Raw genomic sequence first — 203,352 nt, 5'->3', positions numbered from 1 at the left:
CCTAACCTAACCTAACCTAACCTAACCTAACCTAACCTAACCTAACCTAACCTAACCTAACCTAACCTAACCTAACCTAACCTAACCTAACCTAACCTAACCTAACCTAACCTAACCTAACCTAACCTAACCTAACCTAACCTAACCTAACCTAACCTAACCTAACCTAACCTAACCTAACCTAACCTAACCTAACCTAACCTAACCTAACCTAACCTAACCTAACCTAACCTAACCTAACCTAACCTAACCTAACCTAACCTAACCTAACCTAACCTAACCTAACCTAACCTAACCTAACCTAACCTAACCTAACCTAACCTAACCTAACCTAACCTAACCTAACCTAACCTAACGCTAAACTAACCTCTCAAAAACACTCTCACAACACACTAACGCTAAACTAACCTCTCAAAAACACTCTCACAACACACTAACGCTAAACTAACCTCTCAAAAACACTCTCACAACACACTAACGCTAAACTAACCTCTCAAAAACACTCTCACAACACACTAACGCTAAACTAACCTCTCAAAAACACTCTCACAACACACTAACGCTAAACTAACCTCTCAAAAACACTCTCACAACACACTAACGCTAAACTAACCTCTCAAAAACACTCTCACAACACACTAACGCTAAACTAACCTCTCAAAAACACTCTCACAACACACTAACGCTAAACTAACCTCTCAAAAACACTCTCACAACACACTAACGCTAAACTAACCTCTCAAAAACACTCTCACAACACACTAACGCTAAACTAACCTCTCAAAAACACTCTCACAACACACTAACGCTAAACTAACCTCTCAAAAACACTCTCACAACACACTAACGCTAAACTAACCTCTCAAAAACACTCTCACAACACACTAACGCTAAACTAACCTCTCAAAAACACTCTCACAACACACTAACGCTAAACTAACCTCTCAAAAACACTCTCACAACACACTAACGCTAAACTAACCTCTCAAAAACACTCTCACAACACACTAACGCTAAACTAACCTCTCAAAAACACTCTCACAACACACTAACGCTAAACTAACCTCTCAAAAACACTCTCACAACACACTAACGCTAAACTAACCTCTCAAAAACACTCTCACAACACACTAACGCTAAACTAACCTCTCAAAAACACTCTCACAACACACTAACACTCACACTAACCCCTAACTCTAACCCCTGCACAGGTTTTTTGACATGCGCAGGTTTTTTGGAATGCGCATACACAGGTTTTTTGGAATGCGCATGCGCAGGTTTTTTGGAATGCACATGCGCAGGTTTTTTGGGATGCGCATGCGCAGGTTTTTTGGAATGCGCATGCGCAGGTTTTTTAGAATGCGCATGCACAGATTTTTTGGCATGCGCATGCGCAGGGTTTTTTGGGATGCGCAGGCGCAGGTTTTTTGGGATGCGCATGCGCAGGTTTTTTTAGGATGCGCATGCGCAGGTTTTTTGGGATGCGCATGCGCAGGTTTTTTTGGGATGCGCATGCGCAGGTTTTTTTAGGATGCGCATGCGCAGGTTTTTTGGGATGTGCATGCGCAGGTTCTTTTAGAATGCGCATGCGCAGGTTTTTTGGGATACGCATGCGCAGGTTTTTTGGAATACGCATGCGCAGGTTTTGTGGGATGCGCATGCGCAGGTTTTGTGGGATGCGCATGCGCTGGTTTTGTGGGATGCGCATGCACAGGTTTCTTGAAATGCGCATGCGCAGGTTTTTTGGGATGCGCATGCGCAGGTTTTTTGAAATGCGCATGCGCAGGTTTTTTGGTATCGCACGTGTTTTTACTCGACAAGCCTGCGGGATGCATCCCCTAGCACGTGTTTTTACTCGACTAGCCTGCGGGAAGCATCCCCTAGCACGTGTTTTTACTCGACTAGCCTGCGGGAAGCATCCTCTCGCACGTGTTTTTACTCGACTAGCCTGCGGGATGCATCCCCTAGCACGTATTTTTACTCGACTAGCCTGCGGGAAGCATCCTCTCGCACGTGTTTTTACTCGACTAGCCTGCGGGATGCATCCCCTAGCACGTGTTTTTACTCGACTAGCCTGCGGGATGCATCCTCTCGCACGTGTTTCTACTCGACTAGCCTGCGGGATGCATCCTCTGGCACGTGTTTTTACTCGACTAGCCTGCGGGATGCATCCCCTAGCACGTGTTTTTACTCGACTAGCCTGCGGGATGCATCCCCTAGCACGTGTTTTTACTCGACTAGCCTGCGGGATGCATCCCCTAGCACGTGTTTTTACTCGACTAGCCTGCGGGATGCATCCCCTAGCACGTGTTTTTACTCGACTAGCCTGCGGGATGCATCCCCTAGCACGTGTTTTTACTCGACTAGCCTGCGGGATGCATCCCCTAGCACGTGTTTTTACTCGACTAGCCTGCGGGAAGCATCCCCTAGCACGTGTTTTTACTCGACTAGCCTGCGGGAAGCATCCTCTCGCACGTGTTTTTACTCGACTAGCCTGCGGGATGCATCCCCTAGCACGTGTTTTTACTCGACTAGCCTGGGGGATGCATCCCCTCGCACGTGTTATTACTCGACTAGCCTGCGGGATGCATCCTCTCGCACGTGTTTCTACTCGACTAGCCTGCGGGATGCATCCTCTCGCACGTGTTTTTACTCGACTAGCCTGCGGGATGCATCCTCTCGCACGTGTTTTTACTCGACTAGCCTGCGGGATGCATCCCCTAGCACGTGTTTTTACTCGACTAGCCTGCGGGAAGCATCCCCTAGCACGTGTTTTTACTCGACTAGCCTGCGGGATGCATCCTCTCGCACGTGTTTTTACTCGACTAGCCTGCGGGATGCATCCTCTCGCACGTGTTTTTACTCGACTAGCCTGCGGGATGCATCCTCTCGCACGTGTTTTCACTCGACTAGCCTGCGGGATGCAGCCTCTCGCACGTGTTTTTACTCGACTAGCCTGCGGGAAGCATCCCCTAGCACGTGTTTTTACTCGACTAGCCTGCGGGATGCATCCTCTCGCACGTGTTTTTACTCGACTAGCCTGCGGGATGCATCCCCTAGCACGTGTTTTTACTCGACTAGCCTGCGGGATGCATCCCCTCGCACGTGTTTTTACTCGACTAGCCTGCGGGATGCATCCCCTAGCACGTGTTTTTACTCGACTAGCCTGCGGGATGCATCCCCTAGCACGTGTTTTTACTCGACTAGCCTGCGGGATGCATCCCCTAGCACGTGTTTTTACTCGACTAGCCTGCGGGATGCATCCCCTAGCACGTGTTTTTACTCGACTAGCCTGCGGGATGCATCCCCTAGCACGTGTTTTTACTCGACTAGCCTGCGGGATGCATCCCCTAGCACGTGTTTTTACTCGACTAGCCTGCGGGATGCATCCCCTAGCACGTGTTTTTACTCGACTAGCCTGCGGGAAGCATCCCCTAGCACGTGTTTTTACTCGACTAGACTGCGGGATGCATCCCCTAGCACGTGTTTTTACTCGACTAGCCTGCGGGATGCATCCCCTAGCACGTGTTTTTACTCGACTAGCCTGCGGGATGCATCCCCTAGCACGTGTTTTTACTCGACTAGCCTGCGGGATGCATCCCCTAGCACGTGTTTTTACTCGACTAGCCTGCGGGAAGCATCCCCTAGCACGTGTTTTTACTCGACTAGACTGCGGGATGCATCCCCTAGCACGTGTTTTTACTCGACTAGCCTGCGGGAAGCATCCCCTAGCACGTGTTTTTACTCGACTAGCCTGCGGGAAGCATCCTCTCGCACGTGTTTTTACTCGACTAGCCTGCGGGATGCATCCCCTAGCACGTGTTTTTACTCGACTAGCCTGCGGGATGCATCCCCTAGCACGTGTTTTTACTCGACTAGCCTGCGGGATGCATCCCCTAGCACGTGTTTTTACTCGACTAGCCTGCGGGATGCATCCCCTAGCACGTGTTTTTACTCGACTAGCCTGCGGGATGCATCCCCTAGCACGTGTTTTTACTCGACTAGCCTGCGGGATGCATCCCCTAGCACGTGTTTTTACTCGACTAGCCTGCGGGAAGCATCCCCTAGCACGTGTTTTTACTCGACTAGCCTGCGGGAAGCATCCTCTCGCACGTGTTTTTACTCGACTAGCCTGCGGGATGCATCCCCTAGCACGTGTTTTTACTCGACTAGCCTGGGGGATGCATCCCCTCGCACGTGTTATTACTCGACTAGCCTGCGGGATGCATCCTCTCGCACGTGTTTTTACTCGACTAGCCTGCGGGATGCATCCCCTAGCACGTGTTTTTACTCGACTAGCCTGCGGGAAGCATCCCCTAGCACGTGTTTTTACTCGACTAGCCTGCGGGATGCATCCTCTCGCACGTGTTTTTACTCGACTAGCCTGCGGGATGCATCCTCTCGCACGTGTTTTTACTCGACTAGCCTGCGGGATGCATCCTCTCGCACGTGTTTTCACTCGACTAGCCTGCGGGATGCAGCCTCTCGCACGTGTTTTTACTCGACTAGCCTGCGGGAAGCATCCCCTAGCACGTGTTTTTACTCGACTAGCCTGCGGGATGCATCCTCTCGCACGTGTTTTTACTCGACTAGCCTGCGGGATGCATCCCCTAGCACGTGTTTTTACTCGACTAGCCTGCGGGATGCATCCCCTCGCACGTGTTTTTACTCGACTAGCCTGCGGGATGCATCCCCTAGCACGTGTTTTTACTCGACTAGCCTGCGGGATGCATCCCCTAGCACGTGTTTTTACTCGACTAGCCTGCGGGATGCATCCCCTAGCACGTGTTTTTACTCGACTAGCCTGCGGGATGCATCCCCTAGCACGTGTTTTTACTCGACTAGCCTGCGGGATGCATCCCCTAGCACGTGTTTTTACTCGACTAGCCTGCGGGATGCATCCCCTAGCACGTGTTTTTACTCGACTAGCCTGCGGGAAGCATCCCCTAGCACGTGTTTTTACTCGACTAGCCTGCGGGAAGCATCCTCTCGCACGTGTTTTTACTCGACTAGCCTGCGGGATGCATCCCCTAGCACGTGTTTTTACTCGACTAGCCTGGGGGATGCATCCCCTCGCACGTGTTATTACTCGACTAGCCTGCGGGATGCATCCTCTCGCACGTGTTTCTACTCGACTAGCCCGCGGGATGCATCCTCTCGCACGTGTTTTTACTCGACTAGCCTGCGGGATGCATCCTCTCGCACGTGTTTTTACTCGACTAGCCTGCGGGATGCATCCCCTAGCACGTGTTTTTACTCGACTAGCCTGCGGGAAGCATCCCCTAGCCCGTGTTTTTACTCGACTAGCCTGCGGGATGCATCCTCTCGCACGTGTTTTTACTCGACTAGCCTGCGGGATGCATCCTCTCGCACGTGTTTTTACTCGACTAGCCTGCGGGATGCATCCTCTCGCACGTGTTTTCACTCGACTAGCCTGCGGGATGCAGCCTCTCGCACGTGTTTTTACTCGACTAGCCTGCGGGAAGCATCCCCTAGCACGTGTTTTTACTCGACTAGCCTGCGGGATGCATCCTCTCGCACGTGTTTTTACTCGACTAGCCTGCGGGATGCATCCCCTAGCACGTGTTTTTACTCGACTAGCCTGCGGGATGCATCCCCTAGCACGTGTTTTTACTCGACTAGCCTGCGGGATGCATCCCCTAGCACGTGTTTTTACTCGACTAGCCTGCGGGAAGCATCCCCTAGCACGTGTTTTTACTCGACTAGACTGCGGGATGCATCCCCTAGCACGTGTTTTTACTCGACTAGCCTGCGGGAAGCATCCCCTAGCACGTGTTTTTACTCGACTAGCCTGCGGGATGCATCCCCTAGCACGTGTTTTTACTCGACTAGCCTGCGGGATGCATCCCCTAGCACGTGTTTTTACTCGACTAGCCTGCGGGATGCATCCCCTAGCACGTGTTTTTACTCGACTAGCCTGCGGGATGCATCCCCTAGCACGTGTTTTTACTCGACTAGCCTGCGGGAAGCATCCCCTAGCACGTGTTTTTACTCGACTAGACTGCGGGATGCATCCCCTAGCACGTGTTTTTACTCGACTAGCCTGCGGGAAGCATCCCCTAGCACGTGTTTTTACTCGACTAGCCTGCGGGAAGCATCCTCTCGCACGTGTTTTTACTCGACTAGCCTGCGGGATGCATCCCCTAGCACGTGTTTTTACTCGACTAGCCTGCGGGAAGCATCCTCTCGCACGTGTTTTTACTCGACTAGCCTGCGGGATGCATCCTCTCGCACGTGTTTTTACTCGACTAGCCTGCGGGATGCAGCCTCTCGCACGTGTTTTTACTCGACTAGCCTGCGGGATGCATCCCCTCGCACGTGTTTTTACTCGACTAGCCTGCGGGATGCATCCCCTAGCACGTGTTTTTACTCGACTAGCCTGCGGGATGCATCCCCTAGCACGTGTTTTTAATCGACTAGCCTGCGGGATGCATCCCCTAGCACGTGTTTTTACTCGACTAGCCTGCGGGATGCATCCCCTAGCACGTGTTTTTACTCGACTAGCCTGCGGGAAGCATCCCCTAGCACGTGTTTTTACTCGACTAGCCTGCGGGAAGCATCCCCTAGCACGTGTTTTTACTCGACTAGCCTGCGGGATGCGAGAGGCCTTCAGTTGCGCACAATACGATTGCCCACATGCACATTGCGCACATATCTTTTGGACACAGCATGATTGGGCACAAGTACAATCGGACGCATCTCGATTGCGCACAAGAAGAGTCGGACACATCTCGATTGCGCACAAATAGAATTGGATTCATCTTTATTGGGCACAGATAAAATATAAAATTGCACACACGCGAATCGTGCACAAATAGAATTGCTTACAGTAATTTTGAACGCAGGTGGAAATGCGGCCGATGGCAGATGGAAATGATGGAAGTGCATATCTAGGTTTATGAATTCTTGTGAAGGATCTGCCAATTACACCTAGACGAATTAATTTTTAAAGTGTAGAAATGAATGGTTTTTGGTGTGTGCAATAAATTTTAGGTTATAATGTTTTTACTCGAAATATGGTTTCGATAGTGTCTGTATTAAGAGATAAAATTTGTGCAGGAAGAGTACATTAATTATATGTAAATATAACACGTGCCACGGAAAAATGAGTAGATTGTTCAATTTTTAATATTAATGTGATTGTGAATTAAAACATTGACAACGAAGAGCGAAGGACTGAAAAATTACACGAATGTATAGAATTGATTTCACAGCTCCCGAATAATTCTGTGTGAAAAAGATAATTTAGATAAGTATTTTTTGCCTATAAAATATAATCATTTTTCTGAATAATGAATACGATACTTTGTAATTTTTTTGTATTTTTCTTTTACATGTGGTGTACGAAGCAGTTCTACTAGCTGAACTATTTTAATTGGAACGCACGGTCAGATCCTGATTATTGCAAGGAAAATGTTCTCACGGTGAGTAATATGTAACTTGTGATCTTGAAAACCATTATATTCTTAGATAGAAAGCATTAATAATTGAAGTTTATACGCGACATATATGACCGTGCTTTATACAATCTGTTTTAAACCAGTTAATCAGCGTGTAAGGTCACAGCAGCGTTTAGAATGATAACTGTAAATGTATACTGAATTTCCCCAATCAGATGTACCTTCTTTGATATAGATACATAAACCCTTTTACTTGTCATTTTAACTACATAATATAATGTGAGAAGTAAACCTTGCGGTTGAGTTTTAATTCTTATATTTTAAATTATCATAACCGCTCCGTAATTTGTGCGTCCCAATGTATGAAATAAGTAAAGGAAAGTAAGTAGATATAGAAAGTAAGAAAGCATGTATGTAATAATTAAAGGAAAGATTAAATAAGCAGTGCTGGGTAGAATTCAAATGTATTTGTAGAATTATAATATGTAGATACGTACATAAGTTTCTATAACAATAAAAAATGGGAATATGGTAAACTCGACTCTTAACAGTTCTGTTTTTTTTTTCATTTATAAATACTTGTTTACAAAGTAAACAGTTTGGTTCGTGGATTTCGAATGTGGTGTAAGCATTGGTCTTTGTAAGTTTGACATACGTGGAATTGCAACCACGTTGTCATAATGTCGTGTTATCTGTGTTTGATCTGAAGTGCCAAATGTTTGTTAGGAATTCTTGTGATGGGTCTGTCGCATGTACCGGGACCAATTAATGTTTGAAGTGTAGAAATGAATGGTTTTTGGAGTGTGCAATAAATTTTAGGTTATAATGTTTTTACTCGATATATGGTTTCGATAGTAAATTTGTTTTTACTCGACTAGCCTGCGGGATGCATCCTCTCGCACGTGTTTTTACTCGACTAGCCTGCGGGATGCATCCTCTCGCACGTGTTTTTGCTCGACTAAACTGCGGAATGCATCCTCTCGCACGGGCGTTCGGACTAACCCAACCGAAAATAGAGGAACGCATCCTCTCACACGGGCGTTCGGACTAATCTTTTTTTTTTTTTTTTTAAGGGCGGTGGGGAAATGCTTTTACGCACACCCTCCTACAGATGACAGCTAGAAGGGTAGTGAGGGACTCGGCACTCCCTGAGATCTTGTGCGGGTTAAACGGGACTATATGATCCGTCATATATCCCTACCCATACCCTCTAAAACCCCACCGCCCAAAGCCCATAAGGACCCGTCGCCTCATAATACTTATCGCATTACAGCGCATCTCACTACCTTGAATCTTACCACTCTTGTTCTTGTCTCTTTATAATCTTATAAAATCTTCTTTTTCCCCTGTTATACTATGGGTACTCTCAGTCCCGGAACATCAGCGTTAAGAGGTCGAGGAGTCCGGGAAATCATTATGCTCGGCATTTCTCTCCAGATAACGCTCATAACGTTCTTTTTCTATCATTATTGTAAATATAAACCTATTTATCTTCTTCCAGTTCTCCTTACTCTTCAACATCAATTCCTGGAAACGTTCTACTGTAAAATTTGCATCGAGGTCAATCTCTAAATAGATTCTTTCTCTAGCCCATCTGTCACAATAGAATATAGTGTGTTCCGGGTCATACCTGACGTTACAGCCGAACCAGCACACATCGGTGTTTGCGCAACGAATTCTATGACGGTATGAGTTAAACACCCCATGACCCGTCAAAACTTGAGTCAGACGGTAGTTCAACTCCCCGAATTTTCTCAGACTCCACACCTCCACCCTTGGAATCAGCCTTTTCGTCCATAACGCCTTAGGGTAGATGTTCCAGCTCTCCTGCCAATCAATCCAAGACTGTTTTCGAATATCAGTGTTTTCCTCAGTCAACCGGTCCATCTTCATTTCTCTCGTTTCCTCCGAGTCATCGTCAAGAATTTTGTACTCTTGCTTCACTCTATACAGCTTCGCACGTTCGGCAATTATCGTCTCCAGTGGAAGGGTACCCGTAATAGCGCATAGCGCGTTACGGGAAACCGTACAATAAGCTCTCGCTACTCTGCCTAGTCCAATCCTTTGTGCCCGTTCGATCAAGATTTTGTTTCTCCCCGAAGCTCCCCAAATCAGGCATCCATAATCCATACTCTCGTGTCAGGTAGGGCTCAAAAAAAAATTGTGAGTAAAACGATGCATACTCTCATGGCAGGCTGGGCTCAACGCGTGTAACAACGACGCATTGAAAAGAGATGCAGTATAGGTATAACGAATACATAAACATCGTCTATAATAATTGCTCGAAGAAAGAGTATTACGTTCCAAAATAAAACTTTCTGTAGTGCAGCTGTAGGCCCAAGGGGTAGTTATTTACCACTGAGACGTATTTTGAATCATCTGCGTAGACATTCTAAATCGTACGGGTTCTGAAACGATTAAAAGAGATCCAGTATAGGTATAACGAATGAAATATTCATCGTCTATAATAATTCATCGAAGAAAGAGTGTTACGTACCAAAATAAAACTTTCTGTAACGCAGCGTAGGCCCAATGGATAGCTATTCACCACTGAGACGTATTTTGAATCATCTGCGTAGACATTCTAAATCGTATGGCTTCTGAAACGATAAAAAGAGATGCAGTATAGGTATAACGAATAAAATATTCATCGTCTATAATAATTGATCGAAGAAAGAGTGTTACGTACCAAAATAAATCTTTCTGTAGCACAGCGTAGGCCCAATGGATAGTTATTCATCACTGAGACGTATTTTGAATCATCTGCGTAGACATTCTAAATCGTACCGCTTCTGAAACGATTAAAAGAGATGTAGTATAGGCATAACGAATAAAATATTCATCGTCTATAATAACACTGTCCAACACCAAATTTGATTTCAATATACTGTTGGGTCCTTCTTATAGAGTTTTTTGCGCTGATTCCGAATCTGGTTTTAATTTTTTTCCTATACGTCCAGTTTTTGAGAAAATGGAGTTTTAAAAAAAGACATATTTTTCAACTTTAAACAAATATTGCGATGTTATTATAAAAGATATTGAATTGTTGTTTACAGCAACAGATTCTGTAGACTTTCCCGAATACAGTGATATCCAATATTAATACATTATGATTGTTTAAACATGTTTAAACAATGATTAAAGACGGAGATGCGCCACTTTTGCACCAATTTTTGCGGATATTTTCGAATTTATCTCAAAAAATAAGGGTCTAGCGAAAAATTGAACTATACCACGCGAAAGAGCAGACTTTTATCTTGAGAAACCCCCCTGTGAAGTTTGCATGGTCGACGTTTTTACCGAACCAGAAAGCAAAATATCTTCGCCCGACATGCGTTGACGCCAGTGGTGCTCTTCCACTAGCGCGGTCGTTCGTCGGGATACGGCGCGGCGCGCTGCGGTGAAACGGAGCGTGGCTATAAGCGCGCAATTATGTCAGCTTACTTAAATGTAATATTTTATTAAATGTTATATTATTGTTATTTATTATTTATTAGTATATTTATTCTGTATAAATTATTTTATGTATTTTTTAATGTTAGTCTCTCGTTTATAGTATATTTAATACAAAAAATACCTTTTGTAACAAAAACATAATTTATTCACACACTACACTATTACACTATTTACAATGCTAATATATATGTGTACACTATTCAGATATAATACACTACTAAAATACATATATTATATACACAACAACTAAAATACTATAAATGTTTTTTATGAAGTTTTATACGTAGCAATGCAGATTTGAAATGCTTGACACTACTGATTTCAACAAACACAAAGCCGAAACTGAACTCTGGCATCAGTTTTCTTAAGAACCAACACGATATTTTGAAATAAATGACGGTCTACGGACAACGGAATACATACAATGTAAGGAAAGTCTGCAATGCGGTGACTGAAAAATTTTATTTTCAGTAATTGTCGTCTTATCTATGTATTGTAATTATAGTGCCAATGAACACTCGAGATTCTTCCGAGTAAAATAAGTCCAAACACAATATAAACGGGACTATTTTTATTGACTTAAATACATAATTAAAATAGTTTGCTCCATATTAAATCGATATAGTGTATTATATCTGAATAGTGTACACATATATATTAGCATTGTAAATAGTGTAATAGTGTAGTGTGTGAATAAATTATGTTTTTGTTACAAAAGGTATTTTTTGTATTAAATATACTATAAACGAGAGACTAACATTAAAAAATACATAAAATAATTTATACAGAATAAATATACTAATAAATAATAAATAACAATAATATAACATTTAATAAAATATTACATTTAAGTAAGCTGACATAATTGCGCGCTTATAGCCACGCTCCGTTTCACCGCAGCGCGCCGCGCCGTATCCCGACGAACGACCGCGCTAGTGGAAGAGCACCACTGGCGTCAACGCATGTCGGGCGAAGATATTTTGCTTTCTGGTTCGGTAAAAACGTCGACCATGCAAACTTCACAGGGGGGTTTCTCAAGATAAAAGTCTGCTCTTTCGCGTGGTATAGTTCAATTTTTCGCTGGACTCTTATTTTTTGAGATAAATTCGAAAATATCCGCAAAAATTGGTGCAAAAGTGGTGCATCTCCGTCTTTAATCATTGTTTAAACATGTTTAAACAATCATAATGTATTAATATTGGATATCACTGTATTCGGGAAAGTCTACAGAATCGTTTGCTGTAAACAACAATTCAATATCTTTTATAATAACATCGCAATATTTGTTTAAAGTTGAAAAATATGTCTTTTTTTAAAACTCCATTTTCTCAAAAACTGGACGTATAGGAAAAAAATTAAAACCAGATTCGGAATCAGCGCAAAAAACTCTATAAGAAGGACCCAACAGTATATTGAAATCACAAAAAAAGTTGAAATTTGTTGGACAGTGTAATTGATCGAGGAAAGTGTATTACGTACCAAAATAAAACTTTCTGTAGCGTAGCGTAGGCCCAATGGATAGCTATTCACCATTGAGACGTATTTTGAATCATCTGCATAGACATTCTAAATAGTACGGCTTCTGAAACGGTTAAAAGAGATGCAGTATAGGTATAACGATAAAAATATTCATCGTCTACAATAATTGATCAAAGAAAGAGTATTACGTTCCAAAATAAAACTTTCTGTAGCGGAGCATAGGCCCAATGGATAGTTATTCACCACTGAAACGTATTTTGAATCATCTGCGTAGACATTCTAAATAGTACGGCTTCTTCAATCAATTGTTGTTCTCGATTTAGATTGATTACTATGTTAATAGATATGGAGCGTGTAATGTCAATGGTTTATTCATTCTTAGTCTTTCATATCTGACTTATTGTGAAGACTCCTTTTTTTTTTTTTCTTAAATCTGAGTCTTATTTGGCTCCTATCCCCATTGTATTCCTATTTCAACGTTTGAGAGTGATTTCCCGCTCACCGGCTGATTCTCGATAAGTAATGCACCCGACCATTGTTCGTATGTGTATTGCTTTTCGTTGGTAAGCACATCACTTGAGAACGGCTGGACCGATTTGGCTAATTTCTTTTTTAATGTTCGTAATAGTCCGAATAAGGTTTTAGGGAAAGAAAAATTGGTAAAGTAGCCCGGAAAAATGGAAAATTCGGGAAAAACTAAAAGTACTTTTTGAATCATATTTCAATACAACAAAAAAACGAACGTCACAGCTTTTAATCAATATTTCAATAGGAATTTACATTATCGACGTGACTGTTTGTATTATCGACATTATCAACATCCGCCAGTTAGTTTATTTCTATTCTAATTTATGAATTTACATTATCGACGAATTAAACTATGTGTGTACAATTTTTTTTTTCATATTGTCAAAAGTTGTGACGTCATTAGTGCGCCCATTGTGCGCCTCCTGCCTGGAGGGTCTGGCTGCGAGGGCGTGCCGAAGGCACGCCACGAGCAGCTAGTAAACAAATAATATTCACATCTACTTGTAGCTAAGGCCTAAGAATACATAAAATAATTATTTCATTTCTTATAATTATTGGCTTCACTATAAAAATTCAATTGTCCAGATTTAGACATCACTTTTGGCTTGTCCACACTTAGGGCATTTCACCTTACATAGCAGGAGAATGCCTTTACAATAAAGAAGAATTTGGAATGCAGCGTGTGGCGATCCGGAGAATAGTATCTAGTAGGTAAGGACCAATGTCCCATACGTATGAATGGGCTGAACACGAAGACTCATGCGCGCGCTTCGAAAATCAAAATCAATGTGGTCCTCCCCTCGGAACTCAACACCGGCCTTGCTCTGGTTGCCCACGCCCTTAGTGTGCCTCGTACTTCCGTCGCGAACGCATCCTTCGTGCAATCATCGTTGCTTTGCGTCCTCTTCTCTCCTTCGCTCTGCTTCTCTCTCTCTCGCTCTCTCTCTCTCCCTCTCTCTCTCCCTCTCTCTCTGTCGCTCGCTCGCTCGCTCTCTCTTTCTTCTCTTCTCTATTTCTCTTTCCCTCACCCACCTTGCAGTCTCTCTCTCTCTCTCCCCTCTCTCTCTCCATATACATATATATATATATATATATATATATATATATATATATCTAACTCTATCTGTCTATCAGTCTGTCTCTCTCTCTCTCTCTCTCTCTCTCTCTCTCTCTCTCTTTCCACGTTTACCTCTTTCTCGATTTCTCTCTTTCTCAGTTATTTGTTCACTTACTCTCACGCATATACACGTACGCGGGTACATTATACATATAACATACACGCGGTTTGTCCTGTCTTGATCAGTGTGTCTACTTGTTGTATTGTCTACCCCCTTTGGGTTTAGGTTCGGGCTCGAGTGAATCAAAAGTAAAACGGAAATATGTGTCACCGATGATCGGTGAAAAGAGCGGCACTCGTGCAACATCGGATCGTTGGTGTTCGATCGTCGTCGGTTCAAAATATTTTGTGCATCGATGCACGCAACATTTTCCACTCGGTACGGTCCATGTATGTGTTTCGACGTCTTCCGATGTGCTGGCGCCCGTTCGGTGGCTGAAATTTTGTGATAATAACGGGAACAACCCATGAAAAACACTCGGACCTACCAATTTTCCATTCGCGTTTTTCCTCGATATATCGCGTCCATCCCAAGTGATATTTTCGACTCTGTTCTTGTCGGAGCTTGCAAACTGCGTTGTTTTCCTCGATGTCTCGTTCGTTGCTTTAATTTTCGACCGAATCGGGAAAATAGTATTGTTTCGATCCGATCGTTGGTGTTGCCGTTGAAATTGTTGACAGCACGGGTGTGTAATTACGAACCATATCGATCCGGGTTTGTTAAATGTAATTTTTTCATCTCGTTTCTTTTCATTCCGGAGTACGCGTACCTTGGATCCGATTATTGTTTATTCACGATTCGGGAACCGTTGAGTCTCGTTCACCTTTGTTTTCCAACCTCCTAACCAACAACAGGGCGCCTACCACGCCTTATACTTCTTTGCTTCGATTCGAACGCGAAATTCTCGGAACGTTCTGCAATATGTATTCGCGCTATCACCGTTTCTTTTTCCTCCAAACAGTACAATTTTCGACGTAACAAACCTAACATATTGAACGTGAAGGATAGAAATATATAAAATGTGTTGTACAATTAAGGAACTGATGAATTTTATACAAGTGGTTAAGTGTTATGTGTGAACACATGGGAAAAGGTAATAACAATTGTAATTATAATTAATTATTGTTGGTATTGTTGTCGTTACTATTGTTAAGCACATACCGAAATTTTTAGCGATATAAGATGCAGTAGAATGCAGTACAGTTTGTTAACTAATATTGCTATTCGATTTATACGATAAGCATTATTTTTTTTTTCTCACTGTTTTTATCAATGTTGTAAACCGTCCTTTTAAATGTTCAGTATTGTAATGCAGTTTTAATTTTTAATAGACCAAATATCCTGTACTCTTATACATTCTTATACACTATTCTTCTGGTATTATTGTGCATATACTTTTATTATTATTCTTTCATTAGATACGATATGTGATCATTCTAGGTTAAGTTACCAATTAAGTTTCCTTACACTTTATTATTATTTTGTTATTACATAATCTTAATTGTACGAGGCGTTTTCCACGTGTCGTGAGACTTTTCTAATGGCAGTATTATTAGAGTATTTTCGCGTTTTTTTTGTTAATAATGCATGCTGGATACAGATGGCATACGCAATTATAGCGTACAATTATTTAAAAACTAAAAGTGTTGAATGTCTCTGTGCGATTTTGTCGATTCTTTTTATAAATGAACATATCTATATGTAGAATAATCTGAGAACAGGGCGTAGCTATACCAACCCTTGTTATGTTATACAAACTGCATGTTACCCTTTCAACGGAGGTGTATCTTCGTATTATTTTTCGTTGGCTTAGTTTTATTGTTATTGTGCGTTTATTGTGCATTAGAATGACCTTTTACATAAATAAAATGACAGAAGCTAACTGCATTTTATTTTGAAAAATGAACAGTTCGAAATTGTAACCGAAGAAATACTGATGAACGAACTGATCAACTATTGGCATCTATTATACATTTGTATACATATATACCAATATGTACAAATCGATTGCAAATAAATAAAAAAGATGATTTCAAATAACTATGAGTTCAATTGTTTTTTTTATGTTTCTTCACAATTTAGGTGTATATCCGTTCCTTTTTCTTTTTTTTTTCACGCGAATGACATTTTATGTGTACTTATTGTGTGATGTGTACAGTACATACACATATTAGTGTGGAATTGACACAAATTTTGTCCAAAGTGTAAACAACAGGTATGCTTAATATGGGTGACACTCTTCATTTCGACTTTTATGTATATCTCATTTGTTATACACGATTCATTGACTTTGGTTCCCACAGAAACAGAAAGTTGATTATAAAAATCAACTACAGCGTCAATTTTCTCGAATCAACTAAAAATTCCATTAAATAAAAGATCCATTGTCGTGATTGGTTCAGTCTCATTGAATCAAGTTTTTATTTATGTTATTGTGATCTATTCTCAACAACTACCGTTTAAGCATTTGTTTAAAATAATATGGCGTCACATTTTGTAAATATTACAAATGAATATAAATATACAGTTACTGGTTTTAAATAGTTTTAATATTCGGATACTATATGGTTTTTGCGAAACTAATGCTTTCTATACTTACTTGAAATGTGGTTATCTAGAATTTTCTGGTCCGTAATAGGTTAAAGCACATATTCTAGTTTGTAGATATGTAAAATTAATTAGTTAATTTTTTATTGTTTCCAACATGATAAATCATAAAGAAAATTTGACCCGATATTGGCGTCGAAAAAATATTCGGACACTTGACATTACATAACGTTTTTTCCTATTTAGAAATACATAAGAAGAAAATTATAATAATTTTAATATGTTGAGGGATATCCCTTCTGTCTAATAACATGTTGCAAACGTGTCGGCATGTTTGAAATAATTTAGTTGAAAGTAATTTTTAGTAATACGTCTCCACTCTCTCTTCTGTCATTTTTAATTCTTCTTCTGTTTTTATAGGCGTTGTCCTAATATTACGGCCCAATAAATTCCACAAATTCTCAATTGGATTTAAATCCGGTGATTGTGACGGGGGATGTAGCACTTTCGGACAAGCATACAATAAATATTCCTCAACTATTCTCGATTAGTGTTTCCTGGTATCGTTGTGCTGGTAGAACTTAAAACTGTCGGGTATACCCATATTCGTTGCACTTTTTAATAAATTTTTCTTTAACAAGTCTAAATATCTGTTCTTGTCCAGAATACCTACAATGAAAATTAACTCTCCTACTCCAGCAGTTGAAATACACCCCCATACCATCAAGCCTCTCCGCCACCGTGTTTCACCGACAGTATTAACATGTTACGACTATTTTAACATGTTTCATCGACATGAAAACCATGTCGAAAATGTCTGTATTTCTCGCTGTCATGTGGGTGAAACAAAGCTACCTAGAATAAGAAATTGCAAGCAAATGGGTATCGGGAGAGACTAAATATGTTTATGCGCTAACGCAAGCTCTCCCTTATTGAACATCAAGTTTCACAGATATCCCGAGTCCACGCTCTCGTGAAATACATATAGCGTAACTATATTTAGAAATTTTTATGATAGAGATAGTTCAGCCGAAAGGGGCACTGAACAAAAAAATACTTTGAAAAGGGGCTGTGAATCAAAAAAGGTTGTGAAACTACCGTATATATTGATACTTTCACTTTAGCCCCGAGCTCCGATGCGAGGCCAACTGGGACCACGATGGCCACGGGTCAAAGTTGAATGTCCTTCGTCAAAAGCCTCTTGTGTAGGTACCAATCGAGCTATTACCGTGCAAGTTATACATACATACACACACTATACAATGTAGTCTGTCGAATAAAACTATCAGCTAACTGCATCTTTACCGTTATTTTCTTCATTAAGTCACTACACAGAAAATACTAATTCTCAAATATTGAATATACAATTTATTGGGTTGAGGAAAAAGTTTCTTCGTATCCACCCGATAGATGGTCTTACCATGTCATAACCAGAGATGGCGTTTAAAATTACTCACGGTGACTCATCACAGTGATCGTGAAAAAATCACGATCACGAATATGGTCCTAACTTTTTTATCTCGAGTCATAGCAATTCTTCATTTTTGAGTTAAAAAATTGTACTATATTATACATATACAATGTATGTAATTAGTAGAAAGATGTAGACAATTTCTTATTTAAATACAAATATCAGACAATACGTTACGTAATAACGGATAATTCGTGGTACGAGTCATTACTCTGATAAAGGTCGGCGCACACTAGACTGCACCGCCGCGCCGCGCCGTTTTGACTTTCTTCTATGTAGTTGATAGTTCTACAGTATGTTTTACATCTCAAGCACATGGGCAAATTTTTACTCGATCGGAGGCATCTTCAAGGGATACCCCCACTTCTCCCGGCCGCGCGTCTCGCTCCCCGGAGCGACCATAGTGCCCCGTATCCCTTGAAAATGCCTCCGATCGAGCAAAAATTTGCCCATGCCTGATGTGTAAAATATGGAACTATGAACGAACTACTATGCGTCATGCGTCCAACAAGAGATGACACAGAGAATTATCTCGTAGGTACCACGTGGTATCCCTAGTTCGCGCTACACGTCCTCCGCGATTGGCCGAATCCGATTTGGCGAAGACAGGAAACGAGCGCAATACAGCGATGTGGTGACGCCGAGCTCTCCTATGACGACCGTTCCCACCGGAACACCTAACTAAGCGCAAGAGTGAGATCTGCAGCCTAGCGTCAGGAGTCAGGAGTCAGGAGTGGGGTCTCGCAGATCTCCCTGCACCCCACTGTCAAAATCTCTGCCATCTCTTGTGGGACGGACAGTACATAGATAGTTACGTAGGTAGGATCCAGTAGGATCGTACATAGATACGAAACGTTATCTAGGACGCTTCCTGCCAGAAACGATCTTGAAGAGATTCCTGTGAGAAAATCGAACGCGCGGAATCTGTTCTCCATCGGTGGTAACAACTTGAACCGTTTTTCGTATATTTTAGTATTCTGGTATATTCTGGTAGATTCTTGTATATTCTATGGTATATTCCGGTACATTCTTGTATAGTATAGTATTGCGTCCTATAGTCATTCCATAACTTGAAATGGGTCATTTTAACATCTCTAATAATACTAGTGTTAATGAAAAATAAGAAAAAATATATTCTTATATCCCTCTGTTGAGCGTAAATTTTTGTTAATTTTAATCCAACCATAATAATTGTTTGTAGATTTCCGTGTGTTCGTGTTGTCAGATTATATGTACATTACATATACATACAGAGTTTCGTAAACAAATTTTTTAAAGTTTTTTTATTTAAATAATCAGTACTCTCTAAAAAACGCTCGGACTTGGGTGTATTTATTCTTGTTCTAGACTCACCAGGAAAAGTTTAATTAAAATCGGTGACCCCACCACTGTGTGACCTCTCCTTGTAAGCTTGATGCTGAAGCTGAGCGAGACAGCAGTTTCTGCCCGTTAAAAATATCGTGTTTGCAATAGTTTATTTTGCAGAGCGTGAAAAGTAGGAAAAAATAGATTTGAATCAGGCCATCAATGATATTATTATGCAGCGTTCCCCATGAGCCATAGTCGTAATCCTCTCCCAAGTCGATATTTATAAAACGAAGAGAACTATCGCTTAACACAGTTTACAGGCGCTTACGCGTGCGAGAGAGAGAGAGAGAGAGAGAGAGAGAGAGAGGACGAAACAATATTGGAAAATTATTTATAGCCTGAATAAGGAGAACTAATGTATCGCTATTGACGTGTAGGCATGCCATTTAATATTAAACCATGCTATATCACTAGAAATACAAACTCGAAGAATACAGAACTGCTAACTCTTCGAATAATAAATGTGTCTTTCGCACTCGCGTATATTACACTCTGGGACAAAAAGCAAATACCATCGCGTCTATTTTATCTCATTTCGTCCAATAAACGGACGAAACTAAAGAAAATGAATATTTTAACATGTCAACGAATATGTTGACACTGAATTGACACGCCTGTATGCAAAAATATAATGTACTGAATATCATCGACAATATTTACTCTAACAGAATTATAGGAATGAAAATGTAAATGCAGTAATTTTTCTATAGTCGAAATTGGTTGTACACGTTGAATGCAAAAAAAAAATATATCCCCTCCACTGTGGTAATCTGATTTCGGCTCGGGTATGTCGACGATGTGAACCACTACTAATCGAATTACAAAACATCTTTATTTTTCATTACTTTTTTATGGGACTTTGACCAACTTATTTGTGGCATTTTTCTTATTAAAATGACACTAAACTCGATATCATAATATCAACTGTATTTAGTGGTTTAATTGACGATGAAAGTTTCGGACGCAAGGAAGAACAGCCTATGGCAGGCATGGGCAGAAATAGCGCCAAAGCTAGGGAATTCTCCGTGGACGCCTACTTCTCCCGCCCGCGCGTCTCGCTCCCCGTGGTGGCCATAGTCCCGCGGAGCTCCTCAGGCCCGTACCTACCGCACGCCGTATGCACTGCGCACAGCACGACATTCCTTTGAAAACGAGGGAAGGCAAAGGAGCCGAATTTTTTAAATGTTTAAATGAATCGAAATATCCTCTTTTATTTTCTCAATGTTCGGATCGACTTATTTGTGCGAATGTTCGTTTTCGAAAATGCGTAGCATAAAAACAGAACAGCGTACACTGCTGAGCGATTCCTCGCTGACGTCTTTGATGCGAATATCAACGTCCAACTTCCCCTTCGATATTTCCGATGTGCCATGCAGTTCTAATGAACATGCGGAATAGTGAAGCTTTCTTTGAATAGCGAAATAATCAAGCTTTCCTAATTGCCAGTAAAATTTTGACAGTGTAATAAATACAATTTTCCACATTTATTTTTTCAAAATTATCGTGCCGCGCAGTGGAATAGGCCTATAGGGGAAACCACTTACAAAAAAAACGAAAAAAAACGCATTGACCATAGTACCTCATCGGTAATGTGGAAACCTATGGGTACGCGAGTCGCCCCAACGCGCCACGCGCAGTGCATACGGCGTGCGGTAGGTACGGGCCTGAGGAGCTCCGCGGGACTATGGCCACCACGGGGAGCGAGACGCGCGGGCGGGAGAAGTAGGCGTCCACCGAGAATTCCCTAGCTTTGGCGCTATTTCTGCCCATGCCTGGCCTATGGGAAAGAAATACACGCGGAGAGTCGCAGTCGCCGCGCCGGCACAGTTCAAAGCTTCGCCGCACGTCCTTACAATGTAATACCAATATAAAACAAACTTTTTTATTATTACTTATTTTTTCATGAAGCTTTCACCAATATATTTGTGGCATTTTTCTGAATAAAATGATACATACCAAGCACGATATAATTTCAACTGTATTTGGTGGTTTACTGCGTGACGGTATGAACTGTGACGAGCCAGGGCCGCGAGCAGCCGAGCAGCACGAGTGGCCGGCGCAGCGAAGGGTTGTTACCCTGGGAATATGGTATGAATGTGTTAGTTAAGGTACATGGACGAACCCAATGCGAGATTGGGAAGTCGCTAGGAATATATGTACATAGACAGCGAGGACGAACCTGACGCCAAGTCAGGGAGCCTCTAGGAATGGAGTGAAACGCAGACGATGACCTGATGCGTAATCAGGAAGCTGCTAGGAAGGTTTTCACTTCGTGAACGAACTCAATGCGAAATTCTCACTAGAGAAGCGACGCGCAGACGAACCTGATGCGAAACCGGGGAGCTGCTAGGAGATTGTATACGTAGAAGAACGCGGACGAACCCAATGCGAGATTGGGGAGGCTGGATGAGGGCACAGACACGAACCTGATGCGAAATCAGGGAGCCGCTAGGATTGTTAGCCGAGGATGGTATAGTTTTCGTGGAGGAACCCAATGAGAAATTGGGGATCCACTTGGTTGGATAAATCTCTGTTTGGAAGATTGTAATGTAACGAACGAACCTGATACGTAATCAGGGAGTCGCTAGGATTGTTAGTGGGCCTCGTAGCTATACATATGTATACATATAGTACATACATATATGTATATATAATTTAATTGATACAATCCGAGCGGTAACATTTGTTATTGATATGTACGAAACTGTACTTACGAAACCTACAGTTAGAAGACATGATTTGAAGACAGCATTTGAAGAACCTTTATCATCTTTAAAGAAGAATTGATTCTATTTATGTGTTATTATCTCGAAATAAAACTTTACTCTTCCGGGTATAGACACGATTTTTCAACCAAATCAGTACGATTTAGGTTAGTAATTGTAAGTGGCAAAATTCTACTTTTTCAATCATTTTATAATGTGGGAGGTGCTGCATACTAATTATATTAATAAGTAATTTTGTATAGATTATTTCTTACCTCGGAATATTAAAAGTTTGGAATTAGAACTCCTCTGGCCGTTAATGGCAAACGCTAACGAAAAAAATTGCCGTCATTTAGAGATGTTATTTGTAACAAAAATGTTTGAAAAAACAAGATTTTTGAAAAATTTTCTTTCCTTTGTGTCATTAATGCTCTTAATGTAAATAATAAACAGGATTTGTTACTGATTTTTTTCGTAAAATTTGTTGCGATGAATTATTATTCCTGGTCTCTGCAATTAACTGTTCAAAAAGATCCAACAATGTGATTTTCGCCTTACAAATTATATGTATACAATACGATAATGGTCGTTTTAATCATTTTCATTATTTTTAGATATACATATAAAAGCATAGCATAAGAAAATAGTTATTTTATAAGTATAGAATCTTCGGAAATTCGAAGGTCAATTGTTTTTCTCTTTTTAAATAGAATGCATATTTTTTCACATAAATCGATTCTTCGGAACAATCTGCGCAATAAAGTATTAAGGTATAAGGTTACAATAATCAATAGTTGATGAGATATTTTAAATTGAAAGTGAAATTTTTTCTATAATATAAATTCAAAATACATATTTTACAAATTATATTCTTTACCTGTGTATCCTATCATTTTAAACTGACGTCTATCATAATCCCTTTTACAATTTTTCATGTTCTTTGGAAACCATTATATCAATTTATATTTTCAAGATTATGCGGAGCTCATACAAAGCTTCTTAAATACAAAGGTTTTTTAATTACTTATTTATTTAGCCGCCAACATAAGGGTTAATCTATAAATATCTATAAACTGTTAAAAACTATTCGTAGTACAGAAAATAGTTTAGATACGAAATCAATGATTTCAAGGACATCATAATCTGGTGTAACTAGTTTTTCTGTAAATGGAAACATGTAGGTACAGTCAGTCCCATAAGTATTCGTACACCCTTTAACACAGAATGACTTTCTTACAATTATACCAAATGAATTTCGCCGACTATAATTCCTGCAATGGAAATTGACACTATTGGTTTCTTTAAAATAAACATTTTACTATTTTTTTATGTTTTGTTTCTGACCGCGCAGCGAAAAACCGTGTCTACAAATTAAATTAATATGTATCACATTATTATTACTATTATATTTTTCAAATCCATTGTCTATATTTATTTCCCGAAATTATCATGCAAAATAGTGGAATAAGCCTACAAAGGATACCACATAAGGCATACTTCTCTCCGGCCGGCCGCGGCCGCGGCCGGTACTCTCGCGTTCACAGCCCCCTCCGGCGCGGCGCGCGGCGGTTCGGTCGACGGTCGACCGGGATCGTGGGAGGAGGCTACTTCCCGCGTGTGGACCCCGCCTTAACCCCTTCGCCTACAATACAATATGAGAGACGTGATACGTCAATCGGGCTACACGCGACAAACTAAAACTACCGAACCATAGTCAAGATGACTGGAAACAAAAACAACATCTCGCAAAATAAAGTTACAGTCAAGTCGCGATTTGTTTCCCATCGCAGCTTCACAGCAGGAAGATCGTGTAGGGACACTATTTTTTTATACCTGCGTCGACCGCGCCGAAAGTACAAAGGATGCCGAGCGTAGAAAAGGACAACATGTAAACACGGGTCGCGCGTCCGAAGCGTATCGGTGAAATTGTAATACTAGTGCAATAATAAAACTTCTTTATTTTTACTTATTTTTAATGAAATTTTACCAATATATTTGTGACATTTTTCTGATTAAAATGACACGGAACAAAATACAATTTCGCCCATATTTAACGTTGTATCTTAACGGCTATGGTTATTAGCGACGGGACCTACACACAGTTTAAGGTGGATTCTGAACCACCTTGGGCACCACACCACAGTTTTAAATGGCACATGGAATATTTCCAGAGGTGCCGCGCCGGCGCGAGGTTTCGAACCCGAGACCACGGAGTCCTCAGTCGCGCGCTCTACCCATTGAAGCACTGCGCGCCCTTAATTACTGTACATGTGAAGCATAACTTACAATTAGTTACTCCATACCGTCAATTAATCCACCAAATACAGTTGAAATTATATCGTGTTTAGTGTCATTTTAATCAGAAAAATGTCACAAATAAGTTGGTGAAATTCTCGATGCCGTTACGCGGCAGCTTTACACTGCTCGGAGACCGAGAGCCAGCTCGAGCTTCGTGGTCCCTGCGGCGTTGCCCCTTAGTGGAGTGGGTACGCAAGGGAGATTTTTGGGTAGACTCTCGCGGGGGCGGGGGATAGAAATCGCGACGTTACTGTAAGTAGTTATACCTTGCTTATGTATTTACATCTGAAAAAGCGTGTGCGATTTACACAATCTCGAACGCTCACTGTCAGTCAAACCGACGAAAAGGGTTCGACGTGTAACCGACCTTGTTGTTGTTTACGGCACGCGCTCTCGGAACTTCGGAAATCGTAAGTTAAGGGGTTAAAGACGGAGCCTTTTACCCGGCCTGAATGGCCGCGGCGCAGCGCGGCGGCCTTAGGGGCCTTGCTCGCCTTTCCGTGTTATTGCGAGGGGAATTATATGCCCGCCTGGCAACTCGGTCGTGACCAGAGTCGCCAGATAAGGGGAGGGAGCACGACGAATTGAGTGGAAAAAGTTGCCCTCCCTGCCAGTATCTGACACATGCACAACATAGAGACGAAACGCCGCGCCGCGTCACGTGAACAGGCTACAGCGGATGCGTGGGGAATTGCGTCGTCGAATGGGAAGGTGGAGTAGGAACTGGTAGGAACATAATCTTAATCTGGCGACTCTGGTCGTGACTAACCCGGTAATAGCAGGGAGAAAGCTGACAGAGTCCGATTTATTGCGGATCCCACGTCGCGCGTCGTATATGCGTTGCGACTTTTATCATAATTTTAAACTGCCGAACAAAAGTTATGACATGCATATTTACGAAATGTTTACAATGTTACAGGGTCTTCATAAATGTACAAAATGACTTGTTCCCGATTCGCTCCGTATGCTGACCCACACATTCTAGGGCAAATTTGCGTCGGCGATGGCAACAGTGCGCTGGATGTTATTATGGATTCCTTACATGGTAATAAGTCCAAGTCATTGTATTCATTCAATGTTCTATTTTGTATCTTGAGATACAAATCATTGAATTTTCAGGGTCCAACTTTCCACGCGCGCTGTATGAACTCCGGGCGGCAAAGCGCGCAGCAGCAAAAAGACAGATTTACACACAAAAAACATGCGTAGATGCACAGTTACCTGCACAAATATTAACAGTAAGTTTGTTAATATATTTTTCAGACTAGTATTATCATTGCTTTTGCAAAACTGTATGTCTGTCTGTGATCAATAAAACTTTTATAATACAGTGGTGCGCGGTTAAAATTGGGCCATTCTTTTCCTTGCATAACCAGAAATTTTTGCATTTTTCCTATCTTCTCCAGTAATATTGGCCGCGAGAAGATGCGAGAAATCCAAATGTCCAAAATAAAACTTTTGTACCATTGATCCACCAGGATCGAAATTTAGATTTCTCACATCTTCTCGCGGCCAAATCTACTGGATATCATAGGGTAAAGGCAAACATTTATAGGAGAAAGTCAAAAATTTTTGTTACGCTGGAAAAAATTTACCCTAAAGTTGCATCAGATCTACACGGTTAATATTACATGAGTCTACTTGTATACCCTCTAAAGTTAAAATTTATTAAACCGTACAAATACATTTTTGTACATAATACTATCTGCAGGATATTTTCTTCGTTACAGATTGCACGCCATCGATGCGGAAATTGAGGGAGCTATGCAGTTGACGTATTCCTCAATTTTCTAAAGAAAAACGAATACCAGAATATCGTGGTGGTATAAATGTATAGACGCGTGTAAAGCACAAGGAATACAAATTGCAGATAGATTGAAAATAAAATAAAGATGTGCTGGGCCGATACGTGACACGTAAGAAACATAACAGAATAAAAGTATTTCTTAATGCATACAGAGAAGAAATAGTAATTAAACAAAGAGAGAGGAGAAAAGAAGGTATATATATATACATACATATATATATATATATATATATACATATATATACATAGAGTGTGTGAGAGAGAGAGAGTGTGTGAGAGAGAGAGTGTGTGTGAGAGAGAGTGTGTGAGAGAGAGAGTGTGTGAGAGAGAGAGTGTGTGAGAGAGAGAGTGTGTGTGAGAGAGAGTGTGTGAGAGAAAGAGTGAGAGAGAGAGAGAGAGAGAGAGAGAGAGAGAGAGAGAGAGAGAGAGAGAGAGAGAGAGAGAGAGAGAGAGAGAGAGAGAGAGAGAGAGAGAGAGAGAGAGAGAGAGAGAGATTGGACAGAAGAAGGAACGAGCATAAGGAAGAGAAAGATATTTTCGTGAAGGAATAGACAAATTTTTACAGAAGAAGTAGACAAATACGAACTATGAAATAGAAATGAGAAAATAGAACTTGGAGATGTTTCTACTACAACGACAAATGGAAAATGCTTTAAATAACAAAATAAAAACGAAGAGCTGTACGAAAACAAAGGAAAGGAAATACTGTATAGGAATTATAAGCGATACAATTAAAAGTAACTAAGAAACTTTTATATGCGAAAGAAGTTGTTTTAAATAGAAAAAAAAAACTAAAAATACGAAAAAGTGACGGTTTATTTGATGAAGCTAGATTTTGTGGAAGAAAGTGGTTTTTTAACGCGAAGATCGACGTACCCACGTCGGGAAAATACGTTTCAGAGAAAAATTGAATCACGAGCGAAATCGTTGAAAATGGGAAGACAAAGCTTGCATTCGAACGTACGAGAAACGAAACGGAATAGAGACGAAGGCGGACAGTTTGGAAATGTCGTTGAATCAGAAATGGAATAACAAACGCGTCAAGAGAGAAACAAATAAAGAAACTGTTTGGCAACAGCGAACTTTCCAGACATGAATGTTACCGTAATCGTGGACTTCTCCAGCACCGAAAATTACGATGCAACCAATGGTCTTGATTGCGGTGGAGAACCATACGCGTACGCGATATGGGAACGTGTGATGATAGTAATGATTGCCGTCTTCCTTAGCGTGATAACTGTTGTCGGAAATATTATGGTGATGATTTCGTTCAAGATCGACAAACAATTGCAAACTACCTCCAATTATTTTTTGTTCAGTTTGGCAGTTGCTGATTTTGCGATCGGTCTAATCTCCATGCCTCTATTCACGGTTTACACTGTGCTTGGTTATTGGCCGCTAGGACCACATGTCTGCGACACATGGTTGGCATTGGATTACTTGGCGAGCAACGCATCGGTTTTAAATCTTCTGATTATCAGTTTCGACCGATATTTCTCTATAATGTGGCCTCTCTCCTATCGCGTCAAGAGGACATCTTCTAAAGCAGCCATTATGATCGGTAATTGATCTTCTTTTGAAATCTAACAATAACAATAAGAATAAGTATCAGGGTTGAGGTAAACTTTTCCCTGCGTAACCAGAAATTTTTCTCTTTCTCCTATAAATTTGATCTGCATGCGCAAGATTTCGCGCGCATGCGCGGCGATTAGACCTTAAGCACCCCGCAGAATTTTCAAAAATTTATATGATTTAATTCTGAAACGAATGAATGTATAACAAGCGTATTTGTGTATATTTTCCAACTCGGAGGACACGTCCTAGAGTCTTTTTGTCCGGTACAGATTGTTTCGGTACATTCCCGCCAATATAACTGCCTCAGGCACTGATGCCAAGGCTGTGGTACTGTGGTACTAAACCATACCCCCACCATAGCCTACTATTGCCCCTACGTTGTTTTCCAACGCGCCCGCGCGCTACACTCACCAGCGTACCTCTACTGTATCCATAGAGGTACGCTGGTGAGTGTAGCGCGCGGGCGTGTTGGAAAGGATACGTAGGGGCAATAGTAGGCTATGGTGGGGGTATGGTTTAGTACCACAGTACCACAGCCTTGGCATCACTGGCCTCAGGGCTCTGCTACCTCATCATACATAGATACGTTACGGTATTCGACCATATCTACTGGATAACACACATAGGAAAAAGGGAAAAATTTCTGGTTACGTAATTAGGAAAAGAGCAGCTCATTGTCAGGCCTGCGTTACGCTGTTCAAATGTACCGGGTATGGAAGAATATAAATTTTGTTCTAGCGTCAGCATGGGGAGTTTCATTACTTCTATGGCCACCATGGATTTATGCTTGGCCATACATTGAGGGACAAAGAACGGTACCTCCGACGGCTTGCTACATTCAATTCATCGAGACAAATCATTACATTACATTTGGTACCGCAATCGCCGCATTTTACGTGCCGGTCACGGTGATGATCTTTCTTTATTGGCGGATATGGAAGAAAACTACGAATCGGCAGAAGACGCTGCCATATTTGCAGGCAGGATCAGAGGATATGAGTAAAAGGAGTACATCGAGGTGAAAATCACTAACATTTATTCCAATTTAATAATCTATATACATATAAAAGTAATACCTTCAAATAATAGGTTTGTTCATAATAAGATTATTGTAAACACATATTAGGTCAGGGCAAAAGTTCGTACCCAGCTTCGTATTACATCCAAGTGTACAACCTGGAAATCGGGCACGAAATTTTGCACTGAGCTAATATTACATTCTGCGTGTTGGATGTAAACGCCAACGATGGGATAGATTCTGTAAACAGTAAACAGTCGTGTTATATGTTATATGATATGAATACTTGTCTCAAATTGATTTTGTTATATTTAACTTTTTATATTAATTTTTAGCAACCTTTCCATCGTTTATCAGGGCCCGCTCTAGCGGTTACGACGCCCCGGGCAAAAAAACAAATTGCCGCCCCTTTTTAAGCACTAAGCACCGCGCTGAACAAAATGACCTTTTTTTTTTAGCAAAATTGTCTGGCAAGGGTAGTCTAAAATTTTCTATTAATTGAATATTTAAAACATCAATATTTTTCTCACACTTACAGCCAAAGCCACAATGGCGCCCCTAAATTTTGGCGCCCCGGGCAAATGCCCGGGTTGTCCCCCCCCCCCTAGAGCGGGCCCTGCGTTTATAGGGAAAGCATAATAAGCATACTGTGTTCTTGTTCTTATATGGATCTATCATTTCCAGGAGTCCCCAAAAATTACCATTTTTAGCATTCTTCTTTATTACAGTATATACGAACATTAAACACACTAATTAATATGTAAACGTTCTTTTGTTTCGTTTGGAACAGTGGAAGGTTGGACACGGATGACCTCCGGAGACCTAGGAGCGAATCTAGCACGGGCGTAAGCGATTCGACACATATGGCAGTCTCGTATCTTGATAGACAGTATTCTCAATTCAAAACAGTGAGTACATATTCAGAATAGTACAGATAACATGGCTTAGCAACATTCTTTGATATTATTATTAGAATATTTCTATACAAAAGCATTATCACATGAAACTGTTTCTCTGAGCTCTGTATGATTTCTCTTATGCATTTAAGTAAAAATTTCGGTTTACACATAATAGTAGAGGGAGTTCTTCTAACGTTAAACTGTACCTAATATCGGACAGTAATCGTATCGTTAACAATCGTTTCAAATTTTACCGAGCTATTATACATATTGTGTACGTTAAAAACAAACAATAATCACGTTTATGCACATGAAATTATCAAACTATTATGTTTATTTCCCTTTTTGTGGTCAAAAGACCAGTGTCAACTGTGTTATTATATCTTTTCATGCATATTTTTCTATGTTGCACATATGTAGAGCATTGTGCGCGAGGTATAGGTATTAGGTATACCCAAGCAACATGAATCGTAAGAAAAAAGATTAGAGGAAAAAATCTAAAAATAAACTTGAAATTGCTAGAATACTAGAACCGAGGCAGACGAACCAAGGGACAATCTGCATAGTTTGTTTAAAAAATAGCGAAAAGAATCGGATTCGATGTCAGACTGCCAAATGGACCAGCGCGGCGTGGCTTGTGACATTGTGACGTATCACGCAGGGTTTTACAGTCCGGTACTAGAGAGGCACTTAATGATTTCTTAAAATCCTCTAACCAAAGTAATACAATATTAATTTATGTTAATTATTATGGAAACGTTGATTATTATTCACATAATTTTGGTTTCTAATATCGTCAATTATAAATAATGCAGAATAAAATGAAATAGTATTATATTTTTTCATTTATTTAAAAAAAATCTCAAGTGTCCAGCACTAACGGAACTCCCCCTATATGTAAGCGATAAGTCTACATATTAATAACTTTATGTATGACAAGTTTATTCTTTATTTACTGTAGCATAGAAATAGCTTCCCTGAACAAGTGAATAACTTGTCTTTCAAATTGTAATGGGGGCAAGAAAAGAAAAGAAAAGAAACAGTTTCGTGTAAATGTTACATTTCATGCTAAATTCACAGTACAATTTCCTATTCTCACTGCTTTCTAGAATTGAAAAAACTGTCGGAACGTTTCTCACGTTGATATTATAAAAATAAGCATTCTATAGACTCTGTCGGACAAAAAGATAACACAATTATTTGTACAACAAATTTTATCAACATTCCCAGTCAACCAGGCCTGTCGAGGCAGTGATCTGTCGAGGCACAGCTCGAGCCCAGGGTGCGGAGGCCACCTAACTGACCTAACGGGCATTATACTGGCCGAACGTCGCTCGAAGCTGCTCTAGGCACACGATGGCTAGTGGCTACGTGGGCCGTGGGCTCGTATTCTTGCCTCGGCACCGGCGCGGCGCGGCGCGGCGCGGCGCGGCACCATCTCGGCCGCGGCCATAGTTGCTGCGAGCCGCGAGCACTATGACAGTGGGGGTATTCCATGAGAATGCCTGCTCGCGTGCTAGTTCTGGCCATGCCTGGTCTACAATATCAATACATACTGTGTGGAATTAGTCTCGCAGTCACTTTCGAATTGATATTATTATTGTTGCCCGTTTTTCGCAAGCAGATAGGATCTGCGAACAACCAGAACTGCCTTTCTCCATAATTTTCTGGATTTTCCAATGTACTATCGTTTTTCACATACAGTATTCGTGCTACCTTTTTGTCCGCCAGTATATGTAGATCGATTCTTCGGTGTGTAATGCTAAACAGCTACAGCCGTGTATGAAGGTCCAAACCGCGCCCGGGCCGATTTTTATTCGACTTCGAAATCATTCGATAGCCCACGAAAGAAGAAACCTTCTCTGCCAAATTACAACCTGATACCTCTTCTGTGTATAGGTAGTTACAGGCGAAAATCGAAAAACCAGTTTTTGCCCCACTTTTCCAATTGAATCGCAATTGAAAAATTGTGAGAAAATCTGACACATTTAGAGTACCAAATCACATATTAAATAACGTTTTCCGATTTTTCCGTTACAAACTCTGGTTTAAAAAAATGAAAAACACGAAAAAAATCGAAGAAATGCAGATTTCATCATGCAGCAGTTTAAGAGCGACACCTACAGAATTAATTCAGGAATAAGATATTGTGATAAACATTATACTCGATTTTTTCAGACTGCTGGGTCTGGTGCTTCATTGTTAAAGAAAATAAAAACCAATTTTGTCGACGTTAGTTCAAAGTTATGCCTGTTTCTCTTAATTCTTTGACTGTACTGCACAATGTTAAATAGTTATAGTAAGCATTGGGAGAAACATTTTGCAGACTTTAACCCTCCGTACGTTATGCCAGAGTCATTCGTGACCCGTCACGACAGCGGCAGTGTCGCCAGACCGAAGGAATTGAGGGGATGAATACAGTTATCATCTCTCTGTCATTACCGGATTAGTCACGCGACATCGTCGTACATGCACGACAGAGACGAAACATGTCGCGTAACCGGGCCGTGGCGGAAGCGTGGGGACGATCGTCGCTGGAGAATGGGGGAATGGCGTCTTAGAAGAGGTAAGGTAGAGTGGAAGACAATTCTGAATCTGGCGACACTTGAGGGTAACCTCGAACGACTGTCAATATGTATTAGTGAAATATCGGCGTGGATCAGATATGACTCGAGGATAGGCCTAGAATTTGCAGGACTCCGAGGAAAAAGTTGTAACGCTACTTGTGTATTCGCGGCGCCCGCGCCCTCTTGGTAGTTGTTCGGGCTCAACAGGGTTCATTGAGAGAGAGAGAGAGAGAGAGAGAGAGAGAGGGGGGGTGGGGGGGAGAGAGAGAGGGAGAGAGAGAGGACGAGGTAAAAACCACGGCCGCACTTGGTTAGCAGTAGCACCCCGGCAGGAGAGAACGGCGATAATATTGGATAATATCCGGTCGTCTGTCGAGAGGACGGGAGAGTACAGGAGACTGCTCCTGGCCGCTCGCGCTCGTTTCGACATGGAGAATTGGAGAGAGGACAGAGCAACCTCCTGGACGCCTGTTAACACGGAACCTAGCTAGAGTACACGTGTGAATTCCTAGAGAATTCTATTTTCGATTTTGCGTATTGTATTTTGAAACGTTTGAACGAATTTTTATTCCTCCGTACCTCCGCTGTACCCAAAATCCTAAATTCGAAAATAAATCTTGTCTGTCCAGTCCTTTGCGAAAAATATGGCTACAAACTTCCTTATTTTTAGTTTTTCAAGAATAAAAATTTCACTATGGAGTTCGTCCGTCTCGTTTTGCTAATTACAATGACACCAGACATGATATAGTTACACAATCATACTTACTATTACTCGTGTAATAAACGATTCAAGTTTCAGGCGCGAAAGAGGATGGCGAATAGAAATGAAAGAGAAGCAGGGCGTTGGAGCGTCGAACTTCACTCTCTCTCTCTCTTCCTTCTTCAATCGCTATGCTTGTCTAAGTTTGTGATAAAGCTTATCACGATGTATCTTATTCCTGAATTAATTCGGTAGGTGCCGCTCTTAAACTTCTACATGAAAACTGCTTTTTTTCCTGTTTTTTATTTTTCAAAACCAAAGTTCGCAACGGAAAAATCTAACAACGTTTTCTAACATGTTGCTCAATGTCAAGAAACATGCCACATTATTTTCAGAATTTTTAATTGTGATTAAAATAGGTAAAATTGGTAAAATAGGGCAGAATCTGTGATTTTGGATTTTCACCTGTAACTTCCCTTACGGATGTGGTATGCGGTTGAAATGGACAGAAAGGATTCGTTTTCGGTAGGCTGTCGGATATGGTTCAGGTGCAATTAAAATCGGGGCTGCTCTTTTACTCTTGCGTAACCACGCAAGTTTTCACTTTCTCCTATAAATTTTTACATTTTCCTATGTTATCCTGTAGATTTGAACGAGAAGGTGTGAGAAATCCAAGTTTCGATCCTGGAGGACCGATAGTTGAAAAGTTACAAGTGTTTAAAGTTGAGCAATTTCCAGTGTTTCGGTTTTGACAAGTTAGCGCCGCCATGTTCCGTCTAGTGACATGCACGCGGTCATGCCGATAATTATTAAGTGCGATTGTGAGGGAGAGGGCGGAGAGGGACGGCTTGGGAATCTACGTGATCAACATTAGCACGTGCTTGTTGAACCTAGTGCAACCTAGCGGCTACGTTCGATAAGAAGCGGCGCGCGACCGTCACTGCACACTACATGGCGGAGCTAACATGTAAAAAACACTGGAAGAGTAGCTCAACTTTAAACATTTATAACTAGTGAACCATTGATCCTGCAGAATCGAAACTTGGATTTCTCACATCTTCTCATCCAAATCTACCGAATATCATAGGAAAAAGGTAAAAATTTATAGGAGAAATGCAAGTGGTTACGCAAGGAAAAGTGGTTACCCAAAACTTTTTACGTATCTTACTATTTACTTCTGTGCGAGTTCTAATCTTTAAATTCCAAGTTCTAATCTCTGAACATTGTTTATTACAGAAATATAAACCATGGATCCGATTTAAAATGTGGTGCACCGCATGGTGGCTTAGTGGTCGCGACGATGATGACGATGACGACGACGATGACGACGATGACGATGATTATATCGAAGGAGCTGAAAGTAGTCGTACCACCGGGCATGGCGTTGATGAAGCTATTACACCATTGTCAGCAGAAACTCCTCTTACCGTCACGGTGTCCCGATCACCATCGATAACGAACAACCACGAATACGGAAAACCTGGGAGATTTAGCGAACTATCAACGAAAAGTATCCCTATCGATACTGTACGTTATATTCCTCGGTATTGTACGACTGTTGCATGATCATTTCATCTTTTACTGGTTGCACTTTTCACCGAGTAAAAAGTTGAGCCAAAATGGTGGACGACAACATTGAATCCCAAATGAATTTGGTCTTGACTCATAGATTATTATTTCAGACGCTAGCGGATGTCTTTTACTATAATTAGTGTATAATTGTGACAAGGTGTACAAACTGGTGTACTTTAGTGTTACTATTTCAGCTATTATAATTTTTCAACCCTCGTATTGGGTTCGGATCAATATCAGCCTGTAAGGGATATTCAAATTTCCATTCTTTGGACTACTTTGCACTACATTAACTTTTATATACATTTTATGTAATTACGAATGCAATTACGACCCGATTTTTCCAATTTATTCTTTTACATCGGATACTATTCTATGTAGAAAAGCCGTATATACATATATGTAACAATTCAGTGAACACAATAGAAGGGTTAAATACGATGCTTTTTACACACCATTATACATATGGTACTATGGTACATAGAATCTTCTACATATACATACATAGAGTCTTCTAATTGAGTCACATTCTATGTCCGACGAAGGAGACCGTTCTAAGCGAGTTCGCCTACCTCTTCCACTCTGAGGGGCATACTCCACGAGGGGCCAAGAAGCTCGAGCTGCCTCGAGATATATCGGTGTGAACCACTACTAATCCATTTACGAAACTTCTTTATTTTTCATTATTTTTTATGGGACTTTGACCAACCTATTTGTGGAATTTTTCTGATTGAAATGATACCAAATATGATATAATTCCGGTGATATAATATTTACTTTTCTAATGAATGATTAATGTTTTTCGACGCAAGGAAAAACAGCGTATCGGAAATCGGAAATCTTTCAACTGTGTCGGAGCGCGCGCGCCGCGACTCTCCGCATTTCTTCCCCATACGCCATACACACTGTCCTTTGTCTTTGCGTCGAAAACTTTTGTCTTTCATTACACAAGTAAATATAATTGGAATTATATCATATTTGGTATCATTTTCATTAGAAAAATACCACGAATATGCTGATCAAAGTCTTATAAAAAAATAATGAAAAATAAAGAAATTTTGTTATTGGATTAGTTATGTTTACACTTTTCGGCGACTAAAGCCCCTCGAGCTTCGCTGTCCTTTTCTACGTTCGGCGCGGTAGATGCGACCAAAAAAATATAGATTGGGACTTTGCTGTAGTATACGAAAACAGTGTGTTCTGCAGGCTCCACCGAAAAAGTAGATCAACAGAAGAAATACTACGCGTACGACATTAAACATTATGAGCATCTATAGCTTTCTTTCTATACATATAAGACGAGGGAGGGTAGAGAGGAGGGGGTGAGGGGATATGGGTCTCAAATTTTGCGCAAAACAACTGTGTCATTGTGAATATTGAATATTGAATTTTCGGCATTGTCTCGTCAAAATCTACAAAATTATACATTGCGTTCGACTACTGGCGGGAGAAAATTTAAGGGGTGGTTCTCCACAATGATATAAGACGAAAATGAAGAATAAAAAAATTGCGATTTCGGCTTCGTTATATAGTTATTAACAATTAAAAATCCGTCTAAAAAGCGGCAACGCGACCAGCAATATACATAGTGTACGTTACGTACTTACTACTACTTACGTCTTACGTGATAGAGGCGCGCGACACTCCTTTATCAAGTGACAGATACGTGCAGCATACCTTGGTTCTCATTTGGGACCGCAGCGTGTTGAAAATGTTTAACAAATTAATCGTTGAACGACATTGAACCTACCTACCTACCTACACCTACCTACGTTAAAATCCACAAGGGCATTTCTAATATCCGCCCTATACAAGAATTATCGAGCAGAAGGGATCAATGCCCTTTCACTTTTTAATTGTTCTCACATGAGTAGTTTACTCGAGATCACTATAAAATAGTATCCATTGTGTCCATAAATGTTGAAGAAAATCCTCGCAAAGTGAGGGTCGAGTTGGTCCCGTTGCCGCATTTTAGGCGGATTTGTTAATTGTTAAATAACTAAATAACAAAGCCGAAATCGCAATTTTTTTCCAGTTATTCCTTTTCGTCTTATATTATGATAGAGAAGCACTCGTTAAATTTCTCCCAGCTGTAGTCGAATAGGGACTAGTATAAGGAAAAGTGAAAAATTTCTGGGTCCCTAAGGTGGTCAAGAGTTAGAACAAGAGTTATCATTGTTTTAGAGGTGTCTGATATGAATATTATTGCGAGTCACTATGTATATTCCTGACAGTTATGTATGGTATATTGTGTAAGTGAAATGGGGGGATACTCGTATCCATAGGAGCTGCTACATGCATGGCGTTTGTGAATGTTTGAATGTTAAAAGTTAAAAGTTAAAAGTAATTCCGATGGTGTAGAATTCAAGACATAACTGATTGAGCCCGTAACAAATGTTGAAAAATTGTAGGTCTACACAATTCTAATCCGGTTACCTACACATGACAGCAGCGAGAAAGGAAAGTACATAGAGAAGCCGAGCATAAAAATGTACCAAGGCGAGAGTCCCACGTCAATAACCAGGAGGCCGTCGCAAATGCTTGACATAGGGATGCCGTTGAACATGAGGAGCAAGGTGAAGCCCGCGACGACGACTAAGGTTGCTGCGAGCAAAGTCGCGGCGACGAAAAAGAAAAACATCCAGGACAAAAAAGGGGAACGCAAAGCTGCAAAGACTTTATCTGCCATCTTGTTGGCATTCATCATCACGTGGACACCATACAATATTCTCGTTCTGATTAAATCCATCACAGCCTGTTCGTTGTACATACCGCAACCACTGTGGGACTTTTTCTATTATCTTTGTTATATTAATAGTACTGTGAATCCGATGTGTTATGCCCTATGCAACGCGGCTTTCCGAAGAACCTATGTGCGAATACTGAAGTGCAAGTGGCATAACAGGAACAGGAGTGGAGTATTTTCGCAACTCAATCCGAAGAATAACTCAATTTAAAAAGAGATCGACGAAGCGCGTTTTATGCGTGACATTTACATTTTATATATATTATCGTCGCGTCGCGTGGGTAGAAGAATTATTCTTTCGATTTGAAACTGGTTTCGAGTTTGTTTCAGGTAAAAGCGATCGGATTGACTAATAATATAAGTGTATTGTTGTATTTGACCAAGAATTTTTCTCACATAATAGTAATAAGTATTATTTATTTTTACGTCGTTGTACAATAAGAATTGCAAAAGCGACTGGAAAGAATAATTGTACTTAAAGACGAAGGAATTTTTAATCTAAATCGCTGGAAATCGAGGGAGATTTTGACATGTTTTTAGTTAATAACAGCTCGGATTTCCACATTTGAGGCAATGCAACGTGAATACTGCCATGGAAATATAATCTTTATAAATATAATTCTGTGAATTGTACAAAGAAAAGACAGAAAGGGGAAGAAGATTAGGCACATTATATAGTATTACAGTGCCAAACGTATGGTTCGTGTTTACTCGTGTAATCGTACGACTTTGCGCAGACGTGAACTAGCGCATTTCCCCAGTTCGCGGGATAAAGTCAGCTTCCGCAAACGATACTGTCTCTCGCGCCCGTTCCAACGTGTATCGAACGCGATATACGACCAGACTTATTCTAAATCAAAAAAACAACAAAAACAAAAGAAAAGAAACGAAACGAAAGAATCGATCGATTCTTTAACACGGCCCATTATTTCACTTTCAACGTTTCGTCACTGTTGTTGTTTTCGCCGATCTCGTTTGATCGGAAATCGGAAAGTCCTGCGCACAAACAATTATTAACTTACATCTGAGTTGCGTTCATTTCAAGGATGAAACGAACAATTCTACAACTTTTCGATCAGTGTTGTCCATGGGAGGGATCGAGTGGGTTGGATTTATTATAATACTAGAATCGGAATGCGTCTGGAATTGCCGAAAACACTTCCTCTCGAATCCGCCCGATTTTAACCATAATCTCGCAATCCGTTGCTTCGGCCCTTTCCGGCACGGCGCGGCGCGGCGTCCAAACGCAATTCAAGGCCCGTACTGCTGATGAGTGTTGACAAGAAAGTCCCTGGTAGGAGCGCGCGCTGTCCTTCTCTACGTTCGGCTCGGCCTTTGAAGCTCAAAAAAATGGTGTTCCGTCTACGATAAATGCAAACGAACCCCCCCCCCCCCGAGGCTTTTGCGTTTATAGAGGATTTACTGTATATGCAACTTTATTGTATAAAGTGTACACGAGCAAAGTTCTCACTTGATTGGAATTAGAACATTCATTCGATTAATGAAATTATTTCGTCCAGTAGTAGATTTACTTCGTGCATCTGTCAAGTGTTGAATAATTAAGACGAAAAAGGCAAGGGTTTTAGACGTTTTCTGGACAGGAATTCACTTATTGGTTAAAATTAGACAGTTCCTGAACATTAATGATGTTCTCATCAGTGTTCCGAAGAAAATATAAATAACGTACGAAATTCTATGAACAGTTACTGTATTAACAAATGGTTGTTACGCTTGTATTATTTATTAATTTGTGTACAGTTAAACTTTTAAGTAACAAGTCACACGCTTAGTTCTATGCTATTCTATTCTAACTTGCTTACTCCACCTTGGCGCTCACTGTCCCCTCATTAGCAGGAATCATTAGCGAACGCAACGAAGGTGCGCTCTGCACGGAAGAAACGTTGGCGGGGGAGGCAAATATTTGAGGGGCCCCAACCGTGCCCAGCACAGACGTACGCGCATCAGGTTACTCGTCGTCGGAAAGTAGGGGAATAACTAGGTCGTAGAAGGGGAAGGGTAGAGTGAGCGACAAGTCTTAAATCTGGCGACACTGTACCGAACTGAAACGAACCGAACCGAACAGAATGAAAGCTTGGATGAAAACTTACCCGATGCATCTGACTGTCCATACGTTGCAAGTAAAAACGAATCAATTAAATTTTTGTCATGACAGGTTGAGGGCCAAAGTAAGTCTGATCGATTTTGCTCATAACAGAGTCCTCGTAAGCGCCTGTAGGCCATTCTTGCGAGTGATTGAAGGAGAGAGAAACCGTAGAGTAATATCGATTAAAGACAAGTGTAAATAGGTACCTGGAACAGGCATGGACAATATGTATAATTGCCCCGTGGCGCGGGGCACACAACTGTCCTCAAGATAGACTAGAGATTTTTATCTCTTTCTCCGACGTGTGAATTGCCTTGAACCGCGTTGATCGAGGGAAAACCCTCGGGGGACACTCCCAAAACGCATAGAGGATTTCTCGTTGTCCATGCCTGCTCTGAAAGATCGTTGTCAGCGCGACGGATAGCAGTTAATGTCGTTATGTATACGTTGCGTTGTACTATAACATGTGAATATGGGGATAAAGAATACGAAAAGAGTTGGACAGCACTGTCTTAAACGATCCTATTTTCTATTTTGTAATTACTTGGACGATATGGAACTGTTGACGGTAAAAGTTCTAAATACGAGTTGGAGGATAAAATAATTCAATGTTACCTGAAATTTGATATCGTTATTGTATTTTTCAAGGCAGATTGGTTCTTATTTCTTGTAATTTATATAGAGATAATCTATTTAGAAAACTGACTCTGTTCCGTGAACATTCTACAAAGCTATACCGCACAAACTAAAATTTATTCGAATACTAAGGGAAACGTTAACGACAGGCATTTTTTGTATGTGTTATTCAAAGAGTAACACAGATTTGATGTACATTTTAAATAGTAGTGCAGTTGTAAATGAGTGTTTTATGTGTAATTAACGATGGCGAACCAAGTATGCGCTATTATAAATAGAAGGTGTTACAATATAATGGCAACAAAGTGAGTGAAAAGCGCTACATCAATTCTATCAGTATTAAGAGATATTCTAATAACACGTGCCAAATAATGCTTTAAGGTGTCACTGAATTAGGAAAGTAACGTAATAAGTGTGTCCTTTCAAATGTTCACTGATCACATTAGATTAAATAGATTAAAGTGTTAATGAGCAGGGTTTAAAGACAATTCAAAAAGTAACAATACTACTGCCTAAATTAAGAAAAGAAATTTGTAGAGTACCAATTTATAATCAGTTGCTGCATATGGACTATATTCGATTCGAGAACAATTACATTTCAATTCTCTTCTAGTCGACATTTTGCAAAAGAAACAAATTTATTGACGTAACAACGGAGATAATAGACGGGAGTGCATACAGAGCTGAATTTCACAGAACCCCTATCAACTTGATTTTTCATGAATTATATTTATTTTTTAGATATTAAGTCCTACTCAGATTGTGCAATCCTCGATGAAATCAGTGTACTTAACAGAGGCATTTGCAATTAATGAAACATCACAAAGCAAGGCTGATTGTAGCTAAACAGAAATCTTGGATATATATATATATATATATATATATATATATATATATATATATAGTTATATAATGAATGCTTATTTGCAACTTGTTAGATAATATGTATACACATATTACGGTATATCAAATACACTATTCGTGTTCGACTCTAAGATTCAATGATCTCCGATGACTGTACCGATTTCAACCGTCTCTATTCGAATATAAATAAAAAATACATCACTCATTTTCGAATGCGAATTGAAACACCCTTGAAATTCCCACATGAAAGCAACCAACGGTAACACGCTCATTGTCAGTCAAACTATCGTTTTCTATTTATTTTTCCTGTTTATTAACATTGCCTCTGTGCATCACACATTCAAGCGTACCAAACGTTAGATTTGGCTAAACTTTTCCTTGTGTAACCAGAGATTTTTGCCGTTTTTTCTATGTTATTCAGCAGATTTGGACGAGAAGATGCGAGAAATCCAAGTCTCGATCCTGGAGGGTCAATGGTTCAAAGTTCAAAAGTTACAAACGTTTAAAGTTGAACGATTTTCAGTGTCTTTGACAGGTTAGCGCCGCGCCGTGTTGTAGCAGTGACGGTCGCGTGCCGTTTACGGTTTATGGCGGCGCTAATAGATTAATCTGTCAAAAACACTGGAGATCGCGCTCAACTTTAAACATTTATAACTTTTGGCCCATTGATCCTCCAGGATCGAAACTTGGATATCTCACATCTTCTTCTTTCGAAAACGTAAAAATTATAGGAGAATGGCAAAACTTTCTGGTTACGCAAGGAAATAGAACAGCCTTAGATTTTAATAAGATAACGGTATAAATTAAACCTACCTATACTACCTACTAACAGAAAATATGTAGCTCTTCTTGTATCCTGCGTGCAAGTTACTATAATTTTCTTGTTTGACTTTGACCATTAAAATTTTATCCTGTTTTCACCTATTTTGTCATCCTATGTTTGCCACTTTAATTTTTAAACACCGATTTCTTTTTCTTTACTACTTTATTACTTCTACACTGTCTGTACTGTCTTGTACGACACTATTTCAGTTTGCTATAACACTATACATACATACTTAATTGCCTTTGTGCTGGACAAAGGCAATGTAAAGTGTCCGCAAAGTTTTTCATTTTCTTTAAGTGGAATACAGAACTCTACAGAAAGTCGTATATTATACATATACAGTATAATACATACACCTAGTACGTGTAACACGAGTTCATCAGCGTTTTTATATGAAGCCACTTTTACTCTGAAGCAATGTTCAAAATGTTAATTTTTATGAAACTTTTGAAAGTACACATTTATTATTGAGAAGGACGATTAATTTCCCAGCAGTCGCGACAACTGTAAGCCACATTTGTATGTATATGTATCAATTCTAATCCTGCTGGAAGAATAATTTACTATCGTGGTCAAATTTCATATTGAGTAGATTTTTAATGGTTACTTTGTTTGCCCAGTATCTACATCTACTTACTATTATATGTAACGTGTAATATTTGTAAACATTCGTGTAAAATGTTCAATTTATACAGATGTGTTAATTATCTGTTCTTCCCGCAAAACTGTGTTGCCCAACAAAATGTGTACGAGAATATGTGAATAGTGAATGTAATTACAGTATTCGGATCAAATACATATGTGCTAGACACACACGTTGTTTCCAAAAACAGTAAAGTCCCATTCTAAGTGAATTCTCGGTTCTGTGTTGTGTGACATAGATCGGGACCGGACACTATTTTTTTTGTGGCATTTTGTCGACCGCGTCGAACGCAGAAAAGGACAGCATGTAAACACGGACCGCGCAGCCGAAGGCACAACAAAAAATAGTGCATCGATGAGACTATTTTACCAATATACAATTTGGTGTTTAAAATGACGCCAAACAAGATACAAATTGGCCCATATTTACTGTACATGTAAAGCATAACTTACAATTTATCATATATTTAACATATGCTATACATATACATATAGCATATAAACAACTTAACATCTCGAGAATTATGTTCTCAAAGAATTCGACTAGAATTTTACAAATTGACGGAGCTACAACTTGTCGGACGAGTTTTTAAGCGACTCATTTTAATCATTATTTGTATGTACGAATTAAGGTCCTTGCAGACTATACCGACACGGCGGCTACCTGCACCGCGCCGGTGTGTATTACAATGGGGATGCGGCGGGTCGTCGGTACGGCCTAGTATCCGCATCCCCATTGAAATACACAGAAGAAACCCAAAGCGGCGCGGTGCAGGTAGCCGCCGTGTCGGTATAGTCTGCAACGACCCTTACGCTGCATGTTTACACTGCTCGGTGACCGAGGCAGCTCGAGTTTCTTGGTCCCTCGCGAGATATGTCCCACCACCAGTGGTACTGGCAGTTGTCGTATTGTACGATAAGAGTGTTCACTCTAGGGTGAACTTTATCTACTCTTGGCGAAAAAAAATTTTCGAATTTTTCGAGATATCGGGTGAACTTTACTTTACAGGACCAAAATTTTATGCCTTTCTCCTATAAATTAGTATCTATTTGGTATTTGGTATGTAATCCAGTAGATTTAAACGAGGAAAACCTAAGAGTCCAAGTTTCGATCCTGTAGGATCAATGGTTCACAAATTATGATTGCTTAATGTTGAGGAATTTGCAGCAGTGCTTTTGATAGGTAAGCGCGCTCTGCCATATTGATTTATAGTGACGATCGCCGACAATAGTACCGAGCAGAGCAGCTAGGTGGCAGCACGGGCACGTGGTAATATCGCTAACATAGAAGAAATATCTTAGAAAATGTTTGAAAAGAAATAAAAGAATCAGTAATACATAATAAAAAAGTTTCTTCTTGGTATTACATTGTGAGGACGCGCGAGACTTTGAACTTTGAACTGTGCCGGCGCGGCGCGGCGCAGCGCGGCGACTGTAACTCTCCGCGTCTCTTTCTCTCCCATACGCTGTCCTTCCTTGCGCCCGAAATTTTCATCGTCCATTACACAAGTAAATATCATCGGAATTACACCATATTTGGAATTATTTTCATGAGAAAAATGCCATGAATATGTTGGTGAAAGTTCCATAAAAAAATAATGAAAAATAAAAAAGTTTTGTCATCACCGTCATCGGATTAGTTATGTTTACACTTTTCGGCGACCGGACCGAGGCCTCTCGAGCTTCGCTGTCCTTTTCTACGTTCGGGGCGGTCGACGAAGCCACAAAAGAATAGTGTCCTGTTCTGAACTAGATTTAACACAACACAGAACCGAGAAATTATATACTTACAATTAGATTGGGACAATACTGTATTAACGGTGTTGGAGCAGTGTTTACGTTCTTTTTTAAATGTCCATAACGCATAAGGGGAACACTTGGGGCTATATGTATGCTCATTTTTTTCAAATTTTTAAAAAATTCCCCGCTATGAAACCATCGCATTTGTTTAAAAGAATTACAAAATAAATGGCGAAAAAACATTTTTCTCAAACGAAAAAACTCATTTTCGTGTCATTTTCAAATCAACAATTTTAAGATATAGAAAAATCCTTTAAGATTTTTTCATAGGTCACTAAAGATTACAACATAATATTCAACTTTGAACAAAATCCGGAACAGAATGACTCTAATGCACACCTAAAATATCATTTTCATCGGTTTGTTAGTTCAGCAATTATAATTCAATGAAAAATTGTCAACACCTTATTCTATATACAGGCGTGTAAAACGAACAATTTCCAAGATATTGAAAAATCCGTACCTAATACTACTCCGGAATGTGTGAGCGATTTCGCGAGGAATAATTCAATAAGAGAAAATAATGGAATACAAGAGGTTCAGAATCGGTGAAAGCATATCAAATTGGAGGCAACTGTTACCTCTCTAGATGTAGTAGCGTAATCAGAGCATTACGGATAAACCATCGCTGAACGAACGATCGATCAATTCGAATTGAAACTCTGTCGGCTGTCGGTGACTTCAGTCCTTCGTAAATACTCATATCGGTTATATGTAGTCATATTTAATAATTTCCAATCGCTTCGATCATCATTATTAAAACTGTTACAGCGAGTACATGCAACATGTTGAAATTTTTTACGCTAACATTTGTCATCTTTCATTTGACTGTTACAAGTGCTGGAAGAGGAATACAAAATCATCCTTCAGGTAATATACGGACGGCGCGCGATGCGCGACGCGACGCTTTCTTTTGTATTGACTTATTTGTTTTACATCTTTTGATAGTATCAGATAGGGTAACTGTATCGATTACTGCGTGGTATCATGCTTCGATCGTACTCTATTTCAATTTATATATATATATATATATATATATATACTCTCGTAATCTATTTTAATATTATTCCTAATTTATCACGAAATAATATAACATATGTAAGCGTTTTACGGAAGAATGATGTTCTCAACACAAAAAAAATGTATGGCCCTGAAAACCTAATACCACATAAGAAAATATTAAAAAATAAAATCGATAACATTTTCTACACAGTACTGCGGACGAAAAAAAGGCATGTACCGATTACTGCGTACTCATTATTACAGATTAGAATTCTAAATGTACAAACGTACGGAAACAAACTATTAGGTTTATGGTATCTAGGCATTAATTTAAATAAATCCTGAGTACAGTAACAAATAATTTTTTTATTTATTCCGGTTCAAATTGTTAATACAATAATTTATATCTCCTAAACTCGTAGGCTTTTTTAAGAAATTTTTTTTAAATATTGCATCGTCATCCAGTTCTGAGCTATGTTTAAAATTTCAAGTCTCTAGCTCATCGGGAAGTTAGTTTAAAATCAATTGCGAAATTTGTACCGAACAAACAGACAAACAGACAGACAGACAGACAGACAAGAAAGCGAGCTAATAAAAACGTGGTAAAATGCTATAAATGTAAAAAACATGTATGCAAAAAGCAAAAAGTATTCTACAAATGTTGTATCCTGTCATTCATGTTTGTCATCTGAAGAATCGAGTTCTATTGTATACATACACCTATACATCTAAATACAAGGATCGGAGGAAAAAAAAGGAAGGGTCGGAGCTTGAGAGTGCTCGAGTTAATGATTTGTAATTTGATACACAAAGAAAGCAGCGCTAATACTTGAATTGTGTTGATTGGAAATGTAAAAAAGATATAGATATCATGTTCAGAGTAATAATTGATTAACATGATCATTGGTTTTTCTTCTAATTGCTGTAATTATACGGAAGTATCTGCCCTCATATCACAATCGCGCAATATTATCTACAAGAAAATGTATGCTATTTAATCAGCTTTATAAAAGGTAAAATTTGATGTGATGAACTATTAATTTATTGCTAATAAGCATGAAAAATATTCCAGACGAAGAGGATAAACTTGAAGGAAAATCAGATGACAGAATGCTTGACGAATTAGCAATGAAAAAGGAACTTTTTCAGTAAGTGTGAAATGCTCGTATCTTTAATGCGTACAGAGTACAGATTACATGTCTCACAAGGCACCTTTATTTCATCACTGTCATTGCAGTAAACAGTGTATTTGAAATGATACAATAATAAGTAAAGTGATAGGTGTAGAAACCTAAATCGGGAAAGTATCATGGAAGTTTGTTTATACAAAGTTTTTTTATTAGGAAAAATGAAATTATTAGCAATAAAATTATTGTTATTATTATTATTATTATTATTATTATTATTATTATTAGCAAAATAAAATGTATTAGCAGATATACGCCTACAATATGTTCTTGCGGGAGTTAAATCATACTAAAGAATATATGCGCATGCGTATCAGACGAATGTTCGAATTCGATAAGAAATATTTTACTTTGGCTTCCCGATGTGTTTTTATGTCTAAATTAAAAATTTCATCACAAAAGTTGATTCCGTTTCAAGAACATTAAAACCTTTAGGGACATTTTCCTGGAACGCCAACCTGAAACTAAATTACAATTTGGATATGTTTGTGAAAATCCGATTCAGTGGGAGCAAAGATTTGAAGAAAAAGATTTTCTAGAAAATCGACATCGAGGAAAGGTAATGACCTGTGAAGTCTATACAAAATTATTTGTATGAGAAAATCCATTGACATGTGACGAATTCTAAACGTATAATTATTGTAGGAATAAACTTGGACAATTGCGTACACAGTATTTATATGCAATTTAATGGCAATTAATTACAATGTAAAAAGTCTTCTGGTTGTTGTCGATTTGGCCGACGTCCGACGCATCTGTCTTTTTTGTCGAGCATGCGAAAAAGAGACACAACAGCTTAGTGGACGTCGCGTCGGCTGAATCGTCCGACATCGCGGAGCCACTGTAAGCGCGACCTAACACACACACACACACACACACACACACATATGTATACATATGTATATGTATACATCTGACATTATATTTTCATATTTTTATAGGTAAAATGGGCAGATATAGACGGTGGCTATGGTGAACATTACTGGGATATAAATCATAGATAAATTATATTCTACCACCGACTCTGTATCTCGTCGCTGTCGGAACTTTTAGCGATGTTGGTATTTCAGATCACTGTTATAGACAATGGTAGTGGTCATTGCGAAATAAATCAATAAATCAAAAAATCGAAATAACATCTGAATTATATCGCACAATGTTATTGTTCAGTGAATTAAGAAAGCAATGCGGTTGCGCATATTCCACGAGGATCCATGTATGTAGCATGTCACAGATCAACAGGAAAATGCGTCGTGCACGACACACTAACCATTGTCAATCGCCACACATATATGATTAAAAAACAATATTCCATGTGCCCATTGCACTCACCCTCCCGAGTAGCACCTGAGCACGCGAGAGGATTCGAGCAACGAACAGGGAATCTTAATATCCTGAAAATCCTAACTAAAAGAATTTGTTAGATTTGATACGGGCTAATGTTCTTGCATTTTTTTAAATGACTCTACTTTGAATTTAAAATTTAATATTAAGTTACAAATTGTATATTTAATTAGAGAAAACGGAATAAAAAAAGACTGAAATAATTCTCTAATAAAGATCTTCATTTATTAATTTATTTATTCTGTATGAATATATTTGAAAACCTTCGGACGACCCTTTCGGCACAACAAACTTTTGAAATAATGAAAAAAGTATTCTACTAAGTGTAAAGTAATCGTCAAAGATTAATTAATTAAGTAATTTTGCTTTGTCTAAAGAATCGATCCATCGCGAATCGTCCTTTTGTATTTACGTGGTACATATCTAATCTAATGTTCCTGAGCAATTCAAAATATAATTTTAAAATACAAACAATTATCTCAACGATAAAAAGTGACTCCAGTAATTGTGTTCCAAACTATGAATGCTATGAAATCGTTGAGTTGGTTTATAAAAACAAAAACATGACGTACAAAAAGACCCTACATATTAGCTAGCAGCAGCTAGCAGCTAGGAAACAAATTGTTACCCGCGGGAACGCCTGGCGTTCTCACGGTCACTGCTGTACTCGTCTATAAAACTATAAATTATCTACGAAAGAAATAGAATAATAAAAACGACAGTTGTTTATTCACTTACTACATATGCTGGGAGGATGAGAAGCTGCGTTACTGTCCTGAAATCAAAAAATAAAACAAAAACATATTAAAATCAATTCGTACAATTTCATTGGCATATAAAAACATTTTAATTTAAATACTATTTAAATGATTTTCGAAATAGAAAGTGTAGGGGATGTAAAATTTTTCATTAATACTTTGAAAGGAAATGTGCTATAGTAAAGATTAATTGTAAAAATGTCTTGGTATGTACTCACATTCTCTCCCCCTTGAAGACAACATGAAGACAACACGACATAACGTTACTCTCGATCTCGATCTCGATCTCGATGTCGTCTTTGGTCGTCAAGGTAGGCAACATTAGGCATCCAGCATTAGGCACATTAGGCATCCAGCATTAGGCAGCATTAGGCAACAAGTTAAAAATATTTTATACTCTTAGGGCTCTGTAACAGAAAGAATAAATCCATTTAATCTCAATATAGGAATTAAATAATTAAAGTTGAATATTTATGAATTCTACATATACTTACGCTCACGTCCTCTGCTGCTTGAAGAAAGCATCGAGTGTAGCATCGAGTATATATGTATATCATTTTAACGAAAATTAAATAAAACCGATATCTATCGCACGACACGAATTCAAATACAAATGATCGTAGTTACACAAAAGTAAATCCGAATTAATAGAAAATTAATCATTCAAATTGATTATTTATTAATTTTTCTATAATTTGAACTCACGCTCACGTCCTCTCCTGCTTCAACAAAGTACGCTAATATGGTACTGTATGGTACGCTATGAAGCTGTCACGCTTTCGATTATCGAAAGCAACGTCAAGTATCGATCTGGGCAATGAACATGGTCCTTCGATCGATGGATTCTTTTCCAGCGGAATCTGTAACAGAATATGAACAAATTCATTAATTGCAATTGACAAACAGTCAGAAACTAAAACAGAAATAATAATAAATAGACAATTCAATTTGAATAGAAAATCAAAACAAGCTACCCGATTTCATCGAAATGGTTACGTTACTGAAGCAGAAATTGCCGCGCATGCGCGAAAAACGGTGGGTTCAATCCACGTTCAATCGGAACACTGGTCACTCAAAATGTTCGTACGGTTTCGCGCAGTTTCGCGGGCTTGCAAGATAACCTATTTGTGTGTATTTACTTTGTCCAACTTTGTCGGAGCGTGGTCAGAGCGTGGTCAGAGCGGTCAGAGCTAACCAGAGCTGAAGCTGACTGTGTAAATATAAATTCTACAGTTCATGGTTCAAGATTTATATTCAGTTCGTTAATACCGTTGAGCTAATCTTGAACAATAGTTTAGCCGTTTAGCCCAACTAAATACATCTTTCTGTTAAAATAAATGGACGATAATCTAGTTTATATATCAATTGAAACAGTTCATTAATATTTATGTATATAATTTCAGTTATTGATATAATTGTTTCTACTTATTTTTCTATAAAATGAATATTGTCTGTGCAATATGTAGCGATTTGTTAACACCATCTGCTGATATATTTCATACTCCTTGTGGACATATCTTTCATTATGCGTGCTTAACTCAATGGTTACAAAGGTAAGAGATTATTTTATTATCATTTCAAAAATAGAGGTTGCATATTTTTTATGATTTTCTATATAATGAAATACAGCGATTAAATATATCTGTATACAGTGATTCACAAAAGTATTTGAAAGTACTAATAACGTATGACGTATAGTATAAATACAGTGAGTAACTTTAACATTCTATCGCAATAACATACAAGTTCTCTTGCTGCATTATAATTTGCATTCATTGCTCATAACGTGTTAAATGTGAGGTCAGTGAGAGATATCATTAGAAGATTTTATCGTTAATCAATTTATCATTTGAAGAATAACAGAAGAAAAATTATAAGAAATAATAAAGAGAGAGAATAATAGTAGATCCTACATTGAATGCATCAAAATTAGTTGAGGCATTCTTCGCAGAGGCTCGAAAGAAAGTACATTCGTAAATAATATACACTATACAATAAAACATTGATTGACAGTGGTTGTAATGCAAAAGTTGTTTTTTTGAAAAAACTCTATTTTAATTAATTATTAACATTCAGATACTTTGATGAACCACTCTCTGTATAGAAGAATATTATTAAATCTTTTAAAAGAGATCCATTTTAATTGATTTTCATTTCCCATGCAGATCTAAATCGTGCCCGCAATGCAGAGAAAAAACCACATCACATAAAATCCACAGAGTATATTTCAATTTTTCTAACAATGACACTATCACAGAAGATTCATGTATTTTACAAGATAAAGTTGATAAACTAAGTTTAGAACTAATTTTAAAAGAGAAAGATGCTAAACACTTTTCAAAAAAATGCGACGCTTTAGAAAAGGAAACTATGAATCTGAAAAAAGAATTAGTAAAAATAGATACAGAAAAAGGTAGTCTCATTAGTATGCTTAAACATCAGGTTCTCAGCTTGAAGGAACGAGCTCTCGCAGCAGACAGTATGGAAAAAGAAAACGAACAACTGAAGGGACGGATAGAAACCTACAAAAAGTATATAACTATATTCATTTTCTCATTATGTGTAGAGTGTAGAAGGTTACTAAAATAGGCTGCAGCGTACCTTCGGTAACCATAAATTTTTGCCTGTTTCTATCGAATCCTGTATACTTTTGGCAAAAATCTACAGGATTACATAAGAAAAAGACAAAAATTCCTGGTTATCGAAGGTAAAATTAATCGAAATATAATAATAATATAATTCCCTCGGGGGGGATTCGGTTGCGTTTATCTCAGATGGCTAGCTCTATTTTTTGAGCTTGAAAGGCCGAGCCGAACGTAGAGAAGGACAGCTCGTGTAAAGAGAGACCAAGCGCGAGCCTTCGAAGTTCGAACCGTGCGCGCGTGTCGGCCACTGCGACTCTCCGCGTCTCATTCTTTCCCATTCGTTGTCCTTCCTTGCGACCGGAACAGTTTAATCGTCAATTAAACCACAGTTGAAATTATATTGCGTTTGGTCTTTGGTCTTTTTTTAGTCAGAAAATTAAACTTTCACAACAAAATAACTAATAATGAAAAAGATTCAATATTGGTGGTATATTGCGAGGACGCACGGCACGTTCTTTGAACTGTGCCGACGACTGCGACTTTCCGCGTCGCATTAGTAGTGGTTCACAGCAATATGTATACCCGAGCCGAGATTAGATTATTAAAGCGGAGGGGATATTTTTTTTCGTTAATCGCCTACAGCCTTTTTGCGCGCGCGCGCGCGTTTATAGAGATAGAGACATTACTGTAATTTTTCATCTATTTTTATCCCACTATTCTATTAATCTTACAATAGTATTTTCATTGCGTACAATGCCAATCAAATTTAATGTCTACAGATTTACAGATGACATTATATTTGTATACACGGGGTTATCTCACATAATTCTGCCACTCCTAATAACTGGCATTGTTCATTGAAAATGAAAATACTTGGAATGTACGGACACGTGTGTATGCTAATAATTAGATATTATTCATGTTAGTATAGAAACTTTACTGGAAGCATCTACGGAAGATATTGACGACATGGTCTCCAGAACATGTGATCCTAGCACTCTTATTACGTACATATCCGTGATGAAAAGGTAGTGAAAGTTTATTATTGTTGTTGCTTGGAGTTTTTAGTGTCTGTATGTCTGTTTGTAACAATAATGTATTACATTTAGGGAAATGGCATCAAGTTTGAACAAGAGAAGAGAATTAAGGTCGAAAGTAAGGAGCCTGCAAGAGGCGCTAACAAAAGCAACCATGGAAAGGAAGTTTCTGTCAGAAGAGCACAAAAAGAGGAAGTATGCAGATAATGAAATGCGAAATTACAGAATTCTAACAGTTTCTTGAGAATGTGTAAAATATTGTATTGTATTGTATTGTATTGTATTGTAGAAAAATTGAGGAAGACCTAATGATTTGTGAAAGTGAAAAAATGGCTTTACAAAATAAACTTAGAGAACTAGAAAAGAATACACCAGTATCGAAACGAGCTGGCATCTTTGATTTCGATATAGAGAATAATTCAGACGGTAATGTAGAAAATATTTCGAAACAGAATGCTGCCAAAGGTACAATACCGAATAAAAATATGAACGTAGAAGATATTAAGGATGAAAGGAAAAATGTAGCAGCTGGTATTGCGAATATGGTGATTAATTTATCATTTTATACAATTACAAGATACATATAGTTCCATTTAGGATTGTTAATTTTTCAATATTTGCAAATTGATTTTCAGGAGAAAACGAATGATTCGCCATATCTTCCAGTAAGATCAGCAGGTCTATTTGGTTTAAAACAAGTGCCCGTTAGAAAACGTGGCATTATAACAACAAATTCAAAATCATCGATATTTACGAAAAGACCCAGGACTGAGCAAACAAGTGTAAGAATGATAAGAATACATATACAATAATTCTTAAAAAATTGTTATACTTATCCGGTAAGCAAAATGCTCGATTTTGGACGGGCATTTTTTGGCAGAATTTGGGACCGAGCTGGCCTCTTAAACGAAGGCAGAATTCAAGACCGAGCTTCCTTCGTTCTGTCTTGGTTTTATCATCAGCATTTGCCCGGCAGGCGGCTGACTCTGCTGTCGCCAAATGCCATACATCTGCGTCGCAATAAGTATCGAGTATCGGCACGATGGCGCTGTCCAAAATCGAGCAGATTCCGACCGTTCTCTGCTTCGAGCAGCTTTTTCACAGCATAATGCTCGCCATCTGCTGGCATCGTACGATTGCAGGCTGTGCTCGATATCTGCTCGAGGTAGGCCTGTGCTGATGACTGGGTATACTTCGGATTTTTATGTAAATTCTTCTACCCGTTGATTTTTATTCTTCGGAAGGAAAATTCCTTGTCGTGAACATTGGACAATTAATTCTTACTAATATATCAATGTTAGTCATTGTTTTATATTTCAACTTACAACTTACAACTTAAACATGTCAGAAATGCATGAAAATCCGCAGTCTAGCGATTATTATTAAACTGTGGATTGTGGATGCATTTATGAAAAAAACGAGTAGCTGAAATTTTTGAAACAGAGAAGAAAACATTTGAGAAATTTAAAAAGACTGTTATATTATTTTAAACCTATCAAACACACATATTAAGAAACAAAAATATTTAGATCACTCCAATTTGTGTTCTGCAATAGACGGAAAATTTTCATTTCGCATAAAGATAAAGATCCGCAATCCAGTGATAATGTATTGTATATAACATACTTATACATATATGTATAAACGATAAACACTATGTTTCTAGGTACATTCAATTACATACGATGGATTTGGAGGACATTCAAAATATGATAAATTTCCTAGTTCTTCCGATAGAAACAATTGTAAATAGGGGGTTCGGAAGTAGTTGGCAACAGATTAGTTAGTAATATTTATAAATTATAGTACACCTCCATTATAAATTTTTATATTGTGCCGAGTCATTGTGAATTTTAAAAAAAATGAGATTGCTTGTGTGACGGATAATGGATTTTTCGAGTCTCGCGATACGGGGTAAAGAAGAATCAGAAGCTCGGTTCTTCTCCGTCACGATCCCCTGGTCTTGTTCTCTTGGGCTCGATGTCTGTTCGCCTTCGTGTGTGACGTATTATGAATTATGAACTCATTGTTGGTAGCAGCGATGGGCGCACAAAAAGTATTAAAAAAATATTCGACTGATAAATACATTATTGACTAGTAATTTATTTTCTTTCGAATGTGAAATGTATTTAGATATTGTATTCGATTGTTATGTAATTACAAAATACTTTTATATGCGAAATACTTTTATCTTCAACTGCAGAATGGACTGTACACGATGCGGCTATGCAGCTTTTTACGCAGAATAAGCTTCACGCACTGCATATTAAAATTGAAAATAGTGTATAATAAACCTTTCCAAACATAGGTGTATAACGCGGCCAGATACATATATTCTCATATTTTCGCCGCTGACTAAACGAAAAAACGATATCCTCCAATTCAACTTTGATCCAAGCTGAACTAGGTTGGTAGCGATAAAAGTTTAGTGGCCACCGACACGGATAACACGGGGACACTGTTACAGAACCGTTGCCGAGTATTATTTCAGCAAGTTCCCTCCGATACTTGTGAATATTCATGTCGGATTGTAATGGCAGTGGAAAAGCCAAAGGAAAATGAAGAACAACATATAAATATTACAGAAAATAGCTACCAGTTTCTGTGCACTTCTGACTCGGGACTGGGACTCGGGTGTCGGACAGATCGTCAGCTGCTCCAATGATTTTCGTCGGTTTTATTAGAAAAATAGCCGCGAACGGCTTACGGCACAGTAACATGAAAAATATTCGCTACTTCACGTGGAGAGCTCGCGTACGGCGTACACTGTCAAATCTACTAACACAAACCTAACAATATTCACAATTCACGGATATACATATACATGTATGTACATATATACAAAATCTACTATCCAGAATGTTTATCCTTCGATTTACAGAAAGCTGTATCTCCGAGAGCTCGTCGAATGTCTGAAGTAATAAAAATGCTTGATAATTACCGATTCTTTTTACACGTCTAGAATGTATAATACTATAAACGATTACATACGATACTCGTACAAAATCTACGAACACGGACTATCTACTATACAGGTAAACATCATGATAATCCAATATTACGAACACCGAAAGTATATTCGTCCCCGACTTTACGAGACATCTTTATCGACGATTCAACTAACTATCACGTCTATGGCATCTCTTCATTTCACGTCATTTCACACGAGGTGCTCGCGTCTCGATAATTCGAACGGGAACGGTTCCACGCGACTTTCGAAGGTAATAGATCTCCTGATCGGCACCATAGTGACTGAAACGTCACTGGCAACGTTTCGCTATAATCTTTCCACTTCCGTTCCCGGATTGGTGCTCTCCGTCCTCGACTTGACGCTCGATCTTCGAATCATGCTGCTCCTTAAAGTCTCGCCACGAAGAGACGCTCTCATCGAGTTCCTCACGCTGCCTCGGGAGAAGGTCTTGAAGGTCGGCGGTGTTTCCTCAACTTCCGGTTTCCTGAAAGAAAATTTCAAATTCATTTCTTCGCGTATTAATCGTTGTTCCGCGTCTCAACGGATGGCTAATTGTTGATGTACAATTGTAAGCGTGTGTTACTCACGATTTCTATTAAATTCTACATTAAATACAATAATTATAAGTATACTTGTACATATATCTTATGAAATCTATAGTAATATCAGTAATCAATAGACAGCGGTTTTTACGCATTTACGCTAATTTACGACAAAAACGAGGAGGTATAATTTAGAAAAGTAACAAATCATTAGGAAAATTTAGGAATACCGTTACATTATTTTCAATCTATTAAACATATTAAGAAAGAAACTAAACTTCCACTTCCCTCGAGTTTCTTCCAATTCATGTACGACATTTCTATTTTGCATAAAGATCCGCTGTCTGGTAATCTCAATTACCTCCGAAGGCAAGGAACATCCCACATTTTCTGATTTCTGCCAAAGTTCTCGCCATCCTGCAACGTCTGAGGAAGATCCTTGTCCAGCGTTTCCGGTAGAAACAACGTCAGAAATCCTCCAGCAATTCCGATGATGCCTAACAGTAGAAGCGGTAGAACCGAAGAGACTACGTCGAGGTAGACGACGAAGGGAGCCAAGATACTAGCGACGTATCCCATAATGTGAATCAAGGCCACACCCTGCGCCCTGACCACCGTTGGTAGCACTTCCGCTGCGTATTGAAGCCCTATGTTGTAGGATATGTTTATCCAAAATCGTCCCAGAATGGCCAATGTGGCTGAGTATATATCTAGCGAAAGGTGAAGATGTTAAACGATATACGATATACGAATTATAGAAAAAGTCACGGGATATGTAAGACACCAACTATTCGAGACAGCGCAAGCCCAGATGCTGAAGATTCCGGAAACGACCAGCGAGCCACATGCCAGCCATCTTCTGCCCCATCTGTCAAGGACGACAGTGAGAAATGTGTCAGCGGGCAGCTCTGTCGCCGCCGCGATTGTGAATGTCACGAACACGTTCAAACCTAAATTATCAACGTTACGCACGTGACCATCGAACACCAGAGAGATCGCCATCCTGAGAACAAAATGATTATGTTAACTCTTCGTGCTCGGAGCTATTTTGATACTGGAAAATTAAACATTTCTTCTAATTTTCTTCATCTTATGGATATGAAATTGCGATATAACATCGCGTACGCTATTTAAATGTTTAGTAATCGATTAGACACCAATTAAGATATTTAATCGTGTAAACTATAAACGAACGAACGAACGAATAATTTAACGAACGTTAGAAATTGATTGTTTTAAAATATCTGGACGAATACGAATACCATATAACAATAAACAAGATGGTGATGTTCCGCAGCCGCGGAGTCTTAAACAAATCCAGCACCGAGTACGTCCTCTCGGCTTCCTCTTCTTTGCATATCTTGGCACAGGTTTCCTGTTGCGCATACAAAAAGTTATAGCGATATAGGTGTATTATACATATTTTCAAGTATGAAAATAATTGTTTATTCACCCTGAATCGTTTGTACACGTCATCGGGCACCTTGGTACCGTTTATTCGCTCGAATTTCCCCAAGATAGTGATGGCTCTGTCAATTTGATTTTGACTGACAAGCCATCGAGCACTCTCTGGTATCAACCACGGCGTTGCCACTGCCAAAACGAGAGGAACCGACGTCGCTATACAAGTCATTCGCCAGTCTGCTAGGAAATATGCGATCCAGGGTAGCACGCATGCGGCGAACGTGAAGAACATTGCAATGGACATGTTTGCGACGAATGTCCGCCATTTTGGTCCCACGTATTCGAGCACTGCACAGAGAATACCAATATTGTGTCAGTATACAATATTTATATTATATTATATGTATATGATATGATATGATATGATATGATATGTGATATACTAGTTTATTATTAGATACGTACAATTTAAAGAAGCGAACATATTGAAAAGTTTTAAGGACATTAGTGCGTATGTATTAGTTTCTGTATAAGATAATTGGAAGAAGAAAAAATTTTCTAGGTTCCCCTGTGTTTTCTCGAATTGATGTAGAAATTTTTAATTTTGCATAGAGATTCGTAGTCTATTTACCATATTATACGCTCATAGCACATTATACAGATAAAAGGTTTTTTAGCTTTTCAAGTAGTATATTACATTGTATGTCACCTGGATACTGCATGGCTAATAAGAATAGCAAATTATTTCGATATGCATTTATTACGAGAAGAAACACTTTTATTAGAAAATATGTAACATTAAACACAAAATCGGTGCGTCTAAAAGATAGCACACATTTCTTAAAATAACTAAAAAATATAAAGTACATATATATGTATATGTATGAAAAAATAATGTCTTCTACATATATTTTCTAACTCCGCCTTTTATTTGTATAACTTGGAATAAACGTTTCGGTATAGATTTACATGTATAATTTTTAAATTTTTTAACCACGTTTCTGCTTAACGATACCCAGTTTCGTTCTATACAGATTTTTAATTCGTCGAGGGTTCGAAATTGTCTTCCGCCCTGGCATATACCGATTTGGCTGAATGGGTGTGCTATCTTTTTGTCGCGGAGTGTACACACATGTTGTATACAATATACACTACGTGTTATAGTTATAGTAATTGACGAAGACGCGATTAAGTACGTTTTGATGTACTTGTTTTCGTGCATCTTCTCGCATTCTCGTCGAGTTATGTGATTGACGTCAGGAATTGCTCATAATTTTCTCTCGATGACTGCAAAACGAGCACTCGACGACTATCAACGGGGTAAGTAATTGACAACTATCGGGAATATTTCGTGTCTATAATTGTAAGAATCTTCATCTCAAGGCGGAGAGGTACATTACCTTCGATCCTTATTCCGGAAGGAAGCGAGGCCAAGACTGCTTTAACGATAACCTTGAATGATTAAAAGTAATCGAGTGACTTTCACGTGTCGATACGATACTATAATGGCACGTGACCTAGCCGCCTCGTGGTTTCAATTCGACGATTGTGTAATGTCTCGGGCATTATAGGAAACACAAAGAAATTTCATGTCACGGAATCGCACGTCTATTTATACTCCCCAGAAAATCGAGAATAATTGTTCTTAACGAAGCCGCAGCGTTGGACACTTAACGAAGCCTTGTTCCGTAATTCAGAATTACCTTCAATACGCCGTAACTGCATCGTTTATCGCGAACATTGTTTCTCCCGTATCATGTAACAAACTTGGCGGTTTCTGTTTTCAAGGGGAAGAATTGAGGGGGATTAGACGCATCAGAATATGAGCTCGATCCCGGAATTCGTTTTAGCGGAAGACGAAGCTCGGTTTTTCGTATATTTATACGAATCTTGTACGTTGATATTGTTTGCCATTTCTGTGACATTCGTACACAGAGAAGAAAGAAAAACGATAAAAAGCAGTCTCGTTGGAACGAACGGAGAGTACCTTCTTCCGCCGCGTCGCGTCGCGCCGCGCCGCGCCGCGCCGTTAGCTTGATTCATCATACGCTATTAAGGTTTGTTGCCTCCGAGGCAATACGTAACTCTTTCAGAAGCAGGACTCGCTTTCCTCGCGGTCGTTTCCTTCGCCATTTGCGGCGAAGCGGTTCCACCGCGAGCGGTTTGTCGACCAGAGGAGCGTTGTTTAATTGATCATTTACCAAGCCCGAGATGAACGCACACGACGACAACAACAACGGGTTACACCTTGTTAATAATATCCATGGAAGACAAAGCGAGTACGATCGATGAACGGTCACGACGCTCGGCGCAAGGACGCCGCGCCGCGCCGATTTATGTTTCGAAATGATGTTACATTAAAGCCGCGTGCTGCACGACAATAAAAAAAAACTTGGCTCTAAAGTTCACGCTAGAGCAGACCTGGGCGACGCGACGCGACGCGACGCTGCGCTGGCTCAAAAAACACATGTTGCAGCTACTTCTCTGTCAGAGTGGACGTGGTGGTGGGGACTGTGTCTTACCGAGCAAGAGAATGAGAGAAGCAGCAACATGTGTTTTTCGGTTTTTCGATCCAGCGTCGCCCAGGTCTGCTAGCGGCTAGAGGTTCGTTGTCGAAATAAAAAACGAGGATAGATTTAGCGTTAGGTGAGGTTCACCAATCCAGGTTGGACCCACGTGGGAACATTTGAAAACGGATCGAGAGTTTGTCAGGCGGCTGAGAATAGTTGTTGCGGATGGAAGGAGAAGGTTGGATAATGGATGCTCGAGAGGTTTGGAAACTCGTTTCCTTGATCCCCGCGGCAAATTCGCCTGCGAACAACATTCCATCAATGAAAAACGAAGCGAAACGGTCTCGTGAACCGTGACTCGATGACTCAAATCCGGAGACCGGAAAAAATCTGCGACAGACTCGACTGATTCCAATGGGAACTGGGCCAAGTTGACGGTGGCCGCGTTAATTACTCCGTCGAGTACTCCGGTTTCTTAATTGTGAAGGCAACTTGTGCGAACGCGATCGATCGCTCACTCTGCACTCTTCTCCTTATTGGAATAATGAAAAACTAATAAACGATATCTGAGATTTTTAATAAAATCCTCGTGAATGTTCCTTTATTCGAGTGTTAACCGTAGTAGCCAATGTTAGTACAAATCAAAGGAATAGAAAGTTTGCGGAGCCAGTTAGCGAGAAACTGAAAAATAGCATTACCTAATATGTACATCATGGTGAAGCAATTGTCGAAAGCGAATCCAACGAAGAAACGGCATAACGTGAACTGCCAGAAGCTTTGGGAAAATGCAGTTGCGACTCCAGCTAAAAATCCCATCATATTGGCTCCGATCAAAGCTGGGATTCTGCCGTATTGATCAGCTATCCAGCCGAAGATCAAACCTCCAAAGATGGCGCCGATGAAGAAGATGCTCTGCGCTGCGGTTGGCAGAGCACTGTACTCGCAGACCCATCCTAACTACAGAAAATATGTGCGTGTGGCGTGTGTATTTGGCATTTGGAGGTTGTACATTGTACAGAGAAAATAGAGAACTGTCGAAGGAAGTGGATCCAGTTCCTCACCTCGGTCGCCACGGTTGCATAAGGGATGTCGGAGTAATCAAATTCCCAGCCGTGTTGGCAACTTTTCGTCGGCCATGAAGAATCGGGCGCGCGGTTTCCACTTAGCAGGATCTGCGTGTAATTAACATCATACATGCTGCATCTCGAGTAACCTTCGCCGGTGATTGGCACTGCCAACGATCGTCTGAAATCGCAGAGAAAATGGATTGGCAGCCGGGTAATAATTAACTGTGCATCTTCATACAAAATAAAAATGTTCTGCGTCGCGCGTCGATTGGAAGAAACGGAAACCAAACAAACAGTCCATCGTTTCTTTTGAAACTGTCAGAGATTTCGTCTTCTATTGTTCTATTAAGTATATCGAATATCGAACTGACAACGTAACGTAATCGAGTATTTACATATGTATGTATACTTATACACTATGCATTTTCGTCGTGTATTTCCATTGCTGCATGCAGATCGCAACTATTTATGTTAATTTCACATTATCGTCGACTACCTTGTAAGGTCAGGAGTGATGTATGCGTGCATACCGATACCGATACCGATTAATAGACAGTGTACCCCGCGCTGTACTATACAAAATGCCATTACAGATAATTCAACTGCATGTAGATCTTTGTGCAAAATAAATATATTTTCTCTATCGATTCTAAGAAACCAGAAAATATTTTTAGATCGGTATCTCACCTCTATTCATCTTAATCAGGAACGCATAAAATCCCAGAAAGAACTGCATTCCGTTGCACCATTGATAAATTGAGCTAGTAGCTGCATAACTTTCATTCGATTTCCTAACGTCGATTAGCCTAGTTTATGCGACGTTACTTTTACACACGCTATTAACCATATAGTATGTGCCATGTACAGTGAGAGTCAAAAATTAGTATACCCCTTGTAAAGAAATGCCTATCTGAAGTAGGTTTGTTATGAACGCGTCAAAGTCAAAAGTGAATATACTTACGCGGCAAAAGTAGTTAGTCTGTTATGAAAGATAGTCGAGTAAAGTGGTTTTCTAGAAGCAGTAATTTCTGGATGAGCGTGTTGATTACTTTGAAACTCTTGTTACTGCATGAATACAATTATGAGCGAAAAACGTAGAGAACAGAAACTTCAGAAGACACGAGGATACTTATTGTTCAATTGAGAAACGAAGGAAAATCATTTCGAGAAATAGGGAAAATAGTAAATCGTTGTCATGGAACCGTAAAAAATTCATAGACACGTATAAAGATACAAGTTTCTCAAATAACTTTTCCATTAATATAACATATACATGTACCTAATAATTGTTAAAGAAATACCGTGTTCTCGAGGTGTATACACTCACTTTTGACTCTCACTGTATATCTTTCTACTGCTTACGCTATAAATTATCATAGTGAAACAATTAATATATCTGCTGAGCCGGCAGATTGATTCCGCAACACACACAAATGTAATTGCCACAACGTAGTCGAAGCCGAATTCGCAATTCCGATCGCAATCACTGATAATAAATACTGCGTGTTGAAATCGTCTTTATTACCGAGGAGCGTAATTAAGGTAATTATTAGCAGGAGATCGTTATCCCGGTTTCAGGCTTCAGGTATATCCTTAATTTCAATGGAATAGCAAGGTGATGTCATAGAGATCGTCGCTGGCTGATTCGAACCGACTCAAACCACTTACGTTCTACCGTAAAATTAAGAGAATACTTTCTCGAGTTACACGCGTCTATGTTTTCGTCATTGCGCAATCAAAATGAAACGGGGTATATAGTGTGTTAATGACAATAGCTGCAGCAACATTTCCAACAAACGCAATTACAAACATCCGGCGCGGCGCGGCGGCGGCGCAGTCAGATTTGCTTTCTGATATTTTTTATGTCACCCGTTGTGCTCGAAGGATCGATCTTTCGACTGCGGATCTTTATGCAAAATAAAAACTAAATTCAATGTTATTTTTTCCCTTAACGATGCGAATAGAGGAGAAATGAATGCATCGAGATGCATCCGCAGTCTAGCTATTACCAGTGAAAATAGAATGAAATTTGAAAATTGCATAAACACTCTTCGAGTGTTTCGCGATTGTATCAGGAGCACCGGGACCGGGACCGGGACACCCTGCACTTCTTTATGGCACCGAGCTCGTGCAGGATCGAGTGTTACGTGCATAATTTTTCACGTTCACGCTCCCATTATTTGTACGAAGGCTTCGCGCATAGATTCGTTGCATATTTTCTGGTGAATGGCCGTGCTGTAGACTGTAGACGACAGCAATGTACAATACTATATCGTGTAGAACGAACACTGTTGCAACATTCTACCGTTGAAGAGGAGGCGAAAGAATTTTCATTTCGAAATCTGGAACGACGGTATCCACGAAAGCTATCGCCAATATTGTGCATAGAATTTTGCCCTCGTTTTCGTAATAAGGAAAATCAACGAGTATGGAAATTGATCACCATAATGCTGATGAAAAATGCAGTTACATTGCATCTGGTGTCTCGCTAGACCAGTTTTCTTATATTCGTGAATAAAATTGCATCGAATTATTGTATATGTAGTACAATTGCAGCTGATTGACAATGGATGCTCAAATTAAACGCAATTCTCCTGTCTGTGAATTATCATACATTCTCTTCATCCATTGTTGTCATCGATAATAGATAGCAGTAATGTTTTAATGGCAACATTTGCAAACATATACACTCCGCGACAAAAAGATAGCAAACTATCCAATTTTATTAATTTTCGCAAATATTATATATAATAGTTGAATATAACTACAGTTCTCGTATTTATGTCACCATTTTTTAGGCACTTCCGATATAGTGCAATTAAAAAATCTTTCGGACAAAGGTTTGTCGGTACTTGGCGAGCTACATGTTCGCGTATTCTTAAATCTAGAAAAATGCTTTTTACGTAAAAAATTAAAGGTCATCTTGACTTTTTTAAATGACACCACATGTTTTGGACATCATAGGATTGTTGCTGACGTCGAGACGAATTCAACAGTGTATTATATTGTACTATGACCTTAACTACTTGAAATGACCTCGAAAACTCGAAAATTTTGTGCAGACGTAACCTTAATGAAAAATGATTTCTTACAAAAGAAAGCAAGTTACATTAGATGTAACATTACAAGACGAGTGTCCTGCCCACATTGATATTATAATTAGGGATATCTTAATAACAAGTTTATAGAAATCGTTGGAAAGGAACGTATGGTCCAATTCGTTCGCGGAGTGTATATGTATAGTACATACATACATACATACATATAATGTAAGAAACATAAAAGATACAGTGGGAATGAAAACAGTTTTATCCAGCGCCAATCTTCTCTTGGCTATCATAAAAATTAATCTGAAGTATGCTATGTATTCAGAAATTACATCATGTTTGAATACAAAACTTGGACAGTTTAATATTTGACCATACGGTATTAACAATGTGGTAAACTTTGTTTTTTCCTGGGAAAATCTTAGACTGCGGGTTTATGCGCAAAAGTTTCTGTCGTGTTTGTATCACGTAAATAATAGTAATATTTATTATTAGCGATATTTATATACATATAACTCTCCGTATGATGCCATGACTCCAAACATATACATACACATTATTCTCCTGTCGACCGGAAGGGTTGAGCTGGGAAAACAAGGGAAGCATGAGGGTCGAAAGAAGAAGAGTTGAATTAGAATTTAAATTTAAATATAATGATCGAAAGTTGAAATTTCGATTTAGATTGGGTCGCTGAGAGTTGAATTTGAATTTTATTCCAGTTTCATAATTACGGGCACATATACGATAATTGTCCTTTGTGGATCGGAGGATCCAATGGCTCGTCCCAATTATGCGAGCACCCAGTATGCATAAAGGTCTCTTTATATTCGCAAGAACAAGCCATCGTACAGAACCTTACTAGCCTGGTTTTGTATCCAGTATCCAGTATTTTCCAAATTTCTTCAAGTTTCTAACATTTCTTTTCGAGACTGTCCGTCCATCTAGCTCGATCGTGTCGACGCGACGCGCGACGGTTCCCTGCTGTGCGTGGCGCTAAAGAAGATGTTGCGCCAGACGTAAAGAGTTCTTAACCGGGAGAGACATCGTTGTTGTTCCCCCAGCAATCTGTAATCTGTATCGATTGCATTGTTCTGGCAGGGCGAAACTGGCGCAAGAGCATCGGCAAAAACGGACATCGCGTCGGCAACTATCTGGGAAAGTTGTGGAAACACTGTGTGACGAAACGAAGGTGTAACCCGATTGCAGAGCTTCGCGTTTGGTTACGCGCACTGTCGTAAGCCGCAGGTTAAGAACCTTGCTGTTATTCAAATAATGTAACACCTCGATCAAATATACCGCGTTTCGCTGTAGCGGGTGCACCGTTCGTTCCTTTCCTTTTTAATTTTTTCTTCTCGGTCGAAATCTCGTTGCGTAATGCATCATAAATATATGTACATATATTATCGCCGCTCATTTTCGCGGGACGCGCGTCGCGCCGCGCCGCGCCGTTTCAAAATAGAGGATCATACTGATTCGTCAGCAGGAAAAACATGAATCTCACCGTTCGCCGCTCATGCATATTCATTTCGAGTCGCAAAAAAAATCGTGCGTTCCTGGTAAACATTAATCTTTAACACTTTCTTGTTAACGAATGCGATTATTCTAATAAGCCAGTCCGGAACTGGATTCAATCCAATTGCATGTTTCATTAACATCTCGACGACACCGTTCGTGTATAGTGTATCTGTTCATTTCTCGATTTATGCGATTGCACGAAACAAAAATGGCGCAAAATGATTCATAGCGAGACAAACAATCGGGTCTACTAGTGTCTAGTCATCTAAAAACTAAATGTTAACGTGCAAATTGTTCAATAATCGGCGGTAATGATTCACCAATTTCCCATAGGAAGCGGCAACAATGATCCAGGAGTAATTAACAGCAGTAATTTTCAGTGACCAAAGATGAATAGTCTTTTTGTGCATACATATATGTTCTAATTCGATAAATGTTTTGCATGTCAATGCAAAATACAATTTTTTTACGTGATCTGCGCCAAACTGGAGCGAAATAGAAATTGATTTTCTTTCTTCATACATTATCTATCGTAAACGTATAAAATCCGCTGCCTAGTAATTACCGTTCAATTTCAATTCATGCTGTTCTCTGTTTATCATGTCATTCGGATTGCTAAATCCGAAGTATAGGAAAGCGACATTCATTTGGCACTAACAAGGGAGTAATCGGTATACAGTATACGGCATACGCCATACGCGGACGCTTGATAAACTGTCGTTGACGTCAGAAATAAGTCTAAATTAAACAAAAACCGCTCAACTACCTGAACAGGAATCCCGCGAGCTAACAATGAGATTCGCTAACTGAAATGAAATTCAGTCGCGTCGCTAACGAGCATTTTCATTTGTTTATAAAAAAATAGGAATGTTGCACCGTTGCACGCACAGACGCACAGACGCACAGACGCACATCCGCACATCCGCACATCCGCACAGTTCCATCAACACGATCTTCTTTAGACATTTAACATCGCATATTAATTTTAATTGGCAATTCTCAAAAACGACGTTCCGTAACATCCTGCATTAATTCTAATTGGCTCTTCTCAAAATCAATGCTGTTTAATATCGTGCATTAATCTTAATTGGTCAACGCAATAACGATCGGTGAAAAAGATTGATTCTTCCGAGAACTTACGTGGTTCTAACTACTTATGAAAACTATACACGAATCATACGATCGACTTAGACAATTTTTATCTTGCACCGGCGCGGCGGGGCAGTCTGCAAATATAAACAAGTGAACGACTCGAATAAAAGTGAACGGAACGCAGCGATTGGAAATGTAGCAGCAGGTGTTCGTAGTTCGTATACTTTCGTGACCGACTCCGTAAGTATCTGCGAGAGCGATCACAATGAGAGATTTTGTTACTAGATCATTGCACGCGATAGACGTCATCTTTCAACAGCGTGAACCGGTATTCGATTGTCCGCGACGATCAAAGAAAAACGCGTATCTTGACACTGATATTTTATTATAAAGTCTGCATTCTTGCAAGAGAAATGTTGATCTCGCGCAAAGATACGCAGTCTAACAAATCAAATGTAACAAATAAAGATACCGACGGAAGATCAATGGAAAACATACCTCTGACCCACAGTGAGATTTTCGAGTTCGGGCACCCAGCACCAGTGTCCATCAGGAATCAGAGTGATGAAGATCTGGGAGAAGTAGACCCAGGCGACGAAGGAGGCGAAGGGGATCATCAGGATGAAGAGGATCCTCTGATAGATCCCGAATTCGCCAACGTAGGGTAGAAGTTCATCGAAATCCATGTCCCTTGCTTCATCCTTCTCCTTGCTCTGCTGTCCAGGCTGCCCAGGCTGCCCAGGCTGCCCAGGGACCTCTAATCGTAAGTTGACGGAGCTTTGGCAAGCCGCGGCGGCGGCGGCGACGGCACCCTCGCCCTTATCCAGCTGGGTCTGGAACTTTTCCTGAGGAGGCATCTCGATCCTAGGCTCCAGGACTCGCAAGCAGCCAGAGAATCCTCTGGAGGCCTCGTCGAACCTCTTGGTACCTTGGCAGACCCTAATTGTCACTGTACACGATATTGTATCACTATTCCTCGGAGAAGTCTATCACGCGGCTGAGCATCGTCGTGGAATGCATCTTGACGCTTCTTCGAGGCGAGTTGACACACAGGTCTGTGTTGACGAACGCATTCGACGCTCCTTATCTGATCGTTCTACAGATCCAGAAATACCGATCTCTCGGATGTTTATTCATTCGGCATCGCGAGAAGATAGAACCGGCAGAGTCTCAGGACTCGATCGCTGTCCAGGGGTAAAAATGGACAAAGATCCTAAGTGAGGACTTTGAAACTGAAATGATCGGTCCCGTAGCCGGCTATATAGCTACGCAGGCACTCCCTCTCTTTTCCTTTGCGAGCAGAATTCACCGGTCTGCGAATGGCATTGAGCTGAGCGCGGATCGTGTCAATCATCTTCGTCACCCGTCGACGGCGAATTTATTTCTATCTCGCGGCTTTTCTTTCTGTAGTATGGTTGTTATCGGAACGATCAACGGTTAGCAAGTGTATACTGTATACCTGTGTTGCCTTCCTAAACTGTTATGGTGCACTACGAGAGGATACAAACTACAAACGGTGCTGTGTCGCATCAGGCTTCGGGACATCCGCGCAGATCGGCCAGGTTTAAATTTAGCGCTAATCGATTGAGGGAAACGAGCCGTGCGATAAAGAACGGATCTGGCACAGTGACCAATTTTTCACTTTCCAGGAATTTTGATCAACAGAGTTGAAAGGAACGGGAAGTCTGATTAGGATACCTGTTCGTTTCAACGTTTCAACGTCTTCCTTGAAGGGGTATTCCGGTCTTCGAGGCCGTTCCAGCGCGAATTATTTTCCTACAAACATATCATTTTTAAATCAAATGAACGCGGGCAATGCCAAAGGATAAATCAATCGGACTGTCTGTTTGTTTTTTTTCAAAATTACCTGGGGGAAATGATCGACGCATTTTATGCCGAGAACGCGTCGCGATCGAGTTGCTCTTTTCCGTCATTGAAATTGAAACGATCCGGCAGACTTCCTGATCCTGCCAGCAATAAACCAAAACCTTTCCTTTCCAGCTAATGTAAGCCGAGTCATTCTCTTTATTTCGTGCACTGACGTTTCGTGTTAAGTTAAAGCATCAATAATACGCAATAACAAAAGATAATTGCGAGCATTCCGATCCTCTGTGTAAAGACGATTAACTATCGAATTAAATCGCTGCGCTGGGAGTTGCGTTAAATATCTCCGCTAATCACCCAGTAAAGAAAATGCTCGATTTTGAACGGGCATCTGCGTCAACAGAAGTATCGCTTACTGCTTTCTGCTGGCAGAAAGAGCCGGCGCGGCATCTGCCCGGCAGAAGCTGACGGCAGAACGAAGGCAGCACGGTCGCACTAATGTGGCGAATCTGGTAATATCATTTATTATTTCGTTTTCCCTCCTTGCATGCGCACGAAACAAATATTAATTCAAAGATCAATATCAATTTAAATAAATAATAATAATCTATAATAATAATCGAGATCGGAGATGAGATGCTCTCGGCTCTCGGCCCGCAGCGCAGTAATGAACGTGCGCCTGGTCCTTCCTCATATGCGATTTATTTTGAATAATTTTTACTCTAACATTTTAACAATAGACTGATACATTTAACATTGCGTTACATTCCTATAATATAACATGTACAATTTATATACTTAAAATTTACCAAGTTCCTTCAATGTACATATAGTTCATAAACTGTGTTCTCTATGTATAGGTAAGTGTCCACTCGATCGTTAGGAGTGGAAGCATGATAGAGATACATACGTTTTACATATGTATACATAGCCAGTTTTCTCAACATAACACAGACACATGCATACCTTAAATTCTCTTTTCTCCCCCTCCTATGCATGCAACTGTATTCGTTTCACCTAGTATACGAGCCGCGAACGATTATAATAGCAATTTCATTTCCCATAGGATACAACGTGTTCTGCCGTGTTCTGCAACGTGACATATATATATATATATATATATATATATATATATATATATATATCTGTACTCTGTACGAATCGAAATTAGTATTGAAAATTATCGAAATTAATTATGCGCTCGCATTTGCGTTAGACAAAGTATGCAGTATGCAAACGTCTCGAATAATCGGGACCCACAGTTTCGTCGAAATAAATTCATTAAAAATAGTTAGAATCTTAATTACATCCTGTCTATCCGCTGTCGATTCATAGCGGTAGAATTCAAGTGTTACGGTAATAATTATTCTAACTGGGTGGTATCGATTAATTAAATAATTACGTTCGTTTAGCCACGGCCACTTATTATTTTGGTACATATACATATAGACTCTAGTCGCGATATTCATTATTATTCATGTACACGAACAAATCATTATGGAATACTGAAAACACACGCGGTTCCGTTCGCAAAAAGTACTTGCAATACAAATCTTAAGAAACGAAACAGTTATTGTTCCTGGTAAAAAACTTAGAAAACCGACCGAAAAGTATAATAGTATATTCCGCCTATCTTTATCATAAATGAAATTTCACTTGAAGAATAAAGTTCGCATGCTTATCGGTCTGGCGATGATTTGTTAATTATATTAATTGTTAGTCCATATTATTCAAGTGATTACTGAACGTCGTACTTATACTGAACATTAAGAGAACCAACTCGTGTGCGACTGTTATATATTATATTCAATGTAAAATTGATGATACAATTGATAAAGTAGTTATACAGTTATATCAGACTGTGGATCTTTACGCAATTCCCATTTTCACGCTTAGTTTGATAAAATAAGAAAAATATTTCTAGTTAATAGGTCTAGATATTATTAATTTTTAACAATATATACTTTTTTCTTGTATTTTAGACATATTGTAATATCCTAAAAATGCATCAAGATTCACAGCCTAATAATTCATAATATAATTCATAAGATACTCTAAAAGTTTAAAAAACAAATGTGATGTGTACAGTTCTAAAAAAAGCTTGCTATAGATCGCTTTACTATTTTGAATCTGTCGCACGAGTCGCCCCTTTTCGATTCATAGTTCATAGTCATTATTTTTTTAAAGGAAAGATCTGACAATGTGAGATTCACTGATAGTCGCAGTTGGCAATCAATTGATAGCGATTGTGAGACATTCTACAAACATCGTGTCTCTTCTCTTTTCGAAAAATAGGATATAATACCCGTGATAATCGATTGCAAGTCGATACATTTTTTCCAAAAACTATTCAACAGTTCTGATTTTGCTACAGTTGATTGATAAAACGATTCGAAATATTATGTACATTCGGTACGATAATGTGAAACTGATCAATGCACTTTTTGTGTCCGAATAATGGAGGTTCGGTAACAATAGATTTGATTGCAGCTTCCTACGTTTCAGTGTCGTTTTGATTACATTACGCGATCTAAATAACTTTTTTACAATATGCTAATGCAATATACAGTACAGTACAGTACAGTACAGTACAGTGAGAATATTATCTTCTACAACAGTTTTCCATTACGTTATAGAATGAAATATTCGTCTTTGTAGTTCGTTCGAACTAGTTTTTATCCTTTGCGAGACGAGTTTGCAAATGGACAGATTTCGATAGAATTTTCTTGGGAACAAATAGTCGATCCATTTAATTTTGAGTAATTTCTAACTATCAATATGTATGTAAGTATGTATCTGACTTAGCTTGGCTAATTAGGCTGAAAAGAGGTGTGCTTAGTGTTAATTGAATGGTCTCTTGATTTGTTAACTTAGTGGTGGCTGCATTATATCGTTTCTCGTCTCTAATGATACACTCAGAAAATCACGTAAACACGATGTACTTACTGCTAACTCGACGCGTCGAGACTGGAGACCGTCTCCCGATCGCGCTAATTGTTCTTTTCCTTTCAGTATAAAAATCAAGGGCATTTATCAGATATCTTCTCTTTGAAAAGGCATCTATGTCGTTTGTACAAAAAAACAAGTAAAAATAGTCCGTTTCTTTTTTCTCTTTTCTTTTTTTCGCTCTTTTCTCTTTCTTTTTCGAGTTGCAAATACGCTTGGTGAAGATAGTTTCTTTATCATATTTTTTTATACAAGTGTTGAGAGCGGAGTCGAATGAATTATTGATCTTGGATTACAAAATTACACTGCTTATATAGTTAACCAACGTACTGCTGAAAATAATTCTATGTAATACTACTGCATAGTTGTGTATATACGTAATATATGTATATATTAATATTAATATTAGTATGCCGATATATACAAGGATAGTACACACAGTAGCATCACATATAACGTACTGACAAGAGTATGTATTCAGTTTAGTTATACTTACTCTTTAGAATTTTTCTACGGTATTTGTTCATTTGTTCATTATGCTCCTTCGATTTCTGAATCTGACACCTTCAACAATTTCTTCTTTGCGTTATTAAAAGCCCGCTTTACACCTATCCTTTAAGACTTTAAGACTTTAAGAAAAACCTCGGCGTTCAATTGCGTGATCAATTTCAAAGAAGAAGAAACGAAATACCTCGATTGCCTCGATTGCCTCGATTACTAGAATCACCAACGAAAAACCTCGTGAAATTTTTTTATTCATACACTGATCCCTAGAATCATTCGAATACACGTTTGTTAAAAAGCTCGTTTAATATAAAAACTTATGAAAAATTTTACATAGCCTCGCAGGGAGCTTACTTATACATACATATGTATATCAATATGTAGTGTTCAACAGTTTGAAAAATTATTAAAATACGTTCAGTGTATATAGACTTTGTATTGATATAGCACCCAGTAGAATGTTGAATATAACACATGGATAAAATACTTTTGCACGAATTCTTGTTAGTTTACGTTCTTTTCTTTCCCTCTCGTAATTGAAACAAATCCAGCTCGTTATCGCGCATAATAAAACAGCGACCGACCTACCTACCTAACTAACTAACTAACTAACTAACTGTCAAGATTGAAAAGAAAAAAAAAATAGAAAATTTGAATATTACAATAAACGCACAATGAACAAATCTCACGTGTCTTATGTACAATATTATTATTAATATCCACGAAACGGATGCAAGGATAAAATAATGTTAAAACGATAAAACCTCTCGCCTACTGCTCCAGGAACTTAGTTCTGTTCAGTTATCGATATTTTTGATTATTCACAGTAAAATTGGTTACAACCAACATTCATAGTAGCGTCAGAGAAATGGATAGGATTATCTTAAAAGTGTTGTTTCTTCTTTTCCATTAAAAAAAAATGCTAATATTACCTGCTCGTATTTAAAAATGAAAATAGGTGGATAAAATCGACCTTAAACTATGCGGTAGCGGCAAGCTCCTTGGGTAGAAAAGTTTCAATATCCACCCGACATATAGGGCAGCGTTTGTTAGTGCGCAACCACTGATCGACGCAGTCTATGTGAAATAAATGCATGCATGGAAGCCTCCTGTGGAAAACAAATAGAAACATATTTATAGAGTTGTTGTAGTTTGCGTAAATAACATGTAAACAATGTACACAAGAAAATATGTTGTACCTGACGCATTCGCAGTCTTCGAATTCGGACAAACATATAGTACATTTTTCAAGAGCACTTTCGCCATTCTCAACTTTCTTAACCTGCGGACAAGAATCGACAACCAATTTACAAATCCTTTTGCACGCATATTCTACAACGCTTAAGGGCTACAAGACTCGTTTTTCCAGGATTGCAAGTGTGTAGGATGCATGCGCCTTCTCATTTTTCGATAATGCAAAGATGGGGTTTTTCAGTAATCAAAGTGCTAGATAAAGGTGGTCGCGATTGCCCTGAAAAATGTCCTTTTTTTACGTTTGTGAGGCGTAATTTGCATTATTCGGCAGCGTGTAGCCGTCGCAGCTTTATGCTTCGAAACAATCTTTGCAATATCGAGAAACGAGAAAGCTCATATCCCAGACTCTTACGATCCTGGAAACGAAAAGAAAATGCAAAGCATCGATTTTTTGCAAATAAAGAACCAGAATAGCCCCGAATATGGGTACAGAATAGGACACAGACTGCCTGTATACTGTACACACTGTACACACAGGCAGTAATCTGAGCATTACTAATCTTGGAGAACCTGTGTACGGACGACGGACATATGAAATGATTGATTACCCGTTTGTACTTGTGAGGGAATGTATGCCTTTCGATAGACTCCTGTGTCGCTCCGCAACTAGTATGACCCATCCGTCGTAAATCAACGAGGCGTATGTAATCTTCAAGACTCGGTAAAGGTGAAACGGGCGACATCCAAGGTGACAATGGCATCAGCATATCGGGTGGCCTTTGCTGGGATGTTGAAATATACACGTACGCATCAGGCAAACATAAAATATCTTTGCTGAAAATATATTGACGAAAGTTTACCATATCGTGAAGTTGGGGATGAAGACTCAAATCAATATGTTGCAGATCGTCGTGTTGCTGGAACATTTGACTCTGAAAGGTGCGTTCAGGATGAGACGATGGATGAAGAGACATCGGCGGCAGTATTTCTGGTCGTCTTGGTTCGACCACAACAAGCTCCTGGAACAACAACGAAATTCAACAACGCTACTGCAATCTTTCTGTCCTGCAAGTGCTGATTTCTAAGTTTCCTAATACAAAATAATCCAAGTGCATACCATTGCTCGTAGTAAAGGACAATTCGGGCGAGCTCCTGGGTCGTTATAAACGGCTCGTCGTGGTGACGATGGTGAAAGGTATGGAAGATAATTTCGTTGACTCGAGATGTATGAAAAGTAATAATCTCGAAATGCCCCATTGTCGGAAACGTTGCAGCGATTGTTGGGAGGATTGGCATTCCCGTTGTTGCATATGTGCTGTTGGTAGGCCGGTTGACGCATGTGCCGGCCACACGGCATGGTGTTTCTAAAAATTATTAGAATAATTACAACATGATACAAACTCGAAACTATTCAAACTCGAATACACTAACGTGTGATGCGACGAAGATCCTGCGTAACAGTATCGCCTGTGCATCTCTTGTATATCCTGTTGAATCCTCCATAGTTTTTCTTGTCGAGGATGCATGCGTCTCCTTCGTATCCCACTGATACCGGGTGGCATTTGGCTATGTATTACAGGTATAACCGGTGGACCGTGCCTACAATAGAAGTTGTTCTCGTTATGTACATAATCTGCTGGTCGTGGATTTACTACAGGAGTTGTTGACGTAGACGGAGCATGTTCCTCGTCAGATTCCACTGTCAAATCAACCACAGTTACCGGACGATTATTCTCTTCATTATTTTCTACAGAATTCTTATTACTGTGATTCACTGTTCCAACAACTTCCACTGAACCATCTTCGTCATCGGTACTAGAGGACCAATCTAATTGCAAGTCCGGTGCTGACGGTGCATCATCGGTACTACTTATTGGCCGAGTAGAATATTCTTCAGGATTAATCGCGTTTGGCAAAATTTCATGATAATACGAGCTCGCTTCGTTGGCACTATCGTTTTCAATATTTTGCGGAACTCGATTTAAAATATTCCCGATATTCGTCGTCGATCTAATTGTGCTATTAGGAACACCGTCTGACAATCTAGATGGGCCAGCTATACTTAAACTATCCGCATGTGGATCGCTTATTGACTTATGCATCTCGCTTCTCGATTTAGGCGAGTTCTGCTTGTGTAAAAATCTTTTATAAAAATCTCCGCAAGCTCTCCCAATGTTTCTTAACTGTAGTCTATGACATTCCTGATGCTTTGTGCTTCTATCGTGCCTGTTCTGGCATATATCATAATTTATATGGTCAGGATTGATAGGAGTTACTTCAGATTCTTCTATATCGCTTTCAGCAAATAAATGTTCGTACTCCATTTCATTTCCTGCAACCGGCAAACATCGTTGATAAGCATACCGCTCTGTGTGTGTGTGTGCGCGTGCGTGTGTGTACGGTGGTGATTCATAGACTGCAGTTCCTCGTGCATTTATAGCAAAATTGAGAAGATGGAATTGAAATATGATTTCTCCTCTATTCAAATCATTAAGGGAAGAAATAACATTCGATGTAGTTTCTATTTCTTGCGATTGATGTGGATAATTTTTATTTTGCATGAAGATCCGCAGTCTAGTGATTCATTATATTCTATAGAAACGGTATAAACCTGTACTAAATCTTGGCTGAGGAGACGGATCAACTGTAGATGTAAATGCTGTATCAAATATATCTGCTAAAGAAGTGGAGTTTGCTTCCATTGATTGCGTCGCAGATTCTCCGGGATACAAGCTGCTCTGCTCTTCCACTTTGGTCTTACACCAGACTTTTTCAGAGCTTGCACTTTCCTCCATCCTATTTAAAACAATGAATTACTCGATGATATCTCATTTGTGACAGATGTGAATTTTCACATTTAATTCACTGATTATAATAGAAATCAGTATAAATAATTAATATATAATATATAGAAAGTGTTACAAATATAGGATATTGGAGCAGGACGAAAACGAAGAAGAATGCGTCCTAAATATATACAACGCGCATATATGTATATCGGTACGTACACATATCACGTAACGTATAATAATATATAGAAAAATTCTTTTTATCACGTCGAATAACTCCGATTTCGAATTATATAAAAATGTACGTTTCCTTTCTGGTGTTTCTTTCAGAACGATTGACGTTCCAGAGAAATTTTTCTGTTCGTTACTCGAATACTTTTGACGCAATACGAAACTGAAGGGTTAAGAAAGTGCAAGTAGGTACTTACCTTGCAATTCCTTCGACGGTTTCGTAAAACGATAAAGGCTTTCTTCACCACGTCATTTTTCTCGAGATATTTATTTTCTGTACATCACACTGTCATTATGCAGCACTATCTATGCACGTCAATATCAGCTAAATAATCGTATCACTTGAGATTTTTCTTTCTTGCGAACGTTATAATATAATATAAAAATTTTACAATATAATTAAGATTCTTTTTCTCTCGGTAATAAGAATACAATCGAAGAAGAGTTTACGTAGACTTTCTTTCGGTAATCTACATTTGACAACTACGATACCATCAATCGTAACTTTCATTAACTACGCTCAATTTTGGCCAGCCTCCGTTGATTATATAGTATGCTACCTTTCCGAGACACAGAACAATCGCGTTACGTTAGTTCCGAAATATTCTACTAACTGTGTAACATCCTCGTTTCGTCACGCGTTTGCCGCACTCCTTCCTTCACGGAATCATTTCAATTCTTACCTGTTCTTACCTGTTCTTACCAATTCTTACACTGTATGTGACTGTATGCTTTTATTGAAAAAATAAAAATCTTCTCAATGAATCTACGTTACGTTTCATCATCTATACAGGGTGTCACAAAAATCACCTACTTCCTTCAATTCAAAGGAACGATTCCTCAGTTATTAACGAAAAACACAAACCAATCAGAGCGGAGCTTCGACTAAGCGCGGCATCGGCATTGGCTGAGCCGGAGTCCGTAGCCACGCTCCGATTGGTCCATGTTTTTTGTTAATATATATATCGCCCTTATGGATTAGGTCATCGAAAAGATATAATTTGTAAATATTTTGTCTATATATATATAGCTTATATACAGAGATTTTTTAATAATTTATCAATTTATATATATATATATATATGAAAAAATGTCTTGGTTGAGAACGGGATCGAAGGCAGAGGTTCGCATTCTGACCGACCAATCGGATTCGGGCTCAATGTTCCTGTCACTTGACAAGCTCGTAACGAATTCATGGAAGCAGATCTGAGTAGATCTGTGATCTGCTGAGCAGAGGAGAGAGAGAGATCGTACATGATCGTACATGCGATAACTGCACCATTTCGTCCGTGTATTTTCTGTCGGACTAAGGTGGACTAAGCCTTCTCGATCTCGTTAGTCCACAGCAACAGAAGTTAGTCCTCTTAATGGTGGTCCTCCAGTAATTTAATATTGTGCGTTAACAACTTTTAACCGATACATCAATTAAAACCATGGCTGTGGCTGTCAGAACATTTTCGAAATTCACAGGTAATATCAGGACGATTTTCTTGTGCCCTGCGACCTTCAGATTACACCCCTCTCGATTTTTAAATATACAAGTACATATTTGTGGAAATACTATGAGATTTCATTACTGTACACGTGATTCTTGTCGTTATTTCAGAAACTAAAAATACACCTAATATCCCGCGTTTACGTTCATACTCCATTATGTAAGGACACGAATAATTATTCGTAACTCAATCTTCATAGGGAAACGTGTCTTTTAATTGATTGGCTTGTCAATGTAAATTTGTTCCAATTGAAAAATTAATGAATGATTCGACAATTCTCAATCGAAATCTTCCTTTTTCCGAACATCTATTACTGAAATGCAAATTTGATTTTAGAATATATTTATCCTTTTCTTCTTATTCGATCTTTACCATATGTATCGTTCAAGTTCTTCTTGTGAAAACTACTTTTTTCGTTCTTACATCGTGTGCAATGATTTCTACGCATATTTCTGTGACGATTAGTTTTTGCATCTGTCATACCAAATGTCATGCCGATCGATGAGAGATCATTGGATGATGTATATTCGATGAACCTTGACCCAAAAGGAAAGATATTTGATATTGTCGCTATAAATAAACATCTGGCTTAAACAATACTCGTACGAAATATGTCTATGTCATAAAGTATATAAAGTATAATATCAAGTACATTACTTTATAATATAAACTTCTTTATTCTTTATCGATTTCTAAATAATCGATTCTTTTCGTTTTTATTTCCAGTCAGAAATTGTGGAAACTTGTTACGTACTCAAGTAAGATTCAATTATTCAGAAACTAGGCAAAATTTAAAAATCGATTCCAATACCAAAGTTATATGCCAAGGATTCACTGGTAAACAAGGAACGTTTCATAGTCAACAGGCTATTGATTATGGTACCAAATTAGTAGGAGGTGTTAATCCTAAAAAAGCTGGTCAAGAACACCTTGGGAAGCCAGTTTTTAAATCTGTAAAAGAGGTTCGTTACCAATTTACTTTTGTACATGTAAATTTTTCTTTTAGCATTACTCTCCTGCTTCGTTTTTATTTTTATTTCAACCCTTTTGAACACCTTAAGTTGAACACCTTGTATATCGTAACATGGAACAGTCAAGGTATAAAACATCGATCATCGAAGAATTCAATTAAACTAATTCTTCAGGCTAAAGATGCGACTGGAGCTAGTGCAACGGTGATCTATGTGCCTCCACCAGGTGCAGCGGCAGCTATCATGGAGGCCATTGATGCTGAAATGCCCCTTATCGTATGTATCACAGAAGGTATTCCACAACACGATATGGTGAAAGTGAAAAGGCGACTTCTAGAGCAGAATAAGTGTCGTCTTATCGGACCGAACTGTCCAGGAATCATAGCTCCCGAACAGGTAGAGATATATTTGAAATTCCCCTAAGAAACTCATATACATAAAAATTGTTATGCAATCGTTATCCATTCTTTCAGTGTAAAATAGGTATTATGCCGGGGCATATACATCAGAAAGGAAAAATTGGTATTGTGTCAAGATCTGGAACTTTGACATACGAAGCTGTGAATCAGACAACCCTTGTAAGCGAATAACATTTCCTCTGAATGGAGATTCTTTTCTAATTAATTGAAAATCCAGTTGAAACGTTGAAACATGATTTTCAGGCTGGTCTTGGGCAAACGCTCTGTGTTGGAATCGGCGGAGACCCGTTTAATGGGACTGACTTCATTGATTGCCTAGACGTATTTCTTAGAGATCCGGACTGTGATGGCATCATAATGATTGGTGAAATTGGTGGAAGCGCAGAAGAGAAAGCAGCAGAATACCTCATTGAAAAGAATACTGTTGGTTGCTGTTCCGAATTATTGGTACCCAAATTCCGACCTATCCGAATAACCTAACCTAACCAGAGGTGTGCGGGAACCCACCCGTTGAGATCGAGGAGACGGGTTCTCGTACACCTCCACTAACAACCCGTTAATCCTTTAACGATCCTAGCGCTCCTGAAGAATCTACCAAACTGTTGAAAGTAAAAATTATGGAACTACTGACGTCTGCGAAAACATGTCAACTATTCTATGTTATTTCAGGGTTCTAAAGTGAAACCAGTTGTGTCATTCATTGCTGGTATTACTGCCCCACCTGGACGAAGAATGGGACATGCTGGTGCAATTATTTCGGGAGGAAAAGGTGGCGCGCAAGATAAAATCAATGCACTAGAAAAGGTACTATTTTTCGTTGATTGTATACTGTATACTATACTCTGTATCGTGTTTACTATTTCATGGGGATAACATTGATCCGCAGGCTGGTGTAATAGTGACAAAGAGTCCTGCACAAATGGGAAACGAGCTCTTGAAAGAAATGACTCGTCTTGGTTTGGTCTGTAATTAAAAACACATGCCACTATAAACATATGTAGTTTGCCTCATGTGCATGTATCTTCATAAAATAAATTGAAAGTATGATTAATTCGTCGATAAACTAAAGCAAAACAACAAGAAAAACAAACGAAATCAAATAATGCAGTAAAGCATAAGAAATTATTTGATCACTACGATGCAACTGGTAGTAAAAAATGCAAAGCTGTTTTGTTCCTGAAGAAGAAATTCAACAGGAAGATTCACGAACATTGTTTTAACGAACTGAACGAATCTTAACACTGTACAGTGTTTATAAAATATTTGTATCGGTGTAGCTTTTATTTTAAGAGCAACAATGTCCCAGAGATCACATAGAAAGGAAATATTAACTGCCGTTATTTTATCACGATTTTCCTTTCCCTAAAACAATACATTTTTCTATGCCATAACGCCATAATTTTACGAAACAGTTATTTAAGCGAATCCTATTACTGTGTAAATTATATCGAAGCTATATCTGTTATAATTAACGATGGAAAACAGTTATAATATATACAAGTATTGTAAGAGTCATGTTTAAAAATTGAAATACATCAAATTATATTAATTGTTTATTTAACGTTCTTCTTTCTAACGAAATAAAATATCATACGGTTAAATCGTAATGTAATTCACGTATTTTAAACATCATTTCTTCTTTGAGAATCCCATTATTTCATTTATGTATTCAGCGATATGTTCGCTTTTGTTATTAACGTAAGGTCTCAACCGAGAGAAATCCATGGTTCTGATAACGTTCAAGAAAGTGTCGCAGGAACCATAATATAAATGTTTGTCCAAATAAAGTTGCTCAGCTAATTCTAGCTGATGATCGTGCATCAGACTATTATTCGCAACTACGATCAGATTTTTACCATTTTCAAGAGCATCCAGAATGCTTCCTGCTCCTGCGTGACTTATAATAAGATCTGCATCTTTCACATACTCCAATATGCTGGGATTCAAATTGAAATACTCGATTCTAACAAAACCATTGCGCGGCGTGCAATCTGGTTCAAGGGTAGACTTGCCAATTTGCAAAATTAGCTCATTGTACCCTTTCAATGATAATGCCTAAAATAAGAATGCTCATATATGTATATATTTTATATTATATATATGCATACAGCTGCTACATACGTTCAAAAAATCAATAGAAATAAAATCAAAGAGAATGTTTATGCGTTTTACCTCCAAAATATCTGCACTAAGAACTATTTCGATCAATTCATCAAACGTGGTTGTACCGACAGTAACAAATACTTTCTTTCTCGATAGCGTCATTTTGAATAAATAGACAGTAACATTGCATCGGGTTTACATTTTACGTTTACATTACAAGAAGTTTGGTTAAGTAAACAGTATATAAATATATAAAATATATTTACATCGGGTATTGTGACGTCGCGTCACGTTTCATGCTTCCCACTATTTATTTAGTTCCCACGACCCACGTGCTCTCTATTTAAATATATATTTTAAAGTTAGTTTACTTGGTTTACTGTCACGAATTCGAATAAAACATGCCAGCTACAACGAAAAACAAGATATTAACTTATGAAGGCTGCAATTATATGCGCCACCGTTTACTATTGTCTACGCTTTCGGGAAAACCTATGCGAATAACAGGGATTCGAATTAAAGACGACGATCCAGGAGTTAGAGGTTAGAATTGCACATCTTGGAGGAAAATTATTGTTCTTAAATTTTCATTAACACTAAACCCACCACGAAGGGGTCAAATGACCCATTTTAGATTTTTTATTTGACAATTATTGAAATTGTAAAAGTGTTTTCATGGGAATTTATTGAATATATTTTTTGACTCCAGTATATGTTATTAGTAAAAATCGCAGAAAATATAAATAAATTTAATCTTATTGTTTTTATCACTTTTTACGGTTTATAATGTTAATACTGCTTATCATTTATTAGAATACGAAGTAAGCTTCATTCGTCTATTGGACAAGATTACAAACGGATCGAGGATAGAATTGAACGAAACTGGGACCAATTTGTACTATAATCCTGGTATACTACATGGTGGCGATGTGGAACACGATTGCAGTTTACAAAGAGGAATCGGTTATTATTTAGAAGGTGTCATGATACTAGCTCCATTCTGCAAAACACCAATTAACATAAAACTAAGGGGAGTAACCAACAATACAACAGGTAACTAAATAATTATAAATAGACTGCGGATCTTTATGCAAAATATGAGAGAAATCTTTGCATCAATTACAAGACACAGGAGCCAAATAAAAATTTCATTCTTAATACCTCCACTGTTTTAAATTGTAGGTAGTACCCATTGTGCTTGTAGTACCCATTTTTGTTATAAACGCATAAAATACAGAGTCTAATTATATTATAAAATACAGTTCTGAAATTCTAACGATAATATGGTTTTACTTTTTTCAGATCCATGTGTCGATAGAATTAAGGCAACCGCTGTACCTATTCTAAAGAAATTTCTATCGGGTGATACTGAAGTTATATTTAATATCCCTAAAAGAGGAGCAGCGCCTTTGGGTGGTGGAGAAGTTGTTTTCAAATGTCCTGCTAGTCGTAATCTTAGAACTGTACAAGTTAGTCCTGTTGCTTTAGTTTAATGTTAATGTATATCTAAAATGGTTTTCAGTTTACTAGGAACAGAGTTACTGTAGTTTCAGAATAGTGGAATGGTGAAACGAATACGAGGAACAGCATGTAGTATACGAGTCTCCCCTGCTATCGCTAACCGGATGGTAGAATCTGCTAAAGGTGTTCTACTGAAATTCCTGCCGGATGTCTACATTCATACAGATCATTGTAAAGGCGCATCCAGTGGAAAATCGCCAGGTGCGGGTCCAGAATCGTCAAATTTTAAATCTCTTTTTCTTTCTTTAATATTAAATAATTAAATAATCTTTAATATTAAATAACACGCGTCAGGTTTTGGATTGAGCTTGTCAGCTGCAACAACCACCGAAGTGGTTCTCGGTGGAGAAGCATTTTCGCCTCTGAAAACACCAAATTCTGCACCGTGTGTGCCAGAAGATATCGGCAAAGAAGCAGCTCTGAAGCTGGTCGACGAAGTTTACAGGTAAACATCCCGTATAAAATGAAGAAAAATTTTTCAAGCACACTAACAATTCATAATTTTAGAAACGGATGCATAGATTCACCTTTCCAAAGCATGACTGCGATGTTTATGGCATTAGGAAAGAAAGACGTTTCCAAAGTTGTAACAGGACCTTTAACACCAACAATGTAAGCATTTGTTCGTTCATTGTAATATTTTTAAATATCATGTGTGAATCAGAGAAAACGTTATTTTTATAGGATACAATTTTTACGCGACATGAGAGACTTTTTCGGTGTAGTCTTCAAAATCGAGCCGCATAAAGAAGAAGACGAGATATTGGATCAAGTTGTCCTAACTTGTGTAGGCGTGGGATATACCAACATAAGTAAACGGACTTTGTAAAATATGGTATTGTATTTAGATTTTGTGTGTTACAGCTATTTTATACTTTAGGACAATAAAAAAGAAGGAACGTATATTTTAAGAATATTAAAAGATTTACAATTTACAACACGAACCTTTGCAAGCGAATCGGTTTCGTTGTCCAACCACGAAAAGAATCCAATTTTAACGCGCTCCACGAAGTTTGATATTTCTTCGACCATCTTTTACAGTCGAGATAGGTAATTTTTTTCGGAAATTGTATGGTAGAATCAGAGATTTTATATTTATCACACGTCTTTAAAAATGCTTCGAAAAGTGCTAGTCTTGTTACAAGCAATGCGCTGCTGCCTTTCTTTCTTTTAGTAGCTCCTTGCTTTCTACCTTCGACTGCTATTTCCGTGTTCCTATACAATTATTAATTAGGAAATAGACTATCAAAGATAACAAGTATAAATTGAACAGATTTTTTATATAACAACAATTACCGGTGTCTCACGGCACACCATATAATACTCGACGGACACGGGCGTGATCTTTCGTTACTTCTTTGCTGTTTGAACAATACTCGACTTTGCATAATTTTTAATCCATGCATATTTTCTTTGAATCGCTTATACAATCCTCGTTCCATTGCATCTAAAGAAAAAGGGCATCCCCCTCCAATTATCACACTCTCCAATTTTATCGGAGCTATTATTAGGGATAGAAGTGCACCTTGTAATCCAAGTATGTTCCACCTAGAAAAGATACAAATTCTATTTATCACCCATACACATTGAGTACAGTGTACAAGAAGAATCACAGATTTTTCTAGTTTCTTTTACTTTGCTATTTTATCCGAACAAGACATGCTAAGAGTAGGATTACCCCTCCCGGGTTTAGTGCGCAGAGGTCCCACTACGTGATAATTGACTCCAGGCTGACGAGGGTCTTGGTGCTCTCCAGTTTCAACACATTTCGCACCAGTTCTATAAATATCTTTAATGTTTCTTTGTCTCTCTGTGATTACATCACCAATATCGCTGTAATCGTGTTTTCTAATTTTGTTAGGTGGTACTTGGTTTTCGTAAAAGTCTTCTTTCGAGAATATAGAGCAATCTCCACAAGGTGTCTGGCTTGTGAAAAAGTGGAACGATATCCCATTGTTTAGATTAATTTTCTTTTCCTCGTCTAAAAAGAAGACATCTGTCCCAGCACCGCTGAGCAATAAATCTATCTGTTCGAACAAGTATCGTAAAAAAGCACGTCTGGCTAGGACTTCTGCATGAGAATCATGTAATCTGGCACCTTCTTCATATAATTCTGTATTCTCTAGATCCGCTTCTCCTAAACACTTTGTCCCTGTAGCAAGAGCTACTAAAGATAGCATCCCATTCTGCTTTTTTAAGACTATACCGGATAATACAGTCCATTCTTTTTCAATTGGCTTCCCATTTTTACCGAGCGTCGTGTATTTCTCTATACAAAGCCTTGCGACTCGATCCTCAAAATCTGCCATGCTATCACATAAAGCTTTCGAAAATACAGATGTCTTACGTCTGGCATTAAATCTTGATTTTTGTACACTTCAGCTGTGTTTATGCAAAATAATAATATATTAAAATCTTTTCCAACATACATATGTATTTATACCCTGTATGTACCCATATGTAAATATTTACCATAATAAAATAGGTTATGTTTACCAATAGATCGCGGAAACTTTCTTTCAAGTTTTCATCGATAACTTTATAGATAGTGTCTCTTCCTTGAATCTCCGAAGTTCCAACTGCAATAAGATAAATTGTCATTATTAATATCGTGTAGGTATACAAAAATTTATTTATAATCTTACTTCCAACGAGAGGCATAACATAACCGCACTTGAAAGTCGAACAGTTTGCATTGCACAAATAGATCAGAAGCTACACGAATTGCAATCAAGTGTATATTTTTTAATTGCAGATTATTAGCTAAAATAGCTATGTATATATATAAATGATAATGTCAACATCATTGAAACTAAAAATTGAACTAAATTGAACTACATATGTAAATAGCCGCATAAATACTTCCACCACAGACGACAGTTTATGAGATTACTTCAACGAGTAACACCAAGTAACACGCAGTGTTTCGATGGGTTCCGATCTAAACGGTCCATTCCGTTGCACGCATAATGCGCATACACTGTATAGTGTATGCATAGAGACTCTTATACTACACTATACAGTGTATGCGCATTATGCGTGCAACGGAATGGACCCTAATTGAACTGGATTGAACATTGAACTGCATTGAACATTGAACCCACTTTTTTTCGCGCGGGCGCATCTAAAAACAAAACTGCGTAGGCGCATCTGAAAAAGAACTGCGCAGGCGCATCTAAAAACAAAACTGCGTAGGCGCATCTAAAAACAAAACTGCGCGGGAGCATCTATTTAGCTAGCGCACCAGCGGCATCAACATGGACGATGGACCATGCATGGACCATGAACCTCAACGGACCTAATCAAGCGGCATCCATCTTGGACGATATCGGAACTGATCGGAACACTGGTTGTACTGTACAATTGTTTGTTTCTTCTCATACGACAAGAAAAGCTACATAAAAGATGCCGCGTATTATGATTAAAGGCGGTGTTTGGCGGAACACCGAGGTAAGATAGAAATTCTAACCTGGAATTTATATTTTCATTGTAAAACATATTTACATCAATTGACATGGTGCGTGTGCGTTTGCAGGATGAAATCCTGAAAGCCGCTGTGATGAAATATGGCAAGAACCAATGGAGTCGAATAGCATCGCTGTTACACAGAAAATCTGCCAAACAATGTAAAGCACGATGGTTCGAGTGGTTGGATCCAAGTATCAAGAAGACCGAATGGAGTAGAGAAGAGGATGAAAAATTGCTACATCTTGCTAAATTGATGCCGACACAGTGGAGAACCATCGCTCCGATTATCGGACGTACTGCGGCTCAATGTTTGGAGCGTTATGAATATTTACTGTGAGCTATCTTTATAATCGTGAACAATTTTAGTACAATAGATTCGCAATGTACTCACAATATGTTTTCTTCGTCAGCGATCAAGCTCAGAAGAAAGAAGAAGGAGACGATGCAGCGGATGACCCTCGTAAGCTCAAACCGGGAGAAATCGATCCGAATCCAGAAACAAAACCAGCCAGACCCGATCCTAAAGACATGGACGAAGATGGTAGAATCTATTTTATAAACTGTTACTTCTTTTTCCATGTAAAAAGTATAAACAAAGTGATTATTTTTAGAATTGGAGATGCTGTCCGAGGCACGTGCCAGGTTGGCGAATACTCAGGGCAAAAAGGCGAAGCGTAAAGCCAGGGAGAAGCAACTGGAAGAAGCCCGCAGGTTGGCTGCCCTACAAAAGCGCAGAGAATTGAGGGCTGCCGGTATTACTGTCTCGCAGAAGAATAAACGGAAACGCGGGGTTAATTACAACTCGGAAATTCCGTTCGAGAAACGGCCTGCAACTGGGTTTTACGATACGTCCAACGAGCACGTGGATCCGTTGGCTATCGACTTCTCTAGAATGCGACAGCAACATTTAGATGGGGAGCTGAGACAAGAGAAGGAAGAGATGGAACGTAGAAAAGACAAGCAGAAATTAAAACAGCGAAAGGAGAACGATATCCCGATGGGAATGCTCAACAACGAAGAGCCGCTGAAGAAAAGGAGTAAACTGGTTCTGCCGGAGCCACAGATATCTGACCAAGAATTACAACAAGTTGTTAAGCTTGGAAGAGCGTCGGAGGTATAGTCTAAAACAGTGGTCTTGAAGCTTGTTCGATTTGAGGAACCCTTACGAGTATAAAATGATTTCACGGAACCCGGGACCATAAACAATAGATTCTATTGTACGTGCCGCGGGCTCGTTCGGTCAATTCAGAATGCTTCATTTTTGATTTTTATTATTTTCATCATTTCGATGAATATTTGATGTATATTTATGGAACCCTTTAGGACATTTTGTGGAACCCCAGAGTTCCGTGGAACACAGTTTGAATAACACTGGTCTCTAAAATTAAGCATGCGCTTGAACTTACGAAGCATACAGCTATTGAAACTTGTAACTTTTACAACAGGTTGCCCGTGAAGTTGCAACCGAAAGTGGAATTACATTTTCGGACAGTTTACTGGCCGATTATTCCTTACCAACGAACGCGGCTGTAACTCCTCGTACTCCAGCTGCTCAGGATAGAATCCTTCAAGAAGCCCAGAACGTTATGGCTCTAACTCACGTGGATACTCCGCTGATAGGTGCGTAAAGGCGTAAAGTGTTTTTATCGAAAGATGATAGATTAGACACCGGATCTTTATGCAAAATAAAAATGTTTTACCCAAATTGCAACAAACCCGAGTGAAATGATATAACACACTGAAGATACTAACGCCGTCACACTTTCTCTTTTATATAGGCGGGCTAAACACTCCCTTAACCAATTCCGACTTTGCCGGAGTTGTACCTAGCACAAATGCTGTGGCGACTCCGAACACAATTTTGGCTACACCTTTCCGTTCGCAATGCAGCGACGGAACCCCGGCGAATTCGTTCAACACACCGGCGTCTGTACGAACGCAAAACGCAGTTTTGGCTGCCACGCCTGTCCGCGACAAGCTCAGCATCAATCCGGACGAAAATTTGGACGGATCCGAGACTCCGTTGATTCAGAAACAAGCCAAAGATAAATTGCGCTCGAAACTCAGCTCTCTTCCAACACCGCGCGATGATTACGAGATAGTAGTCCCTGAAGAGGAAACGAGAGATGAAAATGCATCCGCGCCTGCAACGGAAATCGTTGAGGATCAAGCCGACATAGATGCCAGGCAGCAGCAAGAATTAATGGAACAGAGTCCGTAACGATATTGACGCAAACACACTTTCGTATCTAATATAAAATTATACTTTTTGTATTATACTTTGCAGGGAAGAGGGAATTGTCGCGTAGATCGCAAGTGATACAGCGAGACTTGCCACGGCCGATCGACGTCAACATGAACATTTTGAGGCCGTTTATGGACACTTCGTTGACAGATCTACAAAGAGTACGGTGTCACATAGAATTGATTATCGTTGGATCTTTATGCAAAATATTTTGCAAAATGTTTTGCATTGACTTTGGAAAGCAGGAATAACATAAAAATTGATTTGATCCCTTTTAACGATTTTGTTAATTAAAAGCAACAGTATAACATTCTTGAATTTTTCAAATCTTTCACTGTTTGATATTTCACCCTTCACCCAACGGATTTCTTCATAAATGTATAAAGATCCGCAGTCCAATTATTGTCTATAATGTAGCTGCTGTACAGACTTATTGTTAATTGATTGTTATTTGATTTTAGGCCGAGGAGCTAATCAAAAGAGAAATGATAACGATGATGCAATACGATTCACTGCAGAATCCATTGCAACAGACTCGTAAAGGTGCCTCGAGTTCTGTAGCCCAAGCTTATTTAGAACAGCATCCGTACATTAATTTTGAAGAAGAAGAGCTTACTTCTGTAAGTGTAGAAGCACAGGCTGCTCTCGATTTGAAGTTTTAGCAGGAAAAATATTTTTCATTGTTAAACACGTATCTGTTTTAGGCGAAGAAACTCCTGATCGATGAGATGTCGGTCGTGAAGGAAGGTATGGCGCACGGAGAGCTTAGTTTGGATTCCTACACGACCGTGTGGGAGGAGTGCTTGTCCCAGATACTTTATCTTGAAACTCAGAAACGTTATACGCGAGCAACGCTGGCCTCGAAGAAAGACCGAGTAGAAGCATGCGAGAGAAAATTAGAAGAAAATCGGATGCACATGACTGGGGAAGCCAAGCGAGCTGCCAGAATGGAAAAGAAATTGAAAGTTCTCACCGGAGGGTATCAGGTATTCCAGACAGTCTCCAAATAAGTCAGAAATAAATATAAATATCAAATTTAGTTGCTCACTGATATATATATATATACACACATATATATATAATTTTCTGAATTATAGACTAGAGCACAAGTATTAACGAAACAGCTGCACGATCTGTGGGAGCAAATAGAGCAAGCGCATTTAGAACTGTCGACGTTTAAATTCTTGCAAACTCAGGAAGAAGCGGCTGTGCCGAGACGAGTAAACGCGCTTATGGAAGACGTTAATAGACAAACAGAGCGAGAACGTGTGCTGCAAGTGCGATACGCGCAATTACAGGATCAGTTGCAATAATGTTGAATGCCGTTCAGATGGTTCACTGTAATATACAGTATTTCGAAAAATATAACAACTTTGTATACTTAAACGTCTTAAACGAACGATGTTTAGGGACATTTCATGCTAAATTGTTCATGGTCTTGCGACTTTTACTTTTCGCCTACGTTCTACATTTTATTTCATTCAATCGTTTATTACGTCGATAGCAGAAAGTGATCGATTTATAATGACTACTTACTAGAAGAAAACGAAGGTTCGGTTCGCGTTCGGATAGCAATTTTACATATAATAAATAAACGCAATTCCTTTCAGATTATACATGACTGACGATTGTCTTTCGGGACTGAACGAATTTAATGTGAATATAATTTATTGTATGCAAAAAAGTTGATTAAAAGTAATATATAGCTGTTAAGTGAAGAAAAGTATAAAAAATAAATGTTGAAAGGAACTTTTACTTCGGCATTATCATTCATTATCGTTGATTTTAAGCTGAAAATGATAAATGAGCAGGTATGCAAAGTGTTGAAAACTTGCAAGTAATCTACAGTCTACAGTTTACACCTATACGAAATGACTTGGTTTATTGAAAGGAGTAAAAACGAACTTGTATATAAAATATATTATGTTCCTATAACGTCGAGTAAAAATATTCCCAACGAATCCTCGAACGATTCAAAGCCATGGCCGCCAGCCTCCGTATGTGCGGCCTAGAATATTTAAATCGGTTGCTTGATCCAGCAAGCAGTCAATCTAAAAATTTCATTAATATAATGATTCGATAGCGATAACGATAATACGATAAAGATAAAGATAATTTTCTATAAAGAATTACTTACCTGTTCCTCGGGGCTGAGAGAATCATTCTTTATCGATGCTCGGGGTCGTTTAATATCATCTTCTCCGTTTAGTATAACGTAACATCGATCAAGATATTTTCCCTCGTGTTGTTCTTTTAATTGCTCGAGAATAATCGAAGACGGTTTGATCCCGGTCAATTTTTTGGTAACGGCTTTGATCTTTTTCTTCGGCATCCATTTAATATCGGCGACATCATCTTCGTTTTCCTGTTGCTTCTTGTTGACGTGTTCGGTCCAATTTAGGGGTTCGTGAACGAAAACATCCATACAAGATAGGATAGGGCCCGACTCGTTTCTGAGTGCTCTTAACGTGTGCACCATAATCGCTCGTAGAAGATCTTTCTCGGTGAAAGGTCTGAGCAAGCCAAGAATTTGATGTGTTAAACGAAACGGCATCAATTCAGGAATTCTTAGATCAACGCCGGCGTCGAATGCTAATCCGAAATCGATGCCTAAACAACGACCCGATGCAACGACGATCAAAAGATTGCCGAGATGTCGATCGCCAATACCCAAAATCCAATGAGCGATGCACATTGTGGCATAAGTGGTAACAAAGTTTCGTCGCATCACAACGAAGCTTTCTACAGAGGGGCATAATACTGTGAACGTTTTGCGCAAACTGTCCCAGTCGGTTTTACGTATCAATTCGCCCATTTTAGCATTCACTTTTGCTACGCTGTACTTGACTGTCGCCTCTTTGTATCGCTCGACTTGTTTCTTCGAGGGCGCAGCGCTTTGAATCCACTGTTCGTATTGTTCACCGATCGACTCGCAACGTTTCTCTTGTTCCTTCGAGAATGTAAAGCGTATAAATTCCTGCAGAGACCTTGTGTTGTCTATCCATTGTATCAGACCCACCGTTTTCGACAAAGGGATCACCTGCGCAGAAGCAAAATCTTTGTTATATTTTCAAGTATTGGATATATTTCTGATTTTAATCAAACTCACCTGATAAGTGTCGATAGACAGCTGCTTCTGTTTGCAGGCAGTGTCGATACGCAACGTCTTGTTCATAACAGTGAACAGCTGTTGTAGTCTTTGGTCTTGTCTCAAATCTTCGCCAAACTTCACCAGAAAGTTATACTCCTTTGCGTCATTGCCAATCATAACTATTTGAATGGGTTTGCGCAGGGATTTCAGCACCTTCACGGAAGGTTCTATCTTGATGATCTTGGCGTGATACCGTGGCATAGGCTTCCTGTCGCCGGTGTACTGTCCAGGTATCTCTATGTCCTTTCCAGAGAACCTGTGCAACCAAGGACTGTAATCCTGCAAATGTGATTTATCTTTGCGCCTCCCGAAAGAGTTCTTCAATTTTTCGATCAGCTTAGAAACTTCTTGCTTAATCTTTTCGGGCTTCCACGACTCCCATCTCTTTATTTGATTCTCATAGGCTTTAATCTCGTTGAATATCGTCCCTGGTCTTAGATCCTGCTCCATCTCTCTTTTATTCGGATATACTTTCTTCAGAAGCATGCTCACAGCTGTGGCAGATCCCAGCGACAAGTTTTTCAACAGTTCAAACAGATAATACTGCAAATATAATTCCGGCTGAACGAGGTATTGCATTGCCAGTAGGAAATGATCGATTTCGGATCTCTGGTAGAGTATTTGCCGAATCTCATAGGTTCTGGCCTCGTTCAGAAGCGCAGGGTTGGTTTCCACTGTCAAACGGAACGTATACATCACAGCATTCGGATAAGTTTCCACGATGCGTTTCAGGATTGGTATGATCAACGGGGCAATGGCGGTTCCCAGATGCGAGAACAGCTGGGCTTGCCAAGATAGGAACAACCAAGTTTGGATCCCCTCGCAATCTTTCAAGAAAATATCCTTTGTCTGTTCGTCCTCGAAATATTCAGACTTGAGCAAGCAAGGGAAATAGTGGGCTGCCTCCAGAGACCCGTAGCTCATTGCTTTCAATGTGGAACGTACGAATTCTTTACTTATTTCAGCATCGCCAGCATAGCTGTCGCCCGATAATTTCTCGTAACAATACTTGGAAAGAGTGTAGTAGCACTCCCTGATGCTCGGAGATTCTACAGCGCAACACTCTTTCAGCTGATTCAAGCAATACGCGTTCAATGACTCTCGAATAGCAGGTGCATCATCGTTCGCAACATTAATCCTATCCAAAATCGCAGTGTTCCCCGCTAGTAAATCAGAGAATGTTGCATCTTTCTGACTTAACTGTGCTAGCTTCGAAGCTACTTTACCAATTTGATGCCGGATGTGCACATTTATCATTGGATCGAGATCAGCCCTCCGCAGGAGATCGTGACAGTGCGTCCAAGAAGAGGCGTAGTTGGACAGCTTCTTCTTCGTGTCTGTTTCAATCTCGCCGTTTAAGTACTTTGTCTTCGCAACAGCCAACAAGAATTGGTGCTCCATGTCTACGGAATGATCCGATATATTGATTATTTTCTCCAACTGGATCAAGTATTTTTTTGCTATGTATTTATTCTTCTGGGCCAGCGCTGTCTCGATCATTTTCAGTCGCATGCTGAAAGCTGCTGTACTCAATTGCCGAGCAATTCCTGCTTCCACTCGGTCCGGAACGCTTTCTGAATCCTGTTGAGTTTCGTCTATATTCCATTTCGCCATTGTTTTTCTTAGCGGTCCGCTGATGAACTCAATTCTATAGGATGTTAACTTCTCCCATGGGATGATGGCATCTTGAACGGATGGTAGACTGTTGTTCCAGAAGTTGAGGATGTCTCGCAAGTCGTCCGGACGCTCTGCTGTTTTTAGAACTTTTATATACCAGTTGACATCGTTGATTATTCGCAATCTCTGCAGCATGTGGACCCGCAACTGTGTAGAGAGCGGATGAAGTCTGATCCATTGTTCTCTCATCTCGTCCAATGTGCTGAGCGTTAAGTCACGAGCAACTTCTAATTGATCGTACAGCCAGAACATGGTCAGTTCACTGCCAAAGGATCGTTTAATATACTTGACTTTCGCATCGTTTCCTAGCCAAGCCTCGATAAGCTCCTTCGTCTCGAAAAGTGAGTTGCTAGCTTTCGCGTCTATTAATCTTCTTACGTAAACCTCGAACAACCATGGGAGCATCCAATCTTTCCACGGATCGTCCCAAATGTTCTCTATGCTTTCGTTTGATTTCTTTTGTATATGTTCGTCGATCTTGTCCCAGCGACACATATTGCTCAGACACTCGAACAAGCCTTGAAGACAATGCTCTTTCACCAAGACTGAATCTGTTTCGTAGGCTTTCTCGTAAGCAGCTTTCGCTTCGACCCAATTGTTAGCTGTTTGAGCAAAAGATGCGTCCCGTATATCCTCGTTCGTAATATGATTATGAAAGATGCTGAGGACCACGTCAACGTCGTTGATGGACTCGTAAAGATTCGCCAACTGCAACCATTCTTCCTGCAGACAGTGTTGCATCGTTGTGTCTTGTACATCATAATTTCTCGCTCTCTTCTTAGGCGGTTCGATATCGTTTCTACGATAGATTATATTTTCTTCGATAACAAGCGGACCGAGGAAATTCAAACTATTCAATCTCGAGACCCTTGCGACCACCTCCGGCGAACAATTAACCACGCGAGTAGCCTGCAGTATCTCCAAACTCACAGCTATCATAGCATTACTACCTCGTTCTTTTTCGACGATAAGCTTCAAACTATCAGCGACGTTCTTTACGAACTCGTTTTCTCTGCATTCTTTCAGAAACGCGCAGACAATGGAAACTGTCAAGTCCTTACAAATCTGCGAGTCCTTCTTCGCCAGCTGTTGCAACGGTTCGATCAATGTCGAGTGAAATATTTCGATGTCTGGAAAATCGCCTATTCTATATTTTCTATACAATTTCACGCTGCTTCTTTGGCGAACTGCATCCTCTTTTATCATCTCGGCACGTTGTATATTCTTCTTGATCTCTTTCTGTCGAATGGCCGACGAGATCTCGGCAGAACTGCTCAACATCCGTTTCGATTTCTTATTGTGAGCAGGTTCCGGCACCGCCGGCATTTTGAACGTATCGTCAAAGTCGTAATTGTCCGACATCGATGTAGGCTCTTGGTCGGCGAAGGTCGGTTCAAATTCCAGATCCTGAGTGGCCTGAAGATCGAACCCGGTATTCGACTCGTACGGTCTCGTGTACGAAGACTCGAACGAACCTGTAAGAGTAGCGGTCATTTGAGTAAACGTCTGATTCATTTTACTAGCTAAAGACGGGACGAAAAGCGGCGCTTTCGATCCCAGATTCTTCGTTCTCCACGAGGGTGTTATCTTATAATCTCTGTAATTACAATCTTCGTACAACGGTTCGTCGAATATCTTCTGCATATAGTTCTTCGACTTCTTGGCGAGGTCCAGGATCATGAGAAGCAGATACGGTAGAAAATTGCCGCTAGCACCAGGTACGTACGCATTCAAACTTTCCAACAATCTCTGTTCGCGAGTGCTCGTTAAGTGTGCACTTCGAGTCCAGAAGTCTAGAATCTTTTCTTGCAGCTGTTCAGCGGGATCTAATATCCCATCGAACAGCATCTCTTTGCTAATGTGCATCAGTTTTCTCGCGTCTTCCTCGTCAGACGTATCTACGATATACTTGTTATAAACGCCTATGAAAATGTCGTAGGCGCAGTCTCTGTATTCGGAAGAATCGTGTTTCGTGTACGGAGTCACCAGGACGACTAGAGACAACAAATACGACGGAGGGAGAATCGAGACTAAAGCGTGAATAATCTGTAACGCTATCTTCTCGTAAAGTAGAACTTTGTTCTTCAAGAGATCGCGAAATTTTAAATATTCCAACTCCTTCAGCACTTGTTCCGTATTGAACTTCGGTATGCAGTGCAGGAATATCTCCAAGCAATACGACTGTTCCATTCGGTCCACCCTGATCATGTTCGTAGTGACAAAGTCGAAATAAATGATTCCAGCGTCCGGGTAGCTCTTACACAGCGCGCGAATACATATGATTTGTCTGGCCGCGAATGACGCTTGCATCTGCCTTAACACGCTCCTGATCTGTTCAATGATCAGCCCGATTCTGCTCGAGAGGCTATCGTGCTCGTTCAAGTGCTTTAAAATCAGACCGAAGCACTCGCAACACTGCACCACCGTCTGCTTGTCGTCCTTCCAGTTTTGCAGAGATTTCTCGAGGAACTTGAAGATATCCTCCCTCTCGATCATCTTGTCGATCATTCCGTTCACCATGCAGATCAATATCAAGTATACCGTGGCCCCGGCCGCGGTTTCCATTTTGCTACCCAAGTTCTGCGGCAACTCCAAGCAATCACGCCACATTTCGAGTATCACTTTGATCATGTAGAGATTATATTTATAAACAGCTCCGGTAATATCGTTCGTCTTGTTCACGACTGCTGTCTCGATCATAATTTCCCATAACTTCTGCACGATCGCTTTCTCTTTGGGTGTGTCCGGCAACGCTACCCTCCGCCAGTCTATCAGCATTTCTATAACGTCAGCAATCACGTAGTTCAACGGATTCCGTACTAAATACGAGTAAGCAGTGTGTATTATTACCTGCAGACAATATTTCGCGTACGGCTTGAACACGGTTTGCATGTTTAGCATAATTTTCAGCTTGAACAGTCTGACATTGTCGCTGCCAGCTGGGCTGCAGAAACATTCCAACCATTTCGGTATTACGATATCATCCTGATCAGTATTGTCGTCGGGCGGCGTAGAGATTTGCGTCGATATCATGTGATTCAACACACCGCAAATCGTTGCCATGCATTCGTGGTTATTCAGCTGATCGCTTTCGAGCAACACGCTCATGCTCTCTTGTTTAGTGTCCGTGTTGTTGTCACGCACAACAGCTTCGTTATAATCGTAAGCGTGTATGTCTTCGTTCAAGGTGCAGTTGGACAGATCATAACTGTAGACGTAAGAGTTCCGGCCAGAGTTCGTCTGCTTTCTTATACTTTTTCTTATGTTAACCAGCTTTTTGTAGTGCTTCGGATACTCCTTGAAGGTCTGCTCAATATCGTACCGTTTCTGGCAGTCCACAATGTTCTCCCAAATCAGCTGCTCCTTCTTTCGGTTCTCAGCGAAGATGCTCTTGTAGGTGTCCTCGTCTGTTTTCAAGGACACAATCGCTATGGAAAGATTGTACGCGGAGCAGTGCAACAGTCTCATCGTCTCTTTCTGTTCCGGATCAGGCGTCTTCAGCATGCGTACCTGTAGCGTGCTTCTGTACAAATTTCTCAGCAGTTCTTTACCAGTTTCCACTTGGTCGATGGCGTTTCGTGTAATCACGCTGTCCGGATCATCGATTTCGTTGATGTCCACCTTGGCGAACATGACTGCGACGAGATCGTAGCAGCCTATCTTCGATACGATCAGTTGACTCATGTCCGAACTGCTCCCAACAATTGCTCGCTCGATTACGGTGTATATTTCACGAATATTTCTCTCGAAAAATTTCTTGATCTCGGCAGTCTCGCAGAATTCAAACGACGGTAGAAGAAATCGCCGTAGTATATCGAATCTCTCGTTTATCGGCTTGTTCAAGCTCAAGAACAACTTGTACGCTGCCTCCATAGAAGCTAGAGCATTCGCAGGCCCGATAGAAATGAAATATCTCTTCAGGTTCTCTTCCGTTCTATCATCCCATAAGTGTTCAGCGATGCCAGCAGCGAATAAAATTATCGACTTGAATACTACAATCGATTTGGTCACCGGTAGGAGTGTTAACAGCGTTTGGAAACAGTTGATCGCTTTCGAAGCTTTCACGTCCCTCAGCGAGAAATTATTTGGACACAGAGCTATCCTGTCGGTTCGCAGCGTATGTAGAATGGCAAGCAATTCTGGCTGGGAATCGGATGTTTTGTCGGTCAAGCATACCAGGAAATTCTGAAGAATCCTGATTTTATCATTCACGTCGTCGTCGTTTCCCGTTAATTGATCCAGTATCCACGCGTGAAAGTCTTTGTTCAAAGACTGCACCTCGATCGGCCTTTCCTTCAAGCTCACGACGACTCCATAAATGCTTATTAGCTTCTCTTTTCTATCGTGTTGATCGTTCACGGCTCGTTCGAAAACTGTGAATCTCTTAATCATAGCGTCCGCTAAAGATTCTCTGTTCTCGCGTAATTCGTTTCGGTGTCGTTGCACAAACAAGAATAGTTGCTCCATCATTGTCAGCAGAAGAGACGAATTTGTTTGCAATAACGAGTCGAATGCTTCCATAGTTTTCTCTGCATCCTTCAGCATGTATTTAAATATCTCGTTTTTAAACAGACGTAGAAAGTACATGCCCAGACGATCTTCTGGGACGAACAAGTCCCAGACCATCGTATCGTTCCCAATTAATGCGACAAGCGTTTTCGTTATCGATGTCTGCAAAGAATTTCACGTTTCAACGATTAAGTTAACGATTTCATTCGCCAACTCTGATCTGATTAGACTCTGGATGTTTATGCAACATAAATGAATATTCTTCATTGATAATCTTAATGCGATGAAAATAATATATATATATATATATATATTAATACTCTCAAAATCTTTTAATATTTTCACAGTTCATTGAAAATTGCACTTGTTCATTTTTGTTATAAATGCATAAAAGTGTCCGGAGCCTACTGATCTGATTTTGATGCAACGTACCTCGTAACGACTGAGGAGCAGCTCCATCAGAATTTGCAAATACTCGATTACCGGCGTCTTTATATTTACAGAAACAAATTCGCCTATTTCTTCTCGTGCTAGAACACCAAAGACTCGCGTAATTTTATCGTCCGGTTGATCGATCGAATAAATCCCCTAAAAATCATAGTACTGATCATGTGTCTCAGGAATCAGTTAGGAATCAATTAGTGATAAAGAAACAGCGAAAAAAGATTATTAATGAAAATTACATTGTACATCTGACCGAGGATATTATGTCGCTCCAAAAACCTTAAACCGTGAACATATTGTTTCAGTTCACTACAACTACATGAGCTGGAAACAATTTTGTCTAAATCAATGAAATTGTTTATATGCTTCTCCACGTGCACAGATAGTTGACGTTTTATAGCATCTAGTATGGCGTGATCGCCCTTTCGTATCATTGATTCCATTAGGTCATGTAGAATTAGCGAAAGCGATTCGGTGCTTTCGAGATTGATCGTCTCGAACCCTACAACTTGAGGGCACATTATACATTTTGAGATTAGCTCGAACAGGTCCTTGCACAGAAAGTAATCCGGCACATAGTTTTCCTGAAATTGAAAAGGATTGTTTCAACACGAAAATCTCGAGAGGATAGCGAGAAACAATTTACTCACATCGGAGTCGAGAAGAATTCGGAAGAAATCGAATATGGTTACTATCAGCTTGCACTGTAAATTCTGTAATTCGTCCAACTCTTTCGACAGCATCACCGCGCTGTCATCGCCCGTTTCACGTTTCATCTTGTTCACTACAAAAATGAAATTCTTCGCGCTATTAAAAAGTATTTCGGTCTCTGCACTCGAATTCGCGAATAAATACTCCATCTTCAACAGATCGTTTTTTATCAGCCAAATGTAACAATCCAAACTCCTCAGGAGAGGCAAAATAATACTGCAAGTAATTAGATCCTCCGTCTTCGAGTCTAGATCGTTGAATATTATTCTATTAAACTGTTTGTTTCCATAGACAGCGATGAAATGATCTATCATCGTTGCGACCGAGTCGCAATCATTTATATGTTCAGAGAGTTTAACCACCAGGTCCATGCATTTCGCCCTGCAAGTAGAGTTTACGGAACCGCATTGAGTGAGCAGCCAGTACGCTGCATCTGTTAGAGTTGCTCCTTTGAATTCTGTCGGCAATCTACGTTTACCGTGATTCGCATTCAATAAATTCTTCTTCGCGATTAGCACTCTTTCAACATGATTGAGCGCAACGACGATCGTGGGATCGTTGCAACCGTCTAAACTCTTCACGAAGCAATACAAAAGTTCCAGCCAGTATACAGAAACAATTGTTTCGTCTTCCCGTAGGATAGCGTAAAGATGATTGAAAGCTGTTGCGGCTGCTATTCGTTTGCACGTAGACGGATGAACCGCGAAATTCATCATTTTGTTTACAACCTCGTCGATGTTTGATTCAGTTCCTCTCCTGTCGTTGTTAGACTGTTTTATAGACCATTTAGTAAATTCGGCTAAACACGCTCCGGAGAACTCCCTGAGCGAAGAGTTCGAGTCATTGCTCAAAGCCTCGAACACCGAATCTATGAAGCACGTGGTCGCTAGAGATTTCAGCATGAATTTCGAGCTCAACCAATGCATCAGCTGCAGCATCAGAGGCTGAAAGATTTGCCTAGCTGCTTCATCGAAATCGCAGCCTAAGCTAAGTAAAGCTGGGCATATTATGTTGTACAGAGGTGCGAATTTATCCAGATTCGACTTCGATGTTTTCCCCAAGATCAACATTACCATAGAATGCAGCACTTCGCAGGCGATGATCTTCGTTCGCCTGTCCCCAGAGTTTCGCGCTAATTCAGTCAGCCTTGGTAGAATTTTGTCGAAATAAATATCCACCTCTGCATCGGACAGAGACAGCGAATACTTGAGCAAATCTTTCTTGTCCCAAGTGGCTCCTATATCCATGGACTTTTTGTAGACGAAACTCATCAACGCATCGGTGTCAAGCGACGCGATAAATAATAGAACTCTCATCTGAAATTTTTCTAATGTTTTCTCGTTGTCTCTGAGCACGATACGCTTGATAACTTTCCTCTCGGATTTAATTATATCCTGTGACATCTCCACGTAGCTCTCTCCGCTGTTTAAATACGGCTCCAAGAATGGTACAATCTCTAACAGAAATTTACTCTTCTGTTGATCGTTCGAACAGCTCGACCATCTTTCCAACGCGTTCAACGCGGTCCAAGCTACTTCGAAATCGCTTAATCCCACAGTTAAAGCTATCTTGAACGTTGGAATCGAACTGTCCAGTATGCGCTCTATATACATCTCTGGTACGTTTAGAATTAGGGATAAACAAGTAGTCAACAATTCGCCTGTGAACGTAGGCATCAAGTTCAATATGTTAATCAAGTATTTGTATAACAACTCCAGTGTTTCTGTTTCACTCTCGTCTTCGGTTAAACTGGGAATATGTTTGAACGTTGCGTACACTAATTTGTAAAAGCCCGATACAAGAGGCCGCTTGTAAGACATATCGATGAACTTTAATAGGAATCTGTGCAAAGTTCTCGTCAACAACGAGGACTCTAATTTATTGATTATATCGACATATAAATCGACGATGTTGACAAACATTCGAAAGTCTGCCGCGTTCTCGGCAATTTGAGAAAAGCTCGCGTCCGAGAATATGTTATCGTCGTTCACTCTCGTGTTTAGATTTAATTTCGTGATTAGCGTGATGCACACGTGTATTGCTGAATCAACCACGTCTTGTACAATGTACTCGTGTGGTTTATACCACTCTCGTTTCAAAAGCTGTGACCACAAAGGTAAATAATTTTTGTAGCACATTAGTAGCTCGTCGAGGCGTTTCAATTCCCGTTCTAATTCTGCGTCGACGAGTAGAGTGTGCGAACAGGTCCATATTATTCCGTTATAAACTACGTAAAAAGAAGAAATGTTGTTATTATGTTTAAATAAATAGTTAGAAATCATAGAAATATACGTACTTAAATTATATAGAAACTCTTCTAACAAGGCTTTGCTAACTGTCCGAATGTTCACGATCGTTTTCGTCAGCGAGTGAATCGCAAAATTTCGATTCACTATGGGAAGTTCGGGAAACCTTTTAATTAAAATAATACTGAGCTTTGAAATGATGTTGATCTGATCGATCGATAGTTCCGACATGTGCAATATTATCTCAGACAAGGCTTCTAGATAATCGCAAATACTGTCCAAGTCTAATTGTCCCAAATTTTCTCTGCAAACATTTAATTTATTAATTAGTGTACGAGATAACTACTTGGATCAGTGCTTCCCAAACTTTTTTTACTCGCGGCGCCTCAGAGTCACCGCTCGAGTGCTTAGGGTTCAATGCGTAGCTCGCGTACCTGGAACAAAGTGGCATAGCGCAATGGGCAACCAGAGAAAACATTTCTCTCACATCGTTATGCGTGAGATACCTTTTACATGGAGCAGCCATCTGACTGAAGCCGTATACTACAAAACGTATATTTGCAATTACTTCTTGGTTATCTTCCAATTGTTTTTCGAAAAAGTTTTTAAAATACTAAAACATAAAGGTCACGATTATCACAATGATTCTCTCTCTCTCTTTCTCTATCTATCCGATTAGAATAATAGAAATATTTCAATAGAAATTTACCAAAAATACAGTTTTGTCTTCCTCGGAAGTTTTCTTCTTCAACATTTCCCCGATCGATCTATAAAAGTTTCTCAAAGCGCGTTGTCCGCATTCGCTGCATTGCGTATTCTTGTCTTGAGCAAGATTGATTAATAGTTTATACCAATGGTCATAATCGGCGTAGACAAATTCACGGAACAGGTAGATATGACGGGACAACAAGTTCACTGCGGATCTCATCGCAATTTTTTTAACTTGATATCTCTCCGGACGACTGAACTCTTTAACCCAGCTATACAGTTCTTCGTAATGTTCTCTTTCCAGGTCTTCCGAAAATTCTCTCAATAAGTCCGAAAAAACATCGAAATATATTTGAAATATATCGGTCGACCGAACTGTGTTTCGAGGATTATTCTAGAATCATAAATCCAAGAATAAAAATGTATACGTTACAGTTATTCTCTGGTATTGTATACCTGCTTTATAAAGTCGTTTCTTAATTGCCGAAAAATGGCAGTTGCATTTTCATGTATTTCCAACAGATCTGGTCTATGCCTTATGATCTTGGCAATCACGGAGAACCATATACTTCTCTCTGGAATAATATACAAACAGCATTTACATAAAGTTACCGGTATGATCGAATTATCGAACAATCAACTTTTACCTTTTATATCTACCATAGCAAACAAAGATACCAATTTTTCTATAGTCTTGCCTAATTCCATTTCGTGTTCCTTAAATAATTCGATTAACTTGATGAAAGCATTGCAAGCTGGTTTTTTAATCAACAACGAACATTTTGTTTCCAGCACCTTCTGACATATGTTCTGTAACAAATTATACTTATAATATATCTGAATTATATTGTTTAATATATGAAACGTGATACGATACTTTAGTGTCAACGATGTATGGCAGAAATATTTCTGAAAATTGTTCTATAACAAATTCGAGGAGACGAAACGCATTCTTAATCACTGTATCAAAATTTTTGTCAGGCTTCAATGTGTTAAATTCATTTTCAAGGAAACAGAGGATACCTTCCTGTTTATCGAAAAATATGGATAACGCCAATTCTGGAAAAGAATAATGTAAAACATTAGTAAACGTTATTGTAAAATAAAATACAACAAGCAGAACGTTCAGAACGTAGTGTTAATTAATTAATGATTCATACATACCTCTGTCGTCCTTCGATAATCTTTCAAAATAAGTTTTACTGTCCTCCAAAATTTCTGTAAGATCGCTGGCGTTTCTTTCTCTCACACCTCTCGTGAAAATGTTCATAAACGTTCGAAACGAATCCATATTTGACTGCTCCTAAAGATTTTCACGAATACGAAAACTACAAACACAGCCCCATAGTGCAAAAATAATAAATATTCTCCATGTATGTGCAGTATCGTTTGAACTGGTTTGAACGATTACCGACTTGTTTACAAATTACAAAGTTGCTTGCAGCGCATTCTTGTCAATTCTTGTTTGCAGTGAACTTGACTACATAGAAACGAAACCCCAGCTGGTTTTTTCAATCTCTTCTTGTTGTCTTATTTGTTTGTCAAATGTATAAATATGGAATTTTCCACGAATCTGGGACAACGATGATAGCAATTTTTCGAGTAAAATTCAATTCAACAGAATCTGTATGGTATTTCCTCACCGACGCGCGACGCGACGAGCTCGTCGGTGACTTCCCGCGTTTTTGCATTTTTGAATGCGGCCACTGCGGCGTCGCTCTCTGTTTTATCGACCGATCTCGGAGAGTTTATCGGTAAAGAAGCAGTAACGAAGAAGGCGAAGAAGTAGAAAGTTTCGGTTCTGATCGAATACCTACTTCGTGCTTGAATTTTGTTTTTTGGAGAAACAGATAAGCAAGAATTTAAAACAATTTAAAATGATGAGGCTTGTTTATAAACTCTTCAGAGATAAGAAACATCTTATTATATGATCTAGATTTATCCGGTGACGTATCACGTGTCAGAAGCCGGTCGAATAATCTGTTTTCATAACCCGGAGATAAGACATTGCGGGGGGTATGTTATCAGCGCGTAGAAACCAGTGGAAACTTATCATCATTTCCTAATAACAATAATATCTTCCTTACACTGAAACCATAAATACGCAAATTTCTACATTTATTATATAGGTTTTATTTATGAGAAAAAAATATTTTTATCAGAAATATGCATCAAATCCGTAGTCTGCTATTTATAATTAAAGAGAATATTTCAAGTTTCGCGGTGTTTCGCGGCTCGATGACAGAACCTGTTCAACAAGTGTCTTGTATACATCAAACAAAACAGATTGAAATAACATACCGAGCGGTTAGAGATTGCGGTATTGATCACACGCGTGAGTGATTTTTATTCTTTTCCCGGTTACATAAAGAGATTATTAGCGAAGTAAAATTGGCAAGAGAAAGTGAAAGAGACGGTGGACGGGGAAAAATATATATATATTTTCCCGGAACGGTCTACGCGATTAAAGAGATCGTTTGGAAATCGCAATTATTCGTGAACACGTTGCAACATATGTAAATATATACATCCGCGTTAATAGAGGGGGAAGAATCATTACAAGATAAAGTTGAGACATTCACGAAGAGATAACGAGACTTGAATCGGAAATTGGTTTCTGTACTGGATACTGGATCTACATATCAGTCTCTTCCAGTCTCTTCGTGTCAGCCGCCGAGCACGGTAACAGCGACTTACGATGACCAATCAAAGTATGAACCCCGTCATTAATTTCGGAGCCGGACCAGCCAAACTTCCACACGAGGTACCGCGAATGATTTACTTTATTTACTAATTAATTCATCTTGATTCTCTATAAAACGAAATTAGGCATTTTCTCAGAGTGAAACCAGTGTAGAGGTCAAACTCATTAATTCAACTATCGCGTGCGCCACTTAAGATGTCAATTAACAATAAATATTTGTAGGTATTAAAAGAAGTACAGAGGGAACTTCTCGCGTTTGGAAACACGCAGATCAGCATTTTAGAGTTGAGTCATCGATCGAACGATTTCAAAAATGTTATCGAAAATGCTCAGGCGACCTTGCGGGAAATACTGTAAGTTACGATGAAGAATAAATTCGAATTTCATTAAAAATCAAAAAATCAAAATTGACTGGTTCGATTTTTTAGGCAAGTCCCCAACAATTACAAAATCTTGTTTATGCAAGGGGGAGGTACCGGACAATTTGCGGCCATTCCTTTGAACATGATGACCACCGGTACTGCAGACTACATAGTGACTGGTAAATTCCACAGTTTTAGGAATTTAATTTATTCAACACTTTTATCTATTAATCCTATATTAATGATTCTCAATGATTCTACTATATCAAAACGGGAATTTAAAGATGTTGTTTGAAACAATTCGGAAAGAAATGATTAACTAGATTAAAAAATTTTCAAGGATCATGGTCGGCCAAGGCGGCAAAGGAAGCAGCCAAGTACGGAAAAGTGAACTTGGTTCTTCCAAAAACAACGAAATACACCGAGGTGCCGGGTCCGTCTACTTGGAATTTAGATCGAAATGCATCATACGTTTATTATTGTGCCAACGAGACGGTTCACGGTAAATCAATAATAATATGATTTGCATAGTACGCGAGATCCACGATTTATTCATGCAGAATAATTGTTTCAGGAGTCGAGTTCAATTACGTTCCCGAGACGAATGGGGTACCCCTTGTTGCCGACATGTCGTCGAACATGCTATCGAGACCTTTAGATATCTCAAAAGTATGTGTCTTCTAGAAAATCCTAAATCTTTTGTCACACACAGGGAGTGTAACAATAATATTATATTTAGTTTGCAGTTATATTCGCTGGTGCCCAGAAGAACATTGGTCCGGCGGGTGTGACGCTGGTAATAGTGCGCGATGATGTTCTTAATCATGCTATGAAGGTCTGCCCAATAGTGCTGGATTACACTGTAATGGCAGCAGATAACTCCTTGCACAATACGCCGCCAGTATTTCAGTAAGCATTCACGATAAAACCATCTTATCGATAATATTTATGTCGGAGCAACAAAAAGATGATTTTGAATCGCTTAGAATATACACAGTGGGACTGGTATTTCAATGGATCAAAGAGCACGGGGGTGTTGAAGGAATGGAGAAGCTGGCAATGATAAAAAGTCAGAAAATATACGAGGTGATCGATCAGTCTAAAGGATTCTATTCCTGTCCGGTGAAGCCCGATGTAAGGAGTAGGATGAATGTGCCGTTTAGAATAGGCAAAGATGATGAGGAGCTCGAGAAGAAATTCCTTGAAGGTGCAAGCGCGCGCGGGATGCTTCAGCTGAAAGGTCACAGGTCAGCCTCACTTAAAAAATACTGCAACAATAAGGCCATGGAGATTTCCTATCTGAATAAGTTATATGTATACCTGTTATTGTTTATTGCAGATCTGTCGGTGGAATTCGAGCATCTTTGTACAATGCTGTTACCGTAAAGGAGGTAGAGACACTTGCGGAATACATGAAGTTGTTCCAGCAAGAGCATTGTAACAAAGATTAGGTATAATTTATAAAAAATATTCTGTACATACGCATCTGGTACATAATATTCTCGCAAGCTTTATATGTAATCATTTTTTATGTAATTTCCTTTCAATTATGAAAACATTCGTTATATTATTGAGTATTATACAATACCGAATTGCTGTACTGTAAATTGTTAGAAAGACAGGTTTTCTTTTTTGTATACTTATCGAGTAAACTTTTGATGTATCAATTACCAGACCATTCACAGTCCGACAGTGAAAATCTTTTACATCCACATGTTTCCCTCTCTCTAGCTACTCGATTTGCATATATTAGATCTAACTCTCTTTCTAGACTGAAATTAGTCGTACGACATCCATCTATCACAGCTTTGGCCCACTGTAATTTAATATTTGGTTCAAATTTGTTTAAATATCGAACAAGATCAGACCATACCTTGTAATACTCTTTCACTCTTTCCGGTGTCCATCCTTTCGGCGTGGACTTCTCGAGATCTCTCAAATTATACAATTTATCCGCTAACGTAACTAGCTTAGCTTTGAAACTTCTATTAGGAGCATTTTCTACTTGCAGCCGTTTACGTTCTGCCTTTGGCAAACTTTTGTCATCCGTTATTTCTTTAACAATATCGCAAACTTCTCTGCCAAACTCAGCTTCTAATAGATCGAACGTCGTATCTGTGTCTTCCACAGTATCATGTACCAGAGCAGCCAGAATTACAGCCGGATCGTGGATGTTACCTTCTTGAACCAAAATGTTCGCAACACCTAAACATCAATTGTTCTACATTCTACATCATTCTATATGAAGTGAAAAATATGTTAAATTGATACGAGAGATGAATGAGAATTAAAGGGGCACGAACCTATAGGATGATTTATGTACGGCGTTTCTGCCGGGTCCTTCCTTCTTTGATCCTTGTGTTTTACCGCTGCAAAATTTACGCATTTCACGAGCATCGTTAACAATTCCGAATTTGGAATTTCTGCGACACATGTTTTACAAGGTCCAACTCGACTGAATAGGTTTTCGTCAGAGATTTCCAAAATATCCTCCATTTCTAATTCGCTCAGCAACACGAAAAGCCTTTACGTATAATGAAAAATGACAACAAGATCATATTTTTGCCAGATCTCAGCTGATCTGATGCAAACTATAATCTATACAACTTTGAATCTATATATATATATAGATGTCAATTTTTAATCGATTATTTAAAAATCGATTATTTTCATAAAATAAATCGATTTTCAAAATCGATTCTTCAACATCCGATTTTTACAAATAATCGATTATAAAATTGTAAAAATAATCGACTTTTACGGCAAATTGTAGATGGCGCAAGCGCATCTAAACAAAAACTGCGCAGGCGCATCTAAAAAAATACTGCGCAATTCTCGATTTATAATATTTTGTTCCGTAGAGATCATACCAATTGCTCTATAAAATATTAAAAATCGACAATTACATCGAGCCAATGCTGTGAAAATAAAACATTCGATATGACTTGGAACTTTTTTCTTTAGACTTTGTGGTTCTATTTCATAGCTAAAAATTTTTATCGGGTCTATATTGTTTTTTCCATGTGCTCTCGTTTGTTCCTTTTGAATCAAAGTGCCCCTACCCTACTATCCACGTATGTACCACCTTTAAAGGTGATGATATATATTACATATATATCAGTGGTGCACAACTGTGCACAACCAGCACAACGCACAATATTCGCGTGATTTGCGTTGCATGTTGCATGTATGTAAATATATAAATCCGAAACATAACCTAAAACGGAAGAGGTGCATCTGTGATTCGAGAGTATAATTTGCGTCTGAAAATGTCACTGAAACGGAAATTAACGCAAGATGATCTGCGTAAAGCGATGAGCGATCACAAAAAGAAATTGGGCGTTGTCAAAAAAATTGAATCGCCGTTAGCAAAATATCCTTTTCGTTATTCTTTTTCGCATATTTTTAGGTTAAGAGCTACATCTTTTTTCTTATGTCAGTACGAAATAGCGTTTATTCGAATTTTTCGATAGATAATCAAAATGTCGATTGTCAACGTGAGAAATATGTATATTATATTATAAAAAATCCTTAACCATGGTAAACACGTATACAGATGCAGGGCAGCTGATGTGTATTCTATGTAAAGCTGTTGTGCGCAGTGAAACAGTTTGGCCGGTTCACTTGAACTCGAAGAGTCACAAAGAGAACATAGAGTTAGCGAAGAAGACTAAGCTAGAAGCTGCAACAAAGACTACGACGCACACGTTCAAAAGGCCTGTGTCTCCTTCCCAGGAGTCTTCGGCGAATAAAAAAGTAAGAGGGATATTGAAGAACCCTCTACCCCAGTCGGCACAGATAGCGTCGAATTTACCAGCAGACTTCTTCGATAGTCCTAAGCAATCCAATGGTTCTATACCTACGAATGCATCGGTAACAACCAGTAAGTTGGAAAACAAAGACATTGCGAACGATAAAGACACGAAACACACGAAAGCAGAGGAGAAGGAAAAGGATAAGAATAAGGACGCAAATCAGACAGTTCTACCAGAAGGTTTCTTCGACGATCCAGTCTTAGATGCCAAAGTAATCGAGGATTATGAAATAAGTCTGATAATTGATAGACTGCGGATCTTTATGCAAAATGAAAATTGTTATTTCTTCCCTTACTGATTTGAACAGTAGAGAAATCGTATATCGACATCTTGAATTTTGAATGCATAAATCTTTATGCAGTCTAATAATTAATAATGGGCTTGGCAGTTATTCCGTATAAATATTTATAATGTTCCCGGTTTTAGGTTCGCAACGTAGAGTACAAAAATCCAATAGAAGAAGAATGGGAGAAGTTCCAGAAAGAAATCAAAGAAGAAACCGCACAGTCTGCACAGATCATTGCAGACGATCAGGAGGAGGCGACTACAGAAAGACAGCTGGATGAAATAGAAGAACAAATACGGCATTGGTCTAGGTAATTAAATAGATAACTAAGTTTCACTGGCTGTCATTAAGAAACGATTCGTGTTTCCACAGAGTAATGGATCTTGTGAAACGTAAGGAACAAGTACAAGCAACAGATAGGAAACAAATGAACACAGATGAGGATGTCTCGAGCGACGGCGAGTCCGATTTCGACGAGTTCCTCGACTGGAGAGCTAAAAATTCTTACAAGTAGACCCAGACTTTATTCTGTACAGTATTTACAGACTGTGTAAATATTTCAAAGCCGTACGTTTAAGAGTATTTTACATTTAGAGAGTGTTGATATAAATTCTATAGAGAATTCTGAGTGTTTTCTATTATAAAAAGACAAAACGAGGAAACAATGCCCGAATATTTATTTAATTCTCTCATCTCTGTGTAAGATGATTTACATTGGACGATTGGACCAATTTTTCTGTTAACTCTTCCGCATAATATATTGATTAAGTTTTTGACATTACAGAAAAGTGTGTATGCACACGGATGAAATTGATCCAGTTTGATTTTATTGAGCAATAATTGGCAGTCATGCATAAACTAGTAAAAGGGCATGAAAAATTGAATTGGGAAAATTTCATCGTGGGTTCGTGCGACTTTTATTTTCTTTGAATAGAGGCATCAAATATAAAATGTTTTAAGAAACTTGCACTGTTTTGCCTTACAGCCCTCTCTTCCCCTTCCCCCTGAAAATCGGTGGGGGAAACATTAAGCGACCGGCTACAGTGTAATAAGTTTATTAAAATGAATTCGAAGAGTTGGAATATAATGAAGTTTCAAATACAATCGTAATAGATCATTAATCAATTATCCGTTATAAGCTATAATATGAAATGTATAATATAAAGGTTACAAGGTAGGCTAAGCCGCTAATAAAATAGTGTGGGTAGTATATCGCTAAAAGTTCAATGATATTATCATAATATATAACATACGTGCCTATACATACCGTTAGCCGTAAACGTAAACAATACGATACGTATACGATACGTACATACACTTTCGTCGCATACCGGACACGTTATAAAATATTGAAAATTCAAAAAATCAGAGACTCGCATACAATCTTACCCGCACCCATCCACGCGATTATCTAGGATACTCTAATCGCTACGCGGTATCCTTGCGTTTCAAGTTTTCTCTAAATATGTTTGTCTCGATACGTTGTAATCTCTGAAAAGTATATATATAATATATTATTGTATATATAATCTCCGTAGATTCCAAGTTGCTGGCTAAAAATTGTATCATTATATAATAATAATAATAATAATAGTAATAATAATAATAATCTTAAAAGTTATATATAATATCAACGTAGCGCAGTAATCGATAGAGCTTAATCCTTACGAAGTTACGCCTTAGAGTCGAAAGCGGAGCTACATTTTTCACGAATTGCATCGCCGTTTTCCGTGGTACATAATATGTATGCTTATATGTGTGTCCGTGTCTCCTGCAACTGTGTGTGAGAACCATTATGCATATATAGATGTATCAATCATTTAATATCATTTGACGCTATAGTCATAGTCGAATCACAATGTTTCACCGACCCGCCAGTCGAATCAAAGAGGACGGATCGGAATCCCATAAAACAAGTGGAGTACAACGGGGACTGACTTATACTAGTCCCCGGAGAATCCTATAATAATATCTTCGAAGCCGTTCTCGAGTTATCATAAAAAGCAAGCGGTGTGAATGATTAATAACAAACTTATTAACGCTACGTGGAGATGCGAATACTCGCATAGGATCTCGAAGATCAAAGGTTTGATACGGCGTGAAACATGTGTGTGTAGGATATATACAAAAAGAAAAAATCCCGCGGAGCCTGTGGATCGCTATCGATCATCAGATTCACGGGCTCGCGCTCCTCGAGATTGAATTATCTCGTCGATGATGATCGTCTCTGTCTAATCATTGTTCTTGGGATGTTTCAGGAATCGAATCCCCGTGATCCTGCAAAATCTACATATACGCGTGTATCCGATCGAGGGAGATCCTCGCGGGAGCGACGACGGTAATCCAAACACTTCCCCATACTTGGATTACCATGTCGTGCGATCCACGCTGCGTCCTTGAAACGAACCCTAGGATCCCATGGGCGAGCACGAAGGAAGGAGAGACTCTACTGGAGAGAAAAGTAAGGTCGAATAAAACCGAGTTTGCGCCTGACTTCCGGTATAATACGCTACGAGGTAAGTACCGGCCACTACGACACGGTAGAATATTAGAGGCGTAGAAAAAGTGAACGAGCGTCTTTCTTTTGACGAAGACGAGGCACCCTGCTTGTTTCAATTGTGTTTTTTACTTTTGTTTGTCCTATTCGTAAAGGGTGGAGGGAAACTAACGACACGAAGCGTCTTAAGATCGATATTTTACGTTCCTAGCGGTTCTTTAACGTTAATTCTAGTTTTGTTTCTTTTAAAGCGGACGATTACTTTCCACGGCTGAGTGTGATGGTCGACGACCTGTTGTCGAGAACGAAGAACTTGGACCCGGAGGGAACGTTCTATCCGAAAACGGAAACCTTCCCCGAATTTCGTTCGCGGATCAGACCGATTCCTCCAGGTTTTATTCTTCTCTCTCTCTCTCTCTCTCTCTCTCTCTCTCTCTCTCTCTCTCTCTCTCTCTCTCTCTCTCTCTCTCTTGTTACGCTAGATTTCTTAGAGTTTCTTACTAGAGCTTACGGCGATTTTTCTCTAGCGTAATCGTTGAAAAAAAGAAGGAGACTCCTCTCCCGAATGCTATACAAAATCGGCCAGGTGCGAACAGGGAGGGAGGGTGGACAATATGCTTTCCGAGTGATGCGGGACGATAATAAACTAAGCGAAGTCGCTTATACACGATCCTCGAACGCCTAATTATCCTAGATATCGGTTAAGAATATAATATATCGGTAACAACGACGGTAGCAAGAAGAATGCTTGTATTTTGTAGCTGTACGTTGCACATAGATCACAGAGTGGATACGATCGCTAGGCGTTCTCGAGAAAAGTAATCCTACAAATAGTGCAAATAGTCGTGAGACCCTAGTTTGTCGTCATGTATATGCGTGTATACATATATATATATATATAATAGATTCCTCTTTTGTATCTCTCTTGTACTGATAGTCATATATAAGATCTGCTCTTTATATACATATACATATACGTCTGATCTCCGTTTTCCTTGCATAAAACGCTGTACACGCGATAGCGCAGGCACTAAATTGTTGAGATACAATCGTACCGGAATATCGATGATCCTCCGTTCGTAACGTCCACATGTTTGTCTGTCTGTCTCTGTCTCTGTCTCTGTGTGTATATTACTCCCGTGAGACTCGAAGAGGATGAATTTCGATGTGTAACATATATATGTATATATCAGTGCGCGGTATGAGTATCTCGGTGTTGAGTGTGTGTGTACAACAGATCGATCGAAGCTTCTGAATAAACGTGTGATCTTGTGCGATTCGATAGAGACGCTGGTGGCGCGTCTTGGACGCGCGGTTTCTTCAGCCTATCCGCTATATGGTTTGGAGCATAGTCCGAGAACCTGTGTCCGAATCAGTCCACTAAGTGGAATCGGTTTCATCTACCAGTCCGACGAGAGATCCTTAGAATGAGAATCGTTGAAAGCGTCGCGTCGTATTACAGTCTAATCCAAGTATACGAGTGAGCGAGTCTCCTTAGGTTAGCCTTCCGTCGGGCGCGATGCGCTTGAGGTGGGCGTACATTCGAAAAACATAGCAACCACCTAATTAAGTTTCTTATACCGCTGTTAGGGAAACATCGCGCTTGTCGTCGTCTATACTCGAAGGTCGGTCCTAATTTGGATCCTCCCCAAAGAGGCAGGGACTGGGACCGCCAAGCGCGCAGTATGCTTGATGGGCATACGTTCAAAAAACATAGTAAACACCTAATTAAGTTTGTTTATATTGCTGTTAGGGAAATATTGCATTTGAAAGAGGCTACTGGGACCGCGATGTGCCAAGGTCGCCTGGGAGCGGGGCGAGGTTTCTAAATGCTCGTGTCAGATCGCCTGTGCCCGACGGAAGGCTAATTAGCAAAACGAGAGCCTACGAGGTTCATTGTTCAATGAATCGAAACGGTCGATCGCGAAGCGACAATGAAAAAGTCGATCTAACTATAGTGAAGCAATCCTCCCGTTGCCTAGATTTAACGCGCGGTTTACCGATCGATCATCAATATCGTGTACCGTGGATTCTACAGATATAAAGCTACTGTTGACGGTGCTTAAGAAAAAACCGCGAGTTGGTCGCTACGTTACTCCCAGGATGTCGGTTCAAACGCGTTTTTGTCGTCTGGTCCCTGTCGTGTTGGCTTCTCGAAAAAGCGGCGCGGATCTATGAGAACGTGGATCGATCCGTATAGAGAGGATCCATACCGCGATTCGATCGAACGCGCCATCTCCCCAAGTTTTTCTTCCTGTTTCGCGCGTCGGCTCGCTATCAGTCCAGCTGACGCATGACGGCTTGATTAATCGCCTAACCACAGCTTCCGGGACCAAGCAATCTTCGCCGGGGTCCCTTCTGCTCAAACCACCTCGATCTCTCGAGCCCTGAGGCTTTCCGAACGATTTTTAACACAAGGATTACAGGCCAACGCCATTCTGGCCGGGCGTAGAACGACCGATTGAACTCGTTGTGCATCGTTGCAGGATACGAATCGTTTTATTTGTTTATTACATACCTAGAAGAATCAGCTTTGAAGCGCGCGCGCAGATTTCGTTTTGGTCCGAAACTGTGTCACGAACGATTTGGCGAACAAGTCTCACTCGCGATCGTTCCCCACGACGGAATTCCAGAACAGCGAACGAATTGTTCGAATAGATTTTACCTAAGCTTCCTTTTCCCTCTTCATTTTTTTTTGTCGTAGAAAACTGTACGGGTTTTTCTCGTTTGTTTTTTTTTCCTTTTTATAGAAGACAGCGGAATCTGCGACGACCTACCGAGTTCAAGGTTTTCCTAGCTCTCGAAACACACTCGAATCGAGCCTCGATTTGTATAATAATGTTAAAATTACGCGAGCTTCCGGCGCATCCTGATCCGTTGCTCTCCGTTTATCAGTGGATCGATTAAAGAGTGATTATCTCGGTAAAGAATGATTATCTGAACGTGACGGTCTCCCTCGATTATACATATATCATCCGGATGAAATCATTGCCGCGACGAAGCTCTATCGGGTCGCTGTATAGCAGCTTATCGTGTTGTCGCGATTTAGAGTAGTTTAGAGGAGATTTGCGTAGAACGATGAACCGGAAAATTCTCGCTAGAATAGAAAAAGAAAGGAATGAGAGGGGTGGGTGAACGTTTTATACGAAAAGAGAGCTTCTTGAACAAGGGTCGGGATTGGTGTTCTCTTTTTCTTTTTGTTTTCTCGTTAGCCTATCTCGAATCTACGCCTTCGCATCGAGAATTTCGACGGTGACGTTATCCAAAACAGTTTCCGTCATGTTACTCGGCTGGTTATTCGGTGGTGACTTGTTCGACTTTGTTGAGACGGCCGACGCGTTTCCGCTACTGCCGCGGCTCCCGCGTCGTGATCCTGTTCGTGACCCTGGCGACAGAGATTTTTTCGCTAAAGTATCGCGTGCTTTGGCTCGACAGCGAGTCGACATCACACGAAAAGCCAAAGTAAAAGTTCAGAAGCGTTGTAGAAACCGTTCTCGTGCCGAGCAGGCGCTTCGTCGCGGTCCGAAACGTTGCAATGGCGTCCGCGATTTTAGAAAATTCATAATTATCGGCGCATATCTAAATCAAAATTCAAATTCAACTTTCAATCCCTCTCTCTCTCTCTCTCTCTCTCTCTCTCTCTCTCACTATATCCAATCCAATCCAATTTAAATCGAAATTCAACTCTCATGAGATTAAAGTTTCATTATTCATAAAAGATCCACGGTGTTCATAGTGCATTACTCCCGGCCGCCATTGCGTGCACGTGCATGCAGTCGACTAACTTGAAAAAGTGCTCGATAAGTGGAATTTCAGAGTATATGAAATCCCGCGGTCCGGGTTCGCCGGGTTCCTCTCGATCGAGTAACAAGTTGTAACAAGCCGCGCGTTGTTTATCGAGTATATGTACAGGGTGAGTCACCTAACGTTATCACCTCAATATTAAAGGGTGGTTCCATTAAAAAAAAAATGAAGGTGACCTTGATACCTCTGAAAAAATGACATAAGAACAAAAATTTTATTGATACCGTGCAGTGGGGGATCAAGCCAACTGGGGGCCCTAAGCGGTCAAAATTTCGAGGCCCCCCTAAAAGAAAGTTTGAAGAAAAACTTTCATAAAGTTATACCCAAAAACGAAAAGTAATCAGAATTTCCACAGAGTGCAACTTATGTTAGAGGCCATACATTATACATTCAACAATGAATGACCTTTTCTTTTTTACCACGCTTATATTAGCTTGCCGAGATGTCGTTGTCGTTGTTGTATGCATCAAATCTTGAAATCGAATTTTAAACCACTTCCCAATGAGCTAGAGACTTGAAACTTTAAACATAGCTCAGAACTGGGTGACAATGCAATATTAAAAAACAAATTAAAAAAAAAACTATGCGTTTAGGAGATAGAAACTATTAAAATTTTTTTTTAGTAAAGATGCCTGTTAACGGTAGCCAGGGCTGTTGCACAATTTTCCAACCTAACGTTTTCTGCAACGAGCACGGGACCCCCAAAATCAAACCGCGGGGTCCCCCAGACCGCTTAGTCCGCTTACCGCTTAATCCGCCCCTGGTATCGTGCGAGTCCCATTTTACCATTCAACTTTGTCCTCAAGACATTTAACGTATCTTTGAGAACAACGAAGATATTTGAGGTGATAACGTTAGGCGACTCACCCTGTATAGGAGTTAGCGTATTGGTAAGTATTGCGTGGCATGCGGGACTTATTATTCATTTCCGGCGAACCCGATCGATAGTCTAGCTTACCGTGTAATCGAGTCAATTGACCGAGTTACATTCCATCGAGTGCAACCCGGTCCGTTTAGAAACTACTTCAGAACTCCGTGCGATAATGGAAATATGTACTCGAGAGTGCGTGTTGTCCATTCTCATCGCCGCAACTCGTGTCTCGCAACGCTAATTACTAGTTGCTCATACTACACGGAGGAAATAAAAAAATCATTCGATATCGCGTCGAACAGCAAATCCTAGATCCATGTTGCAATCGTTCGACGCGATCGTTCCTACATCCGATCGTTTCGTTCGCCTTCGCGAATCCCAAAGTGCAAGCTTGCAACAAGTTCCTCTCATGGTCAAGCGAAGAAGCTCGTGCAACGGTAAATGATTCGCAACAGCTAAGTATGTATAGTGACTCCCACTAATATTCGGACATTCGTAAAGAAGACGATAACTTTTTTAATATTCGGTTTGATCATACGATTTGAACTCTTTTGGGAAGTTAGAGCAATTAGTTTACCGCACGACGTGGAAAGAAATGTTTTAATAGTAAAGCTTTGATGCATGGACTTGTTTGTCTAATTCAGAAAATTTCACTAATGAAAATTACATAATTACGAACACACAATTTCTACGAATAGAAAAATAAAAATTGGTTCTACGATAGAGTCCAAAAAGATAGCCTATTTATTCTTGTGGATTTTTGGATTTTTGCACAACTGGATTTTCAAAGCGAAAACGGCGCGAAAATTGACGGAACGATCGGATAACAACTTTCTTATTCCCTCTCGGGTTGGTCTACGGAATTGATATATATGTTACGAATCTATAGTCAGGATTGACTATGATTCGAACGCAATCTCTCTACGATAGAGACACAAGCAATGTTCTTTTACTGTAGCAAGCAACTATAGTCGTGATCCTCGAATACGCTGGGTTACAGGAAACTCTCTGGTCTAGAATATTCGACAAGAATATTCAACAGGCTCGTATAAAAAAAAGAAAAAGAAAACATATAAATGAAAGAACAAACAACAGACCGACAAAACAGTGAAACAACACTCGAAGTTCTGACGTATCCGAAAGAGGGTAAGTACCATCGGTGCTATGAACAAGAACACAACAAAACACGCTACACGATACACCGTAAATACAATAATATTAATATTAATGTATATATATATATATATATATATATATATATATATATATATATATGCATATATAAAGAGTAAAAAGTAATAATGTCTGGTAAGTAGTTATACGAAACTTACCCTCTTCGAAGGACGCGTCATGTTTGAAAAGTGTTTTTTTTTTGTTTTTATAATAGAGCACCTCATAGGTCCACAGTACAGTATGATAATCAAGATTTAACGGTCACAGACGGGATCATTAAACAGACTACTGCTATAGATGGTCGACTGCAAAGAGAGTCAAATTAATTGACTTAACCATTAAAAGAGAAACATGATTATGGCGAGAGGGATGCATCGTTCTGGTGATCCTTCGATCGTGATCCAATTATAGCCGCGATGTTCCCTCGAAATTTTCATATTCCATGGTCTACCGGGTCTACCCTATTCAGACTAATCCCCCTGATCGTTTATTTAAGATTAAATAATAATTCGACATTATTTAACATTAAATAAAACGTTTCAGATAAAAGTTGCTGGGTATCAAGATGATCACACGATGAAACGATTCATTATTTATCATTCTACAAAACGATCAACTATTCTAACAAAAAAAAAAAACAAATGAATGACCGCGTCGCGTAACCAGCTCGATACCAGGATGGATTTTTGGGTAAACTCTACTTTACCGGAATCAAAATTTTTGCCTTTCTCCTATAAATTATGATGTATTTGGTATGTAATCCAGTAGATTTCTACCCGGAAAACCTGCAGATCGAAGTTTTGATCCTGTAGGACTGTAGGATCAATGGTTCAGGAGTTATGGTTGCTTAAAGTTGAGCAATTTGCAGTGTTTTTGACAGGTAATCGCGCGATCGTTAGGACAAACCAATATGACGGCGCCCTTACCTGTCAAAAACACTGCAAATTGCTCAACTTTAAGCGTCCATAACTTCTGAACCGCTGATTCTACAGGATCGAAACTTCGACCTGCAGGTTCCCCCGGATACAAATCTACTGGATTATATGTATACCAAGTACATAATATATTTTATAGAAGAAAGAGAAAAATGTTGAGTCCGGTAAAGTAAAGAGCAGCCGAATTTTTATTTGAAACATTTTGCTCGAGTAATTTGAAGGGATCGCGTTAGGAGACTATGTATGTATAATTGTTCTAACGATATTTCTTTTGGGGGGATGGTTCGAGATAGTCATTCACTTACTAATTAACGCAAGGTGCAATTAGTTATTTACATTTCTCCTGTTAGAGGTATATCTACTGTCTTTACTATAGAATGTTCCCCAATGAACTTACGGTTTCTGGGCGCGATACTTGATCCTGTAATTTCTGTTTCTGAAAAATCAACTGACTGTAGGAACAGCTTTTTCAAGGTTTACCGATATAGTTTTAAAGAGATCTACGGATTTTCTATTGTGGATGTTTCTCGCTTCGAATGCTATAACTATACATATAAACACACCGTGAAACTGTTTTCAGTCACAACGATGCATCCGAAATATGTAACACATCGATTCTCGATGCACGCTCGCATTGTAATAGGATGTGTTAGCAGAATTATTATTGTATTATATCTACCCTCTTGGCAGGCAATTGTGCATGCGAGAAATTCAGAAGGATTCTGCGCTGAACAGAAGGTCTAAAGTAAAGATAGCAAGAGTAGGTAAGTCACCTACTTTATGTACTCGTATCTAGATATCGTACATATATGGGATGTTCTACGGAAATCGATAGAATGGCAGACAGCTATTTTCGACGCCGCGCCGCGCCGCGCCGGCTGATTAGAGGAATGCTTCGTCACCGTTAATCGACTTTCATTAACAAACGGTTTGTTATCGTATAGAATCTGAAATATTAATCGCAAAACGGTGCCGTTAATATATCTCGGAAAAGAAAGCAGAACTTTCTCCGATCGATCTTCGCTTAAACTTCTACGTTCTACTTGTTTATTAAAACAGTTCATCGAACTCACGTTTACCTCGAGAAGTTCACTGCGAACACTTTGTCACCGATATCAAAGTTGACTAACAAGGTACATATTTAACAATGTGAATTAACTAACGCGAGAACTGCGCGAAGCATTGCGGATCATTGAAAGAAATTGAATGTATAATGTATATGTATCTGCGAGAATGAGATTTAGATCGTTCTCGAAAATTTCAGTAAATACGTTCAGATATATATTCTATATTTATCGATTAACTTTATTTTGTCGAGATAAAATCGCCATTTGTCACACTGTATTCGTCGACCACACAACAAAAATATACGGATGTTGGGATTCCAGATTTCTACAATTATTTATTTGTCAACCGATTTCCCAATATGTTATGGTAGCACACACATGCGCGAACCACTATTTTCAACATTAAAAAGGTCAAGATTAACGGACCAGCGTTTCCACCAATTTCAAAAATAATTGCAGCCCAATTGTAATGTTGTTGTGTTTTGCACATATGTTATTTTGAATGTGTAACTGCAATGTTATTAAAAAAAATATATGTGTTTCTTCTTTATTTCGAGTCTGCTGTTTTTAACGAGGCTCTTGAGGGTAAAAGAGTTTGACATGCCTGATTTAAGGGATGCTCTTGGATACGCATACAATTTCTCCAATCGACCACAATGCATTCTACGCTGCCTTGAACCTTCGAACTATCCCTAAGTAGCTGTTGTTGACAAAAGCTGCTTTGACAAAACGAACGAATAGATTCCGAAAGAAAAGTGATACTTTCGAATGAATAAATATAAGAAACGCTGCTGTTCACAAGTGATTTGGTTTTATGGTCCCTTGATTATATCGGTGGCGATGAAGGCGCCTCGATTTCCATCGAACACCCGATATACACCGGCTTGTAAAAGAGTTGCTCGTTTCGTTTTTCAACGGGACACTGTATAACAAGTTGCTTGCTTAGTAAGTGAATGAATAAAAACCCGTACGGCTCACTCTGTGCTGTGAGTGCTGAGAGTGTTTCGCACCTTGCGAGGCGTTCGGCGAGTAGGGGCGTAAGGAGGCCATCGAGGGTTGCCTCGAGGGAACCCGTACGCTCGACCTTGAACCACGTCTCTCTTGCGGGTGCAACAGTTTATTCTCCCTCAGCAACGAGACGTTCATCAGACGGGCATTAGGTGTGTTGAAGATCGTACGATTGTCGCGCCAGCGAGCCCTGCAAATAAAACAACTTTGAAATCAACCCCATCCCCGGCAGACTCTTCTTCTTCTTCTTCTTCTTCTTCTTCTTCTTCTTCGACCTCGGCTTTGGCTGCCGATCCTGCTTTGTACCGTGCGAAGAAGGGAACGGGGGAAAAAGTAACCTGACGTTCTTCTTGCCTCGTTCCCCTCTCGCTGCTTTTCTCTCGTGCTCTGGCAGTGCCGGATTAAGCCAGCGCGGGCCCGTAGCATTTGCTACTTCTGCTACGCTCTAGACAGTCTAGACAGTACCCGAGTTATGCGAACTATGTACTTACAGGGGAAGTAACTACACCTAATATTTTGCATACATAATTAGGGATCCATATACCATCATCTCACAAAAAATTATCAAAATCCAAGTCGGACACTTGGGGTCCTTCCCTTGTTAGTATTAAATAGTATAACGCAAGCGCAGGGGTTGCATTCGTCTGATTGGACGTCAATCCACTTTTTTTCATTTGCCATCGCGTCGTGGTGTGTTGCAATTATCGATCGGCCGAACGCGAATGCGAAAAGAAGAAAAATAGTGAAAAGGTCGCTACGACGAGGTTCTACCTAGATATCGTGGTTTTTTTTCAACGTGTATTAATAACACACACGTGCATTGATGCATCCTCGTTTCAATTTGCATAATTTTTAGAACATTGTTAGTCGACTATTTCATTCTAATTGTAATACTATGTATAAAGTAGATGATGCTGCTTTCCGCGATATTGGAACATAAGAATGACTAGCTTCGCCATGTAATGTATTGTCGTTTTTGTCGTGTCCGAAACTTGCGTGTTATACCAACAAGAATAAAAAATCTAAAAATATCGGCGGCAAGTAAATATTTTTGTTTCGACTATTTATCAATTTTTTATTCTGATTTAAAGTGTGTGTGTGTGTGTGTGTGTGTGTGTGTGTGTGTGTGTGATCAGTTTTGCTCCTAACTGTAAATCCGAATAAATTTGTTCGGATCGAAAGCAGAGCCACAGGGGACGTAACATTTTTTCCCGTGCAAAGTCTGGAAGGTGGAAACATTAAATTCACATTAGATACGCGACAGTGGGAGTCCATTTTCCGCTGGAAATGGTTTTCCCGGGGAAGTAGGTCGGTTGGCTAAGTTTGATCGTCGAATTTTCAGGAATTGCTAAAGTTCGGAGTTACTACGGGAAGGATAAGCAAACGAATGACTTACTTGCTGAAAAGCCTAAGAACCACACAGATGATGATGAACATAAGGGCCATGCCAACGAGGACACCGATCATCGTCGCGTCGACGTATTGCAGATTGGGTTCCTCTCTCTGCTCGGCTGAAACAGTGTTCCGTATTGTTGATTAAATCACTCAAAGTGATTTCCTTATGCATTTATGAGAAAAATGGGATTAGAAGAATTTACACAACTCCTGTTATATGATATTATTTTCAATTTTATATTGAACATATTTTAAGAAAGAAAATAAATTTCCATTTCCTTCCAGTTTGTTGGAATTTCGGTAGAACGTTTTTGTTTTGAAAGAAGAATAGAATTTTGCAATATCTATACATATAATAAAAAATAATAATACTTGACACTAGCTCTACGATACATTCAAGTTTCAAGTCATGAACTACATTCTCGAATGAGCCCTGGGACAAAGGAACCCTGGATGCGGCTCGTCAAGCAACTGACCTTATTCTAACTTGTTCCTTTATATTCTCAAGTATTCGAGTTTGAGCCTCGCGGAATAGAAAATAAGGCAGATAGCTAGTAAAAAAGACGTTTCAATTAACGGCATGTTTAATTGAAATACTTTTACGGTGATTCGTTTTTAAAAGGTGTAAACTCCGCCAAAGTCCAATCCAGGTCACAGACAATGTAATATGCTACTTGAAAAGCTAAAAAACCATTTATTTGTACAATCTTTTTGTCGCGGAGTGTACGAAAACCTTGTAAAATCGGAAATTCAGTTAGTCGATACTTCTCGGAGCTGTATTTTTATTTGTCGGGTCAGAGGGTGCATTATCTGCTTGGCAAAACTGTCGGAAAACCGAGGTCGAATTTTCGCTTGAAATTCCGCGTTTCCCTCCCCCCCCCCCCACCAGCGCAGCGCAGCGGCGGCGTTTCGATTGTTTAATCGAATTCTGCAGTTCGGGCATCCAAGTTCGCCGCGTGCGCGGCCGCTTTAATTGATCACAAGAGACAGCTGACGAAGTAATGAAGTCTGCGAAATTGTAGGCCGGAATTCCATTAACAGAGAACACGTCTCATTCTCGCGTTCTCTGGCAATGCCGCGCCGCGCCGCTGGAATCTCATTAAAAAGTGCGCAGAACTTGCTGTGCTACCATCCCCTAGCTATCTATCTATTCCTGGTCTCTCATCCCTCTTTCTTTTTCACCGCATCCTTACCGACGCATACTGTCAGGCCGTCCGGCTGTGTCATCGGGATCTTCTCGAAGATGCAAATGCACCGGCCGTCCCTGCACTCGGTCTGGATCACCTTCGCCTCGCATTGTTCGTTAAAAAAGCACGACTCGTTCACGTTCACCGCTGCAACATCAAACAACCATTAATTAAGAGGCGTCTCGCCTCGCACCGAAGCCAAACGATCTTACTCTGAATCGCTCTCTTTATCGTAACTTCTAAATTATTCCTCCGAATAGAGAACGCAGACCTTAACATAGCGTTTCTTTATCGCGGAAAGGTGTGTCGTTGTTTCAGAGATCGTCGATACGTCGATCAATTATCGCGCGATGCCCTCTGATGCCCTACCATAACTTGAGCGTTATTTGATTAATTCTAAAAAACATTCACAATTTAGAAGTATAAAATATTACTTTATGGAGTTACAATAAAACTGATGGGTAGTGAAAAGGGGCTTATCGAAGAACGAATGCTGTACTAATTAATTCGTTAATTCGAATGATAAAATGTTTTGAAAATCGACAAAATTTTAATGCATGATGGAAGATGAAGAATAAAATGTTTCCAACGCGTCGATCAAGTGACGGGAAATTCCTCAGAAAATGGGGCGACAGCCGTAAGCTTGTGGCGGACAGCGTGCAGCCAGTAGTATTGGCATAGCGAGTCTGATCGACTGATTATACATACGTATATGTATACCCGCACTGTCCTCAATATATCAACCACGAGCTCGCAATTAGGAGAGTGGCTTAATAGCGATCAGCCCTTAATCCTGGATCAAGTTTGCTCTAGTCGGGAGATTTTTCTCGCTGTCGTTGACCGACAGGCACACCGCGCACCGCCTTAATAAACAACCAACACCCCGAACGCGAACGGTCTCACAAAATTGTGTTCTGCGTTTCATCTCGTAGATGTCTGAATTTTCTGAAAAGTTCAATTTTACGTTTTCCGACTTACGCTCATACACGAAACCACTGGAACGCTTATAATTCTAACATTCAACTAATGAAAGATATGTCGATAGCGGGGTTCGAACCAATAACCTACCGATTGACAGTACCTTCCCGGTGCGCCCTCGCGGCCACTCATCTTCTAAATAAAAGGTATGTATGTCATGATTTTATTTAAATTTATATGAAACTTTTCTATGTATTCCGACACTAATTTCATAACAAAAGAAATTTTCAACTAATTCCTAATTAACATTCTGGGGAGAAATATTATTAATCATTTAACTGGATTCGGTATTTTATGGAGAACCAGGAAAAAAATTATTTTCTCCTTTTTAGTGTATTTTAATATACTATGCTATGTATTTATAATACAATACATTTATTATAAACACGTGCTGGAAGTGACACACAAAAGTGTTCGAACGGAACATTTAATACATAGTTATTTAGATTGAATAATTTAAAGTTTTAATAGGAAGTTGGACCACCGTTTGCTTTTATAACGACCCCAAGTCTGTTTTCCTTTGAGTGAACAACTAACTTGGACTTGGAAGCAACTGTTGCAACTCTCCGCGTCGCATAAGTAGCGGTTCACACCGATATACCCGAGTCGAGATCAGATTACTACAATACATTGGAGGGGATATTTTTTTTGCATTTATCGTGTATGACCTTTTTTCGACTATAGAGGATTTACTATAGCTGCATGTTAGAATTGTAAGCGTTCGAATACTTTCGCGTATGAGTGTATGTGTATCGCGAATACAGGATCACGCTGGAAGACGGACCGAAAATGATGGCATGAATAACGAATCGGAGATACCGGCATGTATAATTTGATTCATTCAACACTCCTCGGATAGTCGGATGTCACTTATAATTTCTGACGATGCCTAGGACTCGCAGAGGTCGGAGGCGTCGTTTAAATTCTGCAGGGGATGCTATAAGCTGCGATCCTTCGGCTTCCATATCGCTCCGATCGTAAAACTCGTCTCGAAGGGAAAAACCTCGCACCTCGAACGTGACTAGAACCGAATCGTTCAGGCCTGCATAAAACTATCCGCGAACCTGCTATTTATCGCCGCGCCGCGCCGCGCCGCGTCCTCGTTGTCAATTTGCTTCGGGATTACTATGAAATACGCTACGAAACGAGTGGTCATTCTATGTGCACGAGGGACAACCACATCTTATGATCCATCCGTACAGCAAATATTAGCAGCTAATTTTTACTCTGTCTTTACGCAGTTTAAACTGATTGTCAGTGTTGTGAAACTTTCAAGCTGGTACTCTCTGAAACTTCGTAGTTGCGTAATTTTAAGTGCACGCCGCAGAAAAGTGCAATTTAGAAGGTCGTCCGGAAACTATCATATTATTAAAATATCGCTCGCAAACTTTACAAGAGGATCTTAAACTCTTGCTTGTTTATACGTGCGTTGTACATAATTCATGGAAATACCATCTATCGGGAGAATACAAAGAAAATATTTCCCCAACCGAAAATATTAACTTACGGTGTCCACACTTGTCGATATGATTCGTAGCCTCGAACTCCTCCTTGCACGTGCATTTGTTCTTCTTTGGCTCGCAGTGCGAGCCCGCGAATCCGCATTCCCAATCCTCCACGCATTGATCACCGAACTTCTTCGGTCCCCTTCCGCTCAAATCTGGAATACAAATGCACAGTAACTTGTTAGACGAAGCAGGAAGTTGGCAGTGGACGATGTTTTACGAAATTAGAACTAGGAACATAGGAAATTTATTGTTGGAATATGTTTTGGAGCGACTGTGTGTGTGTATATCACCGCGCGTATAGAGTTTGATCAGGGCGAAACGCTTTGTCAAAGCGAGAGGGTGATCGAACCCTCGTCAAATGATATATTTGTCTAGCGTAGGGGTGAATTACGGTCTGGTTACGGGATGTGAATCCGTCGCGTCGTGAGCCCGGGGCCGATTAATCGCTCGGAATTCAATACTCGATTACAACGTCTTCTGCTGGATCTAATCGCACAGAACGAGCTGGAACAATCCGCTTTGTATCGGTAGCTTCTCGATTTCCTTCAACACTAATTCCTTTTTTCAGTCTCCATTCTATTAAACCCTCGCCGCTCAATTTCCCACGTAGTGTCTTTATCAGTGATCATTTCTCCGAGAAAGAGAACATTTACAGTGACTCGCGTATTAGTCCGAATAGAATATTCATTCGGACGCTCTTTTAATACCGGACCATATTTTGTCCAGCTAATATGGCCATTTGTCACACTGTCGAACGTCCGAACATGAACATTAATGGGAGGAGTTACTGTATACAGTATTATGCGTTCTTCGCACACGGTGCTAACAACAAGTGAACAAGGGAGGAAAACAAGTCCCCTCGATTTTTTCTATCGCTAAATTAACACCTGACCGAAGCCGTTGGCTCTCGAAAGTTCAACAGACCGTGTTCGTCGTCGTCGTCGTCGTCGTCGGGGGCGGTAAAAGAATTTTGAGAGACGGCCATTCGCAAAGTCGCGGAAGCAATCCTTTTTTACAAGGCAAAGAGACCCGGCTTGATTACTGCATTGTCGTTGCATAATGGCCGTCTACTCGAATACGATCGTATTCATCCCCGGAGAAGACGAGCCACTGGCTTTTCAACCTCGAGGCTCGAGCGAGCAACGATGACGATCCCCGCGAAAGACGACGCTTTCCCAGCTCGTTTTGTACGTTTGCCCGACCAAACGAATCGCAAAAATAACGCGGAACGATTGCTGTCATCGTTTCAAGCGCTGAAATCAATTTGGAGAAGTGCAAAATAGGAGAGAGCAGCTGGATTTTGGACCGGTGCCTAGTCGCCGCCTAATTTGCAAATTCTAGACAATTACTGTCACCAGGGACGCTGTAGATACGTATTTTTTACCAGACACAGTACTGGTTGAAAATGTTGTCTATAATTAGATCGTGGGTTCTCGTGCAAAGGAACGATCCGCTATTATTTTATAAACAACTTGATATATCTACATACTGGGTGCTTAAACCGAAATGAAGCAAATCAGTCCACAAGAACGATTTAAGAATAACGTAATGTTGTTTTTGAAGTAACAAAGTCATTAAGGGATGAAATCAATTTGTATTTTATTCCTGTTTCCCACAATCAATCCAGAACATTTTTATTTTGCATAAAGACCCGGACATAATTTGTATTTTGTATTTACATTTGTATTTGTACATTTCTACTTGTTAGACTTTGTCTAAAGTGTTGATCGCGAGTTTGACTCGTTAAAACACGGGAAGGGGTAAAGGAAGAAAATAAATTTCTCGTAAAGCTGTCTAATTACGAGACTGGCTGCAGCTGTGAAAGGAGAAGAAGGGGTTGAAGCGTCTCCGCAGGCCGAAGGCGTTTTCGAAAAACGAGGGAAGCGTGAGAGGCAGAAGTAAACGTCCTCGAGGATCGAGTGGAAGGGTTGTAGATCGGTACACTCCGTGTGAAAAGCTGGAAGACCCCCGAGTTTGCTACCCTGCCAGGACGGCCCTGAAGATGGTTGCTGGTAGTTCAGACTGGTTCAGACTTCAGACTGCAGCAGGCGTGGGACGGCTCGCACGTGAGATCGTTGGCAGAGTGCCATAGCAAAGTGACCCACTTTCGACGCGTAGATTGACCCAAGTGTCGCCATTTTTACTGGGAAATGGGAGCCACCAGAGTAGCTAGAGTTTCTTGCTCGCGAGTAGCCTCCGTGCGTTCGCCCCCTTGCGCGAACGATCTTTCCTTTTTTATTCCCTCCTCGGCCGCGGCCGGTTCTTTTTCAGGTCGTCGCAAGGAGGACAGATCGTTAACTGACCACGCAATTATGCGCGAACAGACGACCAGGTTCTTTGAGGTTCGAGCTTTCGAGCTTGCCAGCTCAAAGCGGAAATTGCGAGTCGCTGGCCACCCCTTTTACTCGCGCACACTTTCCTACAGGACTTGTATATTTTATCCCGCCACACCAGCTCTCCAGGAACTTGATCAATTCCGCAGCACACTTCGCTGACTGCGCTGCTCCTCGCCTTTTCACGTGGTTCACGCTTTTACGAAAGTGCAGTGCAGAAATAAACATTTGTTACGAACACGGCATAGCAAGTCCCCGGCTTACGCGGTCGATTAAATTAATTATTCAATTAACGATTAGACTGCGGATCTTTATGCTTTTAATTATACAGGTAACCCTCCTATAACACGGTAGAAAAGGTTTCTAGAAAATTCCGTGTTGTAGGAGGGCCACCTGTACACACACACACACACACACATTGATGTATTTAAATATTTTTAACATGTCCACTGCTTTAAATTGTACGTACCCATTTTTCTCATAAATTCATCAAATCCGCAAAATTACGAGTTCGAAGCTTGTCGTTAAAGCGCTATAGTATTACGGTCGCTTCGAACATAAATAGCGGCCATTCCACACACAGTCGCGTGAAAGAATACAATAAAGTCTTCGTTTGAGCTGCAGATAAGCATCGAAGCTATCGAGCCATCTGAAAGTATCTATGACCGCGGATTTAAATAGTTTATGGCCGGTTCCAGATCCCGGATTTTCTTATATTATGTGATAACCAAATGTGTGTCGCTTGACACAATTATTTTAAACAATTTAGATGAATCAATTAAGAGATTGTTCCTATAAAGAAGCGAAGTTTATTCGAGTTTACGCGCGGCGTTGAAAGAAGGATTTTACTCCGAGGCCATTTAACAGGCGAATAAAAATCCGAGAATCGGTTCCGGCGCGGCGCGGTAAAATGTGACTCGTCGTTTCCGAGAACTTTACGAAGATAAAAGAGATTGCGGGCTGCTCACGCGACACGTTTCCTCTGAAATCGGGAGCCTGAAGACAGAGTATTATACTTAAGTATACGTATAAGAACGTTCCTCGAGGTTCGATGGAATTCTGTCCTCGAAATATCCCGTCGGAGCAGAAAAGTCGTGTAATTGGTTCGTGTTTTGTTCCAATTACATCGACCCGCCACCGCGCCGCGCTGCGCCGCGCCGCGCCGCAGACAATGTACAAGGAACGCCGACAAGAGGAACAGCATAATCTGTAATTAAGAAGCTGGCAGATTTAAAAATAATCTGTATTCGAAGCATCCTCTCCATTGGAAAAGAGTATTTTCCTCCCTTGGAATTTTTCTTTAGAATCGTCTTTGTTCGTTTCTCCATTCAAATTATGATAAAACGCGAGGTATCGACAGAAATACAAAGCCTCTTTGTCTCGCTGTTCATTGATTGGCCGAGAAAGACGATGAACAATTGAAGAATGATGAAGACGAATCTACAGATTTGATTATACGAAATAATTATCTGGTTTCGAGTAAGCTTTTTATCCGGACTGTACATGAAGGTAGCTGATGCGGTATTATACGGCATGCGAAATCATGATTAGCAAAATGGCGTCGGTTGGGGGATGGGGCTTCTTCGAGTTTTCGTTACACGAGATACACTCGATAATTAGAAATTGCGGATGCACGAGTAAAATCGATATCAGTTCCAGTTCGTCGCGTTTCCCGACCCGACTGGTACGAGAGAATGCGGATGGTTTGGTGATTTCCGAGGAAGCTTCGTCGATTGCCGAATCTCAAGCCAATTTTTGCGTCGAGCGAAAGTCAACTGCGCCATTCCGGTAGCCGGTTATCTTCGTTAACCACGCCAGAAAACGTGACCCATCGTTATCAGTGATTTCCGCGACGCGACGCGACGCGACGCTGCGATACTTTTCAGTTATGCCGGTTGCTTGTCACGGAAATGGAAACGGCGCGGCGCGCGGCGCCGTTGCAGTTAAACACAAAAGAACATATACGTGGTTGCAGACGCTGCGCTGGTGCCACCAAGACTGTTCTACCGTGATCTACACTCCGCACCAAAAAGATAGCGCGCATTATACAGATAAATGGTTTAATTAGCTTTTCAAGTAGTACATTACTCTATTTATTATCTATTTACAATTTACTAAGGTAAATCTTTTCTCATCGCTAAAGATAACTTTCCGCCATTTTTTCTTCCAATGAACATACTTCTCAGAAAATTGTAAACGAGCTTGTTTTATGTTGCTTGGTTAGCGGGGGTTTACGCATTAATTTTCGGCGTTTTATGTATTTCTATTCTTTCATACTTGAACTATAGTCAAAGACGGTTCTGGGGCGAGTGCCGCGGGGTCTGACACAGTCCTCTCACCAAAAGGCACCCTGCCTTCCCCACTCCGTGGCCAGATCCTTTTCGAACAAAGTCTCACTCATTACAACCTCATAACATGACCTTCCCGAACAATAGCTGAATAGACCAAAGTCCCCACCTGCCGCCTGCCATCACCCGACGACGGTTCTGTTTATTTTCACGCCTTCTTATTCAAGACGTCACGTACGACCAGGTACTACCATAAATCTTTACAATATTAGGGGTCGCCTCTACATCAGCCTTTGACTCGATTTAACACGTGTTTAACTCGATTTAATACGTTGTACATTACGTATCTTATTGTTAGTATTGTAAATTACTCCAGCTTCTGCTGAAATTTCTCTTACAGTAGCAGCAGAATTTGGCGCAGTTCTTCAAATTGCGCGCCGCGTCGCGTCACGCCGTTGACGATCAGTTGTCACTCTTGGCCGACCTGCGCACTTTTTTTTCAAATTCGTCTACATTTCTTAAGAAATTGTAAATAACTTTGACACTACGATTCAACAGTTTCGCAATTTTAGCAATGGAACAATTTTCTTTACGCAAATTTTGAATTCTTAACGTTTCGGAATCAGTCAGTTTATACAATATGTATAAACATTTTTTGATTATCACTTATTTTCTTATGGAACTTTCACCAATATATTTGTGGCATTTTTCAATACCAAACTGCACAGATACAACCTATTACTAACTGAGCAATGATATAAATATAATACGAGAACTGTAGTTATTCAACTATATTTGTGTGTACGAAAATTAACAAAATCGGATATTGTGCTATCTTCTTGTCGCGGACTGTAGTAAAACAGTGACCTAAAGCGCGCAGGAAGATCGCAATCGCGAGGAATTTATCGAAGAGAATTTTCGAAATATTCGAGAGCGCGTTTTCATTTGCTTAAGTGGAGGGGTGGGAATGTTTTCTAGGTGAGAGGCAGCGACCGGGGGTAGTTTCTCGGGGCGAACGGTTGTTGCGTGCCGTGACGACGCGACGCGGCGAGGGTGACATGCGACGATACCTATCGTCCTCACGCAATGTTGTGAACGCCCCGCTGTACTTTTAACCATTATCGTTATTATGCGACTTTTCACACGAGTTGCCGGGGCGACTGTGTGCTGCTTGCGCTACGAACAACGTCGATCGTGGATCGGGGTTAAAACCGCCGCGCCGCGCCGCGCCGACCCCTTGTGGAAATCGATCTTTATGAAACCGCCAACGTCGTTAAGCACGACACCTTGTTCCTCTGTGTGTTCGTAAAAATAACAAGAGTTAATCAGTCCGCTGGCTAACCACTCCAACGACGTCAGATACTTTTTACAATCATTAACCACGACGCGCCGCGCCTGAGCCGAGGTCACGTTCCAACGCTGAACATACCTCGCAGCCTTCAGGCTGCGATTAAGTAATTAGTATTATTCATTTCTGATGCTATAGGTTTTGCAAGGGTGAAATTGATTTGCAAAAGGGAGAATTTGGAGTTGCAAAACCTGTAAAACGTTGAAATTAATTTCCAAAAGGATGAATTTGAAACGCAAAACCTGTATCCCATGTTTTCCAATCTTTCGGAATCGATCACTTTATTATTTGATGGCGTTATGTTCGTTTCATGCTGTCGAGGAATTTATAAAAGGAGAACGGCGCGGCGCCATACGGCTGACATTTTTCTTATCTATTATAGAGAATCGCGGCCACCCTTTGCCACACAAGTATCAAACAAGAGTCAGTCGCACTCGACGTATCGACGGCAAAAATTCGTTATCGCGTATAAAAGATAGGAGAGAACCTCTTAAAATACCAGCTCCTCGTGAAACGGATCCTCGGTGCACGAAATTAAATCCTCTCAAAGGAAAACTGGATTAACCGTGGACGCACGGTTTTAATGAAATTGTTCTATTATTTTTTATCAGATTAATTTATCATCATAATTAATTCGTTAAAGAATTAAAATGAGAAAAGTGCTTTTCTCTTATAAATGTGTCCGCACAGTGCATCGAACTTCGTTTAAGACACTCTGTACACTGTAACCGTATTATATACGTCCATTATACCTACGACTTTATTATATCATTTATTAATATCACGAAACAGATATGTCGATACCCACAGTCCTCCGTTCATCAATTAACGTCGGATCCTCGTGAAGACATAATAGATCGATACATATTGCCCCGCGGCCATATCGACATGTTATATAATACATATGTATATGTATGATATGTATGTAGACTTCGCTCTCCAGGTTTCCACTTTGCTACATAGTTCATAGAACCGCTATTAAATTAGCGTTCACATGTACAGTATTACAGAGTAAATGTATTATTTTTAATGGAATTATATAATATTCTCTTGTCGTCTACTCTTTGACGTTCCACGCATGGAAACTCATTTATAAAACACCCGCCCGCAGCCTCCACATACGAGAGCCATGATTTTATATTTTACGTGGAAAAAAAATTCAATCAACTTTGTCCGTTATTAAAAATGACAGCATGATATTCGAATAATGTACGCCATTTTAACACTAAATCTACCGAGCTTTAAAAGTAACTGCTACACACACACACACACACACACACACATGTCCCCTTATGAAAATGACAAGATTGATTTTATTTAGACTTTGTGCAACCCCTACTGTAATACATGCTCTACTAAAGATATCTATACAACCATTTCGTATGAAATCATTTTTATTATTTCATTAAGGTGGAGTGGGGTAAATCCGCCCTAGTTTTTGCAAAGTTGGACTTTAAACTGATGTAATTTCAGTCTGGTATGTAAAAACTTCACGTTCTTGGTATCAAACTCTTGCCACAGTTATCACCGATGAATTAGTATTATGCAGGATTCTAATTTCCCTTGAAAATTATCATTTTGATAGGATATTGTACAAAGTGTCAACTAGGACGTACTTGCCCCAACAAATGGGGCAAGTCCGTCTCTGAGAGTTAAAAATGCTTTCGAACCTTGTTTCAAGTGCTACGGGTTAACAAGCCTGCTATAAAATGCTTCTTATTGCACTAAATTATGTTGTTTAGTTTTATAGTTATCCATTTTTAAAGAAACAAGTACTTTTATGCTGAAATATGAAAGGGGATTTGGTGACATCTATGTCGAATAGTTCATACTAACTTATACTACATTAATAAACACAAGCTAGAGAAATTTCGTTGATGTTATAATAAAAATAACCGATTAACGGACTTGCCCCGTAGACGAACTTATCCCACTCCATCTTAATTGTAAAAGAAAAAACCTGGATTCGGTCATTTCGACCGGCGCGGTGGTGGTGGTAGGTTCAGTGTTAACAAACAGTTGTTCCAGTATTTCCAAATTTTCGTGTGCACCGCGAACGCATAAAAATCCGCAGTTTAGCGGCGACTTCGATCGGCCATAGAGCAATTAGGCGAGGCAGGTCAAACGCGAAATTTATACGGCATTTTCTGCTTTGAAAATGGCCCTCTCTAACAGCCGCCAGTTTATGATTTATAGCTCTCCGGAGGGAGAAAGAAAATTCCAGGGGTGGAAAGATGATCCTTTGGTCGCTTAGCCGTGGCCATTCGCACCTATAAACCGCAGAATAAATTTCCAACTGGATCGATACGTCAGTTAAATGTATAGCATTCGTTCCTGCAACACGCTTAGCCGACCTCTTTATAATCGCGTCCGCATCTCCGCTGCTATTAGAATGATTTCAATCAGAAATTCATCGCATCGTCGCGAATGCGTCATGGATTCCGGTCGATTTTATTCAGCAGGTAATACGATCTGCTTTGTACTACATGTATGTACTCATTTCAAGTGAAAATTCAAATACATCAACTATTAAAAACTTTATTAATATTCGGACGCTCTAAGAAAAAAAAAACGATAACTTGTCGCATCGATATTTCGTTTAATGTTATGTACATATTTTCCAATAAAATTGTTTCTTCTCGTAATGAATGCAGAGAAACATATTGAAATAATTTTTTATTCTTGTTACCCAGTATCCAGGTCACAAACAATGTAATATATGATACATATACTACTTGAAAAGCTAAAAAACCATTCATCTGTTGTATAATACATATACAGGGTTTCGAATATACAGGTGGGAAAAAAAGGGGTGGTCCTCTGTGATAATATGAGCCGAAAATGAAGAATAAAAAAATATTGCTAAAGAGAACCACCCGTTAAATTTTCTCCCACCTGTATTGGAGCATCCTTCATACTTTATTTCAGCCTTACGGCTAACACCAACAGTAAAGAAAATGATATTTCATACTTTGACAGAGGTGTAAAATCTATTTGAAACGCGAATAAAGATTTTTAAAACGTTGTAAGTTGTAACACATCTTTTCGCTTAGATAATCTCGTTCGAACGATCTGTAAAACGGGGATGGATTTGTTCTCGTAACGAGAGCTTCGCGGATAGCTTTACAGACTATAAGGTATTCGATTACTGTTAATGGATCCCAGCAGATAAGAAGATTTCGAACTCGAGCACTATCGATTATCTAAATAGAATGTCGCCGTAGTATAGCTTCTCAGCTATAGAAAAATCGTTTTATGGACTCGACGCGCGACGCGCGACGCGCGACGGAGTGAAATACTTGTACAGCTCTCACCAGAGCGCAGAGTAGTTCTTCTTCGAGTTTTCAGTTCGTCGTCGAATCGAGAACTTTACTTTTTAAAGTTGATCATCAACTTTTACTGGCTATGTACTGCGTAATTTATTGTTCAGGTCATCGTTCGATTCTTAAGAAAATCGGAAAGTCGGAATTAACGAAACGATAAAAGTGCATTAGTTGAATGATTTATTATAACATTGCAAAACTATGCACGATTTGATATCTCTCTAGCTGAATCGTCCTAAATTGCAGAAACGCGCAAATCCTACATAGAATACGCGTATATGTATGTATGCAATCGGAGCGTGTTGCATCGTGCACAAGATTCGTAATTGATGAAAAACGAGCGGCGAGTCGGGTTTCATGATACTCCGTGTTTCGCCGTTTGACAAATGACTTTTATCGGTGTATCTGCTTTTCATTTTTTACTCGATCGTTTAAACGCGACGGTCGCGGTCGCGGTCGCGGGGAAATCTTATGCAACAGATAGTTGCGGTTGTTGCGGTGCGATCAGCGTGCACTCGTCTCCGCGGTTACATCGAAAGCCACGATGTCGAATCAATCGAAACAGGGTATCGAACCTGCAATTCGTACAACAATTTGCATAAAATAAAAATTCAAGCCCCTCCTTCAATAATTCTTTAATAGTTTCCACGTTCTTTTGAATATACAATATACATACATAAATATGTACATACATATGTACAATCATGAGAAAAAAATTCAATGTACGTATAATAATATCGCTATCGGACCGGATTTCTATTTTCCACTGAATCCTCTTCTTCGTCCAAAAACGTTGAATATTTCAATGATTTCGTAGGCGAAGAGCAATGCCGTCATAAATTATTGATGTAATTATTTCGAGAAGCGGATTCGTGCTCTGGAAGACCAGGACTACGTCCTGAATAATTCGCACGACTACGACTCCGCTTCGTCTCGTTTCCACAGAAACGTTTCATGCTGTTGTCGTTGGCAGAGATATCTCGGCTTCGATAATACACGTTCTCGAGCCACACATTGTTTAAATGTTTCGAGAAACCCAAACAATTCGTGTGGAATGAAAGAAAAATTTCAAACATTTTTTCATCGACACCAAAATATAAATGATCTGAAATTCGCCGAAGCACTTCTATTTTTGATTTCAACTAGCACCACGGTATCCAGCACTGCCTTGTATACCGTACAGCTCCCATTCAGCAGGATGATAGAACTTTCCCGGGGATCTCGCGGAGTCGGATCAGGAACGAGTCCCGGTAATTCCATTTCCGCGTGCAATTCACTTATTAATAGCGAGACGGAGCGGTTTCCGTGTTAGTTTTCCGACCGGTTGCCTTTGTCCGCATTGTTATCAGATCCAATTGTTACGTCGCGTCGCGCGTCGGTGAGATGACGTGACTCGCGAGCGACGCTCTATTTGCGAATGGAAATGCAATGATCCCCCGCGGATACGTTTCTCGCTTTTCTTTTCGCTGAAAAATGAAAAATGAAAAATGAAAAATGAAAAATGAAAAATGAAAAATGAAAAATGAAAAATGAAAAACTGCCACGTGTTTCTTGCCGGACTAATCGAAAAACTTCTCGCGACGAGAATAACGGATTCGGAAGGTGGCATGACGAAATACCTGGTTACGAATGGTTCTATCGCGATCGCGATCGCGATCTTCCTTCTCGTTTTTTTCGCCTCCGAACGGTGATCACGTTTTTCTTCAATATAAATTGCCGGAGGATTGGCCTTAGCGTGGTTTCACACGATTCGAGTATACACTCCGCGACAAAAAGATAGCACACTATCAAATTCTCTTAATTTTTGCAAATATAGTTGAACAACTACAGTTCCCGCGTATTAGTCGTGGACAATATTAAGTGGACACTCTTAGAAATCGCATAAGTTGTCAGACAAAAAAGCTGAAAAACATAATAATTTTAAACATGTTTTATGATTCCTATCAATTGTGCAATCTACACAAATTTTTCTTTACTCGTTCCTCCAGCAAACTAATCATTTTTTATTCTTATTACCCGGTAGCCAGGTCACAAACAATAGGTCACAAATAGTACTTGAAAAGCTAAAAAACCATTTATCTGTATAATGTGCTATCTTTTTGTCGCGGAGTGTACAACACCGAACGACCATAAGTTCCATGCCTACGGGCTACGGGAAATTGATTGCAAAATCACGCAGGTAGGTACCAGCCGCGGCATGATGTATGCTGCAGGCGGACCGGACCGGTTTCGAAAGAAGTTTAGTATAAATATTGTAATAGTGTTAGGAAACGCGATGATCGACACGTTCATTCGTCTTCTATTGTCATTTTTATATTAACAAAGCTCTTGTTTCTTCGCTAAACACATTATTCGACAATATAAACACAGCCCTGGTTAAAGTCAGATTGTCCGAAACGATTAAACCATGAATTCCAGTTAACGCAAATGTTTCCTCTAATTTGCCTAGTTCGCGCACGCCACAAGCACACGAAGATCCCCAGCATAATTATCAATACAACTCCACAACTTTCTGCAATGCATAAACACTGTTTCCACCGTGGATAATTACTCTCGCGTTCGTTGTCAAGGCAGTTAATCGAACGAAGCATTTACCGTGACTTCGAAGCTGAATACCGCGTGGAATTTATGAAAAGAAAACGATCGTGCCACAATCGAGTAATTGAAAGTGCCCCCACGATAGTTTCTCAAAGAGAACGAACGGAACGACACGACGCGCGACGCGCGACGGTTCTCTCTCCCGTAATTCCGTAAAGGTGAAGGAAACTGCGCCGGCATTTTGTTGCCTGCACCGAGCGCTCTTCAAAAAGGAAATTAACTCCGAGGATGGCTAACGAACTGGTTTAATATTACTTTACGGCGTCATTGTGCTCCGGACAGCAACGTTGCGTATCTTTATGCAAAATAAAAATGTTCTGCATTGATTGTGGGAAGCAGAAGCAAAACAACAATTGAATTCATCCCCCGATGACTTTGTTACATTAAACACAGCACTGGAATGTTCTTATATTTTTATATTTCATTCAAACCAATTTTTTCATATTATAAATGCGTAAGGATCCACAGTCTAGTGTTACGCAAGCAATGCATTACATTAATCACGTAATCTCGATCAAAGCGGTTTCGCTATCCCTCCGAGGATAATGCACTTCCTATAAAATCCCAATCATCGTGTTACATAATTTAAAAAAGGTCGAGCTATAAGGTGGAGTGGGGTAAGTGCGTACTGTATGGGTAACTATAAAACTATACAATTGATACAATATAGAATATTTAATCCAATAAGACTTGCCCCATTTGTCGGGGCAAGCGCGTTCTAGTTGACACTTTGTGCAATAGCCTATCCGAATGATAATTTTCAAAGGAAAATTAGAATCCTACATAATACTAATTCATCGGTGATAACTGTGGCAAGAGTTTGATACCAAGAGCGTTAAGTTTTTACATGCCAGACGGAAAATACATCAGTTTAAAGTCCAAGATTGCAAAAACCAGGGCGGACTTACCCCACTCCACCTTAATGATTTAAAAGATTCTTTTAGAAGAAGCAATTTTTTTAATTTTTTAAATTCGAGACACGTGGAAACCGGAGGAATCGTTCAATCAACGCGTAGCGTTGAATTTTTACCAAACAGTGATCACTGGAATTTTATTTTGTCGACGAGGTGTATTCAATTTTGCGTCGCGATCGATGTTCAATTCTCTCCGAAAAGTTCAATTAACACGAGCACCAATTGTGCTCTTTCTGCGATGAATATTTAGGTATTTAAATCTACGCTCTTTCTGTGTACTGTAACTTGCCCAATTCATATTCATTGGTATTATTGTACCGATTGTCGACTCCCTTTATTTCTTGGATATACATACGATGCTTAATCTTCCTTCAAACTTGTAAGTAAAATTACCAATTTGTTGAGGTAACATTATCGACTCGTTCCGAGCCGGTTGCCACGCAGCGCAGTGGCGAAAGTTTCAGTGATTATGTTGCAAGAATTCCATGATGCCAGACAGTGGAAACATTTAGTCATTTTTCTGACGAAATCGTGCAACTTCTAATTGCATTTGAAATAGATCGACGAAACTTTCCTGACTTAACATTGAAACCAAGCGGAACGATTGAAAATGTCTATTTTGCAGAAATATGAAAACAACAAAGGGAGTACACATTAATGCTTTTAAGCACGAATAACAGTTCGTACAACATCGTAGAGCGTTAATTGAAGAATTCTTGTCCGTGAGTGGACGTTGAAGCGGCCTGCAGCAGCGCATGCAGAAAAATGCATTTCTTTGTTATATTTGTTGGGGAAAGCGTTCGTTAGGATTTGGTCGTCGGGGTTTAATTTAGCGAGCATGTCCGAAAACGCCGCGCCGCGCCGGCTCTTGTTTGCTGCTTGTTACAAGGGTGAACGATCCGAACAACAGACGTGCATAAAGATACTGCAGTCTGCACTGCGGACTCACGTGCAGTTAACTTTCTGCCGAACTCTGTGGCTCTGGCTGCGCTGCTCGCCTCCACCTTTTCCGCAGACTTGAACTAGTTTTGAACGTAGTTCGCGACGTGATAACAAACAACGACCGTCCACGGAACACTGGGAGAACGTTCGGTCATTCTCATGACTCATGACACAATCGTCCAACTACTTCTCTAATTAACACGCCCCCTCCACCATTTCTTTCATTCACGAATTTTCGGAAATTCCCACGAAGAATTCATCCATTGAATTCATCCAACACAAAATCTACCATCACCGGTGAAAATTCCAGATTTTTTATTTTACGATTACTAATATAATAAAAATAATTTCATAGATATCTTTAGTGGAACACACATTATCATACAATAGGAGCTGTACAAAGTCTAAATAAAATCAATCTTGTCATTTTGATGAGGGAACATGTACCAGTTACTTTTCAGGCTCGGTAGGTTTAGTGTTAAAATATGTAATACGTAATTCTCTGGACCAGATGAGAAAGTTCATATCCTGCAAATAAGCATTTAACCAGGCATTTAGATGTATAAATGTCTCCATTCTGCAGCTACAGCTAAAATAATCTACTCCCATAAATTCTATCGGAAACGCAAACGCGGCACTTGAGCCCCGAACACCGAATTCCCATTTCAAGCGAAAAGATCCGCATCAAAATAACCCAAGTGACTTGACTACGTACAAACTTGACGCGAGTAGAACAAGTTGGTACATGTTTATTCCGATTTCATGATCCCCGATGGAGCAATTTACTTGATTTAATATAATCGTTGCATGTGTTGCAACTGCAACGAGGATAGCTCACCGGGATAGCTCGATTGATTAGAGCTGGCGAAACTTTTCCGACCTATCAGCAGTTTCCACATTAGGAAAGCTGTCGACTGAACGTTTTACCGTAAACGACGAAAATTTACTGGTCGACTTTCGATCGTAAATTCAGCTCCGCATCCCGGGACCGGAGTGTATTAAATTTCTTCTTCTTTTTTTTTTTAATTTTTATGCGCTTTCCCATTTTAATTTTTCGCCTTCATACGGTGGCAGAAAATGATTTATTCCGGATGGCTCGGCTTTCTATGTTCCGGTGCAAAAATAATATTCCTACGATACTGTGAAAATGATATAACGTTCAATTCGTGTTTTATACGTGGAAGAGCGACGTTCAATAAAATAGAATTGACTTTGCAGAAATTCCATGGAAAATGTTATTGTATGAAATGAAAATTATTCGAAGAAATGAGAGTTGACAAGTAGTAGAAAGACGGTTAAAATCGCAGATTTACATCGACTGCTCTTATTATATGTAGATAACCCAGATTGGAAACGCATTCTGCATCGAAACAATGTTCGTACCTTACGAAGGCAAACCGAATACATTTCGTATCGAAGCCATTGAAGCACACGAAAGTGCTTCCTATATTTATTCGGGGTATTGGGTTGACCCATAACTCCGTGCGGATATCTCTGTACGCGAATGAAATATATTTTCTTTGTAATGAAAACAAATTTCATCGACTAACACGTACATATTTGCCGTCCTGTTCGACAGACTTCCACCGTTTCTCGCTTTATTATTTCTCTGTAAACCATGTTTCGCGCGCGTATCGGAAAGCGGCGATACGAAATAATTCTACATAAAAGAATAAGTCGATAACTACTACATATTTCAAGCTAACCATTTTTCATCTCACAAACTATTCATAGATGACTAGACTCCGGATTTTATGCATTTATAACAAAAATGAGCACGTGCAATTTAAAACGGTGAAAATATTAAAAGACTTTAAGAGCATTAATATATTATTTCCAACATATTAAAATTATTAATGCAGAATATAGATTTATATTTAGCTCCAGTGTCTTGCAATTGTTGACGAACGAACGATAAGAATGAACGTAATAGGTACATAAGCAACAAAGCTTCTCAAAGGCAAGTATCGTTTTCCTCTTTGTATCAGTTCCTACTTGAACCGGTTTAAAGCTGGGACCCAAAAAATAACAGTTATTATAAAATTTTCTACGATACAAATCATTAATAAAAAGTTCTAGAAGTAATTAGAAATGAATTCGAGGAGCTCGCGATTGGCGGGAAAGCGATAGGGGCGGCAATTACCAGGAGAATTTTGAAGAAGGCGTCGAAGCTCGGTATACATACATACTGTGCTCTCTTTATCGCTCATTGTCAGAACGGCTCCCTCATCCGCAGGCCCTTTGTTAGCTGAGGAACGCCGCGCCGCGCCGCGCCGCCTCCGCTTCTCGATCATAAGAGATTTATTTTCGGGCAAGGAACCCACGGTAAACGGGTCGCGGTACTTAATTACCCCGGATACAGCCTTTTGTGTAAATTCTATGTGTTGCGGGGCAACTCTTTTATCAAACGGCCCGCCGCGTAATTAGAACACACCCTAAGGCCGGCCTCACCCCCGTTTTAAATTACACATGCAGATACACTGGTGCTCTTACGCCTCCTATTCCCATCGGCGGATATCTGGGTTATGGTTAATGTTTGCTACGCGGAAATCGACACGGAGACCCCTGTCGCCCGGTAATTAAAAGCTATTTGCCGCAGACGGGGCTATCGTTATAAGCTACATATACAAGGTATTCGGCCCGATATATACCAATAAGAAAACCGGGAATATCCACGTTCACATGCGCAGCCTATCAAAGCCCACGTATTCGATCGCATCCCCATTTGCATTTTGCGGACCGACGCCAAATGGAGCGTGGAACATTCGACCATTTCTCAAGTTTAAAGCGTACAAAGTACAAAGAAACAAAACCAGCACCCCGCCCCCCAATCGATCGATCGATCGATCGCGGCACCATCGACGTAATAATGCGACCCAAAGTGTAGTCGATTGTTCACAGACAGTTACAAATGGGTCCGCCGCGCCGCCGAGGAAAATGCTGTTTACTCGACACCACGAAATCGGAAAGGCAGATGTTTCAGATTATTTCTTTGAACGTTTCGTCTGTTCATGGGAAATTACTATTACGCTTGGTAAGATACGGTGAATCACGTTTTACAATTACAAATCACGATACGGAGGTTGTTGACGAAAGATTACGTCGCTTTATATTTTAGAGATGCAGCCGCCGCGCCGCGCGCCGTTCCCTCGTTGTAAGCACGCAGAATGGGTCCGGTCACGCGACTATAGTCAGCACTGGTCTGAAGTCTGAATTACACGCAGATTTCGCCGACTGTTAGCTTCTACTTGATTTCCATGTGTTTTCTGCTCGTTTCACCGAGATTTTTCCTCGGACTCCCAACAATGAAAAAACAATGAAAACCTACAAGGGAACCAAGAAGGGGTGAACGTAAGTTTTTGAAGACACAAGGTCAGCGAGAATATTTTTAAGTAGTTGACCGAAGGCAAAGGTATGTAAATAGATTGGGTTCCGGTCTCACAAAATGGCGAGCCCTCGAACAACTTTCAAAGCAAACGAAAACATACGGAATGCACCTCCGACGTCGCATTATTTCTTCCCTCTGATAGCTCTATCCGATGCGCACATCACGATACTAACTAAGAAGGTTATATCGATCGTGTCCGTAACTGCCGCGCCGTTCCCGGTTCTTGACTTTCTTTTTTCGTTTTATCTTAATGGTCTATTTCTATCGATTAAAACGTTGAAAGCTTCGCCGAGTGAAATCAGGACTGAAACAAGGACATTCTCAATGGCCGCATTCACTGTTACACGAAATCGGGGAAACCGACGATCTTTATGCATTTAGCACTTTTGAATAATCACAATAAAACTTGAGATTTAAGAGCGACCTGCGTTTTAATAAATCATTAGACTGCGGATTTGATGCATTTACGACAAAAATCGCTACGTACAATTCAAAGCAGTGGACATGTTAAAAATATTTAAGGACATCAATATATGTATACATATTAGTTTCAGCTAAATAGGATAATTAAAAGAAGAATACAATTTTCATTTGGCTCCTGTGTCCAGCAATCAATGCAAATATTTTTTATTCTGCATCAAGATCCGCAGTCTAATCAAATCATATTCTCGAAACTTCATCTTTGTTTCACTATCTCAGTTTTATCGTTCTCCACGTACAATTTCGAAGTGAATCTTTCTTCAACAAATATATTTAAACTCGATCTAGGAAACTTTTAATGAGCTGAACTTTCATCGTCAGTTTCCAAGGAAAAACAAATCTTCCTTCGACTTTCTTCGCATTCTTTACCGAACAATAGAAAATTCAACTACATATACTCTCGAGAGTATCGTTCGAAAATTGTTTTTAATCGTTTCTGGCTGAACAATTTCCACCTTCGCGTAGAACAAGCGTTGGTGAAGCGGTGATTGAACGTTCCAACGATGGAATTATAATTTCTGTAGAATAGGATTAATCCGAGCGATTTGATTTCTGTGAAATTTGAAAATTGCTCCGGACAGCGATTCCGTGAAATTTCGGGACCGAGGCCACGGAATACAGATGACCCGATAGAATTATATGAAATGCACTTTCAATCAAACTATAGTTTCCTGTGTCCTGTTATCGTACAATGGCTGCCATTACAGTGGCGCGTGTCTTTATAGCGCCGCTCCGCGCCGGTACATTTTACAAATTGCGCGGGGATACATATAGGGTTCGCAGTTGCTGCCGCAGTGAAACGTTCAATTTTAGTCGCTGTGTGACCTAATGTTGCTAAGCTGTACCAACGAGATCCTTAATTAAATGCATGTAATCCCTTGGACTAATTGTGCGAGCTTCCCGGCACCGTTCGGGTCACGGGGAAAGTGTTATTCAGTCATTATGCTGTGAATCATTGCGTGACGATTGTTAACAGAAATAATGAATTAATCTGTCTTAACGAATTTTACAGCCGTGACCAATCTAGAGTCCCGAGTCTAGAGAGTTCCGACGATTAAACTTTAATAAATGCACACGATAAAGTTCTCAGTTAGGTTTTTGGCAAACGAAGACGTTTCGAGTTGTGTTGCTTGTTTTTCTCTCGCAAGGAGTTACGGCTCCCTCTCGAATTTTCATGTAGCCCCGCGCGCAGTTGAGGGTGGCTTCATGCCAAGTTACCCTAAACAAACCCTAAGCAAGCTCGTATTCGCTGTTTCCTCAGGTATCGATGCAGAAGCATCAGGTAGCGCGAGTGGATACGTATATATTAAACGTCGCTTTATCAATCGCAACGCCGAGCTTTAGCTGATAAGAATCATTCGAAAACGCGGAAATTCGGCTTGGAGTCATTATTTATTTTGTTTATATGATAACTAGACTGCGGATCTTTATGCATTTATAGCAAAATTGAGTAGATTAAATTCAAAGTGGTTTGAAAATATTAAAAATTGATAATGTCAATCCATATATGATCTCTCCTCTATTAAAATCATTAAGGGAATAAATAACATTCAATTTGATTTCTATTTCTTGCAATCGATGCAGACAATTTTTATTTCGCATAGAGATCCACAGTCTAATTATAAATATAACTAACTATTTAAACAACTGCATCGCCTTTGCGAAGTTGATCGAGGAGAGCTGGCCTCTGATGATTGAAAATAAATCTTCCGGTGCAAATTAATTATTAGCTCGAAGGTATCGCCAGCCTCTGGAAAACTGCATGGAGTATAGCGGTAGAAGATTCGCAATGAACAACGTGGCGCGATTACACAGTCGGAGGGTTCGGAATATTAATTCCATCGCTGCCACAATTAACCATGAAGGTATTATACGCGCAGCTACAGATTCATGGTGAGCATTTTAACCGTAAAATACCGGTTCTGTTGCAATCGGATACATTTCAATTTTAATTACACCGGAAACGCGACGGGCTAATCCCGATGTCCGATGCCCGATGCGAACGTTGCCGTTCTCTCGTGACAGCAGCGGTGCGTGTCACGAGGATTGATTGATTGTGGAAATTCTTGCCAGTGAACACTGTAAGAATTCGCCTGATCAATAGAAAATGATGTTACAATGTGCGAAGAGAGAGAGAGAGAGAGAGAGAGAGAGAGAGAGAGAGAGAGAGAGAAGAGAGAGACACAGTAGGGCACCCTTGAATTTCTGCGACGCAGTCGCGTGGTTAGCCGCCGCGCCGCGCCGCATTCAGAGTTCAGAGTGCGTTTACCGCATCGGAGAATAATCGCGAAGCTTATCCGCGTGTGTGGCTCGGCACGTTTCAATTTCGGCCAGGGATTTCCCTCGTTTATTTATTTATTAGTCTCCACGGTTCCGCACTCCCTCCGACAGTCCCGTTCCGAAGGATTTAACCCGTTCCTGTTCAAAATGTTTTCCGACATTGAAAATAATTTGATAATACTCTAGAAACGTGTGTGGAAGGGGTTCCGACAACTTTTTCGTATTTTCTAAATCTCCAGAACCTCGAAGGCAATTGACATTACGATGACCTTGAGTCAGTACTTTTACCCTACCCCCTAACTTCCAGCTTGGGAGGTGTACGTATAACGACGGTATTTCCCCACCGCCCTGAAACAAAAAAAAAGATCCTAAAATCAGCCTGTATACTCAGGCTAGATGAAATTCAGACTTCTGAATTGCTCCTTCAAGCTTTTGAATACGAATATCACTTATTGAACGGAAATTTGCTGGCGAGCTACATGTTTGCAAAACTTTCTGTATACAAGTTGTTGTATGTATGATTCAGTATACATACTACAGTATCTGGTATTACAGGCTGCATATGCACCTGACTGGTCAAGGTGACGGATCAACCCAGTAAAAAGTTTGCATATAAGAAAAACTTACAAATGACTCATTGCGAGGGCTATGAATTACTTTGTACAACTGATACAATTTATTCCAAGTTGTATAAATTCTGCTTGTTCAGCGAATTCCGGAATCTTCAAGTTCCACGCCAGTGAACGTGGTTTACCACGGATAACAACAGCGACAAAAGTAAGAAGTTATGGCAGCCGTTTCTCATCGGGGAACGGGTTCGCCGTCAGATAAGCAATTGACCGAAGGGCGGGGATCGGAAACGACCATAGTACGTTTCCGTTTCAGCCGTGCCAGCGACTATTAGAAGAGAGAGCGGCTGGAAGATAAAGGATTAACGCGGGATCGGCGAATCCTGGAAGGGATCTCCAAGGTTGTTGGTGTATTGTGTCGGGGTGATTTGCTTGGAAATATTGTGCAACGATCGGAGAGTGAGGCGACTCGAGCTTCTTCTTCCCTGGGAAATAAGGACGCAAATGAGAACAGAAAGTTACTGGAACCGGAGTAGGAAGGGGGTTGGTAGAGGACGAAGGGATGGGGAAAATAAACCGAGCCTCTTGAACGGTCGTTCGTAGCCGCGAAATCTGAGCGGAGCATTAAGCTCGGATGACAATCCACCCTGAAAATTCCACGGATGCCATGTCGGTGGCCGACTTTCCAAGACGCGAAAATGAAACGGCGGGGCTGGGGGGAGGGGGGGGGCTGCGAAACGTCTGCGAAAGTTTACAGAGTCTTTGAACCGGCACCGATACCGTCGTCGTTGCGCTTCGCGAACATCATTTTTCACGTAAACGGTGATATTATTCTGTCATCTGTACAACAATTTACGAGAGCCCTTAGGGTGCCACGGGCCTCGAAGATGGAGGCTGTTTTAAGGCTGTTTGTTTCCAATCTAGAATAGTTCTATTCTACAGGGTGGTCCACCTAAATGTAGTCACCTAAATATCTACTTTATTTTTAATGACATAACAAATGTATACACATTGTCATTTTATAGATATGAAATCTTGGTATAATTCCTCATACAGTATTTAAATGTTTAGTAATTAATTTAGATGCCCACTTTTTTAATCATGCAAACGATATTGTGAATAATGGTACAACAACTATGAACGGCGAATTGAAAAATTCATCGCGGATAAAAGTGACACTGCAAAAATTGCACCAACTCGCGACTCGCGACTCGCTCTTTCGATCGCCATGCCAGCAAACAATATTCGTATCTCGTGACATCGTGCGACGACGTATGTCGCAACGACGGACGTTACCCCGACGCCCGTGGGACCCGTTGTCCTAAACCGACGCAAAACGACGTTTAGCGTCTGTGCACCGTTGATATCGATCGACGCGGCTTTTACGAAGTCTGACATAACATGTCGGCCAAAAACAAAACAGAAATATTGCCGAGGTAGAAAAAGGGCCCGGTTCGATTCAAACGAATTCGATCCTGGACGCGTATTAGGATTATCGGATCAGAGCACGAACGGTCGTGATCAGAGACACACGGTTTGAAAGGTCGTGACACATTCCGCGAATATGGGTCGACCGTAAATAAATAGCACGCTATTCGATCGCGGTGAAATCCTTTATTCGACGAGCATACGCGTTTTTACTGGACCGTGCGGAAAATTCGGAGATTTACAAGTAGAATTTTTCTGTTCACGGTCTTCCATTACACTCCGCGATAAAAAGACAGCACATTATAGAGATAAATGGTTTCTTAACATTTCAAGTAGTATGTATGTATGTATATCTTTATTGTTTCCCCTTAAGGTTACAATTCTTCTATCATTCCTCTATTACATTCACTCATTCTTTCTTTCTTACAAGTTTTTCTTAACATTTCAAGTAGTATATTACATTGTTTGTGACCTGGGTACCGGGTAGAAAGAATAACAAATTATTTCAATATGTTTCTGATGTCAAGAAACAATTTCATTGGAAAATATGTAACATTAAACGAAAAATCGGTGCGTCAAAAAGCTAGCACACATTTCTTAAAATAACTAAAAAATAAGAAGTATGATATATGTATGAAAAAATAATGTCTTAATATTTTCTAACTCCGCATTTTGTTTGTATAATGTGGAATAAACGTTTCGGTATAGATTTACATATATAATTTTCTAACCACGTTTCTGCGTAACGATACCCAGTTTCGTTCAATACAGGTTTTTAATTCGTCGAGGGTTCGAAATTGTCTTCCGCCCCGCCATATGCCGATTCGGCTAAATGGGTCCCCCCAGCAAATTTTCTATAATATTTAAATCTGGAGACCTGGCTTGCCACTCGAAATTTTTCTGTAAAATATTCTTTTACAATCTTCGTGGTATGACAACAAGCATTTACCCTGCACAGATACAATTATTTACCTACTACTAACTAAGCAATGATATGTAATACGCGAGAGATGTAGTTATTCATCTATATTTGCGAAAATTTGCAAAATTTGATAGTCTGCTATCTTTTTGTCGCCGAGTGTACAAGATGTTGCTCGGAAGAGATTAAATGTAGTAGAAGGGATGAGACACTTTGTAAAGAAGTTATCCAACCTGTGTGTAGCGTAGCATTAGCATATTTCGTTGCGCACAAAGTTTGGACACATTCTATGCATACCTGAACATAGCTAATCTCTCGAAAGTGTAAAACATTCCCTCAGTGGACTATACGATTCGTCGAGTACTGGAGCACGGTATCATCGAACTGTCCACGTTCGCTGTTTTAAAACCTACCTCTGGTTTTTTAAAGTTAATCAGTTTTACGGGACAGAAATGATAAACGTGGTGTTCAAATGATGCTCTCGTGGTGTACCTTACACCTTACGCTATCATCAAATTCGGTATATACATACGTTTCACTGAAACCTCGATAAAACGACCCCAAAAAATGGCATGTCAAGTTTTATCGGGTTGTTGTGACGGGGAAGATTCCATCTTCCAATCTGTGGATTTCCCCACGACAAAAAATTGTTCAATGTTCCCAATGACAGCTTACAATTCTGTAAATGGAAGGTTCTTCCAGCGCAATGAGTTAGGGGCGTAATTACATTATTGAAACGTTACCTCTGAGCAGTTGCTATTCAACTAGAAGGGCTTTGGCATCAGACGTGCACACGGATAAGCTGGCAACGAACATAACGAATGGACTGCGGATCTCCATGCAAAATAAGAATGTTTTCTGGGTCCCTGAAGGGGCACTTGAAACTTTTCCGGAGGGTACACGAGGGTGAACTACCGACAACAATCTCGGAAAGTTTCTTTTTGGTGGATACTGTCCTGAAGAAACAGGAGTGAGAATTCCGAAATTTGTATAGGACCTGAGAAATCAGTGAGACTGTCCTGAAGAGTGCAGAAGGGTGAGAATTCCGAAAATGTTTATAGGTACCTGAGAAACGAGTGAGACTGTCCTGAAGAGTGCAGAAACGTGGCAATGTTGAAAATTTTGACGGGTACCCGAGGAACAAGTGAAACAGTCCCGAAGAGTGGAGAGGGATGAGAATTCCGAAAATTTGTACAGGTTATCGAGGAACGAGCGAGAACTGTGCAAAAGAGTGCATATGATAAAAGAAGAACTCACCCTCGAATGCGGTGGTGGTTTCCGGAGTGTCTGTCTGCCCGAATGCCAGGTGGTCCTTGACGATGAGCCAGGACACGACGAAGACGCAGACGAGCCTGGCCGCGGGGTTGGTCCTCCCCGATCCCTGAAGAAAGGTGGACGGCAGGTGTGTCGTCGCTTGTAGCCCGTCGACGTAGTGCATCTTCACGGTTGGCCCTTCAACACGCGGCAGCACTTCACCTCTATCTCTCTCTCTCCCTCTCTCTCTCCCTTTATTTTTCCGCGGCGGCTTTCACCCAACGTCGCGTGCACGTATGTACGGTGTGTGGTGTACGCACCGTGTAGCACCTGCACGCAGGTCTAAGCCTGCCGTAGTTGCTTCCGGTATCACATATCCGAGGGATCAGGCCGCGTGATCGATAGCACGGGCATATTCCCGCTTCTCACGGGGAACAACGCACACAGCTCTCTCTCTCTCTCTCTCTCTCTGTCTCTCTCTCTCTCTCTCTGTCAAAACTAAACGCAGACGACAAAGACGAAAGAAGAAAGAAGAGGCGAGAGAGAGGGGAGAGAGAGAGAGACAGTCGGAGAGTTTCCAGGCCGCGTCCTCTTCGACCCCTAGCCTCAGATTCGGTGGGGGTGGGCGAACGGAAGTAGGTTCATGGGAGACGATCGACCTGTCCTGCGGCAAGCAACCAGCAGCAACCACCACCCCCCCCTCTTCTGTTTCCCTCTCTCGTTCCTCCTCTCGCGAAGAACAATAGGGGACGTGTATATGTGTGTAAAAGAGAGAGAGAGAGAGAGAGAGAGAGAGAAGCAAACACGCTCTCTCCTCTGTTTTTCCTAACCGGAACCAGCACAGGGTAGATCCTCGGGGCGGTTTGTTGTTCACGGATCCACACGAGAGCAGGTCGGAATCGATAAGATTGGCGCAATGCACGCGTATCTCGATGATACGTCCGCGAGACTCGACAAGACGTTCATCAAGCTACCCCCTAAAGACGATCAGGGATTGTAAAGTTGAACACAGAGCGAAGAAGCTAGAGAACACCACTGGCCACGATTCTAGATGATGCTGTGTACACGCCGGCCCGAACCAACTTCACGATGTGGAGCCAGCAAACAACGACCGAATCGCAAAGGGGGTGGCCGCGACGCCAGGGCGCCGACGTCCTGCGCAATGCACGCGAGATACCCAGCACGCGTTGCACCCCCGACCTCCTCCTCGTCGACCCTCCTCAACGTTCAACGTCGTCGTCGTAGGGGCGCAGAGCTTCTGAGTCATTCCTCGCGAAACACCCGTCGACGTTCCGCACCGCCACGTAAATATGCATGATCCTCTCTACGTGAGGAACAACGTCGTCGCGCAATCCCTCCCTCTCTCCGTGCAATGCCTACGACCCCTCTACTACCACAACCACAACCCATGCCAGAACGCTGTCACCGCTGCGACGCATACGAACCTACCCCTCGATGACTATGCCAGCGAGACGAGCCGAACCAGAGGAGCCGCTGGATCCGGATCGAATGCGATGATCGATGATGCTTCCTTCGATAGGGTGCGTTTTACGACATGTACGACGCGCGACGGTAGTAGGAATGGAGGGTTTACTGATTGTAAATTGTAAATTGAACATTTTTTCTGCAACCAGATTTTCTACCGCAATTACTTTTGCAATCTCCTTACACGTCGCAGACCGTGAACAAGTTTGGTTGACTTGCTAGATTGCAATAAAAACGAATTTTCAAAAAAAATATGTAAACATTTCGCATCACCGGACCGTATCATGTGGAACAATCATTTTCCAATAGCGAGAGAAAGGCTGCTCGGATAAAGCATTGACACCTGTCGATCGAAGCCCGCGATACGGGATCATAAACTTTTTATCAAGGATTGTGTAAGTATATTTCTTTATTTTTGCTCAACAATCGAATTATTTTTACTCAACTATTGAACAATTGTACAAAAACGAATAATAGAAGGGCCCGACGTTTCCACGGTTCCACATTCCACATACGTAAAAACAAAAACGGTCCTAAGAGATTCAAATCCCGGCAGCAATTAGGGTGTGCTAATGCCCGAACGAAAATGATCAAAGCACCGTGAGAACACGTGTTTCCGCAACAGACACTGAATTATGGCACCAGCGAAGCTCGTTTGACGTAATTGTCTAACGTCCCACCCCGCAACGCCGCAAGCGTAAAACGTGACTCGCGAGCAAATATCGTCCGAACAACTAGCTAACTAATCGAACCTTTTACTGGACACGATACCAACGACTCCCTAACTCCCCCTGATTGTAAGCTGCTGATAATCCTCCGATGATGACCCTTGTCGACGTTATTGGCTCGTGAGAGCCCTAGCTCTAGCTTAGGTTCTTCCTAAAGAACCTAAGTAGACTAGGTCAGCTAGGATGAAAAGCCAGTTTGTTACTAAACATTTCTAGAGAAGCTGTGGTAAGAGATGGAAAGAAGAGGAATAAGGAATAGGCTAATCGAGAGAGCAAAGGAAACATACGAAAAGGTGATAAATGTAGTTAGGGTCGGAGGAACGGAATCGAAGAAATTTTGTACGGCGAAGGGCGTCAGTCAGGCAGGGGTGTGTGTCGAGTCCCACCATATTCTCGATTTTTCTATCAGACTTGAAAACAGAGATGGAGAAGATGCAGGTAGGTGGAAAGGGTACCAAGAGGGGAAAGGAGAAGGAGAAGGAGAAGGAGAAGGAGAAGGAGAAGGAGAAGGAGACAGTCAGAGCTTGATGACTAGAGTAAGATGTGGAAATATGGAAGAAAGGAATAAATATTGGAGAAAGGAGGAATAGAGAATGTGCATGATATATGCGAGAGACACCTGGGGAAGCTAAAGCATCTGGCAGAAGACTGTGATGGTGTAGAGAGAATCGATACAAGTATAAAAAAGATAGTACAAGATAAAAGAGTGGTAGAAATAGTAGACCGGCTTTAAACATTTCTAGCCTTTAAAAACGACACGAAGCGAAGGCTCGAGATGTCTGCAGGTCGAAGGAGCCATGCCCTCGGGGTACATTCGCAGGTTCTCCTTATCGCCTCTCGTAATCGAGAAAATGGAGGAGTTTAATGTATCGGAAGGGAACTTGTTCGGTCTCGGCTGGTGTTTAAGGAGCGCGATTACTGGTCCCATACTGGGACATGCCGACTGATACGGTAAAGGCGAGTCGCAGCATGTTCCCAAAGGAGGTTCCGACATTTCCTCACCGGATACCGTTAATGGAACCCAGCACGCTTCTACGAGAGTAGAAGGATCGCCAGACAGGCTTACGTAAGTCCTCGCTATGCCTCGCTATGCCAAAACCAGGTCATTCTCATAAGGGAAGCTTTGGAATTTTCGAATCAACTCTTTCTCCCTCCAGCTACGCAATTCCCGCTTTTATTTAAACAATCCGTTGGCCAATGTCACTTGCCATTCTTCGACTCGAAGGGGTCTCGAAGCTGAAAGAATTCCATTTCATACCTCCCTTTTGTCGCCAGCGAATACGTTTCCTCTGTTGCTTCCGGGCAGAGTTTCTCTTAATAATTTATGTACGGGTTACCACGTGGATCCCAGTTACCTTGGCGCCGCAGTCCCTTAAGGATCAACCTGTACAAGTTTGATGAAATTGAACCGCAAAACTTTCGAATTGTCGACCATAATTCATCGGTGTTGCTACTCGAACAGATTCTGCCTCGATTTCGTTTTCTCGCCGAGGCAATAATTATTATCATCTAGCTTCTCAGCTCCTAAATAACACTAGGAAATAACAAGTATGTGTCTATCCAAATTTTTGCCCATTTTTCCAATAATGCAGAAATAAATTTGGTAAAGAATTCCTCAGGGAAGCATCTTTACAATCTTAATAATTGCAAATTAAGAATATTAGAACCTAGTGTTAATTTCAATTTACGGGGTCGCGCCGTAATAAAACAAATTAAATTTTCTTGCTCCGTGGGGCTACACCATTCACTTTTAAACCTCGCTGTTAATGCGACCGCGTTAAAACGAAGATAGAATAAATCAATTAATTAAGCCAGTCTTAAACAATCGAACAGAATGGGAAAGAACAACGTTTACGACGTGCGCAATGGAGCAGACTGCGAGCCATAATTAATATATGTAGAAAGAAATGTCCACCGCTCCGCACTGTGTAGACACTGTAGACTCCATCTTTCCACAGGAATCGATCCCGGTCTACTTTTTCTTCATTAATATGCGAACAGTGAAACTTTTCACGTCCACCACTCTCTCCCTCCCTCCCTCCCTCCCTCCCTGTGGATCGAATATTACGCGATTATGGAATTAAAAGTTGCCTTAAGCGAAATGTATTGCCGTCGGTGAACAGGTCGCGTGTGATATATGCTCGAACGATCAATCGAGTGTTACGCAACTGCATCTGACAGATCGAAAACCTTCTCTGGACTATGCGAGAGCTATGTAGTATGTGCGTTGAATATAGAAAGTTACTTGAACGTGAATATGAATTTCTTTTTTTTGTTGTTCGCTGAAACGTGCAGCTCTGATTGTGAGACTACGAACACAATACTTATTCAATAGTTTTCATCGAAGGACAATATAAACTCGAAACTAGTCGGATATTTGTGATTGTGTTATATATTCACGTCTGTTTATATATTTAAAATTATTAGACAGTATAAAAATGTACATTAGATGTTAATCTCTACGGTTTAGGGGTTCCTCGAAGGCACATCTCCTTCTCACAGATCTGCGAATCACAATGTCCTGAGCCTTAAAAAACCTAGACTGAGAAATACCATTTTTAGTCTGAAATTAAGTTGAAATCGTTAACTAATTAGACAGCGGAACTTTATGGGAAATAAATACTTCGTACGTGAATTGCGACTTCTTTCTTAATATGTTTAATAGAGGTTTACGTTTTTTAAATTATACGCCTACTCATTTTTGTCATAAATGTATAAAATCCGCTGTCTACTAAGAATATTATAATACATACGTAAACAGTTGCTTATTGTCTAGGTGTGGCCACCACGTGCGACCAGTAGGTTGCGTACTCCTTCAAAATGGTGCCGCTTCAAACAAAAAATACGACAAGCTTATACATTAATTTTTCAAATAGCTATACACAATTAGTGATGGGATCTGAATCACTTCGATTCAATATTCGAAGCTTAGAACTGTTGAAACTCTTGGACACTAATTTTATAACAGAAGAAATTTTCAACTGATTCCTTCAAATTTTGGGGAGAAATATTATTAATCATTTAACTGGATTCGATATTTTATGGAGAACCAGGAAAAAAATTATTTTTTCACCTTGATACAAGACACGACAGGCGCGGTGATTTGCCTGATCGAAGGATCTGCACTTGAACGACGCGACGCGTCGCACGATCGCTCGCAAATTGAACGCACTCGCGGTAGGCTTGCTAATAAGCCAGCGAATTTCCGGAGAACATTATTATAGGTCAGAAAGTTCACGTGGCGGCCTGAAAGGAACCGGCTGAATTGCGGAATACCTCGTTTGAATCGCGAGCTCGAACAGCAACTTTTTCTCCACGGAAATGCGGACCGGACCTGCCTGCTAAAATTTCCCTTTCTTTTTTATCCCCCATTTTCGCTCATTCCGTATCTGTGTCACGCGTTTTGAAAATTCTCCGAAAATCGCCGAATCGCCGGGCAGAACTGCTATTATTTTCCACTTTTCCGCGAAAATGTTGGGAAAAGCCACGGGAATTTTCACACGATACGAAGATTCACGTTTTTTAAATTTGTGTTGCAAGTTTGAGTGAAAAGGCGATGAAGATGCTAATCAAATTAAAAGTGAAAAAGTGAAAAAGTGAAAAAGTGAAAAAGTGACGGACATTTTAAATTTACGTTGCAAGCTCATAAAAAGGGAATGAACATGCTAATCAAAGATGCAACTTTGAAATCTGGACGATTGTTACTTACGTGAAGTAGACTCTTCCGTGCGCGTTCGGCGGTGCATTCCAAATAAGTGTTGCGTGCTGTTTAGGATGTGGATCAGCGTGTGTCACGGCGCTGCATTCAGGATGGGTGTTCGTGTTCTCGGTTTGAGCCCAGGAACCGATCCATTTGTCTGTCTCAGGGTCACGTGCTTGCAGGAAAAATCCTTTGAACGTCGAGCCGCTGATGGATACTGCAACGAAGAAAGAAGTTCCTTACATCGTTGTTAGTCTACTTGTCTTCGCGTTGTCACGAAGATCCACCACCTTATCTGCAAGAAGATTCTCTTATCAACTCCTGGAAACTTCAACATCCACTTTCCCTTTCGCGATCTTTTCCAAGGAGCTCTATTTTTTTTCAAGTAATTTTCCGAGAGCAGTTCCGAACAACATGCAACTTTTGCTCGTTCTTGCCTTTTTATGCAAATAGCGAAAGAATGGCTAGAAGGTTCTCGCATAATTAAGTTCGAGCCCCGGAGCAAATGGAGCAACTTGAAGAAACTTCCTTCTCCGAAAGTTTCTCAAAAAAATATGTATAACGCGTTCAAGGTTGTTCCACCGCGTTATGCCAGAGTCATTTTTAACCATGCGCGATTTCGATTAGTCTCGTTTCATAGCTGCTTTCACCGAAATGAATTCTGCGCTTAATTTCCATTTGAATTAACCCGGCTATCGATTAACGATTAGCGTTAAATAAATTTCACCGTGCAACGATTGCCGCCGAATAAAATTGCCGAGGATTGTAGCTCAATATTGTATTATTTTCAGCCCATTGAACGCATTAAGAATGAAAATAAATTTCCATTTCGCTCCAGTTTGTTGCAATTTAGATGGAACACTTTTAATTTCTAATGATTTTCGTTAGATCAATTTTATTGTTTGTCGTTCGTTTCAAGTTTATCGACGATTGTGTCTGATCGAGAATTATCATCTAAATAAATTGTATGATCAAGGTTTATCTGATCGTGATAGTGTGGCGTGTAACTTCGTTAATTACATTATCTTTCTTTTGAACGAGCTTTCATAAACGTTCTTGTTTAATTAATGCTGGCATGCTTATCTCGCGCGATATTGATGCTCGAACGTGTTCCACACACAGTGTACGTACTCTGTTACCCTTTCATTATAATTTCCGATCGATACGCGGTATTAGACTCGGTACACAATAGCGACGTCCTAAAAAGAACATAAAGAGCGCCGCCAAAACGAAGACAGTCACAGTTCGATCCACGCTTCCTTTCGGGACAGAAAATTTTCAATTTACGATCATAATAACCCGTATAGTTTACCAAGTATCTATTCTGTAGCTACTGCCAATATACATGTATAATCTACTGCTCTGCGAAACTTCTTCGAAGTAAATCGCATAAATTTATTTTAGCAACGTTGTCGAACGTTGTAGCAACAAAATTGTATATTTTATTGTAATACTTCTACTGGAGGATAACGCTAAAAATACAGCTACACTGCGCCACTAACCACTGCGCGATATTCAACGACCAGTTACACTTTCAAGTTTTATCGAGTAATAAAATTTGTTCTTACTTCGCGTAGCCAATTGTAACGCAAAAAGAAGGACAACTGTCCGATTCTGCATTTTATGTGTTCAGAAAATATGCACATTGACTTATGAACTTTGAATAAAGGATTGCGTGGGTAGCTACGCTGCGTAGTGGAACGCATGCTGCATTGTTCGATATAAATAGAGAATATGTAGTAAGTTTGCATTTCCCGTTTTAATTGGCACCGCGGCGAAGTTAATTTCGTGTAATCATTGTACAGCGTGTTTAAAAAATTGTGAATGTCCAAGGACACATTAAATATAGCGCAAGATTTTACGAGAACGTAATCATTCGTAATTAGTCTGTGAAGAGTAATATAATTAAATAAAAGTTCATTTCTTCGAATCTGTTAATTGCGACATCAACATTTTATATTTCACATCGCAAGAGCCTAAATTGGCCTAAGTGTTCTCTATTCCGCTCGACGAATCCTATTTGACACACAGTCTCACACTTTTCTTAAGCACTCCCGCAAGCCGCAAGCAACTTCTTGAGCTTCAACCCCTCCCCTGAATGTATTCATCTACCAATTAATTTACAAGTGAAAAGGTTAAAGGAAAATGGCTCGAAGAAGCTCCGCTAGCTTAAAATACAAAATACCGGGTTCACAGAAACCTGAGCAGGTTGAATATCGTCTGATAAGAAACCTGAGGAGAGAGTAACTGAGAATTTCGTGTGTACGTACATACCCAGTGACCTAGTATATTCTCCGCATCTAGAGCTGTATTTTCAAAGGAAAAATGAAATCAAACATACAGTGGGTGTAGAAAATATTCGTGGGTAACAAAAAATACACCATTTTAAAAAAGTTGTATGAATATATTTTGTACACCCTTGCATATTTTAGACAGAACCTCTTTTTGTCTGTTTCACTGTTCAAAGATAATGTCTACTTTGTGAAACCAATTTCTACAAAACTCAAGTTAAAAAACATTAATTTATCTTTACACGCGACACCATCGTAAAATTTAAAAGACAGATTTGACAGATATGAAATGTCGCGAAACAGGCGCGCCTGTTTGTTGAATAGGCGTGTCTGGTCATGGCTGACTGTATCTACTGCCGCGTCCGACCCACATCAATCAACCTAATTTTTCCTACAATTTAATTCTACGTTTTTGACATGGTTTTTTTACAATGAATCTACTATTTTCCTATTTGTATCGTGCCGACTGGGACAGCTTTAGATCACCGGTGCCTACCGAGGCGCACATTTACGGTGTTCGAAAATTCGAGTGATTCGTTTATGAATTTTTTTGCGAATTGCAATCGCAAAACGCGATTCATTGCACTTATCGCTGCGCTGTGCTGGTTTCTTGCGCGGTGCACGGCCATGCATTATGCATTTCTTGAGAATTTAATTATCTACGAATTGTACTCGCACTTATAGATTTTTCTTGTATTTCAGATATTTCCTAAGCTAATGAAACTGGTTTTTGCGCAATATGCTGTAAGTGTAATATAGAATTTCATATGTATGGGGTGCATAATCATTTTTGACTCTCGCTGTATGTACACGCGAACGGAATTCTTTCTACCGGGAAATCTCGCGCTCGCTATTATTCCATCGATTGAACATGCAGAACCGAGCCCGCGAACCGCAGAATGCCCGATTGTTAGCGTTTCGGAAACCGGGGTGCCATATTCCACCGTATCCACGCTGATTGGATCGATTGTTCCACGCCGACCTCGGGATGCGTTCTTCTTTTTCACGCCACGCCGCGCCGCGCCGATCATCCCGTCATACCGGTAATTTCGCCACGGAGGATACAAAACAGGCTCGACTGACACGGAACACCTAATCACCTTTGCCAATCCATTGTCCAGGATTCGCTTCAGGCTCCAAAGACCCTCGCTCTTCTAGCTTACCAAATACTTTCGACAACACAGTTGCGACACACAGCCCGGGGCAAAATTAAGCAAACGCCCCTCAAAAACTTTTTTTCAAACCCGACCGACTCGCTTCAATTTTTTCGGGATGCTAAAAGAATTAGTTTACGAAGTAATGTGTAAGAAAAAATAGTCAAGATCACGATTTTTATAATTTTACCGTGTTCTTTCTTAACACGTTCCGTGCCGAGCCGTTTTCCTCGACACAATTAAGCAAACTTGTGTGCTCTGTTCTATGTATACTTACTACATTTTTTATAATGCCACCCTCTTTTGGTGGAAATATATTCTACGAAAAATTTCTCGAAAAAATCACATTATGTATTCCTCGACCAGGTTTAGAAATGAAATTTTGGTCGTGTTTCATTAAAATGCGTTAAATATTAGAATGAAATAGCATATATGAATTATTATTTAAATTGAACGTACTGCTTATCTGAGAATTCGGACTGTATTGCGAGGCCGAAGCGGTGAACTCGTAAGGGTTGGTGTCCAAGGGTTGCGACCTGGCTTGGCCGTGATTAGGCTCGTTAGGGCGAGTCGGTTTGACGCAGGTGTCGACAGGTGCTCCATCGGGGAAACAGTTAGCGTACAGGGCTAAGGAAGCCACGATTAGGCTGTAGATTGCTAAGCTTCTCGTAGTCAAACACATTCTTCTTGCGCACAAGATTTCCTCTAGAATGGGCGAAATTAATTAGCGGAGTACATCGCGAAGTTCACTTAAAAATCTCCTGTACTATCAGTGTAATTTAAATGATCCGATCCGTTTCGACAAATTAGACAATTGACATTAGAAAAATTCATTTTCGGACAAACACTAAACGGGTCTTGGACTTGTTCAGAAAAATTAGATTAAAGGGATGAACAATTTGGAAAGTTAATTCCTTACAGCACTTACTTAGTGATCGAACTAATTTGAATAAAAAGAATTGACACTGAATTCGGAGCTGTCACGCAGGACACAGTTTGAAAGAAACTGAAAGGATCTCCGGAAAGCTAGTCAAACGCGACGGGATCCCACCATGGAAACATAAAAGGCTAGTTCAATTCACTTTTGCTAATTGTCACTTTCACTCCAATCCCTTCGTCGATGTTAAAGCAACGATTGCGTGTCGCGACACGCGTTCTGATCTTTACCATGTAACAGCTTGTTAACATAACTATGTCAATGTTACCAAATAGCCGCGATAAGAACATTCGGGTCGCTACCACGACTATTTAATCAAATGAATCTTAACTGACAATATCTTTATTTATTTTCACTGTCATCATTAATTGCAAGCATTCATACTGTGTAGAATTAAAATAATGTTCAGGCGTCAGGTGGATGTTGACAGATGTTGAGCTAAAACAAAACTCTATTTCACCAAAAATTGATACCCCCTCCCTCTGTCGCGAGAGGATTAAAATAGACTCATAAACAACAATTATAAATGCATACTGTGTGTTCTCTATTTATTTATGAAATTATATTCGACTGTGAATTTTATGGATTAATTTCAAAAAACGTTTAACCATATCCTTAATTGTCTCGTGTTCGATTTGTTAAAGCTAAGGAACACTGACTGTAATTAACCCATTGCACTTGAATGGTGAGGTGACTCTCTTTTGAAATGATTAAATTCTTCTGTATTCTAGAAATTGCATCAGAAATTCAAATGTCGTTCAATTTTATGTGTGAACGGTGTAAAAGAGATTATACAGAATAAAAATCTTCTAGATTCTAGGTTGAAAGATATTATTTGATTTCGGAATGAAAGTTGCTTCTCGAGTCGAAAGGGTCAACAAATGCAAGTTCGTTAAAAAACAGATTAAGCTCGGGTTGCGTGTGATTCGTGTTCGAATGAAATGGATTCAAGGAACACAGGAATGTGCGCGAATCACGCGTTACACGCCGGTAATTGTACGTCTGTACGAAAGCATGGTGTGTTATTTTTCACAGTGTTATTGATTTTCCAGGAGGTTTCAGGGCGACGCGACGGTACATAAAGTCAGAAAAGTGTTCGCTGTAGCATGAACGGCTGGTACGTTGTTACCAGTGAGACCATACCGTTCACTCGCCGATTACAAGCTGTTGATAAAATCGCACGTGCTAATGGGGTTCCCGAGCGAACGATCTAATAAATCATTGATTTTCCCCGATAAAACGGAACAGTAAGATCCGGCAGAGACTATTGGAAAATCATTCTCCCTTCTCCACGTGAAATCCGAGAGGCGTTGTATCGTTCAATAAATATGTACAGTGGACTTAGTTCTATTTCAAATATATACACCCGCGAGTGTGTAATGAACACAACGATTCTCCGTCTAAATATACAAAAATATGAAAAGGTTTATTCGTTACACACACTCAAAGACTATCGTAAGTTCCATCATATCGAGTAGTAAAAGATATATGTATAATATATTAGGACCTCTTTCTTTGTGCTAATTCTTCTCGTTTTATGAAATTCTCGGTTTCTCGTTAGCACAATAAATATACGCTGTTTCATCTACGTAGAAGTTACCGCGCGTTCAAATTATTCAAACAAGTAGAAACACTCATCCGATGCTTGAATACAAAACGCTGGAGAAATATATCGTCGTCCGTAGAACGAGAACTCTATAAATACGTGTTAGAACTCTACTTGTTCAGAAGGAATGTCTCAATTCGATTTCGCGGACGAAGGAGAGTACGCTTCGTTCTCGATCATCTCGATCGCACAGGTACGTGGGAACCAACCCTTCTGGCGCGGTTGCTGCTTCTCCTTGTGGTCGTCCTCTTTCCTTTCCCCGAACAACCAATACCTGTTATTTTTTACAGGTTTAATAATACAGCATTAATAATATATTGTAGGTAATAATGTTGACTCAATTTCACAGACGTACTTCCTCCACCGTGTTACAATGACAATGTCTCCGGTGCTAAGTTTAATTCTGGGCTCGTCGGTGCAAGGTGGATGACAAAACACTCCCCAGCCGTGTCTCAATGTTAATCGTGATCCAGAGAATTCTTCTACGACTCTGTACGACTTAGCTTTCTTTCGTTTATCTTTCTTTTGAGCTAATTGTTCTTGCTGGAATGTGAAAGTCGCCAAATTTCAATCCGCTATTTCGCTATTACATTCGGAAAATAGTTCTACTTGTAATTAATAGACGGATCTTTATGCATTTATCACTTATTATGAAAATGTTCAAAAACCGCTAGAACATAAGATTCGATAGAATTTTGTACAATTTTTATTTGTTTTAGATCTGCAAAGGCTGTTCCAATTGAAAATAGGGTTTTATATAATTTCACTTTCTTAAAATTTTACGAAAAAAATTCGAAAATGCACAAACATCGTCACAGTCTAGCAATTAAATTAATGAGACTGATTGAAAATTTTCAAAAGATACTAGAACAATAAACTCGATGGAATTGAGTAGGATTTTGATTAATTTCGTATCTTCAAAGGCAATTATGTACCACTAAAGATAAGATTTCATTTGATTCCACTGTCTGAAAATCTGTCTACGAAAATTGAAAATTGAAAATTGCATATGTATAAATATACGCAGTCTAGTTAATTAAATAAATAAGAGAGAGTACTGTTAAGGTGTATTGGTCACAGTCTTCGATCACAGGCCAGTAAATTCCATTTCCGACTGGTGTGCAGTCCCATGTAAGAACTTGTCGTACGTTGAAACGCCATCCTTTCGAATACGGGTAAATAAATTTATCGGTGCTTCCAAATCTGCGATAATGTGCCTTCTCTGTGATCCAAGCTTCGATTTCCGTTCGATTTTTAACGATAGCCAGCATCTGTGAGATTTTGATAAACGGTTATATTTGTTTCATTTAAATAAGAAAGATTCTACTCAAGTATTTTACCTGAAAATAGAGTAACGTTCCAACAGCGAATACAACTCCAATCGACAGGCCAATGCTGACGATTACTATGATTAAAACGAATACAGAAGGTGGAGGAAACGCTAGTGGTTTCAAAGACAACACAGTCATCACCCAAGAGATTAGAGTAAACGTGGAAACGCAGCAACCGCTAACTGCGCTTGCTAGAAAAGCTGTGAAATGGCCGTGATTAAAGTGCCCTACGCAATTGTTTATCCATGGACAGTGGTGGTCCATTTTCATTACGCAACGGCCACCTGAAAGTCATAAACTGAGTGAGCAGACTCGATTGGATTTGTTATAGATAGATTAGAGGTCTATGGAATCTCACACTTTCTGCAGTGATGGGTTCTCGGAGCTTTGTAGCCTTCACATACAGAACAGTACTGTAAAAATTGAATGTCTATAGCTTTTTCCTGAAACAGTACATTCCATTAATTTAATATACATGTGTAATATTATGATATCGAGTAACGTATACAACTATTACGGTTGCTCAGTACCGGCATCCATTTTATAGGGAGATACCCTGGCCCTTCGTAAATAGAACTGATGAAATGGAAGAGCGTAGATCCACTGAGACAAAAGAAAAGCATGAAATTAATTGTTCCGAACAAACTCTCCTGTGGTGGCCAGCATTGTCTACTACAATGTACCGTCATCAACGTGATTATCTTTATAATCCCTGAAAAACATGAAGAATTATTTACAAAAACGATTAATTAAGTATCTAAATATGTACTATTCTAGCGTCTATAAAGATTTGAATTTCCCGCGCTCCTTTCGTAATACATATAAAACAAAATGGAAGCTGTCGTCTAGCAGGTTTATGTATGAGATTCGATTCTGATTTATGTAATTGTTCTTCTAGGCACAAGAATGGGACTCACCCAAAGTGTTAACATTTTATTCGAAATCTTAACACTTCGTTGGGTTTATTTAAATTAAGATAATCATACATTATAAACGCAATAATACATCTAAGGTTGTATGTCGAATTCACCTACCAAGAGCAGTAAGCGGCCCCCAATGGCATATTTTCTTTAACGGATTGACACCCATACCGTCACCATCAAACTATCGTAAATTAGCTGTTAATTTCTCGTAATCAGGTAGCCAGTGTGATTGTTTCGAGCGAACAATTCTTTCGATTCTGTATTAAATCGGTATTTAGAAGTGTGTTTGTCTCGGCGACACATTCCGTTACGATTCATATGCCTCAATGTTGGCACCAATGTCGAATATTTCCTTATTCTAGTTCGATTTCGATTCAATCATTTGTATTCGCATATTGGTTACATATCAGTTACATATTCAAGGATGTATGTATTTATTTCACGACATTCCTTCTCGTTGCTTCTCGTACAGACGTGTATTTACAGACGTGATACAGACGGGGGTGGCTCTGGCTCTATGGCCACTATGGCGCACGCTAAATTGGTCACATAGTCACAGCTCTTTTGCGCACACGCGGCACACGGCTCTTTGGCGCACAGCTGCGCACAGCGTGATTACACATTGCTGCACATTGCTATAGATCTGCCAACACCAACTTTCCATGTTTACAAACTGCCAATTATACACATACTTATTTACTGTTATTTACCATTATTTACCTTCTTAGTACATAAATACATATGTACTTCCCCTAACAGCATCAACAGAAATTACGTCACATCACCCTGTATTTATATTTATTTCTTCGAACCGGAGATCTTTGTTCGTACCATTTTGTGATGTGTTTAAATAGTTTATAGGCTAAGTAATGTGAATCAGTAAGCTAAATATATAAATACTTACAGTGGATGAGATGGTTAGGAATATTTATAGATTACACCTGTAACAGAGCTTTCATAAATGTATTTATTTATAAGCGAATTATGAATTCGTTGAAAGCAATGTGATCGCACAGGTTATTTGTGCTAATACGCTTCTCGTTGAACATAAAATATTGCTGTTTTTACTCAACAAGTGATCTCTCCATAAAATAACACTGTTTAGTATCATTTCGCTTAACAGCAGTATCACAATAATATATAATAATATAGTCAAGTTGTACAAGTTCAAACTTTAAGAGGTTCGAAAACTTAATGTTTTGATACGAAGATATCATTACTGGAGTTTTCAATTGACAATATCGAAGAGACGTAGCAAACATGAATGATTTCGACGTATGTATATTTATATATGTAAATCGAAACAGTAATTGATGATAAGTAGACCGCGGATCTTTATGCAAAATAAAAATTGTCTAAATATGTACTTGATTGCAACAAACTGGAATGAAATAGAAATTTTTGTTTTTTTCCGTAATATGTTTAGTAGGCTGAAAATGATGTAACAGTATTTTCAAATTTTTTAAATGTTTTACTGTTTTAAATTGCACCCACTGATTTTTGTCATAAAAGCATAAAATTCGCTGTCTAATGATAAGTTAAGATAATTAAGACAACAGTTTAATATGTTGTTGCATGTGAATCATCGCCAAAGAATAAACATTTAAACAATTGAATTTTTTTCAGCTTAATACTAAACCACCTTTTCCCAGTGCGCGACAACCTCTGAGAGAACATAATGTATCTTCGGAGAAAGTCAGGTACCGTTTGAATAACTCTGATGGTGCACTGATAACGAAAAGAATGCAACACGTTAAAGAGCAAAGTAAAAGTTTTCTCGATCATGCTAACGATTACGACGATTACACGGAGGATGAGGATGATGAAAATATCGACGACAGTGAATCGTTCAGAAATTTCTCACGAAGCTTCACGCCAGAATGTTCATCTTCCAGTGCTTGCAGTCCGTCTCTGGTGACGCAAGTGAGAGAACGAAATTATCAAAATCTGAGTACAACTCGATCTGTTAATACCGCTAACAGTTCTCTATCTCAAACTGAGCCTCATAAGCATCCTAAAAAGTCTTGTATAAGCTTCCGTAATTTCTTCGTTTTTAGTACCGTTACTGCTACGATTCTGTACACAATGATTAATATAATACCCATCCATGAAACTACTCAGGAGAAGAATGTATCGGAAACTAACGAAACGAACACTATAGATTTAGTCGCGGTAGATAAATTATTAGATAAATCGATGCAGATTATTCGAGCACAGTTTCGCCACCAGAAACCTGCTATCTGGAATGACATAGCATCTGGAATTTACGATGTAGCTATGTATCCTCAGAAACCAACGGTTATTATACTGTTCGGAAATGAAACGGATACTTTGAATTGCTTGGCACAAATGGTTGGCGAATTAAGCTGCACAGTTTTAGGAAGCGATAATTATTTAACTTTAAGACCGGTAGATTTTCCAAATGATGTTGGAATGACTATTTACAATTTGAAGGAGGAGATTGCGGAAAAGAAAGTGGTGGTGAGTATTTTATTCTCTGTGCTGTCCGTGGAATATAGATTTTTAAATTGTTATATTCTTTGTTTTAGATAGTACAAGACTTACTGAGCGTCAATGCAGAAGCAATGAAAGCATTTCATAATTTCTGTGATAGACAGAATCCATTGATTAAGAAAGCTATCTATATAATGACGATGATCGTCGATGAATACAAACCATTCCAAAATGAATTACGATTTATCGACAAGCAGATATCTAACAAATTATCAGGCAAAATAGATAAAGATATTCTGCATCCTCTAGTGACCAGGCTCACCGATGGAGTCATCATACCAGTGTTTCCGGAGTCGTCTACAGATTTCGATAAAAGAGTTTGTACACTTGCCACACCTTTGAATAAAAATCTGTGATTTTCTGAACAAGCGATGGAGAGGTAAACACACATCATTCTGAAAATATTCGAAATGAAAATGAAATGAAATAAACTTGTAACAAAATGAAATGTACAAATGATCGTATATGATAAGTAGACTGCAGATTTTTATGCAAAGTAAAATTTTTATACATCGCTTACAAGCTGTAGGAGCTAAGTAAAAATCTATTTTCCTCATTAATGATTTTTGTATGTCCGAAACAGTATATCGGCATTGTTAAACTCTTTTAATCTTTTTCCTGTTTTGAATTACACCTACTCATTTTTGTCATTGATGCATAAAATCTGCAGTCTAATGATAAGTATATCTATGTACTAACACGTTAAACGAACACACAATCGCGCATATATTAATATTCAACTTGATTTCGTTTCGTCAAACGACAGTATAGAAAATCAACATCTTTCGTTAATTTTTTGATAGATATTCTGCATCCTCTGTGTTCCCAGAGTCGTCTACGGATTCGGATAAAGTCTATCATTTTCTGCAACGTCTAGTAACATTCAAAATGAAAATGAAATGAAATGAACTTATAACAAAATGAAATGTACAAATGATCGTATACGATAAGCATATATTTATGTATTTACATTTACACGTTAAATGAATACAATCGCGTCTATATTATTAATATTCAACTTTATTTCGTTTCGTCAAATGACAGTACAGAAAATCAACATCTTTCGATAATGATACCCGATGGTGATTTAGCGATTTCTACAAATTTTCAAAAAATATAACAACAAGACCAATGCCTCTGGCAATAGTTTCAATTTACACTTTTCGAACGACACGTGTCATCAGCTTTCAAAACAAATACGAGTGGATTCGCATCGTACGTTTCTGTTATTGCATAATACGTCGATCGGTAGTCAATCAGTTGTGAGCGTCTCAAATTGCCAATTTACAATGCGTCTCTGTCGTTAAACGGTCCTCGTTTTACACCGGTATATTGTTTAAAATAAGGAGAGAACTTCCACAAAAATGTGTTCATTCAAACATTGATTGTTTGATCGAAAGAGAATAAATTACAAAATCGTCGTTTTCGCGTCGACAACGTATCCGAGATATAATATTTGCGTACAAATAACAAAGGAAGATCGAGAAAATTCACGAATACGATTTGTAAAATTGAGTTCGAGACACAGGGTAAAGCGCGAATAAAACATTTGAATATTCAAAATATAATAAAGTGCGTTCATATATATATTTATTTTGATACCCTTTTTGTTTTTGTTTTTTTTTAAGCAAGTCACCGTGTATAATAAAGGTTCCGAGATAAATTTTATCACATTTTATTTAAGAATTGCGTGCACAACATAAAATGACAAATTCGTTTCAAATATGCTTATAGTCTATTTTGGTAAGCATTTTATAAATTGGCAACAAGTACTCGTACACGTACGCACCTTGCTAAAAAATGGCGCGATTAGCAAAGTGGGTCGATCACGGAATTCTTATAATACAGTCCTTCTCTGTCGTAGTAATTCAATTCAGTAACTAAAAGTAGGTAATATATATTTATATTATCTTGTATAATATAGTATGGTACCGTCAAACCTAAATAATAAATACATTTTATACAGTCACAGACCTTTTATACAGAATGTCCAAAATTTTCGTGTGCTGTACAATCGTGGCACGGTCAAATCTATATTTCTTCGCGATTTACTCAAAGAGTAGAAATTATATTTCCGAAAACAAAGGAAGAAACAAGAAAAAAATATATATATATATTATGTGTGTGTGTGTGTGTATATATATATTTTGTACAAGCATGATTTCTGAAACAAAACGTTTCTAATAGATAGATGGATATCGTTTACAGATATATTTTTTAATTTCGAATTTCAGAAAGAAGTTGGAACAGAATTAGTTTCGTAGTTGAACGAAACAGAACGAGATTGGGAAGGAAGTGTTAACCGATAGTTCGACTTAATTGTTGCTTCGTTTCTTAAGGGCACTCTGTATAGAATAGTCTTAAAATTACAAGATACGTATTTACAGTAAAAAAGTTTAATTGGTCATGTTCCTACCTAGTGTAGTAAGGATGTAAGTACCGCGTTGCGTAATGTTGTCCGTGTTGGCTACGTAGTCGCGTACCTCAGTCGTTAGTTTGTCTTGCCGGTTGTGCAAGTATTTTTTCATTTCGTAATTCAGAGTCAGTCATAACGTCGTACGAGGCACGAGTCTACCCCGATTAGTAGTAAATCGTCTTGATCATTGTTTCTGTACTTATATCTGTTTCTACTTAAGCGCTAAAGATATTTGTTAGCTTTTTTGTTGTTGTTGTTGTGGTTGTCCTGAAAGAGTTAAACTGAACATACTCCGTACTAAAATACGTATTACGAGTTTTCTGAAACCGATAAGCTGGGAACTAATCTTGTGTTTGAATAGTTTTCGAAGCATGAATGAAAAGCATAGTTAAAAATGTTTGCCAATAAATGATTCGCATTCCGAGATTGAAGTGAAAAAAACGTCGATCGCATGCGGTGTATCGATAAATAGTGAAATATTAAAAAGAGAAAACCCATATTTGAAAACAATTGTGTAGAATAGATTTCTTTTTATACTGATTTCTCATATCACCGAGAGCAGACAAAAACGGATCACCTCGAGATATTTACGGATATTATTCCTTTTCTTTTCTTTTTTTTTCTTGCGGATACAAACGAATTCCATGTATACGTATAAATATACCATTCCTCGCGTTTGATGATCGATTCTGCAATTTCAGAGATTGTCCCGTTACGAGAACTGGTCGTAAACGCAACGAACGAAACAAGGATCGAATCCGGAAATACATTCGGAATTTCAATGAAAATGATCGATCGATTAAAAGTCGAAGCCTTCGAGCGGCAGCTGGGGCGACTCGGATGCTTCGAACTGAAATTGTTGTCCCTGCGAGTCGATGTTCGGCACGATCCGCGCGTCCTCCTCCTCGGAACCGAAGTATCGTTCGATTATTTCGAAGGCCTTCTGATAAATCTCTACGTTCAGATGAGATTGCAAAAATTCTATTTTGTTTAGGCCTGAAACATTGCAAACGGGAAATTTAGTTCTCACATTTCGTTCAATCTCTCTAGACATGCTCCTCTAGCCCTTGCATAGTCAACCCCGGTTACCCATTTACTGTGTATTTATTTCAACTTCAATTTCTTAATGTTTATTCATTTATAGTCTTATAATGCGAATTTGGGTTTTAAATAATCTATAGATTTCGGTGGTGTTGACTACGTAATGGCTAGTTTCAATCTCACACTCACCGAAACATTGCTCGATTAATACCGCGTACTGGTTGATACCACTCTGCATGGCGTCTTGTTCTCCGAGGCGAAGGATATTGTCTAAACCGTTTAATGCAACTTGGACGATCTTCGTGTCCATCACTGTCAATAGATCGCACAACGGAGGAATGCATTTTTGATCAACGAGGTAACGGATTTGTTCAGGTGTACCGCCGCTGGTAGCATTCGTGATTGCCCATGCTGCCTCTTTGCGTGTCTTGAACTCGGCCTTGCCGAGAATGTCGATTAGAATTGGGAATATTTGGGCATCGATCACTGCCTGTTAATCAAGTAGATTGTTAAACGTACAGTACTAGAATATTTTCCTGCGGAGACATCCCACAAACCTGGACTTGCTGATGATTTCCCGCTGTAATATTAGAGACAGTCCAGCAAGCCTCCTTACGGACTGGATCTCGAGGCGAATTCAGCAGATGCCGAAGACAGTGCAACACAGAACAGTTCAGTACGATTTGCGTTTGTACGTCGTCCCCCGTCACTATATTTCCCACCGCTCGAAGCGCCGCGCTTACCACGTTGTCTTGCTGGTGCCTAACAATACGATTTTTCATCAGCACCGTGTCAAAAACAAGTACAGCGTCCAATCAAAGATATTTTCATTTCGATTATTCGGAGTCGCATCGAATCAAACTTTCTCCGCCCTCTATTATTTCCGCCAGATTTACGAACGAGGAACTTACATAAGTAATTCTACCAAACGTCTGCATACACCCGCGTCTATAACAGCTTGTATCTTCTCGTTCGGGCCGTCGCTCAAGTACGACAGAGTCCAGCAAGCATCGGCGAGAACGTCGCCGTCCGTATGATTAAGAATATGTGCTATAACAGGTAGACACGGTGCGACTTTTTGGAAAACCGGCACCGGATTTTTGCCTCGACAAAGGTTTGATAATGCCCATACCGCGTTACGTGTCATCGTCAAACGTGTTTGTTTCGAAAGGAGTCTACAAAAGAAACGGAACAAGTCAGCTGGACAGAATGAAACTCGGAGGAAAGGACTCTGTAACACGTCGAGTGCCGCGTGTAATTTAGTTAATCTGTGGAAATTGTGGATCTTTATACATTTATAGCAAAGTTGAGTAGATGAAATACAAAATTGTTGAACAATTTTTTAAATTGAACATGTCAATATATGATATATCTCCTCTATTCAAATCATTAACGAAAGAAATAACATTCAATTTAGTTTCTATTCCGTGCAATCGAAGCAAACAATTTTTATTTTGCATAAAGAACCGTGGTCTATTAATCACGTTGGCAAACTTAAGGGTGCAGATATAGTGGAAACGAGTCTATCACCATAATTTGCATTATGTGACAGCATGTGGCTGTCGCAGCTTTATGAGAATGGATTGATTTTTATCTTTGTAGCTTTGGCTACTGAAAAACCCCCATCCTTGCATTATGGAGAAATGAGAAGGTCTGGGAACGAGGCTACCCCCTTAAACAGTTCCAAGGCGCACTGAACGTGTTACATTCGCGCGACAATGTTGCAAATAAAGATAGAATTTGCAAAGTACTTACTGTAGGAGAGGAGCGAGAATTCCATTGTCTAATACATGGTCTCTACACTCGGGACTATCCCCTGCAATATTGCCCAATGCCCAAACAGCCTGTTCCTGTACGTCCTCGTATTCCGAACTAAGTAATGATATAAAGGTAGGCACAGCCCCTGCCTCTACCACTATACGCGTTTGCTGAGACGTTCCACTGGCTATATTTGTTAAAGCCCAAGCAGCTTCGAACTGAAATCATCATTGCACAGTTTAGCATGGCTGGTAGTACCATTAAACATAGCTGTGTAGCATCGTCTGAAGCTCGCACACCTGTAGGGTACAGTTTGAGTTATTTTGTAACAGTTCAACGAATCTAGGTACAATTCCTGTTTCTACAACTTCCTCTATCGGCGGGTTCGGTTCCCTCGATAACATTCTTCTAAACTTTTGAGTAGCTGCCAATTGTTTCTCCGGATCAGGACTGTATAATGCTTGCACTATTTCGTGTGTGATGGTGGAAGATTGCTGTAAATCAGGAAATTTCTAAAATTAATAAACGGATTCTATATGTTCTACCGAAGAGTCTATATTTCTCCAGAAATTACCATCTGCGATGACGTAACTAAAGATTCATCCGTCGCGACATTGTCGTCGTCGGCGTCGAGGTTGGGTACATTGCGCCTCTTCGACAACTGTTGCTCCCGTTTCTGTTTCCTTAACTGTACACCTTCCTCCTCCCTGCGTCGTCTTAGCTCTTGAGAGTCCAGCCCCGTATTTTTGTAACGGTATTTATGTGTAGTGGCAGTTGACATCTGGAAACATAAACGATGAATGTAGAAGCTGGACTAAAATGCGAGGGTGCCTTCAACTTTTCAAACGGGATAAATATTGATCAAACATTCAAAGTATTGTACTCATCGACGGAATTACATAAGATTCCAACTTTCGAAACACTTTCTGGCTAGTGTCTGCATTGCGCAAGATTTTTAAAACTGCTGCTTTTGTAGACAACAGGATGACTATTAACACATTTGGGGTACACTGTCAGTCCATAGGGACAGACATAGCGCTTAACGTAAGAGTATAAACTCCAAATTAGCGAATATCTTAGAAGAATACTGGACATCCTATTTAAAAAACTGAAGGTAAGTGATTGTTCCTGTATATATCCTCCTTGGTACCGCTTAATTGTCGTTCCAAATACTCTTCGTGCCTCACAAGAAGTCCCTTGAGTCGGCACAGGGGCAAAGGAGGTGCTTGGGGTGACATCAGGCTTTAGCCAAAAATTGGGCTAGAACCGAGAGTGCCAGTGGAACGATCCAATTGGATCTTCTTGCTGCCACATTCCTGCCAGGAGACTTTTTGCGAGGCATGGAGAGTACTTGTTCATACAGTTAACAACTTATGAGTAATTGAAGTCATCGAACTAGGTGTCTCGCTCATAGTTCTGTAACATTAACAATTCTGTAACAAGATTCAAACAAAGTACTTAAGGAATTTCCTTTCTGTTAAATGGTGAATAGTATATATGCAAAGCTATTCCTCGAAGAACAGTATTCTAATCTGTAACTACATCTAGCTTGTTACTGTACCAAAAGAATGTATCGATGGGTACATGGTACCAGTGTGACAAAGCGACAATGTGTACAAACGAGAGTACAAAATTTGACTTGTTAACAATTCTATAATGAGATTCAAGCTATCGACGGGATAATGACAAATATACATTGCTATTATTATTAGCTGTGTAAAATCTCTGCGCTAGTCTAAATCAATTTTAAGGAATCTCCATCCAACTGTTAGGTGGCGAATCGTATGTATACAAAGCTATTCCTCGAAGAACAGTATTCTATTCTGTAAATACATCGAGCTTGTTACTATACTGAAAGAAACTTGCAGATACAAAAAAAAAGATAGGGTACCATCGATGGGTACACAGTACACGGTACCATTGCGATGAAGCAATAAAGTGTACCAACGAGAGTAGAAAATTTCATATGGCACAGGTTCGGTATCTTCTGGGTTGTGTAACTGAATCGCGAGTGAACGCGTGAACGTATCCTGGGGGTTGGTAGACGGTTCCAAGAATACCTTGAAACTGCTTGACAATGGGCTCTGTTGAGGGTTAGGTATTAATCGGCGACGATGGTCGGGGGGTGGGGTATATCTTGACAAAGACAGACGTCCCAGAGAAAGATACCATGGAAATCGCATCGCCGAATTTATTCGAAAGAGATTCGACCCTCCATAATAGATTGGTTGAGCTAGACGGTTCTTGGCTTCAGGAGAGAGCAGTGACGTTCGTCGGGGAATAATCTCGATCTTTCGGATCGCGCACGCAGCTAGTCGTACGATTCCCCCGGGGGGGACGATCTAATGACAGATAAATCGAGTTCCTACTTACGGCTGTAAAAGGAGTTCGTTCGTTAAATGTAAGATTTCATAAAGAATAGCGAAGCGAGCACCGCCACACTTTTCACCTCCTCAAACTACGACAACCGATCGGAAAACCTTGGTCCGTAAGTCCGTACTCGAACGCGCAAGGAATCACGGGCCACGCTCGCGAAACGCTGATAGGTGCGTTCGAACAGTCATATTTATCGAAACTTTTCCGATCTCACTCGGCTAATTTCGTCGTTATCTTGACACGTTTTTTTTCAGATCGACTTTACCGTACCGTTCCCGAGGAAATTATACGGCGAAATGTTTCTACGGAGAAAATAGTTTCAAGGAAAATTATATTTAATTCGTCGAACGCATCCAAATTCGCTAAACCTTTCAATGGCGGTGTTCGAGTGCGTCGAGAAACACTCGATTCGATGCTCACCGCGTTTCTGATTGGTCGAGCCGCGCGAGTCGAAGGGTTCGCGAATCAGGAGATTAATCGATGCTTTTGCGAACGCTCGACCGACGAAGTACTACGTGATTCGATATGGCGACCGGAAGTCAAGTGGATTGTTCAATTGTTCAATTCAAATGATGTAGAAAAATGTTTCAGAAAGATTTTATTTATTTTTTGTGATTTTATTGCTCTATCCATACATTCACATGTGGATATATACAAATTCTTATCCTGAATGCTTGTTTAAACATTTAAGATGAATAAATACCTGTGGTTTATGTAATTCTGCTCCAATTTTATCATAAATGCATAATTTTGATTATTATTAGACTGCGTTAGAACATTAAAAATGTAAAAAAATGCTAGAATACATATAAAATTTAACAAGATTCAATAGGATTTTTATTCATTTCAGAGCTGCAAAGACTACTACCACTGAAAATGAGATTTCACATTTCACATATGGCTCCACTTATTTCAATTGTATTGATGACATTCGCTAATTTCTACGTACAATTTCCGTGTACAATTTAAAGTTCGAATAGTTCCGAACAGTTTCGAAGTGTTTGAACCGTTTCACAGTTTGCCGACGCAAAGTACACTGCAACTTTGTCGATGTTTCGGATTACACTGGAATCAGAATAGCCTGAGAACATAATTTCGTTTCTAATCAATGAATTTCTGGAATCGCTATATATGCTGTTCTCTGAAAGTTGTAGATTCGAAAGCGAAAATTATTATCATTTTGACTACTATACCTGACATGTTAAAATTGCAAGTACGTACAATGAATAGGCTGCGGATTTTATGCATTTATAACAAAAACTGGTGCATAGAATTTAAAGCAGTGGACATGTTTAAAAAATTTCAAAACATCATTGTATTATAGTTTCAGCTTGATAAAATAATTAAAACAAGAAAGATATTATTATTTAGCTTCTGTGTCTTGAAATCGATACGAAAATTGTTTATTTTGCATAAAGATCCGCAGTCTAATAATGAACGATGCCATTACACTGTTAATTCCTATGTTTGCGCGACACATTTGTTTACTTTTATTGCTGAAACGCAATGGCGTCGTTTCAGCGGGGAAAGCGTATGGCGTCCCATAACTGATAGGGAAAAGCTGATGGCGTCCATAGGATAGGCTGTTCGGTGGACATGATAACGGAGTTTTCAGCCGAAACAAGTGGACAGGTGGGTGGAGCTTCATGAACAGCGGGAACCAATGATTGCCGCACCTGTGCGATCATTCGCCTTCGTTTCGCTTTACCTGAGGCGGAGACAGGTGGTTTTGTGCGAACACAAAGAAATTCAAAGGTCCTGCTACGCTAAGTAAAAGACAACCGCCCCTCCAGCTTCTACTCAATTCAGGTTCGACCCTCCGTCGAACCCAAGAAGTTGCACCCCTCTTTCGCCATGGGGAAAATACCAAACGCCAACGCAGGGACTCGGATTTTCCAAAATTGTTGATGCTGCGGCACAGCGTTCTCTTATTTGGCTATTTTCAAGATTTAGAAGAGAACAAGCTCTATCCTGCTGACTACAGCGACTCCCATTAATATTCGGACGCTCTCAAAACTAACGACAATTTTTTTAATATTCGACTATACGATTTGAAACTTTTTTCAGAAGTTAGAGCGATTAGTTTACTACATGCTGTGAAAAGAAATTCTTTCAAAAATTGCAATTGGTCGGAATTGTATAGAAAATACTAAAAGTTGCGTTTTACAACTTTTTTATGTGGGCCTATATTGAAAATTTAAATAATAACGAAAGAACGAATGTTCGCAGCGTTTGTAAATTAAAATTGAAAGGCAATATTCAGATAATTATTCATAGATTTATTCAATAACATATTTTCCATTCTGTTCTCTTACCGTTTGCCATTTTCGACGTAACTTCTCGCGTTATTGAATAAACATATGAATATAATATATACCTTTATTTTATCTTTGATTCTTAATTTGAAAACGCTACGAACTTTCTGTCCAACCAAATATACAATGTATCGTGAAAGTTACATCGAAATCGTTTGATGCGGGGAAAAAACGACATCACCAATTAATAATAATTAGAACGCAGCAGAAAAATTAATTTTAGTTAATCCGACGAGATAAAATTTATTTTACCGCGAATTTCGCAGGAGAGATGGGGTTATTAATTTATATATTTAATATTTTCTGAATTGTGAAGAACTCCTATTAATTATTCATTTCACATTACATTCATATATTCACATTTATTCCTCCAAAATCCAAAACGTCTCTGATACAGATAGATTATATTATTACCGATTTGTACAATGAATCATGCTCTCCACGGACCGTCTAACTTTTTTATTTTTTTAAAATTTAAAAATACCTAGCTTCCGCGAACAGGTTTTTTTCCGCGATGATTGGGGAACAGATAGAAGTTGGACGGACACAGGGCAAAGAACAGACGACGCGACGCGACGGCGAAACTCGACAGAAAGTATTTAGCGCGCATCAAGGGGTGGACCGACGAAGGACGAAGAGGGTTGAAGAGCTATCGGCCGTGAATAATGCGCGGCGCCGTCCGCGTCCGTTCCTTAGTCCGTAGGTTCGATTCTGCCTCGGCTGGATGGATTGATAAAGATTAAAGGTAAAGGGAGGTGGCAGGGTCCAGGGGTGTTTTGGAGTTAGGCGACAGAAGTCAGCCAGCGAAACGAATCAGCCGCACACGTATGGAGGGGGATGATGTCATATAGGGGATCCCCCCTTCGACGTAAATACATACAGATGCAAGCCGGACTGATGCATCAGGGCTTTGGCACAGTGACGTAGACTGGAGGATTCTCGATGAATTTTGACTTTCAGCAGCACCCTCATCCCCCTGTCCTTCCAATTTTTATATTTTATACACATTTCCGCTATATATCTTTCAATGACAAAAATTCGGAGACTCTTGAATTTTAAAGGACGGACGTACGAATACTATTTACACTGACTCTGTATACATATGTATAGATGAAGTAGATGAACGTTTCTAAATATTTAGGGGATTTTCGACGCATTTATAGTAAAATTGTGTAGATGAAATTAAAAAATTGTAGGAAAATGTTAAAATTTGAAGGTGTACATTTGTGATGTTGGTTATCGGTTTTTTGAGAGCGTACGAATATTAATGGGAGTTACTGTATACTGTTCGAGGGAGCCGTACCATCAGAATTGGTGGCGATCAGTCGAAATTCCGTACAGACCGCCCGCATCCATCATGTGTTCTGATCATTCCATGAGGAATTAATTCGGATCCAACGTCACCAGGTCCGAAGAGCCCCGTGTGACCGACTAAACGATACTGCCAAAGACCGCCTTCTTAAAAGCGTTGCTTCGTTACGATCGGCAAGGAACGTTGGCCAAAAACACGCTCATCTTGGTGACACCGAACGCTCCTTTAACCCTCGGTGAACAAAGAGGAATCGTTACGCGGACGCCGCGCCGCGCCGCGCCGCGCCGTGCCACGGCTTGCAATACCACGGGAAAAGCAACTCGACGAAACGACCATTTAAAATGAAATACAATTCCGCGCGGGAAGGACCGTGAACAGAGAAGAATGATCGACGCCCGGCGTCTTTCGCCGGAAAATGGAACAGCACCGCCGGCGAACGACTTTAAATTACGGACCGTAGTCGTAGAGACGATTGAAACACCGCCTTCTCTCCCGCGACGAATAGGAAACGACCGAGAGGTGTTTTCGACTTTGAAATGGGTGTCGGTTCTGCGCCAAGTGTTCCTTCGATCGGCAATAACGGATTTTCGTGCATTCTTGGGAAAAAATGCCCATCCCCTATAGTTAACCCTTAAGTCGATAACCAAAATTTTCGGCAATATTCAATTTATATTTATTATAGTTTCAACGTATAGCTTTTTATGCCTCAAATGCCAATTCAAGAACATAGAAGTCTACAATGATTCTGCTATTCGTCAACGAAAATGTGGAAGTGCTATTAAAAAGTAATTGCAAGTGGGTACCCAGGTGCCCGGTTATCGACGTAAGGAAATCCTAAGTTATTCTCAGTTTTCTTTTTATTTATTCATTTATTCATTGATGCCGTGAACTATGTTTGGTTTTTACAATGAATAACAAATAGACTGCGGATGTTTATGCAATTCTCAATTTCCGTAGACGAATTGTAAGAAAGTGGTATGAAATAGAATTTTATTTTCCATGGTAGTAGCCTTTTTAGATCTGAAATAAATTAAAATCGTACTGAATTCCATACTAAAAGCCATAATTGCATAAAGATCCGCAGTCTATGAAGCATATATCATTATATTAAGTTAAATTAATATATCTCTCACGCTTAGAAGAAGCTTGATAACGTAGGGAGGGTAGTATGTTCGATGGAGGAGCAGTTCAAGCAAGTGTGCTCGTGTTTTCGTTTTGTTAAATAAATTGCTGGGGGTTTATCTTATTTTTCGGAGTGGGTTGTTCAAGTGTCGAGAGAGAGAGAGAGAGAGAGAGAGAGAGAGAGAGAGAGAGAGAGAGAGACCAGGAATAAATATGTAGCGTGGAAATAAATTCGGAGGGTTGGTCTACGCCAATGCGTCGGTCGGATGACTCACACGATCTCTCTCGCAGCTTCCTTTGCACGGTCCCGTATGGTAGTCATGCACAATGGAGAATAGTAAACGCGGTAAAGGTAACTCCCAGAGAAGGATCAGGGGGTTGGCGGGTGCATGGGGCCAGCATCCCCCTGTGTGCGAGTACCCGCGAGTCACGTGCACGATTTTCACCCCCCGTGCACGACTGATTGCCGGTTTCGGTGTGTATCCGGATCGCAGCGACGCACACAGACACATTGTGATATTCCTGCGATTCACAGTTTGAATCTCGATAACGATCTAGATATAGAAAATACTTTCCTATTATTTCGCAATTATAAATCTATGCTCGCCGTCTACAATGACGCGTTTAAAACTGCATCACGCGCGGAGGACCTTTACCCAGAACGGAGCAATAAGACCGAGACGAAAGTAATAACGTTTTCACAGCGCGTTGACAATTCATGTGCCGCGTGTTTATGCATAACAACGCGTTTTCGCTAATTGAGATCATCGTTACGATCTTCCTTAGTCTGGTACGCGTTTCGCTGTAATTTTCTCGCGTTTCTGGCTTCCACCGCAATGGAGTTATCATCGTTGCTTGCACGTTCCCCGGCAGCCTGCTCTCCCAGCAAGTAATTCCGAATTTCTTGGTCGACGTTTCATCCCGCGAAGAATTTCCTCTCGCGAACAATTTACTTATCAATACCTCGCGCAATACCTAAATGTTTAGTAATTGATTAGGTACCGATATATTGAATAACGTACACAATTCGAGTGTCAAGGATTAGAAATGTCTCGTTCTCTGTAACGCGTCAATTTCCTCAGACATTTTCCAATGTACCGTAAAGAGAAACTTTCTGTTCGACAAAAGCTACGAATAAATGAAGAAAAGCGGTGCCAACGTGGGAAATTTCAATAGACAGCTTCCAATGTAAGATTAGGATGTACACAGTTCATATTAATTTAACCCCTTGCCCTACGATTTATTTTACGGTTTCAGTGATTTAAACTTTCTTTGTACATAGTTCGCAATTTTCCTAAAAAAGCAATAAGTCTCCGTACACCCTTTAAAACAGAATAACTTTTCTGTTTTAAAGGATGTACGGAGACTTATATTTTACTGACAATGAGTTTATTTGTTAGACTGTGTTCAGAATCTTCTTCACGAGTCTGACACGATATTGTAAAGTGTTATACAAATGTACGCCATATAAGCCAAAGATGGTTTACGGTTTCTCACGGCGAATTAGGCGTGAATCGACGTTATCGCGGATCTAAATTCGACGACTGGCTCCCGTGAGTCACAGTTCCGTCGATTGAAAGTGTCCTATGTGGGTCCACACGTGGGTACCTGATCGAACAATTCATGCTGCTTTCATCCACCTTAATCGACGTCCACGTAGGTGCGCGGGAATCATTCTTAACGAGCATGCGGGCTCCACGCTGGAAATTCCGCTCGGTTTAGCAGTAATTGTTTAATTGAAGATCCTCGCCGAGACGCTGGACGAGTTAATCGGTGACGCGTACCGTGAACACCACCGTTCAACTCAACTATGAAGAACGACGAGACACACATTTCCCTTAATTTTCTTCCTACGTCACCTTGAAATTCTATACTGTCGAACGTTTCGCGAATATAGAGAATTATATTCTGCTGTAGCTTACGCTGCCTTACCTTCACCAGTTGCGAACTGTCGATAGCATTATCGTTTTCTGTCTTCTGTTTCCTTCCTCGACCGCAACATCCTTTCATCTGTTCCCTCGGGTCAACCTGCCAGCACTAATGCAGCGTCTAGTTTCTATAATAAACAATGCAATAATGGAACAAGCTAATACACAAGGAGTATAAATTAATTCGTGGCTCTCGGCATAAAAATATACTCCGATAAAATAAAAATAAAAATAAATTTGTACAACTTATATATTCATATTCTCAGATCAGCCTGCCAACACTAATGTAGCGTCTAGTTTCTATAATAAACAATGCAATAAGGAAACAAGCTATGTAATACTCCAATAAAATAAAAATGTGAATTTGTACAACTAATATATTCTGTCTATGTATTTCGATCTTAACCGAGTAAGATTTCTCCGAAGAATTTTTGCAAATTGAATGGCCATTCGTTCCTCCAGAAAGCGTACTAACAGGATGAAAAGGAGCGATACATCAATCGATACCTTTAGGTATAAAAGTGTTCGAACGGAATACGAAAGTGGAGCATGGTCGAAGCTCGCGTACATTTGCAGTCGGATACAAAATCTCAGAAGGTACAATAGATACAAACTCACCCCCTCCACACCTCCTTTCGTACGCACTTAAATTTGCCGACAGATATTGATTTTCGTGAGGTCAAACGGGAGCCAATGGTGAATACGAACGTAGCGAGACCAAGGGTTTGCTCAAATTCTTTGCCGCACGGTCATTTATTATCGCGGATGTCTACCCGGCTTGCAAATTAAATTCAGCAGCCCTCCATTGTTGCTACAAATCAATATTGTGTTTCCGCAATAACGTGCAACTCTGTTTTTGAACAACGAACGAAGACCGGTGCGGTGGGTCGCGCGCTCACCTAAAGATTGATTGTCCGCCATGTTGTTCGGGAACAATGGAACTTTCTTTTATTCGAAATTGTTCATTCACGATGCGCTCTTTAGCTCTAGTATATAAAAACGATATTATTTGCAATAATTGATTGAATGATTTACTAGGCTGCGGAGGTTCATGCGAAGTAATGAAAATTAATTTCTACATCTAACAATTGCCAGACTGTTCGATCAAATAAATATTAGATGATTCCATAAGTTATTATAAAGATGAACAGAAGAGATACGTGTCTTTCGCAAATATTTCACGACAAAAATGGGCAAATCGGGCACGAACTTATGCGATCGTCTGATAAATAAAAAAAATAGAAAGAGGCAGAACTAGAGTAAATTGACCATACCTGTACGGCACAGGGTAGGGACGGTCGCGCGAGGACACTGGGGTAGAACGGCAGTAGGGGTGGCAGACGATACTCTCCCAGTCAAACACGGAGAAAAAATACAGGGCAACCGAATGAATGAATGGCTTCCAATCTGTTCCATCCCTTTGTTGAAGAGCGGCTCGTGCCGCGTGTGCAAATCCACCCTCGGCTCTCTCTCTCGCTCTCTCTCATTCTATCCCCTCTGGCCTTTTTCTTCTTGGCCTGTCCACCCCCTGCGCACACGCCTCACACCTGAGCACAATGGGGACCCGATTTCACCCCTCGTGCACCACCTTCCCATCAAGCGTGTTTAAATACTGACGTGCGCCGTAATATGTGCGTCTGAGCATGCTCCGTCTCGCTCTCGGAACCCTTCGTCCTCTCTTCTGCACCCCCTAAACGTACGAGTTCCATCCCTCAACTACCCCCTCAACCCCCGTTTCGCGCCCTTTGTCAACCCCTCGTTCATCCGACTCTCCGATTTTACGTGACCGTAAACTGCCGAATGTGTGTCGGAATATGACTTTTCGCCGGTTCCGTCGATCCTCGTGGTTAACCTCCGCCCGATCCGGATTTTTAGAAACGAATTAGGCGATAGCAAGGATTGCGAAGGTGCGGGGTTCGCGTTCTCATTTCTCGATATGTAATACAAAAATCAGGGTTTTCAGTAGTCAAAATAACGCTAGGTAAAAAATCGATCTGGGGCGCTGTCGCCCTCAAAAGTCCTATTTTTTCATTCACGAGGCGTAATTTGCATTATGCGGCAGCATGTAGCTATGAAAGTACCTACATGCGCAGTTGTATGCTTCCAAATAATGCAAATTACGCTTTGTAAACGAAAAAATAGGACTTTTGAGGGCGTAGCGCCCTAGATAGCTCTTTTATCTAGCGTTTTTGACTACTGAACCCTCCCCCCCCCCCCAATTTTATTGGGAATCTTAGATAGACAAGAACGAATGAATCGATGGGATTAAAATCGTGCGTCGTCGGGAAGAGAGGACTTCAGATATTTGTCGGTCGGCAAAAGCGATTCGAATAATTATGAACGGTACTGTACGGATCGACGCACATATCATAACCACTCGGACTATGCCAGGAGGGTGAATCCAGCGGGGCTTCAGCCCTGATTCCAAAGTACCCCGAATATAGTCGGTTACGTTAAAAGGCTTTTAATATGCGTGCTCGTTCACTTACTCGATTCTCCCTGGTTCGATCTGATCGCAGAATCGGAACCTTTCCCCAGGGTTTCTCCCGCAATCAAGAGTGTTCCGCGATCGCCGATCGACGCGATTCGATCGGAGGATTTATCACTAGACTGCGGATGTTTGTGGAAAATAAAAATTGTCTGTTATCGAATGTTATTTCTTCCCTTAATGATTCTAATAGAGTTCAATTTTTAAAATTTTCCAACAACTTCGAATTTCATCTACTCGATTTTGTTATAAATGCATAAAGGTGCCACACGAATTCCACTTAATTCAACTTAAATATTTATTAGAAAGGTTCAACTAGTTCATACTTAACCCTCCGAGTGCAGCGCTGGAATCACATTTTCAACCGGGAACATCCAAATTGTCATCCAAGTACTGAATTTGTGGCGATTATATTGTACTACATAACTGAATAGCTGTTTCATTGAGGATATCGAAAAGACTAATGTGTCCACACGAGATATCACACATGAAAAGTAAATTTAAAAAAATTATTAATTAGAGCTGTTAATGGTCCTAAGTTCCTAAGAATTGCCAATTTTATAGCTATAAAAATCGTCCGTTGATTTTTGCACGCGAGTCGCGCAATTATGAACGGTGCTGCATGCACCTACGAGTCCAGAGGGGTGGGCACACGAAATCAGAGAGGGATAAAGAAACCATGGGGGAAGAGGGTGGCCAGGGTTATGTTCTTTCCGCCTGCATACCCATCTATTCAAGTTATTGCATTACTGGCTTAGCTTTGCTACCCCGTAGCTCGTGCACGATGCGCATCCAGCCACCTCATGGTCTATATCCAATATCCATCGACAACACCGTCGCTGCATTTTACAGTGCACACCTTCCCAGAAAGCGTAACCGCAATCCCTTTAAGGGCTGATTCTCCTACAACAGCTACAAATGGAACTTTCACGTATTTATTCCCGGAAAACTATTGGCGATATATCAATGAACTTTTTTAGGTACAATCCCAGACTAAAAGACTTTCTCGTATTAAAATCATGCTAGCGTGGAAACTCTGTGTAGTATGCAACTTTTGAGGGCGATAGCGCCCCAGATCGATCTTTTATCCTAGCGTTTTTGACTACTGAAGAACCCCGTGTTTGTATTATCGAGAAATGAGAAAGCGAATCCCGCACCATGCAATCCTGGAAAAAGGAGTCTACCCCTTAAAGGGATTGCGGTTACGCTTTCTGGGAAGGTGTGCACTACAAAATGCAGCGACGTTGTTGTCGATGAATATTGCATATAGATCATTTCGATATGTTTTACATTTTACATACTATACTATGTATAATCTTTCCAGCTCTAAAGTAAGAAACTTCTGCCATCAATTGTTTCATATTTGTGTTGGTAGGCACGGACGTACGTGTAAACATTTATGCACGGTTTCTGCAGTATTGCAACGTGCTCGACGCGCCTCGTTAATCTCGGCGATAAAGGATGGATCGATTTATCTATGGAATCATTTTGACAAATGCGGATCATCGAAAAATCAGAAGGGCCCCGGTGGAACGGCTACGTGCCGTGAAATGCTCGATCTGCTAACAGAAATCGCTAATACAAATCATTTCTGCAAACAGCGCGACGCGCGCGCATGTATGCACACGCACGGCTCTCCCGTTTCATTACGCGAAAACCGTCTGGCATGTTCTGTATACCTGCGACGTGTGTGTTCTCAATGATGGGATTTTACGTTGCCCACGAGGAAAATTGGAATGAGCCAGATGCTTCGGATCCTTCCGAATTAATTGTTTAGTCTAGCCTCGAATAATGGATTGGAGCAACGCGCAATCTGTCGCGAACTCGAGAAATTCAGAAAAGAGAAACCCTTTGCACTCTACTGAAAGTATTGTACGAGCTGTTATGTATATCGGTTTTATATCGATCAAATTAAGAAATTCATATAAAATGGAAATATTTCAGGCCGGAAGAAAAATTCGGTTTTCAAATTAGAATAGCTCCGAGTGCAGAGAGCTCTGATTGGACTCCGGGAACTGTGGGTAGTGGGTGGAAATATGATAAAATTACCGCGGAAAAGCGATAAAACGTTACGTCAACGAAATCCATGTTTATCGGGACACGCGTATGCCGACCGATTCGTCACGTATCAAGGGGAAATCTATTCAGCGACGGCTGTCGAACGCGATAAAACACGGCTCGTGTCCATTTTGACACGGCTAATGGACAGATTTATGGCCGGTTCGCACCTCGTTTCCGCGTCCTTCCTGTTATTACCGTTCCGACCAGTTTTAATTACTGTAAAACCCGGCTCGGCGCAGCGCGGCGACCCTGTGACCGTCGCTTTCACCTTCTGAACGTCTTACTCGAACAGGAACATTAGTTCCTCGCGTTCCAATTGTTTAATATAATATATGCCTCAACTGTCCACGAATTCACGAATATTACTGTAACAATAAAATACGATCGAAACAGCAGCGGTTCTACGAATATGTGAACGACGCGACGCCACGCGACGCAAGAATTTCGCGAGCGCCCGCGGCATAATCCGCCGACAAAATGGCGCAACAGACCCGTATTCTTGCAAATTGAATGTCACAGGCCAGAAACGGCGCGTTTATCACTAGGAGAGCTTGTTTCTCGGTGAAACGTTAAATTTCGAAGCGTTAACGTTGAAGCGTCGCGTCGCAGCAACGATAAAACAGAATTAGCTAACGCGGAACACGTATACCCGCGTGTCTACGTGCACACAACCTTCCGATGGATGACCTGGATAATTTTGATATACTCCTGCATCGACGACATCCGCCGAACAACCGTTGCAAATGCGCTGCGAAAAAACCGGAGCGTTGTCACGAAAACATCGATAACTCTTCAACGCACTCGGGAACATGCACGATTTTATTCGGCGAATGGATAACGAGCGATGCACAATTGATGCGATGCATCCCGATCAATTGCACTTCGATACATAGACGTTGGTAGAAAAATGTAAATGGGAGAAATTGTCATTTGTTGTTTCTGCACGATGTAAGCAAGATGTCGGGCCGGAATTATTCGCACGCGTCGTGACACTATGGCGGACATGAGCTGATGCTAATGCGAAGAAGGACACGTAGGTCCAGGAGCGTATTTCAGGAGGCTTCCTCGTGGGAACTGAGTGTGCTCGAGGGTGTTGGTGTGGAGACGTGAGCCTGTAGTTGAATTTATCGATGAGTCAGACGCGTGCGATCTCGCGTCGCCACGTTTTTGCAGAATCGTTCTCCTGGAGGGGAATCGCGAGCGAGGCCAGCCCTTTGCACGTATATGTACGCGTGTACCTATAGGCCATAAAATCTGGCCCGCATAAGGGCGCTCGGGTGAAAGATAGAGAGGAGAGACAACGAGAGAGAGCGAGATGAAATAGAGAGGAGAGGAAGGTGCGCGCTTGGGTTCTCTGGGCCCTCGGGCTGTCGCCCATATGGCGACCATCGCCGTTATTGCCACACCGAGCCATAGGTAAACTACGTTCACGTACACTTTTGTACTTTTTGTCTCAAGAGAGAACGCTCTGCACGCTGTCCCACGTGTTCCGTCGGGTCCACCTTCCCCGTAGCCGTAGAACATACCCCGCTCGCCGCTCGCCATAGTCTTCCCTTGCACCATTACCTTCCCACCGATCCGCGATGCTCGTTAAACCGGCCTGTGTAATTCTTTTTGGCCGGCTCCTCCGGGATGCTGCTCGCCAACTCGATTATTCGCTGAATTACCGACAAAATGATAACGCACCCAGTAAATAAAAGGACAACGCTCCAAGTAATGTCTCGCGTACAAACGACATTTAACCCACTGAAAATTGCTGCACCATTATTCGAAATATTGTTTAGATTATTAAGTATGTCGGTATCTAATCAATTACTAAACGTTCAAGTATTGTATGAGCTATCGTATCAATTTCATGTTCACACAAAGAAAGAAATTAATATAGAATGGAATTACTCTAGGTCGAAAGAAATGTTGAACTTTGAAGTTAAAGTAACACACACCGAGCGTGAAGGGTTAATAATAACTAGACAAAAAAATTGTCTGCGTCAATTGCAAGAAATAGAAACCAAATACAGAATGCTATTTCCTCCCTTAACACTAAACCTACCGAGCCTTAAAAGTAACTGGTACATGTTCCCTTATAAAAAGGATAAGACTACATTTAGATTTTTTGCGGCTCCTATTATAATACGTGCTCTACTAAAGATATTTATAGTTATAAAATCATTTTTATTATTTGAATAATTATAAAATAATAAATCTGGAACCGGTCATTTTGATCGGTGGTGGTGGTAGGTAATTGTAATAGATGAGAAATTATATATCGACATCTTGAATTTTCAAAATTTTCCTACAATTTTGAATTTGATCTACTGAATTTTCCTATAGACGCATAAAGGTCCGCAGTCTAATAATAACTGTTGATTGAGTCACGTGATCCGCGCGCGCGCGGTGACGCGAGGATGAAATCCTAAAATAATGGACTTGTGTCCCTTCTTGTAAGTATGTACTTTGAACCCTCGAAACCTGGAATGACTTGGTTCCCAGGTATTTCGCGATACCGGAGACATAATCGCAGGGTTCGACAGGGTCTCGACTGCAAGGTAAACACTCGTTCTGTTTCCGGTGCACGTGAGCTCTAGCCTTTCGAAATACGCGCAAGAGGATGCCGGATGGAACGGTAGCTAGCCCCCCGCGCCGAGCTATCTTATTTTGCGACGGCGCGGCACTCTCATGGCAAACAGAAATCTGAACGTAACAAATATTTGCCCGCTGGCCCCGTGATACATTATACGCCGATGCTTAACTTGGTTCGTGCCCGAACATACTAGCCACGACTTATCCGAGGCATGCATAAAAAATTGTCCGCTTGTATCGGGACGATAACGCGTTATGCCAGTCGACCAACCGAAGTTATCGATTGCGACGCGAGCCGATGCGTTTCCTCGATACGCGTTGCTTACAATTAGTAATCGCGCTGATCGCTGGACGATGGACTTCGTGTCCATCCATGGAATCCATGGTCTTCGTGCAAAATAAAAAGAATTCTCTGAAATGGCCATTTTTAAAATTGTTCAGGAACGAATATTTATCCCTGTCGTAAACAAAATTGATTTCTTTTTTGAAATCGAGCATTCGCGCGAAACGGCAGGAGGGACGCAGGGATCGTATTTTAGAGTACGTCATTTGAAGCCGGTGAACAGCAATTAGATCAGTTTTCATAAAGTTGCCCTTTTTGTTGCAGCATGGCCGTCCGTCCAGGTTACTCTGTGGAACCTGCGAGCTCATAAAAAGCGACACATTAACTGCTCGACCACGGTACACGCCCAACCGGCTCCGTTTCCTTTTCTTTTATTTCGGCAACGTTACACACTTTTCTCATTTCTCCACCCGTTCTATCCAGACCACGGCAAACAATAGCTGTTTCGTTTCTTTGCTTGGAAAATGCGACAGAAATTTTCAATACGTCCACAAGTTCAAGAAGTACATTTTATAAATCTGCGGAGCGAATTAGCGAATGCGATGAATAAACAGTGGAACATTCAAGTGGGGAAGTATCGAGTTACAAAATCGACGATCAGAGACAGCAGGACGATCGATACCGAACACTGTGCTCCCCTCGTGAGCGTGATCGTCGAAGATGAAAATCTGTTGTTACGTGGATCACCCTGTATATAGGTGTAGAGTATAGAGACACAGAGAAACTCGGCCGGATCTGTAAAACTGAAGGCTCGTGGACAAAAACCTGACCTCTCGAACAACTGTGCGCCATGTGTGCGCCACTTGCGCGCTCTCTTCTCCCCATTCTCTTTCTTCCCAACGGCCTTCTCTCTCTCTCTCTCCTCTCCCTGGCGATCTCCTCTCGTTTCACCCTGGCCGCGTGTTCGCCTCTCGCAGCCATTTCTCTTTCACAAACTTCCCGATCGCGATTAATCAGGTAAAAGCGGGTCTCGCCAATGGAATCCGACGCCGATGGAAAACGCCCTTCTCCAGTCACCCGCACGAGATTCCCCGTGGAAACGCTCTTTCCGGACCCAGAGGACCCCGTTCATTCCCAAATGTGGAAAGAAAGGAGTCTACTCCCTCAAGGTGAATTAAAACCCAATTTTGGGAAATTTTTCAAGTTTTATGAGCGCGGAATTCTGAAGCTAGAAAGAAAACGATGGCAAAAGATCATCGAACAAAATGGAAAATATTTTACTAATTAGAGATCATTGCTTGAATAGAAACATTGAGTTTTATTTCACCTTAAAATACCGCGATCACTTTCTTGCCAAACCAATACATTGTAATTTAATTGATAATTCAACACGACTCTGGTTTTAGGATACGAAACGGAAGCGATCGATAAGTCAAGCGAAAACATACTTTAATTATCGTCCATCCGGTCAGTAGGTGCTCTGGATCGTAGATCGTGATCGTCTTTGCCGAACCGGGATTGAAAATACAAGTTCGGTAAACAGTCGTATGAATCATCCAATACAAGTCCGTCGATTCACACGTACATACACGCAACCAACGCAACGGTGGTTCCCATTCGTCCTGACAAATTGTCGAACGGACGCTGGCGTTTTCGACCGCTTTTGTATAGGTAGCCAGGCTAAAGGTTGTAAGATACGGTGAAATTCGAGCGGACCCGGGAAAAAAACACGCAGGCTTTCCGGGAGAAACGATAAACCGTGTGTCGGAGACGATAAGTCGCCCTCGCATCGTGAACATCTAAACTGTTCGGACTAGAGAGAAAAAAACGGTAAGAAAAAGAGAAAAACTAAGGGCTCGGACCGAGAAACAGGATGAATGATCAGACTGGAAAGTCTAATCGGAGAATTGCTTCGAATTTATTCATCTTTTCTTGTGTTCAAGATAAAAATCATTTTTCACGGCGAAGCGGCTCGACGGCCGTAAAAACGTGTGCGGGTAGAATTGCCGCGGTCGAATTAGACCGGCGCGCGGCGCGGCGGTGAGGAAAAGGTCTGGACCACGCCAGACGCTTATTATACGTATCTCTGTTGATTAATATATAGTCGGAGATAAAGGCGAGTTCGGACGCGATTACGTTGTGCCCCGATTTTCGAGGCACCAGTCTTTAGAACCTGATAAGTTAGATAAACACCCCTTTACCGGACTCTGGCCAAAAACCTGCGGGAACAGCGGACCGACGCAAACCGCCTTGTTTAGAATCCCCTCTGTTCTCCCGGATCCCACAGTCTATCACATGTGAGATCCTCATTTCTCGTAGTTCACTTTTAATTACTCGCATACAGTATCTGCAATCTGAAAACTTTAAATTTAGCGTTTCAAGCATAAACAAAGGTGTCGAGCACACTAGCAAACATCCATTTTGCATTAAAGTGGACACTTGGTCGAATAAAAATTGATTTACGTCGGAGCGGCGTAAAGTTCCGCGTAACCAGTTACATACGTAGAAAGTAGAGTGCGAGTAATCGAGGATGAACAGAGACGAAATAACGGTGAGTTCAGTTGTTTCCAGGGGTCGGGTCGGCGGCGCGGCGGGTCAACCGGGAATCGTTTTCGAATAGGTAGCTCGGAATTCGTAAAAAATCAGATCAATACAGAAGACGTAGATAAACATCCCCTATGGACTCGCGTCTCTTTCAGATTCCATCTGGTCCCGCCCCGGCGCGGCGTCGGCTGCTGGTTGTCGTCGTCGTCGTCGTCTTCTACAAGTCAAAAGACGAACGTGATCGAATGCGTGGCCAGAATCGGGATCTCGTCGATTATCTGGCAGCGTACGTCGGAAACCCGTAGCTTTCGCGTACCTACGCCCGGTGATTCACTCTTCTATTGTCCGATCCGTTCGCGAACGAACGAGAGAGAGATAGAGAGATACGTATATAGATCGTGCGAGGGTGAGAGGAGGGGAAAATGGAGGGAGACGGAAAAACCAGGGTGGAAAGATAGGCAAGAACGTGTGCAGTCAGTCGTTCGTAGTCTAGTCGAGACTCGGCTACGCCGAAGATAAAGAAACACGGTTGCGAATCACGCCGCGGTGGCGCCTAATGGGCGGCAACAAAAAGGGACACGGTGTGGTCATCACGCCGCACCGGTGTCGGGGAATTCCCCTACGTCGAAGACGCATCATCCCCACCATCGACCGACCGAGTCTCCCACTCGACAAGCCTCGGACGCGCTCGGACACGCTCGGTGATCTCCGCGTCATTGCTGGACCCGCCACGCCGGAGATCGAGCAGGACCGTATCTAGCTCCGTTCGCCCCGTATCCTTCCCCACGGATACCAAAATCATCGACGCGCCGAATCCTCAATTTTTGAAAGCGCCGCTAAAAATTGCTTTTAGTACTCTTGTCGTAAATGTACATTACGCTGCTAGAAAAATTAGTAAAAATGCGAATATCCGCGTATAACGACCAATACGGTCTCCATGGCAACAAGCAACGCTGCCAAAACGTTAATGCGAATGTATATCACGGTAAACATCGTATATTCGATGGGAAGACACATATAGCGCGGACAGTTATCGGATCTGATAACACTCCGGACGCGAGCATCCCTCTTTCGCACCGTACACCTCTGACAAAAATATTTTCGTTAACTACGGAGACAAATGTAACGATAAAAGGTTCACTAGCTGGACCGCTTCGCAACAGAATGATCCACCGTGTAGGAACAAGCGTTCTCTTTCCACGATTTTTCTCATTCTCATCCCCCCTGCCCCTGGAACAAGGAAAACGTTCAAGCTTCACCGATGACGCGTCAAGTGTTTCGATCGGGGAAGCGAGATCGTTGCTCCCTGTGCAACACAGTGGCACCGTGTAGCAAACTGGCAGCTGGCTGGACAAAACCCAAATTTTCTGTTGCTACAAAAATTGCCCATGGTCGTACGACTGCATTTAATTTTAGAGAACATTCGGTAGGACTCCGGTCATCCTCTGTGCGCTCGAAGACATCATCAGGGTTGTCTACTAACTCGACCAGTCGTCGTTACGTTTCAAGATACTTTCTTCGTGGTACGAGAATATTCTGAACGCTATGTATTCCAGCAATTGTTGCGCCGAAGGGGGACCAGCAGAATTCAGCGTGGTAGGTTGAACTCGTGAGATACCAAGAAACTCAACACCTCGAGACGAGACCTTTGGGAGAGAGGGTCGCCATCTATTGGCTCTAATTGCCCGGTACTCGTTCAATGGAGATGGTCCCGGCTATGCTTTCGCTGGCATTATAAGTCCGAGTTTAAATGATCGCAGCCCGACGCTTCTCGTTTAGTATACTTGTACACAAGAAAATTGTGTGCGCCGAACTCCCGAATCGTTCTTGTTCGCACGATCCTCCGGTATCAACGTCGTCCGACTACCATCTACCCAGCGACAAAGTCTCAATCTTCAATCTTTGAACCTCGACGGCCGGGTCAGGTTTGACCCCGGGAGTCAGAGATGCCTCGTACTTTCTTATTTTTAGCTGTTGATGATTTTTCTTGATTATTTATACGATGCAAGCGCCGTTCGCCTAACTGCGCGTTATTTTTCTGCAAGCCTCGCGACGCAGTCGACCGATGCGACTTCCAGGTTCGATTGAACCTATCTCGCGAGATTAACGAGAACGAATTCGCACTAATTTACGAATCAACGTTGCTGTCGATACGAGGCTCGCGTCGCAGCTTTCGTTTCGACGTGCACGCGCGCCTGGCCCTAAATAATCGGCTGATGCCTAGCGATGGCTGCCTGCGCCGTTCGAGCAAGGCTGAACTTGGACCGAGACCGAGAGACTGTCCTGCTTACACGTGTTCATTCGTAGAGTTGGAAGATCAAACATGGGTCAAATGTGTGTCATTCTTCAAAGGTAACCACTTCGGACTAGCGGTTAGTAGTAAAAAGAGATTGGACACAGCTGAAAGATTGAAGTTGGGCATTTCTGTTATTTGTTATTTATATCCTGTGAAAATTCTGTCAAATTAAAAAATTATTACATAACTTCGAAGCTCCGGAAAAGTAACAGCCCTACTTCGGACGAAGGTTATCGCGTTTACAACGCAGATTGTCGCGTCGGGATCTTGCGTGGCAGTTTGGGCATCATCGAGGGGCACAGGAGCCTCGAACTTGTTCGAAGTTGTGCACATGTGTTCGAGCTGGTTCGAGCGTGTTCGACCTGCTCGCTCGTGGCCTGATCACTGCCGCAGCCTCCGGTTGCAGCGTAGCTCCCGTCTCTTTCGGACATTGTTTCGAAGCGGGCCCTTCCCTTTCATTCAGTAATTCGCAGGCAGCTGCACACTAATAATAGTATCGGACACTGCCGCCAGTGCTCTCGCCGTCTCTGGTTTCGTCGCGACCGTACGCCGTACGCACATTAACCGTCAATATCGTCGTTTCCGACGATAAGCTTACCTTGCCTCCCCCGCTCTTGCGGAGAGACAACGTCTCTCTTATTATTGAAAATAACTGGCATTCAAAAACGCAGAATTTCAAGTTTCTTCGAAATCGATCGGAATTATGAAGATCCTTAGGGGTTGCAAGAAGAAGGTTTGCTCATTTTTGGATGGTTCAACTACAGGCTGTTCATCGCCGTCGCTATTCCAGCTAGGAAACCGGCGATCGAATGGAAAGTTTTACTGATATACACCGTCGTCGCATCTCGTTCGCCGCACACATCGGTTGCATATTGCATCGCGAATAAGAGCCGCTTGTCTACACCGAGCGTGTTACATACCTCATGGCGGTGAAAAGTCAAGGGAATCGACCAAGATAACCGCACGCGCTACGGAACGTTATCTGACTCCCCCTTCGTCCGGGAGGTACGCGGATCAAGTGTTTTGTTGCGGAATTACTCTCTCGTGATCTTTAAACACTCCGAATCGAGTCACTGTTCGTGGAATTCGCGGGCCGTTCGAAAACATTCAGCTACAGCACCGATTCCGCTAGCAGCGGCGTCGATTTCTATCTCTCGCCCGTCCCTCGTGCCAATTTCGCAGTTTTCCCGAAATGTTCTTTTATTATTTCTTTAAGGCGGGTAGACTCGTTTCCAGGATTGCAAGGGTGTGGGATTCGCGTTCACATTTCTCGATAATACAAAAATGGAGATTCTCAGTAGTCAAAAACGCTAGATAAAAGATCGATCTACGGCGCTATCGTCCTCAAAAGTCCCATTTTTCTATTATCAAGAAAAGAGAACGCGAATCCCGCACCCTTGCAATCCTGGAAAAAGGAGTCTCCCCCTTAATGCGAAACGCACAACTGAAAAATCTAACAATAAGATGTAAACGTTAATTCATCAATCTGTATCAATTTGAAGCCAATTTAACCCTTTTTATTTAACCCTTTGCACTCGAATGGTGATCCTAAGGCGCCAGTAAAAATTGCCACGCCATTATTCAAAACAGTTTCAATATTATTAAGTTCGTCCACATTCTACAAATTGTAAAAAGCTCAACTGCTGTGTGTGTGCGTAAGAAAATCAAAGTGCACAACGTAAAAAAGATTGAATAGAATAAAAATGATCTGGGTTGAAAGATTTGATACTGTGATATTCAAGATTGTTCTACTTGTTTTGTCCTGCTAGCCTGGACAACAAGTATCTCTTTCTCTTTCGCGATTGCAAAGATGTTTGTCGACCCGCGTTAACAGCAATTTCCAGCTCCGTTAATACGGAGGCCGGTGGATCGGCCCCAGCAGAAGAGGGAGGGGAAATCGTCGAAATAAATGCAATATCGGCGCAGCTCGCATCCTTCCTTTGCTCAGATAAATAGCGGGGCAATCACGTTCGTGAGTTAATGGGTCCGAAAGATACCGGGTTTCCGGTGAACGTATGCGTCACGATAAGAAGCTCCGCGATGGTCCACGCGAGCCATTGCTGCTGGAAACAACGGCGGCGCGGTGACGGCGCGGCGGCGGTCATGTTCCCTCTCTTTCTTTCTCGTTGTCCCTCGTCCTCTTTGTGTAGTCGTGGCGGTGCGGTGGTGCGGTGTGGCTTGGGAATCGATATACCGTGGGGCTCCCAGTTGGCCGGCTACGTTCCTGACCTTGATTGCGGCCGACGCACACGCCGAGATGCGACGCAGGTAGGGGATGTTGCGACGCATGGGCAGACGAATATATAGTACGCACCGAATCGCTCGAGGATAACATCTCTCCGTATTCCGTACTCCGTACTCCGTATCCCAGGGAAGGCGACTTGTGCCGATCGAGGGACAGAGGGGGTGGTGGGGACCACCGAGAGATTGTAGAGTGTAGAGTGTAGAGGAAGGAGTGGGAGGGACAAGGGAGCGCGAGTTGGTCGCGGAGGGAAGAGAAGAGGGGTGCTCCAGCGTGTCCGTCATAATGCCTAGAGGGGAGAATAGGAGAACGGTTGGAAGTTGGAACGGTTACGGGGTTAGGGGGTGGGGGGAACACACTGGCGGCGGTTAGGAGGAGGGTGGAGGCAGAAGAGGTAGCGTCGGTAGTGGGGAGAGTCGAACAAGGCGAGGGAGATGAAGGAAGAGAGAAGAAGCATGGGGGCGGTGGCTGGTTCGCTACGGCCGCCATCACCATCCGTCCCATCCTATAGTAAACTCCGAAGCAGCAGTCCCCAATCTGTCTCCATGTGTGTTAGTTAGGACCGTGTTTTACCGGTGCTTGCTACTCCAAGCTGGTAGTAACACCGACATTTCTGCCTAGCCCGCTCTCTGCGATGCCCTAGCATCGGCTTCTTTCCCGACACCGTCGCGGCTCTCTTTCCCTTGTTCCTTTCTTCTCTTGTCCGTCTTCTATACTATTCCCGCTCTCTATATTCTTTCCCGTTCGTCGCGTCGTCCGGTGTGTGTTGCGTGTCTCACTCTCTCTCTCTCTCTCTCTCTCCCTCTCTCTCTCTCTCTCTCTTTCGTCGTCGTCGAGTGTGTGTTTTGCCTTCCGAAGTGCGTGCGAGAAACGCGTGTACGCGAATGAAAAGAATCGGTCGAGAAGAAGGAGAAGGCGGCGACGGAGGCGGAGGTGGAGGAGGTGGTGACGGGAAAAGAAGAGGAGCAGCGTATCGCTTTCTGCACGGCCCGTTTCCAAGGATATAACCGGTGTGCCGAGACCCCGTCTCTTCCTCCCTTTTTCGACTCGCTTCCCTTCTTTTATTCCCACCGGGTTTTCTCCACGACATCATCATAGTGTATAGTGTGTGATTAGTTGGATAGTCGCCAGTGCATCGCATCGTATATAATAGGTTCCTTCGATATACGCGAGACGCCGCGGATCATCGAGACAGCCCGAGATCCTTCAGTACACACGGACCGACAAGACGATAGAAAGAGAAAGGAAGAACGGAAGAACGAAAGAAAGAAAAACGAAGCATCACAGAGGGACCCATCCGGAGAGAGCTCTTTGCGCGTTACAGAGATATACGTATCGCCTTTTGCCCTCGATGGCGAATTAAGCGGATGTACACGCGGAATAAAAACAAGAAAGGAAAATAGTGTTTGTGCGTGTGTTTATCGTTACCGTTTGTCGTTCCTGATGACTCCGCACGTCCACCGGTATAGTCCTAGCGATCCGTAAAAATCTTCAGTGTTGCCAGCAACGGACCTAACAGCAACGGATAGCCTAACCAGAGAGAGACGCGTCCCACCCGAACACGGTCCTCTCGAATTATCGCCGCGGAGTCGTCACTTATCGGACGAGGGGAATGAAGGAACGGACGAACCATCCGTGGACCTCAGCGCTGCCGCCCGCTGGAATTCCTCCTGTCGTCGTCTGTACATAACCTCTCTTCTCTCTCCGTCCCTCATCCCTGCCGTCCCTCTCTTTCTCTTGCTCTTGCTCTTGCTCTTGCTCTCCTCCACACCACGCACATTTCTTCTCTCTCGCTCTCCAACCCTGTTATCATTCCGTCTCTCCTTCTCCCTGTCCGTCGGCCACCGACACTTGGCTCGCTCTCCTCTATTTCGCATCGAAGAAGAAACGTGATCAACATTCTCGTGTTTCGTTGAACTCGACGTGCGCGCAAGTGACACACGGTCGCGCGTTCGGATGCTGGACACGCTGGAGCCGATCTACGCGATCGAGGAACACGCTGATCAATTCTCTCGATCTTCTCTACACCACGAGCTATGAACAACCGAACACCGGAACGTCCGCGGACCTGAGGGATCTCGGCTCCGGTTGGTCCACCGGAAAAGAAACGAACGGTTTTCGAAAGGCGGCGGATCTTTCTTCTTCGTGGAATTGATTCCTCGTGGGCCCGATGCGGGAACGACCGAAGTAACGGCTGCGGATAGTTATCGAACGGTTCGAGAACGGGGAAACGACGAGCAAGAGTGCAACCATGCGTCGCTGCACCGAGAAACGTCACAGATCACGCTGGACGAACTCTTGAGCGGGATCGCAAGACGTGTCGCAGCTGCGGGGACATTTCACCTAGCGTTATTTCAACGATTACCTCGACGAGCACACTGGGTCGTGCTCGAGTGAATATGAACATGACTCTCGTCCGAAATACGTTCAAAGGTGAGTCACTCTTTTCTCTTTTTCTTTATCCATCTTGCTCGGTCGCTATCTCTCTCTCTCTCTCTCTCTCTCTCTCTCTCTCTCTCTCTCTGTCTCTCGCTCGCTCGCTCGCTCGCTCATAACCTGTACGCGTGTGCATCCAAAACGTTCCTTCGTTTCTCGCGGTACGCGCCTCCAGCGCTTGCGCACTGCCACACAGACAATCGTTATTTCATTAACCGCTCTCTTATTTCGACACTGCGGAGTTTTCCTACGGTTTTAGTGGTCCACAAACGTGTTTCTAGGGTTATGGTTCGGTACCTGTCCGGACTAGAAAGTTTTTTCAGGTTGGTTCGAGTTTGATTGAAGGTTGGGGTGAAGGGGGTTGGAGGATTTTGTCGGAGGCGGTACTTTTTGAAGCCACACGTGCGCACCTGTGCCCAGTGGCGCGAACTCGCGGATTTTTCAATTTTCCTTCCTCATTTGTTTAACCCTTTGTCGTATTTTAACGAAGCAGGAAGCAGATGAAGCGATGGAGATATTGAACAATGTCGAACAAATATGAATGTGACACGCTTCTTTTTAGATTGAATATTATGTCTGCCCTTTAATGATTTTAATAGAGGAGAAGTCATGTATTGCGACATCTGCAATTTAAAAATTTTTTCAACAATTTTAAATTTCATCCACCCAATTTCGCTATGAATGCATACAGATCCTTAGTCTAGTAATCAATATTTAAGCATTCAAATAAATGTACTCTCTTTTACGACATTTTTCGGAATGAAGACGTTTTTTAATCACTGTAACTATAAAGAAAATGTAGCGACGAGGGGTTAATAACTGTGCAGCGGTTCTTTATCAATTTTTAGGGTAATTTATCTGGTGTTCGAGACTGATAACTGTGGATTTTATGCATTTATGACAAAAACGGGTGGATGTAAATTAGAACAGAAAAAACATTCAGACAAAACATAAAGAAATGTTGATATGGTGCCTGCGTCTTGCACAAACAAATTAATTTTTATTTTTGTGTTCGCCCAATTGATTACTAGAATTAACCTATTGAAGTTTTCGTGGTCGGACCTGTCCAGGACCGTGTCCCGATCGTTTCTCTGTCTCGCGTGGAATCTCTCGATTAGTGGACGCTGCACTTTGACCGCGCGGATTGCGTTTGAAGAACGTAAATTCCGTGCATCACGATGACGGTATCGGTTACTTACATATTGTACTTTATCGGTGTCGTATCGTCGACGATAGAATTGTTCGTTTTTGGGCCTCGTTCTCTCGAGTCGCAGCCACCCACACGTGATTCCTGCGTGCTCTCCGTAAATAGAGTAAACTGTACAATTATTGGCACCCTAAGCTAAAATCGTAGTAAAAATCTTTTTATCTTTTTTTGAAATGTTTGAACGAGCTTAACTTGCTATTGTTATAAGCCATAAGCTAATTGAGATTTTTCAGTCATAAATCTTAGATTACTTGGAAGACAAATAGTACAGTTATTGACACAGCATGTCTCATTAATTGGCATTGAAGAACTGAATAGGAATTATTATTATCGGGAATTATAATTTTTATCAAGTGTATCTCCGTTCGTTTTTAAGGGTAAGTCATCGTACTCATCATCAGTATTTTTAAGTTCGATATCTCTATCAGTCTTTAAGGCTGCACACACAATTTTCATTTTCTTCTGCGAGGACGAACTTTCTTTAGATCTTTTAGCATTGTGTTTTCCTTTCCATTTCTTTCTTCCACCGTTTTTTTGGCCATGCCAATTTGAACTGCGTCTATAGCCTGAAGTAAATCTGCCTCAGTGTATTTTTTAGTATATTCTATAATATAAAGAATATGAGTGATTTGCGCAAGTAGGTAAATAAATAGTACCAACGATTAACTCTCTAATTTCCATTGCAATGATTGGCACTTTATTATCCTATAGCGATTGACCCCTTTATTGTACAATAATTGGCAGTGCCAAGAAATGATAAGAAGACTTGTTTTGTTTTAAAGATCCAAAGCATGAATCTTTCTGTAGTACAGTCCGAAATTAAGTCATAAAGCGATAAAGTATACTTCCTCGTAACGAAAATTTAACAAAACACTGTTTACACTGCACTGTGATCATCCGTCGGTCTTACTGGATGTCCTCCAGCGTTGCTAACAGTCATATGCGGAATTCTGTTATGAAAACTTACAACGTTGCTTTGGAATATAAATAAGGAGTAATATAAAATGATTTTCTATACCAGGAATTCTTAATATTTGCCGTTTACATCAAAAGTGCCAATATGTAACTATGTACTGCAGTGCCAGCAATAGTACAGTTTGCCCTACCTCTTCGTAAATACAGCCGTTCGCGATGCGCGCGAACGCGTTGGAGCACGCCCGAATACGCGTTGCATTTTAACGCGTGCGGTGGTTTCGGGCATGCGCCTCCACTTGGCGAAAATATAGCCAGTTTTTAGCAAACCAACGTGTTCGAGCTGATCGTCCGAAATGTATTCGATCCTCCCTATCACACAGTTCTCGTCAACTGAAAGATTCTTTACAATAACAATGATACCATCATTGATTTTTATGTTCCGCGCATAAAAATATCCGCAGTTCACTTGTAACTGATTTGGAGATTCGTTAGCATAACTGAAATTGGCATTATCGATCGCAGCTTCCGGGTGCAAGCTTATCCAAAAGAAGTTTTATCGCAGCGTTTCGCCAGCGTTGCAACTGATCATAGTTATCAGTATCCAGGCCAACGGGGAAGCGAAGCGTTGGGATGAATTTTGGACGCTGCTACATAACTTCTATTAACCTTCTCTCTGTGTAAATTTCAAATGCGCAAAGTGGGATCTAATAAAATCATATTTTCAGTGGCAGTGGAGCCTTTATAGATCTGAAATACATAAAAATCGAATTAAATTCTGTGGAATTTTATCATCTATGATAGAATTTTTTGTCAATTTTTGGAAGCCATAAACGCCTAAAGATTCGCGGTCCAATGACAGTTAACTCGTAGTTCTTGCAACCCGTGCAGAAAATCTTTATTCTGCATAAAGATTCGCAGCGTAACGTCGATCCGTGAACCAAGGGTGCGTCGTAAACCGTTCGCGGAACGCATCAAACGGATTGTCCGCCCACGTGCACCGACTTTAGTATCGGGGTTTTAGCCGCGAAAGTATTTTTTACTCATCGGGATTTATAGGGTCTTGCGATTTCCCGTCGATCGTCAGTACGTTTGTTCTTTATCGGTGGAACGTGTCGGCGCCGCGCCGCGTCACCTAACAACGATCCCCGGACCCGGTTTCCGTGATTCACGGATGCGTATAGTCCGTCTCGATGAACTTTAGACTCGTGCCTGCTCTGTTCCGCTTTCGTGTCTTCGAAAAGAAATTCTCGAGCCGAGCCGCGCGACCAGACTCTCGTTTTAGAGCGTTTTAGAGCGTTTTAGAGCGTTTCAGAGCGGAAAATCGCGGCTCCTTTCGATTCGGGACTGTACTCCTGCGTGTTGCGCGAAACAATGGAACACTAGACCTTATTTTCGACTCGGTTTGCAAACTTGTTCGTGCAACTTCCCGTTTTCACGATGATTCCTTATTTTGCATGTAAAGATCAGCAATCTGTAATTGGGATCACCGTGTCGATTCGTGGTCGACGAGGCCAAGATCAACCGTTCACACTCGAGTCAACAAGATAGAATCGATACGGGAGCACCAGTGTCGGGGGCATTATTGAACAACGGGACGGAGATGGTGCGAAAATATTTGCCGATCGGACGTTCCCGAGGCGGCGAAAACCGCGGGTTCTATTTTTGCGATATCAGGTGGGACGTCGCGACGCCCTCCCTCCCACCATTCTCGCGAAAGAATATCGCGGAGGAGGATTCGCGACGACCACTCGATCGATTCGCAGCTCGCGATGAATCGCGAGGCCGTAACTCAATCGCTCCCGGCTTCTCTTTAATCGATTTTCCGGTAAATATTTACTCAACTGCTCGCTGACCGGTGTCCGGGGACTTGATCCTGTTAATGGACTGGAGCAGTGCAGGAATTCGAAAGAAACTAGGGGAGTCGATTCTGATGATCGCGAGCGGATCGGTCGTTGAATTAATTATAGATACATATGTTGGTTGATGTGAATCGATGGCGTTTCATTGTCAGATATGTCGGTATCTAATCAATTAGTGCAAAGGGTTAAAAATTTTTGAATGAATTCCTACCTATTCGATAGAAACGGCCCACTGTGCAATGCAACTGCGTCCGCGGTTGGTACAGTGGCTCTTTCATCTTTTCCGCGGAACGTGGTGAGCCTTATCTGTCGAGGAAGAACAATATAGCCGGTTCGCGGTTCGCGTGTGTAGAATACACTTTCTCGCGCACAGGCTAGATAAAAGAAGCCCACGAATCGGGCCAGGGAATTCGACGCGACCGGAGAGGAAAACGAGCGACGCACGGCGAAGATTTATTTCGAGACCGATGAATTTCGCAAACCAATCGATATACGATTCATAGGACTCTGGGACTTTCTTGGCACGGTCTTAAAACAGCCTGCACGAGTTCTGTGCGAAGCGACGCGACGCGACGCGACGGAGCGTCGACACGTTCCTTTGCGGGACGGGCTGATTTCGAATTTTCTTTGGAATCTGTTAAAGTCACTGTACTTTTGTACATTCCTATAACCCGGCGTTAATTTCGTTGTTCCGCAACTGCTATACCCAGTGTCCTTAACATACACGCTCGCCTGTATTTGCGAACTTCCCAAACACGACAGACGACAAAAGAGTAATTAACTGTGTTCGGCGGCACGCGGTCGCCCCGTGTGTTTGCTCGGCTGTTTCATTTTAGTTTGTACCCAGACGCGTTGTTCCCGGTCTCCTGCGCTTCGAATTAACTTCCACTTGTTTCTCCGGCTCCTCCAGCTCCTCCAGCTCCTCCAGCTCCTGGCCGCGGAATTTGTTTAATTAAATAGTTTTTTAATATCTCCGGCCAACTCATTACAATCTGAAATCGGCGACGCGTGATAACGCGCGGATTCATTAAAACTTTTGCTCGGCCGACTTTCGCGTCCGACTGCGACGCGTTCGCACATTCTCGCGATGGCCGACCGGTTTATGCGAGTATGGCCGCGAAATTGGTTCGAGAAAAATTGGTCTCGATGAAATTCTTTAACAATATAAAGAATGAACTTCTGCGAGTTTTCCTTTTTTCTCCAAAAAGAAAGATTTGATTGCCCGATTAGAAAAATGCCTACAAAGACCTTCAGAGTATGGCAGAAGACAGAGATCGAGTATTAAAAAGCCGGAAGTTACTGCTCCAAGGAGCTTCCAGGCAATATAAAGACATATCAAACAGTTATTACGCCATTCGTGCGTATCTCAGATCACGTCCAAGCACATAATCATACCAGTATCTCGTAATTGTAGGCAATAAGCATTGTTTCTGGCAAAGAATCGTGCTCGATGAATCAGTGGCGGTCCGGAATACGATTTCGAACGACTTGTTACGATTTTCCAGTACCGTGTCGATGGAGTAGGATACGTGTAGTGTTTTCCTCGGTGTGAAACGAAGACGCGGTTTTCGAGCGTTTCTCTCGAATTAATCAACGAAGTTGATGCGGCCGATTGCTCGGCATTTAGCCTGCGACCAATTGGCGCGCGCGTTTCATTGATTGGCTGGTGCTTGCGCATAATACCGCGGAATAAAAGTGCCATTCGCGTTCAATCCCGAACATTGTCGAAGATTTACGTTTGCCGCCTCTTCGGCCGCGTCGTTTTCCGAATGATCTTCCCCTGTTGCCAGAACCGTAAACGCTGCTTCGTGTTCGAGCGATCCTAATCTGATGCCATAACCTCCCAGAAACTCGAGGAACGCATTGAGAAACAGAAGATAAATTACATCGGAGCATTCTCTGTACACTGTACACGTTAGGTAGCGCAATTTATTTTTATTCGCTTGTCATCGATTTCACGAAGACTGCCGGTGTTAACGAACACGCAGTTCACAGCAAGACAAACAAATTACACCAAGGTGATGATTTTTATTCGATCGGGATTCCACCGGCCGCTACATTTGCAACGATTGATCGATAACAAAAATAATTCGGCCGCCGTAAAGAACACAAAGAGTGTGGATTCGCAAAACAAGAAAAATAACCCATCGATTCTTCCGACCGAGTGTTTCTGCTTTTCAACAGCGAACCTTCCTACCTCTCAGCAACGCGCACCGTTTTTCACCGGGTCTGTGGTGGGGCACTCGCGAATAAAAATAAAATACACGGCGGGTCGCTGCGATTCGCACGCGTCGCGTCTCTTCGACGATACGATCAAAACCCCATTCAGTAGGAAGTCGGTTTGGTAAGCCGACGTAACGTCACCGTTAAAACTGTTTTTATCCGCGAATAGTCCCCGCGTGTTATTTTGCACTTTCCGTGGGCTACGATTTTTTCGCTTTCGAGCCTCCTCTCACGAAGGAATCGGTCTTTCGAATCTTTCTTT

General features: G+C 40.6%; 20 protein-coding genes and 1 long non-coding RNA gene across 54 annotated transcripts in view; 11 read left to right on the top strand and 10 right to left on the bottom strand.

Moving 5' to 3' along the window:
- Positions 1 to 14,088: 14,088 nt before the first annotated feature.
- Machr-a (muscarinic Acetylcholine Receptor, A-type) lies at positions 14,089 to 38,920 on the top strand. 5 transcript variants are annotated; one of them, XM_076441275.1, is made up of 9 exons: positions 14,089 to 14,380; positions 14,964 to 15,095; positions 25,311 to 25,436; positions 25,511 to 25,629; positions 26,122 to 27,759; positions 28,512 to 28,791; positions 29,582 to 29,699; positions 34,194 to 34,484; positions 36,941 to 38,920. In XM_076441275.1, the coding sequence occupies exons 5-9, from the start codon at positions 27,291 to 27,293 to the stop codon at positions 37,484 to 37,486; spliced, it is 1,704 nt and encodes a 567-aa protein (XP_076297390.1). In that variant the 5' UTR covers positions 14,089 to 14,380; positions 14,964 to 15,095; positions 25,311 to 25,436; positions 25,511 to 25,629; positions 26,122 to 27,290; the 3' UTR covers positions 37,487 to 38,920. The 5 variants fall into 5 exon arrangements, with proteins under 5 accessions (XP_076297390.1, XP_076297387.1, XP_076297391.1 ...); XM_076441272.1 differs by having other exon boundaries at positions 14,089 to 14,391; XM_076441276.1 differs by lacking the exon at positions 14,089 to 14,380 and having other exon boundaries at positions 14,904 to 15,095; positions 26,122 to 26,391; positions 26,764 to 27,759.
- A 3,740-nt stretch (positions 38,921 to 42,660) lies between these two features.
- On the top strand, positions 42,661 to 48,680 carry LOC143217251 (uncharacterized). Of its 2 annotated transcripts, none has more exons than XM_076441283.1 (4): positions 42,661 to 45,017; positions 46,222 to 46,297; positions 46,772 to 46,895; positions 47,278 to 48,680. In XM_076441283.1, exons 1-4 carry the CDS (start codon positions 44,933 to 44,935, stop codon positions 47,338 to 47,340), a joined length of 348 nt encoding a protein of 115 aa, XP_076297398.1. In that variant the 5' UTR covers positions 42,661 to 44,932; the 3' UTR covers positions 47,341 to 48,680. The 2 variants fall into 2 exon arrangements, with proteins under 2 accessions (XP_076297398.1, XP_076297399.1); XM_076441284.1 differs by having other exon boundaries at positions 46,982 to 48,680.
- Positions 48,681 to 49,496: 816 nt separating this feature from the next.
- Nopo (TRAF interacting protein no poles) lies at positions 49,497 to 54,367 on the top strand. 6 transcript variants are annotated; one of them, XM_076441281.1, is made up of 9 exons: positions 49,497 to 49,652; positions 49,905 to 49,991; positions 50,604 to 50,658; positions 50,881 to 50,969; positions 51,950 to 52,051; positions 52,133 to 52,255; positions 52,350 to 52,605; positions 52,696 to 52,842; positions 53,727 to 54,367. In XM_076441281.1, exons 4-9 carry the CDS (start codon positions 50,920 to 50,922, stop codon positions 53,811 to 53,813), a joined length of 765 nt encoding a protein of 254 aa, XP_076297396.1. In that variant the 5' UTR covers positions 49,497 to 49,652; positions 49,905 to 49,991; positions 50,604 to 50,658; positions 50,881 to 50,919; the 3' UTR covers positions 53,814 to 54,367. The 6 variants fall into 6 exon arrangements, 5 of the variants coding, with proteins under 5 accessions (XP_076297396.1, XP_076297397.1, XP_076297394.1 ...); XM_076441279.1 differs by having other exon boundaries at positions 49,503 to 49,652; positions 49,842 to 49,991; positions 50,604 to 50,969; XM_076441280.1 differs by having other exon boundaries at positions 49,511 to 49,991.
- Positions 54,368 to 54,717: 350 nt separating this feature from the next.
- Positions 54,718 to 68,568, bottom strand: LOC143217245 (organic cation transporter protein-like). The gene is made up of 9 exons (XM_076441267.1): positions 68,076 to 68,568; positions 66,707 to 67,984; positions 60,549 to 60,732; positions 60,186 to 60,444; positions 57,027 to 57,325; positions 56,836 to 56,948; positions 56,362 to 56,576; positions 55,935 to 56,283; positions 54,718 to 55,515 (listed from the first exon to the last, which is right to left on the bottom strand). Exons 2-9 carry the CDS (start codon positions 67,063 to 67,065, stop codon positions 55,338 to 55,340), a joined length of 1,956 nt encoding a protein of 651 aa, XP_076297382.1. The 5' UTR covers positions 67,066 to 67,984; positions 68,076 to 68,568; the 3' UTR covers positions 54,718 to 55,337.
- A 149-nt stretch (positions 68,569 to 68,717) lies between these two features.
- On the bottom strand, positions 68,718 to 76,508 carry LOC143217246 (uncharacterized). 3 transcript variants are annotated; one of them, XM_076441269.1, is made up of 9 exons: positions 76,380 to 76,508; positions 75,894 to 76,002; positions 75,288 to 75,472; positions 74,108 to 75,008; positions 73,794 to 74,040; positions 73,537 to 73,695; positions 73,285 to 73,458; positions 72,682 to 72,764; positions 68,718 to 72,591 (listed from the first exon to the last, which is right to left on the bottom strand). In XM_076441269.1, exons 3-9 carry the CDS (start codon positions 75,469 to 75,471, stop codon positions 72,462 to 72,464), a joined length of 1,878 nt encoding a protein of 625 aa, XP_076297384.1. In that variant the 5' UTR covers position 75,472; positions 75,894 to 76,002; positions 76,380 to 76,508; the 3' UTR covers positions 68,718 to 72,461. The 3 variants fall into 3 exon arrangements, with proteins under 3 accessions (XP_076297384.1, XP_076297383.1, XP_076297385.1); XM_076441268.1 differs by having other exon boundaries at positions 76,311 to 76,499; XM_076441270.1 differs by having other exon boundaries at positions 76,390 to 76,488.
- A 358-nt stretch (positions 76,509 to 76,866) lies between these two features.
- Scsalpha1 (Succinyl-coenzyme A synthetase alpha subunit 1) lies at positions 76,867 to 80,136 on the top strand. Of its 2 annotated transcripts, none has more exons than XM_076440761.1 (7): positions 76,867 to 77,166; positions 77,919 to 78,154; positions 78,338 to 78,559; positions 78,637 to 78,741; positions 78,826 to 79,029; positions 79,252 to 79,386; positions 79,469 to 80,136. In XM_076440761.1, the coding sequence occupies exons 1-7, from the start codon at positions 77,130 to 77,132 to the stop codon at positions 79,553 to 79,555; spliced, it is 1,026 nt and encodes a 341-aa protein (XP_076296876.1). In that variant the 5' UTR covers positions 76,867 to 77,129; the 3' UTR covers positions 79,556 to 80,136. The 2 variants fall into 2 exon arrangements, with proteins under 2 accessions (XP_076296876.1, XP_076296877.1); XM_076440762.1 differs by having other exon boundaries at positions 76,872 to 77,166; positions 78,826 to 79,005.
- Alg13 (Alg13 UDP-N-acetylglucosaminyltransferase subunit) lies at positions 80,123 to 80,896 on the bottom strand. The gene is made up of 2 exons (XM_076440779.1): positions 80,755 to 80,896; positions 80,123 to 80,637 (listed from the first exon to the last, which is right to left on the bottom strand). The coding sequence occupies exons 1-2, from the start codon at positions 80,845 to 80,847 to the stop codon at positions 80,212 to 80,214; spliced, it is 519 nt and encodes a 172-aa protein (XP_076296894.1). The 5' UTR covers positions 80,848 to 80,896; the 3' UTR covers positions 80,123 to 80,211.
- Positions 80,897 to 81,026: 130 nt separating this feature from the next.
- Positions 81,027 to 84,589, top strand: Rtc1 (RNA terminal phosphate cyclase 1). The gene is made up of 7 exons (XM_076440758.1): positions 81,027 to 81,228; positions 81,499 to 81,738; positions 81,988 to 82,154; positions 82,233 to 82,407; positions 82,501 to 82,651; positions 82,714 to 82,818; positions 82,891 to 84,589. Exons 1-7 carry the CDS (start codon positions 81,087 to 81,089, stop codon positions 83,033 to 83,035), a joined length of 1,125 nt encoding a protein of 374 aa, XP_076296873.1. The 5' UTR covers positions 81,027 to 81,086; the 3' UTR covers positions 83,036 to 84,589.
- A 707-nt stretch (positions 84,590 to 85,296) lies between these two features.
- Positions 85,297 to 89,290, top strand: Cdc5 (cell division cycle protein 21). The gene is made up of 10 exons (XM_076440746.1): positions 85,297 to 85,656; positions 85,742 to 86,007; positions 86,085 to 86,215; positions 86,286 to 86,788; positions 87,120 to 87,294; positions 87,453 to 87,887; positions 87,962 to 88,080; positions 88,381 to 88,539; positions 88,624 to 88,905; positions 89,017 to 89,290. The coding sequence occupies exons 1-10, from the start codon at positions 85,612 to 85,614 to the stop codon at positions 89,230 to 89,232; spliced, it is 2,331 nt and encodes a 776-aa protein (XP_076296861.1). The 5' UTR covers positions 85,297 to 85,611; the 3' UTR covers positions 89,233 to 89,290.
- A 534-nt stretch (positions 89,291 to 89,824) lies between these two features.
- On the bottom strand, positions 89,825 to 103,676 carry LOC143217046 (DNA-dependent protein kinase catalytic subunit). 3 transcript variants are annotated; one of them, XM_076440744.1, is made up of 13 exons: positions 102,530 to 103,676; positions 102,243 to 102,424; positions 102,013 to 102,175; positions 101,822 to 101,940; positions 101,367 to 101,759; positions 101,092 to 101,270; positions 100,708 to 100,961; positions 98,351 to 100,638; positions 97,940 to 98,284; positions 97,689 to 97,844; positions 91,029 to 97,418; positions 90,057 to 90,959; positions 89,825 to 89,970 (listed from the first exon to the last, which is right to left on the bottom strand). In XM_076440744.1, exons 1-13 carry the CDS (start codon positions 102,654 to 102,656, stop codon positions 89,893 to 89,895), a joined length of 11,577 nt encoding a protein of 3,858 aa, XP_076296859.1. In that variant the 5' UTR covers positions 102,657 to 103,676; the 3' UTR covers positions 89,825 to 89,892. The 3 variants fall into 3 exon arrangements, with proteins under 3 accessions (XP_076296859.1, XP_076296858.1, XP_076296860.1); XM_076440743.1 differs by having other exon boundaries at positions 98,351 to 100,961; XM_076440745.1 differs by lacking the exon at positions 89,825 to 89,970 and having other exon boundaries at positions 90,838 to 90,976; positions 98,351 to 100,961.
- Positions 103,677 to 103,725: 49 nt separating this feature from the next.
- LOC143217053 (phosphoserine aminotransferase) lies at positions 103,726 to 106,742 on the top strand. Of its 2 annotated transcripts, XM_076440760.1 has the most exons (9): positions 103,726 to 104,129; positions 104,292 to 104,422; positions 104,498 to 104,610; positions 104,772 to 104,933; positions 105,006 to 105,100; positions 105,171 to 105,340; positions 105,418 to 105,678; positions 105,771 to 105,882; positions 106,562 to 106,742. In XM_076440760.1, the coding sequence occupies exons 1-8, from the start codon at positions 104,064 to 104,066 to the stop codon at positions 105,880 to 105,882; spliced, it is 1,110 nt and encodes a 369-aa protein (XP_076296875.1). In that variant the 5' UTR covers positions 103,726 to 104,063; the 3' UTR covers positions 106,562 to 106,742. The 2 variants fall into 2 exon arrangements, with proteins under 2 accessions (XP_076296875.1, XP_076296874.1); XM_076440759.1 differs by lacking the exon at positions 106,562 to 106,742 and having other exon boundaries at positions 103,731 to 104,129; positions 105,771 to 106,001.
- Positions 105,942 to 107,161, bottom strand: Mesh1 (Metazoan SpoT homolog-1). Of its 2 annotated transcripts, none has more exons than XM_076440777.1 (3): positions 106,735 to 107,161; positions 106,305 to 106,609; positions 105,942 to 106,247 (listed from the first exon to the last, which is right to left on the bottom strand). In XM_076440777.1, exons 1-3 carry the CDS (start codon positions 106,925 to 106,927, stop codon positions 106,095 to 106,097), a joined length of 651 nt encoding a protein of 216 aa, XP_076296892.1. In that variant the 5' UTR covers positions 106,928 to 107,161; the 3' UTR covers positions 105,942 to 106,094. The 2 variants fall into 2 exon arrangements, with proteins under 2 accessions (XP_076296892.1, XP_076296891.1); XM_076440776.1 differs by having other exon boundaries at positions 106,305 to 106,636; positions 106,735 to 107,121.
- A 112-nt stretch (positions 107,162 to 107,273) lies between these two features.
- On the top strand, positions 107,274 to 114,686 carry LOC143217057 (zinc finger protein 830). Its single transcript, XM_076440774.1, has 4 exons — positions 107,274 to 107,804; positions 107,980 to 108,457; positions 108,673 to 108,842; positions 108,905 to 114,686. The coding sequence occupies exons 1-4, from the start codon at positions 107,701 to 107,703 to the stop codon at positions 109,044 to 109,046; spliced, it is 894 nt and encodes a 297-aa protein (XP_076296889.1). The 5' UTR covers positions 107,274 to 107,700; the 3' UTR covers positions 109,047 to 114,686.
- On the bottom strand, positions 111,440 to 149,991 carry Jus (EB domain-containing julius seizure protein). 11 transcript variants are annotated; one of them, XM_076440766.1, is made up of 8 exons: positions 149,850 to 149,991; positions 149,023 to 149,217; positions 124,955 to 125,107; positions 122,476 to 122,616; positions 121,284 to 121,398; positions 119,851 to 120,077; positions 118,210 to 118,248; positions 111,440 to 114,414 (listed from the first exon to the last, which is right to left on the bottom strand). In XM_076440766.1, the coding sequence occupies exons 2-8, from the start codon at positions 149,201 to 149,203 to the stop codon at positions 114,254 to 114,256; spliced, it is 1,017 nt and encodes a 338-aa protein (XP_076296881.1). In that variant the 5' UTR covers positions 149,204 to 149,217; positions 149,850 to 149,991; the 3' UTR covers positions 111,440 to 114,253. The 11 variants fall into 11 exon arrangements, 10 of the variants coding, with proteins under 10 accessions (XP_076296881.1, XP_076296879.1, XP_076296878.1 ...); XM_076440764.1 differs by lacking the exon at positions 149,850 to 149,991 and adding an exon at positions 149,340 to 149,481; XM_076440763.1 differs by lacking the exon at positions 149,850 to 149,991 and having other exon boundaries at positions 149,023 to 149,401.
- A 90-nt stretch (positions 149,992 to 150,081) lies between these two features.
- LOC143217062 (uncharacterized) lies at positions 150,082 to 162,194 on the top strand. Its single transcript, XR_013010712.1, has 2 exons — positions 150,082 to 150,560; positions 150,654 to 162,194. It is a non-coding gene; the product is annotated as an uncharacterized LOC143217062 (long non-coding RNA).
- Positions 153,607 to 159,440, bottom strand: LOC143217061 (putative defense protein 3). Of its 2 annotated transcripts, none has more exons than XM_076440781.1 (5): positions 159,306 to 159,440; positions 158,837 to 159,082; positions 154,942 to 155,149; positions 153,986 to 154,061; positions 153,607 to 153,769 (listed from the first exon to the last, which is right to left on the bottom strand). In XM_076440781.1, exons 2-4 carry the CDS (start codon positions 159,057 to 159,059, stop codon positions 153,998 to 154,000), a joined length of 495 nt encoding a protein of 164 aa, XP_076296896.1. In that variant the 5' UTR covers positions 159,060 to 159,082; positions 159,306 to 159,440; the 3' UTR covers positions 153,607 to 153,769; positions 153,986 to 153,997. The 2 variants fall into 2 exon arrangements, with proteins under 2 accessions (XP_076296896.1, XP_076296895.1); XM_076440780.1 differs by having other exon boundaries at positions 153,607 to 153,774; positions 159,306 to 159,439.
- LOC143217051 (palmitoyltransferase ZDHHC6) lies at positions 159,687 to 163,425 on the bottom strand. The gene is made up of 7 exons (XM_076440757.1): positions 163,286 to 163,425; positions 162,782 to 162,963; positions 162,610 to 162,694; positions 162,261 to 162,535; positions 161,979 to 162,191; positions 161,276 to 161,463; positions 159,687 to 161,194 (listed from the first exon to the last, which is right to left on the bottom strand). The coding sequence occupies exons 1-7, from the start codon at positions 163,338 to 163,340 to the stop codon at positions 161,053 to 161,055; spliced, it is 1,140 nt and encodes a 379-aa protein (XP_076296872.1). The 5' UTR covers positions 163,341 to 163,425; the 3' UTR covers positions 159,687 to 161,052.
- Positions 163,426 to 164,307: 882 nt separating this feature from the next.
- Positions 164,308 to 166,056, top strand: Torip (Torsin interacting protein). Its single transcript, XM_076440756.1, has 3 exons — positions 164,308 to 164,449; positions 164,801 to 165,655; positions 165,724 to 166,056. Exons 1-3 carry the CDS (start codon positions 164,435 to 164,437, stop codon positions 166,042 to 166,044), a joined length of 1,191 nt encoding a protein of 396 aa, XP_076296871.1. The 5' UTR covers positions 164,308 to 164,434; the 3' UTR covers positions 166,045 to 166,056.
- A 630-nt stretch (positions 166,057 to 166,686) lies between these two features.
- Kap-alpha1 (karyopherin alpha1) lies at positions 166,687 to 196,019 on the bottom strand. Of its 6 annotated transcripts, none has more exons than XM_076440751.1 (9): positions 195,879 to 196,019; positions 179,961 to 180,084; positions 171,478 to 171,684; positions 171,203 to 171,397; positions 170,901 to 171,121; positions 170,057 to 170,320; positions 169,703 to 169,907; positions 169,335 to 169,635; positions 166,687 to 169,100 (listed from the first exon to the last, which is right to left on the bottom strand). In XM_076440751.1, the coding sequence occupies exons 2-9, from the start codon at positions 180,036 to 180,038 to the stop codon at positions 168,904 to 168,906; spliced, it is 1,668 nt and encodes a 555-aa protein (XP_076296866.1). In that variant the 5' UTR covers positions 180,039 to 180,084; positions 195,879 to 196,019; the 3' UTR covers positions 166,687 to 168,903. The 6 variants fall into 6 exon arrangements, with proteins under 6 accessions (XP_076296866.1, XP_076296869.1, XP_076296870.1 ...); XM_076440754.1 differs by lacking the exons at positions 179,961 to 180,084; positions 195,879 to 196,019 and adding exons at positions 172,054 to 172,319; positions 173,277 to 173,427; XM_076440755.1 differs by lacking the exons at positions 179,961 to 180,084; positions 195,879 to 196,019 and adding exons at positions 172,054 to 172,336; positions 173,277 to 173,416.
- On the bottom strand, positions 186,170 to 194,954 carry LOC143217059 (uncharacterized). Its single transcript, XM_076440778.1, has 2 exons — positions 190,229 to 194,954; positions 186,170 to 190,129 (listed from the first exon to the last, which is right to left on the bottom strand). The coding sequence occupies exon 1, from the start codon at positions 194,952 to 194,954 to the stop codon at positions 194,310 to 194,312; it is 645 nt and encodes a 214-aa protein (XP_076296893.1). The 3' UTR covers positions 186,170 to 190,129; positions 190,229 to 194,309.
- Positions 196,020 to 196,748: 729 nt separating the features above from the next.
- Positions 196,749 to 203,352, top strand: part of Zfh1 (Zn finger homeodomain 1) — a 22,746-nt gene continuing 16,142 nt past the window's right edge. The window contains exon 1 of the mRNA XM_076440749.1: positions 196,749 to 196,883. Within this exon, the coding sequence (XP_076296864.1) occupies positions 196,850 to 196,883 (34 nt within the window). The 5' untranslated portion in view covers positions 196,749 to 196,849. The remainder of the gene's footprint in view (positions 196,884 to 203,352) is intronic.

Source organism: Lasioglossum baleicum, chromosome 16 (assembly GCF_051020765.1).
Source record: "Lasioglossum baleicum chromosome 16, iyLasBale1, whole genome shotgun sequence".
NCBI lineage: Eukaryota > Metazoa > Arthropoda > Insecta > Hymenoptera > Halictidae > Lasioglossum > Lasioglossum baleicum.
Note: the sequence above shows the minus strand (reverse complement) of the source record. Positions and strands in the feature narration are given on the sequence as shown.

Bases quoted from the DNA above. Each gene is read 5' to 3' on its own strand.
- Machr-a (XM_076441275.1), top strand. From the start codon at position 27,291: ATGAATGTTACCGTAATCGTGGACTTCTCCAGCACCGAAAATTACGAT. The intron at 28,792-29,581 runs GTGAAAATCACT...CGTTTGGAACAG, and splicing joins AGTAAAAGGAGTACATCGAG to TGGAAGGTTGGACACGGATG. The intron at 34,485-36,940 runs GTACGTTATATT...GAAAAATTGTAG, and splicing joins AAAGTATCCCTATCGATACT to GTCTACACAATTCTAATCCG.
- LOC143217251 (XM_076441283.1), top strand. From the start codon at position 44,933: ATGTTGAAATTTTTTACGCTAACATTTGTCATCTTTCATTTGACTGTT. The intron at 45,018-46,221 runs GTAATATACGGA...AAAATATTCCAG, and splicing joins AATACAAAATCATCCTTCAG to ACGAAGAGGATAAACTTGAA. The intron at 46,896-47,277 runs GTAATGACCTGT...ATATTTTTATAG, and splicing joins AAAATCGACATCGAGGAAAG to GTAAAATGGGCAGATATAGA.
- Nopo (XM_076441279.1), top strand. From the start codon at position 49,879: ATGAATATTGTCTGTGCAATATGTAGCGATTTGTTAACACCATCTGCT. The intron at 50,970-51,949 runs GTATATAACTAT...TATTCATGTTAG, and splicing joins CGGATAGAAACCTACAAAAA to TATAGAAACTTTACTGGAAG. The intron at 52,052-52,132 runs GTAGTGAAAGTT...TATTACATTTAG, and splicing joins TACATATCCGTGATGAAAAG to GGAAATGGCATCAAGTTTGA.
- LOC143217245 (XM_076441267.1), bottom strand. From the start codon at position 67,065: ATGCCTCCTCAGGAAAAGTTCCAGACCCAGCTGGATAAGGGCGAGGGT. The intron at 56,949-57,026 runs GTGAATAAACAA...TATGCGCAACAG, and splicing joins ACGTGTACAAACGATTCAGG to GAAACCTGTGCCAAGATATG. The intron at 55,516-55,934 runs GTAATTGAGATT...ATTTTCTTTCAG, and splicing joins GATGTTCCTTGCCTTCGGAG to GAAACCGGAAGTTGAGGAAA.
- LOC143217246 (XM_076441269.1), bottom strand. From the start codon at position 75,471: ATGGAGGAAAGTGCAAGCTCTGAAAAAGTCTGGTGTAAGACCAAAGTG. The intron at 75,009-75,287 runs GTTTATACCGTT...TGCCGGTTGCAG, and splicing joins TCAGCCAAGATTTAGTACAG to GAAATGAAATGGAGTACGAA. The intron at 72,765-73,284 runs GTAATCAATCAT...TCTTGTCCGCAG, and splicing joins TCCCTCACAAGTACAAACGG to GTTAAGAAAGTTGAGAATGG.
- Scsalpha1 (XM_076440761.1), top strand. From the start codon at position 77,130: ATGGCTGTGGCTGTCAGAACATTTTCGAAATTCACAG. The intron at 77,167-77,918 runs GTAATATCAGGA...TTTTATTTCCAG, and splicing joins AACATTTTCGAAATTCACAG to TCAGAAATTGTGGAAACTTG. The intron at 78,560-78,636 runs GTAGAGATATAT...CCATTCTTTCAG, and splicing joins GAATCATAGCTCCCGAACAG to TGTAAAATAGGTATTATGCC.
- Alg13 (XM_076440779.1), bottom strand. From the start codon at position 80,847: ATGACGCTATCGAGAAAGAAAGTATTTGTTACTGTCGGTACAACCACG. The intron at 80,638-80,754 runs GTAAAACGCATA...TTCTTATTTTAG, and splicing joins TTAGTGCAGATATTTTGGAG to GCATTATCATTGAAAGGGTA.
- Rtc1 (XM_076440758.1), top strand. From the start codon at position 81,087: ATGCCAGCTACAACGAAAAACAAGATATTAACTTATGAAGGCTGCAAT. The intron at 82,155-82,232 runs GTTAGTCCTGTT...GAGTTACTGTAG, and splicing joins GTAATCTTAGAACTGTACAA to TTTCAGAATAGTGGAATGGT. The intron at 82,408-82,500 runs GTGCGGGTCCAG...AACACGCGTCAG, and splicing joins ATCCAGTGGAAAATCGCCAG to GTTTTGGATTGAGCTTGTCA.
- Cdc5 (XM_076440746.1), top strand. From the start codon at position 85,612: ATGCCGCGTATTATGATTAAAGGCGGTGTTTGGCGGAACACCGAG. The intron at 86,216-86,285 runs GTAGAATCTATT...GATTATTTTTAG, and splicing joins TAAAGACATGGACGAAGATG to AATTGGAGATGCTGTCCGAG. The intron at 87,888-87,961 runs GTCCGTAACGAT...TATACTTTGCAG, and splicing joins GCAAGAATTAATGGAACAGA to GGAAGAGGGAATTGTCGCGT.
- LOC143217046 (XM_076440743.1), bottom strand. From the start codon at position 102,656: ATGGATTCGTTTCGAACGTTTATGAACATTTTCACGAGAGGTGTGAGA. The intron at 102,425-102,529 runs GTATGTATGAAT...ATTCTTTTCCAG, and splicing joins ATTATCGAAGGACGACAGAG to AATTGGCGTTATCCATATTT. The intron at 101,271-101,366 runs GTAAATTTCTAT...TTTATGTTTTAG, and splicing joins AAGACAAAACTGTATTTTTG to TATTTTAAAAACTTTTTCGA.
- LOC143217053 (XM_076440760.1), top strand. From the start codon at position 104,064: ATGACCAATCAAAGTATGAACCCCGTCATTAATTTCGGAGCCGGACCA. The intron at 104,611-104,771 runs GTAAATTCCACA...AAAATTTTCAAG, and splicing joins TGCAGACTACATAGTGACTG to GATCATGGTCGGCCAAGGCG. The intron at 105,341-105,417 runs GTAAGCATTCAC...TGAATCGCTTAG, and splicing joins AATACGCCGCCAGTATTTCA to AATATACACAGTGGGACTGG.
- Mesh1 (XM_076440776.1), bottom strand. From the start codon at position 106,927: ATGGAGGATATTTTGGAAATCTCTGACGAAAACCTATTCAGTCGAGTT. The intron at 106,637-106,734 runs GTTCGTGCCCCT...ATTGATGTTTAG, and splicing joins GTACATAAATCATCCTATAG to GTGTTGCGAACATTTTGGTT. The intron at 106,248-106,304 runs GTATGGTCTGAT...ATTAAATTACAG, and splicing joins GAGTGAAAGAGTATTACAAG to TGGGCCAAAGCTGTGATAGA.
- LOC143217057 (XM_076440774.1), top strand. From the start codon at position 107,701: ATGTCACTGAAACGGAAATTAACGCAAGATGATCTGCGTAAAGCGATG. The intron at 107,805-107,979 runs ATATCCTTTTCG...CATGGTAAACAC, and splicing joins ATTGAATCGCCGTTAGCAAA to GTATACAGATGCAGGGCAGC. The intron at 108,843-108,904 runs GTAATTAAATAG...GTGTTTCCACAG, and splicing joins CAAATACGGCATTGGTCTAG to AGTAATGGATCTTGTGAAAC.
- Jus (XM_076440766.1), bottom strand. From the start codon at position 149,203: ATGCACTACGTCGACGGGCTACAAGCGACGACACACCTGCCGTCCACC. The intron at 125,108-149,022 runs GTGAGTTCTTCT...TTTGTATTCCAG, and splicing joins AACCACCACCGCATTCGAGG to ATTTGAGCGGAAGGGGACCG. The intron at 118,249-119,850 runs GTACGGGTTTTT...TTGATTTTTCAG, and splicing joins CTCACAGCACAGAGTGAGCC to AAACAGAAATTACAGGATCA.
- LOC143217061 (XM_076440781.1), bottom strand. From the start codon at position 159,059: ATGTGTTTGACTACGAGAAGCTTAGCAATCTACAGCCTAATCGTGGCT. The intron at 155,150-158,836 runs GTACGTTCAATT...TCTTCGTTGCAG, and splicing joins TCCGAATTCTCAGATAAGCA to TATCCATCAGCGGCTCGACG. The intron at 154,062-154,941 runs GTAAGTAACAAT...TTTTGTTTGAAG, and splicing joins CACGGAAGAGTCTACTTCAC to CGGCACCATTTTGAAGGAGT.
- LOC143217051 (XM_076440757.1), bottom strand. From the start codon at position 163,340: ATGGGTGTCAATCCGTTAAAGAAAATATGCCATTGGGGGCCGCTTACT. The intron at 162,964-163,285 runs GTAGGTGAATTC...CATGTTTTTCAG, and splicing joins GGGGCCGCTTACTGCTCTTG to GGATTATAAAGATAATCACG. The intron at 161,195-161,275 runs GTACGTCTGTGA...AAAAAATAACAG, and splicing joins ATTGTAACACGGTGGAGGAA to GTATTGGTTGTTCGGGGAAA.
- Torip (XM_076440756.1), top strand. The intron at 165,656-165,723 runs GTGAGTATTTTA...TCTTTGTTTTAG, and splicing joins TTGCGGAAAAGAAAGTGGTG to ATAGTACAAGACTTACTGAG.
- Kap-alpha1 (XM_076440750.1), bottom strand. From the start codon at position 173,086: ATGCGATTTCCATGGTATCTTTCTCTGGGACGTCTGTCTTTGTCAAGA. The intron at 171,398-171,477 runs GTAATTTCTGGA...CCTGATTTACAG, and splicing joins TAGTTACGTCATCGCAGATG to CAATCTTCCACCATCACACA. The intron at 171,122-171,202 runs GTGTGCGAGCTT...TGATGATTTCAG, and splicing joins ACTCAAACTGTACCCTACAG to TTCGAAGCTGCTTGGGCTTT.
- LOC143217059 (XM_076440778.1), bottom strand. From the start codon at position 194,954: ATGGGACGGATGGTGATGGCGGCCGTAGCGAACCAGCCACCGCCCCCA.